Genomic DNA, 232621 nt, shown 5'->3' with positions numbered 1-232621 from the left:
CTGAGGATCATTGTTTGAAGCCAGACAGATTGAAGAGACTTATCCTTTGAGTTCAAGCAACATGCACACACACACACACACACAAATGCATATTTTTTAAAAACCTGTAGATTAAGTATCCATAAAGTTCACTCAGTGTCCAAGTGCACTGAGTACACAGCATTGGTAGAAGTTGCCTGGTTGGAACTGATGGAATGGCGGGGAAAGTCAATGACACAAGCCACTGTGATGAAGATGGGGGCAGGAGGTGAGCCCAGAGTTGAGCTGGGGAAGGATCTAGAACGGGTTTACACCATCATTGAAAACAAACGATCTGCCATAGTAGGGGGACGATGCAGGGAGTTTCAGAAGAGAAGAGAGTCATGCATGCCAAGAGGATGCACTCGTAGTATTTCAGCAGATGACCAGGCCGGCAAGGAGCCATGGAGGAAAAGCTGCAGTGGGGGGGTGGAAGGGGAGAGGACCATGAACTCCAAGGTTCCGTATGAAGTATGCAGATGGTTGTTAACAATGACTCTGGGAGGGTTACTCCCTAGAGCAGATCTTGATGGCAGCCATTTGATGACAGTCTCAGGCCTTTGTGGAGCACAGTAGGTTATGAATAAATACATTTGACTTCTTCATAGCTATCTAAATGTTTTCCTTTCATTGCCGTGCGTGTGGATTTGAGTGACGCATGGTGGCTTTTAGGCAGGTTTTCTGAGGCTGGATGCGCAGAAGGCTTGGGTCAAATGAGTGGTCATTGTGTGTTCTCTGGGTCCGGTTCTGGTACCCAGGGTTTGTGCCTACTGTGTTTTCATTAATGTCTTTCTCAAGAACCATCAGATCCTTGGATGCCAGTCAGCATCTGCACTGCCTCACAAGCTCATCATTGCAGAGGGCTCTTTAGGCCCTTTCACCCTGGATTCTTAGATGGGAGTAACTTTGATGCTTGGAAGGATCTCAGCTTGGGACAGGGTGCGTTCATCTTGGCTCCCACATTCATATTAGCTTCTTGGAGTCTCTGCCATGTCTACCTCCGCAGCAAGGCTGCATAGCTGTTCTATGGGACCTGCTCACCCACGTTTGGCCTGGGTTCAGCATGAGGAAGTAGGTTGAGTACCTGCAGGTAGACCGCGTGAGCACAAACATTGCAATGGCACGGTTCATTGAGCTTGGTTTTTCCTCTTCATCCAGCACACTGGAGGCATTGTAATGGGTGAGAGGGTTTCCGTGGCCCTCTGTAGCCATGTTCCCATGAAACGTGTAGATTACATCTGTCACCTCATCAATGACAATGGGGCACGTTTCAGGTTCACTTTTTATGTTTGGAGGTGATTGATCATCCGGTGTTTCAGCCATGACTCCTTTGTCCACTGTTTAAAACCTTGAAAAGCAAAAGGTTAGGTTACAATGCTAATTTCATGCCAGTGGATGTAAATGTACACTTGACAATTATGAATACACAGCAGCCTATGAAATGCTTTTAGCAACATGAAAGTGTTAGGACACTGGGAAAGAGAGAAGCAATGAAGTGTCTGCATCCAGATAGTGTTTCACAGGGGAAGAGATGGCTCAGCTCCTGGTGTGGCCTTCTTTCCCTGGGTTTTTCTGCTCTGGGGCTATTGAACATTTAAGGAAATTGATTACAGCTGGGTGCTGTAATCCTGGCAACCTAGGAGCCTGAGATCTGAAGACTGTGGTTCACAACCAGCCTGGGCAGAAAAGTCCATGGGATTCTTATTTCTAACCACCAAAAAGACTGGAAGTAGAGCTGTGGCTCAGCTGATAAAGCACTAGTCACTAGTCTTGAGTGAAAAGGCCAAGTTGAGAGTGCAAAGCCTTGAGTTCAAGCCCCAGTGCTGGTACACACACACACACACACACACACACACACACACACACACACACACACACGGGTAGATAGGATGGATAAAAAGTAGAACAGCTTGAGTCTTGAAGCATCCTGATTGGTATGAGAGGAACTGTGGCTCCAGTTTTTCACTCATTTCTAAGAATTAGGGACTTGGTTCAGCAAAGGAGGTTGAAACTCTCCCCTTTACCCTCTTCCAGCAGATCTGCTGGAGAGGTTGAGGTTTCTCTCAGGGCTGCCCAGGGTGCTGGCTGAGGTCCTCCTTAGTCAAAGCTTGTTTCTCCTGCATCTCCATTCCTATGAATAGCAATGTGTGAAGCCGCAGTGCAAGTTGAGGCCACCTGTGGCATCAACACTGCACTTGAACTTGACAATCAAGGTTTGCTGGTCTCACATGGGCAGCTGAATCTCAGTATGGGTATTTGCAGTAGTTACTGAGCCTCCCTTTGAATTGTCAGTTATGTTTCTATCCTTCAAGTAGCTGCACTGTTTTCTAATGTGCTGTAGAGTTTTTGGAATAATTTATGCAAGTGTTTGGTTTCCATGTTTACAATTTTTACAGCTTTCTTATTAGCGTTTTAAATGGAAATGTCAATAAAAGCTACCACTTGGTGTCAAAGTCATATTTTCTGTTTATTTCCTTTGCAAGAAGAGAGTTCATGAAACATGGTAAGTCACAGGAGATGACGTTTTGAGTCTCTCATTTTGCGTCCCTGGTGACAATACCCCCTACTTTCGTTTGCCAGGGAATCCAGTTCAAAGGAGGAGTATTCAGAGAAGAATTTGCAGTTATTTTCAGTCACCCTGTGTCATGGCCTCTGCTCTGTTCTGTTCTGATTTAATTCAGTGGGCAAATCAATGCATGCACGAACAACAGCTTTACTTTGAAATTAAAACATTGGGACTCTAAAAACCCAGTGCCAGTGGCTCAAGTCTGTAATCCTGATTTGAGGGGTGGAGAATGGGAGGACTGAGGTTCCAGCATAGCTTGGAAAGAAAAGTTGGTAAGACCCTTTCTTATTCAGTAGCCCAATGTGGTGGTAAGGTGTGGCCTGCCTGCCAGCCCAACCACGAGAGAGGCTGAGAGCAGCAGGACCTGAGCCCCAAGTCAGCCTGGACAGGAAAGGCTGTGAGGCTCCATCTCTGTGGGGGTTGGGCAGAGGAGGCTTGGTGTGGTGGTGTATGCCTGTCATTCCAGCCATGCTGGTCCAAAAAGGTAATAGAATAAGCCTTGGGGGTGTTGTGAAACCCAAGAAAACAAAACCCCTGGTAACTTGGAAAAACAAGAGGAACTTTGAAAAACAAAAGGAACACAGGAGACAGAACAACTAAATGAAATCTATAGTCCTGGACCTGAGCCTGGACAACAAAAGACTGTAGTTTAGTTAGCAGCTTGGTGGAATGGGTGATTTATCACAAATGCTGGGACTTGACTGTTGGGTGAAGCTATGGGAAAGGCCCCACTGAAGCCTTCATTGTCCATCATTTTTTCCTGCTTTTTTCCTCTAAATTATTTAAGAATATGAATTGTGTTCTAATAAAAAAATGTAAAAACAGCTAAACCACAGTGGAAAGGTGTTATGTATAAGGTTTTACATGCTCTGATTGTAAACAGTTTTTAAGAGATAGAGGAACAAAGTCAGTAGAAACCACTGAAGCTAAATAAAAGGCCAAACTGGGTACAGGGCTGGAGCCAAGTGGTAGAGCTCTCGTTGTAATACAAAGTTGGGCTTCATCCCCAGTGCCTCAGGTGAGTCCTGACCACTGAGTAGATATGAACTTGACTTTGCCCTCTTTTCTCTTCTTCCATTTTGTACCTACTTGCCAAGCCCAGCTTAAGGTAAAAAGAAAACTAGAAAGAAAACATGAGAAGTCCTTTGGTCTGGTGCCTGAGTTTAAATAATTAAATGGATGAATCCTTGTTGAATGGCGCCCTGTTTATCCTAAAAGAACTTCTTCTACAGCTCATTAACCCTTTTTTCCACCTCATCTTTCTGTCCCTTCTGGAATAGAGTTGGTATGTATTTAGTTTCTCTAGTGTGAAAGCCTGAAAAGATGACAGCCACAAGTGTTGGTAAACCACAGTTGGGTAGTTAAATATTATTTGTTGTATTCATGCCAAAATATCACATTACAGAAGGTTAAACCCAAACCTGTTTGGAAAACCCATCCTGTAATGTTCTTCAGAGGACCTGAGTCATCGATGCTAAAGCTCCTTCAGTGTTTCAACAACACATGAGTGTAAATATTTGGATTTGGACTCTGTGATGTGGTAATGGGCCTCAAACCAGTGCATTCTTTGATTTGATGTTGGAAAATTTGGAGAGAGTTTTAAAGGAAAATGTTAGTACACTGGCTTGGGACGGGGTGCTTGCATGCTGAGGTTGGTTGCTGTGATTTGGTCCAAGTAACTGAGTCTTGACCTTGTTTTCCAGCAGTGGTTCTGCAGCTGCATTTGAAGAATAGCGGGACTTTTATTTTAGCAGAATCTAGTTAAGATTTAGATCTTCCGAAAGCAGAGAGGGAGGGGGGGTGCGTGTGGTCATCGCCTGAGCTCACAGCCATGAACCAGTGAGTGGGTTTAAAGCTGCTTCTTTCTGGTCTCTGATAAGACTGATTTGCAGATCAGCAGTAAGCTGGACGTTGGCTGCTCATGCCTGTAATTTTAGCTACAAAGGAGGCTGAGATCTAAGAATCATGATTCTAAGACAGCTGGGATAGGAAAGTCAAGTCTTAATTTAGCTACCGAAAACCCAGAAGTGGAGCTGTATGTAGCTCAAGTGATAGAGTGCTGATATTGAGCAAGAAAGCTCAAGGACAGTTCCCAGACTCTTGAGTTTGAGCTTCTGGACTGCTACCAGAAAAAGAAAAAAATGGAGGGAGAGATAGATAGACATGTATATATGTACTATGATTAACCAAATTTAACTTAATCAAATTTAAATCAGAACATCTTATACTAATGACTAACTTTTCTTTGCCATGTTTCTTCTCCCTTTGTAGTCAAAGTCTAGATTAGCAAAAACAAAGGAAATAAGTATACCAATATAACTGTGTTACCAGATACGGGCATCAAAATTATATTGTCTTTAAAAAAAAATGCAATTCTGGGTGAGGGTGGCTCCTGCCTATAATCCTAACTATTCAGGAGATCTGAGGACCATAGTTTAAAGGCAGCCACACAGGACCATCTATGAGACTTTTACCTCCAATTAATCACCCAAAACAAAAACAACAACAAAACCCCACGAAGTCAAGCTGTGGCTCAATTGGTAGAGCACTAGTCTCGGGTGAAAAACTGAGGGATAGTGCCCAGTCCCTAAGTTCAAGCTCCAATACCAGCATAAATAAATAAATAAATAAATAGCAAGCCAGGAAGAAGACAAAAATGGTTGGAGCCATTTATTTGCATTTCTATGAACAATGAAGTATGTTGACAATGTTTCAGAAAAGGGGAGAGAGAGTAAGGGACAGTGATGGATGGAGGTGAGTTTAATTGGGTTACACTGTATATATATATATATATATATACGTATATATATACATATACATATATTCACATATATGTATATATATACATATATATATATGAATGTCACAATAACATTCCTTCTCCTACAACTAATATATGCTAATAAAATTGTAATGTGATCATAACTAATAAAGCCAGACATGGTGGCACAAAGCTGTACTCCCAGTGAGATTGGGCCTCAGAGGCTGAGACACGAGGTTTGTCAGTTCAAAGTCAACCAAGACAAGATCATGAGACCCTGGCTGGGAGTGTAGCCTAGTGGTAGAGTGCTTGTCCCGCATGCAGGAAGCCCTAGGTTTGATTCCTCAATACCACATACACAGAAAAAGCCAAAAGTGGTACTGTGGCTCAAGGGTAGATCGTTAGCCTTGAGAAAGCCCAAGAACAATGCCTAGGCCTTGAGTTCAAGCCCCAGGACTGGCAAAAAAGAAAAAAGAAAGGAAAGACCAACATCAGGGCGGGAGCATGGCCTAGTGGTAGAGTGCTTGTCTAACATGTATGAAGCCCTGGGTTCGATTCCTTAGTACCACATACACTGAGGTGGTACTGTGGCTTACGTGGTAGAGTGCTATCTTTGAGAAAGCCCAAGAACAGTGCCCAGGCTCTGAGTATAAGCCACAGGACTGGCAAGAAGAAGAAGGGGAGGAGAAGGAGGAGGAGAAAAACCAACATTAAAAAATACATAAAAAATAAGTAAGTGAGTAAATGACAGCCAAGTTAATCTGGTTGCATGATGTGGATATTTTACTTTCTAACACATTTTATAGTCAGCTCTGGATTTAGATTCCAGAGCTCACAAGGGATGGGGGCAGGTAGGGGGGAGTAAGAGCAGAGCGGTTAGGAATTTGTAGGAGATGTCATTGGAGAGAAAGTCAGGAGAGGATCTAGGGAAGTTTCAAAAATGGCACCTGTGACTTTACAGTCCACAGGAGAGCCGCCCCTTCTGCCTTGTTCTGTGCCCAATCCCCATGGGCTGCAGCAGGCTTGCTAGTGTTGGTGGCAGAGATGGGGGGCTGTGTGATACAGCTTTGGCTTTAATGGAGAGGCAGCCCTGAGATCTTGACACACAGTTAACTGCCTTGGAGAAAATCTTGGGGGGAAAAAAAATCTGTGTGTGTGTGTGTGTGTGTGTGTGTGTGTGTGTGTGTGCACAGGCATGCATGCATGCATGCATACATACCAGTCCTCAAGCTTGAACTTGTGGCCTGGTTGCTGTCCCTGAGCTTTTATGCTTAATGCTAATGCTCTGCCACTTGAGCTTCTGCTTTTAGGTTGTTCATTGGACTTAAATTCTCATGGGCTTTCTTGATTGGGCTGACTTTGAACTGTGATCCTCACATCTCAGCCTCCTGAGTGGCTAGGATGACAGGCATCAAACATCGGCACGACAAGAGGGTTTTTCTAGCTGTGCACATAAACAACTCCCCGGATGCAATTCCTGTCCAGCAAGAGATCTCCCCAGGGCAAAGACCTCTGTAGGACCTTCTGCAGGCCTGGCCTCTCACAGTCATATGCCCTCAGGACATTTAAGCTTTCACCTGCAGAGTTTCCTGGCTTCTGGCCTAGAAGTTGTAAGCATTTTTGTGCTGTTCACAACTGCCTCCCATTTACTGCATTTTTAGGTAATGAATATTTTGGGAGGACAAAATGGATGGGTGGGGAAAATGACAATGGCAGGCTAAAACACAAGAATAAGAAAAGAAATCTAAATTTTATTTTCATTCAATATAAAGCCCTTCAGTTTCCACAACCCCCCATTTTCATATAGGGTAAGGGGAATGTGGTCTAAGGACACTTATAAGAAAAGATTTAAAGGTATTAATCAGCTTCATTGGTGGGGGTCATTAGGAATATTGTGACACTTAAATGACGAGGACAGGGGCTGGTGGCTCACGCCTGTAATCCTAGCTACTCAAGAGGCTGAGATCTGAAGATCATGGTTTAAAGTCAGCCCAAGCAAACAAATCTGAGAAATGATTAACTCCAATTAACCAGCTAAATGTCAGAAATGGAGCTGTGGCTCAAGTGGTAGAGTACTAGCATTGAATGGGAGGGGAAAAGCCAGCTGACAGCCCAAGCCTTGAGTTCAAGGCTCAACCGACCTTTAAGTCTAGAATAGAACGATTGTGCTGCAGGGAGATGCATGCAGGGATTTCTGTAACCCTACCAGTTACTTTAAGAATTTTGGTATCATGTTTTGAATAGAATGCTTTTGATTCAGGGTGATTTGGGGACCCAGGGGTAGCAGTGGAAACCAATTGATCCCAATGAGAAACTTGGAAGCCAATATTTGCCCTTGGGAGCACAGTCTTGCAGGAGACAAACTGGTGTTTGATGACTGGTGTGTTGTCATGGAAACAAGAAACTTGACTTGCTTTATAGTATTCTAAAACATAGAACCAGAGCCTTGAAGAAAGTAGGTCTTGACCTGGTTAAAGAATTAACTGTGATTGGGAGTTTAGCCTAGTGGTAGAGTGCTTGCCTAGCATGCACGAAGACCCGGGTTCGATTCCTCAGTACCACATACATAGAAAAAGCCAGAAGTGGTACTGTGGCTCACGTGTTGAGCTCAAGGCTTGAGAAAACCCAAGGATAGTGTTCAGGCCCTGAGTTCAAGTAATCTCCCGTCAGTACTTCCCCTCAGTGGTACCACACATATTGCTGCACCTCTACTGGGCACAGAAGCCCAAGCCTATGATATCTCCTCTTCTGCACCACTTGCCCTGCTCTAGCCTCACAGCCTGGCTGGGAAAGTCTCACAGAATAGAGGGCAGCATTTTACCCTTCTATTCATGGTGGGCTCACTCATCATTTCAAAGAAGCCCATCACAGCCAGGCTCGGTGGCTCACGCCTGTAATCCTAGCTACTCCGGAGGCTGAGATCTGAGGACCAAGGTTGAAAGCCAGCCTGGGCACTAAAGACTATGAGACTCTTATCCCTGATTAACCACTAGAAAACAGTAAGTAGGGCTGAGGCTCCACTGGTAAGGTGATAGCTTTGAGCTGAAGAGTTCAAGCACAGCACCCAGGCCCAGAGTTCAAGCCCCATGAACCATTAAAAAAAACAAAAAAAGCCCATCACAGACTTGTCTTTTTTTTTTCCAGTCCTCTTCCTCCTCCTCCTCCCCCTCCTCCTCCTCCTCCCTCCCCCCTCCTCCTCCTCCTCCTCCTCCTCCTCCTCCTCCTCCTCCTCCTCCTCCTCCTCCTCCTCCTCCTCCTTCTGCCAGTTCTTGGGCTTGAACTCAGGGTCTAGGCACTGTCCTTGGGCTTTCTCAAGTCCAGCACACCACCACTTGAGCCATAGCACCAGTTCCAGCTTTTCTGTGTATGTGATTCCCAGGACTTGAACCCAGGGCTTCATGCATGCTAGGTAAACATTCCACCACTAGGCCAAACTCCAGGCCCAACTTTGATGCCGTTTCATAGCAAGGCACTCCTTCAAAGTCAAATTAAATTCAATAAATGGATTCCGTTCCCTCCCACTCCATGGAACACTATGGATTTTGTTCCCTGAAGTCTTGGCATCACTGTTGCCTGTCCTGGAATGTGGAGGATCCAAAGAAACAATGAGAAGTCAATTTCAATGTCTTGGCTGGCTGAATGGAATCCTTGTGTGTTAACTTGAAAAGCAGGCTATGCCATGGGACTTTGGTTGAAATCATGGCTGTTCCCAGGCCTCTGTGATCCTGTGGCTGACATGATTTCTCAGGTACATTTGACCACGGGCACATGGGAACTTTTCAGCTCAGCATGATATGGAAATGGGGCTTTGAGATAAGGGAGTCAGTCTCTTCGGGGTGTGGAGGGTGAGTGGAGATGTTGAACCCCCTTTCCTCTCAGATGGAACCCTGGGCTGCAGCTGGAAACTCAGCTCAGGTAGAGATCTAAGTTCTGAATGTACAACAATGTCTCACCTTGATCAGGGACCCATATGACTGCCGAGAATGGGGGAGAAAGGGAATGGGGCGAAATGAGGGGACCTTATAGAGACCACTGGGGACCTAGTGACATGGGCTAAGGTGTGATAAGCTACACCTTTTGAGCAGGCATCCATAAAACCAGAACCTTCACAGGGAGGATGGCTGGGCCCCATACTGGCAATCTGTCTCATGTGTTCCCTAAAGGACTGTATGCACTTCTCTTAAAGAGTAAAGGAAACAGGGAGCATTGTCTAGTGGTAGTGTGCTTGCCTGGCATGCATGAAGCCCTGGGTTCAATTCCTTGGTACCACATACACAGAAAAAAAGCCAGAAGTGGTGCTGTGGCTTAAGTGGTAGAGCTCTAGCCTTGAGAAAACTCAAGCACAGTGCCCAGGCAAATAAAAAAAAGGAGTTTAAATAATAAAAAAGAAAGAAAACAACAACAACAACAAAATCCAGCAGCAAAGGAGGAAAAAAATCAAAACAAAAAAGAGTAAAGGAAGCATAATTATCCTGATAATTAATCAGTGTTAGTGTTCTAAAGAATAGATTTGAAGGGCCAGAAGTGTGGCCTACTGGTAGAGTGCTTGCCTCCCATGCATGAAGCGCTGGGTTCGATTCACAGAAAAAGCCGGAAGTGGTGCTAAAGGGGTAGAGCTCTGGCCTTGAGAAAGCCCAAAGACAGTGCCCAAGCCTGAGTTCAAGTCCCAGGACTACCAAAAATCTAACCTCCCTCCAAAAAACAACAACAAAACACTTGGGGCTGGGAGTTTGGCCTAGCGGGAGTGTGCTTGCCTAGCATGCACAAAGACCCGGGTTCAATTCCTCGGTGCCACATACATAGAAAAAGCTGAAAATAATCCAGAGGCTTATTTCCAAATAACTACCAGAAAACCAGAAGTAGAGGTGTGGCTCAAAGTGGTAGAGCTCTAGCCTTGAGAAAGCCCAAGGACAGTGCTCAGGTCCTGAGTTCAAGGCTCAGGACTGGCACATGCACACATACACTTTCCTAGAGTGATAACTAAAATCTAAATGCTCTTAAATTAGGTATGTGCATGTATGCGTGCATATGTGTATTGCTAGAGAGTAAATTCTCTACCTCCACTTAAGCCATGCTCCCTGAATCTCTTTTTCTTTTTCTTCTCTTCTTTTCTCTTTTCTTTCTTTCTTTCTTTCTTTCTTTCTTTCTTTCTTTCTTTCTTTCTTCTCTCTCTCTCTCTCTCTCTCTCTCTCTCTCTCTCTCTCTCTCTCTCTCTCTCTCTCTCTCTCTCTCTCTTTCTTCTTTGTTGTTGTCGTTGGTTTTGTGGCTTGAACTCAGGGCCTGATCACTGTCCCTGAACTCTTCTGCTCAAAGCTAATACTTTACCACTTTGAGCCACACTTCTACTTCTGGTTTTCTGGTAGTTAATTGGAGATAAGCTTCTGGGCTTTCCTGCCTGGGCTGGCTTTGAACCAGGATCCTCAGATCTCAGCCTCCTGAGTAGCTAGTGGCGTGTGCCACTAGTTTCCAGCTTAAGTTAGTTGTTATTTTTTTAAATAGGGTCTCAAACCAATTTTCCTCAGGCTGTGCTTGGATATCAACCCTCCTACCTCTACGTCCTGAGAAGCTGGGATTCTAAGCATGGACACGACACCTGGCTAAGATAGTAAGATTTTATTTTTATAGGGTTCTTTTAGGTTCACAGCAAAGTTGAGTAGAAGGTCTAGAAAATTCCTATCCCTTGCCCCTTCCTTGGAACAGAAGGAGGCATCCCTGGCACAGTCTAAGAAAGGCCAAGCTGGTGGGGGGAGGGGGGCAGGAGGGGAGGACTACACAGCCATGGGAGAGGCAATGAGGTTGAGAGGACTGGGCATAGGGGTGAAGGAGGGAGAGCGAGGGTGCTTGGGAAGAGGTAGGAGCCAATAATGTGCTCTGCAATATGTTGACTGGAAGACCAAGTCAGAGTCCTGTGAACTTCCTGGGTGCCCAGAAGAAAGCTGTAGATACAAGAAGAGTGGTCTCTGAGGGCTGGGCTCCAGGATAGAGGCCCTCTGACAGTGAAGGCAGGGCTGGGTCCCTCCCGCCTTCTTCCTTTCCCTTGAAAGTTGCAGAAGGGAACTAGGGGTAGAGCATGAGGAAGAAAGGAAGGAAGGAAGGGAGAAAGGGAGGGAGGGAAGAAGGGAAGGAGGACAGGCTCAGGCTGGCTGGTCCTTGGTCTCCTCTGGAGTTAGCTTCATCAGTTTGTCCACACACAGCAGGATGAGGGTGAGAAACCAGAGACTCCAGCCAACAGCAGCTGCTATCCAGCCGTACTCATCCACACCAGCGGGGCAACACCGAGCTGCTTGTGGGCAGAAGTCCACAGCTGGGGAGAGGGGAGAGGAGCCATCAGTTTGTGTTCCAGCAACGTGACAGCTGCCAGTTGCAAGCATCTGCTGCAACTGCCATGCACTATGCTAACTGCTTTGCATGGCACTTTCTGTATTTCTCGCAAGACAGCAATGATGATGATGATGATGATTTTGATGCTAGACACGGAAATATGTATGCACCCCTGAGCTATACCTTCAGATAACCATGTACTTAGACAGTTAGTTATACTTACACCATTATAACTAAGGCTGTAAGTTTCCTGTGGTCATAAGATGGGAGAAACAAAACTTGAACCTCAGTCTGTAAGACTCTTAAAGCCATGTTCTCAGTCTCTATGAATTATTGCTTATCTTTTTTTTTTTGGTGCCAGTACTGGGGCTTGAACTCCAGACCTGGATGCTCTCACTCAGTTTTTTTTTGGTTTTGGTTTTGTTTTTTCACTCAAGGCTGATGTTCTACCAGTGAGCCAAACTTCTGGCTTTTTGCTGGTTAATTGGAAATAAGAGAATCATGGGTTCCTGCCTGAACTGGCCTCCAACTGTGATCCTCTGATCTCAGCCTCCTGAGTAGCTAGGATTATAGACTTGAGCCACCAGTACCCAGCTCTATTGCTTTTCTTTATAAATACCTTTGGTCATTTGATGTGGGACCAATATTGATTAGCCATATGTAAGTGAGGCTGCATAGGGATTTCTGAGCTCCTTGCCACTGGAAATATTCAAATATGAAATGATCACAAATATATATATAGGGTAACAAAATCAAGTCTTTGCCTTGAGCAGAAGTTGAGCAGGCTGATTTTTATGGACTTTCATCTCCAAGCTTTTACAAAGCACCTACACCCACCCAAGAAGAGAATGGGGTCATTGAATCTGTTCCTGTCAAAGATCATAAACGTGGATTCCAATGAAAGCCAAGAGAGATTTTGTGCAAGCAATGAGGAGATAAACCAGGGTGCTCTGGGGGCCATTGGCAGGGGCAGCTTACTGGGGCATGTTTCCAGGGTCGCAGGGTCTGGGTGGTGGGCAGTCAAGGTCAGGTTGCTGCTGCTGCTAATGCTGCTGGCTTCTGAAAGAAAAGAGGTGAGACAGTGTCAGGCAGAAGAAGGAAACTCTGTTTCCAGGCACAGAGCCTGTTTGCATCAGTCGTGTTCTGCAGGTACAGTGAAAATGCTACAACAGATATGTCCAAGCCTTATGCAACAAAGCTAACTCCCACTATGAAACTGATTATGTATCTCCATTTATATGTTGAGTTTCTAACTCTCAGTGTGACAGAGCCTTTAAAAAGCTGTTTAAGGGGCCGGGAGTTTGGCCTAGTGGTTAAAGTGCTTGCCTAGCATGCATGAAGACCTGGGTTCGATTCCTCAGTACCACATACCTAGAAAAAAGCCGGAAGTGGTGCTGAGGCTCAAGTGGTAGAGCTCTAGCCTTGAGAAAGTCCAAGGACAGTGCTCAGGCCCTGAGCCGAAGCTCAGGACTGGCAAAAAAAAAAAAAAAAAAAAAAAAAAAGCTGTTTAAGTAGGGGCTGGTGGCTCTCACTTGTCATCCTAGCTACTCAGGAGGCTGAAGTCTGAGGATCATGGTTCAAAGCCAACCCAGGCAAGGGAGTCTGTGAGACTATTATCTCTAATTAACCACTAGAAAACTGGAAGAGGAATTGTGGCTCAAGTGGTTGACTGATAGGTATTTATAAAGAAAAGCAATAGAGCTGGGTACTGGTGGCTCAAGTCTATAATCCTAGCTACTCAGGAGGCTGAGATCAGAGGATCACAAAAAGAGTTCAGGTTTGGTGCCCAGGCTCTGAGTTCAAGCACCATAATAATAATAATAATATAAAGATGGTTAAGTCCAACGAGGCCATATGGGCATGTCCTATTACCATATGACTAGTGCCCTCCCAGGAGGAAAAAGAAACACCCACAATGCATGGATGCAGGGAAAGGCCGCATGAGGATACAGAAAGAAGGAACAAGAAGCTATCTGTAACCTAAGGAGGGAGCTCTTGAGAGAAACCAAAACCTGCAGGAACCTTGACCTTGACTTCCAGCCTCCAGAACTATGTGAAAATAAATCCCAGTTCCCCCTATCTCCCTGTGTCATTTGTTTTAGGCAAGAGAATCAGTGACAGCGAATTAATCTATTTATTTGTCGGTTGTGAGGCTTGAACTCTCAGCCTGGTCACTGTCTCTGAGCTCTTCAGCTTAAGGTTGGCACTCTAACCATGATGCAACCATGGTTCTGATTCTTTTTTTTTTTTTTTAAATTAATTTGTTTATTTTGTTGGTCGTGGGACTTGAACTCTGGGCCTGGGTGTTGTTTCTGAGCTCTTCAGTTCTATTTTTATTTATTTATTTATTTATTTATTTATTTTATTTATTTATTTATTTCGGCCAGTCCTGGGCTTGAGCTCAGGGCCTGAGCACTGTCCTTGGACTTTCTCAAGGCCAGAGCTCTACCACTTGAGCCTCAGCACCACTTCTGGCTTTTTTTCTATGTATGTGGTACCAAGGAATTGAACCCGGGTCTTCATGCATTCTAGGCAGGCATTCTACCACTAGGCCAAACTCCTGGCCCCTGATTCTTTTTTTATGTGTGCCAACTTGAACACAGGTTCCTGGACTCTTCCTTGTTTTTTTTTTTTTTTGTCTTAAGGCTGGTGTTCTACCACTTGAGCCACACCTCCACTTCTGTGTTTTGGTTGATTATTTGGAAGTTAAGAACCCTGATCCTCAGATCTCAGCCTCCTGAGTAGCGAGGATTACTGGCATGAGCCACCAGCCCTTGACCTGATTGCAAAGTAGGATCATTCACAAGAACTGTAGTCATACGAGCAAAGAGAAGGCCAGAACATGCGGTACTCAGAACTGTCCCTTGATTCAAAAATATGGGCAGAAAGCCATCATATTGGAAGCGCCCTATCGGAACATTTTCACAATCTAAGAAAGTTCTGTTATTTTCCGGGCATGGTGGTACAGGTATGTAATCCCAGTACTTGGAGGCAGACAGGAAAGTCTCCAGTTCTTGCCCATCCTGGACTGCATATGGACAAAACCAGGTCCTTTTTCCCATTATGGTTAGTCTAGGACAATCAAGACCAAGAGTTTGATTTTGAAGAACTTTCTAGAAATGTATTGCTGTTCGCTTTGCTTCTTTGGGGAAATCAATCAGGCAATCAACCAATAAATACACCACCTATGGCTTGAGGGTCAACATGTCCTTCAAAGAATCCGGTCAAGCAGCAGAAGGAAGAAAGTTGTTGTTTAGCCAAAGCTAGGAAACTGCTGCCTAGACGAATCTTAAGCCAACCAACCCCCAAGCCACTGCTTCAGGTATGGTAATTACCTTGATGCAATCTGCTTGTTACTGTTAATTATTGACAACTAAATGTGGCTTAGAGCTTGGTCTTTGTTTTGGAGAAGTTGATTCCTTGACATTTAAACTTTCCTTCCACACTAAACACTGCCCAGGGGCTCTGAGCTCTGACTTTCACCCCTCTTCTATACTATACTTCCAGTGGAGCTGATCTCCCCAGAAAAATACCTAGGTGAGGAGATGCTAGGATTAGGTACAATCACTTTATCAGCCAGAAGCCATTCCATACCTACAGCTGAGGGCCCTTCTGCTGAAACAGTCTGAGTGAAAAATTCCTAAACATTCAAACATCAAACTCTCCTGTCAAAGTTTCTGAGTCACTGTCATCAGCCAGGCACTAGGGGAAAACAAACCAACACCCTTGGTTGGGTAGATGAAAATGAGAAGACATACTTGCTAATTATAATTGCCATGTTGCCTCTTCCCCCTGCTATGTTATTTTTTTTTCCCTTCCTTCCTTCCTTCCTTTTTTTTTTTTTTTTTTTGCTGGTCCCGGGGCTTGAAGTCTGGACTGGGCCCTGTCCCCCAGTGTTTAGTGCTCAAGGCCACTTCTCTACCACTTGAGCCATAGAATCAGGATTTGTGTGTGTGTGTGCTTAGTTGGAGGTATGACTATCACAAACTGCCTTGCTCAAGCTGGCTTCAAATCTGATCCTCAGATCTCAGCCTCCAGGGTAACTAGGATTATAGGCATTGGCCATTGGTGCCTCCTAAATTCTTTCCAAACAGTCATCTTTTCTTCTTTAACAACAATCCTATAAAGTAGCACTCTGTTTATCCTTGGGCGTAACTTAGGGCACAAAGACCTGAACTGATTTCTTCAAGGTCACACAGCTGATAGGTTGTAGATGCTGCAGAGAGCTTGGTGTCTCAAGGGCCCAAGCTCTCCCCAGTCTTCTGGCAGTGGTTACAGGGGAGAGACTCTGAGGATGATGGACACATACAGACTTGGGGGGAAGGGGAGTATGTTAGAGCAGGAGAGACAGTGCTTAGAGACAGGCCAAGGTAAAACCAGAGGTAGGAATATGTAAGCAAAATCCCTCCAGCCACTCAGCTTCCAGCCGGGGAGAAGCAGTGCCTCAGGAGGCAATGGGGTGAAAGTCCCACATTTCTCAAGGCCGCGGAGGCCCAGGAGGGGTGGACGTTGAACAGGTGACCTGCCGTGGAAATAGAGAAGGTCCAGTTGGGAGCATGAGGGCTGAAGGGAAGAAAGGGAAGGATCGAGAACAAGCCCTCAAGCCCTCCGAGGAGCTGAAGAAGCTCCCAGTCTCCAGGAAGCAGCAGGCCAAATCGCGTGGCTTTACCCAGACGAGGAAGAGGCTGGTAAATTAGTAGCAGTAGCACGCAGTAAGATTTTGTGTGTGCCCATAGTGGGGCTTGACCTCAGGGTCTGGCTACTATCTCTGAGGTTTTTTTTGTCTTTTAACTCAAGGCTGGCGCTCTACTACTTGAGCCACAGCTCTACTTCTGGGCTTTTTGGTGTTTAATTGGAGATTTTTTTTTCTGCCTAGGATGTCTTTGAACTTCAGTTCTTAGATCTAAGCCTTCTGAGTAGCTCGTATTACAGACAGTGGGCAATCATAGTAATAATAACTGCATATTAATATATTAATACAATTGTGCCATATATACATATATGATATAACATATATTTAATATATAATAATTATTATTATTCATGGCAAAAGCTAACAGAAGTGGCTGCTTCTGTCCTACTGGAGTTGCTGAGTCTTTGACCTTTGGGCCAGCCCAAAACACCCCCTCCTCCACACTCCCTGTTTAATCCTTCAGACCCAAAGACTCTGTTTCCTCTTTCCTTTACAGGACCAACCCTGGCCAAGGAATCCGCCCCCTCCCTGCCTCTCTCCCTTTCCCAGCGCAGCCAAGAATAAAGCTCACAACGCTACCTGCCCAGCGAGCTGAGTGGAGGGAAGCGAAGACCAGGCTGAGGAGCAGGGCAGGCCTCCGGGTGGAGGTGAGGAGCTGGATGAGGTGCTGTGTGCGCCTGGGGGAGCCCCCTGCCGGGGCCATGGCCAGGCCTGGAAGCTGGGGGCCGGGACTCGTGTTGTGGGAGCTCGGCAGGCTCTGGGTTTGGGGGACTAGAGAGGAGGAGGAGCCAAGGGCCTGTCACATCAGGGGAGGTGTGTGTGTGGGGAGGGCCAAGTCGTGACTCTCTTCCTTGAGACAAAAGAGAAAAAGGGCAGGGGAAGGGCGGGGTCCTGCAGGTTCCTTGGGGAAAGTGTGTGTCTCTTTTTATCTAGTGGCAGATCAAGAATTCTATATCCCATTTAGTGTCAATATTTTACCAACCACCTATTATGCGTGTAGCTCTAGGCTAAAGTCTTCAAACACCTGCCCTCAAAACCCTTTCCAAAGCCTGCCTGTAAAATCCTTGCTACTCTGGAGACAGATCTGAGGATCGTGGTTCAAAGGCAGCCTGAGTAGGAAAGTCTGTGAGACTCTGATCTCCAATTATCCAACAAAAAGCTGTAAATGGAGTTGAGCCTCATGTGACAGAGTACCAGCCTGAGTTTAAGTCCCAATACACACACACACACACACACACACACACACATACACACACACACACACACTCATTGCAGTCAGCTGTCATAGCAATATTTCAGAAGCTGCAGGCTAAGTACTTTTGGCATCATCAGGAAGAAGGCTTATCCACTTTGTGTCGAGACACTGTGTGAAGAATGATATTTGAATTGGACCTTGAAGCCTCGGGAGGGTTTTGACAGGTGGAGAGAAGAGGGCTGAGAGGCAGGAGATTAGACCAGCAGGAACTAGACAGTGCTTAGAGGTATGTCAGCAAGCCAAAGGGGAGGATTTGTGAAGATTTTGAACTAAAGAGTAATTTGGTTGGAGCTCTGCCTTTGGGCTAAAGCAGGAACAAAGCTGGTGCTGGTGGCTCTGGCCTGCAATCCTAGCTACTCAGGAGGCTGAGATCTGAAGATCATGATTTGAAGCTACCCTAGGCAGGAAAGTCCCTGAGATCTAATCACCTCAAACTGAAAGTGGAGCTGTGGCTCAGTGGTAGAGTAAGGCTGGGATGTGGCTTGGTGATAGAGTGCTTGCCTAGCATGCATGAAGCCCTGGGTTCAATTCCTCAGTACCACATACACAGAAAAAGCAGGAAGTGGCTCTGTGGCTCAAGTGGTAGAGTGCTAGCCCTGAGCAAAAGAAGCTTCAGAGATAGTGCCCAGGCCCTGAGTTCAAACCCCAGGACTGGCCAAAAAAGAAAGTGGCAAAGGACTAGCCTTGAGCAAAACTACTCAACAACAGTACCAGAGCCCTAGTTTGAGCCTGCTGATTGAGAAAAATAAAAAATAAAACAGGAGGACACAGTGCTGGGGTACATGACTCAAGGAACAGTGTGCCTGCCTAGCAAGTGCAAGGCTCTCAGGCCAAACCTCAGTACCAATAAGCAAATAGAAAAAATGTACAGGGACCAGGAGTGTGGCCTAATGGTGGATGACTCAGCTAGCATGCAGGAAGCCCGGGGTTTGATTCCTCCATACCACAAACACTGAAAATGCTGCAGGTGGTGCTGTGGCTCAAGTGGTAGAGCGCTCGCCTTAAGAAAGTCCAAGGAAAGTGCCAGGCCGGGAGTTCTAGCCCAAGGACTGACAAAAGAAACAAAAAGGAAAAACTTTACAATAGCCTCTTCTTATCCATGAGGAATACATTTGAAGACTCTCAGTGGAAGACTGGAACTTTGAACTCAGAGCCTTGTATCTGCTAGCAGCCACTCTACTGTGTGAGCCACAGCCACATGTGGCTTGAGTGTTAAAGGCTGTGTGTATAGGAGGGAGTTGATGGGTTGTGCAGATTCAATGACAGGCATGTGTAAGGGACAGTGTGGTCTGTGGAGACCAGCGTGGCACACCTACGAGTGTGAGGCCCTCTTGTAATGTGAAGCAAGGAGGTGGCACTTCTCTGACAGTGCCCCAAAGGGACAAATTAGTCGTGGGTGGTCTTTGCTCCAGGACCTGGGCTGAGCCATGAGCTTAGGAAGATTGTCCTTCAGTGTATACAAGTCAGGGTAGGCCAACCACCGGCTAGACATTCATTCACCAGTGACCAAGAAGCCATAATACGTCAGGCCTTTGTGGTGAGATGACACAGTTCCCATCCTGAAGATGGGAGATGCAATGAGATGAGGTGGATGAAATAATAATAATTCATCATAATAATACTGGCAATGCGATGAATTAAGCTTGTTGAGGCAGTTTCTACAAAGAGTGAAATCATGGGATTAGGGACGAGCAACTTCAGACAGCATTTCACAATGGAGATGGTGACTGGAAAGCTGTGCAGCTGGCTGGGGGTGGTGAAGCACGCCTGTCATTCTAGCTCTCCGGAGGATAAGGTAGGAGAATCATGAGGAAGAGGCCTGTCTGGGTTACATAACTGAGACACTGCCTCCAAAACCAAACTACAAACCAGCAAACCCAGCAGGGAAGAGAATGCGAGGCCTGAACTTGGGTCCTTTTGTTTGCGGAGCCATTTGTAATTTATCCTGGGAGCCAGGGTGGGGTCAAGGGAAAAAGCCCATTGTGGTGGCACTGTGTAATCCTAGCACTCTGGAGGCTGAGACTGGAGGATTGTGAGTGTGAGGCCCACTTGAAGGACACACTGAAAACCTAAGGAAACCCACTGAACACTGAAAAGGGGTGGGGGATGGAGGAATTAAGGAAACAGAATTTGTGCTAAGTACACTGTATGCATTGATAGTATCTCAATGGAAACTGTGGTATTATATGCTTGTAAAAATTGTTTGTTGTTTTTGCCAGTCCTGGTGCTTGAACTCAGGGCCTGAGCACTGTCCTTGGGCTTTCTCAAGGCTAGGGCTCTACCACTTTTCCACAGCACCACTTCTGGCTTTTTTTTTCTTCTATGTATGTGGTACTGAGGAATCAAACCCCGGTCTTCGTGCGTGCTAGGCAAGCACTCTACCACGAGGACAAACTCCCGGCCCACTAAAAACAGGTTTTTGGTTTTTTTTTAATCCTTGGTCCATTTTTCTTTTTTTAATTCACAGAAGAGAACCCAGGAAAAGCATCCAGAAAGGGATCTTGGTTTCTAGGACCCATTTGAGACCACAGTTCCTTCTGCCTCCTGTCAGCTGAAGGGCCCTGGGCCTTCCTTCGTTCCCTCCCTCCTTCCCTCCCTCCCTTCCCTTCCTCTGCCTTTCCTTCTTTTCTTTCTTCCTTTCTCTCTTTCCTTTTTTTTTTTTTTATTATTGGCGTGGGCCTTGAACTTAGGCACTGGGCATTGTCCCTGGGTTAGCTTTGAATCGTGGTCCTCTAATCTCAGCTTCCTGAGTAGCTAGGATTAAAGGCATGAGCCACTAGCAACTGGCAAATCCATCATTCCTTAACGAATTTGTTTCTTTATCTGAAAAGTAACAGAGCATTAACACCTGTCCCAGAATTTTTTTTGAGATAATGTAGAGGTGAAAAACTCAGCAAACATTAACCTCCATCCTAATACATGGCCCATGATGAATGGGAAATCGCAAAGGTGTGAAAGGCAATTTTAAAAGCAGTTTTAGGGAATAATTTCATAGTTTACCGATTGATGTACTTATAATTCCTTCTTGGTCCACAAAAGACTTAAAGGAAGCTTACCTAGAGCTAGACAAAATAAATTTATAGAGCTAGACAGAATACATTTGAAATGAACAAGAAGAAATATAGGGTAGGAAATAGAACATAGGTCCAAGAGTGAATTTAGAGCTCATACTCTTCCTCTCTTAAGCTCTCTGGAAGCCATAGTGAGAAGGATAGCATGGCCACATATACACTTCATGGGCTGAAAAGATAGGAAAGGCTACTGGAGTTGGACTGCTTGTTGTTGTTGTTGTTTTTAATTTATTGGCTTGGTTATCTTTGTTCAATGTTTCTATTTTGTGATAGTGAAGATGGAGCCCAGGGCCTCGCACTTGAAGCTTCTCCCTTAACCTTCAACTCCTGGCCCTCGTGCCTCTGCCCCTGGATCAGGGATCGCAAGCCACTGTACTTAATTCACAGCTGTGAATTATTATTTTGGACCAGGTTTGTACACCAGGCCCCCAAGAGACCAGGATAAAAATAAGAAAGAAAAAGAAAGAAAGAAAGGAAAGAAGGAAAGAGAGAGAAAGGAAAGTAAACCCTCTAATACATCACCTCTATAACAGTAAAGTATCTTACATTTTTTAAATGAGATCCTTCATGTTAAAGTTTCATACCACTGAATACACAGTAAGGTATTCATTTCACATTCCCCAACATAAAGAAGTTTAGAGAAACATTGTGCCTGACTCAGTGGCTCTCGCCTATCATCCTAGCTACTGAGGAGGCTGAGATCTGAGGACCTTGGTTTAAAGCCAGCCTGGGCAAGAAAGTCTGAGAGACTCTTATCTCCAATTAAGCACTAGAAAACCAGAAGTGGTGCTGTGGTTTAAAGTGGTAGAATGCTAGCGTTGAGCCGAAGAGCTCAGGGACAGTGCTCAGTCCCAGAGTTCAAGTCCCAGATTGACAAAAAAAAAAAAAAAGTAACTCATTGTTAACTAATCCTTCCCTTCCTCCCTCCTTCCCTCCCTTCATTCTTTCTTTCCTTCTCTCTTTTCTTTTTTCTTTTTTAAATTTGGTCAGTCCTGGGACTTGAATTCAGGGCCTGGGCACTGTCTCAGAGTCTCTTGGTGCTCAAGGCTAGCCCGCTACCACTTGTGCCACAAGTCCATTTCTGGTTTTTAAGTGGTTAATTAGAGATAAGACTCTCAGGGCTGGCTTTGAACCATGGTCCTCAGTTTCACCCTCTTGAATAGCTAGGATTACAGGCGTGCGCCACCGTGTCCAGCTTCAAAAAATGTTTTGACCTATATGTTTCCAGATCCAAAAAAACCCTGGTTAACATAAACAATGACAAAAGCAAAGATAAGCTGAATGGCTTAGCAGTTCAAATGGTTAAGCAGAAACAGTGTAATGCAGGATGAATGTTTGATATGAGCAGTGTGTTTCTCTCGAAAATAACAACCTGGGACCTAGAAAGATTTTAGTCGCTCTGGACTTAAAATGATCCTTAGGTCATTTAAAATCATAGGTGGTTATGGTAATGATTTTAGTGGTAGCTGCAACCTAAACCCATGGGATCTCAATGGAAACTTCTTTGCAAAACTATAGACATACAGGGGACAGATAATATTCCATACCCTTCCTTTTCCCTTCCTTTTCCCTCCCTCCCTCCCTCCTTCCCTTCCTTCCCCCCTTCCTTTTCCCCTCCCCCCAACCCCTCTCTTTTGTGGCAGTCCTGGGGCTTGAACTCAGAATCTAGGCACTGTCCTTGAGCTTTTTTGCCCAAGACTAACATTCTACCACTTGAGCCACAGCTCCACTTTTCTTTGGTACTCAATTAGAAATGAGTCACACAGACTTTCTTGTCTGGGATTGGCTTTGAACCAGCTAACCTCAGATCTCAGCCTCTTGAGTAGCTAGAATTAAAGGTGTGAGCCACTAGTGCCTGGCTTTTATTTTGATTTGACATGAACTGACTGTTTGCAGGAAAATCATAGGCCAACATTCTCTTCCCAGCACAAGAAAGTACTTTGCTATCCTAAGATCAAGTGGACTGGCCTGGCCACTGATAACTGGATCCTTCTTGGCTGTCATTCTTCTAGGAGCACCACCAGATGGCGCTGTATACAGCTGGGAGCCAGGGAGTGGCTCTAGCCCTCGCCCACATTCCCACCAGGTTTACTTTGGAGCAGGCACCAGGAAGTTGCTTGGCTCAAAGCTAGACATTCTCTGGGTGTCTTCTCCAGATCTGTTTCTTCTTCAGTGGTTGAACTGGGTTTTTGGATATACATGCTTTATAAAAAAACAAAAACCTGTCTAGTACAGGGGTGTCTGAGTCCAGCTTCTGTGTTGCTGGCTGGAGTCAGGGTTCCAGTATCCTCACTGTCTCCAGTTTTTTCTGGGTTCTCTGATAAGATTTCTTTTGAAAGCTGGACACTGGTGACTCACGCCTGTAGTCCTAGCTCCTTAGGAGGCTGAGCTCTGAGGATCACATGTGAAGCTCAGGCAGGACAGTCTGTGAGACTTTTATCTCCACTTAATCTCGAAAAAGCCAGAAGTGGAGGCGTGGCTCAAGTGCTAGAGTGCCAGCCTTGAGGAAAAAAGATCAGGGACAGAACCTAGTCCTAGTTCAATACAAGCCCAGGATTGGCACACTGGCACACAAAATATTGAAATCTAATGTCTCTTTGGCTATATATACCAGTATACATAAGTGCCAGTTTAAGCCATAGGGCTTAAACTCAGGGCCTGAGCTCTGTCCTTGGGCTTTCCTCAAGGCTAGAACTCTACCACTTGAGCCACAGCACTACTTCTGGCTTTTTCTATGTATATAGTATTGAGGAATTGAACCCAGGCCTTCATGCATGCTAGGCAAGCACTCTACACTAGACTAAACTCCTAGCCCACTCTACTGTTCTATTTTTTTTCATATATTTTTATTGTAATTATTAGAAGGGTTACATTATATTCACCAGATAGAAGGTGCATTACTTCACAAACATTGATACCCTTTCTCATGTCATGGTCCCCATTTCCCTCCCCCCTATTCAATTTCAAATAACCAATTAAGCATATATAAAATATATCAGATAACAAGGTGAAATATTGTAACAATACGAGATAACTAAGGGACAGTAAAAGAGATGAGAGATAACATAGTACAATAAGGACTACAATCACTCATTATAAGGCTTTTGTTTCTATAACCTGGAGGTCCTTTCATTTAGCGTCATACTATATGGCCTTATGTCTCTAGATTTTGTTCTATTGTAAATCTCTGCTAGGAGAGCCTAAGGTTTCGACTGATTATGACAAATGAGGGAAACCATTGAGCCTATATAGGTTCCTTTGAGTCTGGCTTAGCTCACTTAATATGATTTTTTCTAAGTTCTACTGTTCTATTTTGAACATATCCTTAGGACTAAAGAAATAATTATATATATATATATATATATATATATATATATATATATATAATCAGAGTCTCATGTTTTGGTCTAGTCTGGCCTGGAGCTCTTCTTGTCTTGGGTTTGCTTTCTGGTTCTCTAATCAGGTGTGAGTCAAAAGCAAAAATCGGCCATCATGTCAGTTCAGTGTCAGGAACTGAGTTAATGGGTAGCTAAGTTATAGACTTTGGTATATAGCATCGGTTTGTTTGGGTGATCTCTCTTTGTGTGGTTCAGGCCTTTGAAAGGGTTTTCCCCAAGAATATTACCAGAGGACCAGGGGTAAGGCTCCACTACCCAGTGCTTGCCCAGCATGCATTGAGTTCTTTATCACAGAAAGAGGGACATGGGCCAGGAGTTTGGTCTAGTGCTAGACTGCTTGCCTAGCATGTGAAGGCCTGGGTTCAATTCCTCCATACCACACACATAGGAAAAGCTGGAAGTAGTGCTGTGGCACAAGCAATAGAATGCTAGCCTTGAGAAAGCCTAAGTACAGGGCTCAGGCCCTGAGTTCAAGCCCTGGGACTGGCAAAAATAAATAAGAAAGAAAGAAAGAGAAGGAGAGAGAGAGAGAGAGAGAGAGAGAGAGAGAGAGAGAGAGAGAGAGAGAGAGAGAGAGAGAGAGAGAGAATATGAGAGATGAGCATAAAAAATGTATATTGGGGGCCGGGAGTTTGGCCTAGTGGTTAAAGTGCTTGCCTAGCATGCATGAAGACCCAGGTTTGATTCCTTGGTACCACATACATAGAAAAAAGCCAGAAGGGTGCTGAGGCTCAAGTGGTAGAGCTCTAGTCTTGAGAAAGTCCAAGGACAGTGCTCAGGCCCTGAGCTCAAGCCCAGGACTGGCAAAAAAAAAGAAATGTATATTAAGGGCTAAGAGTGTGGCTTTGTGGTAGAGAGCTTGCTTAGCATGCATGAAACTCTAGGTTCAATTCCTCACTACCACATAAACAGAAAAGGTTGGAAGTGGCACTGTGGTTAAAGTGGTAGAGTGCTAGCCTGGAGTACAGAGAGGCTCAGGGACAGAGCCCAGGCCCTGAGTTCAAGCCCCAGGACTGGTTAAAAAAAAATATATGTATATATATATATATATATATATATATATATTTCAAGATTCTCCAATGAGGGGGTGGAGGGAGAGAAACTAGAAGAAAAACATGGGGAGGGTTTCAGTGTTCAAGAAGTAATGCACCTACTAGTTGACAACTATAACGGTAACCCCTCTATATATCACCCCAACAATAAAATACAATTGAAAGAAAAAGAAAAGAAAAAACTGCTAGTTCAGGATAATAAATGTGTTTTTAAAATAGTTATAATTAAAGAAAAGATTCTCCAACTGAATGTGCTAATGTCTAGAAAAAATGAAAGACTTGTTAGGAGTAGTGTCTCAGGCCTAATCCTAGCTACTTAGCAGGCTGAGATCTGAGAACCATGATTCAAAGCCAGCCTGGGCATGGAAGTCTGTGAGACTCTTATCTCCAATTAACTACCAAAAAGCTGAAAGTAAAGCTGTGGCTCAAGTGTTAAAGAACCAGCTTTGGGCCCCAAAGCCCTAAGTTTAGTACCAGCGCACGTGCACACACACACACACACACACACACACACACACACACACACACCTTCCTAAAAAGAGGATAGTGGTTTCTCAGGTTTTGTTTTACTACACCTGACCATTTTACGTCGTAAGATTGTTACTTGACTTCTGATTAAATGTCTAAGTAACAGACTTCTCACTAATTTGTTGTTGTTTGGTGCTAGTACTGGAGCTTGAACTCAGAGCTTGTGCATTGTCCCTGAACTTTTTTTTGTCAGTCATAGGGCTTGAACGCTGGACCAGGGCACTGTCTCTGTGCTTGTTAGCTCAAGATTTCTGCTCTACCACTCTGAGCCACAGTGCTGCTTCTGATTTTCTGGAGGTTAATTGGAAATGAGAGTCTCTGTGGCTTTGAACCACATCCTCAGATTTCAGCTTCCTGAGTAGCTAGGATTACAGGCGTGAGCCACCAGCGCTTGGCTTGTCCCTGAACGTTTTTGCTCAAGGTTATTGTCTACCTCTCATGTCATAGCTTCATGTCTGGCTCTTTGGTTGTTAATTGGAGATAAGAGTCTCATAAATGTTTCCATCCCTGCTGGTTTCGAACCTCGATCCTCAAATATTCGCCTCCTGCGTTTCTGGGACTACAGGTGTGAACTAGGATCTCCTGGGTTCTCAGTAATATGGTAGGCAGTAATAATAGCAACAGTAATAGTAATAATAGGCAGTCAGCTTCTCTGTGGGTTAGCCCTTTTGGATAACTTAGTGAGTTCTTAACATCAAGCAGGCAAGGGCATTTTAAGGTGAGGTTAATAGATAATTTCTAGCTCCATAACTCTGGTCATTTGAGGCTCTTTTACAACTCCTGTTTTTATAATTTCTGCTGAATTCTTGTCTTCTCTGTTGGCCCAACAATATTTGTGGTCAGATGAAGGTTTGTTCTGTACATAGAGGTGTGTGTTCTCAAAGAATAACTTTGAGCTAAGGTTTTGTGGAAAACCCAAGTATATGTTTATGAGAAACATCCAAGTTTGCTTTTTAGTTTTGTCTACAGGAAACTAGATGGAGCCAGATCTCAAGTCAGAGATGACAGACCCAGATATCCCAGCATCCAGCTTCTCCTCCTGTGTGACCTTGGAGAGTCTTCTATGGCTTCCCCCTCATTGTCTGTGTTACTTCTCCTTACCTGTGTCTCCCAGGCTATTTACCACCATAGGCCCCAGGGGAACATAACTAAAGCTGTGATTGGAGTCCAGGACTCCTGTATGATCTGTCAGGCAGTTGTGGGACCTTGTGATGGACCGCAGTAGATGGAAAGCCCAGGGGGACTCTGCCTTCAGTCTGTCAGGGGTAGTTGTTCCTGGGGTCCTCACAGCTCATGGGAGGTGGGTGATACATGAAGCACAGAGGGGTGGCTGTGGATAGGGTCTTTTTTTTTTTAACTGTATTTTTTTTTTGTCTTTTCTTTTTTTGGCACTGGGGATTGAACCCAGGATGTTGCACTTGCTAGGCAAGCACTTTGCCACTGAGCTACATTCCAGCCCTGTGGATAGGGTCTTATACAGATGGGGGCATGAAGAGTGAGCGCATAGCCCCTGAGAACTGGGACTTTCTGTCTTCTGCCTCTGACTTTCTCTGAAGGAAGGGGAATGGATTACAGCATCTCTTCCCTTCAGTGGAATAATTCTATGACTGCACTCAATGAAGGATATTAAATAGAGGGAAAGAAAAGGAAAAAACAAGTGAATCGGTTTTGTTTTCTGTATGGATGTGTGAGTACAAGGGCTTGAACTCAGAGCCTTGAACTCTTGCTTGGCTTTTTTACTCTATCCCTCTACCACATCTCTCTCTCTCTCTACCTTGTTGTTGTTTTCTGGTTAGAGTCATGAGTTGCACAGATTTTCCTTTCCCTGACTGGTTTCTAACCATAATCCCCAGATTTTAGCTTCCTGAGTAGCTATGATTATAGCCTGAGCTACTAGGGTGTGGCCTTAATCAATTTTTTTTTTTTGCCAGTCCTGGGGCTTGAACTCAGGGCCTGAGCGCTATCATTAGGCTTTCTCAAGGCTAGAGCTCTACCACTGGAGCCACAGCACCACTTCTGGCTTTTTCCACTATGTGGTATTGAGGAATTGAACCCAGGACTTCATGCATGCTAGGTGAGCACTCCACTACTAGGCCAAACTCCCGGCCTCAATTTAATTTTTAAAAGAACATGGAAGAAAGGATCATGTAAAGAAGTGCACTGGTGTAGTTTAAATATTACTCCAGGAAAACAGCAACAACAATAACTTTAAAGAGCTTAGGGAGATGATAGGGAAGAGCAATCCAGGATATTCTGTTCTCTGATCTTTTGTTTATATGGTACCAAGGAATCAAACCTGGGCCTCATGCATGCCAGGCAAGTACTCTACCACTAAGCCACAGTCCTAGACTCATTCTGTTCTTGATAGGATATTTTCTTTCTTCTTCTCATGGCTGTGGAGTACTGAGGCTGAGCAGAGGGCATCTGGAGGCTCCAGGAAGAGGGGTTTCTCCTAAGGAATGTGGAGCCTGGGGGGGAGGGGAGCCCTGTGGGGTGCACAGTGGAGGGAAGGTGTCTGGAATGCTGTCCCAGCGTGCCATCTAGAGGACAGAAAGCAGTGAGCATGGCTGGAGAAAGCCAAGGCCCATGAAGTGTATATGTATGTATGTGTGTGTGTATGTGTGTGTCTTGTAAAGAAATGCTCTTCCCTTCTTCCCTTCTTTAACCATCTTGAATCATTCTGTTCTGTCATTTTTGCTTTTGTTGTTGTCTTTTGGTGCGTCCACCCTGGGTTTCAACTCCAGAGCTAGATTTTTTTTTTTTTTTTTTTTTTGCTCAAGGGTAGCACTCTACCACTTAAGCCACAGCTCTACTTCTGGCTTTGGGTTGGCAAATTGGAGATAAGAATCTGACAAATTGGGCTAGCTTGGAACCTCGATCCTCAGATTTCAGCCTCCAGAGTAGCTAGGGTTGTAGGTGTGAGCGACTATTTTTTTTTATTTGTGTTTTAATGATTTATATGTCCACACGAAACCACAACAGCTCAATCCAGGTAAGGCTAATGCTCCATATTCTTCGGAAATGAAGGTTCTTGTCTCTCCACCTGGTAAAATAAGAACCATGACCAGCTGGGCTCAGTGGCTCACGCCTATAATTCTACTCAGGAGGCTGAGATCTGAGTATTGAGGTTCAAAGCCAGCCTGGGCACTAAAGAATGTGAGACTCTTATTTCCAATTAATCACTAAAAAAATTGAGAAGTGGGGCTGTGGCTCAAGGGGTAGGGCGGTAGCTTTGAGCTGAAGAGCTCAGGGACAGTGCCTAGGCCCAGAGTTCAAGCCCTATCCATGACCCACAAACAACAACAACAAAACAAAACAACAAAACAAAAACAAACAAAAAACAAGACCAGAGAAGGTACTTGATGAAAACCAAGGTAATACAACGTGAGTAGTTGAAGAAAGTTTTCATTGGTGGTAGTAGTGGTGGTTGTGGGGCTCGAACTCAGGGCCTGATGCTGTCCCTGAATTCTTTTGCTCAAGACTGGTGCTCTACCACTTTGAGCCACAGTACCATTTCCAGTTTTCTGATGGTTCGTTGGCAATGTGCACCTCACATACTTTCCTACTTGGGCTAGCTCCGAACCTCAATCCTCAGATCTCCTGAGTAGCTTGGATTATAGTTATGAGTCACCAGCGCTTGCCTAGAAAGTTTTGAGTAACAGCTGTTATCACTACGGAAACAAGACTTGTGGTCACGAATACCTTTTCTTTTTCTGTTATGAATATGTGTGTTTACATACATGTGTTAAACAAATAGTCTTGTTTCATTTCTTATTCCCTTGTCATGTAACATAGACGTATTGACTTTGTATCTGTTATAAATACTGTTACATTTACACAGCAGTATTTAAGTTGCAAGAGATTAGAAGTGTCAACATCACTCAGAGAGTTTACCTCCACTCTGGGGAAGGAATAGTATGTGGATAGTTGAGTTATACTGGGTAAAATTGTAATATCATCATCATCATCATCATCACCAGTCCTGGGTCCTGGGGCTTAAACTCAGGGCTTGAACTCTGGTCTTGAACTCTTGCTCAAGACCAGTGTTCTGCCACTTGAGCCACAGCACTACTTCTGGCTTAAAAAAATTTTTTTTGTTGGTCATGGGACTTGAACTCTGGGCCTGGATGCTGTATCTGAACTTTGCAGCTGAAGGCTACCACCCTACCCCTTGAGCCACAATGCCACTTCCAGTTTTCTGGTGATTAATTGGAGCTAAGAACCTCATGGACTTTAGTGCCTGGGCTGGCTTTGAACTGTAATACTCAGATCTCAGCCTCCTGAGTCACTAGTATTACAGATGGGAATCACTGTGCCCAGCTAACTTCTCGATTTTTCTGTGCATGTGGTACTGAACTCAGGGCTTCATGCATGCTAGGCAAGCATTTTACCATTAGGCCACACTTCTGGCTGTACTCACTATTATTCTTTCTTTCTTTTCTTGGTGTTGAGGATTGAGCTCGGGGCTTCACACATTCCCCCCATCTCCCCATTACTGTTTTTGTTGTTGTTTTTTCCTTGATGGAATATTTATTATTAAGGAGTCATTGCTGAATTTTAGGAGTGACCATGATTTGAGGTGTGTGTGTGTGTGTGTGTGTGTGTGTGTGTGTGTGTATTTGGTTGTACTGGGGATTGAGCTAAAAACTCAAGCTTGGCAAGCTCTCTACCATCTGAGCCATACCCCAGGTCCTTTTTACTCTTAATTATTCTCAGGTAGGGTCTCTTGATTTTTTTTTTTAGTATGTATTTATTTTTAGTATTTATTTATTTTTTACCCAGGGAAGATTTGAACCTTGATCCTGGTTAACGCTTTGAGCTGGGATCGTAGGTGTGAATCACAACAAGATAACAACAGCAAGGAGACCCAAAGCAGCCAATCATTTAGGGATAGCATTTTACACCCCACGGGTGTTCACAGGGTATCAGCACACACCACCTGGAGAAACTGCTCTGGAAGATTCTTTCATGTCAATGCCTGCCATGGCTGTTCTAATTCACCTTGCCCCCCCCCCCCCATTTGGTGAAAACCTGTTTGGCTTTCTCTCTCTGCCCCACCCCTGGCAAATAAATACACACATCCTCAAGATGTAAAGCATAAATAGCACACTTAACAGTTTGGCCTAGGGGTAGAGTGCTTGCCTAGCATGCACGAAGACCCTGGTACCACATCCATTAAAAAAAAAAGCCGGAAGTGGTGCTGTGGCTCAAGTGGTAGAGCTCTAGCCTTGAGAAAGCCCAAGGACGGTGCTCGGGCCCTGAGCGCAAGCCTCAGCACCGGCAATAACAACAACGACGACGACGACGACGACGACGACGAGAGAAGCATCGCAAGTGGCACCTTTGGGGATGAGTGGGTGTCCGGCAGGGCTGCCGGGCTGGATTCAGACAACGCGTACTTGTTGGTTTGATTGTGAGCGGCTTGCTTGCTCACCGGGTCTTTCCGCACACCCAGGCCCTCGGGCCAGCTTTTGGCCGGCGTGGAGTCTCGGACTTTTCTGGATTTTTCTGCGGAACTGGCTGCACGGGGAAGCCCTGTTCCCGGCCCTGTACCCTGGAGGGCGGTGGGGAGCTGCAGGGGTGGTGGGTGTGGCCGTCAGCCGGGCTGCGCCCCAGCTCCCCTCCCCACCGGGTCAGGGGGCCCTGAACCTTGTCCCCTGGGGGCGGGCGACTGTCCCGTCCTGGAAAGCCACCCGGGCTTCCGCGGGGACCCAAGGTCGGCTCCCAGGGCGCAGGTGCGGCGGGGCTGAGCCGGGCCGGCTGGCGCGGCAGGTTTGGCTCTGCGTCCCGGCCCTGTGGATACGCGGAGCCGCCCGCGGCGGGGAAGGAGCCCGGGCCCAGGGGCTGTGCGAGGCCGCCCCGCTGGGCCCCCGGCCGGCCACCCCTCTCCGTCCCGTGGGGAAACAGCTCGGAGGAAAGTGGGGTAAGGAGGAACTTGGGGCTGTGGTTTTGGTGATGTGTGTGAAGTCCTGGTCCTTTCCGCCTTATTCATCAGGGAAGACTCCCTCCCTCTCCCTCTTCATCTCCCTCTCCCTCTCCCTCTCCCTCTCTCTCTCTCTCTCTCACACACACACACACACCTACCTTTGGATTCATCTTCATTTGCTTGAGGGAGGGGCTGCTGTGTATGTTGTGGTGGGACTTGGTTTGTTTCATTGTCATTGTCATTGTTATTTATTTTGTGTCAGTTTGGGGACTTGAACTCAGGGCCTGCGTACTGCCCCCCTTCACATTTTCATTCAAGGAGAATGCTCTCCCACTTGAGCCACAGCTCCGCTTCTTGCTTCCTGGTGATTAATTGGAGACAACAGGCTCTCAGATTTGTCTCCATGGCTTGGCTTTGAACGTGGATTCTCAGATCTCAGTCTCTCTAGAGTAGCTGGAATTACAGGCGTGAGCCACCCACCTGGGCCTCGCTTAGGGCATTTGTTCTGGAGTCCCTGAGGTTAGTATAGCAGTCCAGTGGTAGCAAGAAGCCTGACAAGGCTCTAGCCTACTGATTTTTTCTGGTCAGTGGGGATGAAGACATTTTAAAACCAGTCCCTGCTGTAGCAAGAAGGCAGGCAGTCAGATGGCAGTTGGTGCAGTATTCCCAGAGGACTTCCGTGAGGCAGGGGCTCCGGGGTGAGAGCCATGGTGGGTGGTGGAAGATGTGGGGATGGAGGCTGGAGAGGAAGAGATAGAAGTTCCAGACCCGAGGGAGAAGCATGGGCAAAGGCTGGGGGTAGGCGTTAGCTTGTGAAGAGATGAGTGCGGGAATCTGGATGGCAGTGGGAACACAAGCCCATCCTGCAGTCTCTGCTGGCTCAGGACTTGAGAACTGATCCTGTCAGAAATGAGATTAGGAGCTGACAAGTAATGGTTATGCCCTCTGTCAAGTGGAATCCTGGGGAAGGAGTGGTAGTTCTTCCTGAAGTCTCACCTGGAGGGGGACGATGAGAGAGTGGCGGCAGCGGAGAACCTTCTTCTGGAGGGCTTTGGTGGAGAAGGCGGCTGATGCATCTCCCTCCACACTTTTCCTTGCTCTCACAGTGGACTTGCCTCCAGTCTTTGCAAGGAATTTCCCCCTTCTCCTCCTCCGTCTTCTTTTTGGTGTGGGTGCCGGAGCTAGAGCTCAGAGCCTCACACTCTTGCTTGTGCTCTGCCAGCCCTGGGCTTGAGCTCAGTCTGAGCACTGTCTTTGGACTTTCTCAAGGCTAGCCACTTCTGGCTTTTTTTTTTTTTTTTAATGAATGTGGTGCCGAGGAATTGAACCTGGGCTTTTGTGCGTGCTAGGCAAGCACTCTACCACTAGGCCAAACTCCCGGCCCCTTGCTTGGGCTTTTTTGTTCAAGGCTGGTGCTCTACCATTTGAGCCACACCTCCACTTTTGGCATTTTCCTAGTTAACTGGAGATAAGAGTTCCATAGACTCTTTTGGCCTAGGCTGGCTTTGAACTGTGATCCTTGTATTGTAGCCTGCTGAGTAGCTAGAATTACAGGTATGAACCACTAGTGCTTTTTTAACTTTGGAAGGTAGCCTTCTCTGCTTTCCATTCCAGTCAACACTAAAGGAAGTCCAGATTGGCTTCTGTGACTCAGGCCTGTAATCTTAGCTACTTAGCAGGCTGAAAGCTGAGGACTGTGGTTTGAAGCCAGCCCCAGCAGGAAAGTCTGGAAGACTCTTATCTCCAATTAACCATCAGAAAATCTTTGTGTGTCTGTTTTTCCTTTCAGACCCAGGTTTGTTTGAACAACTAGCAGTAGAACTATTGGGTCATGGGCATGAGTAATATAAAATTCAATAGATATTGACAGATACTCTCTGAGAAAGCTACAAAGAATGTACACTTCAGCAGGGTGTGGTAGCACATGCTTGTAATCCCAGCTCCTTAGTAGGCAGAGACAAGCATAGATAGTAAGTCCCAGGCTACTCTGAATGACACAGAGAGCACACACACAAACACACGCACAGATACCCTAGAAAACACCCCTCAGATCTTATAACTTTTTGGCTGGAGGCCTAGCTCCGGGGGTATCTAGAAAGTGTGAAGCATGAGCTCAAATGAAAAGAAGAGAACATTTTAGTTTCTGAATGTATAAAGGGCCTGTTCTCTCTCCTCCACAACTTGAGCCTTATCACATACCTTTTATATTTAAATCTGTACGGATACTTAGGTATGTGTGTGGTGCTGCACATGGAACCTCTCAAGGGCCTTGTAAGGCAGGTCAAGCTTCCCATGGCTTCTACCCCACACTCCTTAATCTTTGTCTAAGCTGATAAAAAGTAAAAAGCATTGTCTTGCTCTTTCTTTTTCTTTCTTTCTCTTTTTTTCTTTCTTCCTCTCTTCCCTTCTCCCTTCCCCACCCCTTTCTCTCTGTGGGTGTCAACTCAGGGCCTGGAACTCTGGCTTAACCTTTGAGCTACATCCTCACTTCCCATTTCTGGCTGGTTAAAGGAGATTAGAATCTTGTAGACTTTCCTGCCTGGACTGGCTTTGAACTGAGATCCTCAGATTTCAGTAGCTAGGACGACAGGTACGTGCCGCTGGCATTTTTATTCTTTAAGTCAGGAATGAGTCTTGTTGGATTTTCATTTTTAGCTGAGAGAAATCATCCTAAAGTTTTTCTGCATCTATTGTCTTAAACATCCTCTTTTTTTTTTTTTCCCTTCCTGCAGGCTGAGACTGGCCAAGATGGCGTCTGTGTTTCGCAGTGAGGAAATGTGTCTGTCCCAGCTCTTTCTGCAGGTGGAGGCTGCCTACTGCTGTGTGGCTGAGCTGGGAGAACTTGGATTGGTGCAGTTCAAAGATGTAGGTCCTACATTCTTTGCAGATAGGAGAGAGGCGGGCATGCGATGGGTATAGATAAGGCTGCAAAATTTCCCAGTAACTAACAAAAAAACAGCTTTCTTCTGGGAGTGGAGGACTCTGCAGCTTCAGCCTGGAGCAACATAGCCAAGCAAGAGTAGGGGTTCTGGGTTCAAGTCCCAGTACCAACACTAAAACCAAACAAATAAAGAAAAATACTAGTACAAAAAAAACTCCCAGAGGTGTGGCTCAGCAATATTTTGCTAGCCTAGCAGGTAGGATCTGGAGTTCAAACCTCAGTACCATCAAGTAATAACAACAGCCAGGCATAATGGCATTCATTTGTAATCCCAGCACTTGAGAGGCTGAAATTTGAAGCCAGCCTGGGTTACAGAGCAAGAACCTGTCTCAAAAACCATTTTTTTTTTTTTTGCCAGTCCTGGGGCTTGAACTCAGGGCCTGGGCATTGTCCTTGGACACTTTTTGCTCAAGGCCACTTGAGCCACAGCATCAATTCTGGCTTTTTCTGTGTATATGGTACTGAGGAATAGAACCCAGGGCTTTGTGCATGCTGGGTAAGCACTCTACCACTAGGCCACACTTCTGGCCCCCAAATAAAAAATTTTAAAGGTAAAACTAACAGGGAAGATGTCCGCAGCTGCTGCCACCTAACATATATCTTATTTCCTACCCCTACCCCCTTCTCCTAGCTAAATGTGAACGTGAACAGTTTCCAAAGGAAATTCGTGAACGAAGTCCGGAGGTGTGAGTCTCTAGAAAGAATCCTCCGTAAGTTCCCTTCCCCCTTTGCTGTGGAAGCAGAGGTAAATGGCTTTGCAGAGGATGTGTAGGTTTCTTGGAGTTGATCATGGAGGTGGGGCTTAGCTGGTGGGAGGGGCCTGTATGCTCAGCCAGACCTCTCACGTCACTGGTGTCATTTCAACCCTCAGATTTTCTAGAAGATGAGATGAAAGATGAGATCGCCATCCAGTTGCCTGAGAAGTACCCTGAGACCCCTCTCCCTCGGGAAATGATCCATCTGGAGGTGAGGCCTCCATTTCCCAGCCACTCAGGAGTTCTGTCACTAATGTCTAACTTTGGGGGTCACTGTGCTGGTCCAGGGCAGAGGTCTGGGGAGGCCCACTTAGCTTAGAGCCCCGATTTCTTTTTCTTTTTCATTTTTGTTGGTTGTGGGGCGTGGACTCAGGGCCTGGGCGCTGTCCCTGATCCTTTTCTACTCAAGAATAGTGTTTTACCACTTTGAGCCATAGCGCCACTTCCAGCTTTTGGGTGGTTCATTGGAGATAAGAGTCTCATAAGGATTTTTCTGCCCTGGCTGGCTTTGACCAGGATCCTCAGATCTCAGTCTCCTGAGTGCCCAGCAAGGATCCAGGATTTCTTTTGTGGATGCATGACTGGTGCTACTGATTGAGCCACATGTGACCCAATGGTATATTTTCTTATTTCTCTGGAGTAAACCAGGGTAAAAACTTGGGGTTTTAGAACCTTCCTCCCTACCCATGACTGAAAGTGCAGTAGTCTCAAGTGGGGTTGGTCCCCTTTCCTTGGATGTGAGAGACATGGAGACTTTTGTACATCTTCAGCCCTCTTCAGGGATACAGGGCCTTGGCCTCTGGCTAAGTAGGGAGAAGAGGGTGGGGGCACATGAGCAGTTAAGACAGTTCCAGCCTTCAGTGTGGGTGCCTGGCTTTCCATTAGCTCAGTCTTTGTCCTTAGGGGAGATCTGGAGAAGTGATCATCATTTCATTACAGGGCAAGGCCCTCTTCTGAAGCTTTGGCTGTTTGCTTTCAGACAATAAGGAGGCATTACCTGTTTGAAGGGCAGTTTGCCTTCCTCACAAGGTGCTTAGTGCTAGGTCTTCTCTCTCCTCTCAGAAACGAAGTGATTGCAGAGGGACTGTCGGAGAGTAGCTCAAAGGACACAGATACAAGGGCATCCCCCCACCGTTTTTTAAAAAAAATTTTGAGGGCCGGGAGTTTGGCCTAGTGGTTAAAGTGCTTGCCTAGCATGCATGAAGACCCGGGTTCGATTCCTTGGTACCACATACATAGAAAAAAGCTGGAAGTGGTGCTGAGGCTCAAGTGGTAGAGCTCTAGCCTTGAGAAAGTCCAAGGACAGTGCTCAGGCTCTGAGCTCAAGCCCAGGACTGGCAAAAAAAAAAAAAAATTTGGTCAGCCTTGGGTCTTGAACTCATGGCCTGGGCACTCTCCCCGAGCTTCTCTGCTCAAGGCTAGAGCCACAGCTCCACTTTCGTTTTTTTCTGGTGGTTAATTGGAGGTAAGAGTCCCATGGGCTTTCCCACCTAGGCTGACTTCGAACTATGATCCTCAGATCTCTGCCTCTTGAATAGTTAGAGTTACAGGCATGAGCCACCAGCACAGCTTTGTTTTCAATCAGTCCCTTCTTCCATCCCTCCCTGTTTGCCCCCATTTCCTTTCTCTCCTCCTCTTCCTTCCATCTCCCCCCACCCCATCCTTCCTATTAAACTGGAGGCCAAAGGCCTGTATCCTTGAAGGTGGCTTGAAGATGTACAGAGCTCTCTCCATAAAAAGCACTCACTGGTTTCCAGTCCAACCTTGCTGTCTTCTACATAGAGGCCTCTCCTCTGCCTGGATTCTGCAGGTCAAGTGAGGGAAGACTTTAGCCTAGGCTGTTATGGTTGCTGGATCCTGTTTTCTTTCCTTCCCAGCCTGTCTTTGTAAAGTTATGTGTACACAGGGCCCTAGGGAGAAGCTAGCAGGGCCCAGGCCAGGAGCAGGTGAGGAGGGAGAATGAGATGGTGGGTTGAAGGCTGGGGAAGCTAGACTACTAAAGGCCTAGGGGCTCTGGCTGGCAAAGCAAATATTTTCTCCTCTGAGGAGAAAGGATCACTAGGGAGGGGCTTCTCCAAGGTGAGCGATTTCTCCAGCTGGGATTATTTTTTTCTTTTGAATGAATCTATCACCCCTCCCCCCATTTTTTTTTTCTTTTGAGGCAGGCTCTCCTTACATAGTCCAGGCTGGCCTGAAACACAAGGTTTTCCTATTTCCTTCAGCTTCCAAAGTGTTGGGATTACAGGTATATGCTACCATACTTGCTTGAAGCCACCTTCCCTTACAGTCTTCAAATGTTGTAAAGCCACAGTAGAATAACTCTTGATACTCTACTATCGATATGAACCCTTCTAGAAAAAAAAACTTGGATCTTGTCCTGTTAAACTCTTGATATGGGAAAAACTTGGAGGCCTGCAGGCCTGTGAGTTTAACAGCCCCCTCTCCTCTGCTCCCTTCTCTGCCTTAGTTTCTAATCTGTGGTTGGGTGTGGGAGATATCTTTCTGGTTTGTGCTAGAACTCCTGCTTCTGAATGATGGCAGGAATCTTCTAGACTTTCCAGTTTTAACATTTCCAGTCTTTTCTCTCTATTCCTGGTTTTGCTTTGTCTTACCAGTTCCCTACTGATAAGGATAAGGGCTCAGCCTCCTCTGACCCCTGATGGAGACGGGGCCCTGTCCCTGCTCTGTCCCCCATTTACTGCATGCTGGCCCCAATGCTGGCATTTCTTCTAGCTTTCCTCCCCCAGCGCCTCATACTACATGCCTCTCCTGGCACCACCACTGCCTTCAAGTCTAGCCCATCTTTCAGACCCAGTGAACCCCACTGTCCTCTCCCACTGCACTGAGTCTGCATTCCCAGTCCCCTCCCTGCTCCTGCTGCTTGGGCTCCACATCAGTGTGACATTTCCTAATTGTTCTTCCAAGTCATTCACTCCCAACTTTCTCAGTCTCAGAAACCAATTCTGAGGAGCCCAAAGAACTTTGTTCATGTGGATTATCATTCTTAATATCTAGTGTATAAACAATCTTAAATGGTAGCCCAAAGAAAACTTGTATTGATTTACCTGAAAACAGGATCACATTGCACATTAATATGGTTAACATGAAAATAAGTATTTTTCCAACCCCAGAAACTTGAGTGAGAAGAGTGGAAGTGTTTACAAATCCCCTCCCCTCCCTTCTCTTTCTTTTTCTTGCCTTTCCTCTCCACCCTTTGTCTTCCCTTCCTTCCTTCCCTCCCCTTCCCCTCTTCTCTTTCCTTCCTCTCCTCTTTTCTCCCCTCCCCTCCTCTCCATATATATATATTTTTTTGTTGTTGTTTTTTTGTTTTTTGTTTTTTTGCCAGTCCTGGGCTTGAGCTCAGGGCCTGAGCACTGTCCTTGGACTTTCTCAAGGCTAGAGCTCTACCACTTGAGCCTCAGCACCACTTCTGGCTTTTTTTTTTCTATGTATGTGGTACTGAGGAATTGAACCTGGGTCTTCATGCATGCAAGGCAAGCACTTTACCACTAGGCCAAACTCCTGGCCCCTCCTTTTTCTGTTTTAATTGGGGGCAGGATGCCTTGGGGTCCCTACAAAGCTCCTTGCTCATGTTCAGAGCATATCCCCGCCTTCCCCACGTGGAGAGGGCTCAGGCTACAATGTGCATGTGCATTGAGTTGATTACTGGATAGCCATGCAGTGTCCAGCTTCTTTATATGCCACCAAATGCCTATTGATTTTTGGTAGCAGCATGGTTAATATATAGTGAGAGTGCCATAACTCTTTTTGCCTGGCTTACCTTCTTTTTTCTTTCCCATATAGACTATTCTAGAAAAACTGGAAGGAGAATTACAGGAATCCAACCAGAATCAGCAAGCATTGAAGAAGACCTTCCTAGAGCTGACGGAACTGAAATACCTCCTGAAAAAAACCCAGGACTTCTTTGAGGTCTTTTGGTGGGAATGGAGTGCAGGGTGCTTTTCTGAGGCCTCATGCTTTCACTTGAAACATTGGCTGGTTTGGAATAGGAGTAAAATATTGTCTCTGTGCCTACAGCCAGGTTATGGGTGAATGGGAAAGGATTCTGGGTGGTAGTGGCTGACTTGGAGGCAAAAGTATTACAGTGCTCAAGAAAAAAGTATGCACCGAAAGTGGCTCTCTCATACCTATAATTCTAGTTACTCAAGAGGCTGAGATCTGAGGATCATGGTTCAAAGCCAGCCTGGGCATGAAAGTCTATGACACTCTTATCTCCAATTAACCACCAGAAAACCGGAAGTGGTACTGTGGCTCAGGTGGTAGAATGCTAGCCATGAGCTGAGGGGCTCAGGGACAGTGCCCAGGCCTAGAGTTCAAACTCTATGACTGACAAAAACAAACAAAACCCCCCAAAACAAAATGGCTCTGACAGAAGGAAAGCCTAGGGGGCTGTTAGATTGAAACCCAAGAAAGTTCTGATGTGGAACAAGCACTCTGCTTGTGCACTTCTGTTAATTATTTGTGGAAAATTAAAGCTTCATTAAAAACAGACAAAATCAGCCAGGCACTGGGGTTTCATGCCTGTAATCCAAGCTACTCATAGCTGAGATCCAAGGATTGAAGTTCAAAACAAGTCCAGGCAGGAAAGTCTGTGAGACTCTTATTTCCAATTAACCACTAAAAAGCCAGAAGTGGGGCTATGGCTCAATTAATCGAGCACAAGCCTTGAGCAAAAAAGCTAAGGGAGAGCGGAAGGCCACGAGTTCAAGTCCTGGTACTGGCACAATGAAAAGAAGAAAAAAAGAGAGAGAAGTGTGTAGGAGTGGGGTGCTTTCAGTTACTGGTATATTTAAGCGATGGTATTGGTGCTCTGGCTTTCAGACAGAAACTAATTTAGCTGAAGACTTCTTTACTGAAGACACTTCTGGTCTCCTGGAGTTAAGAGCCATACCCACGTTCATGACTGGAAAGTTGGGGTAAGTGGACTTCAGTTTCTAAGAGTTAAGGCTAGACGAGTCCTTGTCCTTAGCTAAATGCCTGGCAGGTGAAAAGTTTTCGTGGGTTGTATTGAGAGTATTACTTGATAAAATGCATTTAGAATTTGAAGCTTTTTTTGGAGAGGGTACCAGTCCTGGGGCTTGAACTCCGCGTGGGCACTATCTCTGACCTTTTGTGCTCTACCACTTGAACCACAACTTTACTTCTGCCTTTTTGTTTGTTCAGTGGAGATAACAGTCTCACAGACTTCCCTGTCTGGCTGGCTTTGAACTGTAATCCTCAGATTTCAGCCTCTTCAGTAGCTAGGAATATAGGCATGAGCTACCAGTGCCTAGCTAAAGTTTTGAGGTTTTTTTTTTTTTTTTTTTTGCCAGTCTTGGGGCTTGACTTGGGGCCTGGGCACTGTCCTTGGACACTTTTTTAGTACTCTGCCACTTGAGCTGCAGCGCCACTTCTGCTTTTTCTGTATATGTGATACTGAGGAATTGAACCCAGGGCTTCATGAATGCTAGGCAAGCACTCTACCATTAGGCTATGACGCCGGCCCCTAAGTTTTGAGTTTTTAAAAACAATTAGAGCTGGGAGTGGTGGCTCACACCTGTAATCCTAGCTACTCAGGAGGCTGAGATCTGAGGATCGCAGTTCAAAGCTGGCACAGGCACAAAAGTCTTATCTCCAATTAACCACCAGAAAACCAGAAGTGGTGCTGTGGCTCAAGGGGTAGGGTGGTAGCCTTAAGCTGAAGAGCTCAGTGATAGTGCCCAGGCCCAGAGTTCAAGCCCCACCACCAACCAAAAAAAATTAGAAATGGTATGGTTAGATAAACAAATTGCACCCATGCAATGGTAATGTGTGGTAATTCTAAACAATATTTCATTCAGTGTCTAAATGAGATTGATGGATTTTAAAAGCTACTTCTTTTGTGGTAGTGAAGTTTGAACTCAGGGCAAGTGTTTTTGGCTGGGTGTAGTGGTTCACACCTGTAATCCTAGCTACTCAGGAGGCTGAGATCTAAGGATGGCAGTTCAAAGCCAGCTTGGGTAGGAAAATCTCTGAGACTTATTCCCAATAAACTATGAAAATCTAGAGGTAGAACTGTGGCTCAAGTAGTAGAGTGCTAATCTTGAATAAAAGAAACTCAGGGTCAGTGCCCGGGCCCTGAGAACTAGCACAAATGAAAATATTTCTGAACATTTCAAAAATTGTGAGTTTGGAGTTATTATTATTATTAATTATTAAAAAGGCATACTTGCTAGGTAGGTACTCTAACCACTGAGCCATGGCGCAGCCAGATATTTTTAGTCAATAGATATTTTTCAGCCTTCTAGTTGGATGAAAGGAAAAGAAAATACATTTATTTAAATTATTTGTCCTAAATTGTTTATTTACAGTGTTTAAATTGAGCTGGGAACCAGTGACTCATGCCTGTAATCCTAGCTGCTCAGGAGGCTGAGATCTGAGGATTGAGGTTCAAAGACAGCCCGGGCATTAAAGTCTGTGAAATTCTCATCTCCAGCTAACCACCTGAAAAACAGAAGTGGTGTTGTGGCTCGAGTGGTAGAGTGATAGCCTTGAGCTGAGATGCTCAGGGACAGTGCCCAGACCCAGAGTTCAAGCCCCATGACTGACCAAAAAAACCCCCCAAAAAACAAAAACCAAAAAATGAAAAACATTTAAATTATTTTAGAGGTAATACATTTAAAGTAATAAACTGTCCCACACTGGTGGCTTACACCTGTAATCCTAACTACTCAGGAAGTTGAGATCTAAGGATTGTAATACTAAACCAGCAGGGTAGAAAAGTTTGTGAGACTTTTAATCTCCAATTAACCAGAAAAAAGGCCAGGAGTAGAGGTGTCAAGTGCTAGAGTGCTAGCCTTGAGCAGGAAAAAGCCAGGTAAGAATGCAAGGCCTTGTGTTCGAGTCCCAGTATTGGCACAGGAAAATAGCACTAAACTAACAAAGGTCACTGTTTTGATGGCCCTGTGAGGAGTTTAGGTCAGCAAAAATCAAAATACCTGGAAACAGAAGGGCCAAAGAGATTTGGGGTGGGTTGGGGCTGGGGTACCAGGTGGCTTTGTGGCCCCGGGCCCAGGACTGTGTGAAGCTGCCTCCTGCTCATGGAGTGGGGTGGTCCCCACCTCTGTGCCCGCGTCCCTGTGCCCAGTGCCTCAGTGCTGTCATCTCTTCTGCCCAGGTTCACAGCTGGTGTGATACACAGGGAGAGGATGGCTTCCTTTGAGAGGCTGCTGTGGCGAGTTTGCCGGGGAAATGTCTACTTGAAGTTCAGTGAGATGGATATGCCTCTGGAAGATCCGGTCACGGTGAGGACAGGGGAGGGGAGGGGAGGGGAGGCCTGCAGGAAGCGCTGTCCAGATTCCTATGGCCAGGACCCTGAGTGCGCATGCTCTCAGAGCTTTGTGGCTTTCATTCCATGATGCTAATATCCCCTTCCTCCCTCCCACCCTTGCTTCCTTGCTTCCTTGCTTCCTTCCCTCCTTCCTTTCTTCCTTCCTTCCTCCCTTCCTTCCCCTCCCTCCCACCCTTCCTCCCTTTCCTTCCTTCCTCCCTTTCTTGCTTCTTTCCTTCCTTCCTCCCTTTCTTCCTTTCCTTTCCCTTCCTTCCTTCCTTCCTTCCTTCCTTCCTTCCTTCCTTCCTTCCTGTCTTCCTCCCTTCCTTTCTTCCTCCCCTCCTCCCTCCCTCCAACCCTTTCTCCAATTCTTGCACTCCTTTTCTCTTGCCTACAACCCTAGGCAGGTATAATGGTGTATGGTTTTTCTATGGGTATAGAGAGTATTGTAGATAATATGAGATTTTTCTCCCCCAGTACTATGCATTTGTTATTTAAAATTAGTTATTTATTTATCATGTTGGTGAGAATCAAACTCAGGACCTTGAGCATCCAAGGCAAGCGTTCTATTCCTGACCCAAGTCTGAGCCCTGTATCCTTTACACAGAATATTTTAACTTTGGGCCTATCATGCGTGAAGCCCTGGATTCGATTCCTCGGTACCACATACACATATAAAGCTGGAAGTGGTGCTGTAGCTCAAGGGGCAGAGCACTAGCCTTAAGCAAAACCCAGATGCTCCTCAATTGATGAGTGGATCAACAAGATGTGGTATTTGTACACAATGGAATTCTATGCTGCTGTCAGAAAGAATGACATCGCCCCATTAGTAAGGAAATGGGAAGACTTAGAAAAAGTCATATTAAGTGACTCAAAGGAGCATAGGCCCAAGAGTCTCCCTCATTTGTCATAATCAGTAGACACTTTGGGCTCTCCTACTGCATCTTAGCCTCTTCCTGAGCCACAGCCACAGATGGCTTATTTTGATGTTATGCATGTCTAATATTTACTTTGAGTGAATGAAACCTTCTGTATTTCTGTACCTTTTATTTGCATTTCCTTCTGAATATACATGTTCTGATGTTTGTCTCATTGACTTTCCTGCCTGGGCTGGCTTTGAACTGTGATCCTCAGATCTCAGCCTCATCAGTAGCTAGGCTTGCAGGCATGAGCGACCAGCCCCCCCAGCTAAAGAGACTTTTTCTGGTCATGGGCTTAAACTCTGCGCCTGATTGCTGTCCCTGAGCTCTTCAGCTCAAGGCTAGCACTTTACCACAAATTTTCTGGGGTTTAATTGGAGATAAGTCTCATGGATGGAAGTGGCGCTGTGGCTCCAGGGATAGGGCGGTAGCCTTGTGCTGCTCAGGCCCAGAGTTCAAGTCCCACGACTGAAAAAAAAAAAAAGAAAAAGAGTCTCATGAACTTTTCTACCCAGGTTGGCTTTGAACCTTTATCCTCAGATCTCAGTTGTGTCCGGCTCCAAGAAGACTCATCTCTAATTAACTACAAAAAGCCAGAAATGGCCTGTGACTGAGGTGGTATAGAGTGCTAGCCTTGAGAACAAAAGCTCAACGACTGTGCTAGGTACTGAGTATAAGCCCCAAGACTGGCACTCACACAAATACACACATACATCTACATGAATACAAACACACATATGCATGTGTGTGCACAAGCACACATATGTGCACAGAGGCACCCCATTAGACACAGCCAGAAATGGAAGTGTGGCTCAAGTGGTAGAGTATAAGTCATTTTTTTTTTTGGCCAGTCCTGGGCTTGAGCTCAGGGCCTGAGCACTGTCCCTGGACCTTTTCAAGGCTAGCGCTCTACCACTTGAGCCTCAGCACCACTTCCGGCTTTTTTCTATGTATGTGCTACCAAGGAATCGAACCTGGGTCTTCGTGTATGCTAGGCAAGCACTCTACCAGTAGGCCAAACTCCCCAGCCCTCAGTCTTGAGTAGAAAAGCCAAGTGAGAACATAAGGCCCTGAGTTCAAGCCCCATCAAACACACACACACACACACACACACACACACGCACGCAAATTAGGCACTTTGTTACATTTGTTAAATATCAAACACACATTCATCCCTTCAATGCAGATGTATCTGGGTTAACTCTGGTGGGGCAGTCCAGCTCATGTTCAAGCGCTCCAGCAACTTACTTCCCTATTCTGGCTGTTTTCTTGTTTTGAATCACATTTCTTAGAATGAGAGCTGAATTTAGAGTCCACCTGGGCCTGTAGTACTGGAACACGTACTGAGTCTATTCCTTTGAGGCTTAAAAACCTATTCTGATTTCCCAGAAAGAAGAAATTAAAAAGAATATATTCATCATATTTTATCAAGGAGATCAGCTCAGGCAGAAAATTAAGAAGATCTGTGATGGGTAAGAGGGACCATTCACGGCTTGGTTACTGATGGTTGGGGACAGAAGTGTACCATGTACAATACATGACTGGGTAGCTTGCATGTTTGTTGGAATCTTACTTGATAAGATTATGACTAAAAAGGGCCAAGAGTTTAGCCTGGTGATAGAGTGTTTGCCTAGCATGCATAAAGACCTGGGTTCGATTCCTCAGTATCACATACATAGAAAAAGCCGCAAGCGGTGTTATGGCTCCAGTGGCAGACCACTAGCCTTGAGAAAGCCCAAGGAAAGTGCTCAGGCTCTGAGTTCAAGCGCCAAGATTGGCAAAAAAAAAAAAAAAAAAAAAAAAAAAGAAGGAAAAGAAAAAAAAAGAAAGAAAAAGAAAAAAGAAGAAAAAATGCAATTGGTATGTGTGTGCTATTAGTTGGGCTTGAACTTGGGGTCTCTAGCTTAGCATTTCTGCCCAAGGCTGACTTGGTACTACTTGAGTCACACCTCTACTTCTGGCATGTATGTAATTAAGAGTTTTGTGGATTTATGTCCCTAATCTGACTTTGTTCCATGATTCTAAGATCTCAGCCTTCTGAAAAGCTAGGCTTGTAGGCATGAGCCACTGTCACCCCCCCTCCCTCAAAAAAAAAGGCATAGCACAGCTAAGTTATTTTTACAGCCCCTCATAATCAAATTACTCAATTCAGAAGGATGGTGTACAAGAATAGATGCTAGAGGGGAAAGGAGATACCAGGTGTGCAGTCTTTTTTCCAGAGTAGGTCCTAGGCTTTATGGTTTGAATGAAGCTCATTCACACAAGAAAACCATTGCTTCAGTGTCTAGAGAGAGAGGGGTATAAAGCTGGGAACCATTTCCTCCGTGTGTGTGTGTGTGTGTGTGTGTGTGTGTACGTGAGCGTGCACACACACACACACACACACATACGCATATACATGAGCCAATACTTGATCTCAAGGCCTGGCTGCTGTCCCTTAGCTTTTCACTTAAAACTGGTGCTCTATCACTTGAACCATAGCTCTACTTCTGGCTTTTTGCTGGTTAATTGAAGAGTCTCACAGCTTTTCTTGCCTAGTCTGGCTTTGAGCTTTGCTCCTTAGATCTCAGCCTCTTGAGTAGCTGGGATTATAAGTGTGAGCCCCCTGAATTTGGCCTGGGAATTTATTTTCTGACTGTCAAACAGGAGGGTTTCTGGGAGGAGGAGGGCCCTCTGGCCCAAGTCAGCCAACACTGGCCTTGGAGAAGAGCCATTGCAGGCCGTCTTTCAGCAGTAACCCACAGTGTTCTTTGGAATGCATTAAACACAGGTTCCGGGCCACCATCTACCCCTGTCCAGAGCCTGCGGCGGAGCGCAGAGAGATGCTGGCTGGAGTCAACGTGAGGTTGGAAGATTTAATCACAGTAAGTGAAGGACTCAGGTGTCTGGAGAGGCCACCTCTGCTCTGGCTGTCCTGTTTCTCAGGCTGGAGGGTGTGCTGAGCTGGACTGGTGGCAGCTGTTGGAGATTGTGCAGCTGCCGGAGATTGTGCAATTAGAAAATAGCCCTTAGTATGCCGAGGTTAAGTCATGTACTGCCCAGGCATTGACCACAGCCCTCGTCAGTCGCTGGAGTCAGCCCTATCCCGTCAAAGGGGCCCTTGATTGGCAGCCTTGAGCTCCACCTCCAGCCAACCAGTTTGGCCAGTATTCAGTTGTTTAAACTAATTAACTACTCTATAAAAACAGTCAATCAAGTTTCGCCAGCTCAACTTCTTTTCTCTGGTAAAGATGGGTGTCGCCATAGGAAGTGACACCAAGCATGACCAAGATGAGAGCATTCTCCAGTCACAGTAGCTTTGACAGTGAGTGGTCCCTGAAGCTAGCTGTTGGTATGTTCTAGCACATTCTGTTCAACAGAACTTCCTGGTGCAGCCCATACCATCAGTGCCGGAAACTGGGAGTCTCGTGGAGTTCTGGAAATGTGGCCAGTGACACAGAGGAATGGAACTTCGGGTTGTTATTAATTTGTATTAAATGTGAATTTAAGTAGCTGCATGTGGCTACTGTAAAAGCTAGCGTAACTTTAGATCCTAAGGAAAGGAGTTCAGAAATATGTGCATATTTGTGTGTGTGTGTGTGTGTGTGTGCATATGTGTGTGTTGTGCATGCGTGTGTGTGTGTGTGTGTGTGTGTGTGTGTGTGTGTATTAAAAGAGTCAGGCCCTCATGTTCTTTTTGTGGCTTTGTCACTCCAGGCTTGCATTCTTCTATTTGCACCACAGCTCTGCTATCAGCTTTTTTTTTTTTTTTTTTTTTCCTGGTCCTGGGTTTGAGCTCTATCACTTTGAACCACAACTCCACTTCTGGTGGTTAATTGGACATAAGAGTCTCACTGATTTTTTATTTTATTTTATTTATTGCCAGTCCTGGGGCTTAAACTCAGTGTCTAAGCACTGTCCTTGGGCTTTCTCAAGGCTAGGGCTCTATCACTTGAGCCACAGCACCACTTCTGGCTTTTTTTCTTTTTTTTTTTCTATGTATGTGGTACTGAGGAATCGAACCCAGGTCTTCGTGAATGCTAGACAAGCGCACCCTACCACTAGGCCAAACTCCCAGCCCCAGATATTTTTTTTTTTTTTTTGGTCTAGGCTGGCTTTGAACCATGACACTCAGATCCTAGCCTCCTAAATAGCTAGGATTACAAGAGTGAGCCACCAGCACCTGGTTGTCTTAACCCTGCAAACAAAAATGAATTCTCAGCTGGGTGTGATTCAACCTAGGCCCACAGAATCCTGGGGAGCAAATGGGGTTTGCCTCAGGGCTCTCAGCTCGGGCGGGGCGGGGTGGCCCGTCAGGACAGGTAGAGTCCAGGTGGGTCGGGGAAGCCACCATGGCAGGTGAACCTCTGGGTTTGCCACCGCATCCACTCCCACACACGTGTGCCTTGTCTTTCAAACTTTGCCCAGGTCATCACGCAGACGGAATCCCACCGCCAGCGCCTGTTGCAGGAAGCTGCTGCCAGCTGGCACTCCTGGCTCACCAAGGTGCAGAAGATGAAGGCCATCTACCACACCCTCAACCTGTGCAGCATCGACGTCACCCAGCAGTGCGTCATCGCCGAGATCTGGTTCCCGGTGGCGGACACCGGGCGCATCAAGAGAGCCTTGCAGCAGGGCATGGTGCGTGGTGGGTGGGGTACCGAAGGGGCTTACAGCGTTCTGTGTTAGTCTCCTAGACTAGCTGGCCCCAGGACCAGCTCTAGGACTCTCAGAATCTCATGCTTGGACAATGTGATTTCCTACCAGCAGAGGGAAATCAGACAGGAAAGTGATGATAGATGGTGTGGGGAGAGGGCTTGTTCTAATCACCTGTGCACCCCACTGGTGACATCCAGATAGGACAGGGACGGGTGAGACTGGCAGCCGCAGACACTCAGAGCCCATGTAGGGAGACAGGGCAGGCTATGCCAGCTGACATCGTTTGTGCTGTGGAAAGATGGGGGCTGTGGGGGAAGGAAGGAAATTCAGGCTGTGGGATCAGAAGGTAGAGGACGTGTGGTCTAAATGTGGAAAGAAGTGGGAGGTATTCTTATTCCTTTTGATCCAGAAGAGGAAACTGAGATACGGGGAGTTTTCTTGCTTCCTGGCTCCAGCAACAATGCTGAAGGCAGGATTTGAACACAGGACATGTTTCTCATAAACCCCTGTACACTCCTGTGTCTCCACCCATGGCCCCAAATTATCCAGACAGGGCATATCTGCCTGGACAGGGCAGGGCAGAGGGTACTTCCTGGGGATGACAGGGTGTGCACTGGACCATGTGAAGATTAAGGGGAGTGGGGAGGGGTGGTGGTGTTTTCCTGCTGGAGTTAGAGTGTGGCACAGCCTCTCATAATCACAGAGGGCCCACACTCACTCCCAGGTGACTTCAGACCATTTCTGCAGTCCTCAGAAATAACTGAAGTGCCTCCCTCCCCACATAGGGCTAGAAAGGCCTCGAATGGGGGGACATGGAGGAAGTGAAAGTGGCAAATGAGAGGATGTTGGGGCACATGTCACTTGCCAGAGGATGTGAACATACAGAAAGGAACTGACCCGGCTTTGCCATTTAAGAGCTGATAATCACGCCATGAGAATATAAGAACAGGGCAAGGAACTCCTGCCAGGCATGGTGGCTTATGCCTAGCTACTCAGGAGGCTGAGATCTGAGGATCAAGGTTCAATGCCAGCCTGGGCACAAAAGGACCTGAGACTTATCTCCAATTAACTTCTAGAAAATAGGAAGTGGGGCTTGGCTCAAGGGCAGGGCTGTAGCCTTGAGCTGAAGAGCTCAGGGACAGAGCTCAGGCCAAGTTCAAGCCCCATGAACCACAAAAAAAGAAGGAAGAAAAGAAAGAAAGAAAGAAACAAAGAAAGAGAAAAAAGAAAAGAAACTCCTGAACTTGCTGTCTGACCGTGGGCTGGGGAGCCATAGCCCACTTCAGACTTTCTGCAGGTTAACTGGATCACAGTCTCATGGTCTTTGCTGCCTAGGATGACTTTGAACCTCAGTTCTCAGCCTCCCAAGTAGCTAGGGATCACTGGTGTGAGCCACTCAGTTCAGGATCTCTTTAATGCCTCTAAGGTGTGCTAGATCTAGAAGAGTCTAGATAACAAGCAAGTTGGGGGGCTGGGAAAGGGAAGAGTGAAAAAACTGCTTTCTATCAAGGTTAAGAGATATCCTGAGCTGGGTACCTGTGGCTCACACCTGTAACCCTAGCTACTCAGGAGGCTGAGATCTGAAGATCAGAGTTTGAAGTCAGCCCAGCAGAAAAGTCCCTGTGAGACTCTTGTCTCTAATTAATAATCAGAAGTCGCTCTGTGGCTTAAGTGGCAGAGCACTCACCTTGAGCACAAAGAGCTCAGGGATAGCACCCAGGCTGAGTTCAAGCCCCATGACCAACAACAATAACAATGAGATGTCCCCAGTTCATTGTTCTTCCTGCAGGAACTCAGCGGCTCCTCCATGGCCCCCATCTTGACAGAAGTGGAATCTAAAACACCTCCCCCCACCTTTAATAGGACCAATAAATTCACAGCCGGCTTTCAGAACATTGTGGATGCATATGGCGTGGGCAGTTACCGGGAGATAAACCCAGGTAAAATTGGAAGCATCGTACAATGGGTGAAAGCAAAAATTTGGTATGATGGCTCTCTCAGAGGACAGAGGAGGCAAAGTGCTTAAAACCCACATTCCTAAAGTCTAGCTTGGTTTCCTGATGTCCCGCCTTTCATAAATTCCAGCTGCTAAAACATTTGTCTTCTGCCCTTCCTTTTTTGTTATTGCTGACTGTGTGGCTCAGGCTGGCCTCAAACTCACAATCCTTCTGCCTCTGCCTGCTGAAGGCTGGGATTACAGGTGGTTGCCATCCACCGTACCTGGCTATTTTCTTTCTTTCTGCCAGTCCTGGAGCTTGAACTCAGGGCCTGAGCACTGTCCTTGGGCTTTCTCAAGGTTAGAGATCCACCACTTGAGCCACAGCACCACTTTCAGCTTTTTCTGGTATGTGGTACCGAAGAATCAAACCTGGGTCTTCGTGCATGCTAGGCAAGTACTCTACCACTAGGCCAAACTCCCGGCTTGACTGTCCACTTCTTTCAAGACAGCACCACCAGACAGCCAAATTCCATTCTTGTTTTCTTCAGTGAGTCAACCCTAGGCCTAGCTAGCTCGTGTCTTTGCAGGCCTGGCTATGTGTATGTGTATAGGGACGTGGGTTGAGGAGATTTGAGTCTTGGTGACAAGTGTTTCAGATCTTGGTGACCTAGATAGCAAAGTGCAAAGGCCGGGTGCTGTGGTGTTGTCCTCCAGTCTAGGCTTGTGCCTGATTTGGGAATGTGGGGGCCACGGGGGTCGATGCAGGTGTCAGTGTCTGCTGGTGGTGTATGGTGTGTGGTGTGTGTTAACGAGGGAGACACCATCAAGGTGGTGGTGGAGAGACTACAGAAGGCAGCAGTAGAACACGTTTGGAGTGTGCTGGCACTTGGAATTGAACTCAGGGCTTTGTTGTGTTGTTTCGCTTTTCTGCTCAAGACTGGTGCTCTACCACTTGGACCACGCCTCCACTCAGACCTCAGCCTCCTGAGTAGCTAGGATTACAGATGTGAACCTGACAGAAAATTCTTTTTAAATCTTATGACCTTGAGGAAATCTCTCTGGGTCTGGCAGGTGTATAGTGTGGAAGAATTTCCACTCGTGGGCCTGTGGGAGCCAGGCCAGGGTGTGGGTTGGGACCGAGAGGGAAGACAATCAAGAGGCACGGGAAGCGGAGGGGCTGTGATGGGGTGGAGGGAGCTGGGTCCAGCGTCTCAGGCTGTTTCCTCCCCTCCCCCCAGCTCCCTACACCATCATCACCTTCCCCTTCCTGTTTGCGGTGATGTTCGGGGACTGCGGACATGGGGTGGTTATGCTGATGGCCGCGCTGTGGATGGTGATCAATGAGAGAAGCTTGCTCGCCCAGAAGAGTAGCAGTGAGGTGGGTGCCCAAGGGCTGCTGGGAGCAGGAGAGCACACACACACACACACACACACACACACACACACACACACACACACACACACACGGCTGGACAGAAGAAAGGGAGCTGTAAAGTGAGAGAAGAACCAAAATTCAACACTAAACCACTGGCCAGAGATATAGCTTCTTTGGCTAGGTTGGTGGATTCCATTCAGAACATCCGGGTTTTTTTGGTTGACTCTTCTTAATCTTTGTTTTGTGTGTTTATGTGTTCCAGTCCAGGGCCTTGTTGTATCCTTGAGCTCTTTTTCTTTTTTCTTTTCAGTCCTGTAGCTTGAACTCAGGATCTGGATGCTGCCCCTGAGCTGTTGTGCTCAAGGCTAGTGCTCTACCACTTTGAGCTACCATGCCATTTCTGGCTTTTTGATGGATAACTAGAGACGAGAGTCCCACAGACTTTCCTGTCCAGTCTGACTTTTAATCATAATCCTCAGATCTCAGTCTCCTGAATAGCTAAGATTGTAGGTATAAGCCACCATCGCCTGGCTCCTTTTGCTCAAGACCCTAACACTCGAACCACATCTCCACTTCTAGCATTTTGCTGTTTAATTCAAGATAAGAAACTCCTGGACTTTCTTGCCCAACTGGTTTCAAATCAGAAACTTTAGGTCTCTGGAGGAGCTAGGATCACAGGTCTGAGCCACTGGTGCCTGGCCTCTTTTATTAATTTTTTTTTTTCCTTCGTGGTGCTGTGGCCCGAACTCAGGGCTTCATGAGCTATACATTGTACCACTAAGCTACACCTCTACCCCCCTTTAGTTTTTTCTAGCACTTTTTTATGATTATAAAAAATCATGCCTATGCATAGTAAAAATCCAGAAAGCACTATAGTCTAACCACCTAGAGAAAAATAATAAGTATCTTCCTATTTTTTGTATATGTGCTTATTCATAATTTCAGAAATTTGAAAAATATTCATCATGGAGAGCATGAGAATTTTAGCTTCCTTTTTTTAACCTTTGTGCCAGTCCTGAAGCTTGAACTCAGGGCCTGGGTACTGTCTGGGAGCTTCTTTTGCTCATGGCTAGTGTTTTTCCACTAGACCACAGCTCCACTTCCAGCTTTGTGGTAGTTTATTGGAGATAAGAGTCTCACCAACACCCATGTTAATACATTTGACAAGGCAAGCATGCCTTTAGCTGTGCTATGAATTATAAGAATGGCTGCCACTTCAGTTGCTGGTGGAATTGGTTAGTGTTAGCTCAGTGACATGGGAATGAGTCAACTAGATGCAAAGGCAAACCACCACCAGCTTAACGGAGGTTGTTTTCTAGGGGAAATATTGCAAGTGAGTTGCAAAGTTCTGCTTCAATACATAGCCAGATACTCAACTTTGTAATAGAAGACCCCAGTGTACTGTACAATCAGGCTGTGTGTGTGTGTGTGTGTGAGAGAGAGAGAGAGAGAGAAAGAGAGAGAGAGAGAGAGAGAGAGAGACACACACACACACACACACACACACACACACACACACACACACACACACATTGCCCTTGCCCAGTGTGCCCTCCCGGTAAGTGGGCCCACCCCTCATGCATCTCCAGAGACTCATACCTGTCTCCCGTTTCCTGGACCCAGATCTGGAATACCTTCTTTCACGGGCGCTACCTGATCCTCCTCATGGGAATTTTCTCCATTTACACGGGTCTGATCTACAACGACTGCTTCTCCAAGTCCTTCAACATCTTCGGGTCTTCTTGGAGTGTCCAGGCCATGTTTAGGAATGGCACCTGGAAGTAAGTGCACAGCCTGGCTCTTCCTAATCCATAAGAGTCTTACCTGGTGTACTGGCAAAGTCAGTCAATAACCCCTTCTCTCCCTTCCCCTCCCCTCTCTCTTCTTTAAGGGCTGAATGACTTAAAGTAACATGTTGGACTTTGGTTATTCTACAAGATCCCGACTGAGGAAGTTAGATTATTCTTCCCCCCCTCTGATGGTTCATTGATTTATTTGATTTTGTTTTATTTTTCTCTTTCTCTGTAGCACTCATGTACTGGAGGCAAATACCTACTTACAACTGAACCCAACTGTTCCAGGCGTATATTCTGGAAATCCATACCCATTTGGGATTGATCCGGTAACAATGTCTTCTTGGATAACATACACTGGTTGTATAGAATGTGCTGTGGAGAAGTTCTCTGAATAGAGGAGGAAGAAGGACTAGAGCACATTAGTTCCATAATCTTGGGATGAGATGGATGAAAATGAACCAGAGGATTTTATGACAGGTGGCACTGGGTTCAAGTACCATCCCTCCTTGTTCTCCTCAGCCTCACCCCTCTGGTCTTTTCCCTGTAGCCTTCAACATCCTTCTGCCATTCCACTAGGGTTTAGGCTAGTGATTGTTTTTCTGAAAAGCCCTGGTTACCTAGGAAATATATATGTATTACATAAGCTATATTGCATCTATTCAGGCCTCTTCTTTGGTGTTTTCCCTCAGGGGGGTGCATTTCTCCCATCCATCTGTCTGTCTGTCTGTCTGTCTGTCTATTAAGTGTGGGTACTGGGGCTTGAATTCATGGCCTCACATTCTTACTTGGCCTTTTAACCTAAGGTGAGTGTTCTGTCATTTGAGCCACACCTCTACTTCTGGCTTTCTGGTGGTTAACTGGAAATAAGAGTCTCATACCTTTCTTCCTTTGCTGGCTTGGAACTATGATTCTCAGGTCTTAGCCTCCCAAATAGCTAGGATTACAAACATGAATCACCAGTGCCTGGCAACATTTTCTGCTTGTTTTCTAATAAACAAAGGATTTGCTTTTGCTTTTGTTTTAATTGTATCAAAACACATTTTTTTTTTCTAGTCCTGGGCTTGAGCTCAGGGTCTGAGCACTATCCTTGGACTTTCTCAAGGCTAGAGCTCTACCACTTGAGCTTCAGCACCACTTCCGGCTTTTATCTATGTATGTGGTACCGAGGAATCGAACCCGGGTCTTCATGCATGCTAGGCAAGCACTTTAACCACTAGGCCAAACTCCCGGCCCCTCAAAACACATTTTAAAAGAAAATATCTACTCAGTTTTATTTATTTGCTTGTTGTATCCTAGTCAACTAGATGTGGGATGAATAAGAACAAAGGAGATTCCAGGGGCTTATGCCTAAGCTCCTGATAAGGAGACAAGCTCCATGGGGTGATGGCTTATGCCTGTAATCCTAGCTACTTAGGAGGCTGAGATCTGAGGATCATGGTTCAGAGCCAGCCCTAAAGTCTGTGAGACTTGAATTAACCACCAGAAACCTGGAAGTGGTGCTAAAACTCAAGGGGTAGGGTGGTAGCTTTGAGCTGAAGAGCTCAGGGACAATGCCCAGGCCCAGAGTTCAAGTCCCACTACTAACAAAAAAAGGAGTCAAGCTCAAGATGACCCATCACATTCTGCCATCAGGGGGCAGCCTTGTGCTCCAAATGGATCTGAGCAGGCTAGACTTGCACTTGGCAGATGCTTGGCATTCATGTTTTAATTCTCAGCTTCTCTTGGTGGGATGGAAGCAGAGAGCTCAGGGCCTGGGCTCTGCCCTTTAACTTTTTCTGCCCAAGGTGGTGCTCCATCTACCAGTTGGGTCAGGTATTTTTTGCTGGTTAATTGTAGATGTGAGTTTCATGGACTTTCCTACCGTGGATGTCTTTGAACCTGGATCTGAGCTCAGTTTTCTCAGCCTCCTGAGTAGCTGGGATTACAGGTGTGAGTCACTGGCATTTGACCTGTGTTCTTAGTTTTACAAACCAGGTCAAATCCTTGAATGCTGACTCATATGCGTGAAGCATTAGAACTAAATGCGTGTTGCTCTATTTGTAGAACAGAAAGCCTTACCTTTGGACAAAGCCATGTGATGCTCTCTAAGCAGTGAGGTGGAGTGGAGTGCAGTGGTGGTCAGCATGTTAGCCTCTCACCATCTCCCTTTGCTTTGAATTTCATCGCTCTGCCTTTCATATCCGTGTCATCATAAACCCCATCCGCCATGGTCAGGCAGAGGTGCATGTAGAAATGTACATTTTAAAGTCAATGGTTTAGAATGACTCCTTCACATGAAATTTTGTCTTCTGCTAACAAGATAGAAAAGGGAGAAACTCAGAAGGGAAAAAGTCAAGATGAAGGAAAGGGTGAGATGCTGAAATAAAAGTTTTTTTTTTTTTTTCCCTTATGGCAGAATGTGATGGGTCATCTTGAGCTTGACTCCTTTTTTTTGTTAGTATGTGAGGACTTGAACTCTGGGCCTGGGTGCGGTCCCTGAGCTCTTCAGCTCAAAGCTACCACCACTACCCCTTGAGTTTTAGCACCACTTCCAGGTTTCTGGTGGTTAATTCAAGTCTCACAGACTTTAGAGGGCTGGCTCTGAACCATGATCCTCAGATCTCAGCCTCCTAAGTAGCTAGGATTACAGGCATAAGCCATCACCCCCATGGAGCTTGTCTCCTTATCAGGAGCTTAGGCATAAGCCCCTGGAATCTCCTTTGTTCTTATTCATCCCACATCTAGTTGACTAGGATACAACAAGCAAATAAATAAAACTGAGTAGATATTTTCTTTTAAAATGTGTTTTGAGGGGCCGGGAGTTTGGCCTAGTGGTTAAGTGCTTGCCTAGCATGCATGAAGACCCGGGTTCGAATTCCTCGGTACCTACCACATACATAGCTAAAAGCGGAAGTGGTGCTGAAGCTCAAGTGGTAGAGCTCTAGCCTTGAGAAAAGTCCAAGGACAGTGCTCAAGCCCTGGGCCCTAAGCCCAGGACTGGCAAAAAAAAAAAAAAAAAAAAAAAAAAAAATAAAAAAGAGTGTCTCAGATTTGTCTGTCCTGGCTGGCTTTGAATCAGATCCACAGATCTCAGCTCTTGGGTAGCTAGGATTATAGACCTGAGTTCCCAGTGTCCTGCATTCATGTATTCTTGTCCTGTTTCTTACCCAGATTTGGAACCTGGCTTCAAACAAACTCACCTTTTTGAACTCTTACAAAATGAAGATGTCAGTTATCCTTGGAATTGTGCAAATGATTTTTGGCGTTGTTCTCAGCCTCTTCAATCACATGTAAGTTTCTGGGGTTACCTGCCAGGGATCTGACAGCAGTGTCTGTGAGGGGTGGAGTCACCAACACGGCCATTTGTCTGTGCAAACCTCTGCCTTTGGGGGCTATGCTTCCCTGTGTGGCCAGAGGTAACTCTCTTCTAAGTAGTCCGTCAAAAATAATCCCCCGTTCACATGGAACCACCTGCAAGGCAGGTGCTTTGTTCAGGCTTAGCCCGCAAGCAATGAGCCAAGAAAGACTGTGTAACTTCTGGCCAGCATGTCCCTGGCATTCTGCATACCACCTGCTGTCCCGCTTCCTCTGTCTCTGTCTTTGCCTCCTTTTCCTTTCTTCTTTTCTTCTCTGCTTCCTCACCGTCGACTTTTTCTGTGTGTGTGTATACCAACTCAGGGCTCATGCCTTGGCTTTTTTTGCTGTCTGTGGGACTTGAACACTGGGCCTGGATGCTGTCCCTGAGCTCCGTTTTGCTCAAGGTTGAAGCTCTACCACTTGAACCACAGCACCACTTCTGTTTTTTTCTGTGATTAATTGGAGATGAGTCTCATGGACTTTCCTGCCCTGGCTGGCTTCAAATGATCCCAGATCTAAGCCTCCTGAGTAGCTAGGATTATAGGCATGAGCCACTGGCACTCAGCTCCCTTGGCTTTTTATTTTTGCTTAAGAATGGTGCTCCACCACTTAAGCCATGCCTCTGCTTCCAACTTTTTGTTGGTTAACTGGGGATATGAATCTCAATGGACTTTTCTGCTCGGGTTGGTTTCAATTGCAATCCTCACATGTCAGCTTTCTAACTAGGTAAGATTATAGGCACAAGCCACTGGTACCCAGCTTTCTCTGAATGCTTGGTACAGAAACACTTACCACATTTCCTATCATTTCTGTTCGGTGCACATGTGGCGCTGTCTGCCAGGGGGATGCTGCTGTCTCTCCAGAGTGCTCAGGAAAAAGGAAATGAACCTTCTGCGCTTTGGGAAGAGGCCATCAGTAGTAATGTTCCTTTTGTGCTCTGTCTTCGGTGTCCATGTTTCTCCCCCAGATTCTTCAGGAAAATAATGAACATCCTCCTGCAGTTTATCCCAGAGATGATCTTTATCCTGAGCCTGTTTGGCTACCTGGTGTTCATGATCATCTTCAAATGGTGCCAGTATGATGCCCACGTATCCCAGCATGCCCCCAGCATCCTCATCCACTTCATCAACATGTTTCTGTTTGACTATGATGACCCCTCCAACCCACCCCTGTACAGCCACCAGGTACGCAGGCTTGTTAAAAACATTGCTTTTAGCAGGGCACGGTGGCTCCCACCTGTAATCCAAGCTACTCAGGAGGCTGAGATCTGAGGATCAAGGTTCAAAGCCAGCCCAGGCACAAAAGGACCTGAGACTCTTATCTCCAATTAACCTCTGGAAAACTGGAAATGGGGCTGTGGCTTAAGGGTAGGATGGTAGCCTTGAGCTGAAGAACTTAGGGACAGTGCCCAGGACTAGTTCAAGCCCCATGACCCCCACAAAAAAATGCTGCTTCCAAGCTAGGTGCCAGCATCTCATGCTTATAATCCTAGTTGCTCATGAGACTAAGATCAGAGGATCATGGCTGAAAGCCAGCCAAGACAGAAAAATTGTTATCTTCAATTAACCAGCAAAAAGCTGGAAGTGGAATTGGGTGTGGCTCAAGTGGTAGAGCACCAGCCATGAGTGGAGAAGCTTAAGAGAGAGTGCAAGGCCTGAGTTTAAGCCCTAGTACTAGCGCACATACATACATACACATGTATACACACACTGCTTTATGTAGTTATTTATTTATTTTTGCCAATCCTGGGCTTGAGCTCAGGGCCTGAGCACTGTCCTTGGACTTTCTCAAGGCTAGAGCTCTACCACTTGAGCCTCAGCACCACTTCCAGCTTTTTTCTATGTATGTGGTACTGAGGAATTGAACCCGGGTCTTCGTGCATGCTAGGCAAGCACTCTACCACTAGGCCAAACTCCTGGCTCTATTTATTTATTTTTAAAAGCAGACTTTAGCTGAGGGTCATAGGAAAGAAAATTGAAATAGAATGAATATGAGGAGCACCTCTCTTTTATACTGGTTGTAAGTTTCTAGGAAACCATTTTTGGGGCTGGAGGCGTGGCTCAGTTGGCAGAGTGCTAGCCTAGTATGCAAAAGCATCAGGTACCAAGTTCAAGTTCTGGTCTTAAACCATAAAAAAGAAAAGAAAAGAAAACTAGTCTTTCCTTTCCTTTTTTTTTTTTTTGCCAGTCCTGGGCCTTGAACTCAGGGCCTGAGCACTGTCCTTGGGCTTTTTCTCAAGGTTAGAGCTTTACCACTTGAGCCACAGCACCACTTCCAGCGTTTTTCTATGTATATGGCACGGAGGAATCAACCCCCGCTCCCCTGTCTTCCTGCATGGTAGGCAAGCACTCTTACCACTAGGCCAAACTCCCCTCACCAGTCTCTCCTTTTCTACAGAACCAAACTCAGGCGATCCTGTAAACTATGGAGAGCCAGCCATATTCTCTTTTGAAAAACTGTAACTGTCCCCCAGAATTAGATAAAAGAACTCAGTGAATAATTACTTGGACGGCTTTATGTGAAGACGCTAAGGGAAAGTGCAAGGCCCTGAGTTCAAGCCCCAGCACTGGCACAAAATACAATAAAATAAAAATCATGGACTGAATACAAATTGACCCAAGACTGTCTCAGAATGGCCTGGTGAGGCCCGGGGTCGGCCTTTTTTTTCCCATCTCAAACCCAGGGTCAAGGGGCAGGGGCCGAATGATGAGGACCACAGCTAAGCAGGGGCTCTGCACCCTATGGGTGTGGGAGAGAAGCCATGGAGCACCCTGTCACTGCGTCGTGGGTGGCGGGTACCCCAGGCTGGCCCCATGCCCTGGCCCCCACAACCAGGCGGGGTGCAGCTGGACTCACCACTGGGGCGCACGGCGCATGGTGCTGTGGTTTCATCCCGGGTTGATCTTGCAGCAAGAAGTCCAGACGTTCTTTGTGGTGATGGCGCTGATCGCTGTGCCCTGGATGCTGCTCATCAAGCCCTTCGTGCTCAGAGCCAAGCACCGGAAGTCCCAGGTGAGGGCCAGCCTTACATCTGTCCACTGCGGGTGAGTGTGTGTGTGTGTGTGTGTGTGTGTGTGTGTGTGTGTGTGTGTGTGTTGGTGCTGGGGCTTGAACTCAAGTCTTGGGTGCGGTTGCTTAGCTTTTTTTGCTTCACGTTGGTGCTGTGCCACGCAAACCGTACCTCCAGCCCAGCACTTTGGAGGACTTTTCTGTGTGGGCTGGCTCCTGCTGCGTCCTGAATAGCTGTGATTACAGGAATGAGCCATTATGCCTGGCTAATTTCCAGCACAAGAATCTTATTCTTCTCTAACACACTGAATCTCGAGTGTCCCTTATCTCTAACACTTGTGCCACACCTCCACGTCCAGCTTTCTGGTGGTCAGTTGGAGATAAGGATCTCAGGAACTTTCCTGCCCAACCTGGCTTCTAACCATGAGCCTCAGACCTCAGCCTCATGAACAGCTGGACTGCAGGTGTGAGTCACTAGTGCCTGGCTCTAACACATTAGATCTTGGTTCCAAAGACTCTGCTTAGGATGTGTGGGTGCTGTCTCGTGGTAGTTCATGATTTACAAGGGTCTAAACTTGTTTTATTTATTTACTTATTTATTTATTTTAGATTTTTTTTTTTGCCAGTCCTGAGGCTTGAACTCAGGGCCTAGGCACTGTCTCTGCGCTTCTTTTGCTCAAGGCCTGCACTCTAACGCTTGAGCCACAGCATTAGTTTCAGCTTTTTCTGTGTATGTGGTACCAAGGAAGGGAACCCACGGCTTTGTGTTTCCCAGCTCATTGGATTGTTTTATTAGTGGAACATATGAGCATTTTAATTAAGTTTTACTTCTTTAATGAATAGTAAAGATTTCTTAGAGTTCTAAGATTTCACTACATTATGTTGTAAATTGCATTGTAGAACCAGGGAGGTAAACACTTCCCACAACCTGACGAATGTAACTGTCACCCTTCTATACATCACTCTGACAATACCATACAGTTTTTAAAAAGATGTTAAATAGCCCATGGAAAGGGTAGAGAAATGTGTTTGAAAGAAATATTTTAAAAGGAAAAAATAATTTTAAAACTTAAAAAAGAGAGAGGTAAACACTTGAAATAAGTCAGCTCTTTATTTATAGATGATTTTCTTCCTGTTGCTAAATATTCATTTCAGTCCACCTTTTCCTTTTGTGACACTGCTGGGAGGCTCAGATTTACCTGGGAGTGCTGAAGCACTTAATAACAGCTTACAACAAATAGGATTTAGGGAGATTAACCCTCCCCAGGACATTTGAGTCACCACCTGACTTTATTCCTTCTTTCCTCTTTAAGTGAGAAGGATTAAATGGACTGTACTGAGATCATGAATGCCTTAAATGGTTAGAAATATTTTCCGATTAAATTCTACATCTGTGTTGGCTATTGATCTCACCTGTAATTTCTGTGGAATATAAAAGGGTCGGCAACAAGTATTTTGTTTTGTTAATCAAGGAGAGGTCAAGACAATGAAGTCAGAGAGGACTAGTTTAGAAGAACTTGGAAAGCTGGGTTCAAGTTCAAAGTCCCAGGATGAGATTGCTACTCAGTGGTAATATGGTTGGCTATTATTCCCAAGGCCCTCCCCACAAAATGACAAACAAACCAGATGATACTACATAGCACTCATTTACACATACCTCTTCTGAAGAGAGATCAAAGCTCCACACTGACCTCTACGTTCTTATGAGCTCTTATTTATCAAGCTAAGCGATTAGAGCATATTTTATTTAAGATTTGTTGGCTTGATTTATATCTTAAGTTTTTAAAATTTTTATTGTAATTAATAGAAGGGTTACAGTTATACTCACCAGATCACACACATTGATACCCCTCCTCATGTTTTTGTCCCCATTTCTCTCCCCCCACCCCCTATACAATATACCACATTACAAGGTAAGATACTGTAACAATACGAGAATAACCAAGGGACAACAAAAGAGATGAGAAATAACATAGTCATACATTCTGTATGACAAAAGACGTAGCTTGTTGGCTTGGATTATGACTATTAAATATTTAAACACCTGGCATGTAAACTTCTAATTTTACCCTTGCTCAGTGCCCTGCAGATCTGCTGAAGAAAGAAAAGGGCCGAGGGCAGGACTCAAGGGGTAGAGCATAGGCCTAGCAAGTGAGCCCTGAGTTCAAAAAAGAAAAGAAATGGTGCTTACTTGTGGTGTGGGACATTTAGAGTCACTCACACGCAATGACTGGAAAGAAGTTAATGTTAAGGATGCCTGAGCTGAAAATGCAAAACCTGGAATGTGTCAGAACCATTCTGAGGTACAACATGACGCCATGACACCATGAGCGGCAAAGGCCACACCTCATCTCCTGTATCTTTACATCGTTAAAATGTAAGTGGACAAAACATGTTGTTCATTTCCCTTCATAATACATGTATATGGTATAATGTACATACATATAAATACATAATATATAATATTTGCACATAGTTGTGCAGATATTCCAAAATCTGAACATCATCAACATTTTAAATATGTCTGGTTCTAAGCATTCCAGACATTGGATACTTAGCCATGTTAACATTCAAATAGCCAGGCTGAACTCAAAAATAACTGCCTAGGGTTCTGTGCTGTGTGTGTGTGTGTGTGTGTGTGTGTGTGTGTGTGTGTGTGTGTGTGCGTGTGTGTGTGTGTAATTCCTGGGGCTTGAACTCAGGGCCTGGGCACTGTCCCTGAGATTCTTTTGCTAAGGGCTTGTACTCTACCATTTGAGCCATAGCACCACCTCCTGCTTTTTCTGCTTATGTGGTACTGAGGAATCAAACCCGGGGCTTCATTCATGCTAGGCAAGCACTCCACCACTAAGCCACATTCCCAGCGCCTCTTCTGTGTCCCCTCCCCCACCCCTCAAGCTGTTCTGTAGCATAATGTTTTTACTTTCAAGACAGTATTTGTGTTGAGAAAGTTATTGATCTTAGTAATTTTACCCATAGATACAACTGATGACGGGATGTTTTTTTCCCTCCCTCCCTCCCTCCTTTCCTTTCTCCCTCCCTCCCTTCTTCCCTTCCTCCTTTTTCTCTCTCTCTGTTTCACTACTAGAACTTGAACTCAGAGCCTCTTAATTTTTTTTCCCCTTGCCCTCAAACCTGGTACTCTACCAATTGAGCCACATCTTCATTTCCAGATTTTTGGTGATTAATTGGAAATAGAGTCACAGATTTAGCATCCCAGACTGGCTTCAAACCACAGTCTTCAGATCTCAGCCTCCTGCGCAGCTAGGATTACAGAAGTTAGCCTTGAGTGCGTGCTCTGCAGGGTATGTTTCTTTTAACAGTAGGGTTCTTTGATGCATAAAGAACAGTTTCCAGAGTACAGTGGAGTGAAAGCTCACACTCTGCAGCTGGGCTCCTGGGTTTGGATCTTGTCACTAACTTTACCAGCTGTGTGGCACTGGACACAGTTCTCAACTTTTCTGTGCTACTTTAATTCTCTATAAAATATGCTGATAAGTAGATGTATATAAAATAGTTGTTTTTAAGGCTCAGTGAGATGAGTTTAGACCAGGACCTAGCTAACTTTTTAGGTTTTTTGTTAGCTAATTTTGTTTTGCAAGTCCTGGGGCTTGAACTCAGGGCCTGGATATTGCCCTTGGGTTTTCTGAAGGCTAGAGCTCTACCACTTGATCCATAACACCATTTCTGGCTCTCTCTATGCCTGTAGTATCGTGGAGTTGAACCCAGGTCTTCATGTATGCTAGGCTAGAACTCTTACCCCAGGGCAAACTCTCAGCCCCAACTTTTTAGACTTTTTTTTGTTGTTGTTGTGGGGCTTGAATTCAGGGCGGGCATTGTTCCCGAGCTCTTCAGCTCAAGGCTACCGCCCTACCCCTTGAGCCACAGCACTTCTTGTTTTCTTGTGGTTAATTGGAGATAAGAGTCTCATGTTCTTTAGTGCCCTGGCTGGCTTTAAACTGAGATCCTCAGATCTCAGCCTCCTGAGTAGTTAGGACTACAGGTATGAGCTACCTCGCCTGGCTATTTTTTAGATTTTTTTTTTTTTTTGAGATAGTGTCTTGCTTTGTAGCTTGGACTCAGTGTCCCTGCCTCAGCATTCCAAGGGTTGGAATTACAACCTTGTGCCACCACACCTGGCTTAGAGCTAATATTTAAGAACTTTCATGTGAGATGGTACTGTTATTTTATTTTACTTTTTTAAATTTGTTGGTCATGGGACTTGAACGCTGGGCCTGGGCATTGTCCCTGAGCTCTTCAGCTCAAGGCTACCACCCTGCCCCTTGAGCCACAGCCCCACTTATGGTTTTTGGGGGATTAACTGGAGATAAGAGTCCCAGGGATGTTGGTGCCTGGGCTGGCTTTGGACTGCGATCCTTGGATGTTATTATACTTTAATGTAAAGGTGATGTACAGAGGGTGACAGTGACACAGCTCAGATAATGAGTACATTTCTTTTTGAACAGTATAGCTCCTCTCTCATTCTCTCCCCATTTCCCGCTCCCCGCCACACCACCAAATTGTCTAGTTTATTTCCAACACAGCACCAGTGAGTGTCACTGCTGGATTGGTTTACCCTTTGTCTCACTGTTTCCACACTTCCTGTTCCCTTCCCCAAATCAGATAACTTTCTGTACAAGCAACAAAGAGGACAAAACCAAAGGAAAAAAGAGAGAAAGCATAAGAATCACAGACAGTACAATTTAAAAAAAACCTCTTTATTTCCATATCTTGGAGTTCATTTTGATGAGCATCATTTCACAAGATCATATGCATATATCTACTGAGCCCTTGTGATCTTCTCCTAGGACTGTCCTCCTTTGCTCTCAACTGTGTGAATCTTTAGAGTCCCTGTTTTGTTTTGTTTTGGCCAGTCCTGGGGCTTGAACTCAGGGTTTGAGCACTGCCCTTGGGTTTTCTGAAGGCTAGAGCTCTATCTACTTGAGCCACAGGACCACTTCTGGCTTTTTCTACATATGTGGTATCAAGAAGTTGAACCCAGGTCTTCGTGCATAGTAGACTAGCACTCTACCACTAGGCCACATGTCCGGCCAAGAGTCCTTTTAATTATGTCCAAGTGTAAGAAGAACTCACTCCAATATTCCTTAAACCCTTCAATAAAATAGACAGGGAAAGCTCACTACCAAACTCAATTTATGAAGCCAACATAATCCTTATCCCTAAACCAAAGAAAGAGAAATATAGACCCATCTCTTTGATGAACATCAATGTAAAACTTCTCAATAAAATTCTGGCCAACGGAATTTAACAACCGAAAAAATTCATAACACGGGGATCAAAGTGGATTCATTCTAGGGATGCAAAGCTGGTTCAATAGGTGCAGTGCTGTTGCTGTAATTCTTTTCTTTTCTTTTTTTCTTTTTTGCCAGTCCTGGAGCTTGAACTCAGGGCCAGGGCACTGTCTCTGAGCTTCTTGTGCTCAAGGCTAGCAACTCTACTACCACTTGAGCCACATCACCACTTCTTATCTTTTCTGCATACGTGGAACTGAGGAATTGAACCCAGGGCTTCATGAATGCTAAGCAAACATTCTACCACTAGGCCATCTCCCCTGCCCATACTATTGTAATTCTCAGGGGGACTTTGGCCCTCTCTTCCTCTGCTTACTCACAGATGCAGTCCTTCACACTCCAGGAAAATGCCACAGGAGACATGGAAAGTGGCCCTGCCAGCCCGTCTGCTCAGAAGTCTTGTGCAGCAGGTCACGGAGCCCAGGATGACCTTGAGGAAGAGGTATGTGGAACTGAAGCAGCCAAGGAAGACTCGTGTAGATTCTGGAAGTGGGGTCTAGGTTTCACGGTCACTGGAACGAAGCCTCTGGCCTGCCTTGAGGGGATCCGTAGGAGTCTGGGAACCTCAAGTCTTCACTTGAGTCTTCTCCTCCCATGTGACCTGGGCTCTGGCTCTGTTCTCTGACTCCTTTCCTTTCCCCGGGAATGTCTGCCACTGGGTCCCCAGATGAGACAGCTGGCTGAGACCACACAATCCTGCCTGGTGCGTTTACCTAGAGCTCTTTTCTGACTTGAGATAAAAAACCTGCTTTCTGTGAGAGTCAGAGATGCTACAAATGGCTCCATTGATGGGATTCAGTACTAAGATTTTTTCTTTTTCATTTGAAGAGTGGATGAGTAAATGTAATGAATTAAAAAGGCCAGATGGCAGGGAAATTGCCCAAGATTCCAGGTTCAGAGAATAAAACCTCTCTCCTGTGGTGTGTACAGACACTGCCAGCTCTGCCATAGCTACTGGGATATTTTCAGAGCCAACCCACTTACCTTTCCCCTCCAGTTCTAGCCTGTCTTGGACGACTCTCTCATGTGTCTTCATGCCATGGTAAATAGGGGCCCACCCTATCTGCACCTTCCCACCAATTGGCTGCCCATTTTTGGGCAACTTTAGTGTCCATCCACTAACAAGCATAGGCTTGCCCTGCCTCCTTCCAAATTCCTCTTTCTTCTTCCTCCTCCTCCTCCTCTTCCTCCTCTTTCTCCACCATTACCACTGCCATCACCACCACCACCACCACCACCACCACCACAAGGACTTAGGCAATCCAAGGTCAAGGTCATAGTTCTCTGGGCTGTCAGCTGCAAGTTTGTTTGTTTGTTTGTTGTTTTGGGGGCAGGGGTCTTCAGAGCTGCCATCACTTCAGACCAACTGTCTACAAACTGGGTGAAACCCTCGGACTCCAGGTTCTGTAGTTCATAGAACAACTTCTGACCTTCGGAAAGCACTACCCTTTTGCTGGAGCTGAAGGATGCACATCAGAGCCAGCCAGAAATGCTCAGGGCAGAATCTAGGGATGGGAGAACTCCACAGCTACAGCAGTCTGTCCCTAGAGACACACAAAAAGCCAAGAAGAGGCTCAAGTGGTAGAGCTCTAGCCTTGAGAAAGTCCAAGGATAGTGCCCAGGCCCTGAGCTCAAGCCCGGGACTGGCAAAAAAAAAAAAAAAAAAAAAAAGAAGTTCCCTTGGATCTCTGCACCCCAAGTTCTCTTGGGGGTCCCATTGTATGGACATGGTTGACAGCAGGCAGCTAGGGGCGGGTGTCGTGCGCCGCGCCCCCCCCCCCCCCGCCCCCATGCCTGGATTCCTGTCCTAGCCTTGTGATCCTGTGGTTGGGCTCTCTGATGTGGCCAGGTTCACGCAGACCCTCAGGGGCCTGTCATGATGGACTGCCGCAGTTTTCTTCTGGAGCACGGCCAGTGTCGCCTGACAGTCAACTGGTGAGAGTGGGCAGCACTCCTCCTGCGCCAGTGTCTTCAGTGCTGTCAGCGCTTCTAGATACTTGGGCTTAAGAGCCCCAGAACCCCACATGTTTCTGGCACCATTGTGTTCTCACTGTGCACCACACGTCTTGATTATGCCACTTCCCAGGCTGCAGTGTGCTGTCTGTGAGTTTGCTCATTCTTTCTGCTGTACTGTGAGCTGCCTGAGGGCCGATTGCATTGTTTCCCCCACATCCAGAGAGCACGGGAGGTAAAGATGAGCCCTGGCTACCTTCCTGCTGTTTCTCATTCCTGTATGGCTAGCTGCCATATTGGATATCTTTCTTTCTTTCTTTTGTGGGTCATGGGGCTTGAACTCTGGGCCTGGGCGCTGCCCCTGAGCTCTTCAGCTCAAGGCTACCGCCCAACCCCTAGAGCCACAGCCTCACTTCCTCTTTTCTAATGATTAATAGGAGATAAGAGTCTCAGGTTCCGGGGCTGGGTTTGAACTGAGATCTTCGGTACTCAGCCTCCTGAGTAGCTAGGATTACAGGTGTGAGCCGCCGTGCCCAGCTTTGGCTCTTTTTCTTCAAGGCCCTCTAGTCTAGTATGTGCCCAAATGAACCTTCCCTGCATTGCTTTACTTTGTCTTCTCACTTTCTACTCAGATACCTTTTATGGCTCTTCATTAACTCCAGTTTCTTTCTTATCTTCCCTATAACTTGTCTTTCCAGAAATTTCACTGCCTGAGCACTGTCATTCCTCACCTTGACAAGTCTCAGTTTCAGCCACATTGTTTGCTCCCAAACCTGACTCAACAATACTCTACACCACCTACCTTCTAGGAGTGATTTTCTTTATGGGGAGCACTTTGCTTCTTTCTTTTTTTTATTTCCATAAATGGAACAGAATCTTTCTCATCTCTTATGACCTATGTTTTTTACAACTTCATTCAAAACTGTTGGTGGGAAATATTATCACTTGCATTATGTATGTTACTCTGTGCTGCTGTTTTTCTACAGGATATATTTATATTGCCCAAGTGAGACCAGAACTTTCTTTTTGTTGTTGTTGGTTGTGGGGCTTGAACTTGGGTACTGGGCTCTGTCCCTGAGTCTTTTTGCTCAAGGTTAGTGCTCTACCACTTTACAGTTCTATTTTGTTGTGTGGTTAATTGGAGATAAGAGTCTCACAGGGACTTTCCTGCCTGGGTTGGCTTTGAACCTCTATTCTCAGCCTCCTGTGTCACTAGGTTTGCAGGTGGGAGCCACTAGTACCCAGCCAAAGCTTTCTTTTTTGTGTGTGTTTGGTTTTTTTCATATATTTTTATTGTAATTAATAGAAGGGTTACCTTATATTCACCAGATAGAAGGTGTATTACTTCACAAATATTGATACCCTTTCTTATGTCTTGGTCCCCATTTTTCTCCTCCCACCCCAACCCCTCATCTTGTTTTCTCCCCTTCCCTATCATATTTCAAATAACCAAATAAGCATATATACAGTATCTCAGATAACAAGGTTAAATACTGTAACAATATGAGATAACCAAGGGACAACAAAAGAGATGAGAGATAACATAGTCCATTAAGAAAATAATCACTCATTATATGGCTTTTGTTTCTATATCCTGGAGGTCCTTACCTTTAGTATCATACTATATGGCCTTATGTATCTAGGTTTTGTTCTATTGTAAATCTCTGCTAGGAGAGCCCAAGGTTTCTACCGATTATGACAAATGACGGAAACCATTGAGCCTATGTTTCTTTGAGTCTGGCTTACTTCACTTAATATGATTTTTCTAAGTCTTTCCATTTCCTTACAACTGTGGTAAATGCCAAGTAGTGGAATTGCTGAGTCATAGGGGAGCTCTATGTTTAGTCTTTTTTTTTTTTGCCAGTCCTGGGCTTGAGCTCAGGGCCTGAGCACTGTCCTTGGACTTTCTCAAGGCTAGAGCTCTACCACTTGAGCCTCAGCACCACTTCCGGCTTTTTTCTATGTATGTGGTACCGAGGAATCGAACCCGGGTCTTCATGCATGCTAGGCAAGCACTTTAACCACTAGGCCAAACTCCTGGCCCCTAGTCTTTTTTTTTAAATATATTTTTTATTGTAATTAATAGAAGAGTTACATGATATTTGCCAGATAAATGGTGCCTTAATTCCCACACATTGATACCCTTTCACATGTCATTTTATGTTTAGTCTTTTGAGGAACTGCCACACTGCTTTCCATAGTGGTTGAATGAGTTTGCACTCCCACCAACAGTGTAGTAGTGATCCCTCCTGGCCACATCACCTCCAGCATCTGTTGTTATTAATTTTCTTGATCCTGGCCATTCTAACTGGAGTGAGGTGGAATCTTAGTTGTTTTGATTTGCATTTCTTTTATGGCCAGAGATGTCGAGCATTTCTTCATGTGTCTGTAGGCTATTCTTATTTCTTCTTCAGAGAAGACTCTCTAAATCTTTGGCCCATCTTTTAATGGGATGGTTGTTTCTTTGGAGAGATTCAATTTTTTGAGCTGTTGATATATTTTAGATATGAGGCCTTTGTCCATTGTGTGGTTAGTGAAGATCTTCTCCTACTCTGTAGGCTTTCTAGTTAATTTGCTGGCTATGTCCTTTGCCATACAGAAGCTCTGCAGTCTAGTGCAGTCCCATTTATCCAGACTTTCTCTGATTTGTTGTGTTTCTTGGTCCTTATTAAGAAAGTTTCGACCTGTGCCTAGTGTATCTCCTATTCTTTCTTTTAAAGTTTTCAGTGTATTTGCTTTTACCTAGAGGTTTTTGATCCTTTTGGAGTTAATCCTGGTTCAGGGTGACAAAGAAGGATCCAACTTTAGTTTTCTGTAGGTGCTTAACCAGTTCTGCTAGCACCACTTGTTGAAGACCAGCCAAAACTTTCTTAACAGCAGAGACCACATCTTAATCTTTTTTTTTTTTTGTGCCAGTCCTGGGGCTTGATTCTGGTGTCTGGGCACTGTCACTGAGCTTTTGTGCTTAAGGCTAGCAATCTACCACTGAAATACACCTCTACTCCACTTCTGGCTCATTTTTTGTTTTTTGTAATTAATTAGAGATAAAATTCTCACAGGGACTTTACTGCCTGGACTGGTTTTGAACTCCAATCCTCCTATCTCAGTCTCTTCCTGAGTAGCTCAGATTATTGGTATGAGCCACCAGCTTACAAGACCCCTGGCCTGATCACTTTGTATCATTAGTAAGACTGTTTTGGTAGAAGTAAGCATTGAGGGGGAGAATAGAGTGATCCCAAAGCAATGAACTGGAATAGGTCCTGGTCCCCTGTAGCCGATGGTGACTAGAGGTCATGGGGATCTGTTCTTTATTTTATGACTTTCTGGAAGGCAGGAGAGCAAAGGCTCCAAGTACCGTATAATGGTAAGGAGATGAAAATGCTCATTATCCTGACTGAATCAGTTCCCATTGCGTCTATATGTATAAAAATATCATACTGTGCCCCAATGAGTATGTACAACGGTCCTATGTTCTTGAAAAAAAGAAAATTACATTTTACCCCATGAATATGTGTAATTATTCCATGTTCCTAAAGTATATTGATTTTGGATCAGGAGCCAATAGCTCATGCCTGTAATTCTGCTTAGGAGGCTAAGATCTGAGGATCAAAGCCAGCCCAGGCACGGAAGTCCATGAAACTCTTGTGGCTCAAGTGGCTAGCCTTGAGATAAAAAGCTCAGGGATAGTGCCCAGGCCCAGAGTTCAAGCCCCATATCTGGGGAAAATATAGATTTTTAAATGATTAAATGACAAAAAGACAATAGTTAATGAAATGAACTAGAGCATTCTCTCTTTCAGTTCAACTTTGGAGACATCTTTGTCCATCAGGCCATCCACACCATCGAGTACTGCCTGGGCTGCATTTCCAATACGGCCTCCTACCTCCGGCTCTGGGCCCTCAGCTTGGCTCATGCACGTAAGTGAGCAGCCCTGCCAGGTCAAGGTCAGCCCATCCCTGGGGCTGAGCTGATGGACGGGTTGTACTAGAAGCCAAAGTGCTTTTCTTGAGTTATTCGTAGCTGGTTTTCCAGGGGAAAGATGAATGTTATTTTACCATACACATATATGTCCTTAAGTGACTTAGTGTAGTTCTACACTTTTGAATTGTGTGTTGGGGGGGTGTGGTGTTAGTACTGGGACTTGCTCTCGGGGGCTGAATGCTATCCTTTAACTTTTTTGCTCGGCCATTGTGAACAGAGCTGCTGGAGGCGAGCCTGAGCGCAAGTGCCCGAGTGGAGCTGTGGACTGAAGAGGCTAGGATGCAGGGACCCGCAGTTCCCGGGTGGGCCGTGGGGCTGAGCGTCTCTCTCTCTTCCCCTGCAGAACTGTCTGAAGTGCTGTGGACCATGGTGATGAACATTGGCTTGCGCGTGCGCGGCTGGGGAGGGATCATTGGCGTCGTCCTCATTTTTGCCGTGTTTGCTGTTCTCACCGTGGCCATCCTGCTCGTCATGGAGGGCCTCTCCGCTTTCCTTCACGCCCTGCGGCTCCACTGGTAAGTCTGCCTGACCCCTGGAAGCTTGGGGTGGTGGAGGGCAAGGACAGGCTCTGAGACCGGCTGGGGCCATAGGTCCTGTCATCATGGGATGCTAGTGACTTAGAATCTTTGTTTTGCCATCTGTAGAACACTGTCTTGTACATATATGCATACATACATACACATATGCAATGCATGTACTGGCTGACCTACAGTAAAGGCTAGCTAGCCCTTCTTTCCTTCCTTCCTTCCTTCTTTTTTTTCCTTTCTTCCTTCCTTCCTTCCTTCCTTTTTGTGCCAGTTCTTGGGCTTGAACTCAGGGTATGGGCACAGTCCTTGAGCTTCTTTTTCTCAGGACTAGCGCTGTATCACTTGAAACACAACACTACTTCCGGCCTTTTCTGAGTAGTTTCTTGGAGATCAGAATCTCACAGATTTCTTGCCTGGCTGGCTTTGAACTTTAACCCTCAGATCTCAGCCTCCTGAGTAGCTAGGATTACAGGTATGAGCCACCAGCCGCCAGCTTTGCTTTTCTTTTAAATGTTGGATGTTCACTTTTTATAATTGAGTTCCAAATAAGTGACATGTTGGATGGTGGCGGCTCATGCTTATAATCCTAGGTACTCAAGAGGCTGAGATCTGAGGATCACAGTTCAAACCCATCCTGAGCAGGGGAATTTTTGAAACTCTTATCTCTGATCAGCCACTAAAACAAAGAGCTAGACGTGGAGCTGTAGCTCCAGTGTTAGGACACCAGCCTTGAGTGAAAATGCTAAGGGAGAGTATGAAGGCTGAGTTCAAGAACTAATATTGGGGTAACAAAATTAAATAAATAAAATGACATGTCACCCATGCAAGCACAGGTAAGGTGTCAGATGTGAGGTAGGTTGATAGCATTCACGCTGAGTGGATCTGGGGTGTTTGGCTGTGGCTGCTGGGGGCAGCTTACCAGCAGAACAAGCTAATCTGTTCTAAAGAGGAAGCAGAAGTAGGGAAGAAGGCATCCCTGGAAGCCTTTGACCTCCAGAGATGAGGACCTCTTCCTGGCTGAACGTTCTGTGTGTGCCTTTGCACTCCACTACTGTCCTACCTTTCCACGAAGGCTGCTGTTCATAGCACAAGTATTGACACTCTAGGGAGAGATCGCGGTATCCCCTGCTTTTGTGACAATATCGTTTTCCCAAGTCGTTAAAGGCATACATATGTGCACTCACGATCATAGGTGATCTTGCTTCTGACAGTTCTGAGACTCTCGTCAAGGGTCTGCAGGGTCGAGCTCTCAGTGAGAGTGGAGATGGTGACAGGAAATGATGTGCCAATCTGTCTCTCCGTATAATGCTGCCCACTGAGGATGTCCTTGCGTGCAGTGGAGCTGAGGAAGCTCAGGAAAAGGGCCAAGGCTGTGCTGTGGCCCAAGGGTCTGGGAGGAAGTGATGGAGAGGGAGGCGGGGAAGAGGAGCCGCCAGGATTCCTACGGTAGCCTTCTCCTGGGAGGCCTTTCTGACCTGACCTTGATGTTACGAGAATTCTCCTTGCTTCTACCTTCCGGCCTCTAACCGATGTGTTTTACCATTGCCTCTCCCATCCCCTCCCCCCCAGGGTGGAGTTCCAGAACAAGTTCTATGCTGGGGCTGGGTACAAGTTTTCTCCCTTCTCCTTTAAGCATATTCTGGAAGAGATGTCTGAGGAATAGGCTTGGCTTCACGTCTGTACCTTGTGCCAGCAAAAGAAGTGCAGTCTTGCCTCTGATGTCACACCTGACAGTGCTGTCCCGTGGAGGAATTATTCTTGGCTCCCTGATGTATGGGGCTATGTATTTCTTGGTCCTAAGACTTAGGATTTGATGACTTAACCATGCCACTGAGGAGCTACTTTTGGCAAATCATTTTGACTGCATAGAAGGGAGGGGAAGGGCTGCATTATCAAATAATAAAAGGATTGAACAAGGAGCGGGCTGCTGTGTCATTATCTTCTTGCACTCTTTCCAGTGGTCTCATCAAGCAAATAAACATTTGGGTCATACGTTCTTTCTTGAAGATATCTTTTATTCAAAATCATTCCATAGCATTTAATAGCAATGATTATCGGCCAGCAAGGAACAAGGAAGTTACACAAAGTAATCTAAAATAAAGAAGGATCGTGTTTATTTACTTCCATCATTCCCCTCCCCCCACCTCTTTTCCTTGTCTGAGGCTTAGCATTAGGAACTTTCTCATGCATTTTCAGTCCAGATGAGGAAGAGCAGGTTATGTTCTGGAGAGAGGCAGGGCCTCCCTGGCGAGGCACCCTGCGTTGCTAAATCCTATGAGATGAAGAATGACTTCATACAGCCTTCTGCATTGTTTCCTGTCAATGCACGTTATGCTGGAGAAAACACAAAAGGAGTGGGCTTAGGCTGCTTCTGGTAAACACGGAGAGGGAAGAGGTCCACCTCTCAGTCCAGCCTATTACATTCTGGGCCCGTGGGTCCCAAGAGCCAGACTGCATTGTCTGAATGACTAATGCATATGGATTACAAGCTCACTAGCAACCACACGGCAAGTGTGAATCGTAAACATTTGTGTAGTGCTCTATTGTTCCTTTCATTTAAAGTTTTCATTGTCAGCAAGTTACTAAAGTTCGCCAAAGACCACTCACACTCATAATAATTTTTTGGATAGGGCTCTAATTTTCTTTTTCTTTTTTGTGGGTCATGGGACTTGTACTCTGGGCCTGGGCGCTGTCCTTGAGCTCTTTAGCTCAAGGCTCCTGCCCTACTCCTTGAGCTACTGTGCCACTTTTGGTTTTCTGGTGGTTAATTGGAGATAAGAGTCTCATGGACTTTAGTGCCCAGGCTGGCTTTGAACTACAATCCTCAGCTTCCTGAGTAGCTAGGATTACAGGCATGAGCCACTGCGCCTGGCTGCATGGAGGCTCTAATTTTCAATCCCCTTTTACCTAGTCCTGTTTTTCTCTTCTTTTTCCTTCCTTCCTTCCTTCCTTCCTTCCTTCCTTCCTTCCTTCCTTCCTTCCTTCCTTCCTTCCTTCCTTCCTTCCTTCTTTCCTCTCTTCCTCCCTCTCCTCTTCCTTCCTCTCCTCTTCCTCTCTTTCTCCTCCTCCTCCCACTCCTCTCCCTCCTCTTTCTCCTCCTCCCTCTCCTCCCTCTCCTCCCTCTCCTCCCCCTCCTCTGATACTGAAGCTTAAACCCAAGGCCTAATGGTCCTCCTTGGCTTTCTTTTTTCTCAAGACTGATGCTCTAACTCCTGAGCCACACCTCTACTTGCAGTTTTCTGCTGATTAATTGAAGGTAAGAGGTTAGAGTCTCTTGGACTTTTCTACCCAAGCTGGCTTCAAACCTTGATCCTCAGATCTTAGCCTTCTTGAGCAGCTAGGATTTAAAGGTGTGACCTACCAGTGCTAAGATTAGAGCTTAGTAAGATAAAATGGTGCTGTTTAGACCTAAGTTTCCATAGCCTTGGACAGGAGTGTGGTAACTTGTCCCACCCCGTTTAAGGCTTGTCATTAAATTAGTCACCTGGTGAAGTTGAGCAAAAGAATGAGAACTGGCATATGAAGACATATACATAGCCCAGAGTCATTGGCTCATGCCTGTAATCCTAGCTAGTCAGGAGGGTGAGCTCTGAAGATCAAAGCTGGAAACTGGCCTGACAGGAAAGTCCAATTAAGGAACAAAAGTGAGAAGTGGTGCTGTGGCTCAAGTGGTTGAGCACCACCTTCAGTAAAAAAGTCAAGCAAGGGTACAAGACTTTGCGTTCAAGGTCCCCCTCCCCCCATGTATATCTTTGAGTTTCAAAGATGGCACCACAGGGCAAAGAATGGAGCTGTTCCTCTTCCTGCCGAGTGGGGGCACTGTCTTGTTTCCAGACTGTAGAAGGGGTTGTGAGCCTGGATGGATGCTGGCATCCTATGGCCTCACAGGCAGATGCAGTGCTCAGTGTGCTGTAAGGTTTGTGAGCCCCCTGCTGTGGACAGCTTTAAGGTTCTTAGCTTACTGCCGCCCTGCTCAACATCCACCCACAGAACCTTCCATACTTAGATGGCTTCCTAACCACTGGACTTTAGCCATGGCCAGGACAACTATTGGTAAGGCAAAGCTTTTCTCTTCCAAACACACTTCAGCCCTCCCCTCTCCCCCAGCACAACACACTCATTTCCTCCAAGTTTTAGGAGCTGCATACAGTCAAGAAGAGATGGCATGTCCCCTTTAAAAATGTGTCAGGTGAGGGCTGCTGAGAAGGGGCGGGTCCCCAGTGTCACTCACATGCCCAGGGGCTAGAGGTGGTTTCTTAGACTATGTATGCAGTTGGACACTTTGAGGGGACAGGAGAGGGTGAGGCCTGGCCCCTGGGAATTGCTTTGAAGAGTCAACAGTGGACCAATATCTGGAAGGGACAACTGTGGAAACTGCAAGTTGGAAAAAGCTTTCCAAGGAACACAGAGGTAAATTTTCCAGCCTCAATCTGTATTGTTTTCCTATGAGTGTGTGTGTGTGTGTGTGTGTGTGTGTGTGTGTGTGTGTGTGTGTGTGTGTACACTAGTATAGTGTGTGGCTGGAGGCAGATAGAATTGTGAGAATTTCAATTTATTTTATTTTATTGATATTGTATAACAAATGACGTGGCACACCACTCAGTTTCCAAAAGATGCAAAGGCGCCCAATTATTTCTGACGAAAAAAAAATATAATGCATCAAAATACAATAGAAGAAAAGGTCAACGCGTTTCTTCGAAATTTTATGAATGAAGCCTGATTTCTGTCTGAATATTCCAGGTTGTTTGGAGGTAGGGCATGCATTGTAGAAGAACCATCAGTAAAGGGATGTGAAACATTTGCTTCCAGATTATTCCCTATTTTCCTAGGTTGCTTTAGTTGAGCCTCCCTCCTTTGTTCCATCCCCCTTCCTAAAACTCAGCCTTCTCAGCATTGCATTTCAAACTTGAGATCACAAGTTCTTTCTTTCAGTAATGTTCCCTGTGTTCGTCTCTGAAATATTTTGGCTTCTTTATTTATTTATTGTGCTGGTACTGGAACTCAAACTCAGGCCTAGGTGCTGTCCATTAGCTTTTTTGCTCAAGGCTAGCACTCTACCACTTCAGTCACAGCTCTACTTTTGACTTCTCTTTCTTTCTCTCTCTCTTCTTTTTCTTCCTTCCTCCCTTCCTCCCTCCCTCCCCTTCCTTTTTCTTTTTTAGGTCCTGGAGTTAAACTCAGGGCCTGGGCACTCTCCCTGAGCTTCTTTTGCTCAAGGCTACTAGCATTCTACCACTTGAGCCACAGTGCCACGTCCAGCCTTTCTGTGTATGTGACACTGAGGAATCGAACCCTGGGCTTCATATATGCTAGGCAAGCAGTCTACCACTAAGTCACATTTCCAGCCTTACTTTTGGCTTTTCTATGGTTAATTGGAAGTAAGAATTTCATGGACTTTCCTGCTGGAGCTGGCTGCAAACCACAACACTCAGATCTCAGCCTCCTAAACAGCCAGGATTATAGGCATGAGGCACTCGCTTATAGCTCAGCCTTTTCTTTATGAAACTTTTGGCTCCAACTGGAGAAGATACTAAGAAAATGCTTTATATGACTGCTGTATGTATGTGCTCTGATTCATTTAGAATGGAAGCCCCTTTTGGGATGTGCAGATTCAGTTGCTAAAATCTTGATAATCTATCATCTTCTTCCTCCACTATGGGGGTGGAACAACCTTGCTGGAAACCCTGAGGAAGCTAGCTGGGCAGGACTGGGAACTTTCTCCCTTGGCATCTTCCCCTGGCACTGGGCGCTCACCTGGCCTTGATCATCTCAAGGTATGTACAGAAGGAAGATTGCTCTTACAATTGGCAGGTGTTGAACATGGCTTCTGGTGCCTGGACTGAGTGAGCATGAACAACTTAGCTGGCAAACATGGGAAGGAGAGAAGACGGCAGGGGAGGGAGGCGACAGGAAGGAAGGAAGGAAGGGAGAGAGAGAAATGGGCTAGGTTGGTCTTCAACCTCTCCACCAACTAAGCTTTGGAGGCTTTAGGAAGCGTTTCTTTCTGCATATGGAGAGGTTGTCAGTGTAAAGGTGGGGGGGGGAAGAGGGAGGGGGGGGGACAGGACCATGTTTAGTGACATTTCCGTAATGAGATGAAGGAACTGGTTTGGGTGAATCCTGGTGTTAACACTCCTGGCTGGACAGGTTTTGAATTTCCCAAATAGGAAAGTTGGTCAAAATGAAACTGATGTTGCAGCAAAGAAGTAGCCTTCCACCTTCCCCAGTGTGTGTGTGTGTGTGTGTGTGTGTGTGTTCAGGGCTGGCCTCTTCCACTTGAGCCATAGCTCCACTTCTGGCTTGTGGGGTTTGAACTCAGGGCCTGAGCTCTATCCCAGAACTTTTTTTTGTTTAAGACTGGTGCTCTACAACTTGAACCACAGCTCTACTTCCTGTTTTCTGGTGGTTAATTGGAGATGAGTCTCACGGACTTTCCTTTCCAGGCTGACTTTGAACTCTGACCCTTAGATCTCAGCCTCCCGAGTAGCTAGGATTACAGGCGTGAGGCACCAGTGCCTCGCCATTATACATGTTTAAGTACAAGTCCTCAGCTCCCTCCCTTTGTCCTTCCCTTCCCCCCAAAGAATCTAGTTTGCTCTGGTAGTGGGGAGTTGAACTTTCGGCCTTGTGCCTGCCGGGCAGATGCTCCATCAATTGGACCATGCCTTCAGCACTTTTTATTTTCTTTAGTTTTGAACAGGGTGTAGCATTTGTGCCTACACTTGTCTTCCTTGCAGTCTTACTGTTAACACTTCCCATAGAGCTGGGGTGACAGGGGTGCCTCACCCACCCAGCTCTGCTGGTTGTGATGGGGTGTGGAGAATTGCCGCCTCCCGGCATCCTCCTGAGTGGGCGGGGAAAGGAAAGTCTCTGTAAAAATGTAAGCAGTGCCGGAAAGTATAGGGACAGAAGAACAGAAGAACCTTAAACCATACCCTTCCATCCTTCTCTCTTGGCCGGACCCCACTTTTTGCTGTAAGTCTCAGTGGTCTCTGCCTTGCAGGTCTGTGCTTGAGGAGGAGGAACCCTCTTTTATGGCTTCAGGAGGAAGCGTGTAATCTATAATGGCATTTTCTTGCTTTGTCTTGCTCACCAGCAGACCACAAAGGTTTCTGAATCAGGAATTCCTTTTTTTTTTCCTCCTTACATTTTCTTGTACACTTATCAGTGCCCTCCCTCCTTCTCTCTCCTTCCTCTCCCTCTCTCTTTCTTTCTCTTCCTCTCTCCTCTCCCCCCTCTCTCTTGTTTGGCTTTCTTATTCACAGCTCTATTACTCTGTGGAAACATAATATTAATGAGAAATCTCCTCTTAGGTAAAAAAAGGTGTAAATTCATGAGTGAGTGCCTGGTTTACAGAATCAACTGTAGGTCAAGGCCAAACATGAAGCCTTATTGTGACCTGGTCCCTGTGGCCAGGCCCTAGGAGAGAAATCTCTGATAAGAAAAGGGAGGAAGACAGGGTATGTGTGACCCAGGAGACAATCATTTGCATCCAGACATCCTATGCCCAACTACCCAATTACATCCAGATACATCCTATGCCCAACTAAAGCTCATTCTGCAGAATGAAATGGCAGATTCCTTGCTGTTCTTAGTGATCAATACAAAAAAATTGAGACTTGCTGGAAATGATTATTATCTTTCCAAAATGTAAACTTTTATCATTGTTAAAATCATAGAACATGGTCAGGCTGTGATATCAGAAAACAGGACTGGTAGAAGAGATTTCATATTGACTCCTGATTGAATTTACTGTCAAGTACTTTGTTGGTGTGTGCTGGGCTTAAACGCAGGACCTCATGCTCTTGTTTGGCTTTTCTTTGCTCAAGGCTGGTGCTTTCCCACTTGAGCCACACTTCTGCGTCTAGTGTTTTTTTTGCTGCTTAATTAGAGAGAAGGCTCCCTTAGATGTGTTTGCCTAGGCTGACTTCGAGTCAGGAGCCTTAGATTTTACTCCTGAGTAGCTAGGATTACAGAGAGAACCATCATTGCCAAGCTATTGTTAAGTCTTTTAATTGTGATTGTATTTATTTATTTATTTATTTATTTATTTATTTATTTATTTTGCCAGTCCTGGGCTTGAGCTCAGGGCCTGAGCCCTGTCCTTGGACTTTCTCAAGGCTAGAGCTCTACCACTTGAGTCTCAGCACCACTTCTGGCTTTTTTTCTATGTATGTGGTAGCGAGGAATCCAACCCGGGTCTTCATGCATGCTAGGCAAGCACTTTAACCACTAGGCCAAACTCCTGGCCCCTTGTGATTGTATTTAAAATAAATTAATTAGGCTTTAAAAATTATTTTCTCATCAAAATAAATTGTTTTATTCCCTAGTACCAAATAGCCAGAATTACCTTTGGCTTTAAGCTTGTTTCAGTGATGTGTATTACTATTTTTTATTATAGGAAAAAAATAGCAATAGCCTGGTGCTTGTGGCTCACACTTGTAATTTTAGCTCTTTAGGAGGCTGAGAGCTGCATAAGTGCACACACACACAGGAATAAGTAGGAGAAGTAGATTAAATACAGGGGCTCACACCTGTGATCTTAGCTACCTGCAAGGCTGAGAGGGGAAGGATTAACGTTTGAACCACTGGCCCCCCACAGTGGCCTTTTCTGCTCTCTAAAGAAAATAAAGCCAGGTGTGGTGGCTCATGCCTGTAATCCTAGCTACTCAGGAGGCTGATATCTGAGGATCAAGGTTCAGAGTCAGCCCTGGCACAAAAGGACCTGAGACTCTTATCTCCAATTAACCTCCAGAAAACGGGAAGAGGGGGCTTGGCTCAAGGGTAGGGCGGTAGCCTTGAGCTGAAGAGCTCAGGGACAGTGCCCAGGCCTAGTTAAAGCCCACTGACCCACAAAACATATAACTTTTGAGGGCGTTACTCCTCATGGTCTCCGTTGAGAGAAAAGATTTCATAGATTACTTTTGCGTACTATTGGTCTACTTTCCTTCTGGGACTATTTGTGCTTCTGTGACAATGTTAAAAGGTCAAACATCTCTGCCGCAGCCCTGGTGACCACCTACCACTCCAGCTGTGCTGCAGGGGTTTCTGCAGAGGCTTCAGTGTTGATCAGCATCCCTACTTCAGGCACGCTGAGGTGGGCTTTGAGAAACTTGGGCAAGGACGTAAACATTGGCTGGTAAGGCCTGAAAGCAGACTTGCTGGGTCACTTCTGGAAATACATCCATTTGGGTGTGGCTGAGGCCAAAGACAGATGACTGCGACTGCACCTCTGTGGTGGACTCCAGCCACTGCATCTCAAACCTTCCTGCACTTAAATGGCCACTGCTGAGAATGTGTAGTAGCATGTCACCGGACAGCTGTATGAAGGCCTCCTGGTGACACCTGGCCTGATGGCCTTCTGCTCCACCTCCTTCCAGCACTCTGCTTTAATTCCTCACAATGAACGAGGTCAGCAAAACACAACGCTCTCACACAGTTCCCTGCATGAATGAATGAGTGAATATGTGTATTGGGCTGGGAGTTTGGCCTAGTGGTAGAATGCTTGCCTAGCATGCACAAAGACCCGGGTTCGATTCCTCAGTACCACATACATAGAAAAAGCCAGAAATGGTTCTGTGGTTCAAGTGGTAGAGCTCTAGCCTTGAGGAAAAAGCCCAAGGATAGGGCTCAGGCCCTGAGTTCAAGCCCTAGGACAGGCAAAAAAAAAAAAAAAGAGTCTCATGGGGATTTTCCTTTCTGGGCTGGCTTCAAATTGTGATCCTCATGTCTCAGCCTCCTGAGCAGATAGGATTACAGGCATGAGCCACCTGTGCCTTGCTTTTTTTTGGGGGGGGGTGGGTCATGAGGCTTGAACTCTGGGCCTGGGCATTGTCCCTGAGCTCTTCAGCTCAAGTATATTGTGCTACCTCTAGACCCACAGCCCTACTTTCTATTTTCTAGTGATTAATTGGGGATAAGAGTCTCATGTTCTTTAGTGCCTGGGCTGGCTTTGATCCGTGATCTTCAGATCTCAGCCTCCTGGTAGCTAGGACTCAGGCATGAGCCACTGCACCCGGCTCATTATTCTTTTAGATGGCACCCAATATATCCCTGTTTATCAGTAATAATAGCAGTAAGAACAATGAAAATTTCTCTTCCGGGCTTCAAGTATTCCACCCCCTGGACTCATTTAATCCTCACCACAGCCATCAATTAGATACAGTACTTACTGCAGCCCATTTTGAGATGGGGAACTGTAAGTGCACAGAGGACAGATTTCTTAATGCCACACATCTAGTGAATAGTACAGAAAGAACTTAAACACGGAGTCATCTGGTCCCCCGAGGAACTGAACGCACATGTCATGGATGAGGGTTCGTGGCAATGGCACATGGTGCTTGGGTAATGTGTGATATACACCAAAAAATCGCTAGATTTCTTTTCTTCTTCTCTCTCTCATGTCCATCAGCAGAGGTGGGTGGGACCTGGAATCATTCAGATGGCAGCCAAGCAGACGGAGCCTGTCACCTTCATTGGCCTTCGGAAGTTGAGCCAGGGCCTCTCCGAGCCCCAGCAGAAAGGTGAGGCCACTGTACAGAAGACTAGCTCTCAACCGTAGGCTCCTTTACGCCTGAAATAACTAGCTGTTACACAAACACCCTCCATAAGAGAGCAGATGCATCGGGATTCCCCTCCCTCAGACCTCTCCTTCCCCCTTAGAGACAAAGACGTTCACTGTGGAAGATGCGGTGGAGACGATTGGGTTTGGACGCTTCCACATCGCCCTGTTTCTGATCATGGGTAGCACTGGGGTGAGTGAGTCCTGGAGAGACTTGAAGTCTCCAGGGTTGATGTTTCCTGCTGGCCTTCTACCCAGGCTGCTCATTCCCGGGTGGGATGCCTGCGGCCGGCAGCTGGCGTCCTGCACGTGGTGATCTTGGCACCACCTCGTCTGCCTGTGGACGGCAGGCTACTCCACCCCTGCATTCTGGGACTTCAAAACTCATTTTAAAGTGGTTGTCCTGGAGTTGTTGAGGAAACAGTGGTATTGCAGGGATAAGGTTAGATGCCCGAACATGTTTGCAGGGGAAATCAGCTGGGATGCCCTCCAAAACCCAGGTTTGTCAGATAGTCATGTTAAGAAAGGATTTGGAGACTGCGTGACAGTGGCTCATGCCTGAAATGCTAGCTAGTCAGGAGACTGGGATCTGAGGATTGCATTTTGAAGCCAGCCTGGGCAGGAAAGTCTGTAAGACTCTTACTTCCACTAAGCAAAAACAAAGCAAAGTAAAGCAAAACCAACCAACCAACCAAACAAACAGAAAGGAACCCTCGCTATTGAAGCTGAGATCTGAGGATCGCTGTTTGAAGGCAGCCTGGACGGAAATGTTTATGAAACTCTTATCTCCAATGAATGAGCAATGAGTTGTACACAGGAGTTTCATTTAGACACGTCTGTGCATGCATGTGGTGTACCTTGATCAGATTCACCTCCTCCAGCCCTCATTTTCCTCCTTCCTCCCAAGCCAGTCTCAACACGGCTCAAAGTCCCATTTTCACACATAGGCAACAGCATTTGGGGTCTTGCTACTTAATTCAAACCATTCTTCTGCTCTGACTCGCCTGCCTCATCCTCCAGGTGCTGGGATTCCAGGCCTGGAACACCAAGCCCTGAGCTACTACAGTTCTTTATCTAATTGGCAGGGCAATGTGTGATCTCATCATCAGTAGGTGGCTGGGGAAGCAGGGCGTAGGACTTGGAGAGGAGGGGACGTCAAGTTGACACATGCACTTCTCTTTAAGGTTGTTGAAGCCATGGAGATCATGCTGATAGCCGTCGTGTCTCCCATCATCCGCTGTGAATGGCAGCTGGAGAACTGGCAGGTGGCGCTTGTGACCACAGTGAGTCCCCTCTCCCTGTGCTGTGAACCAGAGCCTTGATTCCTCTCCATCCAGCCCACAGGGCTCAGAGTCCAAAGACACATCGCTAGGAAGAGGGTGGCCACCCATGCTCACGGGCTTGTGGGGTGATAGGGAGTAACTTTTCCCCTCCCCCCCCCGCAATGTGCATATGCTTGAACAGCAAAGCAATAATGTCTCATGTCAACTCCTAAATAATTCCAGAACACTAGGTCTCACCTGCAGGCCTGGCCATTAACTCCTACCACCCTTGTCCCACTGGTACCCCACGCTCCAGCTGTGTCCCTTCAGAGTTCTTAGCACCATGTCCCAACAGTGAGTGAGCCAAAGCAATAAGCCCACCCCACAAAGGCACCTGTCATGTGAATATGCATCATCATTTTCCCAGGGCCACTCTGCATACAAGCAATCAAGGTCATGTAAGAGTGTCATTGATTTTATGGTCGACATGTTCCTTTCTGTGGTCCAGTGCCCGTGGACAGCTCTGCTCTGTCATTTTTTTTTTTTTTTTTTTTGCTGTGGTTTCCAGCCTAGTTAGAGCAAGAGCCCAGAAGAGAGACACTCAGATCAGACAGTGACCCCATGGTCAGGGATTAGTTACATGAACAACAAGTATGGTTGGACCGTAGTGAATAACTCTGGCACCCCAAAGTCTCTCAGAGACTAAAGGACAACTTTCTGAATCACACACCGAGTTTTGCTACAAACTGAAATTAAGGCTAGGATGCTCCATTCTTTCTAAAGCATTTGTTAAATTCTGGCCAGCACGTTTACATGATGGAAAAACTGCATGATGTCCCTGAGATAAGAAGTGAGGAGAGAGAACAGGGAAGGAGAGGTCTCTCTAGTGGAAGGTACCAGAAGTTCCTCAAGGTTGTGCAAAGGCTCTATTCTGTCAGTCCCTGTATCCCAACATTGGGCTAAAATTCATCCTCTCTCCAGGCAAAAGAGGTTCGACACAAATACATACAGTGATTTTCCCACTGTCATGTTGTGTAACCAAAGCATTTTATGTAAATGTATTATTGACTTCATAGTTATGTATGTCATTAAATGCAAAATTTACACTTTCAGAGAGCTCTGCTAAATCTTTTCATCTTTTTTTTTTTTTTTGGTCAGTCATAGACCTTGAACTCTGGGCCTAGGTGCTGTCCTTGAGCTCTTCAGCTAGCACTCTACCACTTTGAGCCACAGTGCTGCTTCTGGTTTTCTGGTGGTTAATTGTAGATAAGAGTCTCATAGACTTTTGTGCCTGGGCTGGATTTGAACCACGTTCTTCAGATCTCAGCCTCCTGAGTAGCTAGGATTACAGGCATGAGCCATCAGTGCCTAGTGATATTTTATATATCAGAGGAACATAGGCATTGGGCCTTTGTGTTCCTCTCCTAAGAATATTCTTTGGCCTCACTGGATTTTACAACTAGCTTTTGTATATGAGAGAAGACACAAGTCCTTTGTCTCTCTGAGCTTGTTCCTTCTTTTTTTTTTTGCCAGTCTTGGGGCTTGAACTCAGGGCCTGAGCACTGTCCTTGAACTTTTCTCAAGGCTAGAGCTCTACCACTTGAGCCACAGCACCACTTCCAGCTTTTTCTTTTTCTTTTTTTCCTATGTATGCGGTTCTGAGGAATCGAACCCCGGCCTTTGTACATGCTAGGCAAGCACTCTACCATTAGGCCAAACTCTCAGCCCCACTGTTCCTCTTTTTAACACAGGGTTTGGCTGTGTCTCCCAGGCTGGCTTCAAACTCTTGTCACTCTCGTGGCTCAGTCTCCGAAATGTGGGGAATCCCAGAGTACAGCACACTCCTTGAAGACTTCCTTTCAGTTACAATGGCAGTGTGTAGCTGTGTGTGTGAGGGCTGAAGTCACTATCTGGGATAGCTCCTGCTCTATAGACCCAGTTCCCCCTGGGGCAGGGTCCCAGGGGTGTGAGGTCCCCAGGAAGCCACCAGAACCCCGATCCCAGGAACTGGAGGTGGAGGAGAGAGCTTTGGGAAACTTCCACTCCTCCATCCCTTTGTCTCAAGATGGGTGGATATTAAATGCAAGAATGGACCTACCATAAACGTCTCCTCACAGTCCTGCTTCCTTCCCCCTGCATCTAGATGGTGTTTTTTGGATACATGGTATCCAGCATCCTCTTTGGCCTCCTGGCTGACAGATATGGCCGCTGGAAGGTAGGTGGGGGCTCCCCGGGGACTTTCCTCTGGGGCAACCCCACTGCTGCATCTCTTCAATGGAAAATGCTAGCAAGTGCATGACAGACAGAGCAGGAGCTCCTCTGATACGTGTGTCCTGAACTCCGGGCCTGGTTTCTTGATTTCTCTTCTCTTCCCAAGACTCTGTCTCCACACCTAGCCTGATGAAGCCAGAGATGGCACACTGACTCAGAGGAAGCGTCAAGACACAAATTACAAAGTCTGACAACAAACTGCTCTCTCTCTCTCTCTCTCTCTCTCTCTCTCTCTCTCTCTCTCTCTCTCTCTCTCTCTCTCTCTCTTGCTCTCCCTTTCTCTTTTCCTCTCTCTATTTTATTTTGAGACGGGGGTCTCCCTTTTTTTTTTTTGCCAGTCCTGGGCTTGAGCTCAGGGCCTGAGCACTGTCCTTGGACTTTCTCAAGGCTAGAGCTCTACCACTTGAGCCTTAGCACCACTTCTGGCTTTTTTCTATGTATGTGGTACCAAGGAATGGAACCCAGGTCTTTGTGCATGCTAGGCAAGCACTCTACCACTAGGCCAAACTCCTGGTCCCAAGGGGTCTCCCTTTATAACCCAGTCTAACCTGTACTGTGACTGACCTGGAATTTGTAATCCACCTGTGAGGTGTTATGTGTGTGGGTCGCCTTGCCTACAATAGATGTTTGTTTGTTTACACAAAAACTGGGGCTTGATCTCAGGGCCAGGGCATGTTTCCTTAGTTTTTGTTTCCTTTCCCCCACTCAAGGCTGGTGCTTTATTGTTTATGCCAAACTCTACTTCTGGCTTTTGCTGGGTAATTGAAAATAAGAGTATGATGGACTTTTTCTGCTTTGACTGGTTTTGAACCATGACGCTCAGCTGTCAGCCTCTTGAGTAGGTAGAATTATAGACAGGAGCCACCAATACCCAACTGTAATTGATTAATTTCTTAAATAAATTTATTAAAAAGCCCAGCCACCTATTCATGCTTTCATTTCTAGGATTGAATCCAGGGTTTTGTACATATTTTGCCCATAACTACATTCCCTGCTATATCACCAGCCCTCAAATTTGAAATTCTTTTTATTTTTTTTTACTTTGAACTTGTATCATCCTCCTCTTCCTCCTTATTCTCTCTGTCTCTCTGTCTCTCTCTGTCTCTGTCTCTGTCTCTTTGCTGGTCCTGGGTCTTGAAATCTGGGCTTGGGTGTCATCCTTGAACTTCTTTTGCCCAAGGATAGTGATCTATTACTTGAGCCACGGTGCCACTTTGGCTTTTTCTGAGTAGTTTATTGAAGATTAAAAAAAAAAAAAATCTCGTTGACTTTCCTTCCTGGGCTGGCTTTGAACTGTGATCCTCAGATCTCAGCCTCCTGAATAGTTAGGATTACAGAAATGAGCCATCGCTGTCCAGTGCCCAGTATGTAGCATTCTTATAATCAGAGAGAGAGAAAAAAAATTACATTTTTCCTATGATCTTCCAGTGTAGCATTTCACTGAGCTTCTAATTGCCTCACAAGGAGATAGGTGTGTATATGTATGTATACTGGGGATTGAACTCAGGGCCTGGCACTTGCCAGGCAGGCACTGTACCACTGGAGATACTTCTGGTTTCTGAGAAGCCAGTTCCAGATTCTGTCCCTGGTAAAGGAGAGCTACCCTACGATGTCGTTTTTTTTCAGTCATGAGATTTGAGCCCTGGGCCTGGACATTGTCCCTGAGCTCTTCAGCTCAAGGCTACTGCCTTGAGCCACAGCACCACTTCCTGTTTTCTAGTGATTAATTGGAGATAAGAGTCTCATGTTTAGTAATGGGACTGGCTTTGAACCTCAGTCCTCAGATTTCAGCCTCCTGAGTAGCTAGGATTACAGGCATGAGCCACCTCGCCTGGCTACCTAGGACACTTTTGAAAAATAACCTGAACTTGGAAGGCCCAGGTCTTGAGGACTGCACCGTTAACTGTGTGTGGCATGGCTGACCAGTGGCCACAGCTCAGCTCCTTGTAACAGCAAACTTTGGGGTAGGAAGGAAGCACTGCCCGCAAAGTTGGGCCCTGCCTGCCCTGGCCCCCAGGGGGAGGAGAGCAGGGTGAGGGGGGAGGTCTAATCCCGTTAACAAGCTCTCTTTTGTCTTCAGATTTTGCTCATCTCATTCCTGTGGGGAGCCTATTTCTCCTTGCTGACCTCCTTCTCTCCCTCGTACATCTGGTTTGTCTTTCTGCGGACCATGGTGGGCTGTGGCGTGTCTGGTCACTCACAAGGGTAAAGACTTCCCCCAGAGGCTCCCTGGGAGAGAAACGTGTACCCACGCACACTTACGCACGTGCAGCACTGCATGTAGGGAGTGTGCATCCCCTGTACAGCTGGTTGAGATGAAGGAGTCTTGTAAACTCCTTAGCTGTGCTGGCCTGGCACTGTGATCCACCCAGTATTGCCCTGTCCCTCCGTGGATAAGGTTAGAGGCGTGAGCCAGTATTAGCTTTGTTGTTGTTCTAAAGGCATATATATATATATATATATATATATATATATATATATTTTTTTTTTTTTTAGGTCAAGAAATTTTTGGCAGAGTAAATAGTACTAAAAGTTCTGTGTCAGGTAAAAGTCAATCCAGGCCTGGGATGTAGTTTAGTGATGGAATGTCTGTCAAGCATGTACAAGGACTTGGGGTTCGTCCCTAACACCAACCCAAAAGAAAGAAAAAGAAAGAAGGAAAGGAAGAAAGAAAGAAGAAAAGAAAGGAAAAGAAAAGAAAGAGTCATTCAAAACAGGCTTTATTAATTCTTTTCCTCATGCTAGAACTGGGGCTTCTACCAACGCTTGGTGTTTTCACTGAAAGCTGGTGCTCTACCACTTGAGTCCCGGCTCTACTTCCAGCTTTTTGATGGTTAATTGCAAATAAGAATCTCACAGACTTTTCTGCCTGGCCTGGCTTTGAACCTTGATCCTCAGATCTGTTTCCTGAGTAGCTAGGATTCCAGGAATGAGCCACTGGTGCCTGGCTATAATTGATTCATTTACAGCATTTTGTTTGGTCATAATCATGAGAGACATTGGGATTGGCCACGGTAAAATGTGCCCTGCCAGGCTGGGTGAGGTATACTGAAGTGGGCACAAGGCCTCTTTCATCCGTTTTCTGTGCTTGGGTAAGTGTGCAGGGTCTTTTTTGTGCATGGGGGTGAAAGTTGTTATATTAACTGTTCTGATTTGGGGAACTCCCCTTGACCTATACACCCCTCAGGCTATCTTTTCCTGGGAACTTTGGAACAAGTTATCATTAAAATAGAGTGGGAGATGTGAAAGCATCTAATTATTGCCTTAATGTGTTAGAGAAATAATTATTTTTCCCCGCGGCACAAGCTAAGCACATTGAGTCCTGATGGAAAAGAAACTAAGTAGAATTTTAAAACATTCCTTAGAAAACAGTTAAATAAATTTGTGAAAAATCTCAACCCTGACTGATAATAGCACCAGAGAGAAACAATTAGCAAATGGATGGGATATAATTCCATTTCTTTTTCTCTATTCACAAAATCAATATGTACTTAATGACAAACCTGTGTTTTGACTCATTTGTTGTGAAAATTTTTTACCTGCTCCTGGGTAGATTTTAATTTCCTGGGTCTATTTTAGAAGATAGGAAATCAGGCTTGGGAAAACTGTTTACTTACTTTTTTCCTAGGCAGAAGTGATAAGGTGACTATTTCCTAAGTGATAAAACCTTTAAAATAGCTTGAAAAAAGATGACAACAGAGAAAGTTATTTCTCTTCTGTTGACATTAGCTAAAATAATTGTGTTTGAATGTGCAACAAACTTTTATGTGTTCTGACTTTCTTTTGTTTTTTCAAGCTCTGGGGCTTAAACTCAGGGACTGGGAGTGGTGCTCTACCACTTGAGCCACAGGGCCACTTTTTCTGAGTAGTTTATTGGAGATAAGAGTCTGATGGACTGGCTTCCTGCCTGGGCTGGCTTTGAACTGTAATCCTCAGATCTCAGCCTCCTGAGTACCTAGGATTACAGGTGTGAGCCACCACTGGCCAGCTGTGTTTTGAATTCTTTATCCCAGTGACTAGAACAAGTATGAAAGCACCAAGAAAACACATTTGGTTTTACAAAGCAAAATGACCGTGTTTTCCCCTTTTCTTTTTAGGTTAATCATAAAGACTGAATTTTTACCCACCAAATACAGAGGTTACATGCTCCCCTTGTCTCAGGTAAGAAACAGTGGGAATTCCACCCTGATTCCTGCAGAAGGCTTTGATGCTCATGGTTTCCTTTTGGTTGATTGGTCTCAGTAGTTCACTTTCTGTTAGCTGGAACCAATGGAAAAGCAGTGAGGATGTTTGAAGCCAGAGATCCAATGCTAAGGTTTCCTGAACCCAGGACTTTATCCTCCAACAGTGGCACTTGAATATAATACCATCTTCCTCAGTTTCCAGGAGATGTCCTAATAGCCCATTCTATGTATGTGGTACTGAGGAATCGAACCCTGGTCTTCATGCATGCCAGGCAAGCACTCTACCACTAGGCCAAGCTCCCCACCCTGGAATTTTATTTTTATTTTTTTGCCAGTCCTGGGTTTAAGCTCAGGGCCTGAGCACTGTCTTTGGACTTTCTCAAGGCTAGAGCTGTACCACTTGAGCCTTAGCACCACTTCCAGCTTTTTCTAAGTATGTGGTACTGAGGAATCGAACCCAGGTCTTCGTGCATGCTAGGCAAGCACTCTACCACTAGGCCAAACTCCCAGCCCTGGAATTTTTTTTAATGTAATTTTTCTAGTGATATCCTACCCCAGTCACTTTGACTACTACAGAAAAATCCTCCCTTGTACCCTAGGTCATTTTCCAGCCTGTTATCCTTAAAGAAAAAAAAAAGAACCCTAATCATTCTTATTTTCATAGTCACCCCTTTATTTGTCCCTAAAAGAATCTTCTAGTATGTTATCTTCTTCCCAGATCCATGAGGTAAAGGGGAATTATCACACAATCCCCCTTTCCAGATCAGAGAAATTCTCAGGTGAATGTGGGCAGTTATTCTAATTCCTGCCCATTAGGGCCTGGTCCTGTTGGGTTCTGAGTTATTTGTTGGTATATAAAATGATCTCTAATGACTGAGTGCCTGTGGCTCACACCTCTAATCCTCAGATCTGAGGATCTGTTATGCTCGAGTTCAGGAAGCCCTTGTCCCAAAAGACCATCAGAGACCATCACCAATGTAAAAGCAAAGGAGTCTTTATTGCAAGCTCGAGCTTGGGTCTCCCATTTACACGGCCACAACTGGTGATGCTGAGAGGCCCCGAGCCCAGGGGTACAACACCTTTTATACATTTTTGGGGGGAGGCAGGGGCTGAGCACACATCATAGTACTTTGAACTGGTTGGGTGACACCACTAGATGATGCCTGCTAAACTTGAGGGTTTGTGCTCTAGATAGTGATTACCAGACTCCAGGAGGGATTATTCTGGTATTATAGAGATAAGCGCCATCTGTGGTTCTGGGAATTGTTCTGCACTAGGCTTTTTCCTAGCATTAGGGCAGAAGTGGGTGAAGGGTCACAGCACAGCACAGGGTCTCAGCAATAAGGCAGTGAAGCAGTTACAGAAGCAGAAGTAGCAGTTAGTTAATGACTACACAATGGTGGTTACAATTTTTAGTTTCTCAAATCACAGTTCAAAGCCAGCTTGGGCATAAAAGTCCATGAGGCTCTCATTTCCAATTAACCAGCAAAAAGCTTGAAGTGCAGATGTGACTGAAGTCTATTGATAGAGCATGAGACGAGCAAAAAGCTCAGGCCCTGAGTTCAAACACCAAGACAGGTGCAAAAAAAAAAAAATCTCCAAGATATAGTTGTAAACCCAGACATGGAGTATTGTGTACACCACAACTCCATTTATGAAGCAAAACCCAAAATTTATTCTTATTAGCTTGGATGTTTAGGAAAAGCTTTAGAAAGCTACAGAAGCAAGTGGTAATATTGGCCCCTTCTGAGGAGAGCAACCAGATGGTAGAGAGTTGGGGAGAAGCTAGCTTCAGCCTTCTTCTCACCTTCTATGTTGGGGTCCAGTGAGTCCATTATGCAATTAACAAAAATGCACAATGTCTACGACTCCCTGGTGGCCCAAACTTCCAAACGCCAGTGATTCTACTCATTGTCTCCAGAACCAAGGCAGAGGAAACAATTTACGGAGGACGAAGGCAGCCAACACAGTTACATTCACCCTAGCTAGCAGAGGGAATGCTGGAGGAGGCTCCTGTGCGAGGAAGTAGCTGCAGAACATTGTGCACACGACACAGGAGGAACTAACTGTACTCCCCAGGTCTTCTGGCTTGCCGGCTCCTTGCTCATCATTGGCATGGCCTCTGTGGTCATCCCCACCATTGGGTGGCGCTGGCTCATCCGCATTGCCTCCATCCCTGGCATCATCCTCATCCTGGCCTTCAAGGTGAGCATGGATGCATCCCGTGCACCCTTCCAGATGGACTGCTGGCCTTGGGGTGCCACAGATGAATCAATCAATTATTTAATTGTTCGTGCTGGTACTAGAGTTTGAACTCAGAGCTTGGGCCCTAGCCTTTTTGGTCAAGGCTGGAGCTCTATGCTTTAGATTTCCACTTCTGAGACTTAGACTTAGAGCCAGGCACGGTGGCTCATGCCTGTAATCCTAGCTACTCAGGAGGCTGAGATCTGAGGATCAAGGTTCAAAGCCAGCCCGGGCAACAAAAGGACTTGAGATTTTTTTTTTTTTTTCCAGTCCTGGGCTTGAGCTCAGGGCCTGAGCACTGTCCTTGGGCTTTCTCAAGAACAGAGTTCTACCACTTGAGCCTCAGCACCACTTCCAGCTTTTTTTCTATGTATGTGGTACTAAGGAATCGAACCCAGGTCTTTGTGCAGGCTAGGCAAGCACTCTACCACTAGGTCCAACTCCCAGCTAGGACCTGAGATTCTTATCTCCAACTAAACTCTAGAAAACGGGAAGTGGGACTTGGCTCAAGGGTAAGGCGATAGCCTTAGAGCTCAAGAGCTCAGGCACAACATCCATGCCGAGTTCAAGCCCCATGACCCACACACACAAAAAAATATCTTAGACTTGAGCTGGGAGCATAGCCTAGTAGTAGAATGCTCACCTAGCATGCAAAAAACCCTGGGTTTGATTCTTCATTACCATATACACAGAAAAAAAATCTACAAGTGGTGCTGTGGCTCAAGTAGTAGAGTGCTAGCCTTGAGAAAGCCCAAGGTCAGTGCCCAGGCCCTGAGTTCAAGGAAAAAAAAACTCTTAAGACTTTCTTGCCTGGCTTAGATAGCCAATCCTCAGATCTCAGCCTCCTAAGAAGCTAGGATTACAGATGTGACTAATAAATAGTGCCTGGACCCCTTTCTTTAAAATGGACCCCAGTGGCCAGGGTCTTTGTGGCTCTGAGCCTGTATCACTGCTCTGGGACCAGTGGCCAATGGAGGGACTGCTTGTTCTGATGAACTGACTCTCTTTGCCATGTAGACTAAGACACCGTGGCTGTCTTCTCGACTTTAGCTCATAGTTGGATTCTCTTGGATTTAAGACCAAATATAGACTTAGGATCTCTTCCGAGGGGCTTGTTTTCAAGCCTAAAGTCTAAAATTGTAATTACATAACTGACAGATGATTTAAAATCTAAACCATTGCAGACATCTGAATTTCATGTGTTGGTTTTCACCCACTGTCTCTTTTGCCTTGGATTTCCCTCTCGAAAGGCACCATTCCACATCAACCCGGGGTCCAGCAGGGAGCTTGCTGAAAAGGCTTGCAGTGTCTTGGGCCTCTGGTCTCCCCTTGGGAATATGGGACTGGCATGGATGGCATGGGTGGTATGGCTGGCACTGGGGCCCCTGGTACACAGACTTGTGGCTCTGATGTTCTTTCACATCTGCGTTTAGTTTATTCCCGAATCTGCTCGCTTCAATGTCTCCACTGGGAACACAGAGGCCGCGCTGGTCACGCTGGAACGGATTGCCAGGGTGAACCGCTCTGTCATGCCGGAGGGGAGGCTGGTGGAGCCCATCTTGGTAAGGTCACACTCCGCCTCTTCCTTCCACTTCCACTGGTCTTGGGAAGTCTTTTAGTTGTGCAAGGCCAGAGGGAAGGGACTTCAGTTTGCACTCTACCCAGAGGCAGGAGGCGGCCAGGAAGAGCAGAGTAGTGGTGGGATCTAATTTAGTTTCTTCCTGGCTGCTGCCCCATGGCCCTGGTAAGTTACTCTATGGCATTAAGCATTTTAGTTTTGAATTAGCGTACTGTAGTATTATAAGGGAGTTTCATTGTGATAATTACATACACGCACACTGTACTTTGAATGAGTTCATCCCTTCTGCTACATTCTCATTCCTTTCCCTTCCCCTTGTCAAGCAGTGATTGATGGATTTTATTATGCTGTGATTGTATGTATGCGTGCATGTATGTATGTGTATATGTATACACAGATATAGGTAGATATTTTTCTTTATGGTAGTGGTATATATACATATATATGTGTGTGTATATATATATATATATATACATATATATATGTGTATATATTTCACCTATTAGCTGTTGGGCAGCTTTCCTGATTCTAGCATTTGGCTGTGGTAAACAGTGGTGCAATAGACATAGATATACAGGTGTCTTTCTGTCATATTGATTGACTCTTCTTCTGACATATGGCCAGGAGCAGGAAGACTGGGTCATAGGAAGGTCTATTTTCAGTCTTTTGAGGAATCTCTAGACTGATTTCTATAGTAATGGTACTAGTTTACATCCCTACCAGCAATGTATTAGGGTTTCCTTCTTTCAGTATCCTCGACAGCCAACATTTGTTGTTTGATTTCTTCATGATGGCTATTCTGCCTGGGGTAAGCTGGAATCTTTTTTTTTTTGCCAGTTCTGGAGCTTGAACTCAGGGCCTGAGCACTGTCTTTGGGCTTTCTCAAGGCTAGAGCTCTACCATTTGAGCCACAGTATCACTGTGGCTCTATCACTTGAGCCATATCATCTGGCTTTTTCTATGTATGTAGCACCAAGGAACTGAACCCAGGTCTTTGTGCATGCTAGGCAAGCACTCTACAACTAGGCCAAACTCCTGGCCCATATAGTCTTTTGTTTGGCTAATTTGATTTCAATCTTAATATCCAACTTTTAGATCCAGTTTAACTGAGTATCAGATATATGATAGAGATCTACGTTTGTCGTATCCAAATAGCTAACTCATTCTGCTGACATATTTTTATTGGATAACCCAGTTGTTATATATTTGAAAAAGAAAAATATAATTTTTGTTATAATAATATAACATACATATAAGAATGTATTATATGAAAAAGAATTTCAAATTGATAAAAAAAGAGATCGGGGGGCCGGGAGTTTGGCCTAGGGGGGCTGGGAGTTTGGCCTAGTGGTTAAAGTGCTTGCCTAGCATGCATGAAGACCCGGGTTTGATTCCTCGGTACCACATATAGAAAAAAAGCTAGAAGTGGTGCTGAGGCTCAAGTAGAGCTCTAGCCATGAGAAAGTCCAAGGACAGTGCTCAGGCCCTGAGCTCAAGCCCAGGACTGGCAAAAAAAAATATCAAGTGTAGTTATTATAAAAAATGTAATAAAAAAAAAGATCGGTAAGTCTGTTGTAGGTCCAACATTATCTATTGTCTTCCCCTTTCTGTGACCCAGGATAAAAGAGGAAGGTTTGCAGATCTACTGGATGCCAAATATCTACGGACCACATTACAGATCTGGGTCATATGGTAAGCATGCAGTTATTTCAAGCTGGGTGCTGGTGGCTCACATCTGTAATCCTAGCTACTCAAGAGGCTGAGATCTGAGGATCTAGATTCAAGGCAAGCATGGGAAGAAAAATCCATGGAAGTATAGCTCAAAGGATCACGTGCGAGCTTTGGGCAAGACAGCTGAACAAGAACATGAGACCTTGAGTTCAAGCCGCAGTACCAACACAAAAAAGGATGGGGGGAGTAACAGATCACTTTTACTATAGTCAGTTATCACCTCTGTGCCATAAGATATAAGAAACTTTCAAGGTTGCCTACCAACTGGTAAATTTGCAATATATTTTTAACAAATATTTTGGAAAGAAAACCATTATATATTATGTGCATGATCTATTATGCATTATATTATATATCACATATGAGAAAACTATTACTGTATAATTATATATAATAAAATATGTACAACATATACTATATATTATATACTAAATCTATACTATGTACACTATATACTATATATGTTAAACCATACATATCTTATACATGTAATTTTTTCCAAGCAAGGTCAATTTGGACAACTCAGTTTAAAATCAAGCAAGAGACTTGAATAGGTGTGTCATTAAAACTGTAAAGCAGATAAACATATCAAATAAATTAGACAAACATATCAAAAGACAATATTAAAGTTTCTAGGGAAATGTAAATCAATACTCAATAAAGTAAAATACCAGAGGCTGATGCCTACAATCCTAGCTAATGAGGAGGTTAAGATCTGGAGAACTGGATTTTAAAACCGGGTCAAGCAGAAAAAACCCATGAAACTCTTGTCTCCAAAATAACCAGGAAAAAACTGGGCTGCTGTTGTTATTGTTGTTGGTGTTGGTGGTAGTATCTATTTTGGTTTCTTAGTTTTTGTTTTTAAGTGGGGGCAAAGTAGGGGGTACTGAAAGGGAAAGAGGAAGGGAGTAAGTGCAATCACGCTATTCGGTCTACGCTATGTGGAACATGAGCTGTGTACTCGGGCATGGCTGGGGAACACTGGGGGAAAGGAAACGAAGGGGCAGCATTGTGGTGACAAAAAGAAATGCATTCATTACCTGACTTATGAAATGGTAACTCCCCTCTACAATACCTTTGGAATAATACAATTCTATTTAAAAAAAAAATACTGGGCTGGGAATGTGGCTTAGTGGTAGAGTGTTCGCCTAGCACGCATGAAGCTCTGGGTTGGATTCTTCAGAGCCACATAAACAGAAAAGGCCAGAAGTGGTGCTGTAGCTCAAGTGATAGAGTGCTAGCCTTGAGTAAATAAAACTCAATGACAGTGCCCAGACGCTGAGTTCAAGCCCTAGTACCCTCAAAACACACACCCACAAAACTCAACAAGATACCATTACAAACCCTCCAGTGCACAGGAATGGCTAAGATGAAACGGACTGATTATCCAAATGTTGGGAAAGACGAAGTACCTGTTTACATTTGCTGAAATGAGTACCATCTCTCTGGGAAACTGTTTAGCAGTATCACAGTTGAAAATGTGCCTACACGATAGCTTAGGAATTCTAAGTTTTCATCCAATAGAAATGCACACAGCTGTGCTCCCCAAAGATATTTGCATGGATGCTGTGGCTGCCTAGCCAGCTGCCCTGTCTGGGCTGTGCCTTCCGTTGGAAGCCCCGCCCCTCCAGGCTTTTCCTGATCCTCAGTCTGCTACAAGCTCTTGCTAACGAGATCCTTTTCTCACTTCCAGGCTGGGGATCTCTTTTGCCTACTATGGCGTTATCCTGGCTAGTGCTGAGCTGCTGGAGAGGGACCTGGTCTGTGGTTCCAAGTCAGAGTCACAGCCACAGATGGTGGTGACTGAGGGGGACTCAGAAGAAAGCCACAGTCCTTGCCACTGCCACTTGTTTGCCCCCTCCGACTACAGAACCATGATCATCAGTACCCTTGGAGAAATTGCTTGTAAGAGTCCCTCTGTGTATCGGGGCTTGTTTCTGGCAGAGTACTGCTGTTTAGACACTCAGGACACAAGAGGGATTGCGTCAAGAGTCCTCCCCAGCAAAAGTGTACACGTTCGGAGTCATGCCAGGGTCTTTACTTTGGGTTGGTATAGGGAAGAACACTCATCGGGAAGACAGCTTTGAAGTATTATGTGATACTAAGCGGCACACTCTTTGCTAATGTTCTAGTATCTGCACGGTTGGATGCATCTTAGTTTGTTAGATTTCACTTGGCAGCATGATTTCTGTCTTTGCTGACATAAGTGATGGCACTTAAGATCAATAGTTCTTGGTCATGTACACTGGTGCATACCTGTAATTGAAGCATTCGAGAGGATTGGCAGAGTTCAGTGCTATCCTGGGCTACATGCCAAGACTGTCTCACAAAAAATAAGAGAGAGAGAAAAAAAGAAAAGGGAGTTGAGTATCACTAGCTCACTCCTGTAATTTAAGCTACTCAGGAGGCTGAGAAAGAAACAAGCCCAGGCAGAAAAGTCCATGATACTCAGTCGTGGGGCTTGAACTCTGTGACCTGGGTACTGTCCCTGAGTTCTTCAGCTTAAGGCTACCACCCTATCCTGGTGGTTAATTGGAGATAAGAGTCTCATCGACTTTTTAGTACCCAGGCTGGCTTTGAACCACAATACTCAGATCTCAGCCTCCTGAGTAGCTAGAATTACAGGCGTGAGCCACTGTGCCAGGCTAGGTCCATGCTACTCGTAATCTCTAACTAATCTGGAAAAAACAAAACACACACACAAAAAAAGCTGAAAGAGAAGCTGTGGTTCACGTGGTAGAGTGGCTCAAGCCTTCAGTGAAAAAGTCAAGCAAGAACATGAGAGCACGAAGCTCGGAGATTAAGCCTTAGTACTGACACATGGAAGGAAAGGAGGAAGGAAGTCATGGTTTCTTGAATTTAATGGAAAATAGTACAAAATAGTTAAATTATTAGTCCAGCAAATTTATAACAATCACTGGCAGTTTATAACAATCACTGTGGTCCTAAAATGTCTTTTATCTAGGGCTTGTCATTCACGGCTCCCATGTGAGAGATGTACACTGAACAGGCCTCTCATTGGGTAACGATGTGCCTGAGTTCTGGATGAAGTCGATTCCTTCGGAAATACCCACAGTGAACCCACATCCGGGTGGTAAAGACCATTGTGGTACCAAGTCCTAGCTACTGTCCCTGCTCTTTGTTTCCTAGTGAATCCTTTGAATATCCTGGGCATCAACTTCCTGGGAAGACGGCCGAGCCTGGCCATCACCATGGGATGCACAGCTTTGTTTTTTCTTCTCCTCAATATCTGTACTTCAAGGTACTTTCTCTTAGATTGCTTCAAATGAACAAGTTTAGTAGAGTCATTATCCGACATGGCTTTCTGATCCCTGACCTTTGCGGGGGCCAGGGTGAGTCTGTTTCTCTGGGGACAGTAGAGCGTACGCTGCTTAGGTGACTACAAAGCTTTGGGCATTACCACACCCTTCCCCACTCTTACACCATGCCATGTCTTCTTCAGCTACCAATGGATATGGGCGCAAGGTTGGAGACCTTATTATAATTATCTACCAAAATATTTATGATGTGTATACCAAGCTTCCTGGACAGTTAGAGAACAACCCCAATAGTTACCAAATTATCTAGATGAATGTCAGGACAGTTCCGTGGCCTGACTAGCCCATCTGTAATGTGGAATTCACTTCATCCATCATTTGTAATCCTAGGGTAGGCTGAATTCTATAATATGTGAGTCTGTGGGTTCTGTATTCAGAGATTCAAACAACTAACTACTGGTTGAAAATATTCTTAAAAAATATTTGCATTTGCACTGAAAATGTACAACTTCCCCCCAAACCTCTGTGCTTTTGTTCTTTAGCTAATATCAGAATAACAACTGTTTACCAAGGAATCTAGAGTTTCAAAACATATGAGAGGATGTACATAGGGTATAGGCAAATTCTAAGGGATGTTGTAGAAGGAACTTCAGCCTCAAGGACTGGGGTGAGTTACATATTGTGCTGCTTCATTTTTTAGGTGTTAGGCTTATCTGGGGGAATGGGAGGAAGTTGGCTTTAGAATTCACAAACAGGCCAGTTGAGAAGAAGCGCCTGCCTGAGATTCTGGGTTATATGGGGCTGTGTCGTGGCATCTATAGTGCACTTGGAGTTGACCCAGTGAGACTGCCCACATGACCTTGTATGACCTTCCCCTCCTCCTGTTCTCTAGTGCCGGCCTCATTGGCTTCCTCTTCATGCTGCGGGCCCTGGTAGCAGCAAACTTCATCACCATCTACATTTACACAGCCGAGGTGAGCTTTGGAGTAGTGGGTTACACATAGGGCATGCAAGTCCAGCTAATTAGAGGGGATCTCCACCTGAGGAAAATACATCCCCAACCCCTCTGTTAATTTTGAACAATTACCCTAAAATATACTGTAAAAATAATAGATTTATTTAATGACAGGGGATTTTTCCCTCCCCCATTTAAGTCTATTAGTCAATCAGAAGAAAAATAGGGCTTCTCCTTTTCTCACTGAGCTAGATTTTGTAGCTATGACAGAAACAAAGGAAAGATCTATTTCCATGCAGTTTCAGAGGTTTCTATCCATGGCTACCTGAGGCCACGAAGAAACATCATGAACGAGGGGCACCACGGAGAAAAAAAGCTGCTCGCCTCAAGGCTGCCAGAAGCAGAGAGATAACATGGAAAATCAGGATGTCCTTTAAAGGTTGGCCGCTGGCCACCTGCTTCCTCCAACCAGGTCCCACCTCCCACCGTTCTACCACCTCTCAATAACTCACCTCTCAACACCACCTCAGTAATCTTAATTTGAATTTTAAATGCATCAACAGATTAAATCAATGTAGATAACTGATATTTAGACCTAAACATTAGATCAGAGCTCTCATGATCTAGCCATCTCTAGAAACACCTTCATAGACATTTGTGTGCTGGCCTAATATCCATCAAGTTGACAGGATTAATAGCCACAAGCATGCATGTAAAAAAAAACAGCTATTAACTTGGCTCTAGGCCTTCAGAATCCAGAGGGTCAGGCAGCGATATCTTCTCTTTCATTTACCCTTGTTTTGAAATTTGAATTATTATATCTATTGCTTCCTGTGATGGGGCTTGTGACTTGAGTCACAGCTCTACTCCCGGATTTTTGCTGATTCACTGGAGATAAGAGTTGCAAGTACTTTCCTGCCCAGTTTGGCTTTGGACTATGATCCTGAGATCTCAGCCTCCTGATCTGAGAACTGAGGTGATCTTCTGGTCTCTGGATCTGAGAGTTGGGATCTGAGGGTTGTGGTTTGAACACAGCTTGGCCAGTAAAGTCAGGGAGACTCCGTAAGTGCAAAATAGTTGCGCCAAGAAAATAGAATACAAAATAAAATTCTTCAGTAGCCAAGTATAGCAGATGACTGAATCTTGACTGGAGGAGCAGGCTCCCGGCTTTCTAGTCAATTCTATTTGCTGTAGCTGTATTAAAATATTGTCAGAGCGGGGTGTTGGTAGGTTATACCTTAGCTACTCAGGAGGCTTTGGTTTGAAGCCAGTGATAGTGTGAACTATTCTTTTTGTCAGTCCTGGGGCTTGAACTTGAGGGCATGGGCACTGTCTTTGAGCTTTCTCAAGGCTAGTGCTCTACCACTTGAGCCACAGCTCCACTTCCAGTTTTCTAGTGGTTAACTGGAGATAAGAGTCTCATGGTCTTTAGTGCCCAGGCTGGCTTCGAACCTCAATCCTCAGATCTCAGCCTCCTGATCAGCTAGGATTACAGGCATGAGCCACTGTGCCTGGCTGTTTTTACATTAATAATCAAAATTTCAAAGTTGTATCCTAGAGAAAGTGAGCATCTTTTATGTCTGAAGTCTACTTGAAAAAAAATATATATCTATCTCAAGGCTTGACTGGGACAGGAGGAGAGGAGGAAAGCTCTGAGAAGAGACATCAGTGACTGGGCCCCCATTCCTCTCCCTACAGGTTTACCCCACCACAATGCGTGCTCTGGGAATGGGCACCAGCGGATCCCTGTGCCGTATTGGGGCAATGGTGGCACCATTCATATCCCAGGTATGGCCAAAGTCATCTGGCAAGATCAGGTGTCTTAACGACCCTAGGAGGTGGTATTCACAGCAGGCTGCATGCGACTTGGAGAAAAGTATTGAACTATTTAGCATAGGCTCATCCACTGAGTGAGGAGGTTGGATTAGACCAGGTATTTTCTACATCTTTCCACATTTGTCACAGTGTGACTTCATAGTTAAGAATGTTCATGTTGCTGGGCTCATGCCTGCAATTTTAGCTATTCAGGAGGCTGAGATTTGAGGATCATGTTTTGAAACCAGCCTAGGCAGGAAAGACTGTGTGACTTTCATCTCCAATAACTACTCAAAAAAGAAAAGGAAATAGTGCTGTGGCTTAAGTGATAGATAGGGTGCAGGACTTGGACCAAAGAAGCCTAGGGAAAATGCTCAGGCCAAGTGTAAGGCTCTGGACTGGCAAAAAAAAAAAAGATAAAAAACATAAAGAATGTCCTGGCTAAGACTGGGTGATGAACTGCAATATTGAAGTGAAAAGGTGCAGCCAAAAGTTGTGTATGGATAAGGGCATCCAACAGGAAGTTCTGATGCTTTTTGAATAGAGATAGGACTCCGTTAGTTATCTGTTCAGGGACTGGAAGGCTATATCTCTTCTGAGAACCTTCTGCCATTTTGTGCTGGCAGAAGTGGGGGCTGGGAGGAGTGGACAGCTGGCAGGGAAGTGAGCAGGTTCAGAGCAAAGCAAGCTGAGATGGGAGAACAGACAGATCTCATCTTTCTCATACCCTCATTTGCTCTACAGATGTAGAGGCACAGTGGAAAGAGCCATCTAATCTGGCCAGTCCATGTTAAGGCCAACCACACAAAATCTGCACACTCATTGGCCCAAGTAAAATATTCAGCATGCAGTGTGACGCACTGGCTGTAAACGCCCGTTATTTGAATGTAGACACATGCTTATTCTACCTTGAGTATAAAAGACCATTGTAGGCCAAGAGTTTGGCCTAGTGGTAGAGTGTCTGCCTAGCTATCATGAAAGATCTGGGTTCAGTTCCTCAATACTACATATACAGAAAAAGCCAGACATGGTGCTGTGGCTAGAGCTCTAGCCTTGAGAGAAAGTCCAAGGACAGTGCTCAGGCTCTGAGCTCAAGTCACAGGACTGGCCAAAAAAAGACCAGTGTAAGCCAGGAGTTGGTGCCCACGCCTGAAATCCTAGCTACTTAGATGGCGAAGCTGTGAGGACTGCGGTTTGAAGCCAGCTTGGGTGGCAGAGTCCAGGTAGAGCACTAGCTTTAAGCAAAAGGACAGTGTAGGCCCCACGTTTAAGCCCAAGAATTGGCACGCGTGTACACGCATGCACACACACACAAACCCAAAAGCACCCCCAAACCAGCGTAGAAATGAGCGGAGAGTGACTTGAGTCATTCTTTTGTGACTTACAGGTTCTCATGAACGCCTCATTCCTGGGAGCCTTATGTCTTTTCTCATCGGTCTGTGTTGTGTGTGCCATTTCTGCGTTCACTCTCCCAATCGAGACTAAAGGACGGGCCTTACAGGTGAGCTGCACAGGACACTTAGGTTTTCTCAACTACCACTGTTTGACCAGAGGACACGAGCTTGGCATATGAGATCCATTTTTCTTTTTTAAAGACTGGTTTCCAGTCTTCCTCCAACACAGCTCTGAAGTCCAAGTAACTGATAATTCCATTCAAACCTTGTCCTATCAAATCTCAGCTTAACAAATCTGTTGAGGTTTCAGCATTCTTCCCTTTCCACCATTACATGGGTGTAAGCACTACAGAGCAGGAGTGCCATGGGTTGGTCTCTCCACTTCGTCCATCTTCTCTAATCCCTGGGCTGGAGGTGTCAGAGCTTCCACGTGGCTTCTCTGAGGCAGGGTGCAGGGAAGTTGGACCCTAGGCACCATGTCATCATGGGTAAAGTTGATCTGGAAGCACAGCCCATGAGGACAATGTGTCATTCTGCTACAATGACTAAAATGACCTCCAGTTCCACTGTATGATTGTGTTGGGAAGAACAGTTTCAGAACTGCAGCAGGCTCCCCACTCCAATGCACCAGAATTCCAACTGTGCCCATGTACCCCAAATGAGGTCTGCCTGCTCAGTGCTCTAAGGGACTACCATGGGCTGACTGTGGGAGGGACTGCCTGTGAGCCCCATGTATTGCGCTCCTCACCTTCTACAGTGCTCTCCAGCCTAAGTCCTGCTGCTGACGACTGGGTTGCTTTTCTGGCAAACTTTGAATTTTCACCCCCTACCCCCCACACTCACATACCTCCCTCCCTGGCATTTGGGCTACTTCACATTTTTACAATGGAAAAGATAGGAAGATAATTTTGGCTTATGAAATACATATGGCCGGTCAGATGTCAGCTCATTTGATAATCAGAACTACTTAAATGGCACCATGCTGTGTTTGAGCCCTATGTCTCCCTGGCAGAGGTGGCTGGAGGCTCTATGGAGGGACTCAGGAACACAGGATTGAGCTTTCAAGCATGGAGTGCAGAAGCCTTCCTAGACTGGGATGTGACTGAGGGAGAAAGACAGAAGCCCAACTCAGGCACATGAGTCAGCATTCACCATGGGGATTTTTCCATCTTACAGCAAAATGTTCACAGAAACTAGTAGCTACCTGCCTCTTCTCACTGGACCGTGTGTTTCCAAGGGTTATTTGCCTTATCCAAGATCTTGAATGTAATCTTGCAGGGACAGGAACACCTGATTAATATTGCACTAGAGAGCATCTTCTTGCTTGTAAATACATTCTCCTTTCTCTTTTAGAAATGTTGACTATCATTTGACTGTGCAATAAATATACGAAAAACAAGTCCAAACAGTGCCGTCCTAGTTGTCAGGTGCTACTAACAATCAGAAAACATGGGCCGCTCATATAAAAAGGAAAAGCTGGGCGTTGGTGGCTTATGCCTAGAAGCCTAGCTACCCAGGAGGCTGAGATCTGAGGATTGAGATTTGAAGCCAGCCTGGGCAGAAAAATCTCCATGAGACTCTTGTTTCCAATAGATTATTCAAAAAAGCTGGAAATGTTTTTGTGGCTCAAATGGTAGAGCACTAGCCTTGAGCATGAAGAGGCTTAGGATCAGCACCAGACCCTGAGTTCAAGCCCCAGGACTGGCAACACACACACACACACACACACCCCCAAAATAATGACCTGGTTAGGTGTGGTGGTAAACACATACAATCACAGCAGTCAGAAAGCTGATGCATGAAGAGCAAGAGTTAGAGGCCAGCCTGGGATTCAGTGAGATCCTCTTTTTCTTTCCTGCCCTGCCCATTTCCCTTCCATTCTCTTCCTGTCTCTTTCGCTCACACACACAAAGATGGCCCCAAAGTATATGATTGGGCAAAGTCACAAGAGAGGCCTTTGCTAGCCTTCTTCCCAGGTAGTTACTTAATAGAGAATGGTTATCTTAAAGTACAGGCTGGGGCTCTGATGTTGTCCCACTTCAAGACATTTTTTCCTAGTTTAAAAAAGCTAGCTGGGAGCCGTGGCTCATGCCTGTAATCCCTAGCTACTCAAGAGGCTGAGATCTTTAGTGCCAGCCCGGGCACTGAAGTCTATGAGACTCTTATCTCCAATTAACCACTAGAAAACCAGAAGTGGCCCTTTGGCTCAAGGGGTAGGGTTGGTAGCCTTGAGTTGAAGAGCTCAGGGACAACTCCCAGGCCCAGAGTTCAAGCCCCACGACCAACAACAAGTGACAGCATTAGCCTTGAGCAACAACAGTAAGCTCAAGTACAGCACCCAGGTGCATGTTTAGGAGAAAGCAGGATTCAGTGAGATTATTTGAGAAGCTGCCTCTAAGTGGCAGAGTCATGATGAGCGTGCCTTGCTCTCTGCCACATCTTTCTTCTCAAACACGTAGTATTTTTAGCTCGGATGGCTGTCTTCGGTGAGTAAAATACAAGGGAAATACTGTTGAATAAAGTGAAAAAGGGAGTCTTTATATCAAAGTTTGATGTTTCTTCTAACTTGTTTTAAGGTAATGCACCTTTCAGTCACATCTTAAGGTTATCTATCATGTAATTAGAGATAATAGGTTGCTTCTTGTTACCCATCCTGGAGTGTGTAGAGACTGAATTACATGCCTAGGCTTTTCATCCTAGGGTATTTTCATCTTTTATACAAAAGAATAAACTAGGGAACAAGGAAAGCAAATCACTTAAAGGCACCATGCTAGAAATCCACTTACATGGCAGGATAACCCTGCCAGCTAATGGCTATATGTCTTTGGGTAAATCTTAAAGATACATATACATGCACTCCAGTGTTGTATTTATCATAGAAAGCTAGAAATAGTTAAAGGACAGTCCCTAAAATTTAACACTGCAAACATAGCCACCAAATAATTTTGACTGGCCAAACAGATTTTGTCATTAGTTTAAAAGCAGTTCTGAGTACCAGTGGCTAATCCTGTAATTCTAGCTATATAGGAAGGCTGAGATCTGAGGACTACAGTTCAAAGCCAGCCTGGGCAGGAAAGTCTGTGAGATACTTATCTCTACTGCAAGAGTTAGGAGGAGGAGCTGTGGCACAAGTGGTAGAGTGCTACCCTTGAGTGAAATGGGGAAAAAAAAAAAACTCAGGGATGGCACTCAGGCCTCGAGTTCAAGCCAGTGAAATGCACACACACTGATTTTACTTCATAACTACTCCAATTAATTTTAATGAGCCCAGTGAAATAAAACTCAAAGATCCTGAGATGTGAGTTTTTCTACACATTATACTAGATCTACTAAATTCTAAAGTATAATTATACACAAAGATAAATGCTAGATCTTAACTCCTTATACCTTTTTACTACTCTAGTTTGTAGTATGAACTACAACCAGTTTGAATACATATGGAAACTTTTTAAACAAAAATTAAGTGTACTAATCAATTAAATACTTTTTCCCCTAGCAAATTAAATGAAGACTGGCAGAGCTATGTCTACCAGAGGAGAAAAATGAATTTTATCTTCATGGAGCTGTGACATATTTTTAACAATTAGAATTCTGTATGCTACTTGGTACTTAAGATGGATTATGTATTAAAAAGTAACTGCAATCTTCAGATCTCTTCCTCTGGAGTAGCTAGAATTACAGGCACTGAGCTACCAGCATCCAACTAAAATCTTATATAATTTTAGGCAAAAATGTATTTAATGCAAAGGTGTCTTTACTACACTTGTAGCATTAGCTATATGACCAGCTCTGTTATACCTAAGAGCCTAAAGTTAGTAGTAATTTATCATAAATTAACAATAAAGCTGATACTCAGTATATTCCAATAATTCCTGGCCTCTCAGTACTTGTGTGGGTCTTCAAGGCTAAGGAAGTCTTATGTGGCTGCTCAGAAGTCTACATTCAGGAATGTAATTTGACTAATCTTTGATTGCTCAGGTAGGTTGTTTAGCATATTTAATGGTAGTAGCTATATTCCCAGTCCGCTGGTAAGAACTTTTTATGAACTGAGATATTAAAGAGCAGTAAAACTGGGATCTCTGTACAGTCATGCTTTGCTTTATATAATAGAAGAGGAATCTGTAGGAACCAAATAATTTTAGATGTAAAAGAGAAGTTCTGTGGATTCTTTAAAAACTCTTATAATAGGAATAAGAAGGCATTGTTTTGGGCATTTTATATGTGGGGCTAGTGAATTCCTATGAAGATCAGATTAGATAACTACTGTCAAAGTCGGGTTCTTGGACATTTGACTTTGGGGAAAAGGCTACTTCTCAGACCAGCATATCTTCATTCCAAGGGTGAAGCAGTACTTAACTCTGGTTGATGTCCTTCCCCCCATAATGAACTTGTATTCAGTTATTTGCAGAAGAAAAATCTTGCACTAGATTTCTCACCTCCTCTGTGGTGGGGGGAGGTAAGGGCATTAGAACAGGGACAAAGATTTCACACTCTCAAGTTTCCTAATAAATAATGGAGATGTTGAAAATAGCCTTTCTTCCATGCCACATTTCGTTTTCTCTCCACATTTGAGATTGTGCCCAAATAGAACTTGGTTGAATGTTGTTAAGTACCAAGGAGGATGTTTTGGGACTCAAATGAAGACTTAATTATTCTATTCAAAAAACTAATTTTAGAATCAAGTAGATTAACCCCCCCTATTGAAGATCAAGTAAATATCCAAATTTTAAAAATATAATTTTAAAAGTTATCCTTTTAAACTTTCAAACTTGACAGGTAAAATTAAATGTAGTAAACTTTCAAAGTCATCTGTAAACGTCCCCAGCCTGTGGCTGGGCAAATAAATTCTTTATGGTATAGCACTCCTACTTGAAGAGTATGGAATATTGATGGAAGATAGCATCCATACAAGTTCTCTGAAATACATGTGTTAGAATTAAAAAACAAAGCCCCAAACACCCCAAACCCTAAAATAACATTCTTCCCTCCCCCCGGCCCCCCTCCCCGCCATTTATGGACCAGGAGCTTGTCCTTATGTGTGAATGCTACATCTAGATGACAGAAAGAGATTCAAACTAGGTAGAATTCTACTGTAGGATCATTGTTTTCATTTTTTTGAAAGGTTGTTTTGTTTTCCAGTCCTGGGGCATGAACTCAGGGCCTGAGTGCTGTCCTTGGACTTTCCTCAAAGCTAGCGCTCTACCACGAGTCACAGTGCACTTCCAGCTTTTCTCTATGTATGTGGTACCAAGGAACTGAACCCAGGTCTTCATACATGCTAGGCAAGCACTGTACCACTAGGACAAACTCCTGGCCCCTGATGTTTTCATTAAAAAAAAAAATCTCTGTGGTAAAATATTAACAGTAAAAATGTGAGCAAGTTCATTTTTTATTAAATTCAAAGCACCAGTCCCCAAGGGGAGGGAAAAAAAAACAACGCAGAAACAAAATTTAGACTATTGTCCCAAATATCCCTGGCAATAGGCAAAACCTCCACAGAGAGTCTGTGATCTGACTGGCTACTTCCACTCAGGAACATTTGTCAAGCTGCATGTGAATCGTACATTCCCATCCAAGATGGAGATACAATCAAGTTTCTCAAGTCATTGACTATATACATAGACCTATATAAATCAGTTAAAATATGTACATGATTATTGCAAGGAGCTTGATAAGAAATTAGATGGTTGAATTCATGATTATGTCCACAGTTCCAACGAGTAACCAGATCACTGGGTACCTTTCCAATGTAAACCTAAAATCCTTTTGTTCACATGCAGCAACTTACTTTTGGGATGTACATTCATTTGGGTCAGGTCTCTGTAATAGAAATGCGTTTCTTCAAGGAAGTCAAATGGAAAGGTTTCACAATTAACAGTAGAGGATTTTGAAATGCAAACTCCTAAAAGGAGCAACTGGCTGTATACTCACCCAGTGACTGTGAAGCTAACTTTTCTGACAGCGTTTATATAAGTTCTACTATAAAAGAACTTCTGTGTGGTAGTAAAACAAAGACTATTCTTAAGTCTGGAAAAGAAAGCAAAAGTGCCATGGAAACTGATCTATGTTCAGAAAAAACAAATGAAATATGAAAAACAAAAAAACCGCAAACAAAAATCAAACCCCACACCCAAGCAAGAGCACCATTAATTCAAAGACCAGGATCACATTTTACATTGATTGTGGTATACTTTAACTTCATACTTCTGCCACAGACATAGGAGTTACTGATCATGGCATCCTTGGGTTTCCTTCCTCTTCCTGTCAGAAAAAATCAGTTGTCACATGGGAAAGCCATCACTGAGTTGAAACTGACAAAATCTTAGCTTTAGCATGCTTTGTCCACTCACAAGCTCTGTTCTCAGGTGGAGTTTTTGGAGCTTGATAGTGGGCTCTTGGTCCCCAATTGACTGGACCATGTAAGCTCAAAGTAGGATTGAATTTATGTGGTCGCCTTAAATCACAACAATCATATTCTGAAGTGTCTGTGGTCTCAAAATGAGCATGGGATACAGTTAGGCTCAATTTCTAGTTTCTATTAGAATGGAATCAAATGGATATTTAGTTGGAATATACCTTGGCCTTGGCACTTTTTTTTTTTTTTTTGCCAGCTGTGCTTGAACTCAGGGCCTGAGCACTGTCCTTGGATTTTTCTCAAGGCTAGAGCTCTACTCCTTGAGCCACAGCACCACTTCCAGCTTTTTTTTTTCTATGTATGTGGTACTGAGGAATTGAATCTAGGTCTTCGTGCATGCTAGGCAAACACTTTACCACTACGCCAAATTCCCAGCCCCAGCCTTGGAACTTTCTAATGATGTCATAGGACTTATTACAATAAGAGCTATGTGGAGAGAGAAACTCAAGACATTTGTATCGAGTATGATGATTATATAATAATCAGCAAAAGATAATAATGGTAAATTGAAAATACCAGTTATGATAGGAGTATAGTAACAAATTCTGGCCCAGATATATTATAGAAAATTAGATATTTTGTTTTAGGCCTTGTTTCCCCTAGTGATGATTCTAAAAATTTACCTGTGTTGCTTGTGGACATAAGGAGGGGAGCATAAATCATCAGCAGAGTAGTAATATAAGGTAGGAATAATAGACTTATTAGCAAAAGTTTCATAGTCACTGTGCTGAATGTAGATGCTGGCAGAGAAGAGAATTAAAAGGCGTATCTGTAACTATACAATGAGTCTTTGGAAAACAAATGTCAATTGTATATTCAAAAAACATAAGATATACCATGGTGCAATACGTACTTGGATATACAGAAAATAAGAATCGATTGCTAATAAGTTATTTCTCCTTTTATCTTCAGTGATATCTGGTAATCCTATCAATTATCCACAGAATATTTTCAAATTATTCATTTTAAGAAATAAATGCTATCTGGTAAGAAGTTCTTTTTGTTCTTAATGTACAATACATAATAGAATCAAAGAATTCAAGTCAGTTATATTTTTATTCTATCATTTTAAAAAGAGAAATTTTCTCCAGTCAAATATTAATTGTAGTATTTAATTAGTAAAGGTTTACTAGGGCAAACAAAATATTTTGTCAAATTTTGGTATAAACGGCCCAGCAACTTTCTTCCCTTCCAATTTAGTTTGCTGTGCTGACAATTCATCTAATCCCTAAGCCCTCTTAACAAATAAAATACATGGACATGGATGTCAGCTAAGCTAGTTGGGTGTCGTCCACAAAGAACTACCTGTTCCCAAAAGATAAACTCTTTTGTATCCCTATCAGAATTAAAAAAAATTCTGAATTGAGGCGAATTGAGGCTCAGAGTTGTAATTTGAGGTCCTGATTCTTTAAAAAAAAAAAAAAAATCAACCAATTAAGCAAGTCACCAGACAGAAAACCAGACAGAACAGATGCTTCAGAAGTATTTTTCCCTATAATCCCCCTCCTAAATTTGTTTCCAAGGACCATACTTTGTATTTGAAATTATAAAGACAGATGAAAATCTAAACTAAACCAACACACACACACACACACGCACACGAAAATGTATTCCCTTTTCAGGGAAACCATAGTGTTCCTCAGGGGCACAGAATGAAGAAACCTCACAACAAACAAGATACAATCAGACACATGGTTGGATATTTTGGGTAGCTCTATTACCTGCTATGGGCTCATTATAAAAGGATCAAACAAATAATAAACCACTCAGACACACAGCAAAACCAAGCGTGCGCATTCTTCCTTCTTGAACAAAATCTACATGTAGAAATGGATGATAAATGGCCTTGAAAACCCGCTATACCAAACACTTCTACAGACAAGAATAAAAGCAAAAATCAACTTTTGTTTTCCTGATTTCTTTAATATAGTCGCCATATTACATGATATACTATTAGATTCCTTCTGAATAGCTAATCTACAACCCTTTTGGTATACCAGTTGGCATCCTGGTTGAAAGAACTTTTGTTATCATCCAAGCACTGGTAGTACTTTTAAGAACAGTAAACGAATTCATATGCTTGGACTATAATCAATGGGTAGTGGCATTCATAATCTAAAATGGATTAATACACGCATTCAAATTACACTTTCAAATGAGAGTTCATACAAAGTATTTCCTTTCTCTAGTAGCTGTCACTCAAGAGGTGGGAAAAAGGTTTTCATCTCATTGTTCTTTCATATGTTTGTTTTTTTCTTGCTTGCGTGCTTTCATTTTCTGCTGTATCTTTTCTTCTTCCATTCATTTATATCCATTTTATTTGATAAGTTAAAAATTTTCATTTCAGGAAACCAAAGTCTGGTAAACATTGAAAATAGATCAGAGGGCTCACAAATGTATCTCTGCATGATGTTAAATTAATGGCAAGTGTTTTTTGTTTTTGAAATGAGACAAAAAAAATCTAAAAATAAGCATATGCCAACGGTGCTACTTATTTAAGCAACTGGCGTTCCTCGATGCTTTTGAGGCGCTTTTTCCGGGGCTGTACAAAGTCATCATCTGAGTCATCACTACATCTATTATCTTCTGATTCATTCCGGAATTCAACTTTAGGAAACCTTTTTTCTGGATAAAGGTTCTTTAGAAGTTCTTCAAAATAACTTTCAAGTTTTATACCAGCACTGGCTACTTCTGAATCAGGCTGTTGGATAAAGAAGAAGGAATTTACAATTAAATTTAAAATTTTAGACAAAAAGTAATCATTTAGATAGACTTTTGACTCGAGATTAGGAAAATCAATGGACCATTTTTATTAAAGAAAAGTCTCTGCTGTGGTAATGCTAGTCTCAGAGTAAAAAAAAAAAAGGCTAGAAAAAGGTCAACTAAAAAAAAAAAAAAAGACTAGCTTGGTGTCAGGGGCTCATGCCTGTAATCCTAGCACTCAGAACAACTGAGATTCTGAGAATTGCATTACAGTTTGAATCCAGTGTAGGCAAGACAGTCCAGGAGACTCCAACTTTGGATTAACCACCAAGAAGCCAGAAGTAGAGCTGTAGCTCAAGCAGTGGAGGATTGAGCTACACCTTGATCAAAAATCTCAGGGAAAGCACGTACGTCCCAAGTTCAAGCCCTAGGACTGGTGTACACACAAGTGAAAACACACACACACACACACACACACACACACACACACACACACACACACACACACACACACACACGACTGGATTACTGAATCACAAAGTCACAAAACGGATAGTTGTAGAACAAATTAAAATGTGGTACTGTAGAATGAGCAACACACTGACAAGCCAAGCAACAAAAGTCTTGTCTGACAGATGAAGTGGCAGAAAATTGAGTGAGAACTTTCATACATAATACACTTAATATTTCAAGATAAACATGAAAAGACTAAAGTCTTGAAGTGCTATGTTTTAAGATATTAAGATAGGAATGACAGTTCTTATAGTTAGAATATTAAGTTGTCTCCAATTAATTATCTTTTTTTTTTTAACATCTGTACTCACCATAAAATAAATATGGATAAAGTCTTTCTAATTACCCCTTTCATACCCTGAAGACCTGAAATGGTGGGAATTTATTCTGGCAGAGACATGGTCTCTGTTGAAAAGGTGTTGAAGATTACTTCTACACATTGGCATTGTCCCTCCCTCCCCTGCTCACCTCATTGAATTCAGCACAGTTTTGAAAGATCAGTCTAAAATCAGCTACAAAATCTTCAGGCTTTGTGTACATGTAATAATCCTCTTGGAGTCTTTTCTTTATGGTTGACAAGTCCATGGGATTTTTAATTATTCTGTAATAATCAGGCACCTTTCAAAATAAATGAGAAAACACAAATAACTAAATGCTGCGGCCTTGTCCTAAATACACTACAAAGAACTGACACGAAATTCGTTTCTATTGCTTTTCCTTATATTTTGTCATCGACAAGCCAATAACAACGTGAAAAAAAATTTCGTTTTCCTGCACAACTACCTACCTAGTGCCTTCTACATTCTTTGGGTCTCTTTTAGTTTTGTTTCTTAAATAAAAGTTTCCTCATATATTCTCTTAAATGCCCTCTATATTTAAAGCCTCTAGCAGGATTTGATGTTTTTGCTGCATGCATTGAAAAAAAAATCTGTTATTGAAGTCTCCTGTTTCCATATCTTGGAGGTTTTTTTTTACAATGGTATTTTTAAAAATTGTTATTAATAGAAGGGTTACAGTTATAGTCACCAGATAGAAGGTGCATTATTTCACATACATTGTATCAATGTTTTTGTCCTCATTTCCCTACCTCCACCCCTTCTTCCTCTCATCTTGTTTCCCCCCTTGCCCATTTCAAATAAACAAATAAACATATATACAATATACCAGATCAAAAGGTAAGATACTGTAACAACATGAGAATAACCAACGGACAACAAAAGAGATGAGAAATAACAGTACATTAAGAACAACAATCACATATTAAATAGTTCTTGTTTCCATATCCTGGAGGTCCTTTCATTTAGCCTCGTCCTATATGGTCTTTTGTATCTAGGTTTTGAACTACTGTAATCCTCTGCTAGGAGAGTCCAAGGTTTGTACTAATTATTACAAATGAGGGAAACCATGGAGCCTATGTTCCTTTGGGTCTGGTTTACTTCACTTAAATATTTTTTCCAAGTCTTTCCATTTTGGAGTTTGTTTTGGTATGGCATTGTACCTTCGTGTTTCTTTCAGTTTCACTGTATCCAGAATCCTTTATAGTTTATCATGTCCCAGTGTATAGAACATGCACCATTTATCTCTCTGAGCTTAACTTACTTCACTCACATGATTTGTTCTAGTTCCAGCCATTTCTCTGCAAATTACCTCATTTTATTCTTTCTAATGACTATAAAATTCCATTGTGTACAGGTACCACAGTTTTTGGATCTACTGTGGGCATCCGGACTGTATTCACATCTATTGTGAATTGCGTGGCAATAAAAATGGATGCACAGGGTGTACATATTCTGGTGTTCAAGGTACATGCCCAAGAGTGGTATGACTGGGTGCTAGGGAAGATAGGTGTTTAGTTTCTTAGGAAACCTCCAGACTGCTATATACAACGGAGTGATTGTACTAGTTTAAACTCTTACCAACAGTCTGACAGGGTTTTCTTTTTCCCAACATGACAACCAACTTTTGAGTTCACAATGTTGGCTAATCTGGAATCTTAGAGTTGTTTTGATTTGCACTTTCTTTATGACCAGGGATGTTGAGCATTTGCTCATGTGTTTCTTTGCCATTCTTACCTCCTCTTTTGACAAGTTTCTCCTTAGTGATTGGTTTATTAGGTTTGGGAGGGATTCATTTTCTTGAGATTCTTGTATTTACTGGATATTAAGCCTTGGTGTAATACACTGTTGATAAGGATCTTCACCCAGACTCTGGTCTGTCTTTATAGTTTAGTTAACTGTATCTATTTTTTTCTGGCGGTGGGGTAGGGGGATGTCCTGGGGCTTAGACTCAGGGCCTGAGCACTGTCCTTGAGCTTTCTCAAGGCTAGGGCTCTACAACTGTAGCCACAGTACTACTTCCAGGCTTTTCTGTGTATGTGGAACCAAGCACACTATGCCACCCCTGGCCCTTAACTATGTCATAAGCTGTGCAGAAACTTTTAAGATGGTTCCATTTGTCAAGTCTCTCTCTTTTGTTGTATCCCTTGGTATCTTTTTCAGGAAGTTTCTACCTATACCTCTAAGTTCTAATGTGTCTTCTAATTTCTCTTGAGTAGTTTCAAATTTTCCAGTCTGATGTTGGAAGTCTTTGATTCGTTTTGAATTGATATTAGTGCATGGTGACAGACAAGAATCCACTTTTAAGTTTTCTGTGTATAAATGCCTAGTTTTCTCAATACCAACTATTGAAGAGGCAATTTTTTTCCACTGTATGTATGTTTTTGGCTTCCTCATCAAATATCAGATAATTCTAAGTGTACAGGTTTTATTTATGGGTCTTTTATTCTGTTCCACTAGTCTTTGGGTTTATTTTTGTGCCAGTACCAAACTGTTTTTCTTATTATAGATCTGTAGTATAGCTTGAGGCCTAGTATTGTGATACCACCACATTACTTTTGTTGTTTAATGTGGATTTTTGGATTGCTGTGTCAAACTCAGTAAAGCAAGTCATTGGCATTCTAATGGGGATGACGAAGTTGTGTATCATTTTTGTCAGTATGGCCATTTTCACAGTGTTTATTCTACCTATTCATCAATATGGAAGGTCTTTCCATTTTCTGGTGTCCTCAGTTTTTACTATAAAGAACCTTTAGCTTTTTGGTTAGGTTCATTCCTAGGTTTTTCTTTCCCAGGATATTCTAAATGGAGTTGCTTTCATGATTTCCCTTTCTGCTAGTAAACTGTTGGCATTCAGAAAGGTTACTTATTTTTGTGGGTTAATTTTGTATACTGCTATTTTCCCAAAGTGGCTCATCAGCTTTAGGAGCTTGGGGATGGAGTCTTTTGGTCCTTAGGCAATAAGATCATGTAATCTGCAAACAGGGATACAGTTTATATCTTTTTCTTTTGCCTTATTGCTCTGACTAGGAGTTCCAGAACTATATTGAAGAGGAATGGAGAGAGTGGATGTCCTTGTCCTGCTTCTGATCTAAGGAAAATGGTTTGTTTTATACCATCCCTGTTTAGTATGAAGTTGGTGTTGGTCTGTCATAAATAGCTTTTATTATTTTAATGAATGTTCCTTCTATTGCTCGCTTCTCCTAATCTCCAAAGTGGTTTTTTTTGGGGCCAGTTCTCGGGCTTGAACTCAGGGCCTGGGCCCTGTCTTTGGGACACTTTTTGGTCAAGGTTAGCACTCTGCTGCTTCAACCACAGCACCATTTCTGGTTTTTTCTGTGTATGTGGTACTGAGGAATTGAACTCAGGGCTTCATACATGCTAGGTAAGCACTCTACCACTCAGCTATGCTCCCAGCCCTCTTCAAAGCTTTTAACATGGATGCTGTATTGTGTTGATGGCTTTTTTTCTGCATCTATTGAAGTAATCAGGTGGTTCTTGTCTCTGTTGTGTGGTAAATTTTATTTATTGATTTGTGTATATTAAACCAGCTTTGAATATGTGGTATGAAGCCTCTTGGTCATAATGTATGACCTTAAAAATTGGTTTCTGGATTGTACTGGCAGTATTTTGTTTTTGTTTTGTGGGTCATGGGGCTTGAGCTCAGCCTGGGCATTGAGCTCTTCAGCTCAAGGCTTGCACTCTACTGTATGAACAATAGTGCCACTTCTGGTTTTCTGGCAGTTTAATTGGAGAGAACAGTCTCATGGACTTTTCATGACCAGGCTGGCTTTGAACTATGATCCTCGGATCTCAGCCTCCTGAGTAGCTATGATTACAGGCATTGAGCTACCAAGGCCCGGCTTCACATATATTTCTGTATAGTCTTTGTTATTTCCTCCTTGCATTCTTGTATTTCTTTTGGGATATCCCCTCTTATTTCGTCAGCCAATTCTCTTCCAATGGTCCTTTTGTTCTCCATTTCTTCTTCACCCTCACTAGGATCCTTCTCTGGATTGTCATTGGTTTGTTGTCTTGATTTTTCATGCATTAAACCTTTCGTTGTTACTTATGTATTGGGGTTCAGGGACTGTGGTGTGTGGTGCATCAAGTTCAGTGGTGGATTCACTGGATGGCTTTTTGTCAGACTTTGCATTTGTCGACTTTCAGCTCTGGGCAGTGTAAATAAGGGTAACATGTCCTGGTCAGATGGGAAGGTTATGTTGTGTGCTCAGAGAGGGCGGGCAGTCCTTAACTGGTGTCTTCTTCCCTACAGGTTGAGGGCCTGCGTTCAGGTCTCTGGCACAGGGGGGACTTGGGGAGGCAGATTATTGTAGGAGAAATCATCCCCACTCCAGTCCTGGAATAGCAGGCACTTCAGTTCTGGTTGTAGTTTTCTTGGGGTGAGTACACATTAGGTTACTAAATCTCTACTCAGAGAGGGCTAGAGTGATTCCCTATGGCTTCACAACCATCTTCTGGGCTTTTCACTTCTCTGAGTTAAATCTTGAAACACTGAATTGGCATTACAAGCCTCTGCTTCTTTTACGCTGCTTCTTTATAGAGTATACAAGATAATTCAAAAGGAATTTCAGACATTCATAGGAGAATCTATTTTAATGGTAGATCCTTCCAAGCACTTTAATATTATACATCAAAGTCACATCAAACTTTTAGTCTGAATGTGTTTGAAGCCAACAGTTGATCCATACTTTCATACCTTCCTCAGCTTTTCTATATTGTTAAAATCCACTGAGTACCTCTAAGTCTAGACCGATATAGATCAAGTAAATACAAAATGACAATAACACTTACTGTTAGAGGAACAGGGTCTTGGAAAGCCAGGCTCATTTCATGGCAGTAAAGAAACAAAAGTAGGCGTTCACACTTCTAAGCAAAAATAAATAAAAATGATACATTAATAAAATTGTAGCTTAATTTCAACAAGAATTTATAGATCTCAAAACAAAAGAGTAGGAATTAAAGTCAGATTAATACAGGAGAAATAACTTAATCCTGATGTTTTAGGTTCACTCCTAGTTATGTACTGCAGTACTTGAAAATTTACTATGTGTATGACATTTGAGAGCCCTTGCAATTAAATGAACAAAGACCTTTGGTCTTCACAATGAATGCTCACTCCACTTTGTGTATGGTGAATAATGGGTTAATATAGGAATGGTTAAATAGTTTTAATGAAGAGATCCAGAAATGGGACCATTTCCTCAAGGTGTCTGGTCCCAGGGCTCCATTCTGTGAGCTCTTTCCTGCTCTGTTTATGGGTTCCCTTTTCCCAGTCAACGTTGTGGTTCTGCATTGGAGTGTTTGTGCCTCCTGTTGTATGATAATCTTAACAAAGTGCTACCGTAGTACTGTTAAATATTAAGCTGTCACAGCTGGAATCATGTGACGAAAGGATGGAATTAACAAAAGCCCATCTCATCATCAATTCTTAACACATTCTGAGGAAGAAAAACTTATGTAAGAAATGAAACAAAATTAGCCCAAGGTAGGCTAAATTATTTTAAATGCCCAGGTTCTGTAAGAATAGAGTCTGTCCTATTCAGGTACAGTATTTTAAATATTTATAAAATATATATGGTACTGATTTTTATTTTTTATTTTTATTTTTTTGCCAGTCCTGTGGCTTGAGTTCAGGGCCTGAGCACTGTCGTTGGGCTTTCTCAAGGCTAGCGCTCTACCACTTGAGCCACAGCACCACTTCTGGTTTTTTCTATGTATGTGGGGTGCTGAGGAATTGAACTCGGGTCTTCGTGCATGCTAGGCAAGCACTCTACCACTAGGCCAAACTCCCAGCCCCATGGTACTGATTTTTAAAATTAAAAAGTTTGTCTTTAATCATTTGAAAAATTTCTACTCTATGAAAAAAAAATCCTGAAGCAAAAAGCAATGAATATAAAATGAATGCATCTAAGATAAACACTGTGTGACATGGGAGGATGGAAATGTCCGAGACTTACCCTTTTGTCTATCGGTGTTAACTTCACAAGGCTTTCAGATTTCCTTTTGTCTGAGTTGTGATTAGGAGCATCACAATCATATTCAACTTCTGGTTTTGATAAGTCTCGGCAGAAAGTACAAATCCACTCTCCACTGTTGGGATAATGTAGTTTTGAGTTTCTTCCCTTTTCTGAGAGTGCCTAGGCTGTCCTTGAACTCAGACCCTCCTGTTTCATCAGCTTCCCAAGGGCTGCATTACAGAGTACATCACCATATCTGGCTCTATTTTTAAGTTTCTAAAGCACTGTCTCTCACTATTTCCCTCTTCCACGCCTTCCATGGAATTTTAATCACAAGAGTATTTATCACATACCTAGTAGATAACAAAGCATCTGGCTCACAGAGGCAATAGCTGCCACTTAATGCAAGGGCCAAAGTGTATGTTAAAAGTCTAATTAAGGAGGTAGGAAATATATCTATGTGAGATATTTATATGTGAGGCCTATCCCCCCCACCAAGGCTTCAAGAAAAATTGTAAGTTTGAAATTAATTAAACTTAAGGAATCATAGCCTTTAAAGAATGGAAAAATTAACTCCATCATCATCATCATCATCATCATCATCATCATCATCATCATCATCATCAGGCTTAAGAACATACTGAGACATTTATAACATGATAAAGCCCAATGCGTGGGAAATAAGATGCACTGTGAGCTGGCATTGGTGATAATCTTAGCTACTCACAAAGTTGAGATCTAAGGATTGCATTTTAATGCTAGCCTGGGTAGACAAATTCAACTAACCAGCAAAAAGCCAGAATTGGAGGTACGGCTTAAGATTTTTGCTTGACTAAAAAAGCGAGCAAGTGCCCAAGACTACTTTCTTTTTTCTAAAATCACACACATATATATTTATCCAGATTATTTATATATTTATATATGTGTTATATATATTCACTTTAATTACTGAATTGTAATTCTAGGAATGTAGGAACTTGGTGATGTGTATTATTCACAGTACTTTAAATCATTCTGATTAAAGTATCTGGACTCATTTCCAAAACCACTTTCAAACCCCAGTATCAGTAAACACACAAAATATTTTCACTAGTGCTTTAAATAAGCTCAAGCATCACTGTTCTTCATGGCAAGTCCTATGTGTGAATAATAAAAGTTTCACTGTGTAGCACATGCTGGCATTAAACTTTCTTGATGGATGCATATAACCCAAAACTGCAAGAAACAGTGCAGCGTGAGACACTGTGCTCAGGGGTTTTCCATTTTAAATGCCTTCAGTTCCCTAGTAGTGGGATTATAGGTGTACACTGCCATGACCAGGGCTGTTATTTTTATTTTATTTTTTTTGGTGCTAGTACTGGTATTTGAACTCAGGGCTTATATGTTATCCCTTAGCTTTTGCTCAACACTGGTATAAGACTGGCATACCTAAGCTTTTTATTTATTTTTGGTCATAGCTGACTTTTTTTTTTTTTTGCCAGTCGTGGGTCTTGAACTCAGGGCCTGACTACTGTCCTTCGACTTTTCTCACGGCTAGAGCTCTACCACTTGAGCCACAGCACCATTTCCAGCATTTTTTCTATGTATGTGGTACCGAGGAATCGAACCCCGAGTCTTCATGCATGCTAGACAAGCACTCTACCACTAGGCCTAACTCCTGGCCCATTTTTTTCAAGAACAAGGAGAAGGCCGTAGGGTATAGTAACCATTACTGTTAGAAACTTTAGTGTATTAGTCTGTTGACAAATATCTTATGTAATGATTTTTTTTTGGTGGGTCGTGGGCTTTAACTCTGGGCCTGGGCATTGTCCCTGAGCTCTTCAGCTCAAGGCTACCGCTCTACCCCTGGAATCACAGTCCCACCTCCCATTTTCTGGTGATTAATTGGAGATAAGAGTCTCAGGTTCTTTAGTGCCTGGACTGGCTTCTGATCCATGATCCTCAGATCTCAGCCTCCTGAGTAGCTAGGATTTCAGGTGAGCCATCGCACCCAGCTTGTAATGATAGATTTCTATGATGATCATCACATGTACTGCTGTTACTTAAGAATATTTTTTGCAGCACAGAGGCTGGAATGCCAGGCCATGTATAGTCTAGCCAGGCACTCTTATCACTGAGCCATACCCCAGCTACTAGTACTTATCGGAAGATTGTGGGAAGGGAAGCACTACCTTACCTTGGAAAATTTGTCAAGGTGGGCACATGGCAGGAGAGATGGAAAACTTTGGGACACTTCTCACAACACAGGAGTTCTCCCCCATTTTGACAAACTGCACACCAGTCCTCATTGGGGTCATCCTCCTTCCTTGCCTCTGCAATATGAAGGGGCGACTTCTGGGAGGCGTCCAGCCACTCGGCCTTTCCATTGGAGGAATTTTCCTGGAGCCCAGGTTGATCTCCTGTGCTATCAGGGGCATCTGATCTTAGCACAGTTTCCTCAGAAGCAGAACCTTGACTACTATTTAAGAGCAGGGAAGTGAGTATGCTTCTGGGATAGTTGGTCTGCAATAAAAGAAAGAACAGCGTGTGTGTTCAGGAAAGGTACTTTTGTTCACAGATGGCCTCTGACCACAATCCTTCCATCTACAGCTTTCCACATAGACTGGATCACAGGAATATGCTACCTGCACACGTGGCTTAGTAAGTGAGATACAGGGAGGTATCACTAACGTTTTGCCTACACTGGTCTTAAACTGTGATCCTCCCAATTGATACCCACCATCCTGGGCATCATTAGAGGTATAAGTCACTACAATGGGTACACTTTTCATTTTAAATGCTAGATATTTCTCTTATACGGAAGATTGTGGAATTATGATTTGACATTCTGACTCTCTAAAACATCCCTATTTCTACCACAACTTAATAAAGATTTTCATTAAGGATTACTATTATTATTTAGTTTGTAGGAATGATTGTAACATCTACTCTGATTAAATATCTTTTTTTTTAAGTCCTTGTTTGATGAGGAATTATTCTAGTTTACTTCCCACAGTTTTTGAAAATTCATATTAAGCTTATATCCTAATTGTATAGCTTACATTTGCATTATTTGACTATGTAAATACTTCACTATAGAACCATAAAATATATTGCAACTGTACTTCCTTTGTAGGACAATCTTTTGTTTGTCAGTTATCTTATGTACTCATCTCTATGATACTCTTCACAGGGTAATGTGATACTTCTTTGTGTGCTGTTATGTAGTGGGCCCTGAACTCAGGGCCTAGTACTCTCACTTTGCTTTTTCACTCAAGGGTGACCCTCTACAACCTGAGTGACACCTCTATTTTCAGTGTTCTTAGAGACAAGAGAGTCTCTGATTTGTTTGCCCAGGCTGGTTTTTAATCTCGTGTGAGCCATTTATACCTGGCTGAGAGATGGTTGTAAATCCTATGCAACACTGAGCTCCCCTTGTGGAGTGTTCTGTTCTCTTATACTTGTACTAGGAACTATTACAGTAGGGAACAGTCCTGGCTTTCCTAAGAAGAAGCAAGCACCAATGTAATTACATTTTGAGGCCTAGGTTCTTCAGCTGATTCTTGCTTCACTATAACAACAGGGAACTCATAGTTTTCGGGTGGTCCACTGTTTTCTTGTTTTATTCGGATTGGCTCCAACATGACCACTGGGACTTTGTGAGTAGAATCTGCTCCTGTTGGTTTGCTGGAAGAGCCAGAGCTGAGGAGAGGGGGAGAGGGAAAGAGGGAGAGAGGGAGAGAAGGAGAGAAAGGAAAAGAGGGAGAGGAAGAGGGAGAGGTGAGAGAGGGAGAGAGAGAGAATTAGAATATGCATGAACAATTTAAAAATGTTACATTATGAACCTCACATGAAGTACAATAGTACTATGGAATAATATGCAACTGTTTAATTGCTACATAGGTACACATTTCATTCATGATAAAATACTTTACAAATTTGTCTAAACAGTTACATTATATACCTGAAAAGATAAAATTTGAATTAAAATAATTTGGAGGCTCTATAACTGGGTAAGTAGACTTGCCTTAAAAATAGCATTTTTTTTAAAGGCTCCTTCTATAGTAACCAAGAGAACTTTAGGTTTTCATTAGCTACTTATTAATGTAGGAAAATAACCAGAAAATCACTGGTATTCTGATAATTAAAAAAGTGGGAGAAAATATTACACAGACAACTACTATGTTCTAAGGGACAACAGAAAACTCAGAAAATGTTGCTTTCTTTGCATAACGGTGTAAAAAGCAGGTTTAAGTTAAATATTAATAGAGAGAAGTACAAAGCAATAACTTAAAATAGGACCTCAACCAAATTTCTATCACAGTAGAAACAATGTTTGATTATTAGAAAGGAACACTGAGATTCTTAAAAAAACTATTGCTTTTCCTAAATTTGTTTCTACAACATGCTGTGATTCTATTTAGCTTTTTCTTGTTTCCTTAGTTATTCCTTTCCAAATATTAGTATTTTCTTATTTTCAACATATTATATCTATTTTTTTTGCTAGTCCTGGACCTTGAACTGAGGGCCTGGGAGCTGTCCCTGGGCTTTTTCAAGGCTAGAGCTCTACCACTTGAGCCACAGCACCATTTCTGGCTTTTTTCTATGTATATGGTACTGAGGAATTAAACCTGTTTTTTTGTACATGATATATAATATATATATATAATATATATATAATATATATAATATATATATATATATTTTTTTTTTTGGCCAGTCCTGGGCTCAAGCTCAGGGCCTGAGCACTGTCCTTGGGCTTTCCCAAGGCTAGAGCTCTACCACTTGAGACTCAGCACCACTTCCAGCTTTTTTCTATGTATGTGGTATCGAGGAATCAAACCCGGGTCTTCATGCATGCTTAGGCAAGCACTCAACCATTAGGCCAAACTCCTGGCCCCTATTTTTTAATCTTTAAAAACGATGTACTTGAATCAGTGCACTAATTGTGTACATTAAATACATAGTTAGCAGAGAACAGAAAAATGTAGAGATTTTACATACAATGCGTTCTTGGTGTCCCTGAGCTCTCCATCTACAAGTTCAACCAACAGCAGATGGAAACTATTCTTGGAAAAAAATGTATCTGTACTAAATGCAGACTTTTGAGGGGTTACTGGTTATTCCCTAATCAACATGGTATAACAACTATTCACATAGCATTTACGTTCTATGTTAAGTATATAGGATAAATTCTGTAGGTTATATGCAAACATTACACAATTTTATATAAGAATATTAGTAACCTCAAGAGGGTCATGGACTAATTCCCCATGGCTGGTAAGAGACAGCTGAACTAGCATATTTTTAAGTCTGTTTACCTTCCTCGGCTCCCAACACTGGAGGCACTAGGTGAACGTATTGGAGGGTGGACGCTAGTCATAGTAACAGGTCCTAAGAAGAGGAAATCATATATATTGATCAATGAATTAATTAATGAGTTACCATGAATTCAAAATCTTTCCTACTGAATGTACTCACACTCATTAGTACTATGCTGAAACTGAAAACACAGTAGAATTTCATAAAATGGTGACTTTCCGAGGATAGTCTGTTATGGCTTGTTAGACACTCTGGTGTGACAATGTCATACAGTAGAGGACAGATTATACTGCCCAACCTGAATTTGCTCAAGGCTAGCTCTCTACTACTTGAGCCACACCACTACTTCTGGCTTTTTCTCTGTGTGCAGTACTGAGAACTCAGGGCTTCATGCATGCTAGACAAGCACTCTACCACTAGGCCATGTGACACTTTTATCTCCAATAAAAAAACAGCCAAAAGGTTGGAAGTAGAGCTGTGGCTCAAGCCCTGGAGCACTAACCCTGAGAAAAAACCTCAAAGACAATGCTCAGGGCTTGAGTTCAAGCCCCAGGACTAGCAAAGACCAAAACCAAAACCACCACCAACAAAAACCGTCCTGCATTGGAATAACTTTGTCCAATGCCTGACTTTTGGGATGCTATAATGGCATCCAGAACTGTTTGGCCAAGTCATACCCTCTTTCACACTCACATCAGTGAGTGTTAGTACTACTTCAATCTTGGCTAGTTTCACAGATAGAAACCAAATCTATTTTATTTCTTCTTATGACTAGTGGTGAGAATAAACATTTTTGTTTTTTATTTACTGATTATTGGATATATATATATTATATATATATATAAAATATATATTTTAAGGAAAGTATTTGTTACATTCTTTGACAATACAAATATATTCATTATTTATATGAACCTGTCAGGTACAGCTCATCTGCCATATTCTGTGATACCTTTGTGTTTAAAATAGGATAGGCATCTCCACTTAAAATCTGTAACTGCCTTATGCTTATGTGACTGATAAGATTTAAGAAATTTTCCTTTCCTGTTTTTCATTTAAACCTCTATTTTGCCAAGGTCTCTAGGAATAGTGCTAAAATGTTTCTATCTCAGAAGAAATGTGGAGGTATGTTAATTCCTAAACCATAATTTAACACAAAACACTGACCTGCATATGTTCACATTCAGAGATATCCCAGGTAGCTTAATTTATTAATAAACATATAACACTAATATCTTCTTCAAGTGCTATAGTGCCTATAAATTCTGGTGAAGCTGAGAAGACAAAGTGGTGCAACCTTGGTTTTATTTTTCATATGAATATCAATTTTAAATAACAAAGATTCAAGATACATCTTATTCATTGGTTTTAAAAGAATGAGACAGTTGGGTGCTCATAATCCTAGATACTCAGGAACCTGAAATCTGAGCCAACCTGAGCAGGAAAGTCCTTGATTCTTATCTCCAATTAACCACCAGAAAATCAGGTGTAAAACACTAGCTTTGAGCAAAAAAAGGTCAGGGTCAGCACCCAGGCCCTGAGTTCAAGTCCTAGGTAGGGCCAGCAAAAACAACAACAAAAACACAATGAGACAGAGAGAGATTTTTTTTGTTATTACAAATTTATAAAATCAGGGGAAGTTGACTTTACCTGCCAGTCCTGGTGACGGCACTGATGAATTTGGTGACTGAACCGCTCTGTTGGAGGGCGGTCTTGGCTGGCCCTGATCTGTAGTAGAATCCTTCTTCACCATGCTATCCAGCATGATAGTACTGGAACAATCAATCTCAAAAAACGAAAAATTATTTCAGCAGGAAAAATTGCTCTTAAACATTAAAAAGCCACTTTAAACTCGTAAGAGAGTTTTAAATAATTTACTATCAAGTAATACATTTGGAAAGTTTTTATAGATTAATTTTCCTTGTAAACAATCTAGAAAAAAGTGTAATTCTTTGTAATATTCTACCTTAGTGGATATGCTAAGGACATCATCCTATTTCAGAAGTAAAAAGGTTAAAAAGAGAGTATTGTACAATGTATACATTTAAAAGTAGAAACAAAACTAGTTGTATTTTAAAATATTTGGCCGATGCCAGTGGCTCACACATTTAATCCTAGCTATTCAGGTGGCTGAGATCTGAGGATCATGGTTCAAAGTCTGATCGGATTGGAAAGTCATGAGACTTTTTTTTTGGTTGATTTTTCTGGTGGTTAATTTGAGATAAGAGTCTAGGCTTGGAACCCTGACCTTCAGATCTCAAGTCTCGGCTAGGATTACTGACATGGGCCAACAGGTAACCCAGCTGTGAGATTATCTAAATTTAAGAACCAAAAAGCTGGAAGTGGACCTGGGGCTTAGGTGGTGGTAGAATGCTAGCCAGGAGCAAAATATTCTCAGGTATAGTGCTCAGGACCCAAGATACACACACACACACATGCTCATACCAGTTTGGTAAGAGAAAATTTTATGTAGCTACAAATCTCTGTAACAGTGACCAACTATATCCTTCTATTTACCTATGCAGATGTATAAGACAGATAGCAGATAATCTGTCTAGCCCAAATGACCACTTGTTATATGTGGTTTCAGTTGAATATGAGGAAGATCTAGCCAGTCCAGGTGGCTTGGGCTAGCTTACTCAGAAGGCTGAGATCTGAGGATCAAGCAAGCCCAGGCAGGAAAATCTATGAGACTCTTATCTCCAATTCCAGGTTATAAAGTGCCTTGAGCCAAAAAAGCTCCTAGTCAGCTCTCAGGCTGGAATTCAAGCCTTACAAACAAACAAACAAACAATAACCACTTATCTTTGAAATCATGCCTTCACACAAACAGGAGTTAAGGTTTCTCAAAGTATCACAGTATGTCTAAATAACTGGCCCGCAACTTAAGAACAGATGCTCTGGGTATGCAGTATATAGATGACCTAAGTCAACACATCCACATTTAATTCTAGAGCACCAACTCAATACGTACATTGCTGTTTAGTAGAAAACAAAAAGTGATTTCTCCAGTGCAACATAAAAACAACACCATTTCCCTAATTCACTATCAGGCTAAACAGTGATAGATTTCTAATTAAGAACTTAATACTTGCTGGATGCTGGGGACTCATGATTGTAATCATAGCTACTTGGGAGACTGAAGTTTCGAGACTGAGGTTTAAAGCCAGCCCAGAGACTCCCAAATTCACTGTTTTTTTTTTTTTTTTTGAAAGATTTTATTAACACTGATTTTTTGCATCATATTTCAAATGTCATGTTTAACAAACAAGTATTCAAGAAGGGAATCTCTACATGCAATCACTGGCACAGAGATTTCAGAACATAATTAAAATTAAGCTGAGGTTTGTATGTCATAGATACATATCAATCTATATAACATTATGTCTACAGAGTATATAGCCCATCATAGATTTTTATGTGTATGTAGTTATATCTCCAAGACCATGTCCATACCTTGGGTACCCGAACATTGAGTCATCGTTCTTGTACTGTTTGGATCTAACATCCACATATCAAGGAGACCATGCATGCACCTTTTGTTCCTTTGGTTCACTGACCATTTTTGAAAGAGGATGTTGAGAATTTGTGTGCATACTTACATCTGGTAGAGAAGGGAGATTGTAAGAGCCTCCTCCCACTGATGAATTCAAATCAATCATAGGTGAACTGAAGCTCTTTCCATCACAGCCGGCTGCACTGGTGATGGTGGGACTGGAAGGGGTGGAGGATGTGCTGCTGGCCGTTGAGGGGGCACCCTGCCCGCTGCTGACCTGCCACTACAGCAGCAAGGAAGGGAAGGAAAACAGGCTATCCATCATTAGGCCTAGAATGTGAGCTGTACCTTAGTCATTCTTTCAGACACGGAATGTAAAAGACAGTTTGCTGTAGGAATTTAATTATAACTTGCATGAAATATACAGGGGTGGGAACAGGTAAGTATAAACTTTAGTGATCTTGTCCAGTAATAGAAATAAAAATCTGTGAGACTCTTATCTCTAACTACCAAAAAACTGAAGTGGTGCTATGGCTCCAAGTAGCATAGCACTAGCCTTGAGCTGAAGAGCTCAGGAACAGCACCCAGGGCCAGAGTTCAAAAGCCCTACAACGGATCGAAGAAAAACAACAACAACAACAACAAAAAAACATTCCCACAACTGATCAAAAAACCTCTATTAAAAAAATTGGATGGCTTGATGGATAAATGCATGGCTACGTAGGCATACAGACAGTATGTGATGAAGCATGCAGAACAGAATGTCCTCTATGAAATTCCTCCTACTTCTGGTATGTTTGAAAATTTTCACAATGTAATTTTGGGGGACCAGGAGCGTGGCCTAGGGTAGAGTGCTTGCTTAGCATACACAAAACCCTAGGTTTGATTCCTTAGTACCACATACACAGAAAAAGTGGTGCTGTGGGTGAAGTGGTAGAATGCTAGCTTTGAGAAAGTCCAGGGACAAAGCTGGGCACAGTAGCTCATGTCTGTAATCCCAGCTACTCAGGTGGCTGAGGTCTGAGGATCTCGGTTCAAGGCTAGCCTGGACATTTAAAGTCCATGAGACTCTTATCTCCAATTAACCACCAGAAAATCAGAAGTGGTGCTATGGCTCAAGGGGTAGGGTGGTAACCTTGAGTTGAAGACCTCAGGGACAACACACCCAGGCCCAGAGTTTAAGTCTCACAAAGGAGAAAAAAAACAAAACAAAACTCTGAGACAGTGCCCAGGCCCTGAATTCAAGCCCCAGGACTGGTTAAAAAAAAAAAATATATCGGTTGAGGAGGGGAAAGGAAAATAACTGAGAGACTGAGAAGTATCTCAAACTATGGAAGAGAAAAAACTGTCAGTCACATCCACTCTGTATGGATTACACTACAGAAAGAGTATGGCATTTTAAACAATCTAATCGTATGTTTTGCTGCAAAAACTACACACAGACCATATAAAATTGATTGTGGAAGTTATTTTACCCTCTTACCCACTTCTCATGTTTCACCCTCCATATAGCCCATCCTCCTCCTCCTCTCTGAAGAGCAATTACACTTGGTGAATGTCTTTCTATGTATGAGAAACACACATACACGAGCTAATAACTCACAAAAATTGTTTTTCCTCACATAATATATGTAGGCTATCATATAGATCAGCATATTTTCTTCTTCTTCTTTTTTTTTTTTTGCCAGTCCTTGGGGCTTTAACTCAAGGCCTGAGCACTGTCCTTGGGCTTTCTCAAGGCTAGCACTCTTCCACTTGAGCCATAGCACCCCTTCTGGCTTTTTCTATGTATGTGGTATTGAGGAATCGAACTGGGGCTTCATGAATACTAGGCAAGCACTCTACCACTAGGCCACCTCAGATTAGTATATTTTCTTAAGATCTGAAAGTGCTTAGTTTATGTGCCCTACTATTCGTTAATATATTAAAACACATTTCCTTCTATATTTTTGTCTGATTTGTGTTTAGATTCTTGGTCAGAAGATATTTAGGGAAAAAAGTGAGAGCTTTTACTTATTTAAATATAATTGGTAAAAGGAACAACTGAACACTTAAGACACTAATTTAACTTGTGGTACAACTATGTAAAGTATTAATCTTATAGTTGGGCTTAAATTAAAAAAAATACTAATTTTCCCAAGGCACAAAATTATTAGGAAAATAAACAGAATTTAAAAATTTAAAAGGTATCATAAGGTTCTTTTTATCTTTAATAATAAACTAGAGCTAAGTATAAATTTTAAATATTTAAGAAACTGGGAGTTGGAGGCATGGCTCAGGTGGTAAGGCACCTTTAATGAATGTGTCAAATACCTAGTTCAAGTACCCATCTCAGATTTAAAAAACAAACTAACTTTGTCATGACAAAGTCAAACTGGATATATACAGACACACTGACATACACTTGAAACAAAACTTTCACATGATTTGATCGAAATGTTGTGAAACTATAGGATAGCATCATCTTTGCTTGGTCTTGGTTAAAAAAAACAAAAAAAACAAAACAAAACTAAACCAAACGTGACCTACAAGCCTTTAGCCGGAAAGACTTGACTCAGGAGCTGTGAGATTTCAGAGCACTAGATAATTTTACCAGCCGAGCGTGGTGGCTCACACCTATAATCCTAGCTACTCAGAGACTGTGGTTCAAAGCCAGCCCGAATGAGATTCTTATCTCTAATTAACCACCAGAAAACTGGAAGCAGCTCAAAGGGTAAGGCAGTAGAGGATAGTAGTCTTGACTTGAAGAGCCCAGGCCCAGAATTCAAGTCCCACGACTGACAAAAAAAAAAAAAAAGAAAAAAAGAAAAAGAATTTTACCTGAAGGTACTGTATCAGAAATATAAATGATAAATTGTATCTTAAATGTTAGTCTTTACCAGATTAAGACACATTGTAAATTGAAACTGTACCGCACTATTTGTTCATAAGATGTCTCCTGGAAACATTCTGTGGAATACAACTTGGATTTGTTAGCATACTGGATTTGTTGAAAACATACTGTGCTCATCTGTAAAGTTTATTTACACACCAGAACTGTGAAATCGTATCTTGGGTTGGATTATACTGGGTCTAGAGAACTCACTTTCTCCCGTTCATCCCAAGTTTCTTTCTGTTATCTTTACCCCTCTGGGTCTGTCTGTGATACACTTTCTAATCCAAGGTCATTACCAAAAATGAAAAAAAGCAAATCTACTCTTGCTCTCTATTACCTACTGATTGGGTCTATAAATTCAGTGTAATTGGAAAAATGAGGAGAGAGTAGATATGTACCTGTTTAATGGCTTGTTGAGCCAGGAAAGCCATTTGCAGGGGGCTGGGTTTGACTGCTTGGCGTGGTACACTCTGGCTTGGTGGGTACCTCAGCTGTTGAGGATAAGGAGGAGGAACTGGTCCATTGGGTTTAGGGTTGTGATTCTGGAAGTTTATCAAACGTGGAGGGGATTGCTAGAAAGAAGAAATTTGACCACTTCAGTAATAATTACGTTATATAAAATGTTAGAGAGATCTTTTTTTTTAAATAAAATTTGAAAAAAAAAAAAGACAGAAACCTTGAAACAGATGAATGGAACTATTTACTAAGATTACAAAAATGGAGTAGGGCAGACTTTCAGAATGAGTATGATCAGTTTTTAAAAATGAATTTTTAAGAACTCATGGGAATGAGATTTTTGTACCAAAATGGATATATGCCACCAGGAAAGCAGATGAATTCTATTTGGTGTCCTTCTAAATTGTGTATTTGCAAAAAACTTCTTGCTTCAAATCTCAAATAAAGTATGATGAAATAGTAACTGCTAACATTTACTGAGTTGTCATTAAATATCTAATATTGCTTTTGTGTGTGTATGTGCTAGCACTGGGCCTACCACTTTCACTTAGCTTGCTTGTTTACACTGATATTCTACCACTTCAACCAGGCTTCTGGTCTAGCACTTTATTTTTATTTTCAAGATGGAGTTTTGTGGACTTTTCTGATTGAAGCCTCTACTTCTCTAGGTTTCAGACTCCTGAGCAGCTGGGATCACAGGCATGAGCCTAAGCATCTGGCTCAGATATTGCTCCAAGTGCCAAATATGTGTGCCAGTCCTGAGATCTGAACTCAGGGCCTGGATACTCCCTGAGCAGTTTTGCTCAAGGCTAGTGCTCTATCACTTGAGCCACAACTCTGCTTTTGGCTTTTGGTAGTTTATAGGAGGTAAGAGTGTTGTAGACTTTCCTGCCCCTGTTGGCAAACTGATCTTTAGATCTCAGTCTCCTGGAGTAGCTAGGATTATAGATGTGAGCTATCTGCTCCTGGTGATTCATTTACCTTCCCCCCCCCCCCCCCCAGTCCTGGAGCTTGAACTCGGCCTGAGCACTGTCCTTGAGGTTTCTCAAGGCTAGTGCTCTATCACTTGAGCCATAGCACTACTTCTGGCTTTTTCTGTGTATGTGACACCAAGGAATCAAAGCCAGGATTTTGTTCATGCTGGGCAAGCAAACTACCACTAGGCCACACTCCTGGCCCCATTCATTTACTCTTGACAATAATCCTTTGAGGTAGGATTCTTTTTATTTTACATATAAGGAAACAGATAAAGAGAAATTAAGTAACCACTCAAGATTAATAAAGATAGCAAGGAATAAATCTGAGCTTTGAACAAAGAGTCTGAAACCAAGGTCGTAACAAATCATTCCTAACGAATGATTTGGTATTAGTAATATTTAAAAGTTAATGAGTTTCAGATCTTACTGAGCTCTGTCACTGAACCCTATGAAGTGAATACCTTTGACTTATGAATGAGGACACTAAAGGTAAGAAAGCTTAGGAAACTTGAAAAAAATCAAATAGCAAATAAAATGCAATACTCAGGATTCAAACCAAATGTAGCTCATCTTACCATTACCAAAATGTGTACTGGTTTTTAGCTAGCTGTTAAGATATTATGAGTGAGTATCCCTAAAGAAAACAGACTTTGTGTTGGGTATGGTAGTGTACTTCTAAAATTCCGGCACTTGGGAAATGAAGGTAAGACTGTGAGTTTGAAGCTATCATAGTAAGACTTTATCTTTACCTTATTCATGGGCAATATAGTCTGCACACCTCCACTGAGCCAGATACACAGACTTACCAGCTCATGTACAGGCATTTCCCAAAACACAGACAAAAAAACTGGTAGGAAACTAAGAATGTGAGGCAGCAGAACTATGTAAAGTTTACAGGACATGTTAAACTAATTGGTGAATATAGATATGGATATTTGGCCAGAACTGACAAAAAGGAAACAAAGGTCTAGAATAGAGAGTACATAAAAAAAATAACAGTAGATAAGGTAAGAGCCACTAATGTGAAAGCTATTTCTAAGTGGGAAAGTCAGGTTGGATAGCTCACCTAGTGCTCACCTATGTAGGCTATCCCCTACATAAATTACACGAATTACTAAAACTGACAAATGGACAGAGATCAAAAGCAATTTGGAAAAAAGCAGGCTACAGTGGTCACTCTGCCTGCTTGCTGTTTATTATTTACATAATTCTCCTCACATAATATTTATCTTCCTCACTGTTAGTGGAAAGGCAATTAAGTGACATGATGGATTTGACCATGTTCTAGTAAACTATTCTAGTGTGACTCCGACATTTAAGAGCAGTATTAACACATGCAATGTAGGCTCTTAAGAGTATGTTTGTTCTTCTTCCCACATGTGGCTCCACAAAAACTTCAGTAATTTTTGTAGTCCACTTGTATGATGTCATTCTACCCTCAAGTTTCCTGTTTTCAGCTCTGCCAGGTGTGCTCCTTGGTGTCTAAAGCATGTATCTCCACAGGACATTCACCAAAGGTCTTTTAAAATTGTTTGCTATGTACTTTCTGTAAAACTTGGATTGAAAGTTTAAAATTGGTATGCAGATGCATGGCAGTGGCTCACATCTATAATCCTAGCTACTCAGGAGGCTAAGATAGGACGAGAGGTAAGAGGATCATGTAATTCAAGGACAGCCTGGGGCTATTTGGAAAAGACCCTATCTCAAGTCCTCTTTTCCCTTCAAAGCCTAAACAAAACCAGAAAGCCCGCATATATTCCTCCTAGTAGTAAAAACGTTCTCCCCCTAATGTTTCCTTTTCATTAGATGGTAATAAATATATTCTGTGGTTTTTGTCCTTGGGTATGAACAAATTCTGAGCTAAGATGAAGAGGTATGGTGGAGTACTTTCCTAGCAAATACAAACCTCAGTTCAAACCCCTGCACTGCCAACAAAAATAGAAGCCAACCCAAATTCTGGCCTGATTTGTTAAGAGTAGTAAAAATTCTTAGCCTAGGTCTTTTAAACACCATTCCATTTTTTTTGTGTCATATATCACAATCACTTCAAATCTTTTGCAGAAACGAGTAGAATGTAAGTTACAGAAGAATTAACTGAGAATGAGGATTGCTACGTGAAGACATGTGGGTGGGATGTTTGCTCAGAGATAAAGACTGAAGAAGGTAAGATTCTAAAGAGCTCTAAGTCCTGCCCTATTCTACTGGGCAGAATGTGGTTTTCTAATCACTTTCTCCAGAGAGAACTGGCCATTGAAATGAGCCATTCTGAAGCACTGACCTAGGAATTACAGGTACACAGCTTTTCCCATCCATCACGTTCTTTGGGTTCTTTGGGAAGATAAACATTGATCTCCCATTAGAACTGGAGGGTAATGAACAGTAAATGAAAATGGATTCACCAACTAAATCATCATTTTTAAGTTGTACTGACAACTCGGTGTTAAATAAGGGATTCTTAGAGTGGTAAATTGCTATAAATTCATATATTTAAATTAAATGGTATGTTGGTTATTTTAAGTTGAGCACAATTATACTACAATTCTCTACAGGCCTGCTCCATATAAATTCATATATTTAAATTAAATGGTATGTTGGTTATTTTAAGTTGAGCACAATTATACTACAATTCTCTACAGGCCTGCTTCCAAATTTACCTGATGAGAGATGGAAGGCTGCTGGATGGGCCCCTGCGTTCTAGGGTTTGGTAAACCCACAGGTGCTGGCCTCCGTTGCACCTGTTGCCTCTGAGCCATTACCTGTTGCTGCATATGCTGGAGTCGTAACTGAGCTAGGCTGATCTGTGTTGGAAACTTGGATAACTGGTTTGAAGGTAAACCACCTGATGGCTGTGCATTCTGTTCCACCACAGGATTCTGCTTAGGCATTTGTGGCTGGCTCTCTTTATCTTCAATTACTAAAGAACCTAATTAAAGAGAAAAAAAGCATACAATAAAGGTTTTTAAAAATGACTGGTGAAATGTCACTTTTTGTATGGATATCTTTGCTAAACTTAATTGCCAAGGAATTTTCTGATCTTAGGACTCTGGGGTAAAATGTTAAAAACAAGAGAAATCCAAGGAAGTTTTATCTGTGCAGATTCTATCAACCAAAATTTACCATATGCAAGGAGATTTTCCAAAAAAATTTACTAATTTAGGGGCAGGAGTTTGGCCTTGTGGTAGAGTGCTTTCCTTGGCATGCATGAAGACCCAATTTGGTTCCTCAGTGTCACATATATAGAAAAAAGCCAGAAGTGGTGCTGTGGTTCAAGTGGTAGAGATCTAGCCTTGAAAAAGACCAAGGACAGTGCTCAGGCCCTGAGTTCAAGCCCCAGGACTGGCTCACACACACAAAAATTACTAATTTAAACTTAACTCATTAAAAATAATAGGTAACCTGTTTATGAAAAAAATATTTAAAATATATTTAGTGAAGAGTGGCTTCTTTTTCTGTACTGGTACTGGGTCTTGAACTCAGGGTCCCACATGCTCACAATACCTTTTTGGCTCAAGGCTAAATGACTAGCTTAAGAGCTGAATTATCATATCTGTTTCTGCACCGCAACACAACATATTGTTTAACACTAAAATGTATGATGAAAATCTCACACAGAAATGCAGCTGAAATCTACTTTGAGAACTATTATTTCAAACACACAAACCTGATCTTGGTTCTAGAAATAAAATCTACAGAGTGGTCTGAATGTGGTATTTACAATACCACATTTGTTCCACCATTTCAATGTATACAAAGCTATCTTTCATAATGAATGGTCTCCAACTACCATTTTAGAGCTTATGAGTGTCGAATAGCTTTAGAACTTCAACAGCAGAGATATGAATGTTTCTGATTTAATAAGTATGCATTCTGAACAAAAGTGTAGGTATTGTTCATTAAAAACTTACTGTGCATTTGGTGCTGTGACAGGTAGGTAGGTGTACATGCTGTTTGTAAAAGGAAATATTAAATAGTAAAGTGATCTAAGATTCATAGACTAAAAAAGATTAACCAAATATTCATCAAGATCAATGGTTTTCTCTAGCACTCTTCTATAAAATATTTCTCAGAAGCTATGGATAAATTCGGAATCTTGCCTCCCATCATCTCTCCTTCTTGGGAGGTTTACAATGTAAATTTCACTGTAAATATATTACTAAGCTGTAGTGGAAGGTGGACAAATATAGCCATAATTCAACATGTATGTGTGAAAATGAAGTGGGAAATCATGTGACTGGTGGTAGGAGTGACTAATCAAGATTTACCGTTCCTACAATTGCAAATGCTAAATTGTAACTCCCTTGCACAACCATCTGAAGTAAATTTTAGTTTTAATTACGAAGCTGTAAATTTCAAGGATGTTAAGCCTTTAGTGCTTAACCTTTTTTAAAAAAATTTTTGTGAGACAGAATCTCATTTATGTAGCTTTGGTTTATCTCAAACTCAGCTATGTAACCAGGTTGGAATGAGAACTTGTGATCTTCCTGTCTCAGTCTTCTCAGGTGCTGGGATTATAGGTCTATGACAACATACTTGTTAAGTCAGTTTTCACAAATTCATTTATCGTTTTGTTTTTAACTATGTAGATTTACCTAAAATGTATCCATTTTATATGTAAAGGCTTAATTCTCAGATGTGTCAATAATATTTACATGTTAAAATTGACAATGTTTTTAAGTACATACACAATGCATGCAGATTTCTACCATGTGGCAGTCTCAGTATGGAAGAATGCACAGCAGTAAGGTAGAGTAAGGTGAAGAGTCACATATGGTGCTCTGTATCTCTGAAGCTGCTTCATTTTGGTGAAGGAGTAGGCACATGGCTATACATACTTTTAAAACTGGCCTGCAGGGGTCTCTTTATCACTTCTGCTTCAAAGATTCTTTTTGTTCTTCCCTTGAGTGGAAGAGATTTGTATAAATGTAAGTCTATTTCTTCCTTTCCTAGCGTGTTCCAGAAGCTCTGGCCTCTCTAGCCATGCTTTGTTCTTTTCTAACACAGAATCTAGCCTTGGGGATGAGACTGCAGCCATCTTTGATGATTCTGAAACAAGTCAATGAATCTAAAAAAATGTTACCAGAGGGGATACTGGGTTTTGATGGACAAACAATGCAGAAGGAAATTTTTTTGTTGCTTGCCTGTGAGAAATTAAGGAGGCAAGCAAGACTAACTCAGTAAATAGCATAACAAGAAAGCAAAGAGGATAACTTTCTGCTGAACTGGTTGCAAGAATATTCTTAAGATTTGGGTACTTTTCTGTATGTTATACTTGGGCTCACAGCACACAAGCACGTATTTATAATCGCATTAGGCAAAAGAAAAAGCCTTCTCCCTAAATAAGATAAAGCAATTTAACTATCTGGTACTTCACAGGTGGATCTAATGAAAAGTTGGTAACAACATAAGTGAAAATATAAAGAAATAAAAAGAAAACATCCTGGGCTGGGGAGATGCTGAGTTGGTAGGGCACTTATTTTGCATGTGCAAGGCTCAGGCTTGGATTGGATTCCCAGGACCACAAAATTTATACTTAAATATATATATATATATATATATATATATTTAAAAAATCCCTTATGCACAAATAATCCAGAGGTAATCTGCTTTTATAAATATAGAGTAAACAATACAAAAACAAGATTCTGTGGGGTTGGTTGAAGGATGACCCTCTTAAATTTCATACCCTCCAACTATATACATGTTTATATTCATGGGCATTTATTTCTATAGACATACATTAATCATTCCCTGGAAAAAACAGCACGTATTTTTTAAAAGTTAATGGAAACCCTTCGGGTATGGGAAGAAAGGTACATAAAGACCTACCTAAGTTGATAATATTCTGGGCCCAGAAACTCGGATCACAGTGAAACTGGATGGTGTTATTTGTCACTGGGGAAGCATCACATCTCGCACGAAGGAGGTGTCGCAGCCGGTATGTAATCTAGAAGAAGCACAGAGACAGGCGTTCACCAGTATCTTCATTAGGAGAGTAATTCATCACGTGTCCACTGGAAATCTAAAAGTATTCTCGTGTATGTGCATGCCAATAAACAATGTAAGAAGCTTATAAACGTGGCTTCACAACATAATTTAATTTTGTGTGTGTGTGTCTTGAGACTTGAACTCTGCGCCTGGGTGCTATCCCTGAGCTCTTTAGCTCCAGGCTACTACCCTACCCCTTGAGCCACAGCACCACTTCCTGTTTTTTGGTGCTTAATTGGTGATTAAGAGTCTCACGGCTGGCTTTGAACTGCAGATTTTCAGATCTTAGCCTCTTGAGTTGGTTACAGGTGTGAGCCACTGTGCCCAGCAACATAATTTTCCTTTCAACATACTTTTCATTAAACTTTGCATACATTTTCAAGTGGTAAGTTAGGTTTTTGTTGTTGTTGTTGTTTTTTTTTTTTGCTAGTCGTGAGGCTTGAACTCAGGGCCTGAGCACTGTCCTTGGACATTTCTCAAGACCAGAGCTCTACCACTTGAGCCATAGTTTGCAGCTTTTTTTTTTCTATGTATGTGGTACCAAGGAATCGAACCCGGGTCTTTGTGCACGCTAGACAAGCACTCTACCACCAGGCCAAACTCCTGGCCCCATAACTTAGATTTTTTAACAATGAAAGTTCACACAAATAAGCCGGGCGTGGTGGCTCTGTCCTGTAATCCTACTCAGGAGGCTGAGATGTGAGGATTTCGGTTCAAAGCCAGTCCAAGCACTAAAGTCCAAGTCCCTTAGACTCTTATCTCCAGTTAACCACCAGAAACCGGAAGTGGCGCTGTGGCTCAAGAGATATGAGGGTAGCCTTGAGTTGAAGAACTCAGAGACTGTGCCCACGTCCAGAGTTCAAGTGTCATGATCTACAAAAAAAAAAAAAAAACGCCCCACAACTTTTCATTACATTTTGAAGTACGACTCTTTAAGAGGTAAGTCAGATTTTTTAACAATAAAAATCTACACAAATGGCCGGGCGTGGTAGCTAACACCTGTAATCCTAGTTACTCAGGAGGCTGAGATCTGAGGATTGATTGGGGCTCAAAGCCAGCCAGGGCACTAAAGTCTGTGAGACTCTTACCTCCAATTAACTACCAGAAAACCCGAAGTGGCACTGTGGCTCAAGGGATAATAAGGTGGTAGCCTTGAGCTGAAGTGCTCAGGGACAGCACTCAGTCCCACAACCGATCAAAAGAAAAGTTCACACAAATAACTCCAGTATTTGTAAAACAAAATGTTGATAACATATCTTGTTCTTTGGCTGCTGCTGCTTCTTGTTCTTCTTCTTATTTGCCAGTCCTGGGCTTGAGCTCTGGGCCTGATCCCTGTCCTTGGACTTTCTCAAGGATAGAGCTCTACCTCAGTACTACTTCTGGCTTTTTTTTTTTTTTTATGCATGTGGTACCAAGGAATTGAACCCAGGTCTTCGTGCATGCTAGGCAAGCACTCTATCATTGGCCAAACTCCCGGCCCTTGTTCTTTTACTTATTCTTTTATTTATTTTTTTTTTTTGCCAGTCCTGGGCTTGAGCTCAGGGCCTGAGCACTGTCCTTGGACTTTCTCAAGGCTAGAGCTCTACCACTTGAGCCTCAGCACCACTTCTGGCTTTTTTCTATGTATGTGGTACTGAGGAATCGAACCCGGGTCTTCATGCATGCTAGGCAAGCACTTTAACCACTAGGCCAAACTCCCGGTCCCTCTTTTATTAATTTTTTTAAACTTATGGTTGAAACTTGCTAGGCAAGCACTGAAACCACATTCCTCAGCCCTTTTTGCTTTAGTTACTTTTCAAAAGGTTTCACATTTTGGCTAGGGGAGGATAGTGACCCTCAAATCTCCAGTGCCTACAAGATTGGTCTGAAAATTACCCCCACCTTCTCTTCTCTCCCTGGCTCCCTGGGCCGCCTGGGTATGAAGTCAGGACCTCTCCTACTCTTATTCTTTTAAAGGACACAGAATTTAGTCTTAGGGGGCTGATGACAAATAGGCCAGGTAGTAAAATGCTTCTCACTATAGTTTGGTCCCTTCCACCTTTTTACACAGGGCCAGCTTTGAAATTTGAGTATATTACATATCTCCGCTTCTCTCCCAGGAACATCTCTCATGTTCCATTCATCCTTGAAGATTTCACTTCTTGGCTTACAAACATTATCATCTCAATGTGACTGTCACAATTATTGAGTTCAAAATCCAAGTAGATGATCTTTCTCTGTCCTTCCATTTCCCTTTCGTTTCCTATTATTTAATCTAATTTAAATCCCAGGACAACCATCATTTTCTTGCATGAAACTTGTCTTTCACTTTTCCCACTTTCCTTCCTTTCATGAGTCTTTTCCTCACAGAAAACATAATGAAGAAACCACATTGATCATTTATATTCAAGCAGGACGACTTGGGCTGATGGAGCGAGTGACCTCACTTTCAATAACTTCAAATACTCACAGGACACCCTTTAGGACTAGCATATGGCATTCCATTGGTTCTTTCGCTTTTCTACTTTCTCCTGAGTCACTATTTCATAACTTCTTTTTTCTTGTGAACTCTTTAGCATCCTCCCCAAACCCATTCTTAGTCTCAGCTGATGGTCTTGCTTACAACTATTTCAATGAGAAAAAAGCATCAGAACCTTCTTGTGATTCGTCTCCAAATGGCCATCAGTATAAGCACTCCCTCATACTGATGCCCATCCTTCTAGATAAAGCCAACCCTTTCTCTTGTGCATCACAGCCCATTTCCTCTTGCTTTCTCAATGATTTTTTTCCTTTTCCTCCAACCCCAAATATTCTTTTTTTTTGGGGGGGGGCACAGTCATAACCAGATAAACATGCTTTAACTTCTTCCAGCCAAAAACAAAACCACTAGCCAGGCACTAGTGGCTCACACTTGTAATCCTGCTACTTAGGAGCTGAGATGTAAGGATTGTGGTTGGAAGGCAGCCTTAAGACAGTGAAGTCTGATTTTTTATTTTTATTTGCTTTTTTGTTCCTGGGGCTTGAACTCTGAGCCTGGGCATTGTCCCTGGGCTCTTCAGCTCAAGATTACCACCCCACCCAGTCTGAGAGTATTATTTCCAATAAACCACTCAAAAAAAAGCCAGAAGTAGTGTTGTGGCTTAAGGGGTACAACCTTGAAAACAAAGAGGCTCAGGGTCAGAGCCTAGGCCCTGAGTTCAAGCCCTAGGACCTGCAAGCAAGCAACAAAACAAAACACAATACTTTTTCAGCTTCTATCAATAACCCATGTATAAATGCAATAAAAAAATCTTCAAAAGACTCATTTATATATGCTGTCTTTTTTTTTTTTTTTTTTTTTTTTGTGGGTCATGGGGCACTGAGCCCTTCAGCTCAAGGCTCCCACCCTACCCCTGGGCCTGGGCATTGTTCCAGAGCTCTTTAGCTCAAGGCTACCACTCTACCCTTGAGCCAAGCCCCACTTCCCCATTTTCTAGAGGTTAATTGCAGATAAGAGTCTCAAGGTCCTTTTGTGCTTGGGCTGCCTTTGAACCTTGATCCTCAGATCTCAGCATCCTGAGTAGCTAGGATTATAGGCATAAGCTACCAGGGGGGCGGCTTATCTATGCTGCCTTCTACTATTGCCTAAAACCATTATATGAAGGCTTCCTGGGGGAGGGGGAGCTCTACCTTCTCCCTTGAGGCAGTATGCTATAATGCCATAGTTCTACCTAATTTCACTAGCCGTAAGAATACACTTAGGTTCCAAAGTCAAACTATTTTTGAACTCTTCCCTTGAGCTAAAAAAAGAAATGCTTGGGTTCTCATTCTCCTTGCAGGCATTGCATAACCTGTCTCTACTGTGGGTGCTTCCTTCTCTCCTGTACCTCTACATGCATGGGTGCCTTAGAGCCAAGCATTTCTGACCTTTCTTCTAGATTCCTCTATTTTTCAGTAATCTCATTCAGTCTCATAGTTTAAATGCTTTTATACCTCTCCTTTGAACTTGCATTTTTAATTGCTTATTCAGTATCAACACCTGATTTATCTAATAGGCACCACAAAACTATCTAAAAGGGACTCATTTCGGGGGGGGGGTGTTTTGTATGCATGCCTATATTGGCCTCTTAATCTTGATATGCTTTTTCTGCTCACTATGGCACTCTACCACTTGAGTCATACTTCTACTTTCAGCTTTTTGCTAGTTAACAGGCAAAAAGAATCAAGTATTTGTCAGGGAAAAAAAAAAATCAAAACAGATTTTCCTTCTTTGTGCAGAAAAAGCTCAGGGCCAACACCCAGACATCATGGTGTTCAAACCCCAGGACTGGTACAGAAGAGGAGGAAGAATAGAAGGGGCAAAGGAAGGGGAACAGGAGGATGAAGAGAAGAACTTGGAAGTGGTCTTTCCTCTTCTATTTTATGGAACAGTTTGAGAAGCTAGTTCTGTTTAAGTCTTATAAAAGTGAATTGGTTCCAGGCTTTTAACTTTGTTACTACTTCAACTTCACTTTTCCAGGGATGGTGGTGAAGAAGAGGCTGGAGCTGGGATTTAGGGGTCCCACATTCACTTGGCTTTCTTCCTCAAACTGGCTCTCTGCAATTTAAGCCAAATTTGCAGACTAGCTTTGTGTTGGTTTTGGAGATGGAGTCTCTTAGACTTTTCTGCCCTGATAGGTTGCAAACCACAGTTCTCTAGTCTCAGCCTTTTGAGTATCTAGGACAACAAGTATGAGCTACTGGTGTCCAGCAATTTTATTGTTTTTTTAAATGAATCTTTAGTTTTGGTAGCTAATGAAAATGTTAATAAATTTATTTCACCTAGATTTTCTAATTTATCAGTTCAAAAAAGTTCCTCACCATGTTTTTTGATTTTAGTAATGTGTTTTCTAACATCCCATTTCTATCACTAGTTTTACCAATTTGTTCTCTTTTTCCCAGCTTGGCTAAGGGTCTTTTTCTTCTTGATTTCTTTCACAAGTTCTGGAAATTTGAACTTAATGCCTCACACTCTACATTGCAGATGCTCTACCACTTGAAACACCTATGCTTCCCACTTTTTTTTTTTTGCCAGTCCTGGGACTTGAACGCAGAGCCTAGGCACTGTCCTGGGACAGTTTTTGCTCAAGGCTAGTGCTCTGCCACTTGAGCCACAGCACTATTTCCTGCTTTTTCTGTGTATGTGGTTCCAGGGAATCGAACCCAGAGCTTCGTGCATGCTAGGCGAGCACACAACCACTAGGCCATGCTCCTAGCCCTGCAGTATTTCTTTAGTTATTATTAATTTCAGCTATTTTTTTTTTTTTACTAGTTGGCTTTTTTTTTAAGGACCTTTAGATACATCCATTGGTTGAGACATATTTATTTTTCTGTTTAGTGGCTCTTTGAGATAGAATCTTGCTGTGTATTCCACATTGGCCTGGAACTCAAGATCCTCCTGTCCCTGTATGTTACAGCTGTGCAGAATGTCTGGCTTTCCTTTGATTTTACAAAAAAATGTATGCACTCAAGCAATAAACTTCACAACTATACAACTAGTTACTCAAGTGGCTGAGACCGTAGGAGCAAGGTTCAAGGCTAATCAGAGCAGATGAATCTATGAAATGCATCTCCAATAACCAACAAAAAGTCAGAACTGGAGGCATGGCTCAAGTGGTAGAGCAAAAAAGTGTGAGGTCTTAAGTTCAAACTCCAGTATTGCCACCAAAACAAAACCAAATTACTTTTGTGGATTCCATAGATTTTGATATGTGTTTCAAATTGCATTGGAGTCTAGCAATATTTAAATTATTTCTGATTTCTTCTTTTGGATGATCCATTGATTATTCAAAAGTCTAGTTTCCAATCTCTAAGTGTTTTAAGTTTCTCTTGCTGTTGAATTCTGGTTTTATTCCATTATACTCTGACAAAACACGAGAGATTATTGCATTGATAAGACTTGCTTTGTGGCCTAAAATATAATCTATTTTGGAAAAAGTTCCATGAGTTGAATTGAAGACTCGAATAGATCTATAGTTCAACTGCGCTCTAAAGGCTTTCCTAGATATTCTGTTTAGATGACCTACTTATTGAGAGTTTGGTATTTATTATGTCACTCAGTATTACTGTATATATAATTAATAATGTCTCCCCACACAATTTTTGTCTTTGGAAGGACTGTTCCTATAATTAATAATTAACTCTTTTTGTGCCTCCTTATTAATTATACATAGTATTCAATATGAATATAGCTTCTCTTGTTTGACTTTGGAGAATGTTTGGAATAACATTTGCCATTATTTCGTCTACTTTTCTTCCTCCTTTTTTCCTTCCTTCTTGGTGCTGGGGCTGGGGTTTGAACTCTGAGTCTTACCTTTTTTGCTTAAGTTTGGTACTTTTATCACTTGAGCCAATACCTGCACTTCCAACACTTTGGTGGATACTTGAGTATAAAGTCTTTATGGATGTTTTTGCCTAGACTAGGTTTGACTATGATTTTCAGATTTCAACCTCCTTAGTGTCTAAGTTTACAGGTGTGAGCCACCAATGCTGAATTGTTTCATTTTCTTTTACTCTTTAAATGGTTAGGATGCTTTGTTTTTTTTTTTTAAAGAAAAAAAGCAATTTGTCTGGTTGGAGAATTAAACCCATTTATAGTTAAGACTACTATACATTGATATTATTGTTCCTGCATTTGATTGTATGATTCTTTTTCTCTTTCTCATTTCCTTATAGTGATATTTATTCCTTTTTGTACTCTCATGGCTGTATTTATCTTCCTCTTCTCTGTGTAGGATTTCTTTAAATATATCTCTGCAATGCTGGCTCAGTGGTTATGAATTTTTTCAGTTTATCTTAGAAGGCTCTTAGCTTTTCATTCAATTTTGGAAAATAACTTCGTTGAGTATAGCAATGTAGGCTGGCAGTTTTCTTTCTGGAGTTTAAATATATCATTCAAGGTCCTTGCAGACTCTTTCTTTTAAGAAATGTACTGTTACTATAATGGTTTTGCTTTATACATGACGTGGCACTGTAATATTTTTCTAGTCACATCTGTTTGTGGTTCCAAATATCCCCTAGGCCCAAATGTCCACGCCCTAGAAATTTAGGAAAATTTCTGCTACTACTTCACTGAATAGATTTTCTAGGTATTTAGTTCTGTACCTCAGTGCCCTTGTTTGTATACAGCAAAATTTGTTTGCATCAAAATTTGTTTGCATCTTTTTAATTAACTCCAAGAGCCTCAAATGTTCTTTTTTATTTTTATTTTTTCCAGTCCTGGGAAATGAACTCAGGGTCTGGGCATTGTCCTTGGGCTTTCCTTAAGGCCAGCGCTCAATTACTTAAGCACCAGCACCACTTCCGGTTTTTCTATGCATATGGTACTAAGGATTCGAACCCAGGTCTTTGTGCATGCTAGACAAGCACTCTACCACTAGGCCAAACTCCTAGCCCAGCCCCTCAAATGTTCTATTCATACCTTGTTTTTCTTGATCAACTCTGTCTTCAAGCATTTTTAAAAATTCTGTTTGATTTGGCCAATTGTAAGGCATGTTCAAGAAGCATGTTTGATGCTTCTGAAAAACCTCTCTTAATGTGTTTTTATGCTTTCACTTGGAATTTATTAAAAAATTCTTTTGAATTCTTTTTTTTTTTTTTGCCAGTCCTGAGCTTGAGCTCAGGGCCTGAGCACTGTTGTTGGGTTTTCTCAAGGCTAGCACTCTACTACTTGAGCCACATCGCCAATTCTGGCTTTTTTTAATGTATGTGGTACCAAGGAATCGAACCTGGGCCTTCGTGCATGCTAGGCAAGCACTCTAACACTAGGCCAAACTCCCAGTCCACTCTTTTGAATTCTTTAAGTGACATATCATTCCTTCAATATATTTGGTGTCAGAACTTTGAAGAGTCATGCTGCCTTGATTGCTATTCTTACTTTCCTAATTCTATGTTGAATCCTTCTGGGATGATTCCACTTTTTTTAAGGTCTTTTTGGGGGGAGTGGGGGTTTATCAGTTATGGGGCTTGAACTCAAGGCCTGGGCTTTGTCCCTGAGTTGTTCTGCTCAAAGCTAGCAGACTACCTCTATTTTCAGGTTTCTGGTGGTTAACTGGTGATGAGTCTTACAGAATTCTCTTACCCCAGATGGTTTCAAACTATGATCCTCAGATCTCCAGAGTAGGTAGGATTACAGGTATGAGCCACCAGCACCCAGCTAAAATAGGAATTTTTAAGAATATTTAAATAGCGTAACTTCTCGTGGCTAAATGTCTCCTAGATCCACAGCACGAAGTGTGTGCTTGTTAAAGAAATTAACAGTCAAGGGCACGGCTAACACAATAGAGTACCTGCCTGCCACGTTTGAGGTCCAGCACTGCCAATAATAAATTTAAAAATATGCAGTCTGGCTCATGCTAGACCTACTGTATAAGCAATTATCCAATGATGCAGACGGAGCAAGCATACTTTTAGACTACTGCCAAAACTAGAGACACCTTTCAAAATGGGGTTCAAATATGCAGCATCCATCCTAGCTACTCAGGAGGCTGAGATCGGAGGGTTGTGTCTTAAATTAGCCTGGGCATAAAAGCCAGTGAGACACTTATTTATTTCCAGTTAACCACTGGAAAACCAGAAGTGGCACTGTGGATCAGAGTGGTAGAGTGTTAGCCTTGAGTGAACACCTCAGGGATGGTGCCAAGGCCCAGTGTTCAAAAGCCCCATGACTGACCAAAAAAAAAAAAAAGTTTAACAAGAAAAGTGCTTAGAATTACATCCATTCACACTATAGGTAATCAGTTTTTGCTATCACTTTACTCAGTTCAATTGGTGTACAAAATAGGAGAATAGCAGGTCAAAACTGAAGGTAAATGGTACTTAAAAAAAAAACACAGTATTTTTGGAGGCTGGGGGTTTAGCCTAGTGGTTGAGTGCTTGCCTAGCATGTATGAATATCTGGGTTCAATTCCTCGGTACCACACATATAGAAGAAAGCCAGAAATGGTGCTGTGGCTCAAATGGTAGAGCTCTAGCCTTGTGAAAGTCCAAGGACAGTGCTCAAGCCCTGAGTTCAAAGTCCAGTACTGGAAAAAAAAAAAAACGAAAGTAATATTTTGATCAATTACAATTTGGAATAGATTTTTAAAAATGTTAAACAAAACGAACAAATAGCCACTTGTGAGATTTTTTGCTTTTGCTTTTGTGTTTTGTGAGACAGAATCTTGCTATGTTACCCACGCTGGCCGTGAACTCTTGAGCTCAAGTGCTATCCCTCCTAAAGTCTTTTTGAGTTGCAAAGGCTAGAGGTATGCGCCACTGTGCCCTGATCCCTGCTCATTTCTTAATTTTAAGCATCTTAATAACTTTGCAAGTCTATTTATAGAATCTAAGCACTAAACTTCATCTTACCAGTCTCTTGCTGTAAAGTAATGCTGTACTGCTGCCGCTAGAAACTGCCCATTTAGAAAAATGCATGACATGTTCCAACTGCTTAGAAAGTCCAGCCACTTCCTGTTGTTGCTGCATAAGTTTCATTCGATGGTCCTTTGCGAGGCTCTAAAAAAGGAAGACAACAGTTTCTACATTAGTCTTTTTTTAAAATTGTAATTAATAGAAGGGTTACATTATATTCACCAGATAGAAGGTACATTACTTCACAAACATATACCCTTTCTCATGACTTGGTCCCCTCTAGATTAGTCTCTGAATACAACATTCATTGGCCATTTTCAGGTCACTAAGTTGGTCATCACATGGACTATGAGCTCAAGTAACAGTGGTCAAAAGTGATCTTAAGCTGGCCACCACTGGCTCATACTTGTAATCCTAGCTAGGATCAAAGCCCGCCCAGTCAGAAAAGTCCCCGTGAGACGCTTTATCTACAATTAATCACTCAAAATGAGAAGTGGTAAAGTGCTAACCTTGAGCAAAAGAGCTTAGGGACAGTGCTCAAACCCTGTGAGCGCCCAGACTCCGAGTTTAAGCCCTTCAACTGACCAAGACAACAAAATCCTTAAGTGTTTTCCTTTTAGGATCCCTTTTAGTATAACAAAAAGTCTACTCTCCAAATATCATCTCCTGTCTTTAGCCCTTGGTTTTGGTTTTACATATTCGGGACCTTGGGTCTTGGTTTATGCATCTTGCTAAATACAAACTGGATAAAGCTATGGATTCTCTATATTAAATTTGATATTTGCAAATAAAACAGATGTACCAAATGGAGCTGTGAAAAGTGGAATCCATCTGTGTTATTTTAAAGGTTGCTACTCAAGAACTTTATCCTTTATTTGACAAAGGGAAAAGGATTATGGCTTTCTACTGGCTCAGCCAAATTTTAAAAAAAATAATAGAAGTATAAGGGCTGTATTCCAAAATAGATTTATCTTTTTTTAAGAGTGAATCTAAATGTCTATCTCAATCAGTTCCAAATCTGGAAAATACTTATGAATTAAATTCTATTAGCCATTTTAAGGAACTGAAAACAATCAATGAGTGCTTCTAAGTTCAGGGGGAAGTTAATTTAACAATCATGCCATTCCTTATGTCTGTGAATCTAAGTGTTTTTTTTAAATAGAAATCTGCTGTCTTTTACAAGGTTGGAAACTGAGAATCAGAAACTAGAGTTTTTCTTCTCTAAGGTAACAACTTCTGGAGCCTTAAGAAATAAAATTATATTTGCTTTAAAAGAAAATTTTGAGCCGGGCGCAGTGGCTCACGCCTGTAATCCTAGCTACTCAGGAGGCTGAGATCTGAGGATCAAGGTTCAAAGCCAACCCAAGCACAAAAGGACCTGAGACTCTTACCTGCAATTAACCTCTAGAAAATGAGAAGTGGGGCTTGGCTCAAGGGTACACACGTAGGTTGGTAGCCTTGAGTTGAAGAGCTCAGGGACAGCGCCCAGGCCAGAGTTCAAGCCTCATGACCCACAAAAAAAAAAAAAAAAAAAAAGGAAAAGAAGAAAAAAAGGCACATTACAGAGGTGCACTGAAAATCATAGTCCCAGTAAACTAAAAATAACACTAATAGCCAAGTCTATCTACTTAAGTTTTATTTATCTATTTTTAGAGTTCTTCAAGTGATTCTGATATAATGTTAGAAAACATAGCTAAGAGTATAGGCATTAATAATTTCTAGGGAAGCAAAACAAAGTAACATTTGTTAAGAAGAGCTTCAAATTCTTTTTTATGTGTCTCTTCTGGCAAATGGAACAATACAAAAATCCTGCAGAACTTTAATAACATAGTTACTTTAAGCAGGTCTCATTCCTTCTGTTGAAAGTATTTTTTTTCATCGATATTTAAAATATATTTCTTGTATGGCTAATTAAGACATGGGACTACATTTCTGAGAAAGTTCTTATTAATTTGGTCAATTATGAAACAAAAAGATGTCTTATTTTCACTCAATTCTACAAAAACTAGGATTCATTTAGTCTTTTCTCATTTTAAATTAATTCTTGATTAAATTCCTCCTGTATCAGCATATTAATAGAGTATTTATAAACTGACTTGTACCATGTCAAAACGTGCAACCTTATATTACAACCTTATATTACCTTAAGTCAAGCAATGTTTTTTTTTGGGGGGGGTCAGTTGTGGGGCTTTCCCTGAGCTCTTCAGCTTACGGCCAACCTTACCCCTTGAGCCACAGAGCCACTTCTGGTTTTCTGGTGACTAATTAGAGATAAGATTCTCCTGAATTTTAATGCCTGGGCTGGCTTTGAACTATGATCCTAATCTCAGCCTCCTGAATAGCTAGAAACCACCTCGCTGGCAGCCTTTATGAATTTTAAGAAAAGATGAAGTTCGAAGAAACTTTCGTAACATCATGAAATGGTGCTTTCACAATAAAGACTGTAAAACGTTAAAAGCAGGAGTTGTATTATTTTACCTAATTTCTCAAAAAATTAAATACAGTCATGCATGCCTTAACAATGGGGATGTGCTATTGGAAATATGACATTAAGCACTTTCATCTCTGTGCAAAACATTTTGGAGTATTGGTTATCAAGTCACCAACAGACAAAAGATGAGACTATTGTTGTATATATATATATAGCTTGTTGTTACACATAGCTTGTTGTCCCATGATTTTATCTACTAAGACTACATATATATGTTTAGTCTATCTTTCCAGAAAGTTTTTCTTGAACTTGATCCCTTTGGCAATGTAAAAATGTCACTACAATGAGTGTTTAAGTTATCTCTTCAGTAGTCATACTCCCTTTCCCATGAGCAAGGCTATATGCTTTGTGCTAGGAGGCACACAAGGAAAAAACATTCCTACTACATTACAAAGCTATAAATAGTTTAAAATAAGGTAGACCCTGGCAAAAAAACTGAGTAGAGAAGACATTTTAAATCATAAATGGAAACAATCATAACAAATGCACACACACTTGAATCACTGCAACCTAGTTGTCCCTGGCAGAAACTTACCTCTAGCTGATGTAGCAGAGCTTTTCCTTTTTTATTTATTTCTACCATCAGTGTGAAGATAGCAACTTTAATGTCCTGTTCCACCTGCTTTTGATTTTGATTTACTTCAATTATTCTGAAAATTAAGTGAAAGAGGGGGAAAGATCTAAACTTTAATACAGATTTGTAAAACACTGTTTTAACTTGACATTTTTGTCAAAATTAGATCAAAATGTTTTTAGCCCTAAAAAGCTCTATTTCTGAATTCTTCTAGTTAAACTGCCTTGGAGATGAGACAGGAGAAATAATTCTTTTCAAAGACATAGTCATTCAGTTTAGTCCTAAAATCAAATAGATAACGTTGGAAAAGACTGAACATATTTTAAGGAAATATGATTTGAAAACACTGTGATGAACATTCAGGAAAATTAATACCTTGCTTAAAAGGACTGGGTGGAGAGAGCAGACCAAAACTAAGATTTATAAATAAGCAAACTGTAAATGTGATTTCATAGCATCTGAACTGCCAAAGCTTTCATTAAAATCAAGTAGAAGAACAAAGACAGTAATGGTTTGTTTCATTTAATAACACATTTACTTTAAAATAAGCAGCAATACAACTGTTTTATCAAATAAGTTTCCTTTCTTTGATTAGAGAAAACTGGGAATTCCATCTCAGGGTGGTGAAATGAATCAGAAAAAAGCATAAAGCACCATGCTCGAATATTTTGTAAAAGTAGGAAAGGACAATAGGGCATGCAGACAATGTGATGAGGTTAAATAAAAAGCCTTATTTCTCCTGCTTGCTTCTTCCCTGGTGACTTTTTAAAATTTATGAACAAAACAGTAGAGATTTCATTCTTTCTTGGAAATTTGGCAGGATAATTATTTGATTATTCATACAGATTTAAGAAAACTAGGAAGAACAAGTAATCAATCTCAACTCATTTAAGTCTTCATGATGGTAGAATGGATGAATAAAGGAAAAAGCAGTGCTGTTTGTAAATATCTACATACATGAAAATGATTTAGTAGTAACATTGTTCAGCACAGTACTTTTAATCTTTCTATAATGAGGTAGGTATAAAGAAACACAGATGGGCTCTGATGCAACTCAGTGGTGGAGTGTTTGCTTAACATGTGTGGTCGTTGGTTCAATTTCCACCCTCAAAAAGAAGCGATTAGCATCTAAGAGATTCTTAAAAAAAATTTTTTTTTTTTGCCAGTCCTGGGACTTGAACTCAGCGCATGAGCACTGTTCTTTGGGCTTTCTCAAGGTTAGAGCTGTACCACTTGAACCACAGCACCACATGTGGCTCTTTTCTATGTATGTAGTACTGAGGAATTGATGAGGAATTGAACCGGGGTCTTCATGCACACCAGGCAAGCACTCTACCACTAAGCCAAACTCTGGCCTGGTTCTTTACATTTTTATCACAATTCAAAAACCCAATCTAACAGTATAATCCTATTACTTTATAAAACAAAACAATTGCATAAGCTACACAAAAAGTGACAAATATGAAGAACTAACATGATCTAATTGTGAGTTACTATGTAAGAAGCTGCAGTGATCTCAGGAGTGGCGGTATAGGCCAAAGGAAAAACACAACAGAATATATGCATTGTCCAGTGAACAATTACACAGTGAACACAGTTTCTATGAAGGCCCCAAGGCAACCCAATACATAAACCATCTTTCCAACAAATGATGTTGGAAAGAATACCTATCTATATGTTTTTTTTTTTTTTTTTTTTTTTTTGCCAGTCCTGGTCTTGAGCTCAGGGCCTGAGCACTGTCCTTGGACTTTCTCAAGGCTAGAGCTCTGACACTTGAGCCTCAGCACCACTTCCAGCCTTTTCTATATATGTGGTACCAAGGAATCGAACCCCGGTCTTTGTGCATGCTAGGCAAGCACTTCAACCACTAGGCCAAACTCCCGGCCCCTATCTATACATTAAAAGAAAATGTGAACCTTGCACCACATCCCATACTGCCGGGGCCAGCCGGCAGCAAACCAGGGTTCGCAGATCGGGGTTCCTGAAATAGGGGGCAAGGACTAGGAATAAATAGGAGAGAGACAGACACACCGGGTCCGGGATGTCTGCAGTCCAGGAAAAAACTCCCGAGACTGCCGCGTTTATTTTCCACTCCAGCCTCTTCCCTCCTTGAGACCCCGGGAACTTCCAAGTGTTACATTCATATGGTAAATCTCAGGTCATTTAAACAGAATAAGGCCAGAAAACAATAAGACAATAAAGCCATTGTCTGATGCAAATCAAGGTACAGTTTGATTCCACTCTGGCTCCCAACACCATACCACAGTGGTAGAGTTGAGAGAGTTTCTTTCATAAAGGACTGCAATTATCTCTCACTTGTTTAACAAGTATTTATTACAAGTTTTCAATTACTCAGATTCAAAAATTTTTATTTTTTTTTATTATTTATTTATTTATTTATTTTTGCCAGTCCTGGGCTTGAGCTCAGGGCCTGAGCCCTGTCCTTGGACTTTCTCAAGGCTAGCACTCTACCACTTGAGCCTCAGCACCATTTCCAGCTTTTGTCTATGTATGTGGTACCAAGGAATCGAACCTGGGTCTTCATGCATGCTAGGCAAGCACTTTAACCACTAGGCCAAACTCCCAGCCCCCTCAGATTCAAAAATTTTTAAATCCATTTATTATCTGTTTGGCAAGACATACCATTCTGGTTAGAATATGGTAATAGTATTTGGTTAATTTTAGCTATTACGTGAAAAGAGAAATTAAAAAAAAAAAAAACAAGATGTGAACAAGCTAGTTAAGAAAAATTAAAAGTAAGCTGGGCGAGGTGACTCATGCCCGTAATCCAAGCTACTAAGGAGGTTGAGATCTGTAGACTGTGGTTCAAAGCCACCCTGGGCAGGAGATACTCTTATCTCCAATTAATCACTAGCAAAGGGGCTGTGGCTCTAGGGGTAGGGCGCTAGCCCTTGAGCTGAAGAGCTGAGGGACAGAACCCAGGCCCAGAGTTCAAGACCCACGACCGCCCCCCCAGCCCCCCAGAATGACAACATATAATCACCATTACACAAGTTAAGCTATATGATACTTATGCAAAAATCCTAATACTAGGGATGGCAATAAAAGGTAAATTCATATTTAACAATCTAAGGAAATCAATTGGGAAAATTTCCTAAAAAATACCCCAGTTCACCACTGCTCAGGATGTAGCCAAATGGTAAGAACAGACTATGGTGGCAAGATGAACCTCAAGGATGGACAGCTTTCTCCATGAACAACATTCATGGTTCCTATCACATCTCTTGTTCAGGCTATTTCTGAAAGGCATTTCTTGACCTACTTAAGCAATGGCATGTTACTTTTAAATGTAAAACAATAAAGAGAATGTGCTACTGCACAACTAAAAAATGAGCTTTAGACAACTCTCCTCCATTGCTGAATTCTGAGATGTGAGTTTGGGAGAGTTGATTTTCTTTTGGGGAGGAGAAAGGCATAGCAAGTAGTCACTAGCAACTGGTTATGCATTCTGTCACATAAAGAATAAAAGGTATGTCAAGTCATACAGTCCTATTTCCAGGGTTCTAAACATTTCACCCCTTGATGAGCAAGCAATTGGCAAAAATGGTTCAGTTTTTCTTTAAATCTTAGGTTTTTTTTCCCCCTTTTTTCTTTTTTGTCAGTAGTAGAGCTTGAACTCTGGGCTTGGAGCTGTACCTGAGCAATTCAGCTCAAGGCTTGGTACTCTTGAGCCACAGTACCACTTCTGGCTTTTAATGTGTATGTGGTACCAAGGAATTGAACCCAGGGTTTTATGCATGCTAGGCAACCACTCTACCACTAGGCCAAACTCCCAGACTCTAAACCTTGATGTCTCTTTAAAATTAGAAAACCTAGTTACAGTGGGGGGAGGGAAATGGGGACAAAAACATGAGAAGGTGTAAGAAATAATGCACCTTCTATCTGGCGAATACAACTGTTGCCCCTCTGTACAATAAATTAAAAAAATATCAAATAAAAAAAAGTAAAAAAAGAAAATAAAAATAGCACAAAAATATGGATGTGAACACAATAATAAACCACACTGAAAACAGCAAATGAAAAAAAATTCTTGTTACCATATATTGTTAGAGACATCTGATAACTCACTACATACTTAACAGTCAAGAAAAATACTCTCTTCTAAAAGTGCCTACATTATATGTAATAGCATCCATATACATTTACCTGTTCTGGATCTGATTTCCTGTGTATTTTATGTACTTTGTTTTTTCCATCAGTTTGGTGATCAGTGTGTCTATGATCACTTTCTGATTCTGAAAAGCTTCTTCTATAAATTGGTATCTGAAGAAAGTAAATAAGCAAATTATTTCATACAAATATTTATGTAAAAACAAGGAAAGGAAAAATCATTAATGTAACCATAGGATAATCTTTTAGAATTACTTATTATAAGTGTAGTAACTATAACACATATATATACTATATAATATAGTCAAGTAAGGCATACTTTTCCTTCTCTCAAATGATTCCTTCAGTAATAATAGACACTCTTGAAATTATTTCCCACATTACTCATGGTTTTAGAGACTTTGAGAGCTCAACTTGACAGACCTGCAGAAAATTATTTTATTGAACTTCTTTTTATACATAATCAAACTACACTAAGTGTTAAAATGTCCTTCTTAGTTCTTTCTTCAGCAACTTAAGGTTTTGTTTTGATAGCTTAGGAAATATACATTTAATTATATGGTCCAGTATTTTCATTTGATACAATATTAAAAGAAATTATTGAAATGTCTTTTTTTTTCAACCTGGGTGCTGTCTCTGAGCTCTTCAGGTCAAGGTTACTGCCCTACCCTTAAGCCAAACCCTACTTCCTATTTTCTAGAGGTTAACTGGAGATAGGAGTCTCAGGTTCTTTTGTGCCGGGCTGGCTTTGAACCTTGATCCTCGGATCTCAGCCTCCTGAGTAGCTAGGATTACAGGGGTGAGCCACCACACCTGGCTTAAAATGGTCATTCTCTTGCTGCTCCAAATTGCAATGTAAAAAACTCCATATTACACTATTAATTATGATGTTCTTGAGTTCTTTGCTCTACCTCAGAGTCACAGCTCTACTTCTGTTTTTTTTTTGTTTGTTTTTTAATTGAAGATTAACAGTCTCACATACTTTGCTGCCCGGTCTGGCTTTGAACTGTGATCCTCAGATCTCAGCTTCCTTAGATTTACTTAGTAACTAGGATTACAGGTGTGAGGCACTAGTGCTCAGCTGAAATTTATTATTTTGAATATGCCTGACTGCTACATGAACAGAAAGTGCAGTTAAAGTAAGTCAACAAGAATTTATTTAGTGAAGAGAAAGTAAATACTTCTCAGTACAATGAGCAGCAGGACCCCAAAGCCTGTTGTTCTGGACTGCTGCTTCCTGTTACCCTGGCCATTTTTCCCTACTTTAGGCAATTTGTCAGATTGTGGATGGCTTGTATGAAACAAGCAAGACCGTCCCGTGGGCTAGTGGGCTGGACTTGCTGAGGCTCTCCTTCCCACCTCCCCTACCACCCCCAACTTGGAAATATTAAATGAATTCTCTATTTCTAAAATAAGGCCAATTTGGTTGTGGTGGTCCGAAAATTATCTTTGGATACTTTTACATTTCTTAGAATTTTTACATTTTTTTCAAGGATGAAACTAGGTTATAATTTTCTACTTCCACTGCTTCTAAGTTTTGGGTATGAAAATTGTGATTGGCTTCATGAAAGATAAGTATTTTTTTTTTTTTTTGGTCAGTCCTGGGCTTAAGCTCAGGGCATGAGTACTGTCCTAGAACTGTCTCAAGGCCAGAGTTCTAGCACTTGAGTCTCAGCACCACTCCAAGCTTTTTTTTTCTATGGTATGTGGTACCAAGGAATTGAACCCAGGCAAGCACTCTATCACTAGGCCAATCTCCCAGCCCAAGAAAAGTAGTTTTCTCGTTGTTATTCTATTTCTTTTTGGTCAGTCCTGGAGCTTGAACTCAGGACCTGAGCACTCTCCTTGGGCTTTCTCAAGGCTAGAGGTCTGCCACTTGAGCCACAGCACCACTTCCAGTTTTTTCTGTGTATGTGGTACTGCGGAATCAAAGCCGGGTCTTTATGCATGGTAGGCAAGCATGCTACCACTAGGCCAAACTCCTAGCCCTCTTGCTGTTATTCTTGAGATAAGTTTACAAAAGGAATGTTTTTACAATATTTAATATATCTTTTAGTGAAATGATGGTAGTTTTCTACATGGATTTGCATTATAGAATTACTCTAATTCAATATTTTACATTAGCTTCAGAAAAGCTGTACTTTCTAACTTTTCTATTTCACTTAAAATCCTCCAAGTAACTGACATACGCATTTAAGAGAAATCAAGTTGGGGGCTGGGATGTAGAGTGCATGCTCCGCATGAGGCCTTGGGTTTGATCTCTGAACTGTCTCAAGGGGGAGGAGTCCCTTTCATTGTCTGGTTCCATTCTAATCCTAATTTGGAATGAGCTCTAAAATTTCTTACATATGATTTCTGCGTTTTTGTACAGGCTTTCTACTTGTTTCTGTTGCTATATTTGGCCTAATTATCTTGTCTGCCATGATTGGGAACATAGATAATTCTAAGTAAACACAGCTATGTAATATATACTAAGATGTATATAATAATATATATTAATTAATCTTGAGCCTATTATCTATATCAGCAATTGCTAGTAAAAGGCCTGTGGAGGTTAGATGTCAAGCAAGCTTTGTTCAAAAGAAAGACGCTGAGACCTGTGCTCCTTGTGTTCTAGCAGCTGACAGTCCCGACAGGTAAGTTTGTCACATGTCTCACAGTAAAGCTTCAACTGCTCCTTTTTATGATAAGGACAAAACACTGGTCGCTGACTGGTTACACCAACTGCCTCTGCAGAAACAATGGTAGGCAAAGAGAAGAAAATATAACTGAATAATATTTACAGATATAAAAGAACTATGAAGTTGCATCTATACTGCTAATTATCACTAAGTTGTATTTTCATTAAAAATGAGTTTTTTGATTTCTAAGATAAAAAATTCAAATTGAAATTCAAAGAGTGTAATTAAAAGATCTTTTATGGACTTAGAAAGTCTTGTGAAAGATAGTCTTGGTAAGTACAAACTAATTAGATGTTTTCTCTTTCTTCTTCTTTTTTTTTGATTGTGGGGCTTGAACTCTGGGCCTGGACACTGTCCCTGAGCTCTTCAGCTCAAGGCTACAGACCTACCTCTTGAGCCACAGCACCACTTTTGGTTTTCTGGTGGTTAACTGGAAATAAGAACTCTCATGGACTTTAGGCTGGCTTTGAACCTTGATCTTCAGATCTCAGCCTCCTGAGTAGCTAGGATTACAAGGCGTGAGCCAGGCACCCAGCCTAACTAGATGTTTTCTATCCAAAATGTAAAAGGAAAAACTTTAAAACACCTAATAAAAATGTCTAATAGTAGTGGTTTACCAATCATTTTTTTTGTTATTATAAAAGCTGTAACAGTATACCATTAAGAGAGATTAAGAGAGAAGTATTTCCATGTTCACTTTTAATCAATAGTTACCTATGTGACTTTTCACTAGTTTTCTAGTACATGATAAACCTGAGAAATGCTTATAATGTTTAAGGGACAAAGCAAAATACAAACAACAAAAATGACTGACTGCATAGAAAACACCAATAATTTCACCAGTAATTAAAAGGTAATATCCAAACATTTCAGAAGTAATTTCATCTTCAGAGGTAACTATACTAACTAATAACCTGGTATATGTTCCTATGGTTGATCTTCTGTGTATAGGATCACATGTAGTATATATACTACAGTGTTCTGTTTTATGAAATACAAAATGGCACTGCACATATTGTTTGGTATGATGCTTTTCTCATTTAACTACCTTAGATATCTTTCTGTGTTAGTACAGTCAACGATCTCATTTTTATCTATTCAATTTTTTTAGACAGGATTTCAGTGAATAGCCTAGGATAGCCTGGATCAAGTTATCTTCTGGCCTCAGCCTCCTGGTCATTCTTAAACTACATAACAGGCCATCAAATATGTAAAGCACCTATAAGAACCTAGTAGTGGACAGTGGGTTTTTATATTTTTATTTTTGTTATGGGGCTTGAAATCAGAGCCTGGGCACTATCGCTGAGTTCTGTTGCTCGGGGCTACTGTTCTACTACTTTGAGCCATGGTTCCACTTCTAATTTTTGAGTGATTAACTGGAGATAAGAGCCTCACTGGGACTTTTCTGCTGGGGCTTGCCTACACATCCTCAGATCTCAGCCTCCTGAGCAGCTAGAATTATTGGTGTGAGCCCCTAGCACTTGGCCTATGCTTTTTAAAATAAGATACTTAGTGGTAAAATTATTAGATAACAAAAAAAACTTAAACAGGAACTAAATTATCCAAATAACAGTCTATACTTATTGGCAGGAAATATTCCCAATTGATATGCCAATTGATAAGCATGAGGGCAGGACAGGTAGGCAAAGACAAAGATACACATACACACAGACTTGACCATTTAAGGTAGTAACTGAACAACTGAAACTGGAAGATGTTTCAGGCATCAGTCATTTGTATTCCCTTTAAGAATTACCTCCTTCTAATCTCTCGTTTCTGTCCAAACTGTTTTACATTCTTTGTCCTATTGTCTTAATGACTTGTACACACATTTGACAAGTTGTCAAGTTTTTAGAAATATTTTTCCAAGTTTGATTTGACTTAGCATATATTTTTTCAAAAATGTATTTTATAGCTTTAAATTTTAAGAAATAGTGTCTAGAAAGGCTCTTTTCTTATAAAAATGTTTACTTTTTTCTTCCTCATAGGTATTTTAGTTTCCTTTTAAGTCCCTGATTTTTCTAAAACTTATTTTCATATGGTTTTTAGTCTTTACATAAACCTTACATTTGTACCGGCAACAAGGCATTAATATTCATATTTTCTGATCATAATACAATTAAACTATAAAGTTTAAGGTAAAATGAGTAAAATTCAAGCACTGGTAAATTATTATTTTTTTTTTTTTGCCAGTCCTGAGGTTGAGCTCAGGGCCTGAGCACTCTCCTTGGACTTCCTCAAGGCTAGAGCTCTACCACTTGAGCCTCAGGAACCACTTTTGGCTGTTTTCTATGTATGTGGTACTGAGGAATCGAACTTGGGTCTTTGTGCATGCTAGGCCAAACTCCCGGCTAGTAAATTATTCTTTTGAAGAATTCCTGAATGAAACCATTCAGCAAATTATTCTTAGTATTTAATATATATCAGAATCCTTTGCAAAACTATAAAATTCGAAAAGTAAAAAGAAAAAATAGTAAATCTCAATTTACATGGTTCCTAAAAATTCAGAGTATTTTTAAAACAGAAACATAGTAGTAAATCATAATTCCATCTTCTTTTTTTTTTTTTTGATGGGTCATGGGGCTTGAACTCTGTCCTTGGTGCTGTCCTTGAGCTCTCCAGCTCAAGGACCCTACCCTTGAGCCACAGCCCCACTTCTGTTTTCCAGTATTAATTGGAGATAAGAGTCTCATGTTCTTTAGTGCCCAGGCAGGCTTTGAACACAGATCCTCAGATCTCAGCCTCTTGGATATCTGGGATTACAGGTATGAGCCACCGCACCCAGCCCATAATTCCATCTTTAAGCACTTATTCTAAGAGAAAGGAAAAGTATATATCTCAACTGATAACAACTTTAAAATAAAACTAAGGTAACCTAAGAGGAATATAAGATCAATAAACTAGAAAGTATAAAAACACAATAAATGTATCTAAAAACAAAACAGAACCTATCATCTAACCAATTCAAAAAGGAAAAGGGGAAAAAGGCCATAAAAGTATAGAATTAAAAAAGGGTAGGAACAAAATTAACAACTGCTACAACTTCAATATAAGGCATCTACAAAAGCACTTATCATGAAAGCTTTTGCCTAATCAGTGGATTGTCCATTGATAAGATTACAGCTCAATACACTTCCAGGAAGCAGGAGGAAATACATCTCTGGGGCATGCCTTTGAAAGATGTATCTTGTTCCTTACCCCTTTTTCTCCTTTTTCTCTTTGCTACCTGGCTACCAAGAGGTGACCAACTTTTTGCCTCTCCACCTCTTTTGCCACTACGTTCTGCCTAACCAGGCTCTTGGACTAAAACCTGCCTATGAATCAGTCAGCCAAAAAACAAAAACAAAAAACTTTCCTTCTTTAAATTTTTCCTCTCTTGTACTTGTCAAGTGATAAAAGGCCAAGTTTAAACACAGTAAGACTACATGTAGATGGCCAACGTATCTTCACAGCTCCCTGTGTCTGTCTTGATGGTCATGCCATCTGGGCATGGATAGGCTATGTATCTTTGGTTTGTTCTGGACAACCTGGTTTGTGCTTGCTAGCCAGGAATGGTCATTTATAGTGTCCCTTTATATAGACAGAAAATGTTGTCTGCTTAGATTACCTTTATATATTGAAGAATTTGGATCCTGGTTCATTGCTGCTCTCCTGCTCCTCCTAAGTCTTTATCATCCTGGAAGACTTACAAGTCCAATGACTTACCATAGAGACCTAACTTTACATACACACTCCACAGCCACACCCTAGAACCTTCATTGTCTATAACTGTTCCGTTTCTACAACAAGCACCACATTCCACTCTAATAACTTCTACTTTTAATTCTTGTTCCTGACTCTTAGAATCACATTTCTAGTTCCTATCAACTAACACTTTACTAACCAATACTCTTTCTCCATCCAATTCAGTTAAAATGTCTAACCTCTACTAACCAATACTCTTTCTCCATCCAATTCAGTTAAAATGTCTAAAAGACTTAAACATGCATCATTACATGCATTTTGTATGCTGCCGAACTTCTCTAACACCTGTTCAGATAAATTTCAACTCTACACATGTCCAATTTTCTGTGCCTATAACCAGCCCCGAGGCTATCAGCAAATCTCCTTATCTCTTTCAACTGGACTTATTTTTGGCTTCAACCTAAATCCTCAAACCTTAGGTTAATACTCTTCTTTCATGAATTCAAACAGAACTTTTTAGGTCAAATTACGATTACCTATTTGCTTCCAGACTTCATTATACTATTAACTTTTGCAAAATACAGGAAATGTCTTATTCACATTTTCATTCTTAATATTTAACAATATTCCTAGAGGAATCGGCATAAATATACTGGCTGACTTGAGTAAAAACTAGCAAAATTAAATCTTAAATAAAAACTATAGTAAAATGAGTTGGGTACCAATGGCCCAAGCCTATATCCTAGCTGCTCAGGAGGCTGAGTTCAAAGCCAGTTCAAAGCCAGCTGCAGTTCAAAGCCAGCCAGCCAAGGAAAGGCCATTGAGACTCTTATCTCCAATAAACTACCAAAAAGGCCAGAAGGAGAGCTGGGGCTCAAGTTGTAATGCATTAGTGTTGAGTATAAAAGCTCAGGGATAGTAACTGGACCTTCAGGGCCCTTTCACCCACCCCCTACCTACCTCCCCACCTCTCTCCCATTTCCAAAAAAAAAAAAAAGACAGGCCAGTGCCATATACTTATAATGTCTCATACTTGTAATCCTAGCTAGTGAAGATGAGATATGAAAATTATGGTTCAAAGCCAGCTTGAGCAGAAAGACCCATGAGACATTTCCAACTAATCACCCAAAAGCTGGAAGTGGAACTATGGCTTAAGTGGTAGTGTGTAGCCTTAAGCAAAAGTGCTTAGGCACAATGCCCAAGGCCTTGAGTTTAAGTACCATGGGGGTGGGGGGTGGGGGTGAGAGAAAGAAACACGTAACACATGTATTAAGTAAACTTTACAAGTATAAAAGTATCATGTTAAAAAGCCAGAAAACATCATTATATAAAAAGCAAAAGCTCCTTTGGTTATCCATGTAGTAGGCACATACCACAAAAGCCTACCATATATACATCTGAGGGAAGTTGTAAAATGTTTGCATCCCTTCCTTCTCACTTTTGACAAAAAGGAGAAAAGAAAATTTTAAGGCAATTATTTTTCATTTGCTGTACATTCACACTGAATTAAAGCATTTATAGTAGCAGGACGGTTGGGAATGTGAATGCAAGGCTGAGTTCTGTAACTCAAATTCCAATGATAATACTGACCTTTTATACATTAAGACTATATTTAATGCTTGTAAGTATATCACATTAATAGAGAAAATAGAAAATACAGTGGGAGAGATAAAGGGGGAGAAAAGAGAGGAACTGACGGATTACCTGGAGACACCTCCTCTTTCTGTCTGACCGTGTGGTCTTTGGTGAACTTCACCCTCTGATGGGCTCGAATACAAGTCTTGCAGAGCCACTCAACACATTCTACACAAAACCCATTAGCTTCAGCATTGTCCTCACAGCTTGTACACACCTAGTAAGGAAAGGAATTTGTCACACAGATCACTGAGAAAAGTGAAAAGCTGGTCACACCACAGTCAGATCTAAATGACATGCTAATTATGCTGGACTCTGTTTCCTTTTACCAGCCTTGGGAAGTTTAAACCAAAATTATGTGTCAAATTATATGCATGTAAAATGTAATTATGCATAGGTAAGAATTATTGCAAGTACATTTTCACATTATTTGGATCTACTAAATATTCCAGGCATGAGGCTAGATGTTGAGCACAGAAAAATCAGGGGAAAGCAAACAGTCTCTGTCCTTATGATGTCTAAAGCCTTGTAGAAGGAAAACAGGTTTCAATCCCAGTTTCCCCACCAACTAGTCTGGATGGTCCTGGATAGGTTCAAGTACTCATCTTTAAAATGAGGGTAATAACTCAGATTTTTACTGAGCAGGTGTAAAGATGAAAAGGACATACATTATTGTAATAATTATACTAACATGTAACTATTGAGAGGTACCATAAAGGACACGTGTAGGTGCATGAAAGTTGTAAATGGACAGTATAAAAATGTATAATGAGAATAGAGAGCTGGGAGAACAGAAAGGAATTACCCAGTGAAAAGTTCCTCCTAAAAGATCTCATCAGCACCTAGATATAAAAGGTGAATCAGTAACTATGAGATAAAATGCTTTCTAGAAATGGAGAATAACACAACCAACTAGCTGCAGTCAAGGAGAGTGTGACAGGTTAGAAGAAAGTTAAGTGTGATGAGATGCAGAGGGGGACTGGCAAGAGGAGCTGTGGCCAGAGAAATAGTAATATGACAATGCTGGCTGTTATCTAAGAGATCTATTGAAAACAAGGCTGGGAGTTTGGCCTGGTGGTAGAGTGCTTGCCTAGCATGCACGAAGACCTGAGTTCGATTCTTCAGTACCACATACATAGAAAAAAGCTGGGACCGGTTCTGTGGCTCAAGTGGTAGAGCTCTAGCCCTGAGAAAGCCCAAGGACAATGCTCAGGCCCTGAGTTCAAGCCAGGACTGTCCAAAACAAAGAAAGAAAACACATTAGATAAGGACAAATATTTCTGCATACAGTTGAAGAAAAATGTTTTTCCATAGCTTCCATGAGGGCTGGTAGAAGTGGGGTGAGCAAAGATAGGATGTGAGCAGTATTTAGAGGTAAATTGGCTGTGATGATACACTGGGTATGGGAGATGAAGAGATAGCCCATGTGTTTCTAACAGACATCAAGGTCAAAACACATATAAGCAGTTCTCATTGTCTTAAAAGGGTTTTCTTTACAAAAGTCCTCATGCATAGGTTGCCAAATTCTAGGTAACTGGATTAATACTTCCATAAACTGAAATTTTCCTTTTCTTAGCTCTTATCACCTTATACTTTGCTGACACTGTTTAATACCACAGACCTGTGTTTTCTGGTATTCACATAGGTTCTTGGTACCCGTCAATCCTAGTGTCCCTCAGTCCCCCCAGTTCTCTTCCTCTGAATCTAGATTTTTCATATTTCTGGGGACTAATCTCATGTGCTTCTTCAGCTTCAACTCTCACTTAGCTAAAGCAATGTCTATTTACATTCCTCAAGATAAATTTCTACATGAAATGATTTTAAAGACAAATATGTAAATCATATTGCTTATTTAAGAGTGAAGGGTGGAAAAGGGATGATTTGTTGAGCACTGGTGGCTCACATCTGTTCATAATCCTAGATACTCAGGAGGCTGAGATCTGAAGAGGTTCAAAGCCAGAGTAGGCAGCAAGTCCTTGACACTCTGAACCCTAACCACCAAAAAGACAGAAGTAGAGCTGTGGCTCAAGCAGCAGAACAGATGGCATGAACAAAAAAGTTAAAGGACAGTGGCCAGGGCTGGAGTTCAAGTTCTAGAACTGGCACACAAGAAAGGGGGTGAGGAAACTTTCAGCTAAGCCAAAGTTGGAATGACCTGCTTCTCGTAAAGCACATGGTAAAAGCACATGATCAAGCACATGATCAAAACACACCTGACATTTTGCTGGACTTTCAGAAATAAGGTGGGAACCAATCCTTCATATTCATGTCTTCAGATACTTAAGATTGGGCCCAGAGGGGAGAGCTAAGTCCTTCAGATTAAAAAAAAAACTCTGTGAATATACCCTGCTTTACAGATTCTGTTTAAAAATCCATGAATGGGGCTGGGAGTTTGGCCTAGTGGTAAAGTGCTTGACTAGCATGCATGAAGACTTGGGTTTGATTCCCCACTACCATATACATAGAAAAAAGCTGGAAGTGGTGCTGAGGCTCAAGTGGTAGAGTTCTAGCCTTGAGAAAGTCCAAGGACAGTGCTCAGGTCCTGAGCTTAAGCCCAGGACTTGAAAAAAAAAAAATCCATGAATGTCTTTTATATGTAATTCTATGTGGTTTTAAAACCTAAGTTTTAGGAAATTAAATTCATAAACATCAAAACTAAGATGAAACAAATAAAGCTACCAAATAGGTGGCTTAGCCACACAAAAAAAGATATTACAGTAACTTTAAAACATGACTTGATTGACTATCTTCTGGGTGTGTGTGTGTGTGCGTGTGTGTGGCAACTGCTATCTTTTTTGATTTCTTGTTTTGATTCAACCACTATAATTTCCCCTGAGCTCAAACTCGACTCTTCTACACACTGATTCTGTAAACCACATTCGCAGATTACAAGCTGGTTTCACTTTAGAGTCTAACAATGGGTAGTACAGGAAGGAAGTGCAGTGCAAGGAAGAACTTGACCTTTGTGAGATCAAGAACTTCTGTGATTACTGCTCCAGCCCAACTGGAGCACTTCCTTCCTACAGACACAGCTCTGGTCTGGGCATTCGTACCAGCCAATGGCACTTCCTTCCTCAATGTTTTAGCTCAAGCTCCGTATGCCCATTCCTTTAACTTTTTAAGTGCTGGGAATGGAGCTCTGGGCCTTGCAGTTTTAGAATAAATTTTCTATCACTGAACTACATACACGTTTAGTCTGTAACTTTTTTTTCTGGTCGAGAGCAGGGTGCCTCTATTTTTTATATGTTGTCTTAGTTGAAATTTTATTTATTTTTTTGTGGGTCATGAAGTAGGCCTGGGTCTTGTCCCTGAGCTCTTAGTTCAAGGCTACTACCCTTCCCTTGAGCCAAGCCCCATTTTCTAGAGGTTAATTGGAGATAAGAGTTTCAAGTCCTTTTGTGCCCAGGGCTGGCTTTGAACTTTGATCCTCGGATCTCAGCCTCCTGAGTAGCTAGGATTACAGGCATGAGCCACCACGCCCAGCTCAAAGCAAACAAATATAACCAATTTTGTTAAGGCTCCAAAAGTTGTTACCTTAGAGAAGAAAAACTCTAGTTTCTGATTTTCAGTTTCCAACCTTGCAAAAGACTATATCATCAGGCCTTTTTGTTTTGTTTTTTAGATAGGTACTTATTTTCTTGCCCAAGTGGTTTCAGACCTCTGCCTTCAGACCTTCTGCTCCCAATCAGCTGGAATTGAGGTCTGTACCACCATGCTTTTAATAATATCAACCTTTTGTCCATATTTCTTTAATTGCTTCCCAATGTATCTGATACTTTTTGTTGCTTTTTTTTTTTTTGGTTTGGTTTTTGCCAGTGCTGGGTCTTGAAATCAAGGTCTGGGCACTGTCCTTTAGCTTTCTCAAAGCTAGTGCTCTACCAGGTAAGCCACAACAGTACCTTTGGCCTTATCTGTATTATGTGGTACCAACGAATCAAACCCAGAGCGCCTCATGCATGCAAGGCAAGCACTCGACAACTATGCCATACTCCTGACTCTAAGAATTCTTTTTTATCGTTTCAGAAAAGATCTGAGGATTTTAAGGATTTAAATGATGGCCAATTGCATAAAAACTAATATAACATAAGATATGCCAGTGTAATTAAGAACTAAGATTTCTATGCTGGGTGCTGGTGGTTCATGCTTGTAATCTTAGCTATTTAGGACACTAAGATCTGAGGATCATGGTTGAAGCTAGCCCAGTCAGGAAAGTCTGTGCAACTCCTATCTTCTATAAACAACTCAGAAAAAGCCAAAAGTGGTGCTGTGGCAGTGGGAGTGGGCTATCCTTGAGCAAAAGCAGCTCAGGGACAGTGCTCAGGCCCTGTGCTGAAGCCCCAAGAGCTGCACAAAGATTTCTAATATAGAAAAGGTATAAACGTAAGTAAAAAAGTAAACTAAATTTGGCTTTAAATATCAACATATATACCATATTTTTATTATTTTCATAAAAAGACTTTGTCAGATTATTTTCCCTAAAAGACCTAGAAAACTGGGCAACCCAATGGTAATGAAAAACACTGTAGTCTCTTTGTTTGGTGTCGGAAACTCCTGAATGCTTATATACACAATCTACTACTGAGCTACAGGGCTAGCTTATTTCCATTCTTTAAAGCTGACTTCACAATTAGAAAGTCTATCTCCTCCAAAAAGGCCTGGTGTGGTCTTCCCACATTAGGAAGAATTGTGGATGCTTTTGAAGAATTTTAATTAGAAGTAGCTATGCCTACTTATAAAGTGAACCCTAAATTTCTCTAGTTTTCCCTAGAAATAAAAAAAAAAAACAAAAACAAACTGAAAGCAAAGAGCACAGACATTAGCCACATGTCTTAAAAACAGATTTAAGATTAGTATAGGTATTAAGCCTTTGGTAATAACCAACTAAATAGTATTTAACTAGATTTAGTACCTTATTAGGTCTTCTGTTGCAAATCTGAGGAACTGCCTAGAAGAATAATCTGTGAATTAGGATACACAAATAGGCAAATGTACTACACTTGGCAAAAACTAACCCCTACTAGAGTGTTATAAGTTATCCCTAGCAATCTGACATTTAGATTTAAGAAGAAAATAAAAATGTTCTATATGTTAATCTGAAGTCAGGATGCTAAATTTAACTGGTGCCATCTTGGCTACATGGTGGAAAGAAAATTGGATGACTGGCCTCATCTTGTCTTCATGGTGGAAGCAGGAAAGTCCCAGTGCCGGGTTGATGGGTGTACCTGAATTTCTAGAGGCAGGGGTGGGGACTTGGACAACAGGTTACCTGCCAGTCTTGAGGTGTGAATACTTAAGCTTCCTGTGACCCTGTTTAGGTCCAGACCAGCTCAGGAGCTGGTACGCCATGCCCCATTGTCCTGTCTCCTGTCTTTTTTCCAAAAGTCACCATGGTGTTCCACCTTCAGCTCTCCATTGGGGATGATCTGGTTTGCTGGTATTGTTTTCTGCTTTTTCTTTCCTCTCCTGCTCTCATGGCAGGATGCAGGCCTTTGCAATAGGAACCTGCCTGCATTCACTGGCCTTCTAATAAAGACTCCTCAAATTTGAACTCTCTGGCATCTCTATTCTCTTACCACATAACAAAACCAGGCATGGTAGTACATGCCCATAATGCCAGCCCTCAGGAATTTGAGGGCACAATAGCTAATATGGTAATTCCAGCTGCTTGGGAGCTCTAGATATGGAGATTTCAGCTGGAGGACAGACCAGGCAAAAAAAGATACGAGAGACTATTTCAAAAGGCAAACGAGGCCGCCATTCCTGTCTGGGCACTGGTGGCTTCTGACTGTAATGCTAGCTCAGGAGGCTAGGATATCAGGATCATGGCTCAAAGCTAGTTAAAAGCAGAAAAGTCTGAGATTTCTCTCAGCAAAAAGCCAGAAGCAGAGCTGCGGCTCAAATGGTAGAGCATTAGCCTTTAGCAAAAAAGTTCAAGAGAAGGGCAGAGGCCTTGAGATCAAACCCCAAGACAGGTATCAAATTATTTAAAAAAAGAATGAATGAAAAGCATAAACTGGATTTGGTGGCACATTCCTGTAATCCCAGCTATGGGAGAATGTGCAAAAAAGGCTGATGATCTTGAACACTTGTTTGTTAAACTTGTCATTTAAAATATGATATAAAAATCAACGTTAATAAATTCTTTAAAAAAGGACATCAAAAATACACATCATTGTTCTTAGAGAGGCAGTTTTAGTTTTTCTGTTTAAAACAATACTGAGCCACTTGATAGGATTTGTATTTTTGATTTATCATAGTTGTTTAATTTATTATTAACAATAAAAATTTCGCTTGGTCAAAAAAAAAAAAGGCTGATGATCTGACTCAAGGAGAGGAAATAAAGGAGAATGAATGGGCACAATGAATATGACTGACCAAAGGAGTTACCCTATATACCTCACCTTTACCGAGAGAGAGAGAGAGAGAGAGAGAGAGAGAGAGAGAGAGAGAGAGAGAGAGAGAGAGAGAGAGAGGGTAGAGGGAGAGAGAGAGAGAAGGAGGGGGGTAGGGTAGGCCAAGGCACTGGTGGTTCACATCTATAATCTTAGCTGCTTAAAAGGCCTAGATCTAGGCCATGCCAGGCAGGAAAATTTACTAAATTCCATATGAAGACTAACTAGCTAAGCAAACAAAAGAACCTCCATAAAAAAAGCAGCAAATAAAATCCTACAAAAATGTTTGCAGTGTGGGTTATAGAAGTAGAAAAGAAAGGTACTATGGGCTACCTAAATCAAAGAGTTTGCACAATACCGACACAGCTTTCAAAGTAACACCACCATTAGTATGTGTGAGTGTTTATTTTTTTATAAGAGGTGGGATCTCATCATGAAGGCCAGGCTGGCCTGGAATTCTCAGTCTGTCTTGACTGGGCAAGGCTGGCAACTGCTGATATCTCATGCATGTTGCACTACACTCGGCCAAAAAGATTTCCTTAGGGGAAAAAAAAATCTTATCAATACATGGTAACTGAGTACAATGAACTGAAATAATGCTGAGTATATAATAGTGTTTCCCAATGGAGGGGAAGCATGAATGTGAGGTAGAACCAGGGGCTTCTGTACTGGCATTGATTTCCAAGGTGAATTATTCATCGTTGCTTACATTGCTTATTAACAAGATGCAAGGTCTAAAGTGTGGCACCTGTTAAGCAGAATCCTTCAGTATTTTTGGCTGCGTTATGAGTAAATGAACAAAAACTTGAGATTTATACACTTACCTGATTAGATTTTTCTACTGTACTGCTGGGAACCTCAGTAGTGTCCTTCACAAAAAAGTTATCTATGATGTGTCTCTCTGCACATTCTTGGCTGCACACTGGACATCGAATAACTCCGACTGGGAAGACAAAATTGCATTCTAAGTTTTAAAGAAAATGTATTGAGTATTAAATCAGTACTAACTTCTAAAGTATAATCACTTTTTAACAATTGCCATTCATCTAAAAAATACTTGCTTTCGCCATTCACAATTTTATGTAAGTATATGAATTTTATTATATATATCACAAAGTGGTGCATAAGTCATTATCGCTGTTTTTGCAACACTGGTATCTGAACCTGATCCTTGCATGTGCTAGGCAAGTGCTCTAACATTAAGCCACATTTTCAGTCAATAAATCATCTTAAATGCCATGTTCTCTGTACAAATAAATATCCCTCTGGCTAGTGCTCTACCACTTGAGCCACAGTACAACTTGCGGCCTTTTCTGTGTATGTGGTACTGAGGAATTGAACCCAGGTCTTTGTGCATGCTAGGCAAGCACTCCACCATGAGGCCAAACTCCCCGCCCCAGGGAGGATGAGATAACTTAAGTCAGTCAGGGCAGCAAGACTCTTATCTAAGACTCTTAACTCCAATTCACCATCAAAGAGCCAGAAATGGAAATGTGACTCATGAGGTACATCACTAGCCATTAAAAAAAAAAGCTAAGGGAAAGAGAGGCTTCTGGTCTTGAATTCAAGCCTGGCATAGAACAATAAAAACCAAAATAAAATTTACAAGATATTGGAATTATATTGGTCATTACAAATACTCTAGAGATTTTTTAAATATTAAGGGATGATTATAGGCTACAAGGAAATACTATGTCATTTAATATGAAACTTGACCATCTCTGGATTTTGCTAAATTCCTGGAACAAAACCCCAGATACTGAAGGACAAAAATCAGGAATATGTTATTGACAAAATGAACAGACAGAATAAAACACCTGAAACAGACTCATACCAGTATTCTCAACAAATGATTGGTAGAATTGTAAAGTATCTTTATGCTGACAAGTATAAAAGTAACCATGAACTGAACACTCAACACAATTTTCCACAAATGCATCTATAGGCTGATATATTCCCACAAAATCCAAGCTAGACTTTTTACACTTGTGGAGTGGTTAATATTTTACATAGAAATGAAAATGGTATTAGAATAGCTAAATCAATTTTGAAGAAAAAAGTGACAAGAATCACTACACCCAATTTTTGAGACAGATATGGTAATTGAGACAGAGGGATATTGGGAAGGGCAGACACATAATGAATTGAACAGAATAGAAAACCCCCAAAGAAACTCATAAGTAACCAAGCTGATTCTTGACAGAATGTGAAGGCAATTTAATTCAAGAAAGTCTTTTCAATAAATTGTACTGCAACACCTGGGTATTCCTAGGAGAAAAATCTGAACCTAACTGGAACTTCATACCTCATACAAATATAACTTAATGTGGATCAGATTTAAATGTAAACCATGGAGTTACAAAACAATTAGAAGAAAACTATAATGATATAGGAAGTGGAAAGTATTCTTAAACATAATACAGAAAATACAATAAAAAAATCAAAGAACCTGATCATCAAAATTAATAACTTTTTTGCTCTGCAAGAGACTGTGTGAGGATGAAAAGACAAACATACACTGGGAGAACATATCTGCAATATTGTGTCTGACAAAGAATTTAGATTCATATTACATTAAAAAAAATCTCATGATGTAATAGTAAAAATAAATAATTAGGAAATGGGCAAAAGACATGAGATATTCCACCATGGCAAATAAACTCATGGCAAACTGTTCCACATATTACTACTAGCTGCTGACCAAATGTCAACTAAAACCACAGTGAAATATCACTGTAGACTTATTAGAACAGCTAAAATTTAAAAAATGATAGTAATACTCAAATAGGCAAAAATGCAGATAAACTTAACATTTTCTTTGGCAATGTATAAAAGACACAAACAATAACCACTTTGATAAACATTTTTAATACACATTTAATACACATATTTATCATACAACTTAGCAAGTGCATTCTTGGGTATTCCAGGGAAATATACTTAACACACATTCATGCACATGTGTGCACATACACAGATACCTGAAAATAATGTTCATGGTTAAAAAACTGACTTATATAAATACCATGAAATATCAGTTATAATAAGCATATACAATATACCAACTGGATGGATCTTCAGAGAATCAGTCTGAGTAAAAAAAAAAAAAGCCAATTTCTAAAGGTCCCTTGCAAAAGACTTCATCTATATATTTAAAAAATGACAAGATTTAAGAGGTGATAGGAAAAAATAGGAAAGGATTAGCAACGGGGGTGGGATGGGAGAAGGTGGAAAGGAAAGCTCTGTGGTGGCAGAACTGTTTCACATCTTGATGGCATGGTGATGTGAAGACCAAGTTCTCTGAATTATTAAAGATATTGCAGACTATTTGATCTCAGCTAAGTAGAACATCATGGAGATATGGAATGCTGCATGCTTACAGCCAAAATTATCTGGGGCCACCTTAGGTATTCATTAAAAAAAAAAAAAGCCTTTGTATGTGACCCAACCTTTTCATGACTATTAGAGTAAACCTCTCAGAATATCTGTTAAGCTTGTTTGCTATACAGTCTGATGAAAAGCAAAATATCAACTCTAAAAGCTAATAATGCTGAAACATCTCAATTCTGTGTGTGTACTGGTCCAGCACTTCAACTTAGGTCCTGGTTGCAGACTCTATGCTTTTGTACTTAAAAAGCTAGCACTCCGGGGCTGGGAGCATGGCCTAGTGGTAGAGTGATTGCCTAGCATGCATTAAGACCCACAGGTTCGATTCCTGGGTATTATACACATAGAAAAAGACAGAAGTGGTGCTGTGGCTCAAGTGGTAGAGTGCTAGCCTGGAGAAAGCCCAAGGACAATACCCAGGCCCTGAGTTCAAGTCCCAGGACTGGCAAAAAAAAAAAAGGCAGCTAGGCTCTGGCTTTTTGGACTTTATGGTTTTGGCTATGGCTAGGTTCTAACCATGGTCTTCAGATCGCAGCTTGCTAAGTAGGTAAGATTATAGGTGTCAGCCACTGGTGCCTAATGTCCTTTGTTGGATTACTTTTAATTTCCGTTATTATTATTTTTTATTTTTTTGCCAGTCCTCCATCTTGAACTTAGGGCTTGGGCTCTATCCCTGAGTCTTTCTTTGCTCAAGCTTAGCACTCTACCATTTGAGCCAAAGTGTCACTTACGGCTTTTTCTGAGTTGTTTATCAGAGATTAGTTTTATGGATTTTCTTGTCTGGGATGGCTTTGAACTCCAATTCTCACACGTCAGTCTCCTTAGGATTGAAGATGTGAGCCACTAACACCGGACTTTTAATTTTCTTTGTGCATGTAACCTTTTCCATTTCTGAGCATTTTCATTCAAAGTAACTTGACTCTCTGTCCCTGGTCACTCAGATTCATAATAAACTGTTTCCTTTAAAGTGGGGTTAAGTGGCTAGATAAATCTACAAAGGTGATAAAGTAAAAAAGAACTATAGGTATTATAATCCCAAAGTCCATTCTTTGGTTTTGATATTGTAATATTGTACTTTAGACATAAATTGGGTAAATATGGGATCTCCACAACCTCTCATGAAGGAGTTTTCAAATGCATTAAAAATTTGGTGTTTTCTTTGTGTATACCAATTTATGGTTATGACACAAATGCAAATAGAGACCAGAGAATATGACTAACTTGACCAATACCAAAGAGTACTGGAGCTGAGATATGAGCCTTAACCAGCTAACTATAGAGTCGATGCCATGTCCTAGTGTACATTACAAAAATATGTTCGGAAGCCACAGGATAACAGAGCACATTATCATTGATAGTACATTCATGAATCACACACACACACACACACACACACACACACACACACACACACAAAATCTTACTTGGTATGGTCATAAATTCACCTAAATCAACTTAAATGCAAATAAGCCCTAATTTGATAATATCTTCTTCCCCATAGTTAATGTAATTTTTGTCCTTCCAAGTCTGCAGATTCTTTGCACAAATCAGAACAACAACATATCCTTCCTGAATCAGGAGCAATTAAAATCTAAATGAGAAAGATACTTTTTTAATAATAGAGGATTTTAAGAAATTTTAATCACTCATCATTGTGTGTTTTCATGGTTATGGTTATTTCCATTTGTTATTTAAGTAGGTTGAACAAATTTTAAAAAGGTACATAGCTTTTTTTATAGCTTCTTTTAAAGCCTGTTTCAAAATATCACCTTTGAAGAAACCTTTTCTTATCCTTCTATGTCATATATTTACTGTTTGTCTGTCCCAAGTAGATTATACACTCCTTAATATTTAAGTTTTTGTCTGTTTATTGATATCCCAAAGCTCCTACCAATATACTTTGCACATGTTGCTCAGTATGGTTTTTTGTTTGTTTGTTTTGATTGTGGGACTTGAATTCTAGGTGTGGGCGTTTTGTCCCTGAACTTTTCAGCTCAAGGCTACCGCCCTACCTCTGGAGCCACAGCACCCTCTGGTTTTCTGACTGGCTTTGAACCGCAATCCTCAGACCTTACAACCTTGTCAAGTAGCTAGGATTATAGGAGTGAGCCACCACGCCCAGCATTAAGTCTGTTTTTGAATGAACAGATTCCCAGAGTAATGCACATATCCTTCAAGAGATGATTCCACCATAAAGCATAAGGAAAAATGTTCAACAATGCTCATGACATAAAAGCTCTCAATAAGCCAGGTGCCAGTGGTTCGTACCTGTAATCCCAGCTACTTGAGGCTGAGATCTGAGAATTGAGGTTAGAAGCCAGGCCAGGTAGTAAAGTCTATGAGACTTTTATCTCCAATTAATGACAGAAAAAGCCAGAAATGTCACCGTGGTTCAAGTGGTAGCGTGCTATTCTTGAGTAAAAAAGAGCTCAGGGGCTGAGTCCTGGCCCAAAGTTCAAGCCCCAGGACCAGCAGTAAAAAAAGAATCTTCAATAAATTCAAACACTATCAACAGAAATAGTAATTCAAATAATGTAAATACTACATGACAACAAAATGCTCACACTTAAAAACTACAAATAATGCTGTAAATACTGCTGGGCACTGATGGCTCATTCATGCCTATAAGCCTAACTACTAAGGAGGCTGAGATCTGAGAATGGCAGTTCAAAGCCAGTCTAGGCAGGAAGTCTGTGAGATTCTGATCCCCCATTAACCCCAAGAAAACTGGAAGTGGCACTGTGGCTCAAAGCGGTTGAGCATCAACCTTGAGAGAAAGAGCTCAAAGACAATACCCATGCCCTGAGTTCAAGTCTCATGACTGACAAGAAACTACAAATAACACGTGACTGGAAATAATACCAAAAAATAAACAAAAAATGCATTTAAAGTGAAGAATACAAGTTCTAGAAGAACACATATTGTATTTCATTCAAGTTCACAATAGGGATTGGTGTTGTAGCTTAGTTTGCAGAGCACTTACTTGGCATGTACAAGAGTTCTGGGTGGATTTGATCCCCAGAACTACAAAACAAAAAGAGTCAAACGCAAATAAATTATTTTATATTTTAGTGGCTATGCTTAGAAAAGAGGAAAGAAGTAGGCCTTCTTAAGAAACCTTTTTTAAATATGTAAATTATCTTTTTAAATATGTAGATTATCATTTACTTTTAGGTTTAGATTTCATGTTTAATACCTAAAAACAGAGGCAAAAGCTCAAGACCAGGGCCAGGAGTTTGGCCTAGTGGTAGAGTGCTTGCCTAGCATGCACGAATACCCGGGTTCAATTCCTCGGCACCACATACATAGAAAAAAGCTGGAAGTGGTACTGAGGCTCAAGTGGTAGAGCTCTATCCTTGAGAAAGTCCAAGGACAGTGCTCAGGCCCTGAGCCCAAGCCCAAGACTGGCAAAAAAAAAAAAAAAAGCTCAAGACCTGCTAGTGTGTATTGGCACTGAGACTGAGAGGTAAAGTGTTGCCATGAGTTGCCAATGGTCACACTGGCAAATCTAGGATATGAATCCTCTTTCATGCTCTATCTAGAGGCAAAAATAAAAATAGAGGCTGTCTGAGGGTTTATCTTAGTAATAGAACATATGCAAAATCTCCAGCACAAAAAACAAAACATAGGGGCCGGGAGTTTAGCCTAGAGGTAGAGTACTTGCCTAGCATGTACGAGGACCTGGGTTCGATTCCTACATATCACATACATAGAAAAACCTAGATGTGGTGTTGTAGTTCAAGTGGTAGAGCTCTAGCCTTGAGAAAGCCCCAGGACAGTGGTCAGGCCCTGAGTTCAAGGCCTAGTACTGGCACAAAAAAAAAACACAACAAGACAAGAAAAAAGCATCATGGATTTTACAATCTGAAATAATCTTGACAAAAACCTTGAAACATTGATATGTTCTAGTCATTGTGATAAATATTTCATGTTCATTAGAACATGAAATTTTGAGGCAGGGTTGTTATAACAATGATATGCATAAATATATATGAAGGCTCTAATCTGGATCAGTACCTGGTAAACATGTATATTAAGTCATATAACCTTTAATTAAAATCAGGTGACAATAGTTGACTTTTTCCAAAAGGATTAGCATGACCTCATCTACTGGACTCCCTCCCCTAAGACTGCTTTAAATAAATTCAGAGTCATAGCTATACCACTACCTAATAAGGAATAACAAAAGAAGTTAGTAATCTCAAACATGCACATCTACCTGAACTTCATTCTCAAACTATAGGTGTATCCCTTCAATACAAAAACAAAGGAAAATAAATGTCAATACCTACACAAAATTATATCTGAGTTCTACATTGTGCATAATAACTAATAAAATTGCTTACATTAAAAAAAGGAAAATTAAAAAAAATAAACTTTCTCGCATCACTTCATGTTATACAGCAAACACATCAGAGCCTGAGAAAAGGTGGAACTGCCACCGAAATGTAAGACAACTCTCTTTTTTGAAAAGGGAAAATTCTAAAAGAAGACAGAGTAAATTTTCTCTTACCAAACAGTTGGAATTGTGAATATGTACTGGAAACAAGATAAACAAGGAAACCAACTGTTTATTAGGAACTCTGTAGGACTCATGATTGGTTAGCATCTGTTTAGTTGTGTAGTTGTTCTACAAAAAAAAGATGTGAACTACTGCTTTCATTATACAGGGTGGGGTGGCTCACAGACTTAACAGTTCAATACTCAGGAGGCTGAGATCAGAGGAACATGGTTTGAAGACAGACTGGGCAGGAAGCCCATGAGAATCTTACTATCTCCAATTAACCACTCAAAAAACTGAAGTGCTGCTGTGGCTGGGCCCTAAGTTTAAGCACAATGACAGAGAGAAAAACAAAAAAGAGAAAAGAATTAAATAATCCAACATGAGATGGATCTCCCTTAGTGTCGATCTGCATTTATCTGTTTCTGTATATCCCCTCTCTTACACTTATACACACACACACACAGTACTCTGTCCATGGTCCTCTTATACATGCTGTACATATATCTCTTAGCAACTAAACTTATGTTCTCAGAAATATGTCATTAGAGTTTTGTCATTGTAGAATCATATATTTATAAAAACTAAGATCAGCCAGGTACAGTGGCTCATGCCTGTAATCCTAGCTAATTAGCAGGCTAAGATCTGAGGACTGAGGTTCAAAGCCAGCCTGTGCACTAAAGACCTTAACATTCTTATCTCTAATTAACCACTAGAAAACTGGAAATGGTGGTGCTGTGGCTCCAGGACTGACAAAAAAAAAAAAAAAAACTAAGATGGCTGTAAAGTTACTATGTAATTTTGGAGAACTTCCAGTTTTTGGTCTTTCCTGGACTAATATGTTATGTGAATCATGATGGTATAACAAAGGAGGTCAAGTAAATGTTCAAGTAAATGTTAGCTATGAGAAACCTCCTTTACTTACATTTTTAGTTTTGAGGTGTTAGGAATCTAATCCAGAGTGCCACACATGCTAGGCAAGTGCTTCACCTCTAAATTACATAACTAGCCTAGAAACCTACTTTTAAGTATATACAGAGAGGTTGAAAAGAAATAGGATGGACAGATACACATTCCAACAATTGGTGTATATTCATTGCAATACTCCGAATGGCTTTAGAGTTGGTTCTCATATTTTCTCAAGAGTAACTGTAGAATGTGCTAGTGAGTGATGCAATATCTTGAGAAAAGTACAAGTTTGTACTAACAGCTCATTTCCCCCTATCTCCCTCAGAACCAGAACATCTTTCAGTATTTTTGACCAGTGAATCATGTTGATCCTAGGTTGGTTGATTCCTCTCTCTCCTCTCTTTCTCCATCACTCCCTCCCTCCCTCCCTCCCTCTCCGCCTCTCGGCTCCCTCCCTCACCTCCCCACCTCCATCTCCACCAGTCCTCAGGCTTGAACTCAGGGCCTGGGCACTGTCCCTGAGATTTTTTTTTTTTTGGTCAAGGCTAAGTGCACTACCACTTGTGCCTCGGCATCACTTCTGGCTTTTTGTTTATGTGGTGCTGAGGAATCGAACCTAGGGTTTCATGCATGCTCGACATTCTACCACTAAGCGGCATTCCCAGCACTGACCCTGGGTTTTAAAACTTAGGAGAGAGGGGCTGGGAGTTTGGTTAGTGGTAGAGTGCTTGCCTAACATGCACGAAGATCTGGGTTTGATTCCTTGGTACCACATACATAGAAAAAAAGCTGGAAGTGGTGGTGTGGCTCAAGTGGTAGAGCTCTAGACCTGAGAAAAGCCCAAGGACAGTGCTCAGGCCCTGAGTTCAAGCCCCACAACTGGCAAAAACAAAAAACAACAACAAAAAATGTAGCAGAGAGGCTGCTTTCTTTTTTTCATATATTTTTTATTGTAATTATTAGAAGGGTTACATCATATTCACCAGATAGAAGGTGCATTACTTCACAAACATTGATACCCTTTCTCATGTCTTGGTTCCCATTTCCCTCTCCCATCCCACCCCTCATCTTGTTTTACCCCCTTCCCTATCCTATTTCAAATAGCCAAATAAGCATATACACAATATATCAGATAACAAGGTAAAATGCTGTAACAATATGAGATAACCAAGGGAGAGCAAAAGAGATAACACAGTATATTAAGGACAACAATCACTCCTTATATGGCTTTTGTTTCTATATCCTGGAGATCCTTTCATTTAGTGTCATACTATATGGCCTTATGTATCTAGGTTTTGCTCTATTGTGTAAATCTGCTGGGGGAGAGACCAGGGTTTCTACTGGTTATGACAAATGAGGGAAACCATTGAGCCTATGTTTTTTGAGTCTGGCTTACATCACTTAATATGATTTTTTCGTTGATCCACTCATTAACTGAGTTGGTTCCATATCTTTGCTATAGTAAATAGTGCTGCAATGAACATCGTTGTGCTAATGGATTTAGTATGCCCTTGTTTCTGGACGACTGGGTAAATGCCAAGCAGTGGAATTGCTGGGTCATAGGGGAGCTCTATGTTTAGTCTTCTGCTTTCCATGGTGGTTGAACAAGTTTGCACTCCCAAGAGAGGCTGCTTTCTGAAGCCCCTTACCTGTAGCACCAAGACAAGATTTTACCTACCCTGAGAAGTTTTCCTTTAAGAGGACTAGTTTGCAATGTATGCTCAGTTCTACTGCTGAGGTGCCTATCTTCCTGTAACTTGTGTAAGTGTGAGACTGCCTTATTGGACTTCAGCAAGCAAAAAACTGCAGTTAAACATATGATGAGCTAAAATAGTAACCAGTGCACAGTAAACATGTTTCATAATACAACACCTAGAGGACTTTATAATAAGAAAGGGTAGCTAGGCACTTGTAATTCTAGCTACTCAGGAGGCTGAGATCTGAGGATCTCGGTTCAAAGCCAGCCCGGGCACTAACGTCCATGAGACTCTTATCTCCAATTAACCACTAGAAAACCAGAAGTGAAGGGATAGGGCGGCAGCCTTGTGCTAAAGAACTCAGGGGCAGTGCCCAGGTCCAGAGTTCAAGTCCCTTTAATGATATAACAAAACAAAACGAACAAAAAAACAAAAAAGAAAGGGTAGACTTCTAAATAAGGACATCCACAAGAGAACACTACTTAATGATGGGGGAGTGGTGGTGGTGTGGTAACGAATGGTTTGAAATCTAATGACTTAAATGTCTTTTTCAAGAAGTTAGGTAAAAAAGCAAATTAAATTTAAAGGAAAGAAAAAAAAAACAATAAGGAGCAGAAGCAGAAATCAATAAACAACAACAAAAAAAAGAAAATGGAAAAAGAGTGAGGAAAAAAAAATCAATGAAACCAGAACAAGGTCTTAACAAGTCAATAAAAATTAATAACCTGGAAAGGAAAAAATTACCAAAATCAGAAATATAAAAGGGCCATTTCTTCAGCTGCCATGGACCACATAAAGGAAGTAGGGAGTATTATGAATAACTTGATTAAATGGCTTCATTCTTAGTAAGACAGAAATAATTACTAAAGCCTTTCCTGAAAAAAAATAAAATAAAAACACAAAACCCATATAGGCCTGTAACAGTTAAATAAATGGAATTTGTAATTAAAAACCTTCCCACAAATATAAATCTAAACCCAAAGGGCTCCACTGTTAAATTCTAATAAATTCTGAAAGACAACACCATTCCTAACCTCTATTACAAAAGACAGAAAGAAACACTTTCCCCTGGGCACGGTGGCTCACGCCCATAATCCTAGCTACTCAGGAGGCTGAGATCTGAGGATCAAGGTTCAAAGCCAGCCCAGGAACAAAAGGACCTGAGGCTCTTACCTGCAATTAACCTCTAGAAAATGGGAAGTGGGGCTTGGTTCAAGAGTACAAGGGTAAGGCGGCAGCCTTGAGCTGAAGAGCTCAGGGACAGTCGAGTTCAAGTCCCATGACCCCCTGCCACACACAAAAACACTTTCCAACTTATTATCTTATGAGGCCAGCAGCATTAACATAGCACTGAAGTGAGAGCTAGTAACTACAAAGGAAGACCATTTAGAGGGTGAAGAAATGCAGCACTGGTACTGACCAGACTCTATGCTGAAACCAAGCTATACAACTTGTGGGTGGGAATGACAGGGAAAAACTGGGAAACAGCAAGGTAAGGGGTGATCACTGTCCAAAAAGAAATGTACTCTATCTGATTTATATAACTGTATATCACTTTTATGATAAAAGACAATTAGAGATCAATAACTCTCACAAACATTTTTCAAAAATCATGAACAAAATATTAGACAGGCAAATATATGTAGATAACTGAATGAGCAGGCAAACACACCTATAATCCCTGCACTTGGAGACTGAGGCAGAAAAGACAGAATTTGAGGTCAACCTGGTCAACAGAAAGAATGAGTTCAAGCCAGCCTGAAGTACATAGGGAGATTCTCAAGAAAACAAAAAAGACCAAGGGTCTATTATCTTGATGGTAGAAAGAAGATGTCCATTCATACCATTCCTGCTTAAAGCTATTTTAATGAATGCAAAAAAAAAAAATAAAATTGTCATGGATTGAAAAAATAAGGAACAATGTAAACAATAAGAAAAAAAATCTTCAAGAATCCACAAAAGACTGTATGTTTAACAAAGCATGTTCTAGAACTATATAGTGAAGACCACAAAACAAAAACTAATGCGGACCTAATTAAAAGATATATTTAAAATGTTCTTGGATTGGAAGACTCAATATGGCTGAATTCTCCAAAACTTCAATCCCAATTAAAATCTCCTCCGCCTTTGGTAAAAACTGACAAACTGATCCTAAAATGATGAAAAATAACATTTAGAGGATTTATGCAATGTGATTTCAAGACTTCGCATAAAACTAGAGTAATCAAGACAGGGTGGGAGCTACTGTGGTGATATGAAGCCTTTAACTGCAGTACTAGCAGTACTAGGGAGGCTGAGGAAAGAGGAATAGAATGGTCAAAAAAAATCAAGTGTGAGGTGAGGTCCAAAGTTCAATCCTCAGTACCAGCAATAAGAAGCAAAAACAGAATGGTATTCAGATGAGGATAGAAATGCAAATAAGAGAACAGACTACAGTCCAAGATTAGATATGTACATATATAAAATGTGTAACAAGTATTTTACTAGAGCCTCATCGAATTCTGCAGAAGGAAAATAATAAATCATACAACTCTTTTGGAATGAGTGATTCCAAAATAAAATAATATGTATTACACAAAAACTATGGCTAAGGACAAAGAGACAAATCTTAAAAGCAAAGAAAAAGGATGGCTTCTCAGGAAAATAGAAAAAATCAAAGACTGATAGCCCACCCCTCACCAAACACAAAAAAGGAAGTCAAAAGACAGTAAAGTACTATCCTCCAGGCCAGAATCTTAAAACTCAGGAGAAACATTAAAGATTCAAACAAACAAACAAACAAAACTTGATAAAACCAACAATTATACTGTGATGTTGCCAATTTAGTATTTTTTTTCAGGTTCACAAGTTCATTTACTTTCAGATTTAGATTTCACTTTTACATAAAAGTAAACATACGGATAGAAACTTAATGGATTTCTAGAAATGAGTTTGTGGGCCAAAAGATAAAAGACCACTGTGGCTCAAGTAGTTAAGAATGGTAGCCTTGAGCTGAAGAGCTCAGGAACAGCAACCAGGCCCAGAGTTCAAGCCCTACAACCAACAACAACAACTACAACAAGTAAAAAAGGCAGTGAATAAAAGGCAGAAAACAAAAGTAGTGGAGAAATTATCAAATGTATCTTCATTAGAAATACATGCTCAGGGCCAGGAGTTTGGCCTACTGGTAGAGTGCTTGCCTAGCATGCACAAAGACCCAGGTTTGATTCCTCAGTACCACATGCGTAGGGAAAAAAGCTGGAAGTAGTGCTATGGCTCAAGTGGTAGAGCTCTAGTCTTGAGAAAAGTCCAAGAACAGTGCTCAGGCCCTGAATTCAAGCCCCACAACTGGCAAAGAAAGAAAGAAAGAAGAGAGAGAGAGAGAGAGAGAGAGAGAGAGAGAGAGAGAGAGAGAGAGAGAAAGAAAGGAAAGAAAGAAAGAAAGAAAGAAAGAAAGAAAGAAAGAAAGAAAGAAAGAAAGAAAGAAAGAAATATATGGGGCTGGGAGTTTGGCCTAGTGGTAGAGTGCTTGCCTAGCATGCACAAGGACCCAGGTTCAATTCCTTGGTACCACATGCATAGAAAAAACCTGGAAGTGGTGCTGAGGCTCAAGTGGTAGAGCTCTAACCTTGAGAAAGTCCAAGGACAGTGCAAAGGACTGGCAAAAAAAAAAAAAAAAAAGAAAAAAAGAAAGAAATATATGCTATTCTAGGTTTTTTGTTTGTTTGTTTGTTTGTTTTTGTGGGTCATGGGGCTTGAACTAGGTCTGGGTGCTGTCCCTGAGCTCTCCAACTCAAGGCTACCACCCTACCTGATAACTTCGGCTCAAAGCTACAGCTCTACCCTAGAACCAAGCCCCATTCCCCATTTTCTAGAGGTTAATTGGAGATAAGAGTCTCAGGTTCTTTTGTGCCCCGGCTGGCTTTGAACCTTGATCCTCAGATCTCAGCCCCCAGAGTAACTAGGATTACAAGTGTGAGCCATCACGCCTGGCTGCTATTCTATTTCTTAAAGTCTAAAGTAAACTATATTGACAAATTTTTGGGCTGCTACCTGATGAGTAAGTTATCTTGGCAAGTTCTAATAGATATAATTTTTATAAGGCTTAAAATTAACATCATTTACCTGTGTAAAGCCATCTGCATTTGTATTTAGGGTACTACTATTTTCTTTAGAAAGATATATGTATTGATATAGAAACCCTAGAGTCCTGTGGTGATTGTGACTGGCTGTGAGGAGATAGGACTGGTATTCTTGGACTATGAATGATGCCCTGGTTGTGCTCAGGCTATATGAGTGTATGGTCTTCTGTAGTTATCTTGTAAAAAGACAGAAATCAATGCCTCAGGGTAATATTTACCTCAGCACTTTCTGATTTTATTTGCCCTGTAATGCCCAGATTTGTGGTCCCCAAAGACCACCGAGGAGCTGAATCTTTTACTGCAAGCTTGAGTCTGGGCTCACAACCATCACTGATGCAGGAGTCAGAATTGAGAGCAGGGTTTTTATAGCAAGGCACAAGCTGACCACGTGCACAGCATCCAATAAAATTGTAACATTTGCACCTGGTTTCTTGCCTTTGTTCTGCTATCAGGAATTTACCTCCCTCAGCTTGCTCCGGAATTTCCTGTGTTGCCTGGAATTTGGGCTCAGAGGGAGTTGCTGACATAGTGCCTTAACAGGGTGAGATCTAAACCTGAAATGGCTATATTTTGTTCAGGCTTCACAGCCCTAGAGACAATCTGAGCCTGTAATGTAGGGGGTAGCGGGCGGCTCCCAGTATTACTATCTGTAAGATTTACTCCTTGGTCCATGGAGAAATAAAGCATTATTTCACTGCATGGGCATTTCTTCATTCATTGCCCCTGTCAATCTGCTGGTTAGACATGGTGCCCATTTCTATAATCTGAATGTAACTGAGAATTACACTAGTAGAATTATTATTATGAAGGTAATACTTTAAAAGATTATTGTGCTAAGATCATCAGTGTTATAGATACAAATATGAAATCATATCACTTGTTTGGTTTCACAATTATTTCAAAAGTCTTGAAATATAGCTGATGGTGCCTCAATCCTGCAATTCTCAGTAAACTTAAACAGAAAAGGCTGAAGTGGTGCTGTGGCTAGTCTTGAGTAAAAGCAGCTCAGGCACAGTGCTGAGGCCCTGAGTTCAAGCCCCAATATTGGCAATAATATCACTGGTTCACTCTGTAATCTTAGTCTACTCAGGATTTAAAGCCCTCCCACGGAGGGCATGAGACTATTTCTAATTAACCACAAAAAAGCTGGGAGTAGAGCTATGGCTCTCACCTCAGAGACAGTTCTCTTGCTGAGTTCAAGCCCCAGAACTGGCATTAAGAAAGCAAAAGTCACCTCCCACATGCTCTTCTTCACTCTATCCCAAGTGCAAATCCGGTAGTCCTGTCTGTAATGTCCTCTCCAGAACTGTGAATTAAGGCTATCCAGTTAATAAACTACTGTGCTTCTCATCCATCCAAAGTTGGATACTTGTGTTCGGCCATCTTCATTAAATCCTCAGAAACATACAGCAAGTTTCATATTTAGTAGTACAATGCTGAAAGCTTTTCTTTTGAGATCAAGAACAAAACAAAGATGTCTACTATGGAGCTAGGACTATGGCTCAGTGGTAGAGTGCTTGCCTCGCATGCATGAAGTTCTGGGTTTGATTCCTCAGTACCACATAAGCAGAAAAAGCTAGAAGTGGTGCTGTGGCTCAAGTGGTAGAGTACTAGCCTTGAGCAAAAGCAGCTCAGGGACAGTGCTCAGGCCACGAGTTCAAGCTCCAGGACTGGAGTGGGAGTAGGAGGAAGATGTCTAGATAACAGCTTTGAGAAAGCTCAAGGACTGGCGAAAGGGGGTAGGGGGGAGAAAAAGAGAGCAAGGAAGGAAAGAACTCGTTACCTTACTTTACCTTACTGTAAACCCTCTGTATATCACTTTTACAATGAAATTTTAAAAATAAAACCTGGGGCAACTGCTTACCCAGTGTGCTTCCTGCTCTGACATTTGTACTTCTGTAGAAGTACAAAAAATGTCAGCCGAGTGCAGTGGCTCACACCTGTAATCCTACCCAGGAGGCTGAGATCTGAGGATCAAGGCTCAAAAGCCAGCCCAGGCAACACAAAGCCATGAGACTCTCCTGTCCAAGTAATCACTAGAAAACCGGAAGTGGGCTATGGCTCAAGAGTAGGGTGGTAGTCTGAAGAGCTCAGGGACAGCACCCAGGCCATAGTTCAAGCCCCATGACACCGCCCCCCCCAACAAAAAAAATAGCATTGTCAAGTAATTTCTGAATCTTAAGTCTCTTTCCACTGTGGCAGCTCAGATCTCAGGCATTTCCAATGTGTATATTCACCAGGAACAAGAATGTAAAATTAGAATATTACACATGTATGTAAATAATTTCTAGTAACAACAAAACCCACTATTTAAATACCTAAGAAAACTCCTAAGAGAAAATGTGTAAAATCCCTTTGGGAATTCAACTCAATGGTAGAGTGTTTGCCTAGACTTGTGTAACCTAGGTTCCATCCCCAGTACTTCAGCAACAACAAAAACCCCATGATGTATGAAACTCAACATTACAAATATATAAACTCTGCTGAAGTCAACTTGTCAATTTCTCATATTCCAAACCAATACCTGATTATGTTTGTGGAACTTATAAGGTAAATTTTGAGGTTTACCTAATTCAACAGTGAGATATGTCTCTGAAAACAGTGGTGATAATCAGGAAGCTTACATAATGTTTTATTTTATCAGTTTATCAAAACCTACTATAAAGCCAGGCATGGATGCCTCACACCTGTAATCGTCACTACTACAGGCTGAAATCGAAGAATCAAAGTACAAGGATAGCCTAGATAGGGGGAAAAAAAAAGCCTATTGAAACTCTTATCTCCAATTAACTACCAAAAAGCTGAAGGTGGACCTGTGGCTCTTTGGTAGAGTGCTAGCTAGCCTTGAAAGCTCAGGGACGGTGCTTAGGCCCTCGGTTTAAGTGCTACTGGCATGCACAAGTGCACACACATGCATACACACACATAGACACACACAAGAATCTGCTACAGCCAGGTCTGATAGGGTGGTTCAAGCCTATAATCCTAGATACTAAAGAGACTGAAATCTGAGTGTCAACCATTTTAAGCCTGCCTGGGCAGAATAGTTTGTTTATGAGACTATTTCCAATCAACCAGCAAAGGCCAGAAGAGGAAGTGTGGCCAGAGTGCACATGTACACATACATGCACACAGACAAGGAACATTTGGTAAAGCTAGCTAGCTTTGGCAGGAAAGTCCATGAGACTTATCTCCAATAAACAATTCAGGAAAAGCCAGAAGTGGTGTTATGTCTCAAGTAACAGAGTACTAGCCCTGAGCATAGACAGGGTCAGGGACAGAGGCCAGGGCTGAATTCAAGCACCCCAGGGGCGGGGGAAGTAAATTCTTTTCCATATGTTTAAACATTTCAGGTAATTTTTGAGTTTTGCACTTGCTTCTTCAGACACATCCTTTGAAATCTGAAGTCCTAGCTTTAATATTTCTCATGTCTACTGCAAGCTTCCATCCTGGGACTTTTGTATTCCTTTGCCCAACAACATTAAGACAATTAACTGTATGTGTTATGACACATGAAATCCAAAAGTTTCAAAATAATCACACTATTATAACCACTAGAGGCTATACAGAATAGCCATTAAGCAATATTTTTCTATGCTTGACATAGTTCACCAAGAATGCTGTATCAACATAGTTATTTAATATTAGTTAAAAAGATTTACATGTTTATGAAGTAATCTCACTAATATATAATGTGTTGGTTTTTCTTATGGAGGGATTGTTTTGATTTGGTTTTTGTCTAGTTATGAAGTACTTGCATAGTTCCAAAGTCAATATTGCACTACAAGTACATTACAGGGGTCTAATTTTCATCCCTAAGTCTTCTTTCTCTCTTCTCTTTTTTGGGTCATTTGTGGGGCCTGAACCACAGCATCACTTCTGGTGGTTTTCTGGTGGTTAATTAGAGATGAGAGTTTCATGGACTTTCTTCCCGGGCTGGCTTTGAATTTCAATCCTCTGATCTCAGCCTCCTGAGTAGCTAGGATTCTAGGTACCAGCACCCAGCTTTAAACTGAATTCTTACTTAATTTGGCTACTGTATCTTTGTCCACCTTCTTACTCTTTCTGATTCTTTGTTTTGTGGTTGCATGTTTTGTGGAGTGCAAAGTTGAATGGTCAACCCCAATTTTTTAATTCTCTGAATAGGGCAGTTAAGCCTGTATACTTATATAGTTCCATTCTGTCACAGAATACATAGGTTGTTTGTTTGTTTGTTTTTTTAACTCTCCAACACCTCTCTCCAGCTATTTGTTCTCATAATGATATTCCTAGTCCTCTGTTAAACAGTACCCAGTGATACCATTGTGACCAGTATAGGAGCCTATTAAACCATTTCTTCTTGGTTGTCTGAAATTGGTTTTGATAGCTTCCTGAGGAAGATTTGTGAATTGTTTTATTGTGCTGCTGAGTAACTGTATTAGAGCTATATTTTGTTTGTTTGTTTTGTCTATATGCTTTTGTTTTGGTGGTTGCAGACAACATGGTGTACAAACCACAAAACCACCCTTCTCTGTCCCTGGGCTTCATCTAACTAAGCCAAATCCCTAGCTGGCCACTGCCCACGTTGAGTTTTTATTCTGGAGAGAGAGAGAGAGAGAGAGAGGAGAGAGAGAGGGGAGAGAGAGGGGGGGGGGGAGAGAGAGAGAGAGAGAGAGAGAGAGAGAGAGAGAGAGAGAGGAGAGAGGGGGAGGGGGAGGGGGAGAGGGAGGGGGAGGGGGAGGGGGAGAGGGAGAGGGAGAGGGAGAGGGAGAGGGGGGGGAGCGCACACTCACGTGCACACATAAACACACATGTGTTGCAGTGTGTGTGTATTGGTATTGGGACATGAATCAAGGACCTGGGAACTGTCCCTTACCTTTTTTATACTGAAGACTGTCCTCACTTTATTACTTGAGTCATACCTCCACTTCTGGCTTTTTGCTCATTAGTTGGGTTTCATGGATTTTGGTGCTTTGGCTGGCTTTGAACAATGATCCTTAGGAACTCAACCTCTTACTAGCCAGGATGACAGGTGTGAGCCACCTATCAGCAGATGAGAATGTCTCTGCATATGCCAAAAGTCACTGACTTTCACATTTTAAATACATGCAGGTGAATGGATTATTTTTTTTTTTAAGAGAACTGCATTTGTTTCCAGAGACATGTTGACATGTTTTAGATCACAATATCTACAACTTATTCTCAAACTTTTAGGAAAAAACCCAAGTATACACAAAGAAGTAAATAAAATATGTCAAATCCAGTATCTGTGGAAAAGGCTATAAGAACAATATTCCTCAAAATGCTTAATGTGGTCTAATTTATGCTTAAAGATCATTTAGCTTGGTATAAAAATCTCAAGTCATCCTTTCTTCCTGCCGAAAGTCTTAAAATCTTTAGTTTACTGTCTTCAGGATTCAAATATTGACGTTGGAGAGGACTGGTAAGTCTGACCATTTTGTTAAGTAATCTACTCTTATATTTTTGTTTTGATGGCTTCCCAAAGTATTTTCGTTTTCTCTGAAGTCCCAGACGATATTTTGATAGTCCTGTTTCAATTCCTGTAAGCACCTGGTGTAATCTTCCTCTTTTTATTTTTATTTTTTTGTACCTTATCCTGGGGCATGAGTCACACCTCTATCTGACTTTCTGCTGAGTAACTGGAAATAGAGACTGTTGGATTTGTCTGCCTGGGCTGGCTTCAAACTTTGATCCTCAGATCTTAGCCTTCAAAGGTAACTAGGATTATAGGTGTAGGACCCTTTCCTTTTAAGTGTTTTAAAGCAGGGTCTCACTATGTAAGTCAGACTGGCCTGGAACTGATCTTAAACTCAAGAATCTCCTATCTCAGGTTCTTAAGGGTGGGACTGCAGGTATGTGATACCAGTCATATATGTTGTCTTTTCCTAGCACAGTGCTTTATTTTCAAGCTTATATTGTAGAAATGGGGTTCATTAGTTCTCTACTTTAAAGCCTATATACATAGAGATCTTCATTTCTTAAGGTCTACTTTTCAGAATACCCCCCATCTTTTTTCTTTCTGTGTAATACTTGAAGGGTAAAAGACTACATAGAACACCTCCTACAATTCATATTAAAAGTTATTTACTTATGACAGTGTAGTATGCAGGGGATAGAAATACATTAAGATAACTAGGTAACTTTCCTACATTTAGAATTCCAGAGCTCTCTCATGTTATCATAGGCATTCAAATCAGTGTACCTCAGTATAACCACTTCTCTAATGTTTTGAGATGCCTTTCAACTGTCCTTTCCAGTGTGTATCTGAGGCTTGAACCCAAGGCATGGGTGTAGTCCTTAAGCTCTTTTGCTCAAGGCCAACACTTTTGAGCCACAGTGCCACTTCCAGTTTTCCTGCTTGGGTTAGCTTCAAACAACGATCCTCAGATCTCAGCTTCCTTGGTAACTGAGATAAGAGGTGTGAGCCACCAGCACCTGCAGTCTTTTTATTAGCAAATTCCTACTCTGGTCTACTTGTGTTCATCTGCAGGAGTCTATTCTCAGTGTGGGGCTCTGTTCTTTCACAGACTACTTCAAGAACCCCAAGGACCAGCTGTTTGAGTTGCCTCAGACTATCCTATTCTTCTTAATATATATGCAGAAACCTGTACCTCTATGGAACGTGGCTTGTTTCAACTATGGCTGAGAGAACTGTTATTGCTGGTCAACTCTATTCTCAGGAGAAATTTACCTATTTGGGTTGTTGGCTATATCTACTAGAATATTTGATTCTAGATGTCCCTTTGAAGCTGGGCAGAGGATTACACACCTGTAATCCCAGCACTTGGGAGGCAGAGGAAGTATGAACGTTCTGGGTTACATAGTGAGTTGTAAACAAGCTGAGCTTCTTAATGAAATTCTAAAAACAAAACAAAAACAACCAAAAATAACATAAGCCAGACACAGTGACTCACATGTAATCCTAGCTACTCAAGAGGACTGAGATCTGAGGATCACAGTTTGAAACCTTGAGATTCATATCTCCAATTAATTATAAAAGATGCTGAAACGCCTTGCACAAAAATATTCAGGGATAACACCCAGACACTAAGTTGAAGCCCCAGGAACCTCATCAAAATAAACTGGGCAAAAACAAACAAACAAACAAACTGGGCAAAAATTGCTCAGTGGCCAAGAAGTCATTGGATTCCTGGAGTCTCATTGTTCTGGTCTATATGGATGTGTGTTTCTTCCTGTCCTCCATCTTACAGACCTTACTCATTTGTTGTGCCATTTGTTAGGTGATTTAATTTGCTTTTACTAATCTTTTTTGTTTGTTTTGTTTTTGCCAGTGTCATGCTTCTACAAGGTCACACTCCAGGCCCTAATTTAATTTTTTATTGTTATTATTAAGGAGATTTACAAAGGGGACACAGCTACATGAGTTGGGTAAAATGCTTGCCTAGCATCCATGAAGCCCTGGGCTCAATTCCTCAGTTCTACATACACAGAAAAGCTGGAAGTGGTGCTATGGCTCAAGTGGTAGAGTGCAGCCTTGAGAAAGCCCAAGGACAGTGGCAGGCCCTGAGTTCAAGTCCCAGAACTAGCAAAAATTAATTAATTAAATTTAAAAGACAGAGAAGTCCCCTTGGCTTGTTCCCACATAATTATCACTGTAATTTTTTACAGTAATCTCTTATTTGACCTTGTAGAAGCACGACACTGAGAAGCACTGCTGATTCTGTATGTACTTTCTCTTGCTGGCTTCCAGGACATTTTCCTGGTTTTTTTTCCAACTTGCTGTTCTCAGTCTTCTCTATAGTTCTTCCTAGTCTAGCTACCATTATCTTAGATTTTCTTCCCTCATTATTTACCAGAAGAGAAAAAAACCAGGAGACAAAGAAAAAAAAAGAAATGGTAGGAAAAAGCACCAAAAGCTATGAAAATGTGGGCAAGAAAGATTAGTAAAAGGGCTGGGAATGTGGCTTGGTGGTTGAGTGCTTGCCTAGCATGCATTAAGTCCTGGGTTCAATTCCTCAGTACCACATACCCAGAAAAAGCTGAAAGTGGTGCTGTGGCTCAAGTGGTAGAGTGCCAGCCTTGAGCAAAAGAAGTGAGCTTCAGAGACAGTGCCCATGCCCTGAGTTCAAGCCTCAAAACTGGCAAAAACAAAACAAACAAAAAAGATTAGTAAAAGCAAATTAAATCACCTAACAAATGGCACAACAAATGAGTAAGCTCTGTGGAATGGAGGACAGGAAGAAACACACATCCATATAGACCAGAACAATGAGACTCCAGGAATCCAATGACTTCTTGGCCATGCTCCCTTCATATTTAAAGCAGTTAAGGGACATTACTACATCCATAATCGTAGTGAAATGATTTTCGGTCACTAAAGACTTATTTTCAGACAGGCCTCTCTGTATAGCCTGGCTAGCCATGTATTCTCAGCCTCCTAAGTACATGGAGTGTGGTCTGAAAACATTTGTTTTCAAACTTTGTTGTCCCATAGCAGTATCTATGAACTCTATTAGACGAGACCAGGAAGAAGTTCTTTGAAATATAGGGGTAGTTTTACAACTTTAAAGAAGATCTGAGCACACCAGCAAAAGGGCTAGGGTTCCATCTTCATACTCCATCCCCGCCCCACCCCCCAAAAAAGGAGAGTGTAGTATTTGGGGAAAAAAAGTTGAATCAATTCAACTGATAGTTGTGTACCATTTAAAACACATGCCCTCCTAGATATATTGTTCTTAATATGGATCCAAACTACAGTATCAGTACACTTGGTATAAAATACATTACTCAAGGAATAAAATCAAGGTGAAATAAATTATATTTAAATGTCATGTTAATCATGAGAGCCTTTCACTATTGCCAACTAATGGCATGGTTCACAATATAAGACATCAATCAATTTCAGAGTCTTCTGGTTAATTTGGAAACTTTTAAGACATTTTTTGCTTAGATTGGTTGAGATAATCAGTACTATTAAGCCTCACAGCAAGGCTCGTAAGACCCTATGAAGTGCCAGCTCTGCCACTTCAATGCTATCGTGCTTACAGATGAGTATCATCTTTGTCATAGCTGAAAATGACATTTCAAAGATTCAAATAATTCAAGGCGGGCAGGAAAAAAATCACAATTCCATCACGCTATCATCTCACACATCTGATAAAAAATGAAACACAAAATGAGATAGCAAAGGTTATAGCGTTCTAGAGAGAGCATAATTTGTGTCAGCTAATTACATGTTCTGGTTTCAGGAATGCCAAGAACCTATCTACTACACACAACTGGGAAGTCATATAATATGAGTACGTACTGGGCTAGGGACAAAGCTCAATGGTGGAACACAAGCACAAGGTCCTGAGTTCAATCCCCAGCAAAACAACAATAAAACAAAAAACAACCCCCCCCCCACACACACAACATACAGAGGAGGGAGGGAGAGTGTAAGGAGAGAAGAAGCAGAAAGAGGCAGAGGGGGAGGGAGAGGGAGGAGAGGAAAGAGGAAGAGAGAGGAGAGGGGGGAGAGGAAGAAAGAGGGAGAGAAAGGAAGAGGGAGGAGAGGAGGGAGGGAAAAGGAGGAAGGAGGAGGAGGGAGGGGAAGGGAGAGAGAAGGAAGGAGGGGAAGGGAGAGAGAGAGGGAGAGGGAGGGAGAAGGAGAGAGAGGGAGGGAGAGGGAGGGAGGGGGAGGGAGGGAGAGGGAAGGGGAGAAAGAAGAGAGAGGAGGGGGAGGGAGGGAGAGGAAGGAAGAGGGGGGAGGAAGGGAGAGGAAGGAGGGGAAAGGAGCGAGGGGGAGGGAGAAGGAGGGGAATGAAGAGGGGGGGGAGGAGAGGGAAAGGAAGGAGAGGAGGGGAGAGGAGGGAGGAGGGAGGAGGGGAGAGGAGGGGAGAGGAAGGGAGAGGGAAGGAGGGAGAGGGGAATGATGAGGGAGGAGAGGAGGGAGGGGAGAGAGGGAAGGAGAGAAGGGGAGGAAAAGAGTGAAGGAAGGAGGGAGAGAGGGAGGGAGGAGGAAGGAGAGGGAGGGAGAGAAGGAGGGAAGAAAGGAGTTGGAGGAGAGAGAGAAGCAGTTCTGATTTCTATAGACCCAGACTTCTACACTATCCCAAATTGACAGGAAAGCAAAGCATCAACAGCCTTGAGTACAGACTTGTGAAGAGCCAGATCTCTGTGACATTCCTGGAGGTAGAATTTAGGATCACTTCTTTGGTTATTGTTTTTTTTCTTCTTCTTTTTTGCCAGTCATGGGGCTTGACCTCAGGGCCTGAGCACTGTCTTTGGACTTTTTTTTTTCAAGGCTGGGGCTCTACCACTTGAACCACAGCACCATTTCCAGCTTTTTTTCTATGTAGGTGGTACTGAGGAATCAAACTCAGATCTTTGTGCACGCTAGGCAAGCACTCTACCACTAAGCCAAACTCCTGGCCCTGGTTATTGGTTTGAGGCATGATCTCACTGCACAATCCAGACTGGTATGGATCTTACGATCAAACCTTCCTGCCTCAGCCTCCAGAGTGCTAGAATTATAGTCGTGCACTGCCACATTCGAGGAAGGTCAGGTTTTCTGGCTGCTGGACCTGTGATGTACATCTACAATGAATGGATCTGACAGGTCATTGGCACCAGGGTGTTTTGAATGCAGCCTCCGTAGGAAACTTCCCTGTGAACAGAGATGAAGGTCTGGTAATGGCCTACGCTAACCTTCAATTTTTTTGATAGCCATCTTGTTTAAAAATAGGTATTAATGTCCATAGCCTACTTATCCAAGCACACATACATTATTATAATTGGAGGGTTTGGGAAACAATGGGGTTTGCAGTAAAGAAATCCCCTGATGACAGGGACAACTGTAAACGAGGCCCTTCTTTCCAACCTACACAACACTACATGTGGGTTTCCCTCAAGAGATGTAAAATGGAGCCCTTTGGCATGCTTTTCCTGTGAGCCTAACAACGCCATCATTTGGTAATACTAGACATCATATCCTAGGCTTCTACCACTGGGCTACCAATTCCAGAACTACATACTTTAAACACTCCCTTCTATAGGTCCTACAGATAAGGTAGAAGAAAAAAAGAGACAAGTTGTAAAACACAGAAAGAAGTCCAACTACCTCCCTTATTGTCTGCCGAGAAAATACTAAGAAGAAGCTGAGTGAGGTGGCTCATTCCTGTAATCCTCACTACTCAGGAGGCTGGGATCTGAGGATCAAGGTTCAAAGCCAAAGCCAGTGCCCACACTAAAGACCATGAGACTCTTATCTCCAATTAACCACTAGAAAACCAAAAGTGGCACTGTAGCTCAAGGGGTAAAGTGCTAGCCTTAAGCTGAAGAGCTCAGAGACAGCACCTAGGCCTCGAGTTCAAGACCCATGACACCCCTCCTTCCAAAAAAATCCTTAAACTTCGGTTCTTCAAGAGATGAATCAAAGATTAGGTTGAGGCTCGAGTGGTGGAGCACCTACTCAGAAAGCAGAAGACACTTGCCAGGTGCTGGTGGCTCATGCCTGTGATCTTAGCTACTTTGGAGGCTGAGATCTGAGGACTGTGATTTGAAGCCAGCCCCAGTAATGAACACCATTCAACTCTTATCTCCAAAAAAACTACTCAAAAAAGCTGTAGTACTGTGGCTCGAGTGGTAAAATGCTCACCTTGAGCAAAGAAGCTCAGAGATAGCACCCAGGCCCAGACTTCAAGCCCTGGGATCAGACAAAAACAAAAAAACAAAAACAAAAAAACAGCAGTAGACACAGGATGGGGAGAATTAATAATAATGATGAATGGGATGACATTCATCAGATGCACTGCACTTACAAACTGATTTGTTGAATGGTAGTAACTCCTTTGTACAACTACTAAAAATAAACATGCAATTTTTAAGACAGCACCTGAGTTGAAGGATAAAGTCAGAAAATTTAAATATCTAATTTTTTCAAGAAAGACAAGCTACTTAATTTTTAAATGTATGGAAAACTTTCTACCAAAAAAGATATAAGAAATGACAACTAAGCACAGAAACGTGCATTCATCATTATCTATCAGCAAAATGAAAATTTAAACTAGTAGATATCCTTTTATATCTATTCAAATAGCCAAAGCTAATGAAGACTAAAACTACCCAAACTGGCAAAGGTGTGAACCCCCTCTGAAGGGAACTGAGTGAGAGAAGGGAGAACCCTACACTAAACATTTTTATTATACAGCCTTGAAATTCTAAGTATTTGTCCAAGGAAACGAGAACAGCCACACCCAGACTTGTCTAGACTCTTAATATATGCAATCCTACATATATACACGCCTAAGACTAAGTTCATTCATTAGAGATAGTCAGAGATTAAGAAATAGAGCAATTACAAAAAATATACTAAGAGAATGACCTCTAAAAACATCTTAGGGTACAGTTCTTGCCCTCTGTTGATGTTAAGATGGTAAAAGGCCTACATGACAAGATGAGGCAAGATGAATGATTTAAGCATGATGCAAGGTAAAGCTACCACTCAGGGTGACCTAAACACAAGCACTGCATACTAGGACAGCAAATGTAAATGAAGGCAACCATGTTTATGGGCACGCAGCATACTCAGCATGGATATGTGGGCAAAAGGATGATTCATACCCTAAATATGATAGAGTGACATTTCACCTCACTACTCAAAAGAGCATCCAATTTAAAACCAATTATTTCTGGGATTTTCCATATTAATATTTTCAGACTGTGGTTGACCTTAGATGGTAACAGAAAGCTCAGGAAGTAAAACTGAAGGTTAAGAGTGGGAGTCTCCTGCCGAGTCCTATCAACAGGCAAATACAAATTTTACATAGAAATGCCAAGTACAGACCAATTTTCAACACTATTGATCTTTTACTGTTTCTTTTACCTACAAAGTGATTTATAGTATTTAGCTAAGAATCAAAAGAAACCAGCTAAGGAAACAGTAACATGTATTGTCAACTACTAGGTTTAGAGTTTAGAACTGGTGGCTCATATCCATAAACCTAGCTTTTCAAGAGGCTGAGGTATGAAGATTTGAAGCTAGCACATCAGGAGACTTTTTCTAATTATCGGATAAAGAGATAAAGATGGGGGTGTGGTTCAAGTGATGAGTGACAGCCCTGAATAGAATAAGCCTGGTAAGAGCATGAGACCCTGAATTCAAGCCCCAGTAATGGGTGCCAGTATGCACAGACACCTGACCACACCCACCTCTCCCCCCCAGAGATGTATGGCTCAGTGGAAAAAGGCTTGCCTTGAGTTCCATTCCCACCACTGCAAAAAATAATTACCTTTAAGAACTGAAGCATTCTTATTATTTTTTCATGACAAATAATGTGACCCCCCCTTTCAAAAGTAGTAGTTGTTGGTGGTGATCATAGGGCTTGAACTCTGGGCCTGGGTGTTGTCCCTGAGCTCTTCAGCTCCAGTTGAGCCACAGTGCCATTTCTGGTTTTCTGGTGGTTAACTGGAGATACGAGTCTCACAGACTTTAGTGCCCAGGCTGGCTTGGAACTTCAATCCTCAGATCTCAGCCTCCTGAGAAGCTAGAATTATAGGAATGAGCCACAGAAGCTGGGCCTTAGAAAGTAGTTGGGAGTTTGCTACTTTGTCTAATGTTACCACCACAAAATACAAATATTGTATTTTATAACATTTCCCCATAATGAGTTTTCCTTGCTTTTTTCCCTAACATAGAGCTGCATGCCAAGGAAATGACAGTCAAGACTGAGGTAGATTGACTGTGGTCAATTCCTGCTCACTCCTCCAACATCAAGATTAGAAAAGGAAGTTCATTCAGACCAAGGTTTTAGACACTTGTTCTCAGTGGGTGGTTGGTGGCAAATCTCTATCCTGGTATTTATAAATTGTACTTTTTCCTCTGTGGCTGATAGCTTTATTTTTAAGTTGAAACACATTGGCCTAAGAAAAAAAAAAGTATTAGGATTTACTGCTTCTGTGAACTAGGATTCTTTTTTTTCTTTGCCAGTTGTGGGGCTTGAACTCAGGGCCTGAGCATTACCCTTGGACTTATCTCAAGGCTAGAGCTCTACCCTTGTGCCACAGCACCACTTCCAGCTTTTTTCTATGTATGTGGTGCCAAGGAATCGAACCCAGGTCTTCATGCATGCTAGGCAAGCACTCTACCACTAGGTCAAACTCCTGGCACCTGAACTAGGATTCTTAAAAGGCGGAGGGGGGAGGTTATCAAAGAATGTTTTACAGGCTGGGAATGTGGCTTAGTGGTAGAGTGCTTACCATCTAGCATGAATAAAACCCTCGGTTCCATCCTTCAGTACCACACAAACAGAAGAAGCCAGAGCAGTGCTGTGGCTCAAGTGGTAGTGTGCTAGCCTTGAGCAAAAAAAAGCTCAGGGATGGTGCCTGGGACCTGAGTGCAAGCCCCAGGACTGACTGGCTGGCTGGCACACACACTCAATTTGCAGAAAGAGAAACTAGATTGACAGTGTTGGGTACTGATATCCTATATCTTGACCTTGGTCTTAATAGTATTCCAAATGTATGAGCTGCTGGATGGTGGCTCACACACATAATCTTAGCTACTCAGAAGGCTGAGACCAAAGACCCTCAGGTTGAAGATGGCATAGGCAGAAAGTCCATGAAAGCGTCAGATTAGTTAAATCTGGCTTTCTGAAGGAATACATCTAAATAAAGTACCTACCCAGGCAACTTCTTAAAAGCATTTTTTTTTCTTGGTCAGCCATGGGGCTTGAACTCTGGGCCTGAATGCTGTCTTTGAACTCCAGCTCAAGGCTAGCGTTCTAACACTTGAGCCACAGCATCACTTCCGGTTTTCTAGTGGTTAACTGGAGATAAGTGCCAGGGCTGGCTCTGAACCACGATCCTCAGATCTCTCAGCCTCCTGAGTAGCTAGGATTACAGGCCTGAGTCACTGGTGCCTGGCTACTGTTTTGTTTTTGAAGACAGTATTGGGGTTTGAACTCAGGTCCTCACATGTGCTATGCTGGCATTCTACCACTGCAGCCTGGCTTTCTGATAAGTTATTTTCTGGATAGAATCTAACCAACTTCTCTTCTCTACTGGCCAAGCTAGCCTTGAACAACGGTCTTCCAGATTTCAGCCTCTAAGTACTAAGATTAGATATAAACCACGAAATCCTTGTTTCTAAATAAATAAAACTGTTGGCTGGGATCACAGTAGCTCAGTGGTGGTGCACTTTGATCTGTAAGACCCAGAATTTGATCCCCAGCACCAAAGCAAACAAGAAAGCAAACCTGGTTTGTTTGGCTTACAATATATCTATATATATCTCCCTGAGAATCTTACATGAACTTTGCTGGAATTAAGTAAAGTTTTGCCCCTTTGTTCATTTTCCCTATTTCCTTCCCTTCCCTATTTCTTTCCCTCAGATTGACAGGAGCTCAACACAATTCTCAATTACCTGCTTGTCCCATGTAAGGAATGACCCATGATGCCTAGGCATCACCTTTCATTAGAAGAAAGGTGATGACCAAGCAAGTCCTATTCTCTTTCCTTTCCCTCCCTCCTTTATTCTTTCCTCTTTTTTTTTCTTTTTTCTTTTGGGGGGGTGGGGGAAGAGCAGTCCTGAAGCTTGAAGTGAGGCCCTGGGCACTGTCCTCGAATACTTTTTGTTTTAAGCTAGCACTCTGCCATGCAACCACAGCTCCACTTCTGGCTTTTTCTGTGTATGTGGTACCAAGGAGTTGAACCCAGGGCTTTGTGCACGCTAGGCAAGCACTCTACCATTAGGCACATCTCTGGTCCCCTCTCTTTTTATTTTTTTAAATTTTTTATGGTCAGGGTAATATATAGAGGGGTTACAGTTACCAATGTAACTGTAGTAGGTAGTAGGTGCATTACTTCTCACATATTGATAGCCCTGCTCATGTTTTTGTCCCCATTTCCCTGCCCCCACCCCCTCCCAATCATCTTGTTTCCCCCCCCATCCCTTTCCTATTTCAAATAAACAAACATATATACAATATACCAGGTAACAAAGTCAGATACAGTAACAATAGGCTATTAACAAAAGGACAAAAAAAAGAAGAGAAATAACATAGTACATTAAGGACAACAATCACACAAGATAAAGCTCTTGTTTCCATATCCTGGAGATCCTTTCATTTAGTCTCATCCTATATGACCTTATGTACCTAGGTTTTGAGCTATCGTAATCCTCTGCTAGGTGAATCCTAGATGTGTACTAATTATTACAAATGAGGCAAACCACTGAGCACTATGTTCCTTTGGGTCTGGCTTACTTCACTTAATGTGATTTTTTTTTCCAAGTCTTTCCTTACAAATGGGGCAATGCCATTCTTTCTGCATAGAATTCCATTGTGGATCAGGACCACATCTTCCTGATCCAGTCATCTACTGAGGGGCATCGGGGTTGGGTTCCATGTCTTCACCTCGCTCCTTCTGACAAGGTCTTATTGTATATAGCTGGCTGGTCTTGACCCACAAGATCCTTGGGCTTCTCCCTCCCAACAACAGAAAGACAAAAAATTGGAAATTACAAAAATGTCTGAAATTTCAAATGTCTCAAAAGTGAGCCTAAGAGCTGGATGCCAGTGGTGCACACCTGTAATCTTAGCTACTCAAGGAGCTGAGATCTGCAGAGCTAAGGTTTGTGCCAACGTGGGCAGAAACGTCTGCTACATTCTACCTCCAAATTAATCAGCAAAATGCTGGTTTTGAGGCGTGGCTCAAGTGGTAGAGTGTAAGATCTTGTGCTGAGTACCAGCACAAGACAATGAGGAAGGAAGGGAGAGGGGGGAGGGTGAGAAGAGAGGGAAAAGAAAGCAACCTTTCAAGAATTAGAGACAATAGCCAAATACTTAGAGCAACAGTATAAATCAAAGTAGCAACATTTTTCCCCCAGAGTCTCAGTTCCCCAGAACAAGATGAAAAGGGCTATTTGACACCTGTAATAGATGGTTATAAGAAAGGAACCCCAAATGTAGTCTTCTATACTAGGCAAGAAATTTATTCTTTGGTTTTGGAAGATATTATCTACTATACTGGACAATACACATTCTATCATTTGCTGTAATGGAAGATGCTATCCTTTCTAATGTGTTCTTCATACATCATCAAAAAAAAAAAAAAGCAGTTAGTACCTTAGTGGATAGAGTGCAGAAGCATGAGACTTATGATACAAGTAGGAGAAACTTGGTTGAATGACTCCTATGATGGTAGGGTGGTCTGCAGAGGGGAAACTGTTGGGTGCCAGTGGCTTACACCTTAATCCTAGTTACTAAGGAGGCTAAGATCTGAGGACTGCAGTTTGAAGTCAGCCTAGAAAGCAATGTTGGTGAGATACTTACCTCCAATAAATTACACATTCATACACACATGAAAATGGGGCTGTGGCTCAAATGGTAGATCACTAGCCTTGGGCAAAAGCTCAGCACAGTGGCCAGGCCCTAAGTTGAAGCTTTAGGACTGGCACAATTGCGTGTGCACGCACATGCATGCACAAACACACACACACACACACACACACACACACACACACACACACACACACGCATGCATGCCAGAATTCAAGCCCCAGAACTGTCCCATTACAAACAAAAGAAACAACAAAAACACCCAAGACCAAGTGTTGAATTAAGCTGGGCATCATTATGAATTAAGCCACATTTGTAATTTCAGCCACTTGAAAGAGATCAATAAGGTTGCAGTTTAAGGCCAGACTACTCAAAAAGTTAGCAAGGCAGGGATGGGAGGGGAAAACTGGGAGAAAGCAAAGGAATGGAAAAAAATCACCCATAAAGAAATGTACTCATTACCTGACTTACAAAATGGTAACTAACCCCTCTGTACAACACCTTAATGACAGGAAATTTAATAAAAAAAAACAAAACATGGCCTATTCAAACCATTAAATTCATACATCGTTTGACGTAATATAGTCAGTTAGCATATTATCTCAAATAACAAGCCTCTTAAAATGTTAAAAATGATTTTCACATTTGGTGGTCCAAAAACCTCTTATCTACAATTAACTACCAAAACGATGGAAGTGCAACTGTGGCTGAAGTGCTGGAGTACTAAACTTGAGCACAAAAGCCCAGGCCTTGAGGTCAAGCCCCAGTAATCTGATATGTTGGAATGAAACCCCTCTGTATAACTACTTTAAAAAGAAGAAGAAATGAAAAAAGATTCCCAGGCGGGGGTGGGGAATGAGGGGGGGTGGAGGCCCACACCTTTAGTCCTAGCTCTTCCAGTTTTGAGGCGAACAACTCTTTCTCAAAAACATGAGGACGGCTACCCGGGGCTACACAGTAGAGTCCGGATTTCCAAAAGAACAACAACAAATAAATAAATAATAAATAAATAAAAAAACAATGATTTGCCTTTCTCATTTACTTCTCACTTAGTTTAAAGGCCACGCTCCAGCATTTGCATTTTTAAAACCTGAAAAAAAAAACTCACGTGCTTTTTCTCCTAGAAACAATTAGAATACTTTTAACTTTAAATGCTTGAAACCTGTTACCGTTAGCAATGAGAACCTGTCAGGAAGTCTCATTATCCAGTAATAAACACCGCACACGCAAAAACAACAGGAACTTCCAACCAATTACCTACAAATCCAACCGATCACTTTGTCTCCATCCAAGTAAAACCTGGGAAAGAAGCAGACACAGACACACAGACACAGACACACAAACACCAGCGCCGGGTTCCTTTGTCCACAGCAGCGGAGGGGAAAAGAGAGGACTGGAAACTCATTAAGCAGAAAGGAACCAAAACATCCGAGACAGGAAACCAGACGGCATCCAATCTGCAACCGATCATCAAAGAAAGTCCCCCATCACTTAACCCCCGCTCCCCCCTCCCCCTCCGCCCCGCTCCGCTCCCCCCAGCTCGAGTAACGCAGGTAGAGAGACATGCGAGATGATTAGGATCATATGGATCCGGACAAAGCTTTGCGGAAAGGAGGCAGCGGTTAACTGGATGCAGTCGGCGAAGACACCCCCCCCCCGCGGGACACGCGACGACCACAGCCTGGACACTCCGTCGGGGCTGTGGCCCGAGTGCGGGGCGCCCGGGCCGCTCCGGCCCGGGAGAGAACGCCGGGCAGCGGCGCATCCCGGTGCCCCCAACAGCACCCAGGGAAGTTGCTGCGCGCGCGCGCGCGCGGCGGAGCGCGCGGGGCCCTCCAGGTCACCCGCCGCCACCCGCCGCCTGCAGACCGACCCTCCTCCCGCCGCTCCTCCCGGCCCGCCCCTCTCCTCCCCTCCCCCGCCGCGTACCCCGGGCGCCGGCGACGTGACAGCGGGTCGCGCCGCACAAGGGCGCTCGCCGCCTCCCGGGCGCCTCCGGGGCTTCCCCGCTCCTGCCCCGCCTTCCCATCCTCTCTCCGGCCGCCCGCCATCGGTTCTCACCTTGGGTGGCGAACGGAGTGGAGCCGCTGACCGGCGAGCCGGGGCCCGGCAGGGGCGGCGGGGTCTCGGCCGAGCCCAGCATGGGCACCGGCAGCATGAGGTAGCGCTGGGGCGCAGGCAGGCAGCGCTGGCAGAACGAGTGCAGGCAGGGCAGCAGCTTGGGCGCCCGGCTCTGGATGTTCTGGTGACACACGGCGCAAGTGTCCAACAGGTTGAGCGGGGCCGCCTCACCGCCGCGCTCCGAGTCCGGGCCCTGCCGGCTCTCGGCCTCGTTTTCCCCGGTCGGGGCCGCCGAGGGCCCCCCGGCGGCCGCCGCCGGAGCCGCGGCCGCCGCTGCCTTCTCCACAGCCACCTCCATTGTCCTGCCCCGCCGCCGCCGGGGAAGGGGGGAGCGCGGTCCCCGCCCGCCGCCGCCGCCGCCGCCGCCGCCCCCGACGACCTCCTCCTCCCAGGCCGCTCGCTGGACCCGCGGAGAGGAGGAAGCCGCCAGAGGCCCCGGAGATCCGCCTCCCTAGTGGCGCAGCCGGAAGAAGGGAGAATCTGTCAGCCGGGACCGTTCCCGGCACCGCGGAGGCTGCGCCGGGTCGGCTTCGCCAACCGCTGCGGCGCGCGTCGAATCCGCCCAGCCCGCCCGCGCCTCGCAGCCTTTCTCTGCGGCCCCCCGACCCACCGCAGGCTCCGCCCCCGCCTCGCTCTCCCAGCAACCGAGGCGTCAGCCCGGAGCGCGCCGACCAATGGGAGCCGCGCCTGGGGAAGGGGCGGGGCCTGCCGAAGCCCGCGGCGTTCCGAAGCGCCGGCGGGTGGCTGGGAGAAGGGGCGGAGCCGGCCTGGCACCGCCCACCCCGGATGCCGAGACCCGCGGCCTCTGACTGGTTCTGTGAGTGTGTGTGTGTGTGTGTGTGTGTGTGTGTGTGTGAGTGAGTGTGTGTGAGTGAGTGCGGGGGTTTAGGGGTGCGTAGCGCGTGTGTATGTGCGTACCATGTGCATGTGCGTGTATGTGGAGCGCGTGTGTAGCTCCTTCAAGAGGAAGGGTTCATTTGTGAACCAGTCGGCACGCCGCGTTGGCTCCTCCCACGGGGCGGGGCCCCCGCCTGGTCTACTCCACGCCGTTAATTAAAGTGACTGCCTGGAAAACTCGGGTGTTTCTACTGGAGCTGGGAGGAAACGGGATCCGGGGAGACGGGGACGGGGCGGGGGCGCTGAGGAGGTCGGAGTGGGGGCAGCGAGGCGCCAAGAAGGGATCAAAAAAACATAGCGTGCGACAGAGATGTTGGAGAAGCAGCATGGATTTTGAAGCCTGGGCTTATTCATCACCAGGATGAATGAATGGGTGTAAAGAAGGAGGAGGGAAGGTTCGTCTTAGGCATTTCCTTAATGGAAAGAAGTTCAGTTTTAAAGTCAATATTTGGATTTGTCAACGGATAAAAGTAGCTCCTTTTCCAAGGAATGTATAGTGACAAACGTCTTTCCTTTGTCACTGTGACATCATAAAAAGACCTCTAAGAATAACCTCGATACTGCTGTCCAAGCGATTCATACCTTTGTTTACGTTTTTCCATTTCCCTGATAACAGGAATCATACACATCTTGAATCAGACACTGGCAGGGCAGTTTGGGGAGAAGCTTCCGAAGCAGAACCAGGGAGCTGGGCACTGGTGGCTCAGGTCTGTAGTCCTAGCTACTCAAGAGACTGAGAGCTGAGACTCTTGGGTTCAAAGCAGAACAGTCCAAAAGATTCTAGTCTCCAATTAACCAGAAAGTGACACTGTAGCTCAAAGTGGTAGAGCACTAGTGCCTTGAGGAAAAGAGCTCGGCACCCAGGTGGTGAATTCAGGCCCTAAGACAAGAAAGGGAAAGTACAAGTGCAGTGTTACCAGACCTAAATTCTAAGTAGGATCAGGTCAGAAAAGGCTTTGATAAAACAAGCAAAGCCAGCTATGTGGCTTATACCTATCATCCTAAATATTCCTGAGGCTAAGATCTGAGAATCATGGCTCAATACCAGCCCAGGCAAGACAAATCTGTGTGGTTCTAATTAGTTACCAAAAAGTCAGAGGAACTAACCTTGAGGAGCTGTGCTCAGGCCCTGACTTCAAGCAGTGGTTTGGGCATTGGTCACTCACCCCTGTAAATCCTAGCTACTCAGAAGGCTGGTTGCTGAGGATCACAGTTCCAGGCAAACCTAGCCAGAAAAGTTCCTTGAGACCTTATCACCAATTAACTAGCAATAACCAGAAGTGGAGCTGTGGCTGAAGTGGTAGAATGCGTCTTGAATGAAAAAAAATAAGGCCCCAAGTTCAAGACCCAGTACCAGCAAACACATGCTGCACACATAAAAAGATGACACTGATTATGAGAAACCATTACTGAACCAAATATTCTAACACAACTCAGCATAAAACATGAGAACTTCAAAATCTGTGTTTTTAAAAGATATTTGATTTAATTATCTTGGGAATGATTAAGTTGAAATGAGATCTTGAAGTGAAGCCATCATGAAGAATACATTCTTTTTCTATACTCATGAGACCTCTGAGATCAAATATGTGGGTTTTCCACTCCATGGGATTCTCCACTGATGTCCAATAATTCAGTTCTGGGATTGAATACCAGGTTCCCTTAGTGTCTCACTTCCAAGTCAGAGAGTCCTAAAACCTGCATACTCCATCAGATGTGAATCATGAAGTTCAACCCATTGTCACATCTGGCCAGCTTGGTTTCAAACCAGGGGCTCCCACAGTCCTCAAATGCAACTATTTGCCAGAGTAGAACTCACAAGTCAGGAAAACATTTTACACTTGCTGATTTATTACAAAGGACAAATCCGAGTAACAGCCAAATGGAATAGGGCAAGATGTGGGAGTGGTACACAAAGATGAGGGATGGGGGAGGGGAAGGGGTACCAATTTCTTAGTGCCCGAATGTGTTCCTTAACCTGGAAACAGATCCTGTCAATTTATGGCTGCTTCATTACTTGGGCATGATTAACTAAAACACTGACCAGTGGGATAAGTCCATTTCCAGCCCTTTTTCTCTACTCAGAGGTCAGAGTGTGGGCTCCAAGTTCCAACTTTGGTAATTCCTTGGTGATTTTTACCACTAAGCATATATACTGCAGTTGTCCCAAAGAAACTTAATAACAAAAGACAATGGGCCTGGGGGTGGGGGGAGGAAAATGAGGGCCAAGACATGAGAAAGGGTATCAATATATGTGAAGTAATGCACCTTCTATCTGGCGAATATAATGTAACCCTTCTATTAATTACAATAAAAATATATGAAAAAAAAGACAATGGGCCATCTCCTATCATTCAGGAAATTCCAAGGATCTTGTAGACAGACTAACGGTCACAGTGGGGAAGACTGGAGACCAAAAATTAGTACAGTAGATACTTTTAGCATCCCCATTATGCAGGAAATTACAGGAATCCAAGACAATGATCAATTATATTCCTTATTATACTATTGGCACTAATCTGAAGAAATGGAAGTCCTTTGAAGAGAAAGTAAGACCAGAATTCTCTTCGTAGAAGAAGTTCAGCAAAGAAAAGCTACATGAGGACTGAGAGAGAAGGTAGTTTTTGGCACAACTGGAAGAGCTACTTTCCCAGTTAAGAAGTAACACAATTAGCCAGAACCTTGAAATTGGTCTTAACCTAGAAGAAATGTTGTGGAAAGATAGACTTCGTCGGGGTTTATTTCACTCCTGAAGATCCAGACAAGCTAACACTTGAAATTCTGGATCCTGGGTTGCAGGGCTTTTATAGGGTAGTGCAAAAGAATTAGGGTACAAGGGCTATACTAGTTGCTAATAGGTGGATTTAAATTGGGGGTTGCTTAAGTGGGAAAGGGTTAGCAGTTAGGGCAATGCAGGAAGCTTGAGGCCAGAGCCTGTTTTCAGTAACAACTGGCTATCTCTTGCTCAAGCCAGACTTTGAGATGGGTCTGGGGTTTATCTGTGATACTGCTTGTCTTCTAAGGGCCCACTAGTCTACGCCTACTTTGAATAATTTTTTCCCGTTCAATATGAAACATAAATTTCTATTGTTAAAGCCACCCAATTTGTGGGACATTGTTTAGTAGCCCAAACAGATGAAGATACCTATGAGCATTTTTATAAAATAAGTTTGGGTAGGTGGAAATATTTGGATCCTTTATGTTAGGTTATAGGCTAAGTTGGTATGACAAGCTCATTGGCTCAAGCTATTTAAAGTTTAGTTCTCTTTCCCATAATGTGGACCCTGGTGAATCCTTCCAGCTTGGCATTTCACCAGGCCTTGAAACGTTTTCCTATCTACACAGCCAGATCAGCCCAAATCTAGCACCCAGTGCTTCCTTTACTTTGGAAAAAAACTGGAGGTCAGACAATTTAAACAACACACACACACACACACACACTCATTGACCACATACTCCCTAGGCCCCTGGGTTTGTTAAAAAGTCATACCTAGCTTCCAGTAAAACTGGGAAGAGTCCTTTTTAGTAGAGTGGTTAAGTGCCATTCTAAAACTCAGCAGGAGCAGCGATTCTATTACTAGAAGGGCAAAGGGAAATTGGATAGGGCATGTGGGGCAGAAATTCCTGAAGGGGCTGGTGGTTCTGTACAATTCCACCACTCTTGCTCTTCTAATGGTAACTATGGCAACAGTTTGTTGTACTTATATAGTCCCATGGCATTGGGTTCTATGTCCTCTTCCACATAGCAAAACACATGAATGGGATTGTGCTATGTAAGATATAGAAAGATAGATGGACATACACAAATATTTCAGACAATATCTTTTTAACATTACAGTCCTTTGGGTTTTAGGTTTGGGGTTTTATTTTTTAATTTTTTTTTTTGATGGAGGAGGCAGTACTTGGGTTTGAACTCAGAACCTCACACTCTCCTTTGGCTTTCCCCTCTCAAAGTCGGAACTCTATCACTTGAACCTGACTTCTGGCTTTTGCTGATTAATCAAAGATAAGTGAATTCAATGTATCTGCCCAGCTTCGCTTTGAACCCTGCTTCTCAAATTTAGCATCTCAAGTAGCAAGAATTACAAGTGTGTTACCCTAGTACTGGTAGTTCTCAGGATGCCGAGTCTGAGGATTGTGGTTCAAAGCCAACCTGCAAAGGAAAGTCTGTGAGACTCTTATCTCCAATAAAATTTTCATAGAAAGCCAAAAGTAGCACTGTAGCTCAAGGGGTAGAGTGCTAGCCTTAAGCAAAAGAAGCTCAGGGATAAAATCCAGGCCCAGAGTTCAAGCCCCAGGATCAACAAGTAAGTAACAAAGTAAGTAAGTAAGTAAATAAATAAATAAATAGAACAACAAGTATGTGCTCTTGGTGCCTGGCTCTTTTTTAAAGTCTTGATTTTCTTACCTTAGTTTCCCCAGTACTGGGATTACAGGAGAGCGTCACTATGCCCAATTACTTCATTCTTTTGAATAATCACATAATGTAGTAACTCTACCACACAAACACTACTATTTTGTAGGGGGGGTGGGAGAGGAAAATAGAATTCATTCTTATTTTTGTATGGATGACTAGTTGTACCAATTATAGTCATCAAATTCATTCATCCATGTCTCTCTAATTTGCAATACCATCTGTTATTTGTCAGTTTTCCATATATGCTAGGGTCTGCTCAGATACTACTTCATTCATTGATTTGTTAATTCCTGAATATTATTTTCACTTTTGCATCCTTATAACATTGAAACTGGGTCTATGTAATGCCATCTTGTCCTCACTGCCATACTGGCATCTAAGTAGATGACTGGCACTTTTGAGAACTCTAGAGATGATATAGTGCATTCTTTGAACTACAGCTATGTTGAGGGGTTAAGCTACAGGAAAGTCTTGTTCCAGGGAATTCTTGCCCTTGCTTGCCCCTGACTGGTCCACCAAGTTAACCTTTAACTAGTTTGCTTTGCTTCTGCAAAACATGCTTTTGCTAGGCTTGGTTCTTCATACCAATCGTGTGATTTTTTGCCTTGACTATATTCAAGGTTACAAGGTTTTTAGGACCCAGTCCACTCCTGGTCACCAGCTTTGTAATAAAGGCTCAGGATTCGACTTCTCAAACTGTGGTGCTTCTCTGTATCACACAGATCAAATTCCCATATAACACTATGTATTTCTATCTAAGATGGCTGAGTCCATCACCCTTTCTTTTATAACTCTTTCAAATTATTTAGACTATTTTGAATGTGTACTATTCCAAATAATATTTTGCAATAACTTTTTCAAGTTCTTTTTCTCTACTTATTTAGTTTGGGGAGGTACTGGAATTTGAACACAGGGCCTCATATTTGTTAGATAGGCACTCTTTCACTGAGCCATGCCCCAACCAATTTTATTTCTTCAGGAAAACAAACAAAACCCAATAAACTAATTGTAACAGGCATGGATGGATTACTCTTGTAAATCTATCTACTCAAGAGGAAAGATCTGTAAGACTGGTTGAAAACCAGCTCAAGCAGAAAAGTCTATGAGGCTCCATCTCCAACAAATGAACAAAAAGCCAGCCTGAAGCCATGGTTCAGTGGTAGAGGGCCAGCTATGAGCTAGCAAGTTAAGAGGAAATATGAAGTCCTAAGTTCAAGCTGCAGAACCAGCACATACACAAAAAAGTAAAATAATTGTGGCTTTAAAAAAATGCAAAGCTGGGCATGGTCTCTCACACCTGTAATCCTAGCTACTTAAGAGATTGAGATCTGAAGATCACAGTTCAAAGCCAGCCTGGGCACAAAATTCTATGAGACCCTTATCTCCAATTAACCACCAGAAAACCAGAAGTGGTACTGTGGCTCAAGTGGTAGAACCCTGGCTTAGAGCTGAACAGCTCAGGGACAGCACCCGGGCCCAGAGTTCAAGCCCCAATACCAAGCCAAAGAAAAAAATGTAAGTATTTTTGACATGGGTCTAATGATAACTTCAAAGTATATATTGTGGTACCTTTTAATTACGATTACTTTTATTGTAGATAGATGTATGTATATATATATATATATACACACATATATGTACATATATATGTATGTGTTTATATGTACACACACACACACACATACACACACACACACACACACACACACACACACACACATCTATTTCCTCAACAAAAACAGGGACTTCCCAGAAAAAGTATTTGTGTTAATTTTGCAATCCTTTTTTTTTTCCTGGTCCAGGGGCTTGAACTCATGGCCTAGGTTCTGAGCTTTTGCGCTCAAGACTGGAACTCTACCATTTGACCCACACCTCTACTTTTGGCTTTTTGATGATTAATTGGAGATAAGTGTCTCTGAACTTTCCTGCCAGGGCTGGCTTTGAGCTTTAACCATGAGAGCTCAGCCTTTTGAATAGCTAGGATTATAGGCATGAGCCACCACTCCTACTTGACTTTGGATTTTGTAATCTTGTACCGGAGATATAGTATAGAGTTTGGGGATAGTGTGAAGTTACAGTTACCTTTGCTTTGTTGTAACAAAATATCTGAGGCAGATAATAATATTTAGCTCACTGGGCAATCCAAAGATATGGTACCTTCCTTAGCTCAGTTCTGTGAAAAGCCTTGGAGATTGCAGCAACCAAAGTATGAAAGAAATGATATGGCCAAACAGGAGCAATCTATTCCCAGGCGATACCCTCAGCAGACCCAAGGAACACGCTAGCTATCAACTTCCAAAGACTCAGCCTCCACTGCCCCAAAGGGTACTAGGCTATGAACCAAGCCTTTGCTTACAATGGATCCTTGGGCAGAAGTCATTTGCACTCTGGGAATCAATGAAGATACTAAGAGTCTATTGACTCTTAGTTGTTAAACACAGACCTGCATAGTGCTATCTACAGGTAAAGGGGTCAGACTTGAAGTACTGTAGCCATTGAGCCTGTATTGCTTGGCATATTCTCATTGCATACCAGTGGCCCTTGTGTAGTAGTCACTAGCTCTCTTTTCACTCTTCAAGGGTTCACTTGGGACAATAAATATTTAGTGACTTTAGCTTTAGGGCACTCCTCTTAAGAAATGATAAGCTGCTTGGAGGCCAGATTCGGAAACTCCCAATATAATGTCTACATTGGAAAAGAACCAACCAATCAACCAGATCTCCACCGGGGTCTGTGGAATCTGTGGAATTCTGTAGACCTATCCCTTTCATTAACAACTCCATCTTGTTCTGACATAGGGGTTAGGCAAAGAACGAGGAAGCTGGATGGTGAGGACAATGGTCTGGATGTTAAAAAAAAAAAAAAAAACTTATCCTGATATGTTAACAGAACTACCTGCGATAGGCAGATGCATCCAGTTGGCCTTCAGCCTGCAAATAACAGAAAGTCCCAGAAACCATCATGACCAATCAGTGACCTTTGGGCTGGTTAATATATACTTAACATTTGGCTAGCCAAAATTTCCATTGACCCATGTGCTATGTCCTAGTCTGATTGGTGCCTAGCCTAGGAGAGGAGTTAATGATACAAACCCAATTTCCAGGAAAAACCTTTCCCTTCTGAAGAAATAATGACCCTCAAGTTCACAAAACCAGTACAAGCTCAAAATACTAGGATCCTCAGGAAAGCTGTTTATTCTTGAGTCTGCCCCTTCTCTCTTCTTATGAGTATACTATTGCTCTACTATAATAAACCTGCACCCCCCAAAGACTCCTCTGTGCCTGTATGTGAATTCTCCTCTTCCTCCTCCTCTTCTTCTCCTTCTCTTTCTCCTTCTCCTCCTCCCCCTCCTCCTCCCCCTCCTCCTCCTCCTCCTCCTCCTCCTCCTCCTCCTCCTCCTCCTCCTTCTTCTTCTTCTTCTTCTTCTTCTTCCTCTTCTCCTCCTTCTTCCTTCTCCTCCTTATTCCTTTTCCTCCTTCTCCTCTCCGCTTCTTCCCCTTCTTCCTGTCAAGCTTAGCGGCCAAATTCTGTTTTTGTTTTTGTAAAAATGCTTAACCTGGTCTTCTGAACAGCTAGGATTACAGGCATGAGCCGCCAGAGCTTGTATTGCTTTAAATGAATTTTTATTTAGCACCAATATTTGGGAAATTTTCTCTGGATCCAGATCACCAAATCCATGGGACAGAGGATTTTGCTCTCATTAGAGAAAGATGTCAAGCCAGGTGACCTGAGCTCAAGTCCAGCCCAGGCAGGGGCAAGATTTGAAGCCAGTCTGGGCAGAAAACTATGTGAGACTCCTATCTCCAATAGACTACTCAGAAAAATCTCAGGAAAATCTGGAAGTGGAGCTGCTGTGGCTCAAGTGGTAGCATGCTAGCCTTGAGCAAAAGAAGCTCATGGATAGTACCCAGGCCCTGAGCTCAAGCCCCAGGACAGGCGTGCATGCGTACACACACACACACACACACACACACACACACCCCTCACTAATTTTAATGAGTTTTCCACTATTTTTAATCAAACCGTAATTAAGTCAGTCCATATTTTCTGTTGTTAGTTACACAGTACTACAGTACTATAGTAGTGGCTAAATTTTAAAGAAAAGAGGTTTACTGAGTTCATGGCCCTGGAGGTTCAAGGGTTCACATCTGGTGAAGACTTCTCCCTCTTCCCCCTCCCCCCAGTCCTGGCCTCTCTGTGTACTCAAGGCTAGCACTCTACCATTTGAGTCACGGTGCCACTTCAGGCTTTTTTGAGTCATTTATTGGAGATGAGAGTTTCACAGGGACTTTTCTGCTCAGGCTGGCTTTAACCACAATTCTCAGATCTCGGTCCCCTGAGTAGAGAGGGTTACAAGTGTGAGCCACTGGTGCCTAGCTGGTGATGACTTTCTTACTGTCATAGCACAGTAAGATAGCACAGTGCTTCCTATGGTAAGGGAGGGAACAGAACTCTGTGTGTGTGTGTGTGTGTGTGTGTGTGTGTGTGTGTGCATGTGTGTGTATCCTTGTAGTCTTTCTTTGTTGTAAAGCTCTGGGATTCAATCATGAATCAGCCATGCTTAAATCATGAATAAGTTCATTGATTCATGAATCAACATTCATGATTTAATCAGATTTAATCATGAATCCTGGCCAGGCAGCTGGTGGCTCATACCTGTAATCTGAGGAGGCTGAGATCTGAGGACTGTGGTTCAAAGCTAGCTTGGGCACTAAACTCCATGAAATTCTTATCTCCAATTAACCACCAGAAAACCAGAAGTGGCATTGTGGCTCAGAGTGGTAGAGCGCTAGCCTTGAGCTGAAGATCTCAGGGACAGGGCTCAGCCCCAGAGTTCAAGTCCCACCACCAACCAAAGAAATCATGAATCCTGGAGCTTTACAGGATCTACTCTAACAACATTATCTAATTCTAAACACCTTCAAAGGCCACTTCTTTAAGCAGTTTCAGTTTCAATAGCTGAAAATGGGCGTCAGTGTTGACTCATAGAGCTTGAGTAATATACTAACCACATCCAAATCATAACCTAAGTGATACTTAAATGCCAACCTGAGATACCACATAATTTTTGCAGAAATACACGATAAATAATTGAAATCAGGATAAGTAATAAGAAAATAATGGAAAATAAATGTGATTTGTACATAAAAATAAAGACTATTGAAGGCTCTGGTACTCGCTGAAGATGAAATAAAGGCTTATGATACAAAGACAAAACAGAATTAAAAAAAAAGAATCTGGATATGGTGACAAATGTCTATAATATCAGCACTGGGAAGAAAGAGAAAGGAGGTTTCCAAGATGGACTCCAGCCTGGTTAAACTAGTGAAATTCTGTCAAAACCAAACAACCCCAAAGTCAACAAAACCAAGACTCAGTGGTAGATGGTAGGAGAGAGGACAGGAGAACCTTTCTGAGAATGGTGGCTTAGAATTTTCTAATGGATGTTCAGCAATTCAACACAGAAGATAGGAATTGAATGATTTCTTCTCTCTTGAACTGAAGCGGGAAACAGTGCCTTCTGTGGACATGATCTGTAATGCCCAGATTTGGGGTTCCCAAAGACAACCGAGGAGCCAAATCCAATGTAAGTGCATGAGAGTCTTATTGCAAGCTTGATGCTGGAATCACAACCATCACTGATGCAGCAGGTCAGAATTGAGAGCCCTGATCCTTCAGTTATTGGGTTTTTATAGTAAATTGACCATAAAACACAAGCTGACCATATGCAGGTGGCCAATAAAATTGTTCTGCTATCAGGAATTTACAGCATCCACCTGGTTTCTTGCCTTTGTTCTGCTATCAGGATTTTACAGCTCACAGTTTGTTAAATTTTCTGAGTTGACTAAGTTCTTATGGGGTCTGGGTTAATTTTAGGTTACATATGATTAATGTTTTGCCAGTCAGGTACTTTTTGGTCACCAACATGAGAATGGGAAATGCCTATAGGGAATGGAAGAGGAGTCTCAAAGGAGGTCTAGAAGAAGGGGTTATTGATACATTGCTAGTTATAGTGCCTTAACAGGATGGGCTCTAAACCTGAAATGGCTATATTTTGTTCGGACTCAAATCAATCTTTCAAACTATGTACCTGTTTAGAATTTTTCGTCCTTTTTAACTTAAAACATTTAAATTTTTTTATTATGAAAGTGATGTATAGAAGGTCTTTGTGCATATGGGGGAAGGGTACTGTGGCTTGAATCTAGGTTCTCATGATCTCGCTTAGCTTTTCCTGCTCAAGACTTGACTGTTGGAGACCATTGCTTTCAGCTTCCTGAGGAAGTAAGATTATAAGATGGCACCTGGAAGCTTGACAATAAGTCATTACTTGCTGACCAGGAAGTTTCTTTGCATTTGCTGATTTGTTTCTTCCGTGCTTGTGGATAGAACGTGATCGCTAGATTTCTTCCAGGTTTGTTTGCTGCTTGTGCAGATGACCTTTATTGTGATTGGCTGCTTAAGGATATAAATAGTGGAGGATTTCCGGGGAAGGGAGGAGAAAGGCAGAGAGGAGGAAAAAGGCAGGGAGAAGGAGAAAGGCAGAGAGAGAAGAAAGGAGAAAGAAATAAAGACCTCTGCTTGCAGCTATTTGAGTCTGTGATCATTCCCAGTCCGCCTCTGAAGTGACCCGTCCTTGTGGCAGGCAGCGACAAGTGGTGGCCCAAACGGGGACGTTTTTTCATTTCACTTTGGCACAGTGGGTAAGTACTGAGGAACCTCACGAAGTCTCTGGCCAGAGCGGTAAGGGAGAGGCATTAATGGGTTCAGAAAAAACCGGGAATAGTGGGTTCAGGAGATTCCAAGAACCAGATGTTGTAGCCAAAGAAAAGGTTTGTGCAGTTGTTAAATGTGAATAATGGGTTCAGAAGTTTCCAAGGACCAGATGGTTAGAGTCATAAGAGATTTACTTAAAGCTAATGGGTACTGTAGTAAAGAAGCCACGGTTAAGGCTTATGTGGATACAAGAGTGAAAGTAAGTCCCTGGTTTTTGAATGAAGGACTTCTTAATGTACCACAGTGGGATTTACATAAATTAGATTTGGAAAAGGCATTAAAACAGGGAGACCTTCCGCGAGGAACATTTCCTATGTGGCAACTTATACGGAGTGCTGCTTTTGTTCAAACAAAGAGTTAAACAACAGGTGGAAAGAAGCACAGAGACACTTGGAGAAATGTATGAGAGAGAATCGAGTAAACAGGAAGAGGAAGAGTTAAGTGGTAGCGATTTAGAAAGCCTGTGCTCAGGTGCAGAATTGCAAGATCGGGAGCCACTGCCCACAGTTCAGCAGTCTGCGCCTCAGTGAGAGGAGCCAACAGCCAGCCTCCCCAATCTATCCCCAAGTTAGCTAAAAGAATAGAAGTGTTAGAAATGGGGGATGGATGGGGTTTTCCAGTGTTTGAGGATCAGAATCAGGTGAGATTTGTCAAAGATTCCAGTGGAAAGTCGGACATCAGGGGATGGCTAACAGCCCCACAATCTGTCAGGTGAAGGTTGATGCAGCCATTAAGCACCTTAGAGAAAGCTATCCTGATGTAATGGTAATACATTATATGGATGATGTTTTATTAGCACACCCTAAATTAAATTTACTTTTACAACTTTTTGGCTCAATGTCGGATATGTTAAAGAGTCATGGACTTCATATAGCTGAGGGAAAGGTACAATCAGTCTCTCCTGTTCTGTTTTTGGGATATCAAATTATGGATATATGTATTAAGCCACAAAAATTCAAATTGCTAAAGATAAGTTGATTAAATGATTTTCAACATCGCTTAGGGGATATTAATTGGCTACGGCCCTCCTTGGGGCTATTTACAGGACAACTTAAACCCTTATTTGAGATATTACGAGGGGATCCTGATCCCTCGTCTTCTAGGGAGCTTACTCCGGAAGGAAGAAAAGCCTTGCTTCTTGTAACATTTTAATCCTTCTAGAAGTCATAAACCTTTAGTATTGTGGAAAGATATTCCCTCTGGAAACTGGAAAGGACCAGACCCTGTTCTCATGTGGGGGTGAGGAAGTGTTTGTGTTTTTCCACAGGATGCTGACAGTCCCGTTTGGGTGCCGGAGAGACTGATAACGTCAGACAGTGGAGGCTCCTCAGAAGCATGTCTGTCAAGGCTCTTCTACTTAGCAGGAGTACGGGGCTCCCCGAATGAATCCACACGGCAATGACGCATGACCCTATCAACATTGCTGAGGACCACGCTACTGGGAAGCTAAACAATCTTGGCCACCCTCCTGGACTGGATGTCAAGGATCCTCAAGAGCTAATTTTGTGGCTCAATCATCTTTTGTCAAAATCCAACTGAGGACTGGACTTGTTATGCTTAATCAATGAGTTGATTTATTGCAAGAACAATTGAATAATTTGGAGCAGGTGATGAGCACCTCTTGTGTAGCTGCTTATTCCAGATTTTGCTTGACAGGAGTACCATATAACAATTTGAGTCGAGCAGCTAGTGGTCAAGAGCTGGCTACCTGTGGGGCGAACCTGGAGCCCAAGCACAGACAAACTCCAGTGCACCCCTGGGAACCCGTGCCTTCCAAAGTGCACAGCCATCTTGAAGGCCTGAATCTATCTACCCTTCCCGGTCCTCGCTGCAGACCAGACCCAGCTCCTTTCAGTTAGCCTGGGCCAACTGCAGGCACAAGTGCTTGCTGGCTGGGGGAAGCCAGCATAGCCTAGTCCACCTGGAGTGAACTAGCCTCTCCCATCCCGCGGGTTCAGTTATTCGTCAGGCTCGAGGAGGCACCTCCTAAGAGAAGAAAACCAATGGGGGAAAGAGAGGAAGGAGACCAGGCGCATAAAGAAAGACAGAGACAATCTGAGTCGCGTCAAGGTCTCTTTTATTGAAAGCAGAGCAGGGTTGATATACCCTGAAAATAGGAGGAAGGGGCAGGGTGGAAAGGTCCAGGGTTGGGTCACACTGCCCTTTTGGCCGTTTTTTGTGCTGATCTCGAAGGCGCATCTTGTGGTCCTTCCAGGAAATCCTTTGAGTAATGGTTTCTGCCAGGTGCTGTTTACTCAGGACTGAGTTATTCGCTCAAGGCTACAGGATGTTGAATTGCTCCATTTCATGACCTCAGTCTCCAACACTAGCCTGGGTCAAACTCGGGCTGCCACCAGTCAGTTATTAAAGTGCCAAGCTCAGGCCATGGCCCTGACAACACAAATGCATAAATCACAATGAAAGATTACAAGATTCCCGAATAATCAAGACAACACACCAAATCCAAATGCCAAGGGCAAGGCAGGGTAGCACCCTAGTGAGAGTGAGAGTGAGAGAGATGGAGGACAAAAGAACCATCAAAGAAATGATAACATAATTGGTCAATGGAACAAAAGGGGAGATGCAAAAACAGCTTCAAGAGTACAAAGAATACATGAGAAAGAAAATCCAGGACTTTCAAAACGATAGGAAATAAATCAAGAAATGCTAGACACTTCATTAAAAGATGAAATTAACATTAAGCATAAAAGGTTCACTTTCCATAGTGCAAACCACAGTGGAAGCCACAGGTAACAAAATAAGTGAAATGAAAATAGGGTATTAGGGATTGAGGATAAAACAAAGTAGTTAGAAAAGTATGAAAAATACAAAAAAAGCTGGAAGTAGTGCTGAGGCTCAAGTGGTAGAGCTCTAGCCTTGAGAAAGTCCAAGGACAGTGCTCAGGCCCTGAGCTCAAGCCCAGGACTGGCAAAAAAAAAAAAAAAGTATGAAAAAATTCAGAACCTACCAGAGGGAAGTCCAAGAATTGGCAGATTCAGCTAAGAAATCAAATTTGCGCATAATTAAGATCAAGGAGAGAGAGAGAGGAATTAAATACTAAAGCTATTGAAAAACCTATTTAGCAAAACAATATCAGAGAATAGTCCTATACTTAAGAGAGAAAATTTCACCTACACTTATCAGAAGCATGTAAAACCCCTAGTAGACAGGATTCAAAAAGAAGCACTTCTAAGCCTATCATAGTGAAAATATTAGACTTGAAGAGCAAAGAATTGATTTTAAATGCTGCAAAAATTATAGAAGGAGCAACATCATAAGGGAAAGAAAATCAGAATCACTGCAGATCTATCCACACAAACTCTTAATGCAAGGAGAGTCTGGAATGGAATAATCCAAGCCCTGACAATCAACCAACTCAATCTGCCAACACAAACTTAGTATTTCCAGTGATGCTATCATTTACATTTGGTTGTGAAACTAGAATCTTCCAAGACAAATAAAAATTAAAGGATTTCATGAACACTAAGCCAGCATTACAAAAAAAAAAAAACCACTAACATGAGGTATATAAGCTGAAAAAAAGTAACCAAAATCAAGCAAGCATATCACCTCCAAATCACTAGAAGACCAACATAGTAAGCACAGGAAGAGGAAAGAAGCAAAATATGGGAAATCAAGAAAATAGCAGGAAACATCCCTTATTAATGGATCAAGAAAATGGCCAGAAATATGACACATCTCTCATTAATGGACTCAATCTCCTAATCAGAAGAAAAAGAATAACAGGTTGGATAAAAAAAAAACAAAACAATAGACATCTATTTGTTGTCTCCAAGAGACCTGTTTCACAGTCAAATTAAAAACAAATTCTGAGTGAAGGGATGGAAAAAATATTTCATAGAAATGTACCCTTCAAAAAGAAAGGAGTAGCCATATTGTTATCTGATAAAATACTTTTAATTAAAATCAGTATGAAGAATCAAGAAAGTCCATTACATAGTAATAAAGGGAATAATTCATGAAGAGGAAATCACAGTGGTCAATATCTAAGCACCAAATAATGGAGCACCTAAATATGCTAACAAACTCTTTTGGACTTACAGAACAGGATAGACCCCAATACAATAACAGTGGGAGATTTAAATATGCTGCTGTCAACAAAGCACAGGTCAACCAAACAAAAGATAATCAAAGAAGCCTCTGAACTAAATGACCTAAATGGATTTAAGAGACATCTACAGAGTACCCCACCCAACAACAGCAACCCAATTCACATTCTTCTCAGCAGGTAATGGAACCTTCTCCAAAGTAGGTCATATCATAGAATGCACAAAGAACATAGCAAATACAAGACAATTGACATAATTCCTTGCATCCTATCTGATCACAGTGGAACCAAACAACAAAACACTGCAGAAGCATTCAAACACATGGGGACTTAATCACACACTATTGAATAACACCTGGGTCACAGAAGAAATTAAGGAAGATGTTAGAAAGTTCTTACAACACAATGGAAATTAAAACACATCACAACAGAGTCACTGGGATACAACAAAAGCTGTGTTGAGGGGAAAGTTTATAGCTGTAAGCGCACACATACAGAAAACAGAAACTACTCAAGTAAATAATCTTATGATGCAATTAAAACTACTAGAAAAATGAGACCAAAATCAAATATAACACTGCAAAGATAAACAGCAAAGATTAGGGTAGAAATTAACAAAATAGAAACTAAGATAACTAGATATAAAAGCAATGAAAAAAGCTGTATTTTGAAAAAAAATTCACAGACCACTTTGAAGATTAACAGAAAAAAACCCAGAGGAGATTAAAATCAAAATTAGAGATCCAGGAAACATTACAACAAGCATTCAAGAAATTCAAATGATTAGGAAGAACTACTTTCAAAAAAATGTACTCACTAAAGAAGGAAAACCTAGCAGAAATGGATAAATTTTTAGAAACATACTATCTAAGCTGAATCAAGAAGATAAAAACAAGCTAAACAAGCCCATAACACACAACAAAATAGAGGAAGTTATGAGAAATTTTCCTACAAGGAAAAGCCCAGGCCCAGATGGATTCACTGCTGAATTCTATGAGTTTTAAAGATGAATTAATACCAAAATTTCTCAAGCTTTTTCATGAAATAGAGACAGAGGAGACAATTCCAAACTTATTCTATGAAGCCAATATCACACTCATCCCGAAACCAGGTTAAAGATCCCAAAACCCCCCCCAAAAACCAAAAAAAAAGAACAAAAAACCCCCCAAAACAAAAGAGAAAGTGAGCTAAATACCAATTTTCTCTGATTAACACAAATGCAAAGCCAACCAAATCCAGAAATAAATTAAAAGAATTTATAATCAAGTAGGTTTTATCCCACAGATGCAAGGCTAGTTTAACATATGCAAATCAATAAATGTAATTCACCACATCCACATCCACAAGCCAAGTACAAGAACTGAAGACCATCTCAGTAGATGTAGAAAGTCTTTGACAAAATACAAAACCCACTCATAATAAAAGCTCTGGAGTAACTAGAAATAGAAGGAACATTCCTTAAAACAATAAAGACTATATATGTTAGACCAATAGCCAGCATCTAAATAAATGGGGGGAAATTAAACTTAAGAATAAGGCAAGAGGCCGGGAGTTTGGCCTAGTGGTTAAAGTGCTTGCCTAGCATGCATGAAGACCCGGGTTCCATTCCTCGGTACCACATATAGGAAAAAAAAAGCCGGAAGTGGTGCTGAGGCTCAAGTGGTAGAGTTCTAGCCTTGAGAAAGTCCAAGGACAGTGCTCAGGCCCTGAGCTCAAGCCCAGGACTGGCAAAAAAAAAAAAAAAAAAAAAAAAGAATAAGGCAAGAATGCATCTTCAATATCATTCTGGAATTCTTAGCCAGAGCAGCAAGGCAAAAAAAGCACATAAAAGGTATCCACATAAGGAAAGAAGAAATCCAACCATCCCTGTTTGCAGATGACATCATTTTATACCCCAAAAACTCCACTAGGAACTACCCTGACCAAAGATGTAAAGGATCTTTGTAGTGAAAAGTATAAAATCTGAAGAAAGAAAGAAATCAGAGAGGACACGAAGAACTAGAAAGACCTTCCATGTTCCTGGATAGATAGAATCAATATTGTGAAAATGGCTAAAAATGACATAGAAATTCAATGCAATCCCCATCAAAATCCCAATGACATTCTTTACTAAAATAGAGAGCAATCAAAAATTCATATGGAACAACAAAAAGAGCTAGAGTAACCAAAACAATTCAATTCTAGGCAAAAAAAAAGCAATGCAAGTGGTATTACAATAGCATATTTCAAGCTCTACTACAGACTAATAATAACAAAAACAGCTTGGAATTGGCTTGAAAATATACCAGACAACTAAAGGAACAGATCAGAAGACCTAGAAATAAAATCACACACTTATGGTCATATGATATTTGACAAAGGAGCCAAAGACATACAGCGGATAAAACATAGCCTTTTCAAAAACTGTGGTTGGGAAACCTGAGCAGCCATATGCAGAAAACTAAAAGTGGATCCCTGCTTGTGACTATGCACTAACAGCCATTCAAAGTAGATTGAAGACCTCAACTCCAGACCCCAAACTCTGAAACTACTGCAAGACAGTGTAGGAGAAGCATTAGAACTTATAGATATAGGCAGAAACTTCTTGAAGAGGGCCCTAGGGACACAAAAGATAGGAAAGAGACTCAACAAGTGGGACTACATTAAAATGAATGGTTTCTGCATAGGTAAAGACACAGTTACCAAACTAGAAAAGTAACCAATAGACTTGGAGATCTTTACCACAGTGTATCAGGTAAAGTACTTATATCCAATATATACAAAGAGCTCAAGAAATGAACCCTCCCAAATCCAATAAACCAATGCAGAAGTTAGATGTAAAATGCACTGGGAAAAGATGAATTACAAAGGATTCTAGATAGTCGTGTACCGTGATAACAATGAGGATAGACCTAGGAGAAAATCACGAAGATGTAATACCCAAGCACTTCATAGGCACATACAATAATGTACATACATAGTGAGATGAACTGGACAGATATAGAAACAAAGGAATCTGCTAAATTTGTTCTTTTTGTTGACTTGCTGTTCTTTATTAAATTTCCAAGGTTTACTCTAAATGTCTAAGCCCCACTTGATGCATAAATTAACTTACAGGTAATTCGCCACTACACATCAGAAGCTTATTTAGTATAAGTCTGGGAGAAGAAACTCATTCTATAATTTGTGATATCCTAGTTCTGGTTGATCTGTAAGACCTAAGGTCAGTCAGTCTAGTCAGGTTGAATGAAACACTGCTGTAATGACATTTAGAGGTTACTGTAGCTCTTAACATTAAGTTCTGGCATCAGTCGTTAAAACAAGCATAACCAAAAGATCATGTAATATTTATCTTTAATTACCTTACATCTTATGGCCACATCATTCACAATCCCTTTCTCTAAGTTTGCAAAAAGCAGCACTAGCAATCACACATACACAGTAGTTGCACCATTTAGTGTTTCTGAATAACTACATAAAGAAAATCCTGAATTATAATTTTGTCTTAGGAAAGAATTTAAAAACTTGGTATTGTATCTATTATGGTCACGTTTACAAGCATCTGAATTTTACAGACAAACTATAAAATGTGACAAGTGTTAAATATTCTTCGACATTTATACATAAGCCACCCTAAAATGCCTTTCAATAAGTAAAAGGCAGATTTCAGAGACAGGGAATTCTAGTTAAATTGGTATAATCAAGACAAAAAATATAGACATTGCCTCATCTTCAACCGTTGCCTCTAACAGGCTAATAATGATTACACATTTAAACAGGTTAATTTTTCTTGATGCTGAAACAGTGAAGGGATTTTGCCAGTATTTAAACATGTTCTCATGATTAGCTATATAAATCTGACTATAAAACCAATCTTTGACAAATGTGGAGAAGGTATTACTCCATATCCTGCTGAAAAACTGAACATTAGTTAAGTCCAATCATATCACAGAACGGGGTTTAGGGGAGGGAATCTTAAAGATGATATTCACTTAACCACAGTCAGTTTTACTTAAATCAGGACTGTCCAAAAATATTCTGTCAGCCATTCATGATCTGAACTCTGATTATCAGAGATCAGTTGAATTATGGTACACATTATTATGAGACATTTGTTTTGCAATAAATAGATAAGGCAGTGCTATTACTCATTTCTAGCTTTTTTGAGATAAGATATCAAATTTTCTCTTTTTCCCTTCTTCTTGATGCCAGCGAAGATCATTTTTGTTCCAGGGTTGTACTTTTGGGGATTCTCCAAGTACTCCATCAATGTATCCTCTTCCCAGGTGATGCCTTTGTTCTTGTTGGCATCTGTGTAAGTGAATCCAGCCGCTTGACCTGTCTTCTGACCACATAGATCATGGAGGTTAGGTGGAGGCTTGCACTTGCCTCCCTTTTCAATGGTGTGGCCCTGGGCACACTTCTGAATAAAAATCTTCTTGCCTTTTTCAACATCGCCCATTTTAAAGTCACTCTCTCGTTGCTATCACAAGGAGGATACCAGATACGAAGGCACACTTCCCACTCTCGCTAAATTTGTTCTTTTGCTGATGATTCTGTATTCTATACAATATATTCATGTACATATTGGTGGGCACAGAATCAGAGGAACAAGGGTAAAAAAGTACAGCAGTGGAGTGCATGGTGAGGAGCTAAAAAAGCACCCCCATTCCCAGGGAGTAACCATCTTGCTGTTTATATAAACTATGAGTGACCCAAAAGCGCACATAAATTAAAGAAACAGAGTTATGGTGCCATTAAGTCCCAGGAACTGACCTGTCTGTGTTAAAATTAACCAAAACTCAGGTAAATTCAAGGGATGGCATTTGTTTTCTAAGCCATAAAACTACTCTCTGACAGGTGAATGGGCCATTAGCCCAGGGAGTTCCCTAATCCCTACCTTATCTCACCAGACCCGACCCCCACCCCCCCCATGGCTGTAAATCTGTGATTTAGACCCTGATTGACAACTCCTCCTCCTCCTGCCTCATGGCGTTGGGTGTGTGGAGTTTCCTGCCTGGCTTGTAACCCGCAATAAACCTTGCTTTTGCATTTCGGACGCCCCAATCTTGGTGGTTTTCTTTGGGGACCCCGTCTCAGGGCACAACCCATTGGACATTGATAAAAGTGAACTATACAACTCGTGGTTGGAGGTGAGAGGGAAGGAATAGGAAAGAATGAAGGAATAGATGACACTGTATGAAAGAAAAGAAAATGTACCCATTGCTTGATGTACATGTTAACTTCTCTGTATAAAACCTCTATAATAACAATAAAGTAAATTAATAAAAAAAACTGTCATGATACAGAATAGTTTCATTATCATAAAAAAATCATAAAACCCGGGCCGTGAGTTTGGCCTAGTGGTAGAGTGTTTGCCTAGCATGCATGAAGACCAAGGTTTGATTCCTCAGTGCCCACATACATAGAAAAGCTGGAAGTGGTGCTGTGGCTCAAGTGGTAAAGCACTAGCTTTGAGGAAACCCCAAGGACAGTGCTCGGTCAGGACTGGCAAAAAAGAAAGAAAGAAATCATAAAACCACACAAAAGTCTGATATGTTGAAATTTAATCCTGAAATCTTTAAGTATTTACTAAAGCCATTTTAACATTTCAGTCAAGTTTTAACTATCATCATGGAAAAGTAAGGAAGCCAGAAATGGAGTAGTGTGACTCAAGTGATAGATTGCCAGTCTTGAGGAAAAAAAGCTAAGAGGCAGCATCTAGGCCGTGAGTTCAAGGTCTTATACAAACACAACAAAAAAAAATCCCCTAAAGTAGGGAGGAGAAACAAACAAAAAATCATGGCATACCCAAAGAATAGAAAATCAAGATGGACTCAAACCTCCTAGTAAGAGCTAGAAAGCAACAAAAGAAAGCCTTCAGAATTACAAGGAAAAAAATCACTACCAACATAGAATATTTTCCTCTATCATTTACTTGGTTTTGAAAAAGACAATATCAGTACATAACTTTAAGATGATGTGTATTTCTCACCTCTCTCTAGTCTAAAAGGTAATTTTACAGGAACAGTGTCTCTGACTATTTTTAGTATTATAACAACAGTGTAGTGTTGCCTGTGTCAAATCAAAACTCTAGAGAAAAAGAAATCTCTGAAATAGGTGGATTTATTGAGCAGTAACAAATGCTAATAGAATTTGTACTGGGACAAATCCTGCAAGCCACAAGCAGCAAGTATATATAGCAGTTGAAAATATGTTGCCATCCATGTCTTATTAAGCTCGAGTTCAGGACGCCTTGTCCGGAAAGTCCATCAGAGACCATCACCAATGTAAAAGCAAGGGAGTCTTTATTGCAAGCTCGAGCTTGGGTCTCCCACGTACCTGGTCGCAACCAGTGATGCTGTGAGGCCCTGAGCCCAGGAGTACAACACCTTTTATATATTTTTCGGGGGAGGCAGGGGCTGAGCACACATCATAGAACCTTGTAACGAATCACTGCACACCACGGGAAAATCATAACACAACTCTATAGTATGATTGGCATGCTACCAAGTGGGAAAGGATCGGAAACAAATTATTGGTTAGGTCCAAGGGTTGACGTACTTTGAACTAGTTGGGTGACACCACTACAGTGACTCAGGAGGATGCATGCTAAACTTGAGGGTTTGTGGTCTAGATAGTGATTACCAGACTCCAGGAGGGATTATTCTGGTATTATAGAGATAAGCGCCATCTGTGGTTCTGGGAATTGTTCTGTACTAGGCTTTTTCCTAGCATTAGGGCAGAAGTGGGTGAAGGGTCACAGCATAGCACAGGGTCTCAGCAATAAGGCAGTGAAGCGGTTACAGAAGCAGAACTAGTAGTTAGTTAATGACTACAAAATGGTGGTTACAATTTTTAGTTTCTCAGTCTAAAAGCCCAGAATATTTTATACATATATATATATATATATATATATATATATATATATATATATATATGAATGTGGTACCCAGGAATCAAATCCAGGTCTTCGTGCATGCTAGGCAAGCACTCTACCACCAGGCCAAACTCCTGCCCTATTTACAATTTTTATAACAGTACTGTGTTTGAACTCAGGGCTTCTGTGTTTGAACTCAGGGCTTCTGCCTGCCTGCTCCTTTCCTTCTTTCCTTCCTTCTTTCCTTCCTTCTTTCCTTCCTTCCTTCCTTCCTTCCTTCCTTCCTTCCTTCCTTCCTTCCTTCCTTCCTTCCTTCCTTCCTTCCTTTCTTCCTTCCTGTCTAGGGCTTGAATTCTGAGCCTGGGCACTGTCTCTGAGCTTTTGTGCTTAAGGCTAGCATTCTATCACTAGAGCTACAGCTCCACTCTTGGCTTTTTTTTTTTTTTTGGTAGTTTTAGTAGAGATAAGAGTCTCATAGTCTTTCCTGCCTGATCTGGCTTCAATCTGTGATCCTCAGATCTCAGCCTCATGAGTAGCTAGGATTACAGGCAGGAGCTACTGGTACTTGGCCAAATAAGTTATTTTCTTGCCCCCCAAACTTATCTTTGAATTACTGGCCTTTTGGGGTGTTGAGAAATGAATATGAGATAAGCGTCTATGAGATAAGTATTGAGTGTAGATAAAGCTGCAGTAATCTTATGTCATTGTAAATCTTCCCAGAAACTCCCATTATTTCAAATTCCCTTTGCAATATAATACTATACCTACCTCAAAATAAAGAGAAGACATCATTTCAAAATAATAATTTCCCACATGACCCACAGCAAAAAAAAGTTCATATTGAAATCACAAAGCCCAATCACACTTCATTCTCTGAACATATTTCCCTTCTTTTATATGAGTATCAATCATCCAGAGAAATAACTAGTTATTAAAGTCAATTTATTATTCATTGCTCATAAATATTTGAACTGAATCAATGCAGATGAGATATGATAATAAAATATGTAAGTGGAAGCCTTGCTTTCTGTTGGAATAATTAACTTCAGAACTTTGTGGAATTTTTTTAAACTTTTCAATGAATGACTCTAGTCTGATGAATATCTCTTCCTTACCAATATAAAATAATGCCACTTGGTCTTTCTAGAAGCCTGCATGACTGGCAGTTGCTATCTCCTAGAAAATTTTATAAAAGCTTAACGTTGCTAGGTGCAGGTGGCTCACATCTGTAATTCCAGTTACTCAGGAGGCTGATATCTGTGGACTGGAACGCTAGCCTCAGGAGATAAGTCCATGAGAATTTAATCTCCAGCTAGCCACACACACACACACAAAGTTGGAAGTAGAGCTGTGGCTCAAGTGGTAGAGCACTAGCCTTGAGATAAAAACTTCAGGGACAGCATCCAGGCTATGAGTTCAAGACCCAGGACTGACACCAAAACCAAACCAAAACACAAACAAATCACAGTGTAGTGAAAGTGATAGGGGAATGAATCTGCTCAACTAAAATCTAAAATCTATAGTAAAATTCTTAGTTTTGTGTACATATTTGATCCCCAAATGACATACTCTGAGGATTTTGTTTTGTTGGAAAAAGTATGTCTCCATTTAAATAAATTCATGTAGAGGTGTTTTTAAGAGAGGAAAAAAATTAGACCAATAATTTTAATATCAAAAAAGGTAGAAATAACCTATAAATCAGTATTGTGTTTACTTGATTTTTTTCTTTGTCGGTCCTAAGGCTGAACTCAGGGCCTTGGCACTGAGCTCTTTTTGCTCAGGGCTATTACTTTATCACTTTTAGCTACAGCTCCACTTATGGTTTTCTGGTGGTTAATTGGAGATAAGAGTCTCACAGAATTTCCTGATCCTCAGATCTCATCCTCTTGAGTAGCTACAGGAAAAACAACACTGCAGTATATTTGTAGTCATCTTTGGGGGGTGAAATACTGCCTTAAGTTAAATAGAAAGGATTAGGGGGGAAGTATATCGAATTAAAACAGGCCAGGCGGGAGTCTGGCCTAGTTGTAGAGTGCTTGCACAGCATGCACGAAGACCCAGGTTCGATTCCTTGGTACCATATACTTAGAAAAAGTTGGATGTGGTGTTGTGGCTCAAGTGGCAGAGATCTAACTTTGAGAAAGCCCAAGGACAGTGCTCAGGCCCTGAGTTCAAGCCCCAGGACTGGCCAAAAAAAACCCCAAACAAACCAAGAACAAAGAAACAGACCAAGTCACAGGTGTGGTCCAAGGTGGTCAGGTGGTTTGGCCATCCATCCACTCTGAAATGGATGGGCACATGGTCTGAATTTCAAGATGGCTTCAAGTGACTGAAGAAGAGAATGGCTCAGGACACAGGATGTAAGTACAAAATTTAGGAGGGTAGGATGTCCTTTTTCTGGGTGTTTTAGTTTATGGACCCAAGAAAGTCTTTCCTAAATTGCTATATTTTGAATGTAAATTTTTCTTGCTTGCTAGTTGATTTGCTTAATTCTCAACCTTGCTTGCTTAAATCTTATATCTGACTTCTTAACTTCTTTGGTGTTAACTTCTTTCAAAACTCCTCAGGACACAGCTTTTGTGATATGGTTTAGATACATCATGTGCCCTTCTCTAATTGAATTTGCTAAGTTCACAGGTGGTGATTTTTTTATTTTACTTACTGTTCTGTGACTCGTGAGTTAGGCCTTGTTCTTTTGGAAAAGTTCTCTATGTCGAGCAGTAAGTGGGAATCTATCTGTCCAGATGACTTACCAAGTTATTGTATTTTAGCACTTGCACTCAAAACAGAGGGCAAAGTGTTACTTTACAAAGTAGAGTCGCTGGTGCTCTAAAGAACAGAAAATAACTCAGAAGATGACCTAGGTTCCCGTTCACAGGAACCTATAGAACTATGAGCTTTGGGCATAATGGTGTATCCTCAGAGTCAGTGATAGCCTGTGGTGGGGTGAAGTTGGTCACAGAGGAAGTTATGTATGGGTGGAGATATGGACTCTGTAAAATCTCTAGAACCTCTGATGGCTTGCACCTGTCATTGTAACTCAAGAGGCAAGAAGATTAGAAAGTCATAGCAAAGCCTGGGCTACACAGTAGATGTTTAAAAGGTTACCTATGGTGCATCAAAGAATTGCAAAAAAGATAGAATCTCAAGAGTTTGTAATGATATTCAATATAAAACCAGTCTCCATTCTTTGGAGAATGGAAGGAAATTAGCTTATTTTATTCTCACAAAAGGGAATGAGTGAGAGCCAGGCACAGATGGCTCGTGCCTGTAATCCTAGCTGCTTGGGAAGCTGAGATCTGAGGATCGCAGTTCAAAGCCAGCCCAGGCATGATAGTTTGTGAGACTCTTATCTCCAATTAACCACCAGAAAACCGGAAGTGGCACCTTGGCTCAAGAGGCATGGTGGTAGCTTTGAGGTGAAGAATTCAGGGACAGTGGCCAGGTCCAGAGTTCAAGCCCCATGACTGACTGACAAGCCCCATGACTGAGCACTGTCCTTGGACTTTCTCAAGGCTAGAGCTCTACCACTTGAACCTCAGCACCACTTCCGGCTTTTTTCTATGTGGTACCAAGGAGTCAAACCCCGGTCTTTGTGCATGCTAGGCAAGTACTCTACCATTAGGCCAAACTCCCGGCCCCTTTTGTTTTTCTTTACTTTGACCAGCACTGGAAATAATAAAGGGGGGAAATCTACATATAAATGACTAAGATATTAACTGTAGAATCAGCTGTTGCAGGAAAAAAGGAACACAAGAAACACTGATCATAAAGTTCCTAATCCAAGCCATCTTTCTTTAGAACTTACAGAAATTAGAACCTTTGGAGTGTTGGGGTTTTTAGCACTCTTTGCCTCCTGACCAGCAAGAAGGGCAAAGAAAACACGCCCCAACTAAGACGAGACTGAGAAAGGATAGGGCCGGCTGGCCGCCTTCACCCAGCCCTCCCTTCTCCAGAGGGAAGACACAGATGTGCCAGGGAGAATGTCACAGCCCCTGGGAAGATACCAGGGGCTAAAGTAAGAAGCAGGATTGTCTATTAACATAAAAGTAGGTGGGGGGGTAGGTGCGGTCAGAGAGGGTGGTGGGGCCAATCCATGGGTTCGAGGTAGCCTTATTTTACATCACAAACCATAGCCAAACCTCCCAACCAGGAGACTGGATCTCCAAAACTTGGAAGTGAGCACTGGGCCACGAGGTAGGCCTTTTACCCTTGTGTGACGTGCCCCACATTGGAGTTCTTCAGGTGACGTCATTATAGGTAAGCAAAAAATAGGCCACTGCAGGATTGATTGTTACTGTTACTCTAGGCCCATCCCTCTGTGTCCAAAAATGTCAAAATGTGTTTCCTTAGATTCAAAATTATAAGTTCTCCTCCCCGTCGCTCTCCTTCTCTTCATCTTTTTCTGCTTTCTGTACCAGTAATAGGGCTTCAGCCCTGGGTCGTGTGTTCTTGCTTGGCTTTATCACTTAGGTCACCACTCCTCTTTTTTTTTTTTTTTTTTGGCTGGTGAATGCAGGGTAAGTGTCTTACAAATTTGTCTGCCTAGGCTGGCTTAAATTTCAAGCCTCGCCTCTTGAGTAGCTAGGATGATAGGTATGAACACTGGCTCCTAATAAAGTACTTGGGATGGTCATCGTATGTTTTTACATCAGCCATCTCCTCCCCCCCCAAATGTGGGGCTTGACCTTTGGGCCTGGGAGCTGTCCTTGAGCTCTTCAGCTCAAGAACTGCCCTACCCCCTGTTTTCTAGTGGTTAATTGGAGATAAGAGTCTCATGGACTTTAGAGCCCACGCTGGCTTTGAACTGTGATCCTCAGACCTCAGCCTTCTGAGTAGCTAGGATTACAGGCCTGAGCTACTGTGCCTGGCTCAGCCACCTCTTTATAATAAAGTTCGTTCTATTTCTAGCTTGCCTCTGTCTTGCAGTGAGCAGACCCAGCCTTTGCCTAGTATCATAAAGAATGGATCACACTAATAGAATCAGAAGCCAAAGATCAGTGTTAGTCACAAAACAATGATTAATCATTATATGCCTTTCCATGTAACACAGTAGTGATTAAACATTACTGTTGTAGTGGCACTGTGGCTCAAAGTGGTAAGAGTGCTAGTCTTGAAGAAGAATAGCTCAGGAACAGTAACCAGGCCTTGAGTTTAAGCCCCATGAATGACAAAATATCCAGGAAGAAATAGTAAAAAAAAAAGAGAAACTATAGATGAAAGGGCACTGACGAAATCTACCAGCTAAAAGCAATACAGGGAGGCACAGAGAAGCCACATTTTGAATGGTGGAACCAAGAGTCTATTGGAAAGCCAATGACTGCAAGTGGACTTCTGTCCCAAGAAACAGCCCAGAATGCTATTATCACAAAGCTTTTAAAGGCAAAAACCATACCAAGGCTGATGTCATGTGGTATGGGGACTTGCAAAGGTTGTTCTATTGAAGCATGCTATCTAGGCGAAATAGTCAAGGATAGCCAAGGGCAAGTATTCTCCGGAGTAAAAATTTCCTGGAGCTAAACAACTCGTGACAAACTTGCAATTCAAAGAATTTCACCTCTACATTGCTTAACAACTTACAACACAGCTGCAGATAAAAGCAATTCCTATATCACCTCTAGAATTCTTGGAGCTGCTTGAAAATTCTCCATCATCTATTAAGGCATGAAAATGATGAAGACAAGATGATTACTTAGAGACAGTATCCATATTTCAATTGGAATATAGCGGCTTGAAAAAAAATTTATAAAATGATAGAGATAACTGAAGAAGAAACAAAAATGGCCTATAGACACATGAAGAAATGCTCAACATCTCTGGTCATAAAAGAAATGCAAATCAAAAACAACTCTAAGATTCCACCTCACTCCAGTTAGAATGGCCAGGATCAAGAAAACTAATAACAACAGATGCTGGAGGGGATGTGGCCAGGAGGGATCACTACTGCACTGTTGGTGGGAGTGCAAACTCGTTCAACCACTATGGAAAGCAGTATGGCACTTCCTCAAAAGACTAAACATAGAGCTCCCCTATGACCCAGCAATTCCACTACTTGGCATTTACCCAATTATCCAGAAACAAGGGCATACTAAATCCACCAGCACAACAATGTTCATTGCAGCACTATTTACCATAGCAAAGATATGGAACCAACCCAGATGTCCCTCAGTTGATGAGTGGATCAACAAGATGTGGTATTTGTACACAATGGAATTCTATGCTGCTGTCAGAAAGAATGACATTGCCCCATTTGTTAGGAAATGGAAAGACTTAGAAAAAATCATATTAAGTGAAGTAAGCCAGACTCAAAGGAACATAGGCTCAATGGTTTCCCTCATTTGTCATAATCAGTAGAAACCTTGGGCTCTCCTAGCAGAGATTTGCAATAGAGCAAAACCTTGATACAAAAGACCATATAGTATGACACTAAATGAGAGGATCTCTAGGATATAGAAACATAAGCCATATAATGAAAGATTGTTGTTTTTAAGGTACTATGTTATCTCTCATCTCTTTTGCTGTCCCTTGGTTATCTCATATTGTTACAGTATCTCATTTTATTACCTGATATATTGGATATATTTGTATTTGGTTATTTGAAATTGGATAGGGAAGGGGGGAAAACAAGATGAGGGGTGGGGGTGGGGGAGGGAAATGGGGACCAAGACATGTGAAAGGGTATCAATGTATGGAAATTAATGCACCATCTATCTGGCAAATATCATGTAACCCTTCTATTAATTACAATAAAAGATATATGAAAAAAATTATAGAGATAAAATAGAGCTGGGCACAGTGGCTCACACCTGTAATCCTAACTACTCAGGAGGCTGAAATCTGAGGATCAAATTTCAAAGCCAGCCCAGGCACAAAAGGACCTGAGACTCTCATCGCCTATAAACCTCTAGAAAACAGGAAGTGAGGCTTGGCTCAAGGGTAAAGCGATAGGCTTAAGCTCAGGAA

General features: G+C 42.3%; 4 protein-coding genes and 1 pseudogene across 8 annotated transcripts; 2 read left to right on the top strand and 3 right to left on the bottom strand.

Annotated features, from left to right (window-relative positions):
- Nucleotides 1-10943: 10943 nt before the first annotated feature.
- On the bottom strand, nucleotides 10944-17149 carry Tmem213 (transmembrane protein 213). Its single transcript, XM_090333378.1, has 3 exons — nucleotides 16939-17149; nucleotides 12645-12725; nucleotides 10944-11649 (listed from the first exon to the last, which is right to left on the bottom strand). Exons 1-3 carry the CDS (start codon nucleotides 17060-17062, stop codon nucleotides 11480-11482), a joined length of 375 nt encoding a protein of 124 aa, XP_090189504.1. The 5' UTR covers nucleotides 17063-17149; the 3' UTR covers nucleotides 10944-11479.
- Nucleotides 15987-73297, top strand: Atp6v0a4 (ATPase H+ transporting V0 subunit a4). 2 transcript variants are annotated; one of them, XM_090333376.1, is made up of 22 exons: nucleotides 15987-16354; nucleotides 16856-17006; nucleotides 34322-34454; nucleotides 35162-35240; nucleotides 35402-35496; nucleotides 39090-39215; nucleotides 40128-40222; nucleotides 42442-42568; nucleotides 44904-44986; nucleotides 46285-46378; nucleotides 47922-48134; nucleotides 49942-50092; nucleotides 51330-51469; nucleotides 53090-53247; nucleotides 53495-53588; nucleotides 56413-56531; nucleotides 57566-57782; nucleotides 59509-59610; nucleotides 65242-65361; nucleotides 70672-70789; nucleotides 71197-71368; nucleotides 72950-73297. In XM_090333376.1, exons 3-22 carry the CDS (start codon nucleotides 34338-34340, stop codon nucleotides 73041-73043), a joined length of 2514 nt encoding a protein of 837 aa, XP_090189502.1. In that variant the 5' UTR covers nucleotides 15987-16354; nucleotides 16856-17006; nucleotides 34322-34337; the 3' UTR covers nucleotides 73044-73297. The 2 variants fall into 2 exon arrangements, with proteins under 2 accessions (XP_090189502.1, XP_090189503.1); XM_090333377.1 differs by lacking the exons at nucleotides 15987-16354; nucleotides 16856-17006 and adding an exon at nucleotides 31464-31586.
- An 8524-nt stretch (nucleotides 73298-81821) lies between these two features.
- Nucleotides 81822-102833, top strand: Svopl (SVOP like). Its single transcript, XM_090332245.1, has 14 exons — nucleotides 81822-81903; nucleotides 82043-82134; nucleotides 83126-83224; nucleotides 85347-85418; nucleotides 87555-87679; nucleotides 89572-89635; nucleotides 91738-91863; nucleotides 93336-93464; nucleotides 95100-95173; nucleotides 96906-97117; nucleotides 98363-98474; nucleotides 99383-99464; nucleotides 101144-101233; nucleotides 102648-102833. The coding sequence occupies exons 1-14, from the start codon at nucleotides 81822-81824 to the stop codon at nucleotides 102831-102833; spliced, it is 1545 nt and encodes a 514-aa protein (XP_090188371.1).
- A 7648-nt stretch (nucleotides 102834-110481) lies between these two features.
- Nucleotides 110482-207104, bottom strand: Trim24 (tripartite motif containing 24). 4 transcript variants are annotated; one of them, XM_090333381.1, is made up of 19 exons: nucleotides 207030-207104; nucleotides 169452-169570; nucleotides 162305-162452; nucleotides 156833-156965; nucleotides 154272-154388; nucleotides 150066-150180; nucleotides 147037-147183; nucleotides 137533-137650; nucleotides 134361-134629; nucleotides 130672-130845; nucleotides 127505-127681; nucleotides 125553-125688; nucleotides 123902-123974; nucleotides 122114-122282; nucleotides 120778-121103; nucleotides 118602-118734; nucleotides 117436-117510; nucleotides 112754-112903; nucleotides 110482-111770 (listed from the first exon to the last, which is right to left on the bottom strand). In XM_090333381.1, exons 1-19 carry the CDS (start codon nucleotides 207082-207084, stop codon nucleotides 111561-111563), a joined length of 2844 nt encoding a protein of 947 aa, XP_090189507.1. In that variant the 5' UTR covers nucleotides 207085-207104; the 3' UTR covers nucleotides 110482-111560. The 4 variants fall into 4 exon arrangements, with proteins under 4 accessions (XP_090189507.1, XP_090189505.1, XP_090189506.1 ...); XM_090333379.1 differs by lacking the exon at nucleotides 207030-207104 and adding an exon at nucleotides 202583-202984; XM_090333380.1 differs by lacking the exon at nucleotides 207030-207104 and adding an exon at nucleotides 202583-202984 and having other exon boundaries at nucleotides 134463-134629.
- Nucleotides 207105-222922: 15818 nt separating this feature from the next.
- On the bottom strand, nucleotides 222923-223240 carry LOC150063636 (cytochrome c, somatic pseudogene; annotated as a pseudogene).
- Nucleotides 223241-232621: the final 9381 nt, after the last annotated feature.

Source organism: Megascapheus bottae, chromosome 5 (genome assembly GCF_031878675.1).
Source record: "Megascapheus bottae isolate mThoBot1 chromosome 5, mThoBot2.hap1, whole genome shotgun sequence".
NCBI lineage: Eukaryota > Metazoa > Chordata > Mammalia > Rodentia > Geomyidae > Megascapheus > Megascapheus bottae.
Note: the sequence above shows the minus strand (reverse complement) of the source record. Positions and strands in the feature narration are given on the sequence as shown.

What these genes read in the sequence shown, in the direction of transcription:
- Tmem213 (XM_090333378.1), bottom strand. Translation starts at nt 17,062, where the DNA reads ATGGCCCCGGCAGGGGGCTCCCCCAGGCGCACACAGCACCTCATCCAG. An exon ending in CCACTCAGCTCGCTGGGCAG is followed by an intron (nt 12,726 to 16,938) that starts GTAGCGTTGTGA and finishes CTTTTCTTTCAG; the next exon opens with AAGCCAGCAGCATTAGCAGC. An exon ending in GACCCTGGAAACATGCCCCA is followed by an intron (nt 11,650 to 12,644) that starts GTAAGCTGCCCC and finishes CCCTCTCCCCAG; the next exon opens with CTGTGGACTTCTGCCCACAA.
- Atp6v0a4 (XM_090333376.1), top strand. Translation starts at nt 34,338, where the DNA reads ATGGCGTCTGTGTTTCGCAGTGAGGAAATGTGTCTGTCCCAGCTCTTT. An exon ending in GAGCCTTGCAGCAGGGCATG is followed by an intron (nt 48,135 to 49,941) that starts GTGCGTGGTGGG and finishes TTCTTCCTGCAG; the next exon opens with GAACTCAGCGGCTCCTCCAT. An exon ending in CCTCAGCTTGGCTCATGCAC is followed by an intron (nt 70,790 to 71,196) that starts GTAAGTGAGCAG and finishes CTTCCCCTGCAG; the next exon opens with AACTGTCTGAAGTGCTGTGG.
- Svopl (XM_090332245.1), top strand. Translation starts at nt 81,822, where the DNA reads ATGGCAGCCAAGCAGACGGAGCCTGTCACCTTCATTGGCCTTCGGAAG. An exon ending in GTGTCTGGTCACTCACAAGG is followed by an intron (nt 87,680 to 89,571) that starts GTAAAGACTTCC and finishes TTTTCTTTTTAG; the next exon opens with GTTAATCATAAAGACTGAAT. An exon ending in CTCAATATCTGTACTTCAAG is followed by an intron (nt 98,475 to 99,382) that starts GTACTTTCTCTT and finishes CCTGTTCTCTAG; the next exon opens with TGCCGGCCTCATTGGCTTCC.
- Trim24 (XM_090333379.1), bottom strand. Translation starts at nt 202,940, where the DNA reads ATGGAGGTGGCTGTGGAGAAGGCAGCGGCGGCCGCGGCTCCGGCGGCG. An exon ending in CCAGAATATTATCAACTTAG is followed by an intron (nt 134,630 to 137,532) that starts GTAGGTCTTTAT and finishes CTCTTTAATTAG; the next exon opens with GTTCTTTAGTAATTGAAGAT. An exon ending in TAACACCGATAGACAAAAGG is followed by an intron (nt 117,511 to 118,601) that starts GTAAGTCTCGGA and finishes ATTTTTGCTTAG; the next exon opens with AAGTGTGAACGCCTACTTTT.